Below are 243,793 nucleotides of genomic sequence, written 5' to 3'. Positions count from 1 at the left end.
AATGACGAGATAACTCGTCAATGACGGGGAAAGAGTTAAAAGCTAACCTTATAAGCTACAAACGAACTACAACAAGGCCTTTCACGGACATCATTATCATCCCCACCAAGCTTCCGACTGCTCTTTCAAACTTTATTAAACACATTTAATAACATGTTTCCTTATCAGGAAATACTCCTAATATTCGTTGGGAATTGTACCCATGTTGGATAATGTTTAAAGTCTCTGGCAAAGTCTGAAGTCCCATGTAGCAACTTGTTAGCAACTGCCCTTTTACAGACACTTTAATGAGTCATGAGTTGGAGTATTACTGGTGTTTTTATGTCATAGAATAAAATGTGATGAAATCTTGGGGCTTATGTTAACCCAAAATCTTTTTAAGGAGCTAAAAACCCATTGACTTTAGGACGCTGGAACCAGAAGTGCTAAACTCGCTATTGAGTTCTGTCTACAAAAATCGCTATCTCTGCGGCACTCGGAAATCATGCAAACGGAGTAGTATCTCCAAATTCATTTTAAAATCATAAAAATTACCTGGATGACCTACTACTTCCAGCTAGATTTTTTAATGCGCATTCTATGGCCACCCTAGCTGAGCAATTTACTTAATAAAGTCAATAAAATAAAAATACAAAAATGCAAAATGGCTCTTTAAGTGATTTAGGTATGAAGAAATGTATTCCTTGTGTTTTTATTGTACTTCTTCAACAACACATATGTAAATTATGGTTGCGGTTGTTCTGATTATGCCATAGGTTAAAAGAAATAGGGGTCACATTACAATGAAAACAATGTAGACGCAGTATGCCCGAAATGTATTAATACTGCACCCACAAATACTCTACCTAGTCTCACAAAGTTTTGTGATATAGTACTGTTTAAAACAATAAAGCATGAGGTACTCCATCTACATCTAATTCAGTAGTACATACTGTAACAGTACATGATTTCTGACGCAGCGTTTGGTTCCACACCCGCTTATAATTTTCAGTCTGTATCGTGATAAGGTAACACAGGTGTGTTTTATTAGAGTTGAATCTATACAGCAAAGTATAAGAGCTGCTATTACAAGGATACCAACTTAAAAATGGTGAGTTGCTATCAAGCAAAAGTCAACGTAAGTCAAGATAAGGGTTTCATTAAAATGTCTATTTGAAAACGAATGCAGAAACACAAAGCTTGTTTATAAGGTCATGTTTAAAACACCATAAGATTAAATGTCCTGGGAAAGGTTTATATCATTACTGGTACGATATAATTGGTGAAAGGTTTCCACAAGTAACTCTGGGAATCATATAAAACTACTGCGTTATTTTTGAGGAAAAGCAATAAACCTCTTTGGTGCATAACATCGTGATGCTTGCCCATTTAACATTGCTTTCACAGAGGGGAAACTGACAAATGTCCTGTCATAAAATTAAAAGTTTACAAGACTGCCCTTAAACAAAAGGATTACAATGTTCGAAGTAAAAATGTGCAGTTGTATAGCTAATGCCGTCAGTCTGAGTACCATTATTTTGCTGCCTTAAATGAAACCAGTTCTTTAAAAAGTGGCTGCAAAAAGCCACATTTTTTTAAAGCTTTTTTGTGTGTGAAAACCAAACACACGTATATGATGTAGGTGCATATAATGCATATTGATTTGACTTTATTTAAGTTGCACCACATGTAACAGTATGTTGCTTTTTAAGGAGCACACCACATGTATTAAAAATAAACATTTTACTCACCCTCATGTTCTTCTAAACCTGTATGAGATATTTTAATAAATGATGTTAACCACATAATTGTCGGCACCCAATGACCCAATTTTTTCCTTGCTGTATACATTTCTTTGTTGTGCTGAACATAAAGGAAGATATTTTAAGCAATGTTTATAAACAAACAGTTTTTAAGCACTCTTGACTTCCATAGTATTATTTTTCCTACTATGGAAGTCAATGGTGCTTTTGCGGAGTTGCGTATAAATAGCGCAAATTGTGAAAATCGTGCAATACATACGGCAAATTCCAATTTGGTGTGCATATGAAACGCCAGCCCTTCCCATTTGCTTAAACGGCACATCTTTTTGTCGTTTTATTTATTGGTTTCTCGATTTTTGTTCAATTTTTTACCCTTGACGCTTGGGTTAAGGGTTAGAACAACTTTTTGTTATATAAAAATGACATCCAAACCCCAATTATAGCCCCAACTCCAAGCGACGATGGCTTAAAAATAGACAAAAACATGGATAAACCTGTATATTAAATAACCTCCTTAAGCAAATCTAACTCTAAACACAAACGAAAATGGTTTTAAAAAACAGAAAGAAATTGAGAAACCAATAAATAAAACGACAAAAAAGATGCACCGTTTAAGTGAATGGGAAGGGCTACCGCTGGCGAATTGTCATGTTTGGGTATAAAATCGTAATTTTTCACTATAGCTCAAAATTTGTATGTGTGCATTCCGATTCATTCAGACAGCATGGGTTACATTTAGATCAAGATAAGTTTCAGTCCAATTGTTTAGTCTCAAAACATTCAGTCAAAGAAATATTCTCCCTGTGAGGTAACTACAATAGCGTAGAGATGGCGGTGGCTCAAACTTGCACAGCGGCATGATTTCAATTAGATCTCTATAAAAATAGATGCGTATGTGCCCAATGCTACTTTCATTAAAAAATATTTTAAATGGCAAAGCTGACTTTTGGAAAATAACACCTCATTCTCTCGCTGCCTTTTTTCCTCCAGATCGTAATAAAGGATCTTTGTTTAGGGGTAAAGGCGGCCAAGTTACTGTTGCCCCCTGTTTGTGTCTGTTACCATAGCGACTGCTGTCCTCTGACCCGCCAGCAGTTGTTCAATAATGGATGGTGGAAAGGAGCAAAAGAGGTGCGGGTACACACAAGTCAAACAGCCGACGGGCGGAAGTCTCTGATCTCTGTGATGTATATGACACTCCCTTTCTGAGTCACATGGAAATGTATGTGGGTTCGGTGTGAGCATACATGTGTTCACTCTGGTATGCAACCATACAAGGATATTGTAAATACAAGCCCATTGTGACACTTTGAATCAAAAGTTACCGATTAATCCCTTGGGCGAGCTGTTTCCCGGACATCAGCAGTGATTTGATAGTGGGCTGCCTCTGAATTTACACACATCTGTTCGACAGCTCTGGAAACTGTTACAATACTAGCTTTTAAAGACATCTGTTAGCTGCTCAAAGTGGAAATGGCTTGATGATGCTGTCAACCGGTAATGTGTTTACAAAAGCAAGATCATTTGAACAAAAAGGCAGTAGTTTAAAACAGACATTTATTGTATACAATGTTCACTTCAATTAAAAACAGAATGAAACATCACTCTATGCCGCTAAATCAGACAGCATTTTTATACAAATTAGTAGTTTCAAAATGATTTGGTCATGTTTATTTTTGGTTTAGCCATAGGTGGATAAAATAGTGGCATCCATGCCTCTAAAAACATCATTTAAAAGGTAGTAAACCTGTAAATGAAAAGAAGACCATGTTAAATATCTCTTATTTTAAATGTTACACAAAACAATTGATAAGTTTACAGTATAAAGTTAGCTTACCTGTATAACAGTTTATTTAAATGTGTGGCTTTCAGTGCCGCCACGTCCAAACCCTAAAGGGTAGAAAAACAAAAGCAAAACATATGAGAAAATTTGTCCGCATTGAGGGAGTTCGTACATCCAAAAAATAATATCAATCTATACTCATGTTCGGGAAACATGCACGTGTTACGGATGTAACAAAAACAGGACACAATGTTTTTGGGAGACATACTTTGTAGGAATTCTGTGAACTTCTGTGAAGCAATAATAGTATAATACCCAACAAATGAAGAAGGGACGGCTCTTCAAAGAACATTTAATATTTATTATAATTTAACATTTGTATGTGCATTTATGAGAAAGATACAATGTTATGGATGTGGCATTTCTCAGTAATGGATTTGACAATTCTGAAAATTGCACTTACTCAACTATGGAAAATAATGAAAAATCCTTTAAAAACTTTATCAGAGACTTTGCATGGACATTTAAGGCACCAAATACTGACATCTGAGATCAGTATGGTTAAAAATGTTTCTTTTCATGATAAAGTTGACATTTGCACGGAATTGCCCATTTGATGTTAGCTTAGCAGGCTAATTGATTAGCATGCTATCCATAAAAATGAAGCATGAAGCTTAGCTTAGTAGGCTAAACCCCTAGACCCCCCCCAACCCCGCACCTAATCTCAACGTCACAGGAGTCAAGGCAAATCGTACAAAAACCTACGATTAGCCTGCTAAGCTAAGTTTCATGCATGCATTTTTATGAAAACACAAAATAAGGGACATTTAAATAATTATGTAATATATCATTTATCATATATCACATTATCATTTATATTCATTTGCATATTTTCATGGTTAAGAACATAAATGATGAAGTGGTAATGTTCGTAAATAAAACATTTAGCCAAGATTTTTAAAGGTGTAATGTGGTTTTAAGCCAACGCTATCTCACGAGAATTCATACAAAATGTATGAGTTGGCTAACTCATATTAATTCATACGACCACATTCGTAGATTTTTGTACGATTTGCCTTGACCCCTGTGACGTTGGGATTAGGTGCCGGGTTAGGGGTTGCGTTTCGTTATTGTTTTTTCATGAGAATCGTACGTTTTTGCACGATTCACTTCATACTAATTAGCCAACTCGTAAAATGTGTGATCAGGCTGGTTTAAGCGTTATCTAGCGGTAAGATTGCGAATCGCACCAACCTCAAAATGAAACGCAATGAGAAGCTACGGTAGCTGCCACAGGACAAACATCATTGTCTAATGCTACGTACACACCAAACGTGGGGCATCGCGTTACTCGCTCTAGATTGCTCGCGGGATTTAACTTCGTGTCATGCGAATTTTTAGCTCAAGTTTAATATTTTCACTTTAGGCGAAGACACGGTTGAGGCGAATAGCGCGTGTTTTCGCTGCAAACGCGCCACCCATAGCGCGTCATTCGCATTGCCCCAAGCGAGGACGCATCTGATCACGTCTTTGCATTTACTTTGTATGTAATCTACTCGCACAAATCGTTGAACTCGCGTATGGTATGAACCCACAGTAAGACAACGTAGGGACGAAACTCGCTCTATAGAACAGTTTGCCCGATTAGGGCTACTGTAGAAACATGACGTCAACTTTCATGTTGTATTTGTATGTATATAAAAACGTCTCATTCTAAGGTAATAAAAACAATACACTTCGTTTTGTACGGTCTTTATACACCACTAATAAAATAGTAATGTATATTATATTGCATTTCTTTCAAAAGATCCTTCTAAAACTCCCACATTGCACCTTTAAGTCAATTGTGTTGTAAAAGTTAAAAGAGTGCCATTTTTGCATTGGGTGTCGCTGCAAAATGCAAGATGATTGTATCTTAAAATTTTGAATAACTTATGGGTGAAGGGAATTTGTGTGTTTTTACATGTTGACAAACATGTACGATTATAAGGAAAAAGCATAAATCAAACCCCACGCCCAACCCCGCATCTGAACCCAACGTCGCTGGATGTGAAAGCAAATCGTACAATACCAACATACAAATGAGATCATACGAATTCATACAAATCAACCACCTGGTAAATCTGTATGTATTGTCATAAAATTATGTTGGTTTAGTAATGATCATTCCCACAACCTTCCCCTAAAGGTTTATGAAGTAAATCAGTACGTACAATGCAATGCTCCAGTAAAACGATAACCTTACAGCACATAAACAGAGCAATTATCCATGCCTTTGACACATTGCAGATTGGTGACTCACCTTTGGGTCCAAAGAGTGCAGCATAGCATGGGTTGTTACAATAGGGTTTTCCTTCATGCTGTAAGGTAAAACACATTCATCAATGCAGAGAATATTAATGGAGTTTAATGGGGTCCATAACACTGAAAGTGTAACCCCTTAGTTTTGTCAGGTAAAAAGTGCCAAAAGATAACAAGAATCTCCATTAAACCTAACTAATAAATGAATCTGTGATCTGTTCCAAAAAGTGCTTGGCGGTATAATGTGCATTTTTTTAAAAAGGCTATTAACTTACCTCTGCATGTGAGCCCGCTGAGAGGGTCTTATTGCATTTCTCACACTTCAGACAGGGTCTGTGCCAGTCTTTGCCAAGTGACGAAACTCTCTCCGCTGAAACACACCGATAAACATCATTAATTCAAACAAATATTGAAAACATGTACAGTACATTCAGGCAAATGTTGAAGATGATCCTCCAGAATGCATATTTTTCAAATCAGGACAAATTGAAAATTTTCATAGCCAATATTCTGTTTTATCAAATCACAACATTTTCTTATGAAATCAGTGTAGAAATGCAATGAAAGACGGGAAGAATCTACCATCACTCATTATTCTCACAGATGTTTTCATAAAGGGTTCAGAACAAAGTCATCCAGACATGGACAAACTGGCTGATTTGGCACGCTCATGAAGTTCATGTAGGGACGGGATAAGCTTGTAAAGTCAACAAAGCTCATGCTCTGAACTGTTTGCAGATCAGACGGATAGTCTCTGTCTGCGTCCGGCGAGCTTGAAGGATTAAAACAAGTCTTTTCGAATCTGTATGATCTCTCCGCTCAGAGCCGATAAAGTCATGACAGTGAGAACACGGTGGGTGCGGACACAGGACACTCCCAAAGGAATTTATTCCTCCCTTCCCTTATAAAAGAGGGCGATAAAGAAGCCATTATCTACAGCAGACAGAAACAGCCGTTATGGTGAACATTGTAAAATATGTGGGAAGATGAGACAAACTTTTGCATGCTTGGACGTCTCCAGTGGAGGAGACGCTCAATTTGTTCCTTTTACGAGGGAGGTTTTAGGCGAAGTCTGCTTAAAAGCATACTCCTCATGTTCAAAAGATTTATCGCTCTTTGAGTTTAAAGCCACTTTCAGCTTTTTGGCAAGAGCAACCCAAGGATGCACAAAGGGGGGATTAACATTTGCCTTCATGCGTGTTAAAAATGAAATGAGCTGTTAGCACAGGCTCCAGACACAGTGTGTTGAAGGGTAGCACATGCTGTACATTATGACTATTGTTATGGAGTGCTGCAAGCTGCTGTAATTGCCGCTCGTCACAGACGACACAGTTAGTCATGTCACATTATACAGGAAGCTCTTTTGTTCAGTGCTGGACACATGATTCGGACAAATTTGGAGAGTTGGATGCAGACTCAATGGTCCATGTGAGAAATAACATTTGGAAAGGACAAACAGGGCAGAAAGGAATTCACTGGGTTTGGGAGCAGCAGTCTGTCCCAATACTGCCAAGAAGAATGAGTTGGGTCATCTAAACCACACCTAGGGCTGTTATTACCTAACTTCCTTCAGCAGGCCAACACACACTTATCTCTTTTTTCTTTGGTACATTGGACTGTTTCATTACAAAGTGTCCTAGACAGACTGTACAATCTACAAACCACCGATTTGGAGTGATAACATTTGCAGTTTTTACACATGCAGACAGCACACTAACACAACTACGGATAAAGAAACTGTGCACTTGTTTTACATGTATTTCCTATCCCAGCATGCAGTGACTTTAAAAGTAAGGGTTGATGTGAACTGTGATGCTACCAGGAAAAAGCATGTTTTGTGGTTTAGCATCCGGCCAAAAATAGCAACTTTTGCGCAACCAATGCTATGCATCTGTTTGTGTGACAAATATGGGGGGGAGAGTTTGGGGAAACATGTTTGAAAAGTTATTATTGCACTGTTTAACTTACAACAGATATCAGTTTAGCAAATTGCTTGGATAGCATATCTCTAAATGGATTTGCATTTTATAAACTTTTAGTAGATATCTAGTACATATACCTCTAGTAGGCATACCTCAGAATAACTGAAAAAAAATGTGTATTTTTTTAAATGAACCCCTCGTTTCATTTACAAAAAACCTGCACTCTACAAAATAATATCAAATCAACATATTAAAAAGTTGAAATTGTTTCACTTAATTTGTTAAGTTAAAGTAACAAAAAAATATAAGTTATGTCAACTTATCAAAAGTCAAAACTTAAAATAGGAGGTTGATTTGACTTGAATCAAGTTGTTTTAACTTCATGCTGCATCTTTTTACAGTGTTAAGTCATTTTTTTGGTTAATGCACAGGTTGAAAATATTTTTTTTAATTACAACCTTTGCTTTTTAATCTTTATGGTGTAATTTGTGCACCAAAGATCTCTGAAAGGCTGCAGTATATGCTGCATTCACACCAGCCGCTGTAGAGGCGTCAAGCACGAGTGATTTCAACGTTAAGTCAATGTGAAGACGTGTTGACGCGCGTCTGGAGGTCTCGCGGCGCGAATGAGGCGTTTAGCGCGGTGCGGTAGATGCTATTCCACCTCATTCGCGTGTCTAGTTTGCGCAAATGGCGTGAATTGAGCATTGCCGCGGGAAAAATTGAAACTTTGGTGGAAAAATTTGAACTTTGGCAGAAAAACGTGCCGTGTTAACCAATCAGGAGCTTGCTCTAGTAGTGACCTGATTACAGGAAGCGAGTGGAGTCGCAGAAGCCCCTCCCATGATGCGAATTTCCACGTGAATGTCTCGATGACTGGAATTTCAAGTGTGGCTTTCACACGTGAATCAAGCGGCAAACTAGACGCGGTATACGAGAATTTTACGCCTCAAACGCGGCTGGTATTATGCTACGTACACACCAAACGCAGGGCATCGTGTTACTCACTCGCGGGATTTAACTTTGTGTCATGCGATTTTTTTCACTCGAGTTGAATATTTTCAACTTGGGCGAAGACGCGTTTGAGGCAAATAGTGCGTGTTTTCGCGGGAAACCCGCCGCCCATATCGCAACATTTGCATCGACCCACGCAAGGACGCTTCTAATTGTGTCTTTGCATTGACTTTGTATGTAATCTACTCGCGCAAATCGTTGAACTCGCATCTGGTGTGAACCCACAGTTAGAACAGTGAATGAAAATTGCACAGTAAAAAAGTTGGTTTAACTTAAAATAGTAAGTTAGGGGTTTCCTTAAAGTTAATTCAACTTAGTTGACACAACAACTTTTTTGAGTTAACTTATATTTTTAAGTGAAATTAACTCAAAATTTTAAGGCAACCAAGTAATTTACTTTTTTATGTTGAACCAACAAATCCTTTTTTACACGGATGTTAAGAGATTTTTGTTTGAAAGAGAGTTTACATGTTTAGAACAGCTTTTGTAGAGAACTGTAAATAAAAAAGTATAGTTTTTTGCAAGAATAATCTAATGTGGGATAAGTGAAGAGACATCTGAGAGCATCTTTATTGCTATCGGAGGAAATCCAGCAAGCTTACATAACAGACAGAACTCGATGAATATCCCACACCCAAATATAAACTACACACCAACTGTTATATGAAATATTCAACGGTTCACATTCAAAGAAAGACTTTGTGTTTAAAAACACCTAAGGGAGCCTACTAGATGTAAATTAATGTAAATTAACATAAAGATAGAAGACCGAATGGACAATAAGTTTAACAGACAGACAAACCCCAAGCCCTGACTCTCTCAATAGAGAGAACTGTTTTTGTCTTAATATAATTATAATATATAATTATATATACCACTAAATTCCACAGGGACTTCTTTGAGGAAGCAAGTGTTTGCAAACATGTGACATGATATTCATCTGCCTCGCATGTTATTCTTGAATGCATATGAACAAAGGGTGTATTAAAAATTCAAATAGGTTGACTAAATAAACAATGCAAACAGGTTACTTTACAATGCAAAACAGTATATTAGTCAACATGTTTTGCATTTACCAACGAGTACACTGACAAACATGTAGCATTTAATGTTCTTATTTATTGTTCATTATTTTAAAAAAAAGTGACTACTAAGAATAATGTAAAGTCTTTGCATACTTATTTTTTATAAGTAATACTTAAAACCACATGCAGGTTTTAACTCTCTAAAGTGTAAATAATATACTGTATAATGTAATAAAAATTGTTATAATTCTATAAAATACTGTATAACTTTATTTTTACCGCTGCAAATGCTAAAGTCAAAGTCAAATGAGTCTGCACAAACTACTTTTGCAGTAGTTTCAAACAGGAAGTCTCTTCATCATGTTTCAGTTGACAGCAGGCTTCCTTGCTAATCTCCAGAGCTTTTGGTAAATCATTTATTCCGTCTATTTTACAATGTTTAAATTAAAATAAATAGCAAGCTATAACAACAAAGTGAAGCATTTGAACATGTGAATGTATTAAATTTTTAAAGTTGCCTGTGTATACACGAATATCTTACATAAGTTTCCTTACCAAAGTACACTTCCTTCTCGCACTTGGGGCATTTAGGCATGTTTGCAGTATTTTAGTCCCCTGACGGAGAAAAAAGTCCTGTTTGTAAAGAGTTGAGAGATGGAGAGCAGCAACGTCCACCTGCAAGCAGCCACGCCTTTGGATTGAGCTCATCCAACATACAGCCTTATTTATAACGTGTGCACACGCGACGGGGGGAGAAAGAGAGAGCGAGAGAGAGGCAGACCCAGAGCGGGGCTGTGCGCGTTCACGAAAAAAAGAATATGCACGCTGTTTCTAAATTTCCTGTAATAGCCTATTTGTATTTTTTTTCTTGCAGCTTTATATTAAGTTGAATCATTTGATATATATTTTTTCTTCAAATGCACAATTAGATCGTTCGGAGATCATAACATATTGAGGATACAAATTTTAAATTCAGTCAACTTTTGCTTTGGGGCTAAACACTTAGCTGCTATCAGTTTCATGAAAGAACAAGAATCTCGTCCAGCTGTTGAACTTGTTGACAAAATGATTTATTTTTGTCTTTGTATCACTATATTATTCTTAAACCATGTGTTAGGCTATTTGTTTGATGACTTTTATTATAAAATGTGGAAAATATTAATATAAAAAACTAGCAGGTGTGTCTTTTTCAAAGCACACGCACATGAGGAGAGAATTGTGTTCATTTGAATACGTTTGCAGAAAGTTGTGCAAATACTTGAGCCTCGTCATTGTTTGCGTGAATAGCTTTTATCAGTTTTGCACAGAAAACAAATGAGCTCACGTGCTTGCGTGTGCTTTAAATGGACAGAAACATGATACGGTCTTTACAAACCTATATTTTATTTCAGTGGGATTGGCCTTGACAAATGACTATGCAATAAATGTCTTATGCCTCACGTAATATACACAAAACAGTCATGTCACCTGGAATATTTGGCTATCTGATGTCATCAAACACCACCAAAGTTTCAGAAATACACAGTTTTGCTCTGTCTTTGCTGATAATTCTTACATTTTTGATAGGTGATGTGCAATAGCTATCGGCTGGGTTTCAGAAATGTGAGAAATTCAGTAATAAGATAACTAAATACAACAGAAGGGCAGCTATGCAATGAAACATTGTGTATATGAAACTATGTTTGTTTATGTCTGTGTGTTGGCATTTATGTGCATGTATATGTTTGGTGTATAGTGTCTGTATATGTTTGTTAAACAGCATCAGTTTGTGATGGATCAGATAGTATCTGAGAGGACAGTAACCCAACCCCTATATTGGTCATACGCTCCATGGTAACTGCCCAACATATTGGCAAAACAGCATAATGGCGAATGTAGAACCACCCACTCGGGCATATAGCTTAATGATGTCATATTATGTCTTATCAGATTTTTTCACTTGAATATTTGATGGTATGATATTATGCATAACATAACTATACAATATCATTATTTTCTCATACAGTAGGATAGCTATTATTGTGTGAAAGTTATCTTAGTAAAAGTTGCATATTTATACAGATTTTCAGTGTGGACCCCAATGAACAAAAATAAAGGTACAAAAGCTGTCACTGGAGCAGTACCCTTTAAAAAAAGGTCCTAATATGTATCTTTGAACTACCAATATGTACCTTTGAAGTACTAATATGCACTCTCTGGGTACAAGGGTGTACCTTTTGGAAAGGGTACTTACCCAGTGACAAAGTTTGTATCTTTATTTCTGAGAGAGAATACAACACTTGTCGTGTGTGCTAATGGAAAATAAATCTATCCTGAATATAAATGGTGTGCAGCAGTTCCTGCATTTGGCTGCCTCCCTGTCCCTATCCTGTTGTGTGTTTTGTGTTGGATTAATCTTGACAGCTCTACACACAGCTGATCCAACAGCAAACTACCAGCTATTTAATGCCACCCATGTTTACTCACTCATGCCTGACCTCTGTTCCATCTCAGCAAACTCACAAATAACCCACCCAGTGTTTCATCTCAAGCTGGCTAATGCTCCAGACCTATTGCTTCGTAATTACACTCCTGTACACATGCAGGGCTTTTCTTCGTGTTGTAGGCCCTGTGAAGTTCACCATTAGGGATTTTCTACTGATCCCAATTTCCTCCCTTGTTGACTGTTGATCCAGCAAACCATGTTTGCAGAGAATTTGTTTACCATTGCCTTCCAGCTGTATTATTATTGTCAGCTTACCGTCACCAGGAATGTTATCTGATCTCAACACTTAGTGTGATAACACAATGCGCTGGCTTTCGAACTATTCATTTTGAAACAATGCCAAAGGATTAAACTTTAAAGGTTTGTAAAGCAAATATTTCTGAAAGAGAGTACGTGATCATTCACTCTCAAAAACAAGGTACAGAAAGGTACAAAAGTTGTCACTGGGGCGGAACCTTTTTAAAAAGTACATTTTTGAAATTAAAAGATTCATATTGGTACCTCAGAAATACACATTGGTACCTTAGAGGTACATATCAGTAACTTAGCGGTACTTATTGGTACCTTAGAGGTACATATTGGTACCTTAGAGCAGTGTTTCCCAACTTTTTTTTCACAATAAGCATTAACAGATCTGTACAAACCTGCATTGCAATGCTTAAATGACTTGTTAAACTGGAATATTATACTGTATTAAACATAGTATTCACATTTAATGTGAAACTTGATCTTGTTTTGATGAACACAAATTATATCCTGCCTGGAATTGATGACAGTGACACGGGCAGCTGTGACCTGGTAACTAGCTTCAAGTGCTTTTTCAAACACTGTGGCAGTGTTATTTTTCCACGGCACACCAAACAACTGGTCACGCCGCAGCACAGTGGTTGGGAAACAATGCCTTAGAGGTACATATTCGGTAGTTTGATCGAGAGGGGGAGTAGTCAGGAGTGATGATGTTACTGCGTGCTGAGGTCGAAGTGCTGCAAACACAGTGCTCTTCCGCCATACAATATAGTTCTCATTGTTTATCCACTTAAGAAATCGCCACGTTATATTTTGTGCCACCATACTTACTTGTGTCACTACTCATGTAATAATCTTTAAATAGGGAAAACATGGAAGTGTTTGGTGGCTTCTATATTCATCCCTGTTTGGATCCTAAGGAATAAATGGGGCTAGGCTAAATGCTAACACATTCACGACACGCTGTAGAAAGATTAAGTGCACGCATTGAAAAAATATAATATGTATCGTCTAAGTTGAGGTAGGGACATAGTAAAATATTGAACTGTGGTGTTGTCCTTTAGTAAACTACAAAAACAGAAAGAAACAAATTAAAGGTGTAATATGGGACCTTTAGTGGCATCTAGTGGTGAGACTGTGAATTGCAGCCAACGGCTCACTCCACAGCTCACCCCTCCCTTTCAAAATGCATATTGAAGCTACGGTAGCCACAACAGAAGAAACACGTCATCATCTGAAACAAGGTAATAACAAAATGTGATCTATAGAACAGTTTGTCTGTTAAGGACTACTGTAGAAACATACCTGGTGACTTCCATGTAAGGGGACCCATGGTGTTTAGTATGTAGATGAAAACGACTCATTCTAACTGTGCATTCACACCAGCCGCGGAAGAGGCGGCAAGCGCGGATGATTTACATGTTAAGTCAATGCAAACACACGATTAGGCATCCTGCGGCACGGTACACGCGGTAGCCGCGACGCGTTCCGCGCGAATTGAGCGTTGCCGCGGGAAACGCGCGAGTTCAAAAATCTGAACTTTGGCGGAATTCCGCGCCGCGTTAACCAATCAGGAGCTTGCTGTAGTAGTGACGTGATTACAGGAAGCGAGCGGAGTGGTGTAGTCTCCGCGGAGTCACAGAAGCCCCTCCCATGACGCGGATTTCCGCGTGAATTTCTCGAATGACTAGAATTTCACCCGCGGCTTTCACGCGAGAATGAAGCGAGTGAACTCAAATGTTCAAGCGTCCAACTACGCGCGAATAGCGCGTTTTTGCCGCCTCTTCCGCGGCTGGTGTGAACCCACAGTAAGCTAATAAAAACTATACAGTTCATCTTGTAGTGGTCTATACACCACTAATAATATAGTTATGTACATTATATAATATTGCACTTCTGTCAAGAGATCCTTCTAAAAGTCCCACATTGCACCTTTAAATAACTCTGTCAGAAGCAGCAAAGAACAGCTACATTTTACAAAATACAGCGCTAAAAATAAGCCCAGAGAATTCAAGGTATCAAATTTATCGTTTTATGAATGGATTGATTGACATGAAATGTCCGAACATACCACCAATTTTTGTAAAATGTTAAAGTAGTATCAATATTTTTACTGTCGTAGTTACTCAGCCACACGGATCCATGTTCAAAACATTTATCCGTCTCCGAGGGAGCACAATTGTAATAGGTTTGGCAGTGTATATTTGGCAAAGTGGCATGGATCATATTATGGTGCCGTTATAAATATCGATTTTCCATTAATTTTGTACAAGGATTGAACATATTTTCTGTGTCATGAATAGGCTCTATATGCAAAATTGTGAAAGTTCATTGTCGGTTTGATGTGTTGGGGCGTGAGCAAACACAGACGTCTCTGATTAGGTAATCGAGGCCTGGGGAATAACAGTTAGCAGAACTGAAGTCATCGCCGCCAACTAAAGGGAAGGATGGGAACAGAAGCAGCTTGTTGTAGCGATCTCGCCTTTTTGTGGGCTGAAAAGAGACAAAATGTAAGAGCCTGTCAGTGAGTGAAAGCTTGAGAAGGCGCACACACGCACAGACTATAGACTTTGACAACATGATCCCATGACAACATGATTGCCCTTCTGTTACATCATATAAACACAACAATGTGATGATGTCAAGAGGACACAGAGCATAAGGTGGGACACAGTGTAGCCATAGTAACTCTGTTGTGGGATGGGTTTGACTGACAGGTGACTGAAAGAGCGTTGTGGTGTCACTCTACATCTCATTGAAGTCAAAAGGTTTTCACTTCCAACTCGTCACGTATTGACGTTTGGTCACCGCCCCATCAGCGTCACTTTTTAACGCTCAGGGTACTCCTTTGGTGCCATTTTTTGACGTCAAAATGTGCCCCAACCTTGGGTTGACACAACCCAGCATTGGTTAAATGAAACCCAACAGTAAATAAGAGCAAGTAAGGAAACATGAGTGGACCTTTTTCATGCAAAACACCTGCAATGTCATTTGGGTTGTTGGTTGTTGCTGCTTGCAAGGGCATTGGTATGCGCTTGCTTACAGTATTATATCTGCATCCCAATTTGCCTACTATGCCCCATGCCCTAAACGTATGTTCTGTTTTTTTATGGGAAAGTATGGACATTTGAGTACTTTAAAGTACTTTTAATCCATTCAGCTGATCTCCGGGTCTGGCGGTATCACTTTTAGCATAGTTTAGCATAATCCATTGAATCTGATTAGACCATTAGCATCGCACAAAAAAATAACCAAAGAGTTTCAATATTCTTCCAATTTAAAACTTGACTCTTCTGTAGTTACAGCGTGTACTAAGACCAACAGAAAATTAAATTAAAAGTTGCGATTTTCTAGACTTTCTAGGAGATTCTAGTTTTAAATAGGAAAAATATTGAAACTCTTTGGTTATTTTTGAGCGCAATGCTAATGGTCTAATCAGATTCAATGGATTATGCTAAGCTATGCTAAAAGTGGTACCGCCAGACCCGGAGATCAGCTGAATGGATTCCAAAACGGTAAAATTCAAATGTTTCACTCTAGGGGAGCTGGAAAATGAGCATATATATTTTTTTAAAAGTAGAGTGTTCCTTTAACAAAGATGGGACATACTAAATCAAAAGACTACTACTGTATTAGTAAATAATAGTATTGGAATTGGGACACAAGGTATGTCTTCAGAGAGGTTTTTAACACATTGCTAAAATGTTGTGGTAAAATTGGCGCTTCTAAATGGTTTAAAAATCATAAATCAGATTGCTTATTAAATTAAGCCGTGCAATTTGAGGTTGCATTCATTTCTTTAGTACAAAATATGTAAAATGATTGTGCTAAAGTAAAACACTTAGCATTAGCATCAGTAATGGTGATGACTGCCTTAGCAAGCGGCAGTAATTAAAGTCATCAGTCTATTCATCACAGGCATTGATGTCTTGAATTATACACCCTGTCGTGTAAGACTCTTTCAACGGTAACATATCAACACAGTTAAAAATGTTTGTCTTGGAAGAGTTTCAAGGTTTACAAAAAAAGCAGGATTGTTGAAACTCATGTTGGGAGTATCATGTCAGCTCACATGTACTTAAAGGTTTGTCTCCTTTGTATTGTACCATGTCTGGGTTTCGGACCTAAAAATTAGTTTATGTTTTTTTAATGTGGAAGGTAAACATTACTGTTGTAATTTAAAGGAGATTAAATATGCAGACATAATCTGTTAACATTGGACTGATTGAGATGTGACGGTCATTTCCCACCGTCTGTAAACATAAACATAATTAAGCGTAATTTTTTGGTCTGGCACATTACTGGAATAGTACAACTACTTCCACAAAAAACAAGAGAGAGAGCGAGAGCTTAAAAAATGCTGTTTCCTTAGCAACGGTTATTATTTATCATAGTTTACTTCCTGTACCATGGTAACAAGTAAAAATAACAGGATATGATGAGCTTGACTGTTAAACATATTGCAAGAAGTTGTCTTATTATATCAGCCCATATCAGCTTGACACAATATCACAAGCTAAACTTTTTTTATGAAGCATTTAAGTTAGACAAACATGATGATTTTGTATCTGCAATGTGTTTAGTTTGACAATTACAGCTTTCAACCTTATTAAACATTTGAACATAAGAAATTTTAACAGCTGTAGCTTCACACATTCCCATATTCTCTACCACTAAAAGTTTATAGCACTAAGCTGTTCATGATTTGTTTCTAGGCTTGCATTAAACACCCGTGTTTCACACTGTTAAGTAATTGCCTTTTATTTTTCTAGGAATTGTTACGTCACTGGAGTTTTTCCAATGTATTGGGCTTGTCTGTAAGTGTTTAGGGAACCTCATGTGAAGCTGGGAAGATATACTGTAAGCACTGGACTGACATCAGTTGGGCCTGGGCGGATGGTCCCTGCTGGTCTTCAGTTTGCAATGCAGCTCTGATTGTTTGCAGAACATCCTCTGGTTTAACTGAACGTTGAATTTGTTCACAAAAAATAATTTACTCACCTTCATGCTCTTTATATGACTTTCTGTTATGGAATACAACAAGACTGCTGGTCTGGGGCTTGAAAAACAGTATAGACACAAAGACTATTGTTCCATATGACTCATGTACACTATCAGAAATAAAGGTGCTGTCACTGATGGTACATTTAAAAAGGGTCTTATATGTGCCATTTTGATACAGATATGTACTTTTCGGGTACCAGTATGTACCTCTAAAGTACCAATGGGTAGGGGAAAACCCGGGGCGAAAGTAACGCGGGACGAAAGTACCAAAGCGATTTTCTCAGAACCCTGACTACATCGTTTGCATTCCAAACTATGACATCATCTTTAGCATGCAACCCTTGACATAGCTGACAAATATCACATTATTTTATCATCGTTTCACGTGTGTAGGTCCAGAAAGCTGTTTTCGACCATGATAAGTAAATTCCTAAAGCAGTAATTTTTTTCTTATAATGCTTTGTGTTACTCGTTTCATGTGTTACAGTACTGATCAATCTACAGGTTATTTAGTGCTCTAACACATCCTGAAGTTTGCCTTCACAGAGTTTTTCAAATTTAAAGTAGGGGAGAGCGGGGGCGAAAGTACAATTTTTTCAGAAAATCTCTTTTTTAAATGTTATAAAAAGAGATATATATTTGCTGTGGTCAGTAACTCACAAGTGTGGTTTATCAATACCAGGTGGAATTTTGAACACATGTAAAAACGACTTCACTGTAATTTCACTTTGAACATAAATAGCGCATTGTTACTTTTGACCCTGACAGCAGGGACGGAAGTAACACACAGGTGGGTTAAAAGTAACACAACAAACAAGATAGATTTTTGTGTTACACTTGTTTGTATTAAATGTACATGACTATGACCTCGTTAATATGTAACTGCAAACATATTTTGTCATTTATCTTTGTAAAAAATTGTGAAATAAATTTTTATCAAATTTTTCAAAAGCAACCGACAGTACAAACTTAAATTGTTGAGAATAAATTCAACAGTTTGAACACTATGAAAATGAAATGAAATCAAATTAGAATAATATCAGTTTTCAACATAATACAACAGTATTAGCAGCGGGACAAAAGTAACAAGTCTTACTTTCGTCCCGACAGGATCTTCTCACATTTACACCGATGTTTGTCGCGATGTTTGTCAGCTCTGTCAAGGGTTTGTGTGGGTTGGGATGCAAATGTTATAAGGGCTCGGAGAAAATCGCTTTGTTACTTTTGTTCAGCGTTACTTTCCCCCCCGCTCTCCCCTATATCACATTTAAACGTCAGGAGTTCCTGTCAGGACGAAAGAAACACTTGTTACTTTTGTCCCACTACTAATACTATTGCATTCTGATAAAAATTTATATTATTCTAAATTGATTTAAATTAATTTGAAAAACTACTGTTGAATTTTTTTTCATTCTCAACAATTCACATTTGTACTGTTGGATTGCTTTTGAAACATTTGATGAAACTGAAATTTAAAATTAATTCTTTTTTGCAAATACAAACAACAAAAAAATATGTTTGCAGTTACATATTAACAAGGTCATAGTCATGTTTATTCACTAAAAACAAGTGTAACACAAAAATCTATCTGTTGTGTTACTTTTGACCCACCTGTGTGTTACTTTCATCCCAGCTGACAGGGTCGAAAGTAACAATGCGCTATTTATGTTCAAAGTGAAATTATACTAAAGTCGTTTTACATTTGTTTAAAATTCCACCTGATAGACCAGTGATTTTCAAACTGAGGGCCGGGGCTCCCAGGGGGGCTGCGAGATGGTGCCAGGGGGGCCCCATTTTTATGACATTCATGAAATACATTAATTTATCATGAATTCTGTGTAATTAAACCTAAAAAATAAGGCTACTAACCAAAAGCACTACTTTTTGTATAATTTAATGTTTTTTTATTAAAATGTTGAGTTTTAGAACAGTTTTTTGTCACAAATTTTCTTTGGGGAGCCACGAAGGAATGCACCGTGCACAAGGGGGGCCACAAGCTGAAAAAATTTGGGAACCACTGTGATAGACCACACTTATTGATCACAGCAAAAATTATATCTTTGTCTAAAACATTATCTTTCAAAATTACGTTTTCTGGAAAATGATACTTTCGCCCCTGCTCTCCCCTACTTCAATATGCACCTTTACAGTGACAACTATATTTAACCCTTAAATGCATACCTCAGGACCATGATATGTAATAATGGGTGATTCATGAATATTCATGCAACCACCTTCAGTATTGCCAGATCCATGTTACAAAACCAGCCCATGGCCTGTCAGACGCAGCCCAAAATCATTCAATTGACCATGATTCACAGCCCAAAGACCAACAACCTGAGAGAACAGTTTCAAAGTAGCCCAATTCTGAACTCCGCTGGAAAGCCGTAGACTTGGCAGTGTAGTCTGTCCTAGTTCACATTCATAAGAACTTGTGAAAGAAATAGCAAAGTAAATCAAACGACAATTAGCAAAGGAGTTCATTTTAGTTTGTTCCCTTACTATCATACTCTTGCAGTATAAACTTACAAAAATGTCATAAAACAATTTTTTAATTCACATTTAAGATCCCTGCAACCTTTTTATTTATTAATTTGTTAATCTGGAATATTTCAGCTATTGCAAGCAAAGGGCTGAGAATGATCACGTCAGAAATGTAATAACATGTGAAAACACTGAGGTCCCTCAGTTCCTTAAAGCGCCAAGTTTCCATTCGCACGTTTCCAGCTTTTGTTTCACTCACTTTTGATAGGTAGTTTAAAAATACCTGTAAGTCGACTGCCTTTACTTTGGCGCTGGTTTACTCTACAGCAGAGAAAATTACTCTCACATGCCTCAGTGGACTTAAAAAAATCAAGCAACCGGCTCGGAAGCCTTTGTCAATGGAAAGAAAAGGCCGGAGACAGAAATGTTACATTTCGCAGGATTTTGACAATGCTTGAATGAGCATCAATGTGCATTTACGGCTGGATTTCCGCAGCTAAAGTCCTGCAATCATCTCTTACACTGTGACACCACGTACACATAAATCCATCGAAGACAAGATATTTGGCGGACCGCACATTCACGCGGTTTTCATTATCAGGGCCCCTAAGCCTCACCTGGCATGGATCACTATGAAAAATTACTAAGAATACAGGTTTATTGGTGTCTTGGTGAGGCTTTGAACTTAGGGATTTTCTTCGCTATTGTACTTGCAATATAACTGTAAAGCTTCTGCATTTCAGGGCAGTTTCCATATGTGTACTCTGGAGTTTTCATTAAATCAGTTTATCGGCACGGAAATGACTGTGGTTGCAATGGATAGAGTTTGGCGTGGGACTGGAGGATTATGTCATAATGGGGTAACAGGCTGAAGGGAAACAGAGCGGACAGAAAAAGGCTCTACAGACGGATGTAACCATGGTAACTTGCCACTGTTACGCTGTATCAATCCTCTACTCCGTAACTTAAAGGGTTTAACACCTACTTGTACAGTAGAAGCATTTCTAATAGTGTGAGAAAACTGCCATGACGCTAAAGAAAAACAGATGAAAAGTGAAGAAATTGAGGAACTTTAAGGCAAGAGTCGTACAACTGCCTTAACACAAGCAAAACTAATACGGTTTTTATATGGAAAATGTGCAATTGTAGAATCACAAGAAGCAAATGTCCTGCTGTTATCCCTTAGAGAAACCCGGAGAAACGATCATTGTCTTAAACTCCACTGTGGTCCATCATTGTGTCATTTCTGCAGTATAAAGTATTGTGAAAAAGTCACCGTCTATTTTTGAAAGGTGTAGTAGAAATCTTTATTGTGATGAGGATCATAAATAATTTTGGCTTATATGTAACAGATCTTTTTTTAAATAACAATGGTTATGTAATCATTGAATAATATGCTGAAGGGTCTCGAAAACGCTGTTCATATATAACCAGTTCATTAAATATGGCATTACAATGGAAATGGCTGGTAAATCTGTCATGAAATAATGGCTCTGTGGGATTGTGGAACAGGAATGAGAAACACATTAGATTTGCCTGAGTCTCTAACGCAAGCCAAAAACTAAGATTTATCTAAGATCACGTCCTTTAAAAGGCACCACAGGCAACATCTGTCCGTATCAAGTACCACAAAAACAAACATTGAATGTGTTTAGATCACTGCTTCCCAATCCTTGTCCTCGAGTACCCCCTCCCAGAAAGTTTTAGATGTCTCCTAATTTAAAGCACATGATTCAACTCATCAGCCTCCTTCCAGAAAGGTTAACGTCTCTCTAACAATCTGATGAGTTAAATCAGGTGTTTTAAATAAGGAGACATCTAAAACATTCTGGGAGGGGGTGCTCGGGGACCAGGATTTGGAAATACTGGCTTAAGCCTGGAATACATTGCACAATTTTTGGCTGTCCCAGACAAAAGATTGCCATCATGAAACAATTGGCACGATTTCTGTGATCGTGGCTCTTCATCGGTGGTCCTATGTCGAACAGTAAGAGAGGTTCAAAAACGGCCGTTTTCCCAGTCTTGCGTCCAAAGAGAGCCTACAATAGTTTTCTGACAGTGTCAGAAATTCAGCATGATCAACGCACAGTGTGTTTGCTGCTACTACCTGCATACTGGTATTTGTTTACTAGTTGCGCATGCTGGTGACGCAGCCATTGAAGCCTCTGTGTCATCATCGCTTCATGTCGCACAGTGTATCCTGCAGTGTATTCCAGGGTTTCGATGGATTTGCTAATTCATAACTTATCCAGTAAGTTACTTTTTGTTGTGCACCTCTGGGGCACCATAAAGGACGGACTTGAACCTTACAGAATGGTTATAGTAGGTTAAGCAATGTACAGTACACTTAAAAAAATGCTGGGTCAAACCAGCACTGGGTCAAAAAGAAACAAACCAATGCAGCCAGTGGGATATATTAACCCTGGCAATGTTTATATTTTACCCTTAAATGGTTAAAACAACCAAGCATTTTGGGTTGAAGCATCCTAGCTTAGTTTAATTTACAACCCAACCCAATATTTTTTAGAGTGTATGTTCTTGCACTTGTTGTGTGCTATTACTCACTTGTTTTGGTCTTGATGATGTCCTTCCAGGATTTTGAAGCTAGTCAACAAATCTATGAACGTGTTTTATATTTACTCATTTGGCACAATTTTATTCAAAGTGTATTACACTCGAACCCAACTCTTAGGTTATAGATACCATTATGTTGTTGAAACAACTCAGCATTTGGGTTGAAATTAACCCATTTTTGACCCAACTTTTGGGTTTGTCCATATTTGAACCAACTATGGGTTAAAACAACCCAACAACCTACATTTCATCAGTATGTGTGTTCCCTGGGATCGAACCCACAATCTTTTTGTGCTGATAACGCAAAGCTGCACCCATTTAGTTAAAGGTGCAGTAAAATAATAAATAAATAACACCTGACAATCCCAGAAATGTTTTCTTCATTCCTGAGCCTATATCACACATGCGGCTGCGGCATAGCAGCCATCATCAAATATACAGCAAAGCGAGCACATCTGCAAAGGTGGAGTGATGGCAGAGACAAAACAACTAAAATGCTGTTGACAGCAGGCTTAAAATACGACACGTGTGCGTGCAGCATGTCCAAAGATGATTCACGTTTGGCTTTGTTCAAAACCCACGGACGGTTATAAACAGCTGGTATAAGAATAAACAAAAACCTAACATAACCTCAGTCACCTCTGAATAGATAATGTTGTACAGCTGTCGCTTACTGTCTTTTCATTAAATATGTATCCAATGAAGCATGTTTCCTTCTCATTTTATTTATTCACTCATTATATATTACACGTTCACCTCACTTCACATCTGGCATGTAATCGCCATTGCGTGATGCCGTTTGAGGCAGGTTCACAAAATCAGCCTGATGGCCACACCCGTCTCACAAACTGCCATATCATGTCTCTATTTTAATCCAATATCAGGCCGTGAACATGATATACAAGCTTTAATTTTGTGTTAAACAATATGTGATATAAAAACAATATTTTTATGTGAAATAAAACCTGACCATACTCATATGGACTCCCTGAGTATTACTGTGAAAAATTATCCAAAATTATCCAAACTAAAACTACCTTTATGTGCTCAGTCACATTTGTATTGCGTTGTAGACCTGCACAAATAAATTATGGTGTTAAGGGCCACCATTAAAGGATTAGTCAATTTTCTTAAAAAAATCCAGATCATTTATTCACCACCATGTCATCCAAAATGTTGATGTCTTGCTTTGTTCAGTCGAGAAGAAGTTATGTTTTTTTGAGGAAAACATTCCAGGATTTTTCTCATTTTAATGGACTTTAATGGACCCCGACACTTAACACTTAACTCAACACTTAACATGTTTTTTCAACGGAGTTTCAAAGGACTCTAAACGATCCCAAACGAGGCATAAGGGTCTTATCTAGTGAAACGATTGTCATTTTTGACAAGAAAAATAAAAAATATACACTTTTAAACCAGAACTTCTCATCTACCTCTGGTCCTGTGACGTGCCAGCGCGACCTCACGTAATTGCGTAGTGACGTAGAAAGGTCACGTGTTACATATATGAAACGCACATTTGCGGACTATTTTAAACAATAAACTGACACAAAGACATTAATTAGTATCATTCCACATACAACAACATCGGAACGGTCCTCTTTCTCCACACTTGTAAACACTGGGGCGGAGTTTCGCGTTCGTCCTCTGTGACCTCTTGACGTGATGACGTATTGCGTAAGGTCGTGCTGGTGCATCACAGGATCGGAGATAGACGAGAAATTGTGGTTTAAAAATGCATATTTTTATTTTTCTTGTCAAAAATGACAATCGTTTGGGATCATTTAGAGTCCTTTGAAACTCTGTTGAAAAAAACTGTTAAGTGTTGAGTTAAGTGTTAAGTGTTGGGCTCTATTGAAGTCCATTAAAATGAGAAAAATCCTGGAATGTTTTCCTCAAAAAAATTATTTATTCTCGACTGAACAAAGAAGGACATCAACATTTTGGATGACGTGGTGGTGAGTAAATTATCTGGAAGAAAATTTACTAATCCTTTAAGGCCATAGTACTTTAATGGGCACCACAGCCCAACATGTTTGGGGTGCACTATGGCTGTGATACTGACTGATATTTTATTTGTAGTTTCTATACAACCCACATCCCTTAGGAAAATTGACAATGGTTTTAATACATTTATAGCAAAACAAAAAAACAGTTACTGTAGTAAAATTGGTTACTGCAAAAAACCTGATTCATTTCGTAAGGGATGACAAAAATACTGCAGTACAATTAAGTATTTACTATGTTAAACTGTAGCAAATTGTAGTATACTGTATATTATGGTATACTACATTAATAAGTGTTCTGATTTGATGCACTGTAATGAATACTATAGTATACTTGAATATTTAGTATGGTAAGATTAAAAAAGACAAGTGTTATACTCTTTCTCTGTTTGTACATAATGTTACATTATGTCTATTTATTGAGCAGTTACATCTGCAACACAGTGCTGTGGTGCCACTGAATAAAAAATCTAAAAATAAATTATATATGTTGTAAATTACGGTTGCATCAAGGTTTCCTGGGGAACTTTTTCTCTCTGCCCTACAGAGGAAATAACAGTAAACCTCACTTTGACTTTTCATGAGGGTACGTTAAGAATATTATGTGTGTGCAAATTCAATCCTTTGAACTTAAACTCCCCCACTTAAACCAAACTAAATTCAACCACTCCCTAATGTGCAACTAAATTAGTAAGCAGTGATGTTTTTTCTATAACCAGTATGTTGCTCACTGTAGGACGCACTGTTCTGCATGGCTTAAATCAATCAAGTGTGGTTTGATTGAGAGTCCACAGGTTTTGGCTTGTTCTGTTCGAAACGTCTCCTGTTTCAGTTGCTAATCAAGTGCGTATAACTGGTTAGCCTACTTAAAGATTAAAAAAGTCATTATTTTAAGGCCCAGCTTGTCTTTTAAAAATTTTAAGCAATTTTGTAAAGAGCTCTCACTTTCTTTATTGCCCACAGGTCAGGGTATCTGAATATAAACAGAAATCTGTCTCTAAGCAAGGGGATTTTATAAAACATGTCTGTTCAATCATAGAAAAAAATTGGAAGAAATATTCAAGAATGCTGGATGTCTGAGAACCTTCGGTCTCCATGGAAACCATTGCTCAACACAAACAAATGCTGATTCGCTCTCCAGACGCGAACAGGAAAGCTTGGAGAAAATGTTTTTTTTGCCGGCGGGAAAGAGTTGGACCAAAGGGCTCATGTGGGAACTCATTCAGACCACTGAAGAATTCAGCCAAAGTCAAAGAATAGCAGAGCAGCTGCTTTATCTATCGCAGGAAACTCCAGTCTGCCCATCAACCCTTTACTTAACCCTTAATGTATCTGCGGTGCATCTACTAGGATAGGTCCTTGCCTGTGTACAACCAAATATAACAGGTATGACAAGATTGGTCACTGTTAATACTATGAATAGAGGGGAACTACAATGCTCAATATGGCCGCTATGGCGTCAGAAGCCCCGCCTTTCAGTAAAAAAACGAATCATGAATCAAAAAACTGACGATTCTTTGGAAGAGGGGCTCTGTACAGAGTATCATGATGTGCTTGTCAACCGGTACGCAGTAGCGTCCTTAAAAATGTTGTTTTTGGTGCAATTTAAAGGCGCAGTATGTAGATTTTAGCGGTATATGGCATTGAGATTCTCAATTGCAACCAACGGCTCAGTTCATCATTCACTGAAATGCATAGAGAAGGTATAGTAGCTGCCACAGGACAAACATGTTGTTGTTAAAGACAAAATACAGTATTGACAAAACACGCTCTGTAGAGCAGTTTGTCAGTTTAGGGCTACTGTAGAAACATGGTGGCACAAAATGGCGACTTCCATTGAAGGGGACCCGCGGTGTATATAAAAAAAAACTCATTCTTGGGTAATATACACAAAACAGTACATTATGTAAGGTCTTTATACACCACTGATAATATAGTTATGTATTTAATATAGCATTTCTGTCAATAGATCCTTCTAAGGGGCTGTTTACACTTGGTATTAAGATGTGTTTTCATTGATCGGATCACAAGTGGACGAGAGAGACACATTAAGTTTACACCTGGTATTTAAATCCGTCTCTTTTGTCCACTTTCGACTGCTTTTGTCCTGAATACTGTGAGGGGGCGGTCTGTCGAGACGGTGGGCGAGTCTCTCTGCTGTCATTCAAACGCGAGCGGGAGTAATTATGAGTTTATATGGACGCAATTGATGAAATAGGATCGCGCAACTTTCACGCTTTCAAAACGAAACTACGGAGAACCCCGCAGTAGTTTTATCAATGAAAGGCTAAAAATAGCACTGTTCACCGTATGTTCACGCCAGAAGTCAAAAAAAGACGTAAAACGTAAAACTTGTGTTTAATACCTCAGATTAGATAAATGGGCGGAGAGAAGGCGGTCGCGTGTGGCTGTTCGAACAGATTCAACAACATTTGCGTTCTGCAACTCCAAAGCGATCCGATCGAAAGTGGTTTCGACTACCTCTGGATGTGGTTGAAAGTGGACGCGTTCAAAACGTTTTGAACACCGTTTACACCTGGCATTAACGTCGTCCACTTGGGATATGATCGACGAAAACGCATGTTAATGCCAAGTGTAAACAGCCTCTCAATGTTACACACTGCACCTTTATGCAACAGTTATGGTACAGTTTATGTCATGTTCAATTGTTAGTCAGAAATATGTTGTTTAATTTTGATTAAACTCATCACAACATTTATGCAGTCCGTCGTGTGTGTGGCTTGTCATTTTAAAATATGTGTTCTTTGCCTCATGTGAAGCTATGTACATCACGCGTGAAGGGGTTTATGATAAAAGAGACGCTCGTGTTTGCCAGATACTCGTTTAATCCGATGTGTAATCAAAGTTTAGTGTTAAGTTATTGTCTTGCGAGTATTTCGTGAACGCCACCGTCTCTTTTACCATAAATCCTTTTGACGCGTGATGCACATAGGTTCACATGACACATATTTTGAAATAACGAGCAACACACGTAACGCGACTTCCCTATAGGATTTGGTACAACTCACTACAACAATGCTAGAGCATTGAAAACAACGTCTTTTTAAAGAAGTCGCGTCACTGCGCTGCTATATTTGTAACGCCTCCAGGAGCCTTATTTATAAAGCGTGCATATGCACAGATTTGATCATAAAGTGTGCGTACGCAAAAATCAGCGACTAAGTCCATATTTATTAAAACTGTCTTGCCGTTGACGTACGCACTTTTGCTTGTCTGATTGCTGCAGGTTTTTGGAAATATAAGGCATTATTGCTGCTCGAAATTGGGTTTAAACATTGACAAGTGCTGTTTTATATGTCTTTGACATTAATAAGGCATCGTTTAAAGGCGGAGATCTGAAACCATTTGCGATTTATACATTTCACTTGTGAAAGAAAGAGGTAGGTGCGTTGTCTGCGCGTACGTTCGGTTTATGAACAACACATACGCATTTTTGATAAATGACCGTAAGATCAAATGTAGGATGGTTTCTACGAAGCATTTTATAAATGAGGGACCAGGTTTTGCCTATACTGCGCATCCCAGAGAATTTCATTTTTTAATGGTTGTTGTTTGGCTTTTTTAATGAAAGGCATCTTCCACATTCATATCAATACCAATGACGCATCTTGTTAATGTTACAGTTGAAATGATAAATCCAAGGCAGGGATCACAGGGAATGAGTCTTTAATGAAAAAAGGTAACAAAGGCAGTCTGGAGATATCACACAGCACTGGAATGTAACAAAAGGATGCTTGACTCCCAATCCGGGAAAACGAAAGAGATATTCCCTGGAGCTGGCCCGGGGCGCAGCAGTTGACAAATCAGGTACGGAGAAAAACTCCTCAGCCCTCACACACGGCTGAACATCAAACGAGATTGTGGAGATACTGGACAGGACAGACAAGACAAGGTGAGCTTAATCCAATACACGACACGACATGACAGAGTAAAGCTGTAGAGCATACAGAGAACATGTGTAATTTCAATAATCCGACAAAGATACTGCCAAAACAGCCACTAGATAAATGCTAAGGGCAGAGTGGGAACAGGTGTCGCAGCAATCAGCGCGAGCGCAGATTGTAACGACAGACAGGTGAGAGGGGAGAGAAAGAGGGAGAGAGAGAGAGAGAGAAAGCATGTGTATGTGACTAAATGAGTGTATGTGCATGTGTATGTGTGTGTGTGACAAAAAGGCAGACAGAGAAAACCAGATTCATGACAGTACCCCACCTCCAACGAGCGCCTCTAGGCGCTCGCGGAAGGGGGCTGACGGGACCGATAGAAGTCATCAATAAGCGATCGATCCAGGACGTCCCGGGCAGGAATCCACCGCCTCTCCTCTGGACCGTAGCCCTCCCAGTCAACCAAAAACTGGTGGCCACGGCCCCGAGGACGAACCTCGAGAAGTCTCCGAACTCTGTAAATAGAGTCCCCCTCATCAAGGGGAGGAGGGGGAAGGGGGGGACGAGTGGGCACATGAATGACCGGTTTAATACACGAAACGTGAAAGACTGGATGAACGCGGCGTAGCCGACCGAATAGTTTGAGTTTAACAGCGACAGGACTAATGACTTTGACAATGGAGAATGGACCGACAAAACGGGGCAATAGTTTGCGAGACGTCTCCTGAATAGGGAGATTTCGGGTGGACAACCAAACCTTCTGACCGCAGACATATCTAGGGGACCGAATTCTGCGGCGGTTGGCAGCTCGACGTGTGCGTTCTCTAGTCTGACACAACTTGGATCTCACCCTCCTCCAGGTATGCTTACATCGCTTAATAAACGCTTCGACAGACGGGACCGAGACTAGAGACTCCTGAGCAGAAAAAATAGGCGGTTGGTAACCGAGACAACCCTCAAACGGAGAGAAACCGGTAGCGGACGAAGGGAGAGAATTATGTGCATATTCAGCCCATGACAGCTGATCACACCATGACGCAGGACTAGAGGCGGTAAGACTACGCAACATGCGACCCAAAATCTGATTGGTCCGTTCGGCCTGACCATTGGTCTGAGGATGGAATCCTGACGACAGACTGGGGGAAGCCCCAATCTGGCGACAGAACTCCCTCCAAAACTGAGAGGCAAACTGCGGACCTCTATCAGACACAATGTCCAAGGGGAGACCGTGGATCTTAAAAACGTGATCCACCATAATCTGAGCTGTCTCCTTAGCAGATGGTAATTTAGGAAGCGGAATAAAATGGGCAGCCTTAGAAAAACGGTCCACGACGGTAAGAATGACCGTGTTCCCAGCTGAGATAGGGAGACCGGTAACAAAGTCCATGGCAATATGAGACCAAGGACGTGTGGGAATGGGAAGAGGTCTGAGAAGGCCCGCCGGAGGGTTATTACTGGACTTAGTCTGAGCACAAATAGAGCAAGCAGCGACAAACCGCCGAACGTCACGCTCACGAGTGGGCCACCAAAATCTCTGACGGATCGCGGCTAATGTACCTCTGACCCCCGGGTGAGCGACCAATTTAGACGTATGACCCCAACGAAGGACAGACGGACGGACTCGGGTACATATAAAGTTCCCTCAGGAGAGGGAAGGGGTCTCCTAATCTGAGAAAGCGCTCGCTTAACCGTCCGCTCCACCCCCCAGACAGCTGCCCCGACCACACAGTGTTGAGGTAAGATCCCCTCATGGGTCGGGACTCCCTCTGGGGGGTCGAACTGCCGGGAAAGCGCGTCGGGCTTCTGATTCTTCGAACCGGGTCTAAAAGAAATTGAAAAATCTAACCGGTCAAAAAACAAAGCCCAGCGAGCCTGACGAGCGCTCAAACGCTTAGCCGAACGAATATACTCCAAGTTGCGATGATCCGTCCAGACAATGAATGGAACACTGGCTCCTTCGAGCCAATGTCGCCATTCACCGAGCGCGAGACGGATCGCCAAAAGCTCTCGGTTACCAACGTCATAGTTGCATTGCGCAGGAGAAAGACGGTGTGAATAAAAAGCGCAAGGATGAATGCGATCATCCTGGGAGGAGCGCTGCGATAAGATCGCTCCGACTCCAATATTAGAGGCATCGACCTCCACAATAAATTGACGCGTAGGATCAGGCGTGATCAGAATAGGTGCGGAGGAAAAAAGTCTCTTTAGATGGTCGAACGCAAATTGAGCAGCCTCGGTCCAAGAAAATCGGGTCTTGGATGAGGTGAGGGCAGTGAGGGGGGCGGCAACCTGACTAAAACCCTGAATAAAGCGCCGGTAAAAATTAGCAAAACCCAGAAATCTCTGAAGCGCGACTCGAGACTCGGGAACCGGCCAATTTAGAACCGCCTGGACCTTATCAGGATCCATACGAATCCCCTCTGCAGAGACCACCGAACCGAGAAACGTGACTGATTGAGCGTGAAAGACACATTTCTCAGCCTTAACAAAAAGGCGATTCTCTAACAAGCGTTGTAAAACCCGGCGAACGTGTTGTACGTGTACCTGGGGAGACGGTGAGAAAATAAGAATGTCATCAATATACACGAAAACAAAGACGTTCAGCATGTCTCTCAGGACGTCGTTAACTAAAGCCTGAAAGACGGACGGAGCGTTTACGAGACCGAACGGTAGGACCCGGTATTCGAAGTGACCGATAGGGGTATTAAAAGCGGTCTTCCACTCGTCCCCCTCTCTAATGCGCACTAGATAGTAGGCGTTACGCAAATCCAACTTAGTGAAAATCTTTGCGCCCTGTAAGATCTCGAAGGCTGATGACATAAGAGGTAAAGGATAGCGATTCTTCACCGTTATCTCGTTCAGCCCTCGATAATCGATACACGGACGCAAAGACCCATCCTTCTTCTTGACAAAAAAGAAACCAGCGCCAGCGGGAGACGAAGACGGAACAATAATCCCTGCGTCAAGAGACTCTGTGATGTATCTCTCCAGAGCCTCTCGTTCGGGCGCTGAAAGAGAATAAAGTCTACCGCGAGGGGGCGTGGTGTTAGGATGGAGATCAATGGCACAATCGTAAGGACGGTGAGGCGGTAGAGAAACTGCCCGGGAACGGCTGAAGACAGATCGCAGATCATGGTACTCCTTCGGTACCCCAGACAAATCACCTGGTTCCTCCTGGAAAACAGAAACAGAGGTCACGGGAGACACAGCAGACACTAAACAATTAGCATGACAAGACAATTTCCATGAATGAACCCCTCCCTTAACCCAGTCAATCTGAGGATTATGAAGAACAAGCCAAGGGTGTCCTAACACAATAGGGGTAAAGGGAGATTGAAAAATAAAAAAAGAAATAGTCTCTAGATGATTACCGGAAACAGTCAGACTAACCGGACATGTAGAACGGTGAACAGTGGTGAGCTCTCTGCCATCCAGAGCAAAGACGGAGGTGGGTTGAGGCAAATCGACCAATGGAATCTTGTTCCGACGGGCCCACCCCTCATCGACGAAATTGCCCTCGGCTCCCGAGTCAATGAGAGCAAGACCAGCGGCAGAGTGCCCCAACCAGCGGAGATTAGCAGGAATCATAGTCCGGGACCGGGGAGAGGAGGAGATGACAGACGCGCTCACCAGTACTCCTCCGTCTACTGGCGAGCCCTGGCTTTTAAAGGACAGTTGGAGGCGAAATGACCAGCGGTGCCACAATAGAGACAAAGGCGGTTAATGATTCGACGTTGACGCTCCTCCGAAGAGATGCGAACGCTGCCCAACTGCATGGGCTCGGCTTCAGCCGAGTGACGGGAAGGGATAGCTGAAGAAAAAGAGTCAACGACAGCGCTGGGAGTGCGAGCTCGTCTTCTCTGCTCGAAGCACCGATCCAGACGGATAGCCAAGTCAATCAATGGGTCGAGCTCAGCAGGAGCGCCTCGAGCATAAATCTCCTCTCTGAGCTCCAAACACAGACCCTCCAAGAAACGAGCGACCAGGGCAGGATCGTTCCACCCACTGGTAGAGGCAAGAGTACGAAACTCAATAGCAAAGTCGGCCACAGATCTCCTTCCCTGACGTAGAGTTGCGAGCAGACGAGAAGCCTCACTGCCAAATACAGACCGATCAAAAACCTTGGTCATCTCCTCCTTGAAGAGACTGTACTTGCTACAGCATCTGGCGTTAGCCTCCCACACAGAAGTTCCCCACTCGCGTGCCCGACCCTTCAAGAGGGAGAGCACAAAGGCAACACGAGCTCGATCCTCCGCATATGTCTGTGGCTGAAGAGAAAAGACAACCTCGCACTGGATAAGAAAGGCTCTGCACTCAGCGGGCTCACCGGCATAACTGGATGGGTTGTTAACCCTGGGCTCTGCGGGCTGGTGCTGATTGGAAGGCACGGCCGCCTCCTGATGAAGATGGCGTAGGCGAGCAGACAGATCGGCCACCTGAGCAGATAAGCTCCCCACAGCCTGATGTGCGGCGGCTAGCTGTTCCTCATGCCTGCCAAGCATGGCCCCCTGCACCTCGACTGCTGAAAACACAGACTTCTCCTCTGCCGCATCCATAATTATGGTCGGATTATTCTGTTACAGTTGAAATGATAAATCCAAGGCAGGGATCACAGGGAATGAGTCTTTAATGAAAAAAAGGTAACAAAGGCAGTCTGGAGATATCACACAGCACTGGAATGTAACAAAAGGATGCTTGACTCCCAATCCGGGAAAACGAAAGAGATATTCCCTGGAGCTGGCCCGGGGCGCAGCAGTTGACAAATCAGGTACGGAGAAAAACTCCTCAGCCCTCACACACGGCTGAACATCAAACGAGATTGTGGAGATACTGGACAGGACAGACAAGACAAGGTGAGCTTAATCCAATACACGACACGACATGACAGAGTAAAGCTGTAGAGCATACAGAGAACATGTGTAATTTCAATAATCCGACAAAGATACTGCCAAAACAGCCACTAGATAAATGCTAAGGGCAGAGTGGGAACAGGTGTCGCAGCAATCAGCGCGAGCGCAGATTGTAACGACAGACAGGTGAGAGGGGAGAGAAAGAGGGAGAGAAAGAGAGAGAGAAAGCGTGTGTATGTGACTAAATGAGTGTATGTGCATGTGTATATGTGTGTGTGACAAAAAGGCAGACAGAGAAAACCAGATTCATGACAGTTAATATGAAGTATCTTTGTTGTAAACGTTTAAAAGCCTGTTGCTAATGTGTTTTTGGTAGTTTTTACATGTTGCTGAGTGGTTTCTTTTTACTGGCATGAGTCAACCTCCATCATATTCTAGTCTGCAAGAAGCAATACAGGAGACCTATATGGCCTGTATATGCACATATATGCACCTCAATTTTGCATATATGCAGCATATATATTATCATATATTGGCATATGCTATATATGTGCAGCATATATGTGAATACTAGCTGCATATAGGTTTCATATATGCGCATATATCTTATTATATATGTGCATATATGCTGTATATGTGCAGCATATATGTGCATATAAGCTGCATATAGGTTTCATACATGCACATATATCCACATATAGGTTTTTTCCATGTGGGTATGGCTTGGCCATTGCGTATTTTGCACGTGTATTATCATCCAGCAGGTGAAAATCGTAAATCTACAAGCGTAATAGCAAGCTTCTCAACAAACCACATGACTTGAGGTGATCATGTCCTTTATACTGCACAAGTGGTGACAAACTAGTTAGGTTACACTTTATTTTGATGGTTTCCTTTAGACATTCTGTCGACTATAAGTACATAGCACTATGTGTCAACAAATTGTCATTAGAGTATTAGTTGAGTATTAGTAGACTGTTAGGGGTAGGGGTAGTAAAAGAAGTCAGTAGAATGTCTGCTGGAAGATCATTAGCAGATTTTAAGCAGACAGTCTGCTAATACTGTACTGACAGCCTGTTGACATGTGCATGCATTATAGTCAATAGAACAAATGATCTGTCACATTGTACTGTCACAGGAATACACATGAAGTGAATATAGATATTACAACAATCTGATATGGAATATTACGTTGGAAATTAGAACCTATTTAAATGTTTATTCTGGCTTTGTATTGCGTTTCTATAGAGTGGTTATAAAAGGCTAGGCATTATAGTACCTCACTGGTAGGGTGTTGTCGTTTTGCTGGTTTTGGCCTCGATGATGACTTCCCAGGATTTTGAGGCTATGCTACATAAATACAGATGTGGTTAAAGAAAGAATAAGTCCATGAACTTTGGTTTGTCAATCTGTTAGTGTGTCGAAATCAGTCTATCGTTTCTGTGCACAACTGTGGTGAGTTTCTGAAGTCCTAGAGGAATGTAACAAAATAAGAACATCAACTTAAAGACTATACAGGAATGGAAAAGAGTCTGGGTTGTATTAATGATGGGAATGCAGCCCAGTTTGGATGCTGGGATCGGGAGGAAACACATCCCTTACAAAAATTAACCATGTTTTTTGCAATAAAAGTGTGGTAACCATGGTTTTTGGTGTATTGCAAAAATCATAGTTTTACTACAGTAACCATACTTTTTTGGTTTTAACTGTAGTAAAACCATGATTAATTTTCGTAAGGCATAACAGGAGGTTTGGTGACAAAGGACAAGAAAGATTGAGTGAGACCTGCGAACTTCATAAACGTCACATAAGCTGTGTCCCAAAACCAAGGTAGTTGACTTGTTGTCTCGCTCCCCCATGAGGCAATGACTTTGGCAGCATGAAGGCAGCTCCAGGAAACGGATTCAGACAGCGTTGATAGGCAGCGTAATGGAAATCTATTTGAAATATAAACAGAGAGTGCCTAATCCTATATTTGAAAACTGCATTACTAATGTATCTCTATAAATGCAATCAAATACTTTGTATTTACTGGAAGAGAAATCACACAAGCAAGCTCTGAAGAACAAGAGCGTCTGAATGCTGTATGGCGTCTCCTTTTATGGTATGCAAATACCATTTGTGCAATTTCTTTGAAATTTCAAAAGTCAGACCAGATTGGCTCTCAAGAGCACACCCGATACAATAATAGGAACCTTTTATACACTAAATTTGTGCTTGAGTCGCTTTCTTGGCCGCCACTCTTTTTTACTTGACCAGGCTCGACCAATCACATTTCACATGCACACACATGCATAGAATTGTGGGACAAGACAATAAAGGATCTCAGGAGTCAAGAAGTAAAGCAACCATTGGATTCGGACATGCATTGATGCCTTCCTGCCTTGGAATGCTGAATCTGAAAGTCTGTTTAAAGAGCATCTATTTCATTGCTAAAAACAACTTTATGTTGTGTATTTGTTATAATACAATGTGTTTGCGTGGTTTATGGTTAAAAAAATCCATTATTTTTCACGTTTCGTACATTTTTGTAGCTCCAGATTTCACTCTCTTCCTGAAACGCAGCAATTTGAAAAGCTCTGGGTCCCTGATTGGCCAGCCAATCTGTACGTTGTGATTGGCCTGATTACCGCTGAGGTCAGCCAGAAACATGACGGTCCTTACCATGTTTGAAAGATTTGGTTGCTAACAGGAGTTAACTTACAGGCTGTGAGTCCGAAGCGGGAGGAATTATGATAATGTCGGTCTTGTCTACATCACCAATCCCAGGAAGTGTTGCCTACAATCAGTTTGTTTGTTGTAGTCCAAGAAAAGAGATTTACGTTGGAGACGATAATTCGCATTATTGTTTACTTTAGGGTATGTACCTTTTGCATATCAATAACATGTACTAATATACACGTACACACCAAAAGACATTTAAAAACGTGAATTTAGCAATACAATCAGACTAAACAGATTGGTCTCACATGGAATCGGTCATTTTGTTTTTAAGTTAAAGTTCGATATTAAATGTGTTTGTGACACCACAGAAAAACATGATATTGACCACCCAGCCAGTTTAAAAAATTTAAAAAATAAGTTACTAAAATCTTGGAAAACAGGCAGAATTCTCTGCTCACGCCGCTGTCGTCCCTGAAACCACGCCCACTCATGGGAAACTGCCTGCCGTGGGTCTCTCTTAACTTTCAAATACTACTACAACCTGAATGGATGCTTGCGATTGTGTAGGTCGTAGCTTTATTCTCTCTAACAAGAACTGCTATTGTTCATCCTAATCTTATCCCCATACCTGACCCTAAACCCAATATCTCACAAGATTTTGCTGTAGCTGTATAACCTCTAGCCAGAACCATGGCTCCCGTGCATCATCGTGCCACTGTTTTAGCCTTGCCCAAATATGCCTGAACACAGAAATGTAGAAAAAATTTTAACAGAGTAATTCAGTACATAGTTCACAGTCTTTGTAACGTGTTTCAGCAATACATTTCTAACATTAATAATGTGTTTAGAAACAATTTTCTGAAATGACTTAACACCAGTGGCGGCCGGTGACTTCTTTTTTCAGGGGCGCTCGATGTGAAGTTCGTCACAACATGTATGTAGCCCATCATGTGTGTGCTTCGTAATTTCAAAATATGTGTTCTGGACGTAGATTGATCCTGTGTCCATCACGTGTCTTTTCAAAATAAATGCCTGCTGCAGACGTGTCTAAAGGGTTTATGATAAAAGAGATGCTCGCGTTTGCCAGTTACTCGCATAATCTCATGCGTAATCAGAGTTTACTGTTAAGGGAGTGTCTTGCATGTATTTTGTTAACGTGAGCGTCTCTTTTAACAAGAACGGTTTTGACGCGTGTGCAGCAGGCACTTATTTTGACAAAACACGTGATGCACATAGGATCTCTCGATGCGCAGAACACATATTTTGAAAACACAAGCAACACACATGACACTGCGAACACTTATTTTGAATTTGCACCCCTCGTATGAGCAGTCAAGAGCCGCCAGTGCTTAACACAGATTTTAAAGTTAAACAAACAGGATTTAATGAACAGGTGTGGGCCTTTTTGTATTAAAACCTTTATCCAAAACCTGCATCTTATTTATTTACCTTCAAGATTGGAAACTGTGCCGTGATGCCAGCATTCAAGAATGGCGTGTTTGTGCCGTTACCCCATTAAGTAAATCCTGGTACAGCTGTCGTCTATAAAACAATTGTCGTTAAAATTTGTTAAACAACGTCACAGTGAATGTTTGTTGAATACTCTTTTAAAATAATTAAAGGTAAAAAAAGCTTCAATAGAGATAGCAAGAAATTATCAAAACAAACCTTTGTCATGCTTTGAAAAAATGTTGTGCTTTCTAATGCAAGACAGATAACTGACTGTTAACCAATGGAATGCAGTTTTACAGCTGAAATTGCCACCCTGGCCCATTAAAAACACATGCAGAGACACATTAGACACATGGTATATTTTTTAAATAAAGTTTTCTTACTCTTTTTTTCTCAAGTTTCAAACCAGCACCCACTATAAAATACTTACTGTTAAAAGACAGACTTCTTACATCTGACAAAAGTCAAATGATTAAAACTTGAGAAAAAATACATCAACTCATAAGGTCTTGTGCCTTGTGCATTTGAGGTCAGCATTAATTTCTGGTAGCATTCCTATATTCCTGTTCCCGCTTGTTTATGTTGTTACTGCTGAAACCGTCTAGGTCACATACTTTCAGTGATGTTAAGAGGGGAGTAGTAATGCAAAGCAGCAGTGCACTGTATGCGCCACATATGACAAATTTGCCTCTGTTGTCCTGTATGGAGGTGAGCGAAGCCCACAGTATATGTTGGTTGTTTCACCATGTTCTGTATCATCTGATACATCCTATATCAAATAACATGAAAAACTGTGAAAGGGACATTTAGCCTCAGTCTATAGATTTTTGTATCTTCAGATCATATATTTCCAGGAAAAAGCATAGTGTTATTATACCCAGCATGTAAAGCTGTAGTGCTGGTTTGACTATGCTTGTACAACAGCTAAACCAGCAGTATACCATAATTCAACCTAGACCATACGAAATGTAAATTCATGCAGATCTACGCTAATCTTTTCTATCGCATTCATCAGTTTGAAATTTGGTTGCTTCACGCACCTCACATGTGCAGACCGATTACAGTCTCATGTGAGACAGCAGAATCATGAGATCTGAGCTCTTGATGTATTTTAGCTATTTTACTTGTGTTCTGGTCTTTTTCATCACAGTAACATTATGAAATAATGTCACTTCAGCTGATTACCTCTTTTATTTTTACATAGGAGTTGCATTCAAGATTTTGGCAAAACCCTACACTTCTAAAAAATCAACTTCTTTGAAAGACAATAAACAGATCACTTAAGACGCAACTAAACATGCAAATAATGAAAGATAGAATGTAAAAATGAAGAAACTAAACCACACATTGGGGGAGCGACGATCACGATGTGATCAATGTGACGTCCACATACGGGTTGTATTCTGGTCCAAGTACTCACAAGGGACCCAAGTGAATGTGATCCACGATCGTTTTGCGCATTATTGCTTATTCAAACCATTTTTTGTACACTACAAAGTAGGGTTTAACAGGTTAAGATTTGAAGCGAAAGTATTCGATGAATATATAATAATAGGCCGAGAGCAATTGGTTAATATAATGATCTTGTTTTTGACAAAAATGGCGTTTAGTGGCTTTTGCATCTGAGCTTATCATACACAAAGTAAATGGGCAGTTTTACAGTATAATGGAAATTCCATTAGCATCCACATATTTAGGAGTTTTTGAGTGGGAATGATGTTCCAGCGGTAACTAAATCAAGCAAATGTAGTGTAATGGATGTGTTGTTTTTGATTTCTTTTGTATGCCTAAACTAAGTGGTGTAGCCGACATACACCATCATCTCTCTATTTAGGTTAAAAGCCATCTGGTGGGTAAAACTGTTTTTTACTGTATAGGAAAAATCTCTATTTCTGGAAGAGAGACTATAAGCAAACACTCATTTAGAGCATGATGAAAATAATGTGAAGAATAGGTACAAAAATCCCAAACCCCCCTTTAGTGATGTCAGTGTTTCCAGGGCATTTATGCCCGGCATTGCCATGGGTCGGGTCTTTATTGCTGGGCAATGATGAACTACTGAAGCTAACAGTATCAGTACTTTAAACTATTTCATATGTTCAATGTACAAAAAACAGACTGATCTTAAGGAAAGTCATGTTATAGTCAATTTATTAATTTATTTGTGTCCATGGCACGAAATTCAGCTTTTTCATGCCTTGAGCACAAACGTCTCTTTCGTGTCACTCGCACAAATTTCTATAAATAGTTTTTCGTGTCTGTTGCACAACTATCTTTTTTGTGTCATTTTATGTATTGTTTTCTCTTTGTTATTTCTATTTTCTTACCATTGTCGCTTAGGGTTGGGGTTAGAATCACTTTCTGTTACATTTTTAGACATCCTAACCCCAAACTCAACTCTAACCCCAACTAGGCAAGAATAGTTTTAAAAGCGGAAGAAAAACATGTAAAAACCAATACATAAAAGTACATCCAAACCCCAAATCTAACCTCAACACCAAGCGACAATGATTTAAAAATAGGAAGAAAAAAAGTCTTGCCACAGACACAAAAAAAATTATTTATAGAAATTCTTGCGAGTGACACGAAAAAGACATTCTTGCTCAAGGCACCAAAAAGCTAAATATCATACCATGGGCACGAATAAATTAATAACATTTTTCATGACATAAATTGCCGTGAGATCATGTTAGAAAGATGAGCAGAAACTGTAAAGTGGATAAACATGGATCAATTCTTTTCATTGACCTGTACAGACGTTTCAGCAGCAGCAGCAACAACATAAACAAACGGCTTTTGTGGACTATAGTTATGGTAGACTTCCACTTAGAATCAATAACAACAGAGTCTGTTAACGGTAGTTTAATTTTGATAACAAGGAAATTAAATGACAAGTAAATTACCTTTATTCATACATCATGTCTAATGCGTATCAACTATTAGCTAACGTTATTGTGTAAAATGTATGTATATTATGCCTTTCCGCACAGTTGTGATCCATGTCTCCCTTCGTCTTTAACAAACCAAAACATTTTATTTTCCACAAGGTAGTTTTTTGTGTCAGAGATCAGTTTACCTACGATGAATACAGACCGGAAGTTCACTTCGGTTCAGGCTAGGGCTGGGCCGATCCACTTTTTCTATTACTGATACGATTTTGATACCTGTATTCTGAGTATCGACCGATACCGATCCAATACTAGTATTTTTCTTGAATTGTGTGTGTATAAACACATAAATATACGCACACATACACACACAAAACGTTGCACAAAATCATGAGAATATCATGTCAAGTGATTTTTTTTTTAAATGAGATACAAGTTAATACTTAATTGCGCAAACTGTCACAACATGAAAGACTTTTTAATCAGATGTTTAAAATACGGCTTTTGTGTGTGTGTGTGTGTGTGTGTCTGTGTATGAATGACATATTTAATTCACGCTACTCCAGTGTATTTACTCGGCGAGCACCAAACCATTCAGTTTTTGTGACCTTAAATATCTTCACATTTGCATTTGTTTTTCGCATAAGGCTGTTGAATATATTAGGAAGATTTTGAATATAGTGTATAATAACATTTATGGTGCTTTTATAATAGTTTGACTTTTCTGTAGCATGACAGTAACAACCTCAAGTATCGCACAGTATCGGATTTGGATCGGCCCCGTTTTTCCGATACCCGATCCAGCAAAAAGGTCTGGATCGACCCCATATCCGATCCAAAGTATTGGATCAACCCACCCCTAGTTCAGGCCCGTAACTGCGACCACACGCATGTGTCTGATGAAGCCTGTCCACGCATAAATATTGCACGATAACCACCCACAATAACACAAAAATTATTATTGTCAGTATTCAAATACACCTCTGAATACAAATTTTATTATATTCCATTCTATTCTATACACCCACATCAAAGAACACCAGCATTCACCTTTAAATATTACAGTTCATACAATACCTGGGAGGGTTGAAAGCTACAACCAGATCTGTCTTTTTCAGAATGTTTAGGTCCATTTCTGTCTCTCTTTCTCACATCTCTCTTTGACACTAATTTCACTAGACCTTTCAGAGCAAACACAGCTGGACTCATGTGAACCTAATCCTGCTAGATTGTATTGCCAGTTTTCCATCTTGTGTTTGTATGTGGTCAGAAATACTGCATGCATCTAAGCCAGAATACTGTAAATATTCAGTTTATTTAAGTAAAGGCTGTTTCCAGTGTGTTTAGTGATTTAACAGCATTCAGTAATGGACCGGAAGTGTATCCTGGTAACCAAATTCCCCCCTTGGGAAGGCACGAAGTTACCATAGAGTCCATTTGGAGATCGAATCTCAGTGGGATCTTACCAAATATGGAAAATGCGTTGCATATATTTTTTTATTGCAAAAACAGTGTTACATAATATGCTCTTATAGTGTCCAAATAAAGTTTTTGAGAGAAAACTCCCATATTTTTCCTTTATTTGATGTCAGAATGATAGAGGAAACTATGAGTGCAGCTGATTTTCCTATTTCCACTGTTAAAAATGAGGTCAAAGCAATCAACTTTTTTTTACCAGTTAAACATGATTTGTACAATTACACGATACCTAACGCCCCATTCAGACAGCCAACGACAAGCAGTAGCAGAGCGACGCGATCTCATTCATTTCAATGGAAACCTGGCGACTTCCGGTGACACAAGCGAAAGTGACCGTTGGCGACTGTATGGGCGTGTCCAGCGACAGGCGACACACAGCGATAACCCCTCGTTCAGACAGATCGCGTAACATCGCTGGCTGTCTGAATGTGGCGTTAAACTACATGGGCCGGTTTCCCAGGGATTTGTTTAAGATAGGACTAGGCCTTAGTTAAATTAGGATATTTACGTCATTTTTAAAAGCATATTTTATAAATAAACATTAATGGTGTGCATCTTGAGACACAACACTCGCACTGATATATTTTAAGATATGTCAGAGTAAGTTGTTTTCGATCAAGACAAAACTAACATTTAAGTTAGTCTGAGACTAAGCCCTGTCTGGGAAACTGCCCCTATTAAGTAATTAGAAAGCAAAATAGTGCCTTAAGGGCCGTTCACATTATAACGATAACTATAAAAAATAGTCTTGAAAATGTTTTATATTAAAGACAAAAGCGGAGTTCACACCATAACTATAACGATACAAAGGACGATATCGTTGGGTTCACTTTCGGAGCGACCCCCCAACTGATATACGATCAACCATTGACAGCCAATCAAATCTATTTGAACTGCAAGTGCACGTGCACTTCAAATGACGGAAAAGCCCAATATAACATAAAATTACCTCAGGTATTCAGCGCTGCAGTTGTGGTGAAATTCATTACCTAATGTTTTTTTTCCTACCGCCAATAGGTAAGATATTAACTTAGATTACACATACTAGATTCACCGTTGTTTAGACTTAGCGTGTGGAGGACATCTGCATGGTTACCCGCTGTGTAAATGCAAGAACAGCATATTTACATATTCAGTGACATGTAAACAATTGCAACAATTTTTATTACAAGAAATATCCAATAAAAGTTAATGTCATTAAAGGCATGTACTTGCGCGAATGCCCCGCGCGTGAGCGAATTAGCATAAAGTTGTCGTTATAATGTGAACGCCCTTAAGTAAGCAACAAGGTATCCTACGAGAGGCTGTGCTGTATCGTGAATAAGTAACGGCTGAAGGCGTTTCGCGTAGTGCCTGCAACCCCTTCATCCGTTACTTATTCATGATACAGCACTTGCCTCAAGTACCTTTGCTTTTATAAAACGGTTACCACACAATATTAAAGTAAAAAAAAACTATTAGTGCAACTTTCATGAAGTTAAATCAATAAAAAGCATTTCTTCCGCTAGAAAAAAATAGTCCCTGACCATGAACAAAAATGTGTTCCAATGTGTAATATGCATGATAGCTAAAAACAAACAAACCGATGCATGTGGTTGCTGTTGCTAAGGGCGCAGTGATAAACAGAACCGTTGGGTGAAGCGGTCATAGCCGTGTTTTATCGTGAATAAAGCACACCCATTGACCAATCAGAACTAAGGATTGGAACTAACCGTTATATAAGAACTAATTTATAGCCACCCAGTCATTTTTTAGTTGTAGAATTCAAAAAGTCCACTCATGTAAACACAGGTGTAGTTTAACTACTGAAAAAAGTAGACTAACTATAGACAATTGACAACCAGATGCTGTGGAAGCACCTTAACAACATTTTAAGTGTCTCCCGTCTGGAGACTGTCCAGTCCGGAGATTATTTTAAGATCTTGGCCTCGTCTCTTTTGTTGAAGTCTTGGTCTCGATTTAGGTGGTCGTGACTACAACAATGTTTCTCAGTAATAAATTGTGATAGATTATAACATAACACAACGCTTTCTAAACCATTTAAAACTTATTACTGGAAACAGTCAGTCAGTGACTGTAGCAGAAGTCCATCCATATCCCATGATGCTCTCTTCCTGTTATAACACACACCGTAAACAGAATGTGACTGATGTGATATGAAATCCAAGACGAATGAAGAGTTATGTAAGCTTTAATGCAAGATTAAACAGACAGAAGCAGCAGGACCAAATTTCAGGATCTATTTGCAAGAAAGTTATCAAAAGAACTAAAGCGAATACAAACTATAATAGCAAAAACAGTCCAAACGCACATTCTAGTTGAACTTAATACAAGCTGAAGAAATGTAATACTACAGTTTCATCACTGAGAAACTGGGGTTCTTCTAAAACAATACAAATGTGTATTCATATCTTTTCCTAATCTGATTCCACGCTTTAAGTAATGGTATTAGATTGGTGTCATAAATATTAGCTGCAGCCTTTTAAGTCATCAGGCATCAATCCCTGTGGACTTCAAATAGTGAGTGACCTCATAAAAAGTCTGTCCTCCCCTAAAAGAAAATAAGAGCCTGGCCATTTACTTGACTGTCTGCATACAGTACATCTTGCAGACCATCTCTTAAAATCCTTTAGTGTAGGAATGTTGCCATACTGCCAAAAGTAAATCTGGGTTGGAGAATGTTATTTATGGTGATGTGCTCCTGAGCTGCACCTGCACAGAGGTGACATCAATCTGCCTGTCTGCAAACGATTGAAATGGCATAAAAGCAAAGCACTCTTAAACACTTAAAACTGCTGTTTTATGTGCTACAGGGGACATACAGTGCGTTCTACTGTACATGCAGTATTGTCAGGGGTGGATCCAGGTTTCCCCTTGTAGAGGGGTTTCAACTTTGCTTAAACGTTGGGAAACACTGATTATACATAAATAAAAAAAACATACAATTATATAAATTACAAATAAATCACATGGATTAAGTCAGACATGATCACATTGTGTATATCATGTCAGTCAAAATGTCTGGAGGGAAAAGAAGAAATTAAGTGGAACGATAAGGGTACATTTGGAGCTTGGAGCAAGTTGTGGTAAGTGGCATCACTTTTCTGCAGGAAGATCCGAACTGGCACGTTATCCGTGATAAGGCGGGGAAATTCGTGAGAGTGCGTGAGGTTCAGGAAGTGGATGTGATTATAGTGATGATGTCGAGGAATCCGAAAGGACTTAAGTAAAAATCAAGGCTGTGCCTCAGCGTTGACCTCCTTGTCATAGATGTAGCTCCCGACACCACCAGTGTTCACACCTGTGTGAATTACAAACAAAAATCACATAAAATCACATTTAAGTAAATAAATAAATGAAGGTAGACGTGATTTGATATAGCATTAATGCTAACTAATAAGGCACACATGTGAACACGCAACAACAATTTTTCTTTTGAGATAAGACAAATTACAAATGTCCCAAACTTAAAGGGATGTCATTTTGTTCTAAACCTGTATAAATTAATTTTTTCTGATAAACACAAAAGAAGATATTTTGATAAATGATGTTAAGCACACAGCAGATAGTGACCATTGACTTCCATGGTAGGAAAAAATATGTTGGAAGTATTGTGATAAATGAAAAAAAAAAACATATTTTGATAAATGATGGTAAGCACACAGTTGACGGTACCTATTAAATTCCATCATATTTTTTATTCCTACTATGGAAGTCAATGGTCACTATCTGCTTTGCGTTAACCATCATTTCTCAAAATATCTTCTTTTGTGTTTATCAGAAAAAAGTTTAAAACAACATAAGGACGAGTAAATGATGACAGAATTTTCATTTTATGGTGAACTATCCCCTTAACAATTTTATAACAAATCAAAATGGTATCATGGCTCCCCCTAGAGTTAAAAAATAAATAAATCTCATACACAGTACCTTTTGGGCCATAGAGAACAGCATAACATGGTTTATGGCAGTAGGGCTGACCCTCATGCTAAAAAAAGATTAAATATGCATTTATAAGCTTTTAATATAAGAAAAACATTTATTTTATATTAATTAACATATATTAATTTTGTGATCTACTATAAGCAGCTTTTGTTTCACACTCACCTCTGCATGACTGCCAGCTGCCAAGGTCTTACTGCACCTCTCACAGCGCAGGCACGGCCGATGCCAGTCTTTCCCCAGTGATGTCACCTTCTCAGCTGCCATAAGCAAGTAATAAGGCGTGTCATTTTTTAAGCTCTACTGCATGTCTGTTATACAGCACATATCTTGCCATTATAAACCGAGGTCTACGGTTTGAGACGTACATACCGAAATAGACCTTCTTGTTGCATCTGGGACACATATTGGCTTCTCCAGAGAAAGTAGTGATGCTTCCAGCTGAAACAAGAGGTGTGCACAAAACACATTACGCAGTGTTTAGTTTTAATGACACATTGCATTTTATTTATAAAGAACAATGCAGTACTAAGTAAAACAAATATCCGGTTAAGAGAACTGGATGAGGAATACATGCTAAATTATATCTAAAAATGAGCTAATGTTTTGTCTTGCAGATAAGCTATGATAAGACCAACATAATCCCCCATAGTGTCATCAAGACCCAGACGCTGTGGTCATACAAGACGTTTTTAGATGAGATCATCCACTCGGCACTGTTACAGATTCACCTCAACCAGGAATGAAAGCAGCTGCTGTTTTTGTTTTACCTTTAGATGGTGGTCTGGAAGAAGCTGGAACCAACTTTTCCTGAGGTTTAGGTGCAGAGTCCACAGTGGATGCGGGTGTATTGTTGGCTGGAGCCTCATATACATAAGAGCCTGCACCTCCAATGTTTACACCTGGAAATAAACAAGAATACCATCAAGATGTCTCACCACCAATGAAAAACATACAAATGTGTTTTACAGATATCTTTATTTTTTACAATAACTGCTAAATCGGAAATAAAAAATAATACCCAGCAGAGGGCGCTCTTTAAATTGGTTCTGTAGCTTACTAAATGTCATTTTAAAGTGTATTTTAAATATACCCGAGATAAAAACATAATCATTTAAAAACCTTGTATTAACCAAATAATAATGTTCATTCCATGATTGACTACATGACTCTGTTCATGATTTCACTTTTGGTTACATTAGCACCTCTCACCTTTTGGCCCAAAGAGGGCAGCATAGCATGGCTTGTGGCAGTATGGTTTCCCACCGTGCTGTGAGGAAACAAAAGAAAAGGCATGGTCAATACTTTAACACTTAATCCAATGAAAATGAATAGATAATATAAAAATATATTGCCTTCTAAACACAATAATTTGTTCATATTGGAGACTCTATTCGTAAAGAAGTATGTATTTGTGCAAACAAGGAACAAACTGTATCCCTTGTCATAATCCAGTAAACTTCCCTTCCTTGATAACATTTGCAGTAGTTCCTAGGACACGGTCTATGTTGATATGTAAAACATTAAAAGTATGTTGTGTGTCTGCACTTGTACATGAGCTATTGAAGACAGGCCATACTTTAATGGCAGGTCCTCCCGGAGACCTTCGGTTCAGGGCCAGCGGCGGGAAAGGGTTGCCATGGGAACCGTCAAGAGGGCAGCCGTGGGACTGTTACTGCATATGGCAGGATAAAGGAACGGAAGAGTACAGCGGCCTCATGCCAGTTCAAAGGAATGCAAAGGGACAGATGTGTAATGAGTCCTATTCTCAGACAAGGTCAAAAAAGACTGTGATTGAAAAACATGATGTAAGATGTCAATGCTAAATAAGGTAAAAGGAAAAAGATATGCTTGTTAGCTAAAGAGGTCCAGCAATCTACTTAGGGCTCCAACATGACACTACAGAGGGAATTTCAGTACTTCACCAACATCTCGTCTCGCATAGCCAGATTTTAACCATTTATATGTTACAAAACCGTCCATAGACAAGAAAGAGTAAACTGATTGATTTCTCTTTTATATGAATGGCATAAATGGCAAATTCACATTTGAGAGTTTTTGTACGCAACTCTCTAAAGCACTTTGTTTTCCAGACAGCAGATAAAAACCTGTGCACCTTGAAAGCCAGATAATCAAATTGAAGCCTTCCATCTGGAGTAAGCTTGCTTTTTATGTGTGCAATATGCATTAGACATGAAAGGTTAGTGGGCATGATGTCTGAGGTTGTGACTACCCGCATTTATCAGCTCCCATTTAAGTTAAGAGTAGATTTCCCTACCCACACTTTTCCCAGACAATTCAACTCTTGGGACAAAGTACAAACCCTCGCCCAATATCCCCATTCCTGTTAAACCTTTACACCAAAAAAACAAAGATACTTTAGGATCATCATCTTTAGATACTAAAGTAAGTGTGTCTTATGTACTGTATTACAGGAATGCCGTTTGTCAGAATCCACAACAAGAAAAGGGAAGGATTGTGTTTTAAGTGAGGTTCTGCATGCATGGAAACGGTCTCACATTGTTGTTGAGCAGTGTTTGGTGCCACTTATGATCAAGAGTGCACAGCGATGATCTTGAAAAAACTACAACCTCTTTGGCTTTTGCAATACTAGTAGTAATATTTAGAGATCGTTTAAATACTAATAGACTAGTAGTATTTATAATGATATTATGAGTATTTTAATGATATTAATAACAATAAGAAATCATCACATTTGCAAAACATTTTCGCATTTTATTTGATGCAACATTTACTAAAAATTGTAAAAGTTAAACTTTTAAAAGTAAAAAAAGTTCGGCACACTTTGTAAGTAACACACGGGCACTTCTATAGAGTGCCTCAGGGATGACTTATTTTTGTAGGCAAAACCCGGAAGTGAGTTTTGCAAGCATTTTAGCGCTTCCCGTTTCATTGTCCTGAAGTCAGTGGTTCTTAATGGAATTTTGGTTAAACGCCTCAAATAAGATCTTGGGTTATATTTTCCGACATAAAAAAATGCAGTAATGCCCCCACTCGTGACTTTTAAAGCTTTTACGTGTCTTAAAAAGGGTTGCTAACAAATTGCTTCATGGGACTACAGACATTGTTCGGGACTATAAACGTCATCATCACTCATAAAGATCTCAAAAACAACGCATCATGGGCACAATTCCCGATTTAGATTTATCCATGGAATGTTCCCAAAAATCTGTGGGACAAATGAATGGGCTTTTTGTTAGAAAAAAACAGTGTCCTGCTAACTTCCAGGTTGGCCTACAGGAATATATATGAAGAGTTTCGTTGCAAAACGATATAACTCCGTATTTTTTATTTTTCAGAAATCTCGTTTTTTGGTTGTGCATTCCAATTAATATCAATTCAACTGCTGTTTTTTATTTAAACCTTAATAACTTAAAAAATACAGCTAAGTAGCACCATAAGTAAGAAATAAAGGTCGAGAGGCTGTGCTGTTTCGTGAATGAGTAACGGCTGAAGGGCGTTGTTAGGCACGAGTGCCTGCAACCCCTTCAGCCGTTACTTATTCACGATACAGCACTTGCTTCAAGAACCTTTTTGCTTTTATAAAACGGTTACCACACAATACTAAAGTAAAAAAAAATTGTGTGCAACTTTCATGAAGTTAAATCAATAAAAAGCATTCCTTCCGCTAGAAAAAATAGACCCTGACCATGAACAAAAATGTGTTCCAATGTGTAATATGCATGAAAGCTCAAATAAAAACAACAAACTGATACGTGTGGTTGCTAAGGGTGTTGCTAAGGGCGCAGTGATGTATGGAACTGTTGGGTGAAGCAGTCATAGCTGTGTTTTATCGTGAATAAAGCACACCTATTGACCAATAAGAATAAAGGATTGGAACTAACCGTTTTATAAAAGAAATAATAACATGACAACATAATAATAAATGTTTTGACAAAAAAAATGTTAGAAACGGAGTTATCTCGTTTTGCAACGACACTCTTTATATAATCCCCGCAGCACTGTATTAGACAGTAAATAGTAGTGATGCACCGATGTATCGGCCGCCGATATTTATCGGCCGATTTTTGATGAATTTGAAACCATCGGCATATCGGCAATAGCACGAGAAAGGCAGATACCGATTGTTTATTAATTAACTGCATAAAGAAATCCATTATATGTAAAAAATGAGTTAATGTTGTTAATAAAATAAATGCTGAATAGCAAAAACCACCTTTGAAGGTTGTCATGTTGTCTTATTATATTTGTTTTAGCTTAATTTGTGTCTCTCTTATTATGTTGGTCAGTTGAATGTTAATTAGATCCAATCCATGTTCAGTAAAAATAATTTGATGCAGAAATAAACCAACTAATAGACCAACTGTATACTATTGTACACGAGTGTTTAATATCGGTATCGGCATCGGTCCAAAAAAATCCTATCGGTGCATCCCTAGTAAATAGTCATTAAACGTCTAAAATTATCTTTAGTTGTACATTTTCTGAGAGGTGTACCGTCCTAAATGCTTAACTAATACAAAGGATGCGTGTCCATCCATTTGCGCGTCTGAGATTTTGGTTTTGTTTTTAAACATGCAGGAATTAGAAAATTGTTACATGAGTAGTTACACGAGTAAGTATGGCAGCACAAAATAAAATGTGGCGATTTTTAAGTGGATAAAAATGATAACTATATTGTATTGTGAAAGAGCACTTACTGTAGTTTGCAGCACTTTGACCTCGACGCGCAGTAACATCATCACTTCTGACTACTCCCCCTCTCGTTCAAACTTCCATCAATATTACTGCACCCGAGGTCAAATTGCTGCAAACTAAGTACCTTACAATATATATTTTATCCTTTAAAAAATTGCCACGTTTTATTTTGTGCCACCATGCTTACTCGTGTAACTACTCATGTAACAGTCTTTAAATAGGGAAAATATGGAAGTGTTTGGTGGCTTCTAAATTCATCCCTGTTTGGATCCTAAGGAATGAATGGGGCTAAGCTAAATGCTCACGACACGCTGTACAAAGATTAAGTGCACACACTGAAAAAGATAGGTATTTGTAAATTAATCTTAATTAATTAATGAAAAAAAAAATTTGGGGTAAGAACTTAGTAAAATATAGAAAAACTGTGATGTTTTCCTTTAAAACCGCCTGTGTCTCAATGTCAATAAAAACTAAAAGAAAAAAAGTAACATATATTGATATTGTTTTTTACTTTGTGTGTGCCAAATCTATTAAGTTTTATCAGTGATTTTAAGGTATGGATGCAGTGATTTTTTTAACCTTAAAAAATTAATTTAAAAAAATTAACTTTGGTCCCCACAACGTGATAACTACCAGGCGCACACACACACACACACACACACACACATTTTTCCAATGCAACAGTCAAGCTATAATCTTAAAGCTTATGTTAAAAGAGATCCTGAATAATTTGGCTCTAAACATTTGTGTTTTCTCTGCTGCAATTCAAATGTAGTTGGTCACAGTGTGATGTAACAGGATGTTATGCAGGTCGTAGACTGGTCAGGAGATTGGACATGCACAACATTAAGCACATCAATAAAGAGAATCAATCTAGGACTTTAAACATTTCATTATGTTGCATTTCACACAGATGTCTAAAAAACAGTGACCACGTTTACATGCACCCTCATAATGCAATTATAATCGGATTTTGGCAATATTGCAATTATACTTTACCTCATGTAAACACAATACTTTGATAAAAATAATGTGATTAAGCTCATAATCACATCAAGTATAATCGTATTAAAACAGGTGGCGTACGCCATGTAAACACTTTAAATCGCACTATCTGAAGTATGTGTGTGTGTTTTAGTTACGCACCTTAAGAAGCGCAAATTCGTTTTAAATGAGCAGTCTGGTTTAATACGCTGCTGTCACGTTATTTAAGCCGTCATAATATTTCTGTCTTTATCACGGCACCGAATAAAGAAATACATGCACGTTTGTCATGTAATGTTGTTAAAACAGTGGACAGTATATGTGAGTCCATCATTTGTGGTCTGCACTGGGCTATTTTCTAAATAATCTGAAAATAAAAACTGCATGTAAACAGGAGTGAAGAGGTTAGCTCCAGTCATGTACTGCGATTAAATCCTTACTCTGATTATAGCAAATAATCGCATCATGTAAACATAGTCAGTGAGAAAGGCTGTGTGTGGCATACTACAAGAACGTGCAAGCGAGACATAAACACATAACACCACATGACGTGTGCTTTAGTCCTAATGCTGGAGTAGTACTCTTTAAACAGAACTGCTGACCTTCTGATGGAAACGTTCAATGTCATAAAGTCAATACTCAGCTGTTAGGAGTTTGAGTTTCCCCTGTTACACAGCAAAGAGAGGTAGTGTTTGATCTGTAGCTTTCATTATCTCACCTCAGCATGGCTGCCTGCTGACAGGGTCTTACTGCAGCGCTCACACTTCAGACAGAACTTGTGCCAATCCTTCCCCAATGATGTCACTTTCTCAGCTAGAAGGCAAGCAGAAGGAGAGGAAAACAATTATGAACTAGATTTTGACACTTTCTGAAGGTGTTTGACACCAAAAGTGCTTTAAGTGGAATGGAGCGTGTTGCTATAAGGCTGCTAGTGTGTTCTGTGTGGTTACATCAAAAGAGCCCACCTCTATATGACATTATCTAGATAAAGTATGACTCGCGTTTTTCTCCTTTTTGTTTGCGCCTGTTTGCACCCACTAGGTGAATATTGCTTTAAGTCTGATCACTTTAACTCTTTCCCCGCCATTGACGAGTTATCTTGTCAATTAAGAGATAACATTTGCATGTTCCTGATGAATTTTTATGTTAATCTGCAATACCGCAATTATACACTAGATGGCACTTACCCATTTATGAAAAAATTGAAGCCAAAATGTTATTTACTAATTTTAAACTTTGTGTATGTTTTGATAATCATTCTGAATCTGATCTCTAACAAAATTCCTTCACAAAAATGCAATTATTTCAGCTTTTTGCTAAAAAAAATATATTTTCAAAGAAAAACGTAAGAGTTTATAAGGAGAGAAAAAATATATAAATAGGATGAAAAAATATTTCCCCCTGTTTTGTTTGTTTGTTTATTGTTTGTTTGAAAGCAGAGGGTCTGTTCTTTAATTTGATATATTTGTATGTTTATATATATTTTTTACTGGAAGGCATTTTGTGAAACTTTTGAGAAAAACACAAAAACTGCTGGCGGGGAATGAGTTAAAAATGTATCTCTTATGAACATGTCACCTTTTTTGAGACATAATTTCTGTCAATTGCAGAAAACTATGCACTTGGGTTAGGTTTGAGATGAGGTTTGTTTAAAGGTCCACTGAGTTTTAGCGGCCTCAAGTGGTGAGATTGTGTATTGCAACCAACAGCAGTCCACAGCTCACCCCTCCCTTTCGAAACACAGTGTTTGTATCCCAATTCAGGGGCTGCATCCTTTAAAGGCCGTAAAAACGCAACAAAGGCTGTCCCAATTTGAAGGCTCCTTCACATGACGCCTCCAAATGTGGCCTTTGTTACCCCTGAAACCAAGGATCCATAAATGGATCATTCACAGCCTTGGCTATCCCAAGTTTCAATGCGCATTTGACGTTTAAACATTCAGAACTGTAGTAAACTATCAGAGTAGATTTAGCAAAGGTCCTTGTCACTGTTTTGCTATTATAAATGATTTTTATTGTGCATGTTGCGTTTCACTTTTGGTTATTTCTAAGGTTGGTACATTTTATATACAGTTGGGTAGTTTAATCTGCATCAATGTTGTATTCGGTCTTTCACAAGACATAAAGCAAATCATGTCGTGTCTCATATTGTGATAATAAAAAAATAATGTTTGTGGACATGCAATGGACTGCCCTAACATTTTTGATCCTTAAACTGTGGGATAAGATACTGCACTGTGATGATGTGATGTGATGTAAATCTGATGCCGGTTTCATTGCTGTACTTTCCCCTCATTCCGTATCTTGGAAGCGGCAGCTCCTGATTAGCAACGAATGTGCCATGGAATAACATTATGACACTTCCTGTCTGAAAACCCAATTGCCTAAAAAAGGAAAGAATGCTGTGCATTTCTTTAAAGGTTAAAGCAAAGAACCTCTCTTGCCTCAACGTCAACAGTTGTCTTAACATATTATTATTAATGGTTGCTTTACTGTATAGTTTTCATAGCTTCATGATTTGTGTTTTTGTCTGGGAATTTGTATTCTGGCAGGCAATGAGATCATTTCACATTGTATATTTTGTGAGGTCATGGTGGATTCTTCCATAGCTGAGATGTGTTGATGTGCAACACAATGAAATGCTGTGGCAGAGGGATAAATTTAGCTGGAAAGTGATGACAACTAACAAAGACTTCTCTATTTCCCCTCCTGTACCATTTCTATAGGAGGGCCCCGCTAGACTTCTCCAGACCTAATAATACTCCTTCAAATTATATATCAGAGTCTCCATACAATGAGTTGCTGAGACAACTCTCCTGCTGAAGGAGGAAACACCTTCTCTTATCAGAACTGGGCATAATCGGTCAGGGAGAACAAACTGTTTCCTTCTGCTCCCTCCTCCTCCCTCGCTTTCCCGTCTGGAAAAGTATTGTTTTCATTCTTTCAGTCCTACTGCCCTCTTAGTTCATCTCTTGGGGGGTCTATGTCTGGGTAACAGAGATCACTTTCATCCCAAGAAGAGGAGATTTATATGGCCAAATGTATAGTTGAGCAAAATAATACTGTTCCAGAAACACACAAAGTGCTCCCACACAGAGATGAACCATTTGAAAAGTGCATGTGGGTGACAATATAAGGGGATTGTCTGAAATTTTAACCTGCCCAAAACTCACTAAGTTATGCTAAGGCATTGCCTTATTAAAAATAAAGGTTCCTTAAGGTTCTTTGTTGTGCTGCTTGGTTCCATAAAGCAGTGGTTGCCAACCTTTATCTTTCGATTTGAGCCCAACCCTATGCATCAAGGGTTTTCAGACCCTATTGTTTTTGTCAGCCAAATCCCCTTGACCTAAATATTTTTTTCTTGAATTACCCTCTAAGGGTAAGTAAATATTTCAATAATATCACATTTTTCTTCCGTTTTAAAGTTTTTATCAGTAGCATTTTACATAGTTATTGTTATTATTACTTGTTATTAGACCTTCATGTGGTAATTTAAATTTTTGTACATAAAACGTATACTATCTGTACATTTTGCATGAGTTCTCAGTTATATTGTTGTGTTGTGTAATGGTCACATGACATGCAGATTAAACAAATATAATGTATATTTTCGTAAATAAGTGTTTTATTTAGATTTTTGTTTTAAAAAGATTTATTTACATTAATTTAATTATAATGTATTATTTGTAATCTATTATAACCCCTTGGAATTCCCACACGAACCACCAGTTTGGGAAAAACCTATTCTACATCCACTTTTCCAATTCATTTTGTCATTAAATTGAAAAGAACGATGAGGTGAAGAGCGCAAAATTGAAATACAATTATATAACATAAGAGTATTTTAACTACCTTATCTTGCTATTCTAAGCATTAAAAAAAAAAACATTTTATACATCTTTATTTTGGCGCGAAGTATATCGGATCCAGCGGCGATTATGTTTAGAGACGTTCCGATACCCTTTTTCCTCTTCCCAATAGACTGTAAAACCTAAAAGTTAACTCAACTCAAACCATTTAAGGACACCTGTTTCAATAAACCATTTAACTTTTAAAACACATACATTTGAGTACTGTGAACTTAAAGAAATTGAGTCATATGCAGTTATGCACTTATATTTAAGTTCACACTACTTAAATATAAGTGCATATTTGCACATGACTCAAGTTCACAGTACTTAAACGTATGTGTTTTAAAACTTAAATGGTTTAAGCAGGCAACCGGTTTCCTTAAATGGTTTGAGTTAAGTTGACCGTTTTACAGGTTTTACAGTGTACAGATTCCTATACTGGCCTCATGGTATCTTCAGATACAGAGTACTGATCCGATACCTGGGTGTAGCAGCGTTAGCTTTAGCATTAGCTAATCGGGCATATCTAGGTCTTGTTATAGAAAATGGTATTAGATTAGTACTTGCCGATTCTGATGCCAGAATTTTTTTGTGGTATCTGCGGCATTTCCGATACTAGTATTGGAATCAGAACAACCCTAAATTTGTTTGTGGAAGGAAATACACATCAAAAACAATAATTGGTGGAGGTTTTGAAATAGACTTTTAAACAAAGTTGCCAATGGAGGTCTTTTGTTGTGTAAGGTTGCTGAGGAGTTCTGTTGATTGGCTGGAGGGAATCCCTAATTGTGCATTTAGCTGAAAAGACCAATCACACATTCCTAAAGTTCTGTTAAAAAGTAAAGGGTCTTGAGCTGTGTAAACAAATATCTACAGCTAGGTTTCTCCACCTAAATATTTCAGCAACCTTGCTGGAGTCAGGGTTATGTTCCAATAAAGTCTGCAGGACTACACGGTCCCTTAATCCGTTATAAACCATACACAATCAATCACCACAGAGATATCCCTAACAGCACTGTGATATTGTACGTCCCTTTGGGGGGGTATCCAACCAGAGAGGATAGATGCTCCACCAGTCAGGGTTTCATTAGAGAGTCATGTTACCCTGGATAAGAGTCATAGACGCACCGAGAGCCATAATGGATGTTTTGTAAGATTATATGCAAGGTTATGATGCCTCACATCGTCCGGCTCTAATGAGCAAGGACAGAGGGGTTATAGTGCGATATGTAAACCTGATCGCAGATAATCAGCTCTGCTTTTTGTTTTGAGCTGTGGAGGGTAATCTCTTTAGTTTCCTCCTTTATTGTTGCTAAATGTCTAGATTGTCCTGCTGGTGGAGGTAACATCTTCCATCAGCATTAAGAACTTACACATTTTCCTGTGGTCAACCCCACAGCTTCACCCCAACACTGAGTGAAATGATCCATGAACACCACGGAGGTTCAGTTTAATGGGCTGTGTCCAGGCACAAAAGGACTGTAAATGAAACCATGTGCGCTGATGTGAGATTAAAAGCACCTTCGCGTAAGTGCGCTTATGCCACCTCAGCGGAAGACGCAGGCTTGGATGTGGGCAAATAGTGTTGTAGCTCTCATTTTCAAGGTACTGTAGATGAAAACAAATCACTCTCTCTACCAAACAAGGTCATGGAAGATTAAACAAAATCAACTTTAATGTGCGAGATTTATCAAACTGATTTCATAACAGTAAGACTTAAGTGGCACTCATAGAATCTTACTACATGAGAAACCCATCTTTATCTAAAGAAGGGAATAGTACACTCAAATATACCCAGATGTAACCTCCTCTTTTTAGCTGAATATAAACAATTTTAGATTTAAATGCCATCATGTTATTTATATTGCGTATGGGGGTCAACTTTGCGAAGCTAAAAAAAGCACTAACATCCATCATTGAAGTAATACAAATGACTCCAGTGGGTTGATAAATGTCTGGTTGGCTTGTACAGTTAAAAGAAACAAACTTTAAGTCATGACTGACAATCTTCAACTGCACTGTAGCTCTTAAATCTCCTGAGTTTAGTTCCAGCCGGAGTTTAGTTCCAACTAAACACTTGTCTGTAATTTTTTTAAGTAATTCCCAAGGGCTCTGGTAGGTTTAGGTTTGTTTGTTTGTTTGATGGTTAAACTTTGCAGTACAGTGGCCATCCGTCTTAAGACTATGTTTACACTGTCAGTGCAAATCTAGTTTTGTGGATATCCGATTGAAATCTGATATATTTAGAAAGGGTAAAGTGAAAAGTATTAAACAAGATCACATGAAATCAAATTTTTCCAATGCAGTTTCAAGCTACATTCATGTTATACCTTTCTGCTCATCCATTTCAGTCTGAATGTGCTAATTGATTTTGTATGGCTTTTTTTAGTTACATTATATTGTCATTTTCTGTAAAACACAAAACAAGTTTCAAATAGTTCTCAGGGTACATTGACGCCACACGCCCTTTCGGTCTGCACAATACTGCATGAAGTCAAATATATTTATATGCATTGATGCATAATACAATACAATAGATATCCACACATTCATCTATTATAGGCAGATATATAAACAATATATATTTGAATATATTTATTTGTAGCAGAGATGTGTGTGTTGATTGTGTAAAAAAATATTAATCTAACTTATTAATAAATATTTTTAAATGATAGAACCAAAGTCAAAAGGGTTAGGTTGTGCCCCGCTCTCCCCTACATTAAAGAGCAACTAGGTCCGATTCAGGATTTTACATTTCCTTCTTTGGTGTGTAAAGCCGAAGGTATACTGGGGATGTCTGCGTATGTTCGGCATCCGCATGACGTCATTTTCGTCATCAGGAGGGTCCGCGCGGACCATCCACGTGCGGCCCAAAATTTGAGACCACTCAGACAGTGCGCGTTACAGTCCACATGCAATTGTGCATGCGCGTGAAAATATTGAGACAGGACACTCCACTACAAACAATTATACAAAGGAAATAGACAGCATTTGCACACACACCCATCGACTTTTCTTCTTTCTTTTTTACTTCTTCCAAGAACAGAAACTGTAGAGCATTTTCGTCACCATAATGGTTGATTCCTGTTCTGTGTTTTCTTGTTGTTTGTTCTAAACTGTGTTTGCAATGGTGGATTGGTTACTTTTCTTCACCTATCCTAAATGTTTTAATGTAATGTAAATGTGGCCAAATCAGTGCTACCCTGACAGCCTGGTAGAGTAATAATTTGAATAAGAAATTATTTGTATTACGTACATGTCGAACACGGCCATTTGCACGTAGCCACGATGAGTATACTTTAAAAGCTGCGCTCACTTAAGTGTGTGTTACTTCCTGGGCCGGTTGACTTGGACCCTGGTCATTATCATAATGCCTCCCGCTTTGACTCACAGCCTGTCAGTTAACTCCTGTCAGCATTGCATTGTGGGCGAATCTTTCAAACATAGTAAGGAGCGTCACATTTCCGGCTGACATCCGAGGTATTTAGGCCAATTACAACATACAGATTAGCTGGCCAATCAGGGACACAGCACTTTGCAGATGAGTTTTGTACAAAATCAAAGAAGGAAGGCTGGAGCTACAAAATGTACGGTATGTGGAAAATAATGTGTTTTTTACCACACACCACGCATACACATTGTATTATACCAAATACACAAAATCACGTTTTTAGCAAATAAGTGAAATAGGTGCACTTTAAAAAAAAGGCAAAAAGTAAAATGAAATGTATGTATACATGCACCAACATACAGGCAGGATTAATACCTGTAGCATTGTGTGCGAGAAGTACTTTCTTTATTTGGCGACACAGCACCTTGGACGCGCCTCGAGAGACTTCTGCATAAAGACCTGCTGCATGAGCACAAAGAGAGCAAAGGAGCTAGAAACCCCCTCCGCGGTGGATGCACTTGCGCTTATTATGAAATTTCAAAATTACTTGTTAGTTTGTTATGAGCGGATTCCACACTTAGTCTAAAAACATTTTTACATCACGCAGAATGCACGGAATAGAAAGTGCATTACGTCTGACATTTTATTTCATGGTAAAGGAATATACAGTCATACCGCCCAGCCCTAGGTCAATATATAAACATTTTCTAGTTCAATTAAAACATTTGAATTATTGTTATTGTTTTTTATTGTTGTTGTCATATGTATTTAGTACAATACAATGAAATGCATTTTGCTCCATCACATGCAGTACATCAGACATACGAGAATACTTAGAGACATAGACCGAAAAGTGCATAAAAAAGTGCATCAGTTATTCAACAGTCTGACCGCCTGTGGAAAAAATTATTACTAAGATGGATGGTACTGGCTTTAATGCTACGGTAGCATCTCCTGAATGATTGGGGTCACTAAACATTCAATCAGCTTTCCTCTTGCAACGGGAAATATAAATGTCGTGAAGATCAGGTAGGTCAGCATCAGTAATCCTGACTGCTGACTTAACAACTCTTTGCAATTGTTTACGATCGTTCGAGGTTGTGTTCCCATACCACATTGTGATACAAAAGAAAGAATGACATAATGCAGAATAAATGATAAAGAATGGAAATAATAGAGGCTGAAAAATTCTACATTTTTTAAAGGAAATTGCAGCCAATAATTAGGCTATAATCGCTGACAAATTAAACAGAGAAACAAATGTATGCTCTACTCGAAAAGAACTAGACAGAAATAAGGGGTTTTAACATGCTGACCCTGCCTTAAGCAAAGTCTGAGATGTGTAATCACAGATAAACAGCATTAGGCTTTAACAACATTTAACCAGCTGAACACCCTACGGGTTCCGAATTGCATCCTCAACAACATCCAAAATCCTTCTTTCTTAAATAATGAATTTTATTAGGAATGAAAGAGCAGAACATTGAAAGGTCAGTATAAATAATCATCTTCCTTAGTGAGTGACAACTGGCTACTCTAAACTATCCAAGCAAGTCCTAGTGAAATCATACTCAAATGCAATGTGCAATGACCGTACTTGAACACTTGAAAAACTATTTAAATACAAAGACAGATCTGTTTCCAATACTGCAATTATTATTATGGACCCATCTGTTCAAAGCACTAGTACAGTAGCCCTCTCTCTCCAACTGTATCCTCCTGCACCTCACAGCAAAAACAAAATGCACGCCATCTGGGTCCAGCATGGCATTTCGCTTAAAGTCACTGATTACAGTTCAACCCGCCAGCTTTGCACCTGAGGGTCCCGCAGGCCACAGCCAAACACGCATGCTTAAACAATGAGCTGAAATGGGGGTAAAGGCACCTCAAATGCAGACAAATACACTTCCCGGCTCCAGGAAGCGGGGAAATGATTGCTGCCGTTTGTTCCCATGATCCTCCGCTTTTTTCAAACTATAAATAGCACACATGCTCTGGGAGCGAATGATGTTATAGAACACACTTAATGACCCTTCTGCTTCATGATGGCAAACAGTGCCGTGCACCGCCAGATTATGCCCCTAACAGTCCACTCTTGTGCGGCAATTCCTTCTCCAAACAAGTCTCAAATTGTTGTCTGATTGCAAGCTTGGATTTCCAATTTGCACTGGCCTGTGAACTTCCATACAGTAGTGCGGAAAAGGATGGGTGTGGTTGCAGGGCTTTGCTGCACAGATGTGGGCCTGCTGTTCTCGGCTGATGCAAGGCCCGACAAGCTTGATGTCTGCATTTTCAGTCTAGGACGGGTTTCTCCCGCTACAAATTAAGCAACCTCATGATTTTCTAGCCTGATTGAGAGCTGCATGTGCATGTGTGCTACTGCAATGCCCACGGCTGTCAGTACAAATCAATGCTGCCTCATGCACCGCTCAGCTTCCCTGCAGATAATGATACACTCATCATCACAGCTAATCAGTGCTAGTAAATTTTAAGTAGCGGTTGACCAATATGTTTTTCCGATACAAAGCAGGGTAAGCTTTATATCCGGCCACTTTATAACAAAATGCTTAGTTAAAATTCGAAATAAAAAGTAACTATCCATTTAAACATTTTCAGGTGCTTTTATCCACAGCGATGATATTGAAGGAAAATGCGATATTGGAAAACAGTAATACTTTTAAGCGTAACTAAACCCCTGGTCAGAGCCTGACTCCACCCACTGGCAATATTTGAAAAATGCAAGAAAAGTGGGCAGATCCCAACGGAGATCGAACTAAGCTCGTACCAGTGTGTGGTGAGATCGTAACAAGGGCATGGTGATCTTGAACCTGCTTACGTCACAAGTCATTTTTTGAACCCACCATCCAATAGGAAAATTCAACTGCAGTAGCCACCGTTCAACCTGAAGAGGGCAGCACTCAGACGTTTTTACACCATATATTGTAGTATTGTAACACTTTATATCAAAATGTCAAAAAACTTCCTAAAATCAATGAACAGCACTAATAAAGCATCATTCTTACAGATCATTAACTAAAAAAAGTTGGTTTAGGGTTTAGTTATGCTTTAAGTTACTGCAAACCGCCGTGATATGCATATTGCAATGTGCATAACGATCCATTGCTAAGCTTACAGTAGATTGTAAAACAAATACCAAGAGCAATGACATCTTTCTGGTATGTTTAATATTTGGCTATTTTGAAATGATGAACATGTCATTCTCAAAGGTCAGGATGCTCAAACAAAAAGAGCAATGTTTTAAATGGCCACGTTGTTTACAAATTTTGATTTTAAACACACAAAACATATAAACAATCCAAACAAAGGTAAAAAAACATGCAGTACTAATTTTTTATGCATATCTCTAAGTAGAGCAAATATATGGAGATACATAAACAATCAGTAGAGTACATGTAAAAATCATGCATGTTTACAAGTCTTTGATAGAAATAATTAGATTAATATCAGTTTAAGGACTAGTCACACGAAGTGCTCTTACATAACGGCTCAGGTAACACAAAAGGCAAAAGACTCGTAACTATGGTGGAGGTTCATGCCTGCTAGGAATCCTGACCCCCATTCTGACTCCCAAGATTACACAATTCTGCTTAAAGCAGAATGCAAAGACTCAAGAAGCAGCATTATATAACAGATTCTGCAAATTTAAACAGCTTGTGGGGTAGCCATGCAGAAAACACGCAATGGGCGCAGGCAGTGAGTGTACGCGAGACAGAGAGAGAGATGGGCACAAACGACAAAGAGATGGCCTAAGAACAAAGAGTAACTCTCTGTATCTAGTACCCATACATACAATAATGTTTGTGTAAAGTACATGAGAGCAAAACAAGCATTGAGACAAGTAATGTTTCTATTGCTGAAACCAAAGGAAAACATGATGGAGATGCCCTCTCTCCTTTCGATGTGACTGGCATTGTAAGAAAGAAAGCATTCTTTACTTCTATTCAGAAATGAGTACAGGCCCTGAAGGGACAGCGGCAAATAAAATTCCAGTGCCATCATGGATTGGCATCATTCTCTCTTCTGTTAGCTTTGATACAATGCTGTTTGCAATTAATAAGACATGACATGTTTTCATTCAAATAAACTTTTAAAATTTGTTGCAGGGTTTATCAACAAAGCTGCCTTTTTTTAAATTAAACATGCAATTCCTCCAAGTGTATTTTTTTTACAATTCCATCTATTCTGAATGTTTGAGAAAAGGAAAACTTTTGATTTCATTCTGAAAAGTAGTTAAAGCTCTTTATACAGCATCTGCTACCAGCTGTTCAATAAATGCATCAACAGTAAAGCTAAAAGTTTGAAGATTTTCCACTCAATACGGTGGCTTACCACTTAAGTCTGAAACAGGATATAGTCAGAAAGGAATTAACGGAACACACGCACTGACTCCCACAAACTCAATTTGGAAAAAAACGTCACTCTGGAGCCACAGACTTTGTAACCAAAACGGAAATTGGTAATTTTTTTAACATTTTAATTCAATACAACTACGTTTTGTGATTACATTTTAATCCATTCAATTAAATTCAAGCATAAAACCATTATTCCTGGTTTCCATTTACGTCTCTTGACTGAAGGCTTGGATATATAACCTTCACTTTTCAAACATTCCACCTAGTGACATTTACATATTTAGAGGCACCGCTGAAGAGGACCAAAATAGGAGTTTTGAACCGCGCCCCTGCTCCTCCACAGCTGGATGGAATGTACTTTGGCTTCAACTTATGCCTAATAAAAGAACAGTCACTTACATCCTCATGACCAACTCCCTTATGACGTACACAGAGGTCTGAGGTGAGACCCTATATTGTTCTTTTTTAGTACTATGACATCATGGACCACTTTACGTGTTGACAATAAAGCACCGATCCAAATACTTATTTACACTCAATAAAATATGTTTAAATACAACCTGTGTTCATTAACACTTGTAGAGGTATTATCTGTAAGTATCCATGCATCTTATAGCATGTTTTGCGTACCATTTCTTTGCCCTTGTGAAATAAGATAGTTGGTTACAACTGATCTCTTAGGGTCATAGATAGGAGGGAAAGTACAATGCTAAATGCAGATAGCCAAAAGCAACTAAGCGTGTAATTGGTGCATTCTTAGGATAGCGAGATAAATAGACTTATCAACTTTTAAAAGTACTTCCCTTATCTTTTGTTCTTGACGTTAAAGGTTGTGCATCCCATCAGCTACAGTATTTTAGTGCACATTTATCTGTCCCTTAGTATAACTAGCCAAATTAGGCAGATGCCAACATGGAAAATGTTGCCCTCTGGGCTTATAATAAACTTGAACCTTGAACCTTGATGGACAGGTTGTGTGACACCCTCGTCCTATAAGCCAATAATTTATTGGCTGTGCATGTTAGAGACTTTAAAAACCTTTGAAATATATATAAAATTGTCTATTTTTCATTCTCTCTCTGTCGCATACTCTATTGGGGCGGTTCCCAGACAGGGATTAGACTAGTCCAGGGCTCCAGACTGCCACCAAATGGTGGCATTTTGCCAACAAAATTTGAGAGTGTGCCACTGAATTTTACATCCAGTCGCACATGTGCGACCAGTAAATTTGACCTTTTTTTGTGATGTGACACTGAATTTGAAACAGCACATTGTACTTTCTGCATCTATCATTAAAGTATTAATAAGTAATACAGTGGAAATTAGTAGAAATGTGAATATTTGGTTAGCATGATGATTTACAGTGTGTTCCCCTAAATTTTCTGGTTGCGCCCCTAAAATTGTCAGTTGGGGGCCACTGTGCTCCTAGTAAAGAAAGTTAGTCTGGAGCCCTGTAGTCCTAGACTAAAATAAATGTAAGAGCTGTCCAAACTAAAAATAAACTTGGACTGACATATCTTAAAATACAGTCAGTGCCATTTGTATTTCCTCAAAATGCACACATGCAAGTAATGTTTTTAGTAAGGCATGTTTGTAAAAACTAGTTATATTTTCTAATTAAACATAGGCCTAAAATAATCCCTGTCCGGGAAACCACCCCTATGTCCTTATCTATTAGGGATGCACTGATATATCAGCTTATAATCGTTATCGGCGGTAAAAAGCATTTTTCCTGACTATTGGACATCGGCCGATTGTTTAAAAACAGTGATGTTTAGGGCAGATTGTATCCTGGCAATGAAAAGGTGTAGAAAACGCATCAGATCTCATGCTGTGTGATTTTTCTGAATTGGGTCACAGTTTGTACGCTCTGTGCTTCTAGGACTTCGTGACACAAAACTGTCTGTATCTATTGGTAGATATGATTCTTAGTAATTGGATATTAGTATCTGCACACACATTTTTATCTGTGCATCACTAGAATCTACAGTAATGTTTGAATTCATGGACATCTTTGTTTACTTTTTTTTTTGCATGATGAACAGTTTTCGTACTTTGATGGACCACCTATGTAAAATCTGGGTCCAGTTGAGACATACTGAAATAACAGATGTCTCAATTCAACCACTGACACGAAGCCAATGCAAAGAGCTGCATAGTACGCTTTTAAATAACACCATCTCGTACTATTGATTTAAAACCTCCAGACAGCTTTAGTATTTGTGTCATGGCTTTTATGTTGACACAGATTAATACAACATAAATAATAGCTAAATAACCATCTCAGTTTTCACCACAGGCACTGATGCACTGATGAAAAAACTTATAAATATGAGAGCAGGGATGATAAGGTCAAGTGGGAAAGAGGTTATTCAAGCGCTTAAATGGTTTGAATTGTATATATTGAACAGAAGTTAATACAGGGCAGAAAATAGATATAAATGTATAAATGTACAAATCTTTTGGCTCACCAGACAGAGAAAAAGAGAGAGTCACAGAAAGAGCCATGTGCTCTATTATGAAAGAAAACATCCAAGTCTATAAAAGCAAATTGACTTCTACCTTAAAGTCTTCATTAAAGAGTTAAAAATAACAACTCGTCTAGTGAAAATAGTGGAACATAAAGCAATTCTAGCCTGATTACAGACAGCTGTATTATTACTGTACATAAGTGGGCAATGCAATTTTCGTTTTATAAACTGGCTGCAATTTCACAAAACAGTATTTAAGTGTTAAAGCTGACAAATGTTGTATCTGTGCATCACTGGAATCTACAGTAAGGTTTGAATTCATGGACATTTTCCTTTACTTACTTTAGTATGCAATCACGAAGTGAAGCAAATAGATAACGTTACCTATTTTGACAATGGATTCGTGTTGGTGATAACGTAATTTGCAAACAAACTTAATTTATAATATCTATCGTAAACACTGTTGTGTGTAAATCCTGTTTCGACTTCCTAAATCTGTGTTTTTTAACAAACAAACAAACAATCGTTTTTCCTGCTAATACAGCGTGGTTGTAATTTATTACGTCAAAACGTCACGCTTACGTTCATTTAAACGGAGTAATATAGAGGTAAACATAAAACAAACTTACCAAAATAGACGGTCTTTTCGCATTTAGGGCACTTTGAGGCCATCGTCTCTTATTTAACGTTTTTTGAAGGATAAAATGAATTTCAAACGTGATCCTCTTCAGTCAGCGGCAGGTTTCTCCTCCAAGCGCGCAAGTCGACCAATAGCTGAGAGAAATACGGGAGCATCTCACGCAAAGCACCGAACCGTATTTGAAAAGCCCCGCCTTCTTTCGCAGGTTTGTGTTGAAGCGCTTTTCTGTCAGCTAATCGTATTGGTCGCGCTACTGGTCAGTCAAAGTAGGCGGTGCCGTCTGCATCTGTCTAGCTACTTACTGCCACTGGCTCTTCCTTTTCACATCCTTCAACGGGAATGCGAAAGGCGTACAACAAAGGCGCCTTTCACTTCTTATGAATAGGGATTCTTCAGCACATGCCAGACCGTTACCAGTGGAAATAAGAGCGAGAATGATATTGGCAGATCGAAATTATGTGTAGCCTACAACACTTCTCTTTTTGTTTGGGGTTGAGGTCATTATGACAGCTTTACGTTTTTTGACAAATTTGTCTCTTACATCACATTTCCAACACCCTAAATCGTCACCATGTCATTATTTAGTGCCAACCCTTTGCCAGTTCTTACACGCTTTTGCCCCACCCATGTCTAGTTGGGATGTATTGGTCAGCAAAGTAAATGTGCAGATTTACAGACCTTTGCCCATTTACAAATACACACAATCAAATTCACTTCCAGGTTTCCAAAAATCTCTAAATATCATATTTAGGCTACTATTCAGGATGATGTTTGACTGAATGACAATTATCTGTTAATATTCTCCTACGTCTATTTTTTAAGTAACGTTACTATGGCTGTTGCAGACTCAATTTACCTTAAGACATATCATAAAATTTTTTCCATGATTCAGTGCTATAACTGGGTCCCCAGTGCTTCCAACAACCTAGAAAACGGTAAAAAAACAACCCAGTAACTTGGTTTTGGTAAACCATTCTCTGCAAGCATGTGAAAAAATAGGTCATTGAAATTTGGCTCCCCTTGTGATGTCAGAAGGGGATAATACCGCCCCTAATCTGCACTATACAACCAGGACACTGACATTTAGTGCAGAGATTACCTCATTTGCATTTTAAAAGACATACCAATGACCCATTTTTGCTCACACTATAAAGTGGCAATTTTAACATGTGATAAATTATCTGTGTCGTATTTTGAAATAAAACTTCACACCTACTCTGGGGACACAAAAGATTTTTAAAAAGTCTTGTAAAATGTCCCCATAAAGTTCATTTGTGTGTAAGTGTTACAATGTCAATTATGTTTGCTGTATTAGCAGATTTCTACAGCTGCATTGCAGGGGGTTGCTGTGAAGGCTCTGTGGGGCAAAACTAATGCATGTTATAAACAATGAGTTTTATTATTTGTTCCATTTTGTTTTGGTGGAGAAGGTATTTACAGGTTAGATCAAAAATGTATTTCTTCAATCACCAGTTACTTTTTATGTACTTCATGTCTAGGTTTTTTACATTTTATGCATTTAGAGGACACCTTTTGCCGAAGTGACAGTGTATTTAAGCCATTCATTTTATCAGTATGTGTGTTCACTGGGATCAAACCCTTGACCTTTTGCAATGCTAATACAATGTGGCTGAGAACACATTCTGCTAACTGATCAAAAATCTTAGAAATAAACCATAAAATCACAACATGGAAGAATATTTTTTTTTTTTGTATTTTTCATATGATTAAAAATGGCATGCACCTTGTTCCCTTATCTGTCCTATTTGATCCTCCTGACTGTTATCAAAAAATTCATTATTTAAAGTTAATGAACCTTCCAGAAGCAATTCAGCAGAACATTTAGTGCATAGTATTAGTCTCACAGTAAAATATGGACAAATCCAATTATTGGCTTTAAATAACTAATTTAAATATGCTGGGTATATTGCTTCAAGACATGATTGGGCTAAAATTTGATATTTTCACAGACAGCAGTTGTATAGTGTAAAATTTCTTGTTAGGGGGAATGTACACCAAGGCATTTAAATGCGGCTGAAAATGCCTGGCGGACGCCAACTGTGGGCGCTTCCCAGCGTTTTATCAGCTTAGCGCTTTAGTTGTTATGCTTCTGTTTTGTTTATCAGTCATTGTATGATGCACTGGTTAGTTGTTGTGGCATTTGTCCCGCCCCTCCTCCATTGTGATTGGACGGCTGAGTGAAAAATGACATTGACAAGCTGAGTGTTTCACCCAAAGTTCAACATCTCAACACAGACAAAACCCGCCAACTGCTGGTGTTTTTGAAAAGTGTGGCGCTTCCATTGGAAACAGTTGAACATTTTGCTGTACATGCCTACGCAGTAATATCATCACTCCTGACTACTGTACTTCCCCTCTCGCTCAAACTACTGTCAATATTACTGCGCCTGAGGTCAAAGTGCTGCAAACAAAGTGCTCTTCTGCCATACAATATAGTTCTTATTTTTTAATCGCTTTAAAAATCGCCACGTTTTATTTTGTGGCACCATACTTACTAGTGTAACTACTCATATAACAGTCTTTAAAAAGGGAAAACATTGAAGTGTTTGGTGGCTTCTAAATTCATCCCTGTTTGGATCCTAAGGAATGGATGGGGCTAGGCTAAATGCTAACACATTCACGGCGCGCTGTTCAAAGATGAAGTGCACGCATTGAAAAAAGATAGGTATGTATAAATTCGTCTAGTTGAGGTAAGAAATTAGTAAAATATTGAAAAACGGTGGTGTTTTCCTTTAAATCTTTTAATCTAAGTTTAAACTAAAGCTTTCTTGAGTAGTAATGAGTTGCTATAAATGATAAAAATTAAGTTAAAAAACCTCAAGTTAATTTAACTTAATTTTTATCATTTATAGCAATTCCTCACTACTCGAAAAGGTAAAATGAATGGTAAATTCAAGTTGATTAAACTTACAAATGTAAGTGCAACATAGCATTTTTTACAGTGTAGATGGCCTATATATGTCTTATCCACCAAATGGCTAAAATGGTGTCAACATTATCTACCACAACTAATTCTCAATCACATTTAGGTGTTAATTTTACACTGTTTACTTCTTATAATTTTTAATGTAGTGATAATATATAGTTGTTGTTTTTATTTAACTTCTTTTCACCTTGCTAATCCATTTGTTCAAGTGGGAAACAGGTGCCGTAACCCCTTAGTCTCCCATAAATAACTATTCCTTCATTTAGCACCCACTCTACATTCAGATCCAGAGCCACATGTCGTCCCGAAAGCAAGTGTGATGTTGTGCATGCTTCACCCAAAGAATCACCCCACCCACGAAACACACCCGAACCCAACTCATCTCCTTACACACGTTTCATATGATTCATGTGGGAGCATCTGCGTCCCTGTACATTTTGCAAATAGCAATGGATTTTCAAGGCATTATCTAGGTGTGTAGATGAATTTGTGCTCTAAATTAAAAGATTATGATGTTTGTCATTTAGGAGTATTGAATGAATAAGAAACATGATATTTAAACATACTCCCAATCCTCCTTATGAATTTAGTCAAGTTGTATAGAGTAACTGGTTGTGTTGTCATTATAGTACAGCAGTTTAAAGCAAATGTCAATAAAGCACTTACTTATATTAATTGTCTTTTATTATGTATTAAAAGTTGTTCTAAATATTGTTAACAAAAAAAACCCAGAGCAATAGCTTTATGTCTGGCTGCTTAACAGTGTCTGCACTTAAAGGCACGGTCTGGGAAAATAGCAGCAGGTGTCTGTAAAGGCCGATAAGGCGGAGAATTCACAGACTCCACATTATCTCCCTTTAGTCACTAAGCAACTCCACCAAACTCCACTATCAGACAGTCTCAGTTCAGAAACAGAAGTCCTCAGAGCATGTGAGAAACTCCTGACATGGGACAGTAACACAAATGGCACTTAAGTGATACTCCAAATTCAAACCGATACGGATGCCAAAGAATGTCAAAGTCATCCCCTGGTATTTGGTTTGACTCTTTGCCTAAGATAACAGTGCATTGACCCGTCCTCTATTCTTACCACACACTCTGAGATTGTATGTTGCTATGTTTGATGGAAAGATCTGCCACAGAGCAGTACTCCACAGCACATTCCCAGTGGTCCCCTGTGGGAGTTTCCTTTTCCCTCAAGTATCTCTATTTAATCTAATCAAACCAAGCATATTTTGAAAGCCTGCTTCCACATCATTCATGTCTTGCCCAAATCAATGTTTGTCTAGGTGCAAGTGGAAAAACGTAATGTGTTTTTAATGGTCAGTTGAATGGAGTTGGTTGCCACAACAAGTCTCGGATAAATGGAGTTCAGAAGTTCCATTAAACTGTTTGTCACGTATCACATAATATCACGTGGATCCAAGGGCTTTCTGAGATGGTCAAATGTATTGTCTAGCACCTGACAGGAAAACACAAGTCACAATCTGTTCATTATGTAATAAGGGAATTTCTTCAGGATGTGGACTGTTTTGGTCACAGTAGTTAATTTGTATGTGTGTGTGCGTGTGCGTGTGCGTGTGCGTGTGCGTGTGCGTGTGCGTGTGCGTGTGCGTGTGCGTGTGCGTGTGCGTGTGTGTGTGTGTGTGTGTGTGGTAGATATTATTACCATAACAACTTTCATTGGGAAGCTGATTCTAACCCCCAACTAAAAATATTAACTTACAGCATGTAAGCAAAATTTATGGGCATTAGTAATACAGTAAATTAAGGTATTCGTGTTACTTTTCTTTTATGATCAGATTTATTCCTATGTGGACAAGAAAATAAGTTTAAAATGCTGTAGTTACACTGTCAGAAATAAAGGTACAAAACTGTACCTTTTCTGTCACTGGGGCTGTACCCTAAGTTTTCGTTTGATACCTTTACAGGGATACAAAACAGAATTCAATTTCGGGTAGATTACCTTACCTTAAGGACCTACATTATTAGAAAAAAGTCAAAATATGTACCCTAGGTGTCAGTGGGGCAGCACCCTTTAAAAAGGTCTTTGTATGGAGCATTAGGTAGATATGTAAACATTTAGTACCAATATGTACCTTTGAGATACTAATATGTATTTTTGAGGTACTTATAAGCTCTCTTTGGTCCCAGAATGTATTTTTGAGGTACTAAAATGAAATCCTTAGGTGCAAATCTGTACTTTTTGAAAGGGTACAGCCCCAGTGACAGAAAAGGTACAGTTTTGTACCTTTATTTCTGAGAGTGTACAGGTGTTTGCCAGTAACTTACTGTAGATTTACTGACAACCGTTTGTTCAAAGTTAAATGAACATTAACAAGTCTTTGTCTTTAGAGAATAAAACTATAAAATAACAGCCTCATGCAAAGCATTCTGGGAACCAGAAATTCTCATCAACCTTTTTCTGTTTTGTTCCTTAAAATTTTGGTTCCCAGAATGCTTTGCATGAAGCTGTTATTTTAGTTTTAATCTGTAAAATAAATAACATAAATGTACATTTACAATAAGTTACTGGTAAGCAGCTACCAGTAATACTGTAATTTCTACAGAAGGGTTCCTCAAATCTTACCCTGGAAGGCCCGGAGCACTACTCATGAAGACCTTGGCTGCGTCCGAAAACTTAGGCAGCTGACTTGTTACCTCGCTGCCTCATGAGGCAATAACTTCGGAGGCATGAAGGCAGCTTAGAGAAACGCTTTCGGACACACTTCAAAGGCAGCGTGTTTGAAATATAAACAGATAGTGCCTTTGTGATAACTACCCTACTAAAAAATCCAGCTAAGGCCTAGTCCACACGGACACGGGTATTTTTATAACCGTGAGTTTTTTCACGCGGTTCGGCCGTTCGTCCACACGAAACCGCAGTATCAGGGCACTGAAACCGAGCATATTTGAAAACCCCGGCCAGGGTGAGCTTTTTAAGAAACCCCGGTTACAGTGGTGTCGTGTAGAGAGTAAAACCGGGAGTTTTGCCTTGCGACGTCAGAGTGTGCGCCGTTATCCACTGTGTTTGACGTCAAGATTGTGCGCCGCTGACTGCTTTGTTGATGATTCTGTGCAATGGCGGAATTATCTTGCTAATAATAACTGTGCTAACAGGGCTTCTAACATGTATACAGATAGATGCTAAGTTATCTCACTATATTGTGGAACACGATTTGGGTTATATCCCCGCCTGCTGGTGTGGCATGCTCTTGACAGCGCTTGATAGCGTGCTTTTGCTTTATCGTGTGGATGGATATTTAATTTAAACCGAGCATGTGTGGACAGGATTTTTTTTAGGGAAATCTCCGGTTATAAATATACCCGTGTCCGTGTGGAATAAGCCTAAGACCAGCATAAGCTGGTGAGCTGGTTTAAGCTGGTCTCCCAGGTTAGTTTTAGCTGGTTTTGCTGGTGTAGCAAGCTGGTCTAGCTATGTTTTGGTCACTTTTTAAGCTGGCTTATACTGGTCTTAGCTGGATTTTCAGCAAGCTTAAATCAGCTACTGCCTCCTTAAACCAGCTCAAACCAGCTACAAGCTTATGATGGTCTCAGCTGGATTTTTCAGTAGGGTAATCACATATTTGAAAACTACAATACTAATTTCTCCATAAAAATGCAAATAAAAGGTGTAAAACGGGAAAATACACATTTATTTACACTAAATTTGTGCTCCACCCTTACGAAAATTAACCATGGTTTTATTGTGGTAAAAGTGTAGTAACCATGGTTTTTTGGTTTTAACTGTAGTAAAACCATGGTTAATTTTCGTAAGGGCAGCTGCTTTCTTGACCGCCATTTTATTTTCTCGAACTCGACCATGCTCGACCAATCACATTCCCCATGCGTAGAATTGTGGGACAAGATCTCAGGAGTCAGGAAGTAAACCTTACATTGGATTCTGACATGCCTTGATGCCGTACCTTCCTGCCTTGGAAAGCTGCCGCAGAAGGCAGCAATTTAGAGTTTTCGGATGCAGCCCTTGATTTGCTTGCTCAGGTGTGTTTGATCAGGGTTGGAGCTAAACTCTGCAGTCCTCCAGCCCTCCAGGGTAAGATTTGAGGAACCCTGGTGTACACTTAAGGAGGGACTTGAGTTATATTAAAATTCCCATAAGGAAGTCACTCTATTAGGCAAATTTATGTTTGCAATTCGGAAAAGTTACTTCAGTCATGCAAGACTAAAGTCCTGTCTTGAATGGGGAAAGACAAATATCTCTAACATTGCATGCTAAGATCATAATTAAACTATATATTTCTGACCAACAATAAACCTGGCATCAACTGTAACAAAACTTTTGTTTCCTAAGTTTAAATTGCCTTAAACACACCCTTGCTTCAGCTACTGCGTGGTTAATGTCACAATGAAATTGAAGTAGCGATTGTCTTATTTTCCCCGTTGTGACATATATTTGAGTGAAACGGCTTCTGAAATGAGAATAAAGGTAGGGCGGGACTTCAAGTCGTCCGTAGAGAATTGATTGGATCGTTGGAAGTTGGGTCATGATGTTGCTATTTGCTAATCGCTATAATATTGTCCCAGGCCCCGCCTTTGTGCCATTCCTCGTGACCGGAAGTAAAGAGAGATTGTTTCGAGGAGGGAAGGAGATTTATGTTTATGATTAAAGATTGTGAGGGCACATGGATTTTAAAAATAATGAAGCTCACAGATAAGTCATTTGTAAATTGTGCGCATTCAGTATATTGACCCTGCTGAAAAAAACAGCATACCAGCAAGACCAGCATATGTTGTGTTTTGGTGCTGGTTTGCTAGTGAACACCAGCTAAACCAGCATCAAACCAGCATCAGCACCAGCATTAGCACCAGCTAAACCAGCACCAAACCAGCATTAGCACCAGCTAAACCAGCATTAGCACCAGCATCCCATGCTGGTCATACCAGCATATGTTGTGTTTTGGTGCTGGTATTCTGTGACCACCAGCTAAACCAGCATAGACCAGCATAATTCCCATGCTGGTTTGATGCTGGTTTTTTCAGCAGGGGAATGATGGCAAAAAAAAACTTGGCTTGCTGTCCTCGGAGGGAGCTCGAACCCAAGGTTCGTCTCGAGCCCCAAGTTCAAATCCCCCATGGTAAGGCTGTGCGAAGAGAGGAATGTGCAAAAAAAAAAAGAAGAAGATTTGGGGAGGACGAGGGATGCCGTATGAATCGTAACTGGGAAGGCGTGGAGACTGACTCGTTTAAATAGATTCTCAAAATGATTGACAGGACTGAATGTTTATGCTCCTCCTAAACCTACGTTTAAAACTTCATATATTCCAAAAAATACGTTTTTAGTTTCAATTTAATTAAGACTTTATAGTGCCCCTCCCCCAGTCGTTATTAATTGATAATTGGTTATTTTACCGGGAAGGTGGGACTTCTGTCACCAGAGCGGCCATATTGAGGGATGCATTTTTCCCTGTTAATAATAATTACAGTGCACAATTTTCCCCTTTTCAATATTTTTTTGTTATAGGTACCACAATATCGACTTGTTTACCTATTCCCAAATTTACTTAAAAACACATTGTTATAAGCTGTTTTTGTTATAGTAGGTGATGAGACCAAGTGACATTATCAAATTAATATAAGGTGTTTCTTTACCCGTTTTATCTTGTTAGGAATACAGATTTAATCTAATCAGACCAAGCATATTAAGAAAAAGTTTATTAGTAACTATTTTGAATACATCCGTGTACTACATCCTATGTTTATAATAGCCTATAGTTTGGAATAGAGTACTACTTATTCCATTATTCAAATAAGGAAATAATTTTAAATAATTCTAGATTATATAACTATGGGGTGGTTTCCCAGACAGGAATTATACTAGTCTTAGACTAAAATAAATGTAAGAGCTTAACTGAAAACAACTAGTACTGGCATATCTTAAAATACATCAGTGCCCTTTGTTTTTCCTCAAATTGCACATAAGTTATGTTTTAGTAAGGCATGTTTGTTAAAACTAGTTATATTTCATAATTAAACTAAGGCCTAGCCCTAGTCATGTCTTAAGCTAATCCCTATCCGGGATACCATCCCTTTATGTACTCCATTCTAAACTGTTTTTAAAAACTGCCATGCCTTTGTTGTTCTTTGCTTTTCTGTGTTTTCTTTGATATCTAAGTATATTGCTTTTCTAAGTGACGTGACATTCTGCTTCAGTCTCAAATGGTATATGAGATCACTCCCACAGTGTTTAAAAGTGAACTTGTCCAGAGATGGATTTGTCAAAACAGCTTGAAAGCGCCCACACAAGAACCCTGAAATGGGATATACTCAAACCATAGAGGAATAATTTCTTAAACACTCACCCACCAAAAGCATTCATCTATCTGACACAGGACAAACAGCAAGTATACAGAATGCAGGTTTGGGTCAAGAAAACACATCACAGGTCACATCTGTGATTTTGGCTTTGAGGACATACAGTATAAACCAGTACAAAGCTCCAAAATACCCTTGTTGTATAAACATGCCAATATAGTAAAGGGAAACAGAAGGTCCCTTTTTTCTCATCTGAGATTGAAAAAAATCTAAAACAGCTTCACTTTCTGTACAGCTGATATAAAATCTTCCTTTTAAACATTGAAAATAAAAAGATAGCAAGTTTCAATTCAGCATTTATATACAAATTTGGTTATAAAAAGGAAGGGTGGTTTAGTTATAGGCTGTGTGAACACATAGCTTGTGGAAAAGTAGAACAGTTATATCATTATATAACGGACCACAACCACAATGTTCAGAAATGACAATTCGCCGGTGCATGTAAGTTCATGAATGTACTGTATATACGTATAATGTGTGAAGTTGTCTAGTCCTGTTAGATTGAACGTGCAGTGCCTGGGGGAAACCTTTGCTTCATATCATTTTACTGCTTTGCCCATTGCTGTGTATTAGATAGACCATTAAAACTCACGCAAGCACATTTATTAAAGTAAGATCTATTGATATACATATTGCACTTGTGTGTGGGATGTGAAGGTTGGAGCCAGTAGCCTAGCCTGTAGTCTCTAAGGTCAGCTGTTTGTTTTTTCTCCAGATTTTTGGCATATGGATGACTCCACTGTTCGTTTGCCAACTGTCCATGGTGTGCCCTGTAGAACAGATACAAGGACAGCTGGCCTCTTGTAGGGCTTGCACTTTCGAGGCCTGGCTCTATGTGGTTTTGCTGAAAGAGGCTGGTGTAATTCTCCAGCAGGGCAGGGCAGATGGAGATGATGTTTATGCCAAATTAGAGCAGCTGAAAGTTGAAAAATCCTGTTGCTTCCGGCCAAAGCCATACATAAATCTTACTGTTGCCACTGGTGTCGGTGTACATATCATGGACATATCATGATTTAGGAGTTGGATGATTTGCTTTTATATTTAAAGTGGTGTATTTAATTGCTGTGATTGCATACTTTAAATAAGAAATAAGCAAGATTATTTCTTACAAGAGGTGTAAACACTGGGGTTGTTGTGCTGTTTAATTGCATTAGTTTAGCATCCTTACAAATGCTTATCAGGTTAGGGGTGGCACTTTATGTTTGGCCGACCAATTTAGGTATTTTTTTGTAATACCTTTTATGTAAATTTTTATTTCATTAAAATTAAATAATTTTATGTAATACCATTTAGTCAAGCTGGTGCGGTGATTTTACACTTACTGTATTTAATCTCTAGCAAGAAAACTAATGTTCACTTATTGTAAACTGAAACTCAGTGTTTATTCCGGTTTTCACCCACCTTTAGATACTTTCATTTGCATTTCTGGGCTCAGTGTGAGTTTTAATCCTAACTGTAGCCCTTGGTTAGTCTGACGCCTTGTGGTGAAGTGGAACATTTAACATGAAACATTTGCTACATATGGAAATTCCAAAATGTATTTTTCCAAAATGAAACAGGATATTAAATAGAAAATTATATTGTCCATTTTGTCTATTGGGAATTGATTGGAATGTGAATGTGGTCCCTACATGACAGGTGGTTGTAGGGGGAGGGCTTGACAAATAAGATCAAGAGGTCTTGGTGACATCAGCAGAGTAGAAAAGGGAGTAAAAGAAAAGAAAGAGTAAAGAAAGATCAGAAAGAGTAGAAGAAAGGTATTTTAGTGCAGTTAGGGGCTGCAAGGAGGTTCCAGTTTTATGACATTTGCAACCCTGGACAACAAATATATATGTCATTTATATGTGTAGCAAAAGCCACCAATACATGTATGGGTCACATTTACAGGGTTCCCACCGGTCCTTGAAATCTTTGAAAGGTTGTGAATCTGGGGAAAAAATCAAGGCTCTGGGAAGTTTTTTAAAAATCTACATACATAGATACAGGTCATTGAAAGTGCTTGAAACTATTTTATGCAAGAAGTTTTCTGAAAAAAAAATCCATATTATTCCCTGTGTGGTGTAGGATAATATCATAAAAATTCTAGACTTTTGAAGCACACTTTAAAAGTCTAGAATATCTTAAAAGATAGCGAAATACTTCATGGCTCCCGTGTCACCCTGTCTTTGTCATTAAAGGAACAGTATGTAGGATTGTGGCCAAAACTGGTATTGCAATAACAAAACTTGTGGCTAAAACTGGTACTGCAATCATCCAACTGGGGCCCGTTCTTCGTACGTCGCTTAATACATCCGAGATCAAATGAGACATCCGAGAAGTTTAGATCTGGCTAATTATAATCTCGTTTATTTGGTTCTTTGAACACCACTGCTGTTGATGATTATTATGGCAGGATTGAATTATCTGAGATCACTGCGCGTTCGTGCACTGCAAGAAAAGTCAATACATATCGATAGTAGAAACACTGATCAGCCACGCTGTGATTGGCCAGTTGTTACAAAGTTGCTATGCTTGTCAAAGATTGAAATTAATGATTGTAATTAAAATTTGATGCTCCTAAAGTACTTTAAGTCTCTTTTAAAAACAGTTAAATGCTATTTTGTCTGTTTGTAACAGCAACTTAAAAAGCAGAATAAAAAAACACAGGTGGTGGCCCTCCATCTTCATGTGATGTGCTGGCAGGAGTGATGTCTCTAAACTGGCTGATTGTACAGATAATCTCTGGAGCAGTTGCTCTTTCTTAAACCGACAGCCAATGCAACAATTTAATTCCTGATAAATAAAATTTTAATTGTAGTGTATTATAAGATAGTGTTTTCCTCTCTTTTGTGCAGTTGTAGATAATACACCAACACTTTTAGCAGTTTCCAATAATGTGGTAAATAAAGTATGATGTGCAGTAAGGGAATGGTAATGTTATTCTACATCAAAAGATTATAAAATACAACCGTTTCTGATAGCAATGCACATGACAGTAAAGAAATCCTCTCAGATGGTAGTCCTTTAGAGAAACTATATGCAAGTGGTTAAATAAGTTTACTTCAACTGCATTATTCTTAACTGATTTCTGACTATATTAGCAGTATTCCACGTTAACCGAAAGTCCTGCATCTGCTGAGTCTGCACAGAAAAGTGTAGTAAAGAAGATAAAGATATGTGAAAATATGTGCAAAAAACTTATTTGGTTATTTTGGTCATTTTTGTCACAGAACAGGGACAGGGTAACATATTTGTAGACAACGTTTTAAAGATAGAACAGATAGAAATTACTAAACGAAAACCCTTTTTATGCATGACATTGAAAGCTACTTGACAATCTAAAGACAAAACTAAAATAGGAGATTAGTTTATTCAAATGAAAATTATTTCACACTGAGTAATAGTCTTTATTGTACATAACATCTATTAGTGCTGGGTATGATTAATTGCTGTTTTTATTAAGGAAAATTCAAACAAATTTAAAATGAATGTGATCAGCATGTCATTCGTTTAAGAATAATAATCAAACACCTGTTACACAAAAACAAGTCGCACAAGTACAGGAAAATATATTTGTTATATTATATATTTTTTAAATAACATCGCTAAAAGATTTAATTAATATATTCTTTTTTTATTACGTGTTGAATTTGAAAAGCTCTTTATATTAATCATGCATCTTACGCAGATTGCGCTCGTATAATGAAGAATACGCGACTGCGTCAGACTTTCCGTATCACATCCGCTTAAAAAGGTACAAACTAATCTTGTTTACATGAAATAAGCCTGCTCCCGAGCAGGTTTGAGCTTAGGGACCTGTTGCTATGACACCAAGTTTAGAATGAGCTTCGAAGAACCAAATAATCCAAGATCATGCCAAATCATCAACAATCAAATCCAGCTAACTGAGTTAGCGACGTACGAAGAACGGGCCCCTGGTGGCCAATACACAAAATGACAACATAAACATCAGTTGAGGGCTGCAACTCCACTTTTTAAATGACAATATCCTAGCCAGACCACTGTTATCAGTGATATAAGTATTTGAAATGAAAATGATTTCTTAATGTCTAGTAACATATCAGGGTCATTTTATGATTAATTGATATAAATTTCTTACATACTGTTCCTTTAAGCCTCACCATTGGTTGAATTTGATATACACATTCAGATGCAATTAACCCTAGTTACCCAAAGTTACTTTTAAAAGTAATCCATTACAATATTAAGTTAGTCCCAAAAAAGTAACTAATTGTGTTACTTAGTTACTTTTCATGGAAAGTAATGCTTACATACTTTTTAGTTATTTTTGCGTTACTTTTTCTTGGCTGAAGCTTGATCTCTTTCAGGCCTTGCAGGTGTTTTTATGACTGCATTCAGAAATTGCATATTTCATCACAAAAATGTTGAGCTCTGGCCTGCCATCTCAGTTTCTGACTCAAATTGTTCCCACACAAGTGCATAAAGTGCATAATGTCACTACGTTTAGTTTAATTCAGTACATATTTTTTATCAAATTAATTAAACTAAAAAAGTCACTTGCATTACTTTGCATTACTTTAAAAAAAAAGTAACTCAAATATTAATGTGTACATTTTAAAAAGTATTGCGTTACTTTACTCGTTACTTCGTAATGCACCTTACTTGTATATAAAAAATATATAAAAAATGTATGCATCAGTACTAATATGTGTTGCTAAGGACTTCATATGGACAACTTTATCAGTGATTTTCTCAAATCACTCTCAAAATCATTGATTCCAAATTATTTACAAATCTGATTCCAGATTTTCAAATAGTCGGCCAAAATTGTCCTATCCAAACAAATCATCAATTGAAAGCTTATTTATTCAGCTTTCAAATATCTAAATTCTGTGTACTTAAACACAGAAAAACAAGATATATATTTTGCTTGTCAAACGCATGCCGAAATTTTGAGAGCCACTCTTATAGAGACGGAGCAAGTTTCCTTTTTTCCTTGTAATAATATGCACCATTAAAACATTCACAAGAACATGTAATTAAAAGTTAAAATTATAATTAAAACATATAATAAAAAATAAAACAAAAATGTAAAGCTGCTTGTGTTTTCATATTAAGAGGTCAGGATCTGGAACAGGATGAACAGGATCTGGTAATGCTGTGACCTTGATTCGAACTCATGTTGCCCAGTGTCTTAAGTACAATGCTGTACTTCTAGACCATTTAAGTTCACACAAACACACTTATCACATCTCTACAACATGATAGTTTATTTCCTAATCTAATATGCCACAACACAGGAAACGGAAAGAGGAAACGATAGCTGCTCTGGAAGGAAAAGCTTTTATCAGACAATATATAAGCTGGGTCGGAGTTAGGGTTGCTGTGACAAAATATATGTCATCAGTCCCAAATCTAATCTCCTGATGTGTGGTAAAAGAGCTGAGATGAGCTCATCAATTCAGTGCTATTTCCTAAGTCAACAGTGACAGCTCAGATTGTTCTCATTGTACACTTTGTTCTGTTTAGGGAACACGTGGTGAGGACAAAGACTTGTGGTAAAAGATGGTTTAATAGTGCCCCCTGCTGATAACCAGCAAAACACGCACCTAAATGTTGCTCAGCTCTCAATCTTTTAGGTCTCTCTTACTTAACACATCTTATTCAGATCAACAGCTCGTGTAATTTTGAGTCAACTATTTTTTAGTCAACTCGACTTAAAATTTTAACTTACTTATTAAAGTTGAACCAACGAATATTTTTACAGAATGTAATATTTAAAAATTGAATAAAAATTGATCAAGTTACTGATATACTGAGAGGTTACTGTTCCTCTTATTGTCAATGGTGGTTGCGCCTCTGATTTAATATTTAACAAGGAGTACTTTTTTGTACAACAAAAATAAAATGCAAACTTCTATAGAAAAAATAAAAACATTCTGATATCACTGATATTTTTATTTATTTCCTATATGGTGGAAAATCTAATGTAGCTTATTGCACTGCTATCACTTTACAAATGCTTGGTTGTTTTAAATCAATATCATTGGTTTGTATTAACTAATGTCCACAAAAATGTCCATATTTGACTCAATACTGTAGGTTGAATCAGCCCAGCTTTTTGGATTAAAACAACCCATAATTGGTTAATTTACCCATTCACCCAAAATGTCTGGTTTGCCAGTTTTCAACACAACCACATGTAACAAAATGTGTTGCTGTATTATTAGTGCTGGACAAAGATTAATCTAGATTAATCGCAAACAAAATAAAATTTAGTTTTTGCATAAAATATGTGTGTTTACTGCGTGTAATCATTATGTATACTTTAACACACACACACACACACACACACACACACACATGCATGATATACACCCATGTAAATGAAATACATTTCAGTTTTTTTAGTTATGTATATCAATTTTTTATATATATACACCCATGTAAATGTTTCTTAAATGCATACATGAATATGTGTGTATACATGAATGTGTGTGTGTGTGTAATTATATATACATAATAATTACATGCAGCACACACTCATATATTATGCAAAAACTCACTTTTATTTTGTATGCGATTAATCTTTTACTAATGATTAATCTTTGCACAGCACTTGGTTATGCAAGTCAATTCAACTTACTATTTTAAGTTTTGACTTAAAAATTTACATAACTTAAAAAACAGATTGAAATTGTTTAACTTAATTTGTTAAGTTAAAATAACTTAAATATGTTGATTTGACAAAAAAGCTGCTTTTTTAGTGTGTGTATTAAACATAACATGTGTACACAAAAAAATACTGAGCTATTTTCAACCCAGCATTGGATCAAAACAGGGGCAAATCCAATCTGTTGGGTTAAATTAACAAAAAATTTTTTTATATGTGACCCAACAATAGGAGCCAGCATTTTGGGTTAAAACAGCCTGGCATAGGTTAAATTGTCTCATTTTGAGCCAACACTAGGTTGTGAATAACCCATTACAGATGTTCTATTTATAGATTATGCTGAATTTATCTTCAGTAACAATTATTTTCATTTGCATTAATATTAAAGAGTAACAGTTAAAGTAAAAAAATAGAATAAACTCAAATTGTGACCACTATTGCAACAAACAGGTCACAGATGGACCATCGTGGAGAATGTTGCTTTTGCTTGGGGACAAACAGACCGTAATATGGGTGAGAGAGTCATCTCCTGTGTCATTTCCTGTTTAATGTGCTTCACGAGTCTTAAGATGATCAGATGGCATCTCACTACTTTGGTCTACGTAAGCATGTGTCTTTTTGATGTTCATTTGTATTCTGTTCTTCTATCTCAGGGTATTTGCTGAAAATTATTTCAGTGTTAGCACATACGAGCACTTTTGACAGAAGTCATTGTGAGGCACTGATAGTTCACTTTCACCAATAAGTGCAATTGCACAAATTTCAAGCTTACTCTCAGACAAAATTGGAGACAACAGTTATATATATATTGTGTACGATATGTAAATATTACGCACTGTAGTGTTCTGTGTAATTAGAACTTGTAATAAAAAACACAAGAGAAACAAAACGTGATCAGGCCACACGCCTTAATTGATTTCTTCTGTTTCGCAAGCAGTTGCCTGCTGTGCTAGTGCAAGGGCCCTGGGATAAGGCCAGCTGGGGTGCTGCCGAAGCAGCTAGTGAGACTCTGGAAGATCGAGGCACAGACTAATAAATTGTGAAGCCTACTGCTGCTTGTTAGAGGGTTTAGTAGGCTGTATCTAGTCCTGGGTATGGATAGACTGCAGGAAATTAACAATGCAATATTACATCATTACATTTAGAAGTCCTTCATGATTACCTTGTATATTCATTTAAACGATTAAGGCTTGAACAAGACTTGACTGGAAACACTCAAGAATTTATGCATAAACATGTATAGGGACACAAATGCACACGCAGACAGATCTGCAGTATGGACTTGGCTTTGTTGTGAGTCTCCATAGAGGGTAAGTCAAAGCCTGCCATTGGCTGGGACCAATCATGTGATTGCAGATTAAGCTTGAGGCAGAGCTCAGTTTGTAAGGTTTTCATATGGTGTGAATCAGCTGCTCACCACAGCATTCCTTTCTGTCTTCACCAACAACCACCACCAAACACGAGGTACTTCACCATTTCTTACCAAAACCAGCCCTTATAGAAAGCCACCCGCCTCCCTAAAATCTCCACCAAAATCATATTAATCAGACTTTTCCATGTTGGTCATGCCTTTCTTAAACAGACACAGTGGACTTTATAAGTATGTTCACTATAAAAAATGATGGGTTAAAAAGGGACAATTCCAGCCATTGGTTTAACTTAACCTATAGAAAATGTTTATAATTGACCAGCATTTTGGGTTAAAACAACCCAGCATTGGTTAAACTACAACCCAACGGGCTGGGCAAGCATCAAAATAACAAAAAAGTGTTAAATAAATAATTCCACTTCCACTTGACTTTTATATTTTGAAGACATACTGAAAACATTTACTCCTCTACTTTCTTGTTGTGGTTATCACCCTTATTTCAGTTATTTAAAGTTAACAAAACTTTTTTAAGATGTCAAATAAATCTTTGGTGTCCCAAGACCACATATGTGAAGTTTTAGCTCAAAATACCATATAGATAATTTTTTATAACATGTTAAAATTGCCATTTTAGGTGTGCACAAAAATGTGCCGTTTTGGGTGTGTCCTTTAAAATGCAAATGAGCAGATGATATTCAAACACTGATCACAATGACGGTGGTTTGTTGCAATTGAAACTCAATTGTGCTGTAAATTATTTTCACTCTCTCTCTTTTTCTCTGCACTTAATAGCAGTGCTGTGGTTGGATAGTGCAGATTAAGGGGTGGTATTATTATAATAAGAGCTCCTTATGACATCATAAGGAGAGCCAAATTTCAACAACCTATTTTTTCAGGTGCTTGTAGAGAATGGTTTACCAAAACTAAGTTTTCTACATTTTCTACACTGTAAAAAAAATCTGTAATTTTACGTAATTTTTACCGTTTTATTTTACAGATTTTCCACGTTTTTTTTGAAATACAGATAAAAATGGTAAAACTACAGAAATATACTAACCTATAGGTTGATAGAAGCACCCAATCATAGCACTTAAACATTGAAAAAGTCAGATTTTAATGAACGGCCCCTTTAAAAGTAAGCACCCTACTGTCAAAACAAGAGTTGAGGCACAGAGAATGAGGAGAGCCAACACTTTTTAAACATTTGCATTTGGGTTTTGAAAAACAAAGACAGACAAACGGGTTCAAACAACATGAGGGTGATTAAATGATGACAAACACTCTAAGAAATTGATAGGCTATTTAACACATTATGTGTCGTTTTGTTTTAAAATTAAACAGAAGTTGTGTTAAAAGTAACACAAAATGTGTTGTTCCAATACTAACACAGAGATGTGTGTATTCTGGGACAATTTAGTGTGTAGTGCCTAAACTAACACTGATTGTGTTATTTTTAACACATCTGTTTTAAGAGTGAATTTTCATTTTTGGGTATCCCTTAAAAGAAAAAGATCACCCAAAATTTTATTTTTCTTTCGTAAAACATGAAACTGACAGCTTCAGTCCCCGTTTCAAATATAGAAATACTTGACAATCATGTCACTTTCACTTTCATTCATTTTAATTATATGGACAGCAATGTGCAGCATCTACATTTTTTTTTCTTTATCTTCTCTTGTGGTTCATGAAAGAAAGTCATACAGGTTTGAAACAACAGGTGTGAGCAATGACAAAAGGATTTGAATTTTATGGTAAATCAATCATTTAGAATCAACAAATTATGGTTTTATTATGGTTTTTATTTCCTTTCTGTGGTCTGTGAAACATTTTTTGTCAGTGATTTAGGTTTTAGTGTAAGTTTAGTTGTTTACAAGGTAATGTTATCTCATTTGCACAGTATAAAAAATTCATGCCCATGCTTAAGTCCATTGTCTTTTGTTTGTGTTTAACTAATGTGGAGTGAATTATTAAAAAAAAATGATTCCAGATGTTGCCTCCCTTTTTTTTATAAATCTATACATTATTTAACAAAATAATCATTACAGTCAGAAAGAAATGAAATCAAAAGGTTTGGGTTGTTTGTTTGTTTGTTTGTTTAGGCCTGATTACAATGTGTGTCATATCACTCTCCTGATCACTTAGCAGAACTGATCCAGCCACAGAGGTTTCATAGTAGTAGATGGTTAAGTGTTTCCTATTGTAGTATAATGTCTATTGCTAATGTTTTTCAATTTCTGACTCATTCTATGCATGAAAATATTGGAACAAGTACCACCCACAACACCTTACTGTAAAGCATTTTTTCACATTTCCTTAGAAATGAAACCAGACTTGAAGGCTATGTAGTTGTGTGCACATGGAATATAGGCTAGTACAAATTTAAACCACATTTTGGGACTTCGTGATTATTTTAAGGCTATTGAACAAATAAATACAACAAGATTAAGACCTCAGTTTACAAAAATCTGTTTAGACTACTCTCTCTCTTTCTTTCTCTCTCTCTCTCTCTCTCTCTCTCTCTCTCTCTCTCTCTCAATGTAAACCGAGTTAGAAACCACCACATTTCATTATTATGTACTAGAACAGTGGTTCTCAAACTGGGGGCCATGGCCCCCTGGGGGACCCTGAGATGGTGCCAGGGAGGCCCCAGTTTTATGACATTCTTTAAAATGCAATACGTTATCATGATTTCTGTGTAATGAAACCTCAGAAAAATAAGGCTAGTACCTAACAGCACTACATTGTATATTTTCATAAGTTTTGGTTAATTCAAATCTAATGTTTTGCAATATTTTATGTCAGAAATTTTCTTTGGGGGGCCACGATGGGCACAAGTGGGGGTCACTGTACACAAGGGGGGCCGCACGCTGAAAAAGTTTGAGAACCGCTGTACTAGAAGACAGTTCAAGCTACATCAGTTGGATGCCACTAAATATGATGTCCAAGCTTGCGCTCGTTCTTAGTTTAGTGAATTAATGTAAATCTATTTTCTTGCCATTCTATTGGGTTTTGGGTTATTGCAAACTCATGTTTTACCATGGTTTACAGTGATTGGAATGTAACAGTAATTCACACTCAATAACTTTGGCATCGCTTCCTAACCTTAAAAGTTAAAAGTGCTGCTAAAACGATTTGAAAGTAATGTTTTTAGGTTTTCCATTGTCACTAGAAGATCCTTTCATGAATTTCCAAACCGGTGAAGGCTAGTTTATAGTGTTTAGTGTTGGTTTGGTGTTAACCCAGCTTAAAACGTTTGGATCCCAGAATGTTCTTGGAATGTCAGTTTTTGGTTACAAAAAATATTTAGTTTCCAGAACACATTCTTTTGGTTCCAGGAACCAAAATCTAACCTTAGGAACTTTAATGTTTGCTGGGAGTCTAGATTTCCCAATGGCGTATTGCAACTATGTTTATTAGCAAAACACATCCATCTTGTTGAAGTCTTGCTGGTTAGTCTTGTAAAGCAGCCTTGGAGAAACCAGCATCTAAAATATTGAACTATTGAATTCTACTGTTTGTATCCGTTTATATGTTTGTTTTTGAAACTCGCATGAAGAGCAACAGTTGTTTATTTGTGACATTTTGCCTCTAGTGGGTCCAAAGTAGTACAGCACTACTTTGGTCATTTGAAAGAGGCGGGGGAAAAAGGAAAGTGATGCTTGTCCATACAGTCCCTCTTCCCTCCCTCACCCTGTGTCCCATTCTCTCCTCCTCTTAGGAACCCGCTTTGTTGGGAAGGTGTTTGAGAACACGCGCGTGATACCGAATCTCCGGTAAATGCGCCTTTTGAAAATATGTGCACTGTCTCTTTAAGATCTCTTCGCTGCTACGCTTCGTATTGATCAATCCACCATTTTCCAGCGCACGGCACTCAGCGGCGGCAGCGGCCAGAGAGAGAAGCCCTACCTGGAGACGCCAGGCAGGCAGGACCGGGGGCAGTCATGGCAGCCAACATGTACCGGGTCGGAGGTAAGAGATCAACCCTCGTAAAAATATCGTGTTTTTGCGTTTCACCCTCGTACGTGCCGTTTTGCAGCAGGTCTTAGCAGTTTTAGGTTTGTCCTTCCTCTTTTATGTTTTAAAGTACTGTAGGACTACAGCGAGAGGATGAGGAAGATGATGGTGATCGCGAGTAGTGAGATGAAGAAGAGCGCTCCCGTTTCGGCACCCTGGGAGTGTTTTTAATAGTAACTGGCTCAACATTTATCGCGGTTAGCACGATGTGGCGCACGAGTGTGTCATTGAGTATTAGTAACAATCGTGTACCTCTTAAATTTTCAAAGAAGGGACGCGTTTGAGCTTTCAAAGTTTTGAGGAGCACGCTTTTACTTTCAAACCCTGTTTTTGGCTCAGAAACGCCGTTTTACTGACACAGTCCTACACCTTCGTGTTGTATTTGACTTTTTAAACGTACGTATACTATAGATAAAGTGGTAAAGTTTGTGAACGTAGACGTAAAGCAGTAGATGTGGTTTAGTTTGGTTTTGTGAACGTCAAGTAGTTGTAGTCTTATAAAAATATGTATTCAGGACAGACAATGTGGGCACACGCTGCATGAATGTGTTGTGTCAGAGGTTGAGCTTAATTGAGATGTAGGCTACATTGATGCTGAAATTGGTCTGTGATGCTCATAAAGCAATGCCGTTTGAATAAATGTGGGTCAAATTTAAAAGGTGTCCACAATTATGCCTAATTACGTTAATTATCCATTATGGCTGGAGCACAGGTACCTATTTATGAGATTGCATCTGGCTCTGTTCAAAAGGCAAGTCAAAACGAACAGGTCCCATGTTGGTATCAATTATCCATTAGGGTAGGCTGGTTTAGGGAGAGAAGCGTGTGCTTTAGTGTCTAATTGATGTAATGAATGCCTGTGGAAGTTTAGTCTTGAGGCAAAGGGGATGTTTAAGGTGGTCTAGCTGATCTCATGTCAGGGACTATGTGAAGTTCATGTGCAACCTACTTGAAATTGACCTTTTAAGTGTTTTTTGGTACCTAGGTAGTTGTAGTGTATGTCTATGTTCAAATATGCGTCCCATCTTTACAATTTCTGCAATGTATATTATAAATGATATGCAGATTGTCTCTATGCATACAATTCACACATTTGGCAAAATGTGCTGTGTATGACAGAACCTACTGTTCTGGGATCTTTAATGTGCTTGACTGTCCATGTTTCCCTCATATGACTGAACTGTTATGCTTCATAATGACTTCGATCCCGTAGCTCACTTGGTATAACATTGCATTAGCAACAAAAAAGGTCATGGTTTGCATTCTGGATCAGCCATAGTGATAAAACATTTAGCATTAATGCACTGTACAGGTAAGCTGATTTGAATTAAGTTGAAAATGTAACTTGGGAAATAAGTTTACTTAAAATTAAACATTCACATAAAAACAGTGCAGCGTGCTGTTGTTTGAAATGTGTATCGCTTATTCGCTTAATGATTCTGCAGTGCACAGTTTTATGCAATATAGTAGGCTGCATAAAGTGTACACTGTTCAGTAAAGCATTTTATTCACTGTGGATGCACTGTAAAGAGCTTTGTGAATTCGTTTAGGGAGGATTTCAAGATTATTGTGTAAATATCTGTTACTCTGTTATGTGCTCCTCCCAATGTTTGCAACATCTCTGCTGCTAAGACTGAACATAGCCCCAGGCTCTTCGTCCAGCAGAGAATCTCAGTGGGCCTTCATACCTCTGGCTACTGCATCACCTGATACACATCGACAGCTACTGCTCTCCATCTCTCTCACTGTCTATATATTCCCTCTGTTCTTCCATTGGTCCAGCATGGACCAAATAGAAGCACATTGAACTACCCCAGACTGGAGCGTAGCCAGTTTTGCGCAATTTTACACCTCCATGTTCAGACCTCTGCTGTGCACCCAACACTTAGCACAATCGTACTAATAGCTGATTGCTGAAATTAGTTTGTGATGTAGTTTTGCAGCCAAACTATCATTTGAATTTCGAAAAAGCATCCCAAATCCCTTTTCTTTTCGGAATTCTCATGGTAGTTCCAATCCAGTTGTGATTAAGTCATTTTACCCCTTTAGCAGATTTTATTCGGATGCAGAGGCATAATGGTTAAAACAATGCCCTGTGTGTGAGAAACAAAGCCTGCCTTTGCGTTCCCTTTCTTTTTGTCCTCCCTCACACTTGATGGAGAAGGTAGTCGGCCTGAATTCCCTCTCATTGAGCTAACGGCTTTTCTCTGGCTCTTTTTTCTTCTCCCAGAAGGGAGGCTTCTCCTAGACTCCAGCCTGGAATAAATGTGCCAAGAAAATCACAGGGAAAAAAATTCAAAACAGACCACCATGATCATGATCAGCCACAGAAATGATGGAAATGGGTTGAATCACATTGGGATTGGTGACATCGAACTAGGCTATGTTAACGATGGGCCAGGTTTGATTGTGACGCTGTAGATGAGAAACGCGAACAATGGCAAGATCTGCAGTATCTGTAAGGCTTTGCCAGTTGCTCAGCATGTGTAATATGTGTGTCTTTTCCACGAGGTCATCGTACTTTAACTGTGCAGAAGCACGAAACAGGTGGACTTTAGATGTTTCTTCCAAAGCTTGGTGTATTTAGGTGGAGCGTACGAGTTTGTGCGTCCCCATTGTGCAAATGAAGTTTGGTCTCATTAAATTGAGTAAAAAAAAATGTCTGATGGCACACGTCATTACATCCCCATGCCACATTGTCTGTCATTCCCCTTAAAATTAAATGCATCAACATACAGTTAATTTTTGTTATGTAAGGAATAATTGACAATGAGACGTTGAATTTAGGCCTGTCGCGATAACAAATTTTGCTAGGCGATAAATTGCCTCAGAATTTATCGCGATAGACGATAACATTGATGCTCCGGGGCCATTATAATAATGCAGATACACCTTTTCAAAGATCTATAAACTTTTATTTCTAAACAATAAGTAATACTGGAACTGGAAGACATTTTAAATATCCACAAGAAATGAACAAAATAACAGGATGATTGCGTTTTAGGTGCATATGCATGTTTGTCGTGTTGCCACTACAAACTGCTACGTTTTTACCACAAATGCGACATAACGGCTCGTTCAGGTTTAGTGGTTCACCTCGGTCATTAGGTTTAAATCCAAAGTACTCCCACACTGTAGCTGTAGCGTTTGGTTTTGAAACTTGGCTGTTTACACTTGGTATTAAGATGTGTTTTTGATCAGATCACAAGTGGACGAGAGAGACATATCATTTACACCTGGTATTAAAATCCGTCTCTTTTGTCCACTTTCGACCGCTTCTGTGCTGAATACTGTGAGGGGTGGTCTGTCGAGACGGTGGGCGAGTCTCTCCGCTGTCATTTGAACGCCAGCGGGAGTAATTATGAGTTTATATGGACGCGAACTAATATTATGTCCACTGCTTGTTAAGCAAGTAAACATGCTGCACAGTATTTTCTACATGTATATGTTAAAGCTTTCTCTGAATTTTCAGCGCAATTGATGAAATAAGATCGCGCAACTTTCACACGCTTGCAAAATGAAACTGCGGAGATCACCCGCTTTAGTTTTTCAATGAAAGGCTAAAAATAGCACTGTTCACCTTGTGTCAGAAAAGTCAGAAAAGACGTAAAACATTGTGATCCGATCGATAAAAACGCATGTTAATGACAAGTGTAAACAGACTCTAGTAAATCCATCTTTTTCTCCAACTCTCGTCTCAACTAGTGTTTTCTCCTGCTACACTTCTCACGCGGCGCTCATCCTCCTCAGTACTCCTACTGTGATAGGCTACACCAGGAGTCCCCCCTCCCCACACAGATCATGCGACTGACAAATGACTGACGAGGGTTCACTCCTTGTCACTCGTTGCACGGAGCGGTCATCCAGTCTCTTTGGTAGAGAGAGAGAGAGAGACAAGGAAAACAAACAAGCATGCAAATGTGAATTATTGCGGCCGAAAAAAATGATCGAGCTCATTTTATTTACCGTGCGATTAATCGATTTATCGTTTATCGCGACAGGCCTAGTTGAATTATTAGAAAATAATGCACACCCAAGGTGGTAGTGGTACACCTTTTGGTGTGCATTATTTTTAAATAATTCAAAGGACCGGAGTCATTTTTTCAGCTTATACCAAGGTTACCACAAACATTGCTTTGGTTTTTTTTAAGACATTTGACAGGTTAGGTGTGCAATTTACAGAAAAGTAATCGACACCCATGGAACATTTTTCAACCAATCAGAATAAAGCATTTAACAGACCTGTGGTATAAGGTCTTGTAATCCAACCAATCAGCGCAAAGTCGTCTCTAGTCTACACATAGCTTCCTACTCTTGCCTTCTCATATAAAATTGCATTTTAATCACAGAAAATCCTAAATACAATTCCCAACGAAAGAATTGTTTAGTGAAAAACATGTTGAAGATGAAGATTAAGATGCTGTCGATTTAATAAATGATAAGGTAATTCCTTACAAAAGCGGTTCATTCTGCGTACTGATTCCTTTCTTCAATTGACTTCCATTCAAAAAAGTTATGCGTTTTTATGCTAACCTTAAAGTGGCAATCAAACGGTTGACCACTGCAGTGTGTGTATGTCTTCTGTTGCAAAATGGGTATGTGATTCGACAGAAGCTTAGCTTAGCCACTAGCCAGAGCCGTTTGAGCTTAGCGGGCAAATTATGTAAAATTCCAATATTGACGTAATTCAACCGGGAAGTAGAGGGCTGTATTACAAACCGGCCGTTCGCTGAAAGGTTTGAAATGGAAATTCTATTAAAGAAAAGATATCGCTTGGCATTGAACTTTGAGCTTTATAACTTTGCAGGTATTATTTATGCTCTAACAGCAACATTACACACTAACTTCAGTTTGAAAAATGGGATCAGGAAAAAACGGGACCTTTAATATTAACTAAAATAAAAATATTACACGTCTTAATTCGATTTGTGTTTACTTCAATTATGACTTTAGTCGGGTTATGGTAATCAAAAACCTTGTTTACAGAGTAGTTTCTTAATCGGAGTATTGACTTAATCTAGTTAATATTGAATTATTGTTGTCTATATTTATTGTACTGAGTGTTAAAGTTATCAAGGTTATGTTTTCACAGAATTTTCATTACATTATGTATAGGGCTGGGTATTGGCAAGGGCCTCACGATACAATACATATCACGGTACATGAGTCATGATGCAATGTATCACAATACGGTACATTGCATTGCATGTTGCGCTTTTACATGTTTTTTATCAAAAATGTAAAAAAAAAATTAGCTGAATTAAAAAAAAAACGGTGTTTTTACATTTTCTGCAATTTTCTCACTCCTACTAACTTCTGAGACATTGACCGAATGGCCGTATATATCAAGACAACTGGACAGTGACAACTACAGCGGCGGAGGATGTCATTTGAAGCACACAGAGGGATTCAATGTTTTTTTTTATTTCGATGCACTATCGGGGGGAAAATGTATCACGATAGTTAGTTGTATCGATATTTTGCACAGCCCTTTATGTAGAAAGATTTTATGTAGAAAACTTTACCTTGCACATTTTTAAATCAAACATTCCTTAAAATCTGTCCATACTGTAGGTTTCATATGGTTCCGGTCATTGGGTATTCCCAAATATGCAAAGTATTCAAATTTGAGATTTGTATTTCGCAAGATTCGAATACAGGTAATGATGGGTTGCAGTAATTGCAAGCTGTCATTAGCCATTGCCAAGCAAAGCATCAGTTCAGGCTGCTTTGCCCCTTGCTGAGTCCTGAAGCTCCTCCCAGGAGCAGATATCTAGCTGGTGCAGTTGTGTGATTGACAGTTAAAACAGCAGCTATATCATTTATTCAGCAGTTCCTCCGTTGGCAGAGAGTTTTTAATGAGATGTGCGGAATACCGTTGTTTCTGAGGAATTGCTCCAAGGATTAACTAACTGGTTTCTACTCCTTAGTTTTGTTTATTGACGAAGTAAGTTTAAATCGTTGATCTTTTTTAAATTAATTTGACCCCTAACTACCGAAAATGCCATTGTTCTAATTTAATGCACACAAAAGCATTATAACATCCAAAGAAAAATGCTATCTAATAAATGGTTACAGTTTTGTTTGATGTCACCTAAACCCCATTCACACAGCATTTTGATCTCAGAAAATTTCCATCAAATTGGCAGAGAGCCTTCTGTGCGAACACAAACACGTCCCGTAAATGTTCAGGGATCACTCCCGTAAAGGGGACCTTTAACATTGACATAACATATACATGTGTGAACAAAGGCGGAAACAATGCCGTAAGGGGCATGCCGTAATGGGGATGCGCATGACATCGCAACAAGAAGTTACCGTTCAGCTCTTTGACAAGGAATTTAAATGCAGATTAACATTCATGATGAGAAATATCTGCAAACTGGACTGAAGCAGAGGTCAGGGAGCTCGTCACTACCATGTTGAAGTTATGATCATTCACCAGCATAACAGAACAGCATGTCACGTGTTCCTTTATGATCTTATCTTCTAAACAAAAATGCACGCACATGGTATCTCGAAAGAAGAAATAACAGATAAAAAGCAAACTTCAGATGTTGCAGAAAAAACTACCACGTGCAGGACTTTAAATACGTCACTTGTCTTTACAGGATCTTTACAGCATGTGTGTGAATGCATTAACAGATACAGAAAAAGCCATTGAGTCATTGAGATCACACACCATTGGGATAAGTTGAGATGCTCTTGAGCAGGGGTGCATTCCTGGTCCTGGAGGGCCACTGCCTGCCAAGTTTAGCTCCAACCCTAATCAAAAACACCTGAAAATCCTAATCAAAGGCTGCAGGATTACTTGGAAATGACATTCAGGTGTGTTTGATCAGGTTTGGAGCTAAACATTGCAAGACAGTGGCCCTCCAGGACCAGGAATGCCCACCCCTGCTCTTGAGGGTGAACTTGACCTTTAACCGTGGCATCTCAGAAACATCCTCAAAAGTGTTTTAAGAAGGTCTGACATTAATGGAAACTGACACATTTAACAATTTAGGCAAGACTGAAAGTCCTGCATAGATTTGTAGGAATTAAGCTTACATTTTTTGGCTTTGAACCTTTGCTCATTTGCTTGCCAATACATTACATTGTGGAAATAAAATGGAAATGCTCTGTTAACTTTAAACATCCCATATGCTTTGATTGCCTTTTTATTTTTGCTTTCATTTAATTTTGAAATAGAAACTACACACCCTTTCAACAAGGACAGGGCTCCAGACTAACTTTTTTCACTATGAGTACTGTTGCCCCCAACTGAAAATTTTAGGGGTGCAACCAGAAAATTTAGGGGCACACACTGTAAATCAATATGCTTACCAAATATTCACATTTCTACTAATTTCCACTGTATTACTAATTAATACTTTAATGACAGATGCAGAAAGTACAATGTGCTTTTCAAATTCAGTGTCACATCACAAAAAAAAGATCAAATTTACTGGTCGCACATGTGCGACTGGATGTAAAATTCAGTGGCACAATCTCAAATTTTGGTGGCAGTCTGGAGCCCTGAAGGAACAAAAGCTCTCACTGGGGCGGTACACTTTCAAAAAGTACAAATTAGTACCTTAAATGTACATATCTGTACCTAAATTGTACATATCAAGACCTTTTTAACCCTTTTACTGGCGCAGCCCTTTTTGAGGGGGGATGAAAATGTGATGTACACCTTCAAATTAATATAACTCTGGCATTGTTTTGGTCAAGAAGATTATGGTCTTGTTTTAAAGAAGACACTTTAACGTTTTTTACGGAAATGTCTTGAGATTTTTGAGAATTTCTTTTATAGCAGTTTACATTTATTTGTAATAAATAAAAAAAATGCAATATAGTATTATTTTTAATGCATAAAATTATCAAAAAACTGAGATTTGTGTTGGTTTGCTGTGAGGTTTGCTGCATACTCATACTCACAAATGAATAAATTACAGTTGCGGCATTATTATTACTGCTAAAAGGTTTTGAAATATGAAAACTACATTCTTAGACCTTTCCAACAATATATAGTTTGTCGTGATAGATTAAGATTTACATGAAAAATATTGAAGTAAACTTAGGTGTCCCGCTCACGGGACAGCACCAGTTAGCGGGTTAAAGGGTAAAAACTATCGGTCGATGTATCCGTTTTCGGCAAGCAGGAACCAATTGAGTTCTTGGTATTGGTAAAATTCACTATCTTCGACCTATAGAACTTAGTGTAAGGACCCTATGTGACCTCTTTATTCTTTATGCAAACTCTGCCACTTTATATGCATACTCAGCCACTTCATATGCATACTCTGCCACTTCAGCATTTTCAAAATGTACAGATTCTATAGTTTACACTAGTGCTGTGTTCAAAATATCGATACGACCATCATCACTCTTGATGATGCGTGCATTGATACAGTACCTTCTGTCTCAATTCGGATGCACTTTTGAAGGTAGCGTGACTGTAGATCTGTGATCCGTATGGAAAGGACGCATGCGATTTGCGGAGTAGCCTACGTAGAGTGAAAGGTAGCAGGGTGTACTTGACTTTCTGTTTATTTTCTGCGTGTGCACACCTTGTCTAAGCGTGCCACACTTTCTTTCTTTCTTTTGCTCTCTCAATGAGTTCTGTATTAAAGCACAGATATCTTTAACTTCATGACTCGCCCTTTGCAGCAGTTTAGGTAAAGTAGTGTTGCATAAAACAGACTGCACATCGTATGCAATCCGTAATAAACCTATTGCGCGCATTTAAAATCAACGAAGCACGCACTGCTTTATTAGCTGCTCTCTTATAATAAGAGACCTGCAGGTGAAAAGTGTGTGTCTATAGAAAAAATATAGAGCTGCTTCAAACAGTAGCTGTCACATTAATAATCTGATTTCTATGGTGAAATTGTATTTAGTTTACATGTTTATACATATATTCATAGATATAAAAGAATTATATGAGAGAAGAATATGCCTAGAGTAAGGTAAATCTTGGTAAAACTGCTTTGAAACAACGTTTTACGAGTCCCCCAAAAGCGAATAAATGAATGGCATAACTCAACTGTTACAACACTGCTTATTCTATGTACAATAAAGAGATAAAAAATAATAATGTTAATAAATTTTGAACATTTATTAAATTATCGGTAATTTATTGGCGATACACAGCCCTAGTCTACACACTAGTTAAAGATAAAGATTTACAGACCGGTCACAGTTGAACTCAACGATCTGAGCCAGAGGCAGACAGTGACTGCAACTTAAGAGCAACACCAATGCTGCGAGTATGTGTTTGGCACATAAGCCTGAATTAACAAGTATTGCCATAGTAACGGATGTCTCGTGGGTCCCGGTCTGATTGTCCAAAGACAAGGATTGAATGGCCTCACTGCACTTATTTGGACCTGTGCTGGCTAGGTCATGGAGACCTCATCCTCTGAGTAGACTACCTGGGCAGCTAAACTTACAGATGCCCTGCCAGACTGTGTGTGAGTGCCATTGTTCGTTCCCTTAAATTTCTTTCATGGATTTTTGCATCGTTCCACATGACTGAAATGGCAGTTTGAACGGACTCACTTTTGGCCGATTTGTATCATCCATTTCTCTTTTTTCTCATTTTGTCTTTCGCTCAACTTTCTGCATCCTGATTAGATTCTCCATATCTATCTCTCTCTTTTGTGTCGTGTGTCTTTCTTGCACCCTCGGTTTCATGCAGGCTCGGCAACATGCAGGGATTGGATCACATGAAATTTGACTGCACTGTGATGTCACGGGCTGTGTTGTGTGCTGATTGGTGGGGGGATGGGGCATAGTATTTGCTGTGGGCACAGGCAGAGATGGCAGGAGGGATGGAAAAAGCTATGACAGCGCTGATGCCTTCAGGTCCTCTACAAAGTCCTCACCATTGTCTACCTGGTTCTCCTTGAGGCGTTGGCAGACTCCATGTCAGGTTTTGCTGTGGCCCAAGAGGCCTCTGGTAGAGCTTGTACTAAAAAGAGGTGCGGCCACCACAAAGTCCTAGTCTTGTATATGCAGATTCAGTCAAATGCCACGTGGCTGATGGATGACAAAATGGATGATTTAGGCATCTTCAGTGTGTTCCCCTCATTGTCATTTGTAGTAGATACCTAAAGTACTCTGTCCCTTAGAAGAATGCACTTCTGAGATGATCTGTTTGTGGGAGAAATATAGTACGGATGCCATCCCATGTTGATATATTAGACGGTGTACAGTTCTTGGTAAAAGAAAAGCAAACAATAAACAGAAATGTACAGCTTTAGAGAGTTTCAAGCATAACCTGAGGTCTTGTGCTGGAGCTGATTGTTTTGACTAGGATATCTGTGAACCTCTCAGATCCAGACCACTTTTCTATTGCCTTTAGAGACGATTATATGGTATTTAAAATGTTGTTTTGGATAAACAGAGAGATTAATGTCTGTGGCTGAAGATGCTGTGGAGCATGCCAGTCCCAGCACTTTGACATAGTGGTTCCTGGTTCAAACCCAGTAGGTTTTAGGGGTCAGTAAAGAGTTTCCTAGGCACAGAACTGCTTCTTCTGTGGTGGAAATGTGGAAAATGAATCCAGATTGGGTATTAGCTCTGGTGCCAGCACCCTATGACAGAAATGGGAGATCAGTGTGTAGTACTCAGACTTTTTTTGATGGTTTCATTCTCGACTGCATATAAACTCAGTCATGTCTTGGTCTCTGACAGACAGGACTCACTGACAAGACCACAAGTGTGAAATCACTAATGGTGCTTTTCCATTGCATTGTACCTCACAGTTTGGTTTGTGTAAGGTGGGGTCAGCTCACCTCACTTTGGCTTGGTTAGCTTTTCCATCGAGTTTAGTAACACTTCCGGGTGGGAGGGATTATAGGTGTGTGGTTATATTTGCGCTGCCTACTGCTGTGACATCATACAAGTGAGAGCGTTGTTGTACATTCCCATACATTTATTTATTTCTTAGTCCGCCACAAAATAAAAATTGACCACCACAAATAGATGTTTGCACATCACATCACTACCTCTATCTCATGACAGTTTCTGTACAAACACCTGCGGTGTCAATCCATCCGCTCCGCTGAGCCTCATTTAAGTTGCATTTAAGCATATATGCGGACGTGCGCGACGCGAATGTGCCGCCACAAACTGCAAGTCTGGAAAAAAACTGGTATGGTGTTCCTGATTCACGACCTGTGGATGTTTTTTATTGCTAAAAGGGAGTTTGGGAACTTATAGCAAAGCACAGATGACAACATGTTAACTCAAGACAGCGCAAGCTAGCACAAAGGTAAAGCTAATATTTTACGTTATAGCGATGATGCTGGTAGTGACGATTCTCTCAGACCAATCAGTGATCTACAGTGTTTTCACGTCACGTTTTGGTATCAACTCGGGTCCCTTGGAACCCTGACTGTGATGGTATTAAAAAAGTATTGGGTACTACTGCACCCAGTGGAAAAGCCCCCAAAAGTAAGCTTACCCGACCCAAACCAAACTGTGGGGTACTATGCAATGAAAAAGCGCCATTAGTTCCTGTTGCATTGTCATGTTATACATCATTAATGTAACTTGCTTCAGTATCTTATTTCTAATTTGATTTCTTCTGCAACTGCCCTGGATTAAGAAATGAATGGGATTATGTAAAAAAAAAATACAAATGCCAGCAAAATTCAGGATGATTACAAAATTTACTTTTTATGAGAAATGGTCAATCTTATCTTGGGCGTAGTCTTGTTGTGGTCTTTACACTAGTAGTGGGTACCAAAATAATTTCTTGTATCTTGGTGCGCAGACTGAGCTAATTTGAATCAGGATTGTAGTTAATGCATCATACATCGATAATAAGACTCATAACCTGCTCTAAAACGTTACACCGCATTTTAGGTGATAGGGTAGATTACTTACGTTTAACTTCTAAAATATTTATTAATGTAAAATATTAAATCCGTAACCGTTTGCTTCTCTAATGCTGTTTGAAACATAATGTAAGAAGTTTCTTGCTCAGTTATCCTAATGTGGGTCTAAGTCAAAGTCAAAGTGACATTTCCTGTGAAATCGAACCTGACAGCTCAAATTTTAAATCATTGTAATATGCTTTACCATTGCGAAACGGGTTAAGATAAAGAAAACGGTTTAGAAAATTTTCCATGTATTTCTTCTAGACTGGTATTTGTTAATTAATAAAAAAGATAAGGATTGCAGCTTTAATTTCTTTATGTATTAAAATGACTAGGGGTGGGTATCGATTCAGATGTTCCAGATCGATTCGATTTCGATTCACAAGCTATCAAATTGATTCGATTTCGATTCTCAATTAAATTTTCGATGCCGGTTCTCGGGTCGGTTTTTATGCTCGATTCTCGATTCAACTCAATGAATATAGATTTAATACATATACTATATTAATAAAAAAGAACAGTGAACAGCAGTTTACAAGTGGGTTATTAATAAAAATAAATTAAAAGCCGCAACACGTCTTGCTTGCGAAATCTAAAATGCTTCCATACCTCCGTTCAATGTTTGCGGAAATAAATATGAAAATTCTGCTCTTGAGAATCGATTTTTAATCGACCACGTAAAAAAAAAACGATTAATCGAAAAATCTATTTGTTTGCCCAGCCCTAAAAATGACGTGAAAGTGCACTTAAACACAGTAAATGCCATATTGTAACAAAATTTTTCTTTGTGTCAGAAGAATGGAAACAAAGCGCAGGTCTGAAAATGTCAGAAAACATGCTCCTATCTGAGCTGTTGCACATTGGTTAACCCCCTGTAAAAAAAATAATAATTGAGCTTTGGTGCTCATGTAATGACATGAGTTTGAAATTCAGTTCGGCACATACGTTTTGTGTTATGCTTTAATCAAAAATGCATAAAAGCCCTGCATTTTAAAACAAGCTAGTACCTTATTGGGACTGTGCAGTCTTTCAAGCCAAGCCTTTGGATTATTTTGCCTTCATGCTGTATGTCTTATCCTGTCAGATTTTTGCCCATTAAAATCATATTTTGATGTATTAGTAAACTGGCATCTTTCGCTTTCAAACAAGAACTTCAGAATCAAAAGGCTTTGTTACCAAACACTGAATTCGCAAACATGTTTTTTTGCCAGACATGGGGTTCTGACTCCCAACCCCCCAAACCCGCAGATTACTATTGCAGTATGTGTGTGAGCGTGTATGTCGTATGTTGTGTGGGGTGTAATCTCCCAGAGGTCCCGGCAAACACAGGGTTAAGACCAGGCACCCCACCAAGTCTGAGGCCTGCGGGGACGTCCCACAGATCCGTAAGCCTGCACAGAGCCCACACACCCTGGAGCAAAGCCAAAAAAAAAGCACTCACTCAAACACAACACACGCAGAAATGCATTGAGAACAAGATAGAGAATCAGTTAGATATTGAGAAGTGAAAACCTGAGACATATTTGTAAGGTAACTAGTGCTGCAACGACGCGTCGACATCATCGATTACGTCGACTATGAAAATACGTCGACATGCGTAAAATGCGTCGACGCGTCGGTGTTTACATTCATTTCGCGTAATGGCGGCTTCTGCTCCTGGCAGTGTTATCCATACATTGATTTGTTTGTGTGCGCCACAAAATCAACAATGGCCGCAACATTTAACGTTACATTTATATTTTCATTTAAAACGGCTTCATTTATTGTTGTGCGCGCTCGGTGGTGCCTCTCTTGTGCACGCGCGCTCTCTTTCTCTGCGTGAAGCCCCTAGACAGGGCCTCTCATACATGACACTGAATGAAAGAATTAAAAGTTGGCTGTGTTTTGTACTTGCATTTTCACGTAAACGTCAGATGTTACTGGCAGAGAAGACGACTGATTCGAGTTTATCATGAAAGATTAGCAGTGTTTTCCCACACAAACAGGTTATGTGCTTGTGCGCGAGCTCTCTCTCCTATGCCCGCGCATGCCTTCTGTAGTAACTCTGTGTAATGGCAATTTTTTAATTTGCGCCGAATTGTGAGTTGTCATGCCACCGGGTTGAAGGTTGCTGCTGCCAGCACTTATTCAGCCCCACTCGCGTAATTTGCCGGCTTTAAAAATGTTAGCGCAAGACGCACGGGTTGCTTTTCAAAGCGCTCGCCTGTGAACACGAGTTTAGATTCAGATGCATCTGTATTTGAGGGCGTTTGCCGCGCGTCTAGATGCGCGACCTGATACGAACGGCCACTTAAATGAAAATGAGACAAATAATGAATGATCTATGAATAGTTATATTATGAATCGTCTTTTGATAAAAAAAACTTATTTGATGCAAAACTCATCAGTTTATTTAAAACGTTTCATATGAATATAATGTTTTCTTAAGTAAAACAAGTCCATTCAATATTTGTTCTTTTATGACACAAGGTATTTGGCAATGTACATGATCCAAGTACTAAAAATTAAGATAAGGATTTTTTATTTTTCCTCCTGTTCCTCTGCATACTTGATAAATCTTGCTTGTGTGTTGTATATCAGGAGTTTCTAAAGTTTTTCAACCCAACAGGTAATCTCAAGACCCACCATTTTTTTAAAATAGAAATATAGGGGAAAACACAAACACATTTGCTCCCTTTTAGTAGCTTTTGAATATGTTTAATTGAATAATATAAAAATACCTTATCTTAGGGCTGCAAGATTAGAGCAAAAATCATAATTGTTTACTGTATTTGCATTGATTTGGAAATTATCTATTTAAAAAAATACAATGAATTCCAAGGATGCAGAAAACAGTTCACTATTGCACACTTATGTATAGGCTACTGAGGATTTAACTGTATTATTTTAATATAGTCAGTCATGAACTAAAGTGGGCCGGTCTAAGTCATGAAACTCCAGGGCTGAAAATGAGTCCCACTCCGGCCCTGGGTGGTTTCCATTAGCTTAAGCCAGGACTAGACCTTAGTTTAATTAGGAAATATAATTAGTTTAAACAAACATGCCTTACTAAAAACATTACTTGTGTGCATTTTGAGGCCAAACTAAGGGCACTGGTGTATTTTAAGATATGTCAGTGCAAGATGTTTTCAGTTTGGACAGCTCTTATATTTATTTTAGTCTAGGACTAGTCTAATCCCTGTCTGGGAAACTGTCCCCCATATATATCTGACAACAGAACAGATAATATGTGAAAATAGCATTCAGTTGTGTTAAAATACAATAAAACAAACAATAACTGTCAGATCAGACAGAGAGTAGAAAACAGATTATCCAAAAGATTAAATAGCTAATCAAAAAAAGAACACTGTATTAATAATAAAAAATAGTCGTTAGACTAGTCGACTAATTGGAAAAATAATCGCTAGATTAGTCGACAGAAGAAATAGTCGTTAGTTGCAGCTCTAAAGGTAACCCAGCTATTCAGATGTCAAAGCTTTTCCTTCAAATATTTGTTTTGCCTCAAAACATGACTACTTGAAGGTTATATGGCTCTTGTTTGAATTTGAAGAGTTGGTTTATTCGAAAATGAAAATTTTAGTAGGCTACTCTGCCTTGTGTTGTTTTAAACACACGCCATTGGTTTTTGGGAACTCGAGAACCATGCCAACAAAATCTTTATGCTGTTCAATAATTTGTTCACAAATTGGACTGACTGACTCAATGGTCTGGTTGCAGAGGATTGCAACTCAATGAAGGGGAAGATTATCGGCCAATAACAACTACAGTTTTGTTCTGTTCCAGCTTTAAGCATGAAATAAAGACATCTGGATGTCAACTTTTGTTATGGTTAAAAAGAGTATGGAAAAATAACAGCATTTGGGTTTGACAAGAATGATGACAAGGAGTTTTAATTTTGTGTGAACTAGTCTTTTAAAATTTCCCCCGTGATGGTTCTGGTACTGGCGTGTCAGATCTGTGCCAATCGTACGAGGACACTGAAGGTTGTCTAGGCGGTTGAATTACAAATGCCATAGCTATTCACGCAGTCAACACATTTGTCGTCGGGTGTTCTCGTAGGGGAACTTGCCAAAACGTAGCGCCACTGGCATCATGCAATGATGGAGAATGTTGTGTTTAGTCTGTGAAACAGTTCGGTAAGCCTCAGCAGGTGCACGAGCGTGACAGGAGATGCTGTCTGTCGCTGACAGACTGTAGGTGCTGGAGCACTAACAATTGTTTTTCTCTCTCTTTCCTCGCAGATTATGTTTATTTCGAAAACTCCTCCAGTAACCCACTGCTGATCAGACGAATAGAGGAGCTCAACAAGGTGAGTAAGAGACAAACGTTTGTTACCGAACCCACTGCTCCGTAACTGACGTAGCTCAACGCTGTGGCTTTCTGTGTATCTTTTTACCCTGTTCACACTTTTAAACCTTCTCTTCTGATGTCACACTACATCCCATTCTTTATACCATCTCATATCTTTCAACAAACTTAGATGTGTTTAGGTCCTGCTTGTGATTTGATTCTCATTTGCATATTAGGCATCTGCAGCTGCTGATTGGTTCAAAAGCTGTTGCTGTGACAACTCTGTTTTTGTTTGCAGACTGCCAATGGGAACGTGGAGGCCAAAGTGGTGTGCTTCTACCGGCGCAGAGACATCTCAACGACACTCATCACCCTGGCGGACAAACATGCACGTGAGTAGCTGCCAGAGACTACGTTACCCACAATGGTGTTTGCGTTCATTAAAACTGAACTGCTGCTGGTTTGAAGTAAAATGAAAATTAATGCAACAAGCTACTAAGTACTAAGATGTTCTCTGAACTTTAGTCTGATCCCTGGCAGTTTCTGGACTTGACATTTATCATTAAAGGAAAACACCACTGTTTTTCAATATTTTACTATGTTCTTACCTCAACTTAGATAAATTAATACATACCTATCTTTTTCAATGCGTGCACTTAATCTTTGTACAGCGGGTCGTGAATGTGTTAGCATTTAGCCTAGCCCCATTCATTCCTTAGGATCCAAACAGGGATGAATTTAGAAGCCACCAAACACTTCCATGTTTTCCCTATTTAAAGATTGTTACATGAATAGTTACACGAGTAAGTATGGTGGCACAAAATAAAATTTGTTTTAAGCAAATAAAAATTGAGAACTATATTGTATATTGTGGCGAAAGGGCACTTAGTTTGCAGTACACAGTAACATAATTACTTCTGACTACTCCCCGTCTCGCTCCAACTTCTGTCAATATTACTGCAGCCGAGGTCGAAGTGCTGCAAACTAAGTGCTCTTCAGCCATACAATATAGTTCTCATTTTTATCCGCTTAAAAAAATGCCACGTTCTGTTTTGTGTCACCATACTTACTCGCGTAAATACTCATTAACTCACCCTCATGCCATCCAAGATGTTTATGACTTCCTTTATTCAGTTGAACAAAAAACATAAATGTATATTAAAATGCCATCATGTTATCGTATTTGGAAGCCAACGTGATGCAGCTCTAAGAAGCACATACAGTCATCATTAATGTAATATTAATTAGTGATCGACCGATATATCGGCCGGCCGATACATCGGGCCGATTTTAACAGGTTTTAGGTGTATCGGCATCGGCCGATTCGCGGCTTGCGTTCGCCGATAGTTTTTCCCCGGCATTAATTACAGACAGGCGCCCACAGGCAGCTCTGTGTGGCTGGAGGCTGCCTGCAGCCCGTGCATTGCCCCTCCCCCCACTAGCAGAGCGGAGCGCTCAAAGACTGCTCTGGTAAGTTTTAAACTTCAAAGCATCTTTTAACTGTTTGACTGAAATATTGCCATATACTTTGAACGTGTTAACACGTTGCTCTATATGTGCGTGCAACCATAGCTAAGAAAGTTTGGTTCCTAATGGAAAACGCGAATGCCTATAAAACTGCTTGTCATTGTATTTAGGGAGCTTCAAATAGCTTTTAGGCTAACTGTATGCATACGGCAGCTGTTACGAACACTGGTCATATGATTAAATAATGCTGACGTTGTTCCGTGATTTTGTGGTATTTATAGGAGTTTTATTCAGCGACCACCAGTCTGACGTTTAGACGCGACGCGTGCTCATAATGCCGCAAGCGAACGCAGGTCATGTGATCAGCCGAACAGCTGATCATAGCTGGACAGGGTGGGTTTTTAATTCTCATCTCCATAAATATATGTAGTAGTAAAAGGCTAAAAATCAATATCCATTGCTGATAGTTTCTCGTCATTGTGGAGAGCGCAGTTCATGGTTGCATACGTTTATGGTTGTTAACGCGGAGTTTCGCGGAATTTTCGTCAGCGAAAAAAATTAAGACATTCGACCCAAAGCACTTAGTTCCAAACAGTTCACACATGACTTTTATGTGACCGGAGAAGTGTTTTTTTTTGTAAGTTTTGTCAACATTTCCGTTCACTGAGAGCGCAAAGATACATGCACTCTCTCATCCATGTCTCTCTCACTGCACCTCTCCCACGTGCACGCGCTCTACTATCTGACCGAAGTCCGTACACAAATCCTCATGTATTTGTTCAGTTTTATGCATTTTAAGCGAGCTGAGGCAAACTAACTATCCCTCGCATTTATTATAGGGCACTAGGGTGTGTGAGGTACAGAAGTGGGGCAATTGGCATGTTATTCAGAATTCTTTTTAAGTTGTTTTTTGATCAGTATTGCTGTTTACATTTTCCTTGTCTTCTTATTAAAGACATTTGCTCTACAAGAGATTAAGTTAAGTGCACTAAACTTAGACCTAAGCATTAAATAGGTTGTAAATAGTTGGTTACTTTCATCGATAAAGTAAAGTGTTCCCCTTGTTATGCTGCTTGGTTGCTGCTATTGTGTGCAATGGTGTAATTATTATTTTATTTATGTATTTTAAGCAGCACTGAATTTTCTTACTTGTTCTACCTCACCTTTTTTTACTATTTGTTAAATATAGTTCAATAAATGTTCCTTTTTTAAATTAAGAGTTGTAACATTTGGTTTTATCATTGTGTTATTTTTATGATATAAACTGAATGAGAAAAAGCAGTATCGGCTCCAAATATCGGCTAAAGAAAATCGGCAGCTTGTATCGGTCATCGGCTAAGGCTGATGGGAAAAAAATCGGTATCGGCATCGGCACAAAAAAATCCATATCGGTCGATCCCTAATATTAATGACTCCAGTTGGTTAATTTGTCTTCTGAAACAAACCAGTATTCTTGTGAGAGAAAACAATTAATATTTTGAACTTGTTGTGATACGTTACATGTCCATCCGCTTGTTAAGTCATGACATAAGGAGTACTCCTTCCGGGTCTAAGCATCCACATTTATTAGAGGATATTATTTAAACAGACGTTTATGAGCCCTATTTATTCATATTATACATTTTCGTGAAAATTTTATAAACTCTGTGTCCCAAAAGTGCATCTGACATTTATTTCTTGGAAATTAGAATTTTTTTATCAGATTCTTAATGGATTCTGCCAGATTTCTGAAAGCCCTGAGACCAGGATTAAGTGGATTTGAACAGAAAGTATTTAAAGCAACACTAAAGACTTATTGCTCTTTGCTCCCCCTACAGGTTAAAAGCGTAATTGTTCATTAGCACTGTCGTAAATACTGCAGCATAGCTGGCTCTGATTGGATTGTAGGTCTGCCGTAAAGCAAGTTTTTGTAGTTTTCACTCGAACTACAGGACCACGACCCGACGGTTGGAAACTTCTTTAGTGCGGTTTTGGCCGATAGAGGGCTGCAAAGCGAATGTGAAAGTGCCATTCACCCTGTTTTGAGTGGATGAACCATTGAAACTTTTTTGGAAATGTTATTTTAAGGTAAAAAAAACTCTTTGGTGTTGCTTTAATTAACGTATAATACGTGCCAAGAGTATTTGGTTAATATCATTATCACATTTTTGACAGCGTTAGCGTTTAGAGGCTTTTGCATCTAATCTCCTCATATACTAACCCAAGTGACTTTTCTCACCATGTTGACCACCGTACAAGAAGATAACATGATGCCATTTTAATATAAAATTATTTGTTTGTGTTGGACCTAAAAAAAGTCAAATACATCTGAGATGCCACATTATGCAAATTATGTTTTTTGATTTTGGATTTTTTTTTCTTTAAGCATTTTTGATCTGTGTTGGACTGGTTATCCATGTAGGACAGGGGTGTCTCAACTTGGTGTCCTGCAGAGTTTAGCTAAAACTTCACTCAACACACCTGCCTGAAAGTTTCTAGTATGCCTAGTAAGACCTTGATTAGCTGCATCAGGTGTGTTTGATTAGGATTGGAGCAAAACTCTGCAGAGACACCGGCCCTCCAGGAGCAGGATTGGACACGCTGGATCTAGGGTGTACCCTGCCTGTGGCCCTATATGCTAACATAGGATGTTAAAGCAACAAAAAAGAGTTTTTTTACCTTAAAATAACGTTTCCAAAAAAGTTTCAGTCGTTTATCCACTCGAAACAGGTTGAACGGCACTTTCACATTCGCTTTGCAGCCCTCTATCGGTCAAAACCGCACTAAAGATGTTTCCAACCGTCGGGTCGCGGTCCTGTAGTTCGAGTGAAAACTACAAAAACTTGCTTTACGGCAAGTTACAATCCAATCAGAGCCAGCTTTGCTGCAGTAGGCTAAATTATTTACTACAGTGGTAATGGACAATTCAGCTTCCAACCTGTAGGGGGAGCAAAGAGCAAAAACTCTTTAGTGTTGCTTTAAAGCCTCTTTAATAGGCTGAGGTTGTTAAAGACTACATTGGGAATGTTTGTGTTGGTCTACTTGTCATTCAACAACCTAGTCAGTGAGGTTGACTGGTTAGTTTAATATTTGTGGCAGCAGTGATTGTAAACGAAGATGTAGCTTTCAACGTTTCTGAGAGAATGGCTTGGAGTGCTGGTCAGCTAGTAGGGATGTGACGAGATCTCGTGCGACGAGATCTCGCGAGATTAAATGTGTATCGCGAGATTAAGTGTGTCTCGCGAGATTTCTTGTGTAGGTGAAATTCTGGCCGTTTCTCAAAAAAAAAGGCTGCATCCTTCGGAGGTCGCATTTTTAAACTGCATTTACTTCATAAAGATTATAAATAACAATTATAAAGTTTACTAATAATTTAGTTAATCGCAAATTGTTGTAATATGCTCACGACTTGCGAATGTAATGCTCAGTTAATGATCTGAAATAAACCTTAATGACGTATGCAGCCTGCATATGCGACCTCCGGAGGAGGCAGTTGCAGGCGCCTTTTTTAAATGATATTCTATGGGCATGGAGCGTTTGCGCGCTGTTTATGCGCGCTGAGCGCCTTGCGGTTTTTGCCGGCGGCCGCAGCACGCGCCTTTGAAGGAACGCTGAGAGCGGAGAAGCGCCCGACGTCATTCGCGTCTTTCCATTGTCCACTCGAATGAGGGGAGATGCGGGCCTTACGTTGTGGTGAGGAAGTTTACAGTTGCTTTGAAGAACCGGACTCCACTCGCTCACTCTCTCCTGCGTGTTTGTGCACCTCTCACCCTCAAACAAGGTCAGATCAAGCATCCTCTTTTTAAAGTTTCTGCTAATATGACAGTCAACAGCAAAAGAGCGCACGCTTCAATATTTGATTGACAAGACAGCTGACTAGGTGGTTGCCTAGCAATATTAAAAGCCGCGTCGACACGCACTGCTCTTTTTTTTTTAAAAGGCAGTGCGTCGCGCCTTGCGTTTCCAAGCGTTTAAAGCGTGGTTGGTATAATTAGCCTCTTACAGTGCATGCATTATATTCTGTCTTTTACTGCATTTGCTTTTTTGTTTGGGTTTCCAATAATGTTCGTTTGGGAGCTCGTATGAAGTCTGAGACGTGTTGTGTTTTTCTGTAGATCAGTGTCAGATGTGAAGTCTCAGCAGATTAAACCATCACAGAGTTTACATGATTTAATGTCTGCATGTTCATTTCTGTTGTAAAGAAATGGACGTATATTAAATATTCAAATGGATTTAAACATTGTTTGGCTAAAAAATAAGCGTTTTTTTTCCGTCTAAAGTGAAAGTGAAAGTGAAGATAGCATCCGAGACGAGTCTACTATCGCCCCCTGCAGGCATTTGTTATAATATATACATAATGCTATTTATTTATAGACCACAAATGTAATGTGTTTGTTAATGTAATGTTGTTTAATGTAACTTGGTTTTAATACTTTATTTGAACCAATTATTATTGCATCTTCGTTATTATGTAATTTTAAAGGCTACTGCTCACTTGGGTCTATTTTTATTACCCAAAAATAACAAATTACTTCATTATCAGTTAGTAAAATAATTGTTAGGGGCAGTCCTTGATTAGTTAAAACATTTAAAAATAACATGATTTCAGTTTCTTATTCATTTATTTTATCATCGAGGGTTTCTTAAAAAGTGTAAAAATATCGTCTCGTCTCGTTCTCGTGAACCCAATCTCGTGTCTCGTCTCGTCTCGTGGATTAAGTGTCTCGACACACCCCTATCAGCTAGTGTCTCTTTCAAGTTTTGTCTCTGTATTTTTCAAGCACTGCCGCTATAACATCACATCACCACTTGTGTACATTTCTAGACAATCACTTTTGGACTGTGGTGTTCTTGAGAGAATAGAGATAGTCTTTGGTAGATTCTTTATGGTGTAGCGCTCTCATATGGGTGCATCAGAACATCATTGTTAGAGATCTCTAAGAAACTTATCTGAAAAGGATCTGGTAGGGTTGTGCCGATAGTGATAACCTTCATGACGATATTTGGCTTGTTTGCCCATTATGTTTTGAGTTGTTATTATTATTATGCTATTAATATTATCATTTATCGTTTCACATTAACATTCCCACATAACCTGCACTAGGGACACCAACACGCATTTTGTGCTTTTCCTCACATGAGAGAGCTTGTGGGCTTTTCCTTGCACAGCTAAGCTTGTAATGTGTCTGTGCCCAGTTTGGACTTCTACTTGTAATGTGCTCAAGCTCGGACATTTCCTTGCACCTGAAGTGGTCTGCGCTCTAGAGATGTTATGCGAGCAGGGGTTTAAAACCAATGATTTGTTCCCGTTCCCTGCCACACAGCTAATTTACACGGCACCCAGGTATCAATGACGCGCTCAGAATAATGGCATCTCTTAAAGCAGTAATTCTCAAAGTGTGGTCCGCGGACCACTAGTGGTCCGCCAAACCCCCCTAGTGGTCCGCCGAAAGATGACCTAAATTAGGCAAGTGTTTATACCAGGGCTATTCAATTGGCGGCCCGCGGGTCAGACCCGGCCCCCAAGGTAATTTGATCCGTCCCTTTATGTAGTCTGTAAAAAAAGACATCTCTAGAATAAATTTAGAAAGTTAGACAACGGGCCCTACAGTTACGAGTTGATGCGCGTGCGTCTGTTTCATACAGCATGAGCTGCAGAGCGCGAGTCACGTGACTGGTGCGAGCAGCTGTGTCACGTGTTTATATTCGCGCTTTGGTCCACAAGTTCAACGCGATCGCCTCCCCCGCTCGCGCCCGCGTCTCAAGACGCGATAGCTGACTGTGGTGAGTTAAGAGACCGGACTCTATGGCTGTTTTAACTTTATTTGTTGTATTTCCAGCTTTAAAACACTGCCTTTTCCGACAATTGTTGTCTGATAAGTCTGCTCAATTATGACTTGCTTATCAACAATGACATTTACGTTACATGTCTTAATAAATGAAACTACCGTTTTTCCAAAATTCAAAGCATCGTTCTCACACAATAATGCAATTTAAACGAGTAACAGTTCATTTGCACCACTGTATGCGTATCGTGCTGACAAACATACACCTGATTTCACTGCTCTTGCGAAATCTAAAAACATATTCTGTCTTATTAGAAGCTAGCCTAATGTTTGCCAATTATTAAGATGGCTGTTGTTGTTGAAATAGGGCTACTGTAATAATTAGCTTTGACAAAAAACTGCATAAAACAATGTTATGTTCCATGTTATAAACTTTTTTGATATGTGCACTGAAGTTCTCTTTGGAATGACATTAAGTGGGACCTAGGCTGTTATAGTATGTTTAATTGCAGTTTGTTTTCACATGTGCAGTTTGTTGTTCATATTAAGCTGCAACTCATTTTACATTTACTTTTTCAAATGAAATAAAATTCATATAATAATTTCTGAACATAGCATTGCATTTGTGTTTAAAAAATTTGTTTTTGACTTAAAACAGTTGCATATTAAACTTAAATTTAGCTTATCCTTCCTATTTTGTTGTTTTTTTGGGGGCGTGTTAGAGTCAGATTCTGTTAGGTGGTCCTCAGAAAAATATTGGAAGATGAAGTGGTCCTTGGGCTGAAAAAGTTTGAGAAACACTGTCTTAAAGTAAAGCAGCTTCTGTTTTTTTTTTTGTCCACCAATCTAGTAACTTGTCATAGATAAATAAGTAATAAAAACATGAAACTTCCGAAGTGTCATTTTATGTCAAGGTCAATGCATGATGGGATTACTGTGTTGTTAAAGGATACATGTGATGCTGCCTTAGATTTTAGATTCTGCTTTCTGTTTGGAGCCCTTACTACTGCGAGCCCACTTAATATGTTTCCTAGGTGGGCAGGACAACAAGCTTTAAAACAGGGCAGTGGAGGCCCAAGTTTGTTTGGTATCTACAGTGGCCACCCACACTCAGCTCGCCAAACCTGAAAGTTATATATGCTTGCTTTCTGTTGTCATTATAATTTTCTATGTTTAAATAAATTTGAGAATTTTATATTGTCAGCTTTATTTTGAAGATGGGGCAGTGACAAAAAAGGTTTGGCAAGATGAGAAATTCAAAATTCTTTTTAAAGCATGCATCAGGTACATTCCAATGCAGATGGTGTATTTATGTTGATTTTATGCAATAAAAAATTACATTTGCACCAGTTTTATTAAAGTTAAGACTGAATTGACCTGAAAAATGTCAAGTGGTGTATTCGCCAGTTGTGCCAAAGAATACCAAATATTAAATAATTTATCCACTTTGATGAAATGTAAGCGTAATCATAAAAAATCATTTTAAAATATCACATGAAGATACATTTTATTAGTTATTGCTAAATGTAAATTTTAATGCGTTTTTGTAAAATTTGTCCGGACATATTCCGAAAACCGCTCTTGGTTTCTAAATAATTTTTGAAAATTATGTAAAAATGTATGTAAAAAATCATATTGCACTAAGCTAGATGATTAAATTTTATTCCACATTTTTTATGAATATATTTATATAAAAATACTAGTTTACACCAATTGACACAGTCCGGTTACACCACATTGACATTTCTGCAATTATCTGCCAAATATTTTTTCAAAATGAAAAAAAAAGAGATTTAACTGACCCAAACGGACACAGAATAATTAACATCACGTCACTGACCCAGATATGTTTTCCTCTTTAAAGATTGTGAAGTTTATTTCATGTGGAAAAAGATGTTGGCCTGGGACTTGATTTTGCTCTCTTGGAATTGAATCATACATGTTTAGAAATTATAGAATTATTTAATATAATAATTTATATTATTGGCATTTCATTTTTTTTTGTCTTTTAATGTAGTCCATTAATTTAATTGTGTGTATTTATTTTCACAGTCACGTGACGTCAAGTAAAAACAAAATTATGAGTTTATAAAGCTTTCATTGGCAGATTACTTTAAGCAGAGTAAGGACATAGTACCGTTAATGTGTATGTGTGGGAGTTGGGTGGCTGTGTGGTTGGGTATTAGTAAATTATTTCTATAGACGGTTTCAGCAGTAACAACATAAACAAGCGGCTGTCGTGGTCCGCACGTAACTTCCGTTAAACTCCGCTAAGAATAAATAATCACAAAGTTCTTTAAACATAGTTTATTTATATAACAAGCAAAAAAAACAACAACACACAGATTACCTAGGAAACCAAAACATTTGTTATTTTTGACAACGCATTTGTTCAAGAGATCAGTTTAGCAACTAGGATGTCGTTTTTTTTATAACAATAAATGTATCATCATATCAGTTTATATGACTGCACTAAATGTTAAGTCTTTTGATTCTATGTGAATGGCTTAGTGGGAGGAACAGACAAAAAAGTGCTATTCACTCAAACGTTCACGTGCAGGACCACTCACATTTCGAATATAATATAGTGCCCAATGTTTGCCGTCAGTGACATCAACCATCCTAGGTTCTTGTGTCTCATAGATGATCATTAATAATGGCAGACCTGGCACAAAGAAAAGCGCGGTCAGATGAAGCTTCTGTAAAATTTACAAGAGGGTTTGTAATAAGTACAGAAGTGTCTTTTATATATTGACTAATCCCAAAATCGTATTAGAGGTTCATGCTTGTGTAGTCCATTATCTTAAAACTCTCTCTTGAATGAAGTATAGATGTGAATCAGTTTTAAATGAGAATCTGTGTTCCCGCTGTGAGCAGAATGTTACTTCAAAATGGCTGCTGTGGAGACGTATCTCAGGGGTTTTTAAGAACGGGGCTTAGACGTGCTTATGTGTTTTTAACACATCACACACAAGTCTAATTCTAAAGTTGTGAAGCCTGTGGACAACACAAAAGCTGTGAGGAACCATGTGTGTGTATTATAGAGTTCTTCTCAATGCCAACAGCCTCTCTGTGGACCTTCAGACATTTGCAATATGTAAAAAATGCATGGCAGGAATGGTCGTTCACCGCATGGGTGTGGGCTACATCCTGTCTCTGCCTGTGGATGAGGGGAGAGGCTTTAAAGAATAAGTGGAACAGCGTACGGAAAAGAAGTCACAGTGTGAAGTTAAAGCAGAGACAGATCCTCACCGAACGAGAAGATGATGTACCAGAGCAGGCTGGAGATGGTCTGATGTGCCTTTTATAATAAACCTAATTTCCCTAAGTGCTAAGTCATCCAGAAATGTGTGATATTTTAAATTGTGGGGTTGTATAAATGATTAAATCTATTACTTTTTACTGGTGGAGGAAGAAACGGGTAAAAAAAGTCCTATCGACATAGAAGGATAGACCTTGGACATATCTGGGAAACATTATATGGAGTTGTTTTTTTTAAACTGCGTAATCAACCACCCCAGCAGTAGGAACCACCACGAACAAGCACGACTCACATTTTCTTTAGAAAATATAGTTTCTAGTTCTCTCTGACCCTTGATAGGACCCAACAGTGTAGGGAAAGCGATCCGTGGAAACTTCACTTCTGCAGCGTCTGAAGAATCAGCGCTGCGCGGGCGCTGTGACTCACAGATGAAATATTTTGCTCTCTGTGATGCTGGCTCCACCTCGACGGGCCTGGAGAGCATGAGGCAGCAAGGCGCCATGTGTGCCGAGAGTGAGTGAGAGAGAAAGAGAGAGAGAGAGGCTTGGCTCTGCCGTGAACTACTCCCTGGAAGCACCTCGCATGCCGGCCGCTTCGCTTGTTTGGGATTTTTGCTCAAACCTCTGTGCTGAGTTAAGACGCTATGAGTCAGGGCTGTCAGAGCGGCATGTGTATGTGTGTTTTATAATGTTCTTGAGTTGGAAAGATAAAATATACAAGAGCGAATGGAAAAGGGAGCTGAATTCACCGCTGTATCCACTCCAGTGTCCTTATCAATGAGAAGGTTAAACATGGCATGTGTCTTTGAACGTTTGGGAAGTACAAAGTGGGTGTTTTTGTGCCTCAAGTCAATAGCTATGTTTGCACGGAAACAAATAATCGGAAAAGTTTGCAATCGGTATGATGGCTTAATTGGACAGGTTTCATGTGTTCTTAACATTACATAAAGCAATAAAATAGTGTTGCGCCATTCGCCAAATTGTGTTTCTATTTGACATATCTGAAAAGTTTTTAAGAATAACTTCCTCCAACCCAACTTTGTACAGTTATCCAGTGATGAAGCGTTAACTCGACCATACACCCTGTGCGCAGTGTTGGCAAGTCCGCGGCTATTTGGCTGAGTTCTGAATTGGGCTACTTTTAAACTTTTACAGGCGGGATGTTTTACTGTGGGTTAAAGATGGAAGGATTTTTTCCTTAGTTGTTGGGTTATTTGGACTATAAATGGTCATTAGGATGGTTTTGAGCTAGTTTTGAATGGCCGTTGGCCTGGTTTGTTATGGATCTGGCAACCCTGGCTGTGCGCTTCCCAACATTTTAATTGGATTGCGACATTTAGGGAACACTGTAACAAAATATGATCAGAAAACAGTCCCAAACTGTCACCGGGGCAGTACCCTTTAAACTCATTTCTCACCAGCGCTTTTAGAAAAAAGTTGCCAGTAAGCGCCAACATTTTTATGATTTTCACAAAAGTTTAATGCCTTCCAGAAAATGTTCTTCTTTTAAAATATAAGCATACAATATACCAAATCAAAAAGAACAGATGCTCTGCTTTCAAACAAAAAACATTTGTTCTCTGTGTATCACCCCTCTTATATGGTTTCTTCAAAAATACCTAATTTTAAGCAGAAAGCTGAGATAATTGTGTTTTTGTAAAGGACTTTTGATTAGAGATCAGATTCAGAGCAATAATCAAAACATACACAAAGTTCTTACTGTTTGACCTAAAAGGTTGCTTCCGGGTTTTATAAGTTGGATAAAACCACCACCTGGTGGATAATAACGGAAATATGGATTGCCGGAAAAACTTGGCAGGAAAGCGTTTTCTTTTAATTGACGAGTTAACTCTTCAATGGCAGGTAAAGAGTTAAAAGGTTCTTATACGTACCATTTAGGAAAATATATGTATACATTTGGTTTGGTACTATTATGTACCTTAGAGGGTCATGAAATACCAAACAACTTTTTCTGATATGTTAACAGGGATAGTAGTGTTGTATATCATATAAGTTAGTTAGTATCTGTTATTTTAACAGTAGGTGAAAAGTAGGTGCATTTGAGCTTTTTGCTCTATTTTTGTCTTCCAGGTTTAAAAATATACGTTGGGTCAACGTCACAAGTTGTGAGGTGGCAATGTACTGCAATACATATTATTTTATAAGTATTCACTACACTGTTTGTTCTTATCCAATGAGAAGATTTTTTCCTTAATTAATCATAATAGCACATGGTGTGTGTGCCCAGTGAAGGCCAGAGGGGGAGACCGGGGCTCGAGGCAATCGCATTCGGATACGGTTCTGTTTGATAAAGTAAAATGTGAGTGCGCTCGGACACAACACACTGTAAGAACACGCAGTAGTTGAGAAAGGCGTTCGTGGGTCGCAGTTGTTTCTTTCTGTGGGGAAAGTGTAAATGCGTTGTCCCTGCGATGCTGTCAGGACTACACTCGCCCTACAGGAAGTATCTCTTTCAATGCACTCAAATGTCTATACTTTTCCATAACAAAAACTGTACTTTTAGGGCATAGTTTAAGTAGGCAAATTGGCTCGGGTTGTCTGTGTGCGTTTGGTTTGCCATCAACTATGATTTTTCTCTGTAAAGCTTTGAGAGGCAGGGGACTTCATGAGGGGACTCATGAAGGCAATTTGCGTCTTATAACAGTATTTTTTTTTAACAATTTTATTTGATCTCTGTTTAAATTAAAAATTATATTCAGTTTAAATATTTCTGTAATACCGCTATTCTTAGTAAGTTTTAATATTTGTTACGCTAGATAGCCTTATATCATGTGCCCCGCCCATTCCTCACTGTTCTTCTCTCAGCTTCCACGCCCATTTAAGTTTTAAAATGACAGTAAAGTAGACTGGAGCTGAAACTGATGGGTTTCATGACCCTTTAATGTATAATATGAAGTCTTTGGTACCAATATGTACCTCTGAGGTACTAATATGAACGTTTTCGGTGCAAAGGTGTACTTTTTGAAAGGTGCCACTCCAGTGTCAGCTAGGGGCCATTTATTGACCATTTTTCTGTATAATAGTACTTTCATAATTGCAATCAGGTCCAATTAATTTGATTGATATACATTTATGCATGTAAATATAGCCATTGTGAGACATGGCAGTTTTGAAGCGTGGTTACTGAGGCTTTATGTGTTTTGTATGCATTTTATTTGTGTGATCTGAATCTTGCGCCTCCAGTTATTTGTCAGAGAAAGCCTTAAAATCTCTCTCCTCTCCATCTTTAAAGGAAGGAAATCATTATGAATGTTGTGGTACTGGTTCTGATTTAGATACCACAAAACCATTCAGCTTCATAGGTTACTTAATGCACATTATGGCTGTTACCATGCACAATTTATTAATCCACACACTATTACAATTTTTGGTGTTTTAAATATTTGCTAGCATAAATGCTAAATGTAAAATCTTGCTCCACTTCTAAAATGACTTTCGTTTTTCAGGGCTCCAGACTGCCACCAAATAGGGGCATTTTGCCACCAAAATTTGAGATTGTGCCACTAAATTTTATAGGGATGCACCGATACTGGTATCGGGTATCGGCCTCGATACCACATTTTCTAAAGTACTCGTACTCGTTAAAAGTCCCCCGATACCGGGGATCGATACCACGGTCTGAGAAATGTCTATGTTTGAGCGGCGTGTAAGGGGTTAATGCCTCTTGTGTTGTCCAAAGAGGCAGAGTTTACAACAAACTGGAAAACTAGTCCCTTGTTTTTTTTGTTAAATTATATGACTAAAGCTGTTACCTGTAAATTTAAATCATGTTTTTTTTAAGTACTCTGTATCGGTATCGGCAAGTACTGAAATGCAAGTACTCGTTCTCGTATTCCAAAAAAGTGGTATCGGTGCATCCCTAGAATTTTACATCCAGTCGCACATTTGCGACCAGTAAATTTGATTTTTTTTTGTGATGTGACACTGAATTTGAAACAGCACATTGTACTTTCTGCATCTATCATCAAAGTATTTATTAGTAATACAGTGGAAATTTGTAGAAATGTGATTATTTGGTTAGCATGTTGATTTACGGTGTGTGCCCCTAAATTTTTTGGTTGCGCCCCTTAAATTTTCAGTTGGGGGCCACTGTGCTCCTAGTGAAAAAAAGTTAGTCTGGAGCCCTGTTTTTGGATGACATCACAAATTTGTTTGATTTTCTAGCTTTTTCGCTCAAACATTTTTTTGAGGTTCTAAACAGTTTCTAAATGGATAAATGGAGAACAGGGCTTGATTTAATTTTTTCCCTTTGTTGAATATCATGTTTCTTTCTGAAATATGTTATAAGAACAACCAGGCAGTATTTTCACTTTGATTTGGCTCTCACAAGCCTCAAGTACAGCAAAACATGGTAATGCTTCTTGGATCATTTCTGGCCGGACATGCCAAAAGTAATGATATGTGATTCATTGAGTGAGTTTGAATAAGTTTGAGTCTAATTTATAAGTCTTTTTGCATTAATAAGAACCAGCTTTGTTTGTTTGCTTGTTCTGTGCAACCAACAAGAACAAGGAACTAAAAAGATGGCACAATTGTTTTATATCCAATCAATTCATAATCACAGCTTGGCAAATATTTTTTATCATTGTGCTGTAGGAAATGCTATCAGTGTTTTAGGACTCTGTTCTGAATGGAACTGAGCTAAATGTCATCATCATTGCATTACATAGTGGTTCTCAAACTAAAATAAACATGTATTTGTAAGTAAACCTCAGAAAAATAAGCACTACATTGTTTCACTTAATACGCTTTGGGGTGGCATAAAGGGATGCACCACTGGATTATAGTCGAAAAAATGAGGTAGTATTTCTGAATAGGAGGAGATTCTGGATTCCTAACCTCTCTTCAAACCTCTCTTACCTCTCTGCCCCTCCACCCCGTAAGGTGATTCATTCATCAATAATTGATAATTGGTTAAGACAGGTGAGAAGGAGAGGTAATTTGTAGAGGTATAAGCAGTGCTCAGAGTCTCTCTCTGTCTCTCTCTCTCTCTGTCTCTCTCTCTCTCTCTCTCTCTCTCATAACACTGAAGACTGAAGTTTACATAGTTTGGCTTCTCTTTTCTTATTGGTTCTCATGTACATGTCTGGCTGTTCCTCTTTGTGCATAAACACCCCCGGTTTTCACTCTCTGTGTATCTCAGCAAGGATTCTCTGTAATCCATACAAAGCTGTAATTGAACAGATATTGAAGTGTACCGCTTATAAAGTGACCGCCAGCTTTCACATCTCAGGTTTGGTGTTGATGAGTAAAAAAGCGGTGGGCTGCGTTTCCCGATAACGTTGTCTCTTAGCGCGCTACGAAGACTCTTAAGTTAAACCTTAACTACAGGTATACCTTTTCTAGTCGTGTTTCCCGAACTGTACCTTAGCGGGTTTCTTAAGGTATACTTTCTTACGTACAACGTTACCAGGTACATTTATTAGGAATATCTGGTAAAAATATTTCAAATTGCAAACAACTAAATATAAACCTTGTATATTTTATTTTATATCAAACCCATGCAAAACCTGCAACTTCATGTCCAAAAGTATCATGCATAAACTGCTCCAATGCATCCATTATTCCTTCACTTTAAAGGATAATTTATATTAGGGGTTCCCAATAAATGCGTTGCGCAGGGAAATAAGGTGGGTTGTGCAAGTCACCTGGCTTGGCTGTGCATTACACTTAAAATATATAAAAACAAATAGTTGTTCATTAGTTTACGAGTTTATTGTGCTTGGACACTGGATGCGCAAGCAGCGCGTTTACAATGCGGATAACCCTTAATGGATGCATTTCTGGAGCCGCGCCTGTCTGTTTACCTTAACTAAGTCTTGTAAATATGTTTGAAGTACCTTAAAAGGGTATATTTTAATAGTTTGGTTCCAAAATGCCTTTTTTAATTAGTTACCACCAAAATCAGTATTGTATCAGGTCAGTATTATAAAGTAAATTCATAATATTTCATAAAATCCGATATCCGCCGTGTTATTCTGTCATCTTTTCTCTCTTTTTTCCCAATCCCACGACAAACGACAGTTCTCCTTCTCTGCAAAATGCAACAAATCTGTTCAACAAATCACAGCGCACCATTCCATGCACTGTAAACAACAATGGCGGCGCTTTGAATACACACACCATCCTAGTTTTCCTCATCTACTTTGTACTTCGTGATCGACAAACAAACAAAAACAAAATAATACTTTTGATGACATTGATAAACTTGTGGCGGGGATGAAACGTAAGACATCAAATTCGAATAATTACGTGAGAGGCACTTTGGGGAAGAAAAATGCCGGCAGTTGCTTGTTCTCACACGACATCATCAAGCTTCTGTCATGCTACCACATTGATCCCAGGGAATCTTATGAAAAACTATCCATTATTTTACTTTAAGTCAACCATAATCGACAGGACCAAAACATTTTACAGCTGATCGCTGTCAAAAAATTTCAGCGACGACATCCCAAGATTGACAGCAGCAATGACAGTGTTCTTAATATGACAAAGTAAGCGTTTTGATTAATGACATTGTTTTTTTTTATCAGTGTATATAACTAGTCAACTAAATGAATATAACATGACAAAGATGAATGCACATTTATATATTGATTCAATAGATTTATATCTTTTTGAAAAAAAAAACTGGGTTTACTCCATTTTATGCAAAAATATATAATCAGTTTTAATAATAAATCTTTGAAAATCAATGATAATGTAATTATAACCTAAAGATGCTATGTGAAAGTTTGTAACAGAAAATAATGGTTTTCATCTTGTCACTTTCTAGGTACAGAATTTATTTTTTTTACCGAAATTAGTCAAAATGGATTTATTGCATTTTGGAACCAAACTGTTCATTTATAAATGTTATGCATAACAAATGTTTTTTTCGTTTTACCAATTTTATGTTTGTCTCTTATTCACGGTTATAACATTTATGTTATATTGGCCTCATATTGGCCATACAGTTTTCTTTAATATTGGTATCAGCCATAAGAAACCCATATCGGTCAACCACTAGTATATGTGCAGATTTCAAATGCGTGCTGGCCGAGCATCTGCTGTTGAGATAAACTGGTTGTTTTAAGAGATAGCTCTCTCCAGGTATCATAGACCTCCGTGTGTGGTCTAGTTTCAGATTTGTATAAACATATCAAAGAAAGACAAAACCAGATTGAGTGTACGACAGGCAGGAGCAGTGGGATATGTGTGTGCTGAATGCCAGAGTGGGTAAGGAAGAGATGGGAATACATATTGATTTCACACAAACATCTTTTTGCCTCTTAAAATCCCTTGATTCCTTTTGTTCGGCTCTCTCTTCTCTCTCTCTCTGCTCTTTCTCGCTCTCTCTCTCTCTCTCTCTTTCTCTCTCTCACACACACAAACACACTTTCTCTCTCTCTTCATCTCTCCTCAGGTTTCTTGCATATGTCTCTCGTTCTCGTTCCTTAATGAAACTCTAAATGAATTGGAGTACGCTCTGTGGTTTCCCCCCCTCCCTTATGACTCTCTCACTTATCATTCTACGCTCCACACTATATCCATACACCACATGTGTAGGTTTGGTAAAAGAGCTATTCCTTGCCTCCGTACCTCTGTGATGTTCTCTTGAAGAGAGAGGTGATGATGTGTTGGTTTAAACTGAATTAGGAAACTGCCCTTGCATCGACTGCTTTTTCACAGTTATTTTCACATTTGTGTGTTGTGTTTGATGAGCTTGGTTAAAAGCAAAGACTTGGCTTCGATGAAAGGCTGCCATAGTCTCATCCGGACTTCTGTTTGAAATGTTCAGGACTGTGGAAATTGAGTTATTTCTTGATTTGGGGTCTTTATTAGATTTGGTGGTGTAGACTAGTGGTTAAAGAGCTAGGCAGGTAACTTTAAGGTTAAGATGCAACTTTCAATGTTTTCTCCAGGGCACTGTACTTGTTTAATGGACTAAGGTTAATGTACGTTGCTTCAAATGGAAATGTCAGCTAAAAGATACATTTTTTTTTTCTATCACAGTTGTTTTAAATGCCAATATCTTGCGACTGGGGTCGCTGATTGAAGAAGTGATGATGTATAGGCAACAGGTTGTTATCGCAGAAATAAGCCCTGACTGTATGATCAGGACCCGATACGAAGTGGAGGATCTTGTATCACACTGAAGAGGCCAGGGCTCCAGACTAACTTTTTTCACTAGGAGCACAGTGGCCCCCAACTGAAAACTTTAGGGGCGCAACCAGAAAATTTAGGGGCACACACCTTAAATCAACATGCTAACCAAATATTCACATTTCTACTAATTTCCACTGTATTACTAATAAATACTTGATGATAGATGCAGAAATTACAGTGTGCCATTTCAAATTCAGTGTCACATTTAACTGTGCACTTTTTGAAAAAAAGGTCAAATTTACTGGTTGCACATGTGCGACTGGATGTAAAATTCAGTGGCACACTCTCAATTTTAGGGGCAAAATGCCACCATTTGGGGGCAGTCTGGAGCCCTGGAGGCTTATTTCACGATAACAATTGGCTGTCTATACATTATCCTGCTTATTACACTGCTATTTAATTAATAAGTAAGTGAAAGAATATTTTATTAGCTCATTTTTCACGAATGCAAACCTTACAAGAGGAAACCCCATTTATTTTTGGTGTTAAAATAAGACGTTTATGTCTCGAACATACTATTTGGTTAAGTCATAATGTATAATGTCTCAAACAGTTTGTTATTAAAATACATATTTAATTTTTATAATATTAAACTGTACCTGTCAAAATGATTTACAGCATCCAGGTTACCGTGTGTTAATAGTTTTAAGCAGTTGTTATCTTGAAAAACAAACCAGCAAATGTCACGACTGGCCAATAAGAATCAAGCATTCCAACGAGCCGTGTAATAAACATAATTATATGACAATGTTTTCAGCACAGCCCTGCTGTATCCACAGTGCCACAGCTAGAGAAATTATATTTTATCAAAGTTTACAGAGTTTACATTTAGATAAAACAAGTGCCAAACAATGAATAAAAAAAAAGGCAGAACAGGAAAAAAGGCATCTGTCTTCACTGGCTGTATGCCACAACATAACTATGATTCAAAAATGATTATTCCTGATGAGCTGTTTTTTATGAATTGGTCAGAAAAGTCTAGAGACTGATCATTGATTTGAATCAGTGCAACAATTAAGACCAATTACTGGATCTGGCTTTCAGATTGATGCGCGTTACTCATGGATTGTAATTGTAATAAATTATATTTAAATTAAATAAAAAATAAAAAATTAACAGTTTGGTTTAGTGTGTGCTATAGTCTGGACCTGTCAGTGTGGTTAGGATTAAAGAAAAATTAAAGCGACAGTTTACTCAAAAATGAAAATTCTGTCATCATTTACTCAAGCTGTTTCAAACCTGTATATATTTTTTGTTTTGTTGAAAACAGAGTAAGATATTAGTGTAGCAGTGTAATCAAACAGCTTTAGGGCACCATTGACTTCAATAGTATTTTTATTTCCTACTATAGAAGGCAATGGTGCCCCTGTTTCCTGGTCTAATATTAGTAATCAAGCAAAGAAATGTATACAGGTTTGTAAACACTCGAATGCGAGTAATCTCTTTAAAGCAAACAATATTCATAAATAGGGCTGTCACAATGATTAAATAATCGTCTCATCGCGATAGTTTGACCTCATCGCGATAATTTCAGATCACCACAATGATTGCACATCTCTCTAAAAACAAAAGGTGGAGCTGCAGCGCCTGTATAAATGAGATTGTATCAGATGGCGCTCCTTAACTGACTGTAAAGTGATAAATTGCAAAGCGAATGCTGTAAAACTTTTTGAAAAACTGCCAGAAAACATACATTTTCAAAACAGCAATTCCAAATTTAGGGAAATGGAGTAAGCTATTTTTAAGGATCTTTAAGGAATTGATTTTTTTGCAGCCACTACAGACATGTGGTCCAGTACTAATATGACCTTAGTAGGATTGGCTACTATTTAAGGCCTGTTCTGGTATAGTCAGTTTATTTTGATTGCATTTTTTTTCAGTTATTTTTCAGTCACTTTATTGTGTTTATTTCTTATGAAGAATTTTCAATTTTTGAAAGATGTTTTTATTAAATAATTACTTTGAAACATGTGTTGATATTTACTGCCAGGTGAACATTGCAAAAGAAATTATTTAAATAATCACAACAATGTGTGAAAATAATTTTTAATGAACAAAAAAAAGAAAATGAAATGTCAAAGGAATAAAACAGACAGGTTTTAATTGTCATAATCGTCACAATTTATTAGGCAATAGGCTTTATGCCTAGCTGCACTACTTCCTGAACTTCAGCCAGCTCCTTGTTTCCTGTCTGCCATTATTGGACAAACTGATTAATCCAGGTGTGTCTGATTACTGTTGTTGTGACTACTGAGGTCAGGCACACCTGGATTAATCAGTTTGTTTGTGACCTACTGAGGTCAGGAACACCTGGATTAATCAGTTTGTCCAATAATGGCAGACAGGAAACAAGAAACTGGCTGAAGTTCAGGAAGTAGTGCAGCTGGGCATAAAGCCTATTAACCGTCAGCCAGATTTCACAATCGTGAGTTTCTTGTTTCCATTAAACCGGGTACACACTGTACAATTCTAAATAGTTCTTTATAATGAATTGTAGACTGTATGAACTTGATCCATTTTCATTCATTTCAGACTGTAAAAAACTGGAAAAGGGATAGAAATGAAAATTCTGTTATGATTTACTCACCCTAAAGTTGTTTCAAACCTGTAGAAATGTCTTTGTTTAAAGGAAGATTTTTTTGACCAATCTTTGTTAACAAACAGTTTTGGGGCACTTAACATATTTTTTCCTACTATGGAAGTCAGTGGTGCTTCTGCTTCCTGCTTGCTTACAAATGTCTTCCTATGTGTTCGGCATAACAAAGAGATTTTTACAGATTTGGAACAACTTGAGTAAATTATGACAGAATTTTCATTTTTGGGTGAACTATTCCTTCAAAATTACTTGGGATAAATGTTTTGGAGATTTACTGTGGCATTGATCTTGCTGTTTTACTTTGACTTTCAGGAGAAATGGAAGAGGAGATGGAGAATCCCGAAATGGTGGATCTCCCAGAGAAACAGAAGCACCAGCTGCGACACAGAGAGCTCTTCCTCTCCAGACAGCTTGAGTCCTTACCCGCGACACACATCAGGTAACCCAGAAAAGACCGTCGACGTAAAGGATGTGCTTCATTCTGTTCTCCGGCAGCCAACCGAACTCCCTGTCTTTAGCGTCAGCACATGAGTCACCTGTCTAGCATCCACACCCGCCTGCCTCAGTCTTTATCCGTTTCTGTCCTAATGAAATCTCTTTTGCATTAACCTTACACATTACATTAACAACTTTTCTTTCAATGGTAGGAATTTAGCAGGGGGCAACTGAGTCAGTCTTGCTCTTGCTCAAAGGGGTTGCGTTCTTTACTGAGTCATTTGCGCATATAAATAAAATTGGTTTATAAGGGTCATGCCCGTTTTTATTTGGGTGTTGCTTTGAATCTTATGTTGTTAGGAAAATGGGTGGAGCTTTTCTGCATTTAACCCTTTCTCGTCAAACAGGTTGTTCACTGTTAGTTGGTGATGGAAGGTGGATGGCAAATAACGGCTTTCTCAGGGCTTGAACCTTCCCTCAAGTGACTCAGTTTTAGAATATGCTGCATAACGCTGCATGCACACTACTAGCGACTTTGAGGCGTTAGGAGGTGTTCCTTATTCTTGTTGTCTTAGTAAAGAACATATACAAATAAGTATCTGTCCACTGCAGTTGCTGATGAAAGATGGATGACGTTAACTTCACGCTTCAGTCCTATTGGTAGTCGCTCCCGAAAGTAATTTGCATTTGAAGGTTTTACAACTGTCATGTTGCAGGACACTAGGGTGGTCCTTATTTTTCAACTTTTAAAAGTTCATGCTCTCACCCCACCAATATGTTTGAATAAATAAATTGGGCAACATTTTTTTAATATTAAAGGAATAGTCCATTTTAAAAGAAAAATCCAGATAATTTACTCACCACCATGTCATCCAAAATGTTGATGTCTTTCTTTGTTCAGTCGAGAAGAAATTATGTTTTTTGAGGAAAACATTGCAGGATTTTTCTCATTTTAATGGACTTTAATAGAGCTCAACATTTAATACTTAACTCAACACTTAACAGTTTTTTTTCAATGGAGTTTCAAAGGACTATAAACAATGCCAAACGAGGCATAAGGGTCTTATCTAGCGAAACGATTGTCATTTTTGACAAGAAAAATAAAAAATATGCACTTTTAAACCACAACTTTTCGTCTAGATCCGGTTGTGGTGCGCCAGCGTGACCCCGCGCAATACGTCATGACGTCAAAAGGTCACAGAGAACGAACGCGAAACTCCGCCCCAGTGTTTACAAGTGTTTTAAAAGAGGACCGTTCCTACGTTGTTGTATGTCAACTGATAATAATTAATGTCTTTGTAGCAGTTTATTGTTTAAAATGGTCCGCAAATGTGGGTTTTATATATGTAACACGTGACCTCCCTACGTCACTACGCATTTACGTTAGGTCACGCTGGACCGGACCTAGACGAAAAGTTGTGGTTTAAAAGAGCATTTTTTTTTTGTCAAAAATGACAGTCAAAAAACTGTTAAGTGTTGAGTTAAGTATTAAATGTTGGGCTCTATTAAAGTCCATTAATATGAGCAAAATCCTGCAATGTTTTCCTCAAAAAACATAATTTCTTCTCGACTGAACAAAGAAATACATTAACATTTTGGATGACATGGTGGTGAGTAAATTATCTGAATTTTTCTTTTAAGAAAATAGAATATTCCTTTAAGAGATTGCTCAAGACCTTTGAAGTTTAACACATTTGCGTATAATGTGATACTTTGTGCTAGCATGTATAATTGTTTTATTATATACTTAGGGCAGCAATGGACTTATTTGACCATGCTCCTGTTTTAGTTGTGATGTGTCTTTCAAAGCAAGAAAGCTTTAATGTAAATGAAGCACAATAGGCAATATACACCGAGACAATGGCTGTAGCTACATGAAGCAAGTCCGCTATATGGTTACATGGATCAGAAGAGACTGAAATAACTGGAACAAAGTTACCCTCCAAGAAGCAAGTTTTATGTGTGTTGTGCGTTTTTAAATGGTACAGTTTTTGCAAAAATATGTGATTTCGGAAATATTCAAAGGCTTTGATCAGCCTGTAGTTATTGTAGGAACAATTTAGCACGGTGTGTTTTTATTGATATCCTAACACATTTAGGGGGTGAGGTAAATTTGACCCATTATAAGGACCACCCTACTGGACACGCCCTATCCGGTCGCCAATGCGTGCTCGTAGCAACCGCATCTCGCTCTATTTGAGCGTTCTTGCCTCACTTCTAAATTCAAAATAAACTAATGGTGTAACTCCAAAATTCAGTACTTCACAGTACACAGCCTTTGTAACGTCTTTCAGCAATACATTTCCAACATTTATAATGTGTTTAGAAACAATTCTCTGAAATTACACGGACTAAAATGCATTTTGGCTTGTATTTTGTCTGGTTAAATACATTTTACTTAAAGAAGTACTCAATTCAATCAAATTGGATTTTTGCAGGTTTGTTTTTGCTTTTAGGTCTCTCATGAGTGCCGATTCATGCATTTTTTATAAATTCAAATACAATTTGAAATGATTGACTTCAAATAAAAGTTCTGAGCATAAAAGTTCTGTTTTTATGTTTTTAATATCTTGAAGACTAGTTTTGTTCATTTATTTATTGAGTTTTAAAAGGGGGGGGGGGGGGGTTAATGATATTTCCTGCATTCTGACTTAATAACACAGTTTAAGAGTTGTAACCCTCAGGCTTAACATAAGCAAAGTGTCAAAAAAGCAGTTGAGCTTGTGACAGAGTATTTCTGGGCCAAACTGGGAAAGTTTCGGAAAGTTTTTTTCGAACGGGGGTATCCGTTACGACTGATTGACCTCATATGCACGCCTGCACGTCAAGTGAGAGTGTGAACGCGCATTAGCATTGCTACGTCAAGTAGAAGTCACCGGTATTACTGTACGGCATGCGACAACTTTGAGGCGGTTTACACTTGGTATTAAGATGTGTTTTCATCGATCGGATCACAAGTGGACGAGAGAGACACATTACATTTACACCTGGTATTTAAATCCGTCTCTTTTGTCCACTTTCGACCGCTTCTGTCCTGAATACTGTGAGGGGGTGGTCTGTGAGATAGTGGGCGAGTCTCTCTGCTGTCATTCAAACACGAGCGGGAGTAATTATGAGTTTATATGGACGCAAACTAATATTATGTCGGAGTCCACTGCTTGTTAAGCAATTAAACATGCTGCACAGAGTTTTGTACGTGTGTATGTAAGAGCTTTCTCTGAATTTTCAGCGCAATTGATGAAATAGGATCGCGCAAATTTCACACGCTTTCAAAACAAAACTACGGAGATCAGCCGCTTTAGTTTTATCAATGAAAGGCTAAAAATAGCGCTGGACACCGTAAGTTCACGCAAGAAATCAAAAAAGACGTAAAACTTGTGTTTAATACCTCAGATTAGATAAATGGGCGGAGAGAAGGCGGTCGCTTGTGGCTGTTCGAACACATTCAACCACATGTGCGTTCCGCAACTCCAAAGCGATCCGATCGAAAGTGGTTTCGACTACCTCTGGATGTGGTTGAAAGTGGACGAGCTCAAAACGTTTTGAACAACGTTTACACCTGGCATTAACGTCGTCCACTTGTGATCGGATCGACGAAAACGTATGTTAATGCCAAGTGTAAACAGCCTCTTTGTTTTATCAAGATTGTTCGACAAAAGGTTTTTTTGGATGTAAGGAGAAGAACACCTTATTTAGCTTTTCCTGTCTTAAGACAACAGTCGATGCAGTTCGTTTTTCCCGAACAGCAACGTAATTGCGAATGGGTTTATGTTTGTTCCCTGGCTGCATTTCGGTAAAGAATGCTTTACAAACAAGGCTCCGTTTGACGCCGGATTTGCCACTTGTTTACAACTGATGGAGCGGTCCCATCTTTAAAATACCCCCTTTAGGAGTTGCAACCACAGGCGTAAGTTAATAAAAATCTTGCGTGTTTTGTTTGCAGTCAGCGCATACGTGAATGTAATGTAAACAACATGAACAACAGCAAACATTTTCCGCCTCAGTCGGCATTTTACTGCACTTACGACATTTACATTTTAAACGGGCAAATGCCGAAAAAACACATCAAGATTTAAGTCGCTTTTTTATTAAAATAGCATAACAAACACTTTTAGACTCCAAAAATAAGATTAGAGTCACACATTTTTTTAAAGGTAAAATGATTTAGGTAAGGTTTTAAACAAATGGTGAAGGATTGTACGGTTACCTCACTGTAACATGGCAATTTCATAACCATGGCCAGACCGCAGAGCTAACGCAAAATGCCATTTCTGTCCAACAGCATTTGGAACAAACAGTGTGATCTGATTATGATTTAGCAGCATATGTGTCTGTGTGATTCAGTCTATAATAAACATCTGTATTAGTGTTGGGCGATATGCCCCATTTTGAGATCGTCCTATCGTCAGCCTGTGAGATCGGCGATACACGATAGTATCGGGGGGGCGGGGCAGTAGTTTACTCATTTATTTATTTGTTCATTTATGACAAGACTTGATTGGTGGAAAAAAGAACAAGAGCAACACCGTCATGAATGCATCTTTCTTAAAACTAATGCCATTTATCTGAGTGCGTCATTAAAGCCCAGACGCTCTTTGCGTGCCAGAGAGCGAGAACAGGACACGCGCTGGTTTTAACCCTCTGCGCGCTAACAACCTCTCTAGTGCAAGGAAATGTCAGAGATAGGGCTGCTCAATTATGGGAAAAATCATAATCCTGATTTTTAACACGATTACTTAATGACTGTAAAAACATGCACCTGCGCAGACACAAGCAGCGCACATAAAAATAATTAAATGCATTTGTTTAGTGCTGTTGCAGAAGGTTACACGTGTCAAGCAGTGGTGCTCTCAAAGGTGCCTTTTTAAACACACTGGTCCAGCGGAACACAATCATATTTTAAACACGAGGGATGTATTGCTAAAACTCCTTGAAAAGCATATCATAAACAGGATTACTATCTGACTTCAAGTTCAGACAGAGCGCAGCTCTCTGCACGTAAGCGAGAGTGGCGCCAATATGCAGCAGGTTATATTTTAAACAAAAGGAATAGTTTGCCTCAGCTCGCATGAAACGCATTAAACTGCACAAATACATAAGGATTAGTACTTCAGTTTATGTTTAGACTTCGGACAGATGCGAGAGCGCGTGCATGTGAAACAGAGGGAAGCGTAGCTGCTCATCCACGCGCTGGATTTAGGTGCTAGAACGAGTCCGAGACGCGCGCATTAAGTGCATCTGCGTGCAAGAAGGAACTCTCTCTCTACAAGCTCTCCGCGTAAAGTGAAGCACAAACCCTCATGCGAGGAAAAGCATGCAAAACTATGATGATGATGATAATAACAACCATTCGCCAACTATCGTCATGACTATCGCCATGAAAGCCTGCCATTGGCGATATGTCGGACGATCGTCGATACACGATACTATCGTCTATCGGCACAACACTAATCTGTATGTCATTGTTTTTTTTTTCAGGGGGAAATGCTGTGTTACACTCCTAAATGAAACAGAAGCCCTCAAGTCCTATCTAGACAGAGAGGTGAGTATCATCATGGCTTTCGAGCACACGTGCTGCCACTCTAGTTTGCATGAATTTGCCTTACACTCACTGCATCGCCGTTCACAGCACGCGTGTGAAAGGGAAATGTTTATCTGAAGCATGTGAGTGAGCGAGATGGTTTTGAGTCCCAATCTAAATGAATAATTCAGCATGTTGACCCAGTATGTTCCTTCTCATATTTAGTAATGAGCAGACTAGAGACTCACGGTATGTGTCCACTGGCGCAGAAGAAATCCGTTCAAAATGCCAAAGCTTTGCGCTGTGCCGGGTGTGTGTGAATATACAGCAGTGTGGTTGTCATCGGTATAGTCTATATTGCCATCAAAAGATGGTCAATAAAGTCATCATATGCATGATAACAGTTGGGGGAAAACTAGGGCTGTGACGATAAATTATGTGCCAATTAAAAAGACCTGTCTGAAATCGATTCTGAATTGCAAGGCTGCGATGTTTCATGTGCTGCTTGTGCGTGTACTACGGCATTTTGGTCAGTAAGAAATCCTTATCAATCTAAAATCATTATGAGTCGGAGTCGTTTGTAACGTGCATTTAAAAAAGCAACACTCGTTAAACAAAATTATTCAAAATATTGTTTATTATCATGAAAATACCTGAAACAATTTAAAGAATGGTGATATAAATATTCTTGTAGACGTTTCCTGAAATAGTGTTGTAATGGTATTTCTTCTGTGGCACAATTGGAGTTTCTGCACGAGAGCACCCTCTGGCATTTGGGTGTGCCGGGATTTCACTGTAATTCATTAAAATTCATTCATTGAGAAAACGCGCTTTTGCACAATTAACTCTTTCCCCGCCATTGACGAGTTATCTCGTCACTCCGCAATACACACTTCCACAAATCATAAAACCTGGAAGTATCACCCTAGGGCAAACAGCTGTATGTCCCGTCTAAGTTTTGAGGATTGCTCAGCATCTGACGTCTTTTACAAAAATGCTTTTATCTCAGCTTTTTGCTAAACATTTTGTGTTTTTGAAGAAACCTGTCCATATTTGAAAGGTGATAAAAAGAGAACTAATGAAGGTAGGATGAAACTTTTTTTTTTTTAAAGCAGATGGTCTCTTTCATTAAATATATTGTATGTTTAAATATTTAAAGAAGAGCATTTTCTGGGAGGCATTAAACTTTTGTGAAAATCTTGAAAAATGCTGGAGGGGAAAGAGTTAATCGTTACAGCCCTCGGGGGAAACTTTTATCAGGATGCCTGATTGATACATCTTGTGCTTAAGTTATATCCCTATTTTAGACAAACTTGCTTCTCTCTCTGCATGGATTGATGGATGGTTGGTTGAAAGGTTTTATTGGTTTAATGGATGGATGGTTAGTTGCTGTTGGCACCCTGTTGTATTTGTTCAATTTTTTAATTTTCCTACCCAGAAAATGCCTGAGTCTTAAAGATCATAAATTGCAAAGACCCAAGGCTTGGCAGGATGGTCCCAAATGTGCCATTATAATAAACCCATTTATATTTTTGCCTATACCTTAGGAACCCACAGGGGCTGACACTTTTCCTTAAGTTTTTGAGTCAATGCCAACAAGTCTGTATAGTTGTAATGCTTTAATATATAGGTTTCAACGGGGACACTTGGGGGTTCTGTGGTGGTATTACTAGGGGTCCTTCAATTACTATTTGAATGCAAAGTAGTTTTTTTGGGGGGTGGGGGGGAATTAAGCATTCAACTAAAAAGCATAAAGCATATAAAAACATCTTGTAGTATGACTACTTTTGTATCTTTGTAAGATAACCATAATTGCAAAGTATGTGTTATTAATAACAATAAATACAGTCCCTCCACAGGGCTCCTTCTCTCTATCTATTTAAGGGGACATTTTATGAGACTTTTTTTAAAGATGTAAAATACACTCACCTAAAGGATTATTAGGAACACCTGTTCAGTTTCTCATTAATGCAATTATCTAATCAACCAATCACATGGCAGTTGCTTCAATGCATTTAGGGGTGTGGTCCTGGTCAAGACAAACTCCTGAACTCCAAACTGAATGTCAAAATGGGGAAAAACGGTGATTTAAGCAATTTTGAGCGTGGCATGGTTGTTGGTGCCAAACGGGCCGGTCTGAGTATTTCACAATCTGCTCAGTTACTGGGATTTTCACGCACAACGGTTTTTAGGGTTTACAAAGAGTAGTGTAAAAAGAAAAAAAAACATCCAGTATGCGGCAGTCCTGTGGGCGAAAATGCCTTGTTGATGCTAGAGGTCAGACAAATATGGGCCAACTGCTTCAAGCTGATAGAAGAGCAACTTTGACTAAAATAACCACTCGTTACAACCAAGGTATGCAGCAAAGAATTTGTGAAGCCACAACATGCACAACCTTGAGGCGGATGGGCTACAACAGCAGAAGACCCCACTGGGTACCACTCATCATCACTACAAATAGGAAAAAGATGCTAGAATTTGCACAAGCTCACTAAAATTGGACAGTTGAAGACTGAAAAAATGTTGCCTGGTCTGATGAGTCTCGATTTCTATTGAGACATTCAGATGGTAGAGTCAGAATTTGGTGTAAACAGAATGAGAACATGGATCCATCATGCCTTGTTATCACTGTGCAGGCTGCTGGTGGTGGTGTAATGGTGTGGGGGATGTTTTCTTGACACACTTTAGGCCCCTTAGTGCCAATTGGGCATCATTTAAATGCCACGGCCTACCTGAGCATTGTTTCTGACCATGTCCATCCCTTTATGACCACCATGTACCCATCCTGTATGTAAAGTCTTAGCTCAAAATACCCCATAGATAATTTATTACGTTGTAGGTGTGAGCAAAAATGTGCCATTTTTGGGTGTGTTGCTGTAAATGCAAATGAGCTGATGAAATGCAAACACTGATCACCATAATGGTGGTTTGAAGAAATTTAAACTCAATTGTGCTGTCAACTGAGTTGACAGCACAATTTTCTCTCTCTCCCTTTCTGCACTAAATGACTGTGCTGTGGGGCAGTGTTATTAAAATAAGATCCCCTTTCTACATCACATAGGGAGCGAAATCTGAATGACCTGTTTTTTCACATGCTTGTAGATAATGGTTTACCAATGGTTTTTACCTCTTCGAGGTTGATCACAGCACTGGGGACCCAATTATAGCACTTAAACATGGAAGAAGTCAGATTTTCATGAAATGTCCCCTTTAAAAGGTTGAAAACCTCTGCTTTAATGTATTGATGCGAAACTGGGGATGTAAAATTATAAGCCTAACCTGAGGGTGCATGCACATTTTCAGAACAGTGCTACATACTGGTCACAAAACATGTAAAATAGCTTATAACTTATAATAATTTAGCATAAAATCGATTTAGATTCTCTTTCTCCCATACCTGTGCCTTGATCATCTACTTCAGTCAGAAAAGCCTCAAACATAGATGAGCAAAGTCATCTAGAACAATGGATCGTTAAAGTGATGTTAAACTTTGTTGCCACTCTGTTCGACCAATCAAGTTTAGTTTATATAAGTATGCTATGTTATTAAAATATCTGTAACGCTGCCATAGTCAAACTTTGTGCAAACAAACACCAATTGGGAACCAATGAATGTTGTATCCAAAGTTTGACATTATTTTCCCATCGTCAATCCCACAATTCCCTGTGTTAGCCTGTTGCTTAGCTCCCACAGAAAGGGAATTGAAAACACTGCACAAACATTGCCCTCCATCAGATTATTTGTTTACATTTAAGCTTTAATCATGGTGTCCTTTGTTTGCAGGATGCTTTTTTTTACTCGCTGGTGTATGACCCACAGCAGAAGACTCTGTTGGCGGATAAAGGAGAGATCAGAGTTGGAAATAAGTACCAAGCTGACATCACAGACCTCCTTAAAGAGGGTAAGACGTCAACCAAAGCTCTGATGTTTTACACCCAGTGCTCTTCAACTGAGACTGCTAACACTTCTGATTTTCAAAACATGTGCTGCGTCTGAAACCGCCTACTTCATACTATATAGTACGCGAAAAGCAGTAGGCGTGGCGAGTAGTATGTCCGAATACATAGTATTCAAAAAACAGTATGCGAAAAGTACCCGGATGACCTACTACTTCCGGTTAGATTTTGCAGTGTGCATACGATGGACACTTCACTATACCATGATCCCCGGGAGAGGAGTTATCCAACGAAGAAGAAGAGGCATGCGGCTGTTTTCGCGCTGGAATGACATGACGTGATGACAACGTATGTCACGTGATGTAGCAACATGAAGGACGTAGTACTTCCGAATCTCATTCATACTACTAGGATTCATACTATACAGTACCTTCTGTTTTAACGGCAAGTAAGTAGGAACTTCATCTTATTCAGTACCTACTGTACAGTATGCGGTTTCGGACGCAGCCATGATCTCATTTTCTTTTGTCATCATGATTGTCTTTATATTTTTTTAAAGAACCTCTGAAGTGCCCTGAAATGCATTTTTTAAGTTTTGATGTTATTTTCACTAGAGGTGATATTAAGTGAGTCCTCTATCTCAAATAGCCAGTAGCTTTTAGAGGCTGTTTACAATTGGCATTAACATGCGTTTTCATCGTTCGGATCACAAGTGGACGACGTTAATGCCAGGTGTAAACGGTGTTCAAAACGTTTTGAACGCGTCCACTTTCAACCACATTCAGAGGTAGTCGAAACCACTTTCCATCGGATTGCTTTTGTAGTGTAAAGCACATGTGGTTGAATGTGTTTGAACAGCCACACGGACCGCCATCTCCCCGCGTATTTATCTAATCTGAGATACTGAACACTATGTTTTACGTGTTTCTGACTTCTGGTGCGAACACACGGTGTACAGCACTATTTTTAGCCTTTCATTGATAAAACTAAAGCGGCTGATCTCCGCAGTTTCATTTTGCAAGCATGTGAAAGTTGCGCAATCTTATTTCATCAATTGCGCTGAAATATCAGAGAAAGCTCTTACATATACATGTACAAAACACTGTGCAGCATGTTTACTTACAGCACAAGCAGCGGACTCCAACATATTAGTTTGCGTCCATTAAAACCCGTCATTACTCGTGTTTAAATGACAGCAGAGAGACTCGCCCACAGTCTTGACAGACCACCCCCTCACAGTATTCAGGACAGTAGCGGTCAAAAGTGGACAAGGGAGACAGATTTAAATACCAGGTGTAAACGTTATGTGTGTCTCTTATCCACTTGTGATCCAATCGATGAAAACACATCTTAAAACTAATACTAAGTTAACCACACAACTTGGTATCTGCAGAAATAGATCCATATTGGCGTTAGTGAGAGAGTTAGTGTAAAATTTGAATGTTGAATGGGACGCTGATATGTTTGATATAACTATTAGAACGGACTTTAATAGCTAGAATTACTTAACTTTAAATAAAAGTGCTTTAGAAAGAAGACAGATAAAATATCTAAGCTGTATGCATATTGTAATTAAATGATGGGAAATGTGGGTGTTGGTTTGTCAGGAGAGAGTGACGATAGGGAGCTTGAAAAACTGGAGGAGAAGGTGTGGGATCCAACCAGCCCCCTCAGTGAGAAACAGATCGACCAGTTTCTAGTCGTGGCCCGGTAAGCTTGTTTCATACCCAGATTTTTTCCCACAGTCATGTGGCTTCCTTGACTTAAAGAACGTTGAAGATGTCACTTCAGAATATCTATAGTCTTTATTTTTTCACTTGGTTTACTTTCTTTTCTTAAACAGCATGTTCTATATTCATTCTATCTCTCTCATTTGTTCGCATATTTTTGTTCTTTGTCAAACTTCCCCCTCGCCCCTCCCATGCAGGTCTGTGGGTACGTTTGCGCGGGCTCTAGACTGCAGCAGTTCAGTTCGGCAACCCAGTCTGCACATGAGCGCTGCGGCAGCCTCCAGAGACATCACACTGGTACAGCACATCTCATGTACACACACACACACACACACACACACACACACACACACACACACACACACACGCATACACTGGAAGATTTACACTTTAGTTAGACTCAGCAGATTTACACTCATTACTGGCAGCTGTTTAAATAGTAAATCTAAAACCTTTTTAATTATTTGTCCCATTTTTTAATTGGTTGTTAATCTTCATAGTTTATTTTTATTTACTGTAAAAAAGTCATATGTTCTATGATAAAATGAAAATATCTTGTTATAAGTATCCATTTACAAAAGTATAAAAAATTTTAGTCTTTCAGTTATCACATACAAACTAATCGATACAATGCATAATCTTAAAAGTTTTATTAAAATCAGTAAATTCAGTTTTATTTAAAAGTCATCATTCTAGCACCTGCAAGCTTGTGTCATTGCAGTCATTTAATTTTGGCTATTTGTCATATAAATAATTGTGATTATTTGTGTTTGCTACATAAGTACCAATTCACATTTCTCCACATTCTCATTTTCCCCGTCTTGACGAGAGAATTGGTTTCTAGGAATTAGGGAGGCATTTAAATTTGCAATTTTAGAACTGATTCGATCGTTGTTAGTTCATGTTGCTAATTGCTAATCGCTGGGATCTTTTCCGGGCACCGCCCTGGTGCCATTTCTCGTGACTAGAAGTAAAGAGAGATCAATAATAAGGAAGCTCACAGATAAGTAATTAGTAAAAAATACCACAATATTCCAAAAAAGTTTTTATTAAAGCAATAAGCCCCAAGAAGCAGTGGGTTACCAGTACATTTTTAGGAGGCCACTTCGCGTCGTGCCTAAAACCCCCTTAGCTGTTATAAAATGCACTGTGACACCACTGCTTCGCGGGGCTTATTGCTTTTATAAAACTGTTACTTCACATGCATAGCAGGATTTAATAAAATAAAACACAAATAAGTTGTAATTATATTAGAACAAATATTACTCTTCCGCCAAACAAACTAGTTCCTAAGAATCAAGTGTGTGCAACAGAGTGCAGTTTCCAAGAAACCCAGACACAGCAAAATGAAAATGTTTATTTTCACAAATCAACATTCATCTAATTTATACATTAACATTTATATCGTGCAACTGTTAAAGTGATGATCAAATATGCTTGGAAGCATGCTTAACTCTTTCCTTGTCAGGTTTTTTTGCCACCCAGGTTTAGTTTAATGCCTTAAAGAAAAATAAAATAATTCTTCTCTTTATACAAATAAACTATATCGAACAGACCCTCTGCTTTTAAATAACAAAAAACCCTGTTTTATCCTACCTTCATTTGTTCTCTAATCACCTCTCAGCTAAAAGCGTAGATAATTCCATTTTTGTGAAGAACTTTTGTAAGAGATCAGATTCAGAGCCATGATCAAAAGTAACACGTTGCTTTTAGTGTTGAGTGAATGTGTCCGTGTTTAAGTTGGGTAAGATCGCCATCTAGTGGATTATAGCGGAAATATGGATTTGAGGTTAAAGAACAATAAAGAGAAGCTTTTTCTCTTTATTGAAGAGATGTCAACAATATTTATTGACATTTATCTGGATATCGCCATTAATTGTGCAATTATAGAAAAATTTAAAATATGATTAAAGACTGTGGTGTTTATTTTCATAAATCAGTATGTAGCAACAGTGACACAGTGATACTTATGTAATGCGGTCTGAACCGTGGGGTTACCGGGGTATTTTATCATGGCTTAGAATGCGTTTCAACTAATCAGAATGAAGAACTGTTTTATAATTTCTATTTTATAACGATTTTAAAGCTGCAGTCAGTAACTTTTGCCTTTCTATCTCCATCTCTGTTTGAAACATAAAATTGCAGATTTCTTCATACACTTGTCTTTAAGTCAGATGAAGTGATATTAAAGGATTAGTCCATTTTCTTAAAAGAAAAATCCAGATAATTTACTCACCACCATGTCATCCAAAATGTTGATGTCTTTCTTTGTCCAGTCGAGAAGAAATTATGTTTTTTGAGGAAAACATTGCAGGATTTTTCTCATTTTAATGGACTTTAATAGAGCCCAACATTTAATACTTAACTCAACACTTAACAGTTTTTTTTCAACGGAGTTTCAAAGGACTATAAACAATCCCAAATGAGGCATAATGGTCTTTATCCAGCAAAACGATTGTCATTTTTGATAAGAAAAATGTACTTTTAAACCACAACTTTTTGTCAAGGTCCAGTCCAGCGCGACCTAACGTAAATGCGTAGTGATGTAGGGAGGTCACGTGTTACATATATAAAACGCACATTTGCGGACCATTGTAAACAATTAACTGACACAAAGACATTAATTAGTATCAGTTGACATACAACAACGTAGGAACGGTCCTCTTTCAACCACTTGTAAACACTGGGGCGGAGTTTCGCGTTCGTCCTCTGTGACCTCTTGACGTCATGACCTATTGCGTGGGGTCAGCTGGCGCATCACGACCGGATCTACATGACGAGAAGTTGTGCTTTAAAAGTGTATATTTGTTATTTTTATTGTATTGTTTTATTTTTGTTTTGCTAGATAAGACCCTTATGCTTCGTTTGGGATTGTTTATAGTCCTTTGAAACTCCGTTGAAAAAAACTGTTAAGTGTTGAGTTAAGTATTAAATGTTGGGCTCTATTAAAGTTTATTAAAATTAGAAAAATCCTGCAATGTTTTACTCAAAAAACATTATTTCTTCTCGACTGAACAAAGAAAGACATCAACACTTTGAATGACATGGTGGTGAGTAAATTATCTGGATTTTTCTTTTAAGAAAATGGACTAATCCTTTAAGACAAACTGACATTATCCGCAAAATCATACCTGACAGTTACAATAATAAATCATTTTTATAAGCTTAAAGGAAAACACCACAGTTTTTCAATATTTTACTATGTTTTCACATCAACTTAGACAAATAAATACAAACCTTTTTTTTCACTGCGTGCACTTAATCTTTTTACAGCGTGTTTCGTCAATGTGTTAGTATTTAGCCTAGCCCCATTCATTGTTCCATTCATGCACTTAGTTTGCAGCAATTCAACCTCGGGCTCATTAATATTTATCAAACTAAGTGCTCTTCCGCTATACAATACAGTTCTTATTTTTATCCGCTTAAAAAATCGCCACGTTTTATTTTGTGTCACCACACTTACTCGTGTAACTACTCATATGACAGTCTTTAAATACGGAAAACTTGGAAGTGTTTAATGTCTTCTAAATTCATCCCTGTTTGGATCTTAAGGAATGAATGGGGCTAGGCTAAATGCTAACATATTCAGGACGTGCTGTACAAAGGTTAAGTGCACGCATTGAAAAAGGATAGGTATGTATTAATTTTGTTGAAGTAAGAACATAGTAAAATATTGAAAAACAGTGTCATTTTCCTTGTTGTGAATCATAGTAAGGTGGTTTTTATGTACTTGTAACTTTTTAAACAAAAAAAGTTATGGATTGCACCCTTAAAAGCTAATGTGTTTAAAATGCCTTCAGATGGAATCACAAAGTAATGACTGTAGCCATTGTTGGTTTATTGGGCTAATTCAGATGTTTTGCTAGTGGGAAATCAACCTACGAATTATTTATATTTATCTTTGCGGTGTTTTAACACTGAATATGAAACATTCTGTTTTGAATATTAATATGCAATTGGAAGTTAAAGGGGACAGAGAATGAAAAACCATTTTTACCTTGTCTTTGTTGAATAATGGTAGTCTACCCGCATTCACAAACATACTAAAAATTGTAGACATGCTAAACATCTCAGTCTCATAGAAATTCCTCTTTTAGAAATGTCAGCCAGAAAACGACCCAATCTGAAAAACTGATGCTTATGACATCATAGGCATCTCACTGCCCCTCCACTTTAAAATAATTGGCTACATTTTTTGAGTGGCAGCAAAGTCAGCCAGTCAGTAATGAGATTGCAAGTTAAGCCAGTAGGGGGAGCCAAAGAGGTGCAAAACCACTTGTTTAAAATCACCCACCCTAATAGAGCTATCTGAGAGAGGTTTTTAGGAAGCTTCTAAGGCATTACAGACCAAAACAAAACTTTTTTTGTCTACATGTCACATCACAGAACAAGGATAAATACCCTGTTCAATCATTCTATGTCACCTTTAAAGTTTGCCATAACCGTGTTTGGTTAAAGACAGCCAGTTCTGTAAGGGAACCCTGTATTTTGTATACAAAACATGAAAGAAAGATGTCAGAGAGCATCAATGCAAGACAGATACTCATACACCGCTGACCCTTAAAAAATACATACAATTTTATACAGTCTTGGTGAATTGTCTTATAGTTGGTTGGCACGCTTTGCTTAAAAACAACAAGCTTACCTACAGTGTTATTATATAAAAAAAATTCTCTGATACTTTCTTTTAGTTTCATGCCATGGACACGATGCATAAGAACGGTTATGACATGACAAGGGCCATCTCTGCGCTAGTACCCCAGGGCGGCCCTGTACTCTGTCGGGATGAAATGGAAGAATGGAGCGCATCCGAAGCCAACCTGTTTGAAGAGGCACTTGAAAAATACGGCAAAGACTTTACTGATATCCAGCAAGACTTTGTGAGTTCATACACAACAGCAACAATTAACAGAATTTCTTCAGTGTGTGCTATATATTGCTTAAAAATGATTTCCTGCGCTGTATATACTATGCAGTCATGACTGATAAACTGCCTTTGTTCGGGGAAGAGTACATGTGCCAAGTTCATATTTAACTCTGCCACCTGGTGGTTGCTGGGTGCAAGTGCAATAATGAGTGTTTTCTGGCAGTGGGCTTCTATCTGCTAGGAGAAGTAGGGAGGAGCCAGTCATGGAAAATGGGCACAGTTAAATGTAAACCAGCTGATTCAGGGACACAAAGGATGGGAATCAAGAACTGGTTCTTATTTTGAAGATTTTCAAGAAGTTTGGTTTTGTTAATGGTTAGATTTTGTTAATGGTTAGATCATTAGAGCATCAATCATTTCCTTCTGATTTCCATCCATTTTCTTAAAAAAATCCAGATAATTTACTTACCACCATGTCATCCAAAATTTTGATGTCTTTCTTTGTTCAGTCGAAAAAGCAATTATGTTTTTTGAGGAAAACATTCCAGTATTTTTCTCATTTTAATGGACCCCATCACTTAACAGTTTTAATGCCGTTTAAAATTGTAGTATCAAAGGATCCCAAACGTGGCATAGGGGTCTTATCTAGCGAAACAATTGTCATTTTTAGCAAGAAAAAAAATGCACTCAACTTCTCGTCTTCCTCCAGTCCTTTGACGCTCCAGCGCGACCTCACGTAATTGTGTAATGACACCGAAAAGTCACGTGTAACATATATGAAACGCACATTTGCCTACCATTTTTAACAATCAACTGACACAAAGTCATTAATTAGTATCATTCGACATACAACAACATCGGAACGGGCCTCTTTCTCCACACTTGTAAACACTGGGGCGTAGTTTCGCATTCGTCATCCGTGACCTCTTGACGTGATGATGTATTATGCGAGGTCGCGCTGGCACCTCACAGGACCGAGGAATACGAGAAGTTGTGGTTTAAAATTTTTGCCAAAAATGACAATCGTTTCGCTAGATAAGACCCTTATGCCTCGTTTTGGATCGTTTAGAGTCCTTTGAAACTGCAATTTTAAACTGCATTAAAACTGTTAAATGTTGGGGTCCATTTAAATGAGAAAAATCCTGGAATGTTTTCCTCAAAAAACATAATTTCTTTTCGACTGAACAAAGAAAGACATCAACATTTTGGATGACATGGTGGTAAGTAAATTATCTGGATTTTTTTTAAGAAAATAAACTAATCCTTTAACATAACTGATTTGATACAAGAAAACCAATAAATATGTAACTATCTAGTTCTTTATTTTGGTGGAAATGATTGGTAATATTTTTTTATTCCAGCTTCCTTGGAAATCTTTAACCAGCATAATTGAGTATTATTACATGTGGAAGACCACCGACAGATACGTTCAGCAGGTAATTCTTATACCACTCTCTTTCTTCACTTCTAAACAAGTACAATAGTTTTGACACAGATTCTCATTTCGTTTGATACAGAAAAGGTTAAAAGCAGCAGAGGCTGAGAGCAAGCTCAAACAGGTTTACATCCCCAACTAGTGAGTAGTTCAAGGGTCAAACCTCAACCTCAGTTTTTACATTTCACCATAAACTTTAAGTGATTGCACTTTGACCGGATGAATTCCAGCAGACCTCATAACCAACTTACTTTGTCTCCACAGTAACAAACCCAACCCTAACCAGCTGAGTATGAACAGCATTAAGCCTGGGCTGGTAAACGGAGCAGGGGTGGTTCCAGGGATACCGGGTCAGCCCATCATACTGGGTCGGGCGTGTGAGAGTTGTTACAGTGAGTTTGTGGCCTGTTTTCTTCATCCATAGCCTCTTTTAGGCTGATAATCTCACTGCATATAATAAAAAATGAAGGGGACATTTCGGCAGTTTTGTAGAATTAAACTTTTTTCACTCCCTCCCCGAGCCTCAGGGGGCGTGTACACAAGACTTTTTCGTCTGCAGCCTAAGATGTTTTCAGTTGTTTCTAATAGAAACGCCATGCTTTTCAATAACGCATGCAGCTGTCGGGTTTCATCAGGTGTTTTTATGCATTCAGCATAAAAAATTTCAACTTCGGGTGAAATGCTCCACTCATCAATGTCCAATTACATTGGAAAAGGGACAGGACAAATAGCGCAACAAACAACCGGCACTTCGTACAACGACTAAAACACCTAAACAGAAATATCACAGCAACCAAAGCGCTTAGTTAAAGAAACGCTGGCCAGCGCCCACAGTTGGCGTCTTCCTGCCTTTTCAGCCGCATTTAAACGCTTTGGTGTACACCCCCCTTAGAGACGCTGTTTTTATACTGTCCTTTTAAGGGCCATTTACATGACAATGTTTTCAACCAAAGTTTAATGCATATTTTATATGACGACAGCATTTTAGGGTCCTATAAACAAGCCTTATCTTCTCCTTGTAATCTACAAAAATGCAGATATGTGATAACAGTGATGTCATGCAGAAATTTTTGCTGCTTTATAGTTCAGGGTCACTTAAAATAATACAAAACTGCTTTTGTTTTTGCAGTCTTGATTTGTTTGTTTTTATCGCTCTGTAGAAAAATGCGTATGTGCGCACTGCGTAGTGCTTCTTTACAAAGAAACATCGTCATCTAATGGCCTGGCATGCATAATACATTGTTTTTAGCTGTTTTGTTTAAACGCAAATTTTTTCGACAGCATTGTCATGTGTACGTGAATTTTTTCAAAAACGCAAAGGACGTTTTTTACCTGCATTACAGTTGTCCTGTGAGCGTAACCTAAAGGGGGACGCACACCGGACCACAGTGCCGCACCGTTCGAAAAAAATCGAACACATTGTTTTCTATGAGTATATACACACCGGCGCCGACAGGTGGACTCAGGACGTTTCTCAAATCCCTGTCGTGCCACAGAGCGCCACTCACATAGTTTAACATTAAATAACATCATATTTGTCCCAAATCATTAACGACTAACATTGGCTGTTAACGTATATATTTTGCATTTTGAAGTAGACGCTATCTGACTAAGCTTGTGCTATTTAATGTGCACTTCCGGTGTACGATACCTTCGAGTTGTCCTAGACGCGACGCGGCGCTGAGCGTCTGGTGTGTGACCCCCTTAAGACTAAAAACGTTTTTTTTTTGTGATTGGCTTACATCTTTGCATGTGTAAAGTGTAACAGCACTAAACTGTTGACTTAAACATGTTGCGCTTTATTTTGAAGGACCTTTTTTCTGTATTTGTGTGTGTAGCCACTAACTCGTATCAGTGGTACTCATGGGGGCCGCCCAACATGCAATGCAGACTGTGTGCCTCCTGCTGGACCTACTGGAAAAAGTACGGAGGTCTGAAGATGCCAACCAGACTGGATGGAGAAAGGCCTGGACCTAACCGCAGCAACATGGTGGGTGTAAAGTGGATCACCTCCAAACCTTTTCCAGCAGGGCCTGGAGTAATTTCTTCTTCTGAACGGATCTGTCTCTTCCCTTGAGCCTCCTTTATTTAGTCTGTTTAATTTGTTCATTTACTGTAACAATTCTGTTTTATGGTGATTCTTTGTGACCGTTAAGCGAAGTGTATACTGCGTTTCATTTAACTTGAAAACATTCACAAAAATTCAATATTTAGACTTGCCTGTCACCTGCTTTAATCTCTGTCTGTGTTTGGTTTTCAGAGTCCTCACGGTCTCCCCATGAGACACAGCGGGAGCCCGAAGTTTGCTGTTAAGACCAGGCAGGCGTTCTACCTTCACACGTCTCAGATGACGAAAACGGCTCGACGCGTCTGTCAGGACCTGTTGAGATCCAGATACGTGGCCAGACATCCGTACATACCCGTCAACACTGCTGCCATCAAAGCAGAGTGTAAGTGTGTGTTAACTGCTGTGGGATTTGTCCCATCATTGATCTAAAACTACAAAATATTTGCGCATTGTATGATCATAAGACATAGCTGTCAAGTTCCGAAGGCCATGTTGGAGATATATTTTTTTATTGTCCCTCTGGTACAAAAATGTGACGATTAGTAGATTTTATGTAATTATGGCCATAACACAAACCACGTAGGACCGCTGATGCAGTAATGTTTCATACTTGGAAATTTGTTGCCTTAGCAAGTAAGCTACCACTAAAAACAACTGCAAACTACAATTAAGCAGCACAAAAAGTACATGTGACATGACAGATCATATGTGACCCTGGACCACAAACACTTGTCATAAGGGTAACATTTTTAAAAATTGAGATTTAAAAAAAAAAACAATCGTTCCATTATAAAAATTTTGATCGGTGTTAAAGTTATCCAAATGAAGTCTTTAGCAACACACATACTAATACAAATACAAAAATACTAAATATGTTCATGTAACATGATTTTTACATAATATCCTTTTTATTATTTAAATTGATAATTTTGACCTATACAATGTATTGTTGGCTATTGCTACAAATGAAGAGTTTGTTGCCAAAACGCGATAAACGCCAGTCCTCCTTCCCTGCAAAATGCAATAAATCCGCTCAACAAATCACAGCGCACCATTCTACGCATTGTAAACAACATGGCGGTGCGTTGAATACACAGGGAATCCTAGTTTTCCCCATCTACTTTGTACTTTTGATGGCATTGATAAACCTGTGATGACGGGGAAGAAACGTAAGCCATTAGGATCTAATAATTTATTCGAGAGACGGAAAAATGCCGGCTGTTGCTCATTCTCCCGACAGCATCAAGCTTTTGTCATGCTAACACATTGACCCCAGGGGATCTTATAAAAACTTTCCATTATTTTACTCAAAGTCAACAAAAATCGAACAGGACCAAAACATTTACCAGCTGATCGCTGTCAAAAAAAAATTCAGTGACGATGTCCAAAGTATAACAGCAGGAATGACAGTGTTATTAATATGACAAAGTAAGTGTTTTGATTAATGTCAATAATGTTTTTGTTTTAATTAGTGTATACCACTAGTCAACTAAATGGATATAACATGACAAGATGAATGCACATTTATATATTGATTCAATAGATTTATTAGCCTGGGTGCCAGCCGATCTTAGCCCCGCCCACCACATTTTGAAAAACGAGAAGATCGGTCCGGCGTTTTTCCGTTGAGGAGCTACTATGCGAGTCCCAAAACTGGCCGACGAATCAAAGAGGGCGGGCTTCATACGATGATGTGCAGATGATCAACAGTAACGTATCAACCACGTCACCAAAGAGCGCGTGTGTTGAATCTGTTTACAATGAAATGGCTGCCGCTGGAGAATTCATGTGGATTCTGACATTGACATTTAGAGCATTGATTTAAAAAGAGGAACAGAGAAACGCGGTCAAGGCATTTGTTTATGTTTTCGCCGTCATTCCTACGGGATTCGTCAAAAGTTGGTCGCACTTATGGAGGACAAAGTTAAAGAAGCAACTGAAATGGGTATCACGGCGATGCAACTCGGCGTGCACGACGAGATGGATATAATTAGCGATCGTTGCCAGCATCTTTTCGGAAGCCCGGAATCGTGACTGCTGAATAAGTGGAGGGACATGCTAGGCTCCGATATTTTTCAAGCCAACGTAATGGGTAGCTATCGTCGTGGATGAAGTTCACCTAACGTACAAATGGTAAGAGATAGTCTTACTGTATGACTTAGTAAATACTTAATGTTGTGATATAAATGAAATGTTGTAAACATAGTAGGTGTTGATGTACGTTCGCTATCTCAGACTTAGTATAATCACAATGATGTTAGTATCATTGTAGCGAAATTACTAGCAGTTCGGTCAGGCTGCAAAAGACGACATTTCAACATACGTCACACACTCTGTTGCTCTGATTGGTCATAGGTCTATCCAATTGAGTGGAGAGGGATTTTTCGTTTGAGACACGCCTCATAATTTTAGCTCAATGGAGCGGTATCAGACTCAAATTCTGACTAGAATTGAGTATGACAACGTCAGGCTATAGATTTATAGCATTTTGAGGAAAAAAAGTAATAAAAATAATCAGTTTTAATATTAAATCTTTTTTATGTTTTTATAACCTAAAAATCTTATCACTTTCTTGGTAGAGAAAACACATTTTTACTGAAATTAGTCAAAATGGATTTATTGCATTTTGGAACCAAACTCTTCAAATATACCCTAGCGACTTAAGACTTTGCGGTCCAGGATCACTTGTACCTTAAATGCAAATTCCTTTATCATTGACAGAGGCAGCTAGTGTGACACTAAAACATTTGGGTGTGTTATTGTTAAATGACTTGTTACTGCCTTGCAGCTTAGTGATTATCAATTACAAAGCGCTTTTTTAATCAATTTAATGATGTTTCACTGGGGTGCACTGCTCCATTTTAACTAAACAGTCTCTAGGGGTATTATAAGAGAGGGCCGTTCCTAAAAATACATAGTTTGAATACCTTTATTGTTCATTTTGATTATTAATTCAAGGATTAATGTGCCACCCAGTGACTGTCAAAGAGACGATAATTATTTCATTTTGACATCTTATTTGAGTCATGTTTAAAATGAGGTCTTATTATGAACTAGACTGCTTTATTAAAAAAATGGTGCAACGAAAAACAATCATTTTAAATCATCCTTATTTCATTAATTTTTTTTTTGCTTCCATGAAAGACGAGAGAAAATTTGCATGGTGTATCGGTCATGGTTTTCCATGCAATTACAGTAAATTGGGACAGTAGCTTTCAAGCTTTAAAATGGATGTAAAGCACAATTAAATTGGTCTAGGCTTGGGTGCTTATGTCTTCTGAAGTCATAACTAAATCAGAAAATGGGTAGATTTGTGAATCAAATCATTGCTGCTTATTAGGGGTGTAAGAAAATATCAGTGCATGTGAGTATCACTGTATTTTATTCGGCAATACAGAAATCCCCCCCAAAATGCAATAGTGAATTTTTTTTTTTTTAAATCATACAAGATTCATGCCAGTTGTTTCTTTTGGAATTTACTTGACCACTAGATAGCATTCTTCTTATATTTGAACTTAAACAGTGACAGGAAGTACTAACATAGGGGCAAGCCACATTTTTTTTTGCTAAGGTTTGCATATGGTGGTGTGTTCTCACTGAAAGCCTACCTAAAATTATATTCTTAAAAGAGAAAATCGCAACCCATGTATTGTGATACATAGCGTACCGTTAGAAGCTTGCTGATACACCACCCCTACTTCTAAACATTTCTTGCTTTAAGGTAAACCTGGGCAGATGTTAGTTTATAGTAAGTAACAATAACATTTTTGTCTGTTTGTCATTCAAAATGAAATGACTTTCTCAAAGCTGACCTGATGATTGCACCCCTTCATGTTTTATTACATACTGTTTCATTGTTTTCAGGTGCTGTGCGGTTGCCAGATCCACTCAAAAAGCTTGCCTCTCTAAAGCAGGTGGAAAGGAAGCCTTTAGAGTCAGTGGTTAGATACCTGGGTGAGTGAAAACACCTTGTCCTTACCTTTCAAAGCATGTTCGTCTCGATGCTTATTTTTTTAAAACCATACATTGTTGAAACTATCCTATTCCAGAGGCCCACCCCTGCCCACCCCGGTCAGACCCACCTCGAGGGGCCATCATTTCCACCGGCAGCCTGACGCCCATCAAATCCACGCCCATCCTCAACAACGGCTCTCCAACCATCCTGGGCAAACGCACCTATGAGCAGCACAATGGCTTGGATGGTAGGGAACCATTAGCAGAGTTTCAGTAGCAGTAGATTGTATTGTGGTTGTGTGTTTGTAAGATGCATCCCACACAATTCTGTCTTCCTTCACTTTTTGCAGCGTCTCATTCACTCGTCTTAAACTCTCCCACTCGAATCTGCACCAGCCCTCGTACAGTCAAATACACACGGACATTACTTTAAGCTCTGAATGGCTTTCAGGGTTGTCATGGTTACAGATCAGCAGTGACTCACATGGATCATTAGTCCTACGGGAGATCAGACCCCAAAAAAACGCATTCAATGGGGGGCTTCCCGACCATGTGTTAAATTTTCTGCTGAGCTGATACCAGGAACACTTATGCACATTTCCTCACTTCTCTTTGAGAGGTTTGGAGAGAATCCAATGCTTCTGTTATATAAATTTCTGATGAGCTTGGCACCATTCTGTCTAAAGCAGCAAATATTTTTTTTTGTTTCATCCTTATGCTGATTTTTAAGGTTGCTTTCACATTTAGCTTTTTTTTTGCATTGTTGCAGGTAGTGTTTGATTGTTTTGCACAATTTAGGTAAATAGCCCATGATGTTTTCAGTATCGTACCTGAGCTTTTGTACTGTGAGACACATGTATTATGTAAAGGGTAGTCTCGCGTAGCCAGACCTCCCTAGTTAAGGTCAGGGAACCATGGCAGCTTTAAATGGCCAAAGACCGCCCAAGAAAAAGCAACTCATCATGTTGTACTTTGTGCAGCATCATGGTTAGGGGCCTGGAGATGTCGCCACAATTACAGATGATGCAGTTTTCATCATCAGAAGAGTGTGCGCATACTGTACATATTTTTTGAAACCCCACATACATTGCACGTTTAGCTCATGCATGCACCTACAGGAGAATGTACTATGTGCCCAGGGGATACATTGCATTTTGTCGCGATGCACATGCGTTGAACAACTGTGAACACGTACAAGACAAATAAACTATTCTTTGCAAGGCTGTGCATTCGACCGTGCATGTACGTTTACCCACACGTAAAAACGGACTATAGTACACAGAAAAAATAGACTATACTCTGGGCTTTAGCAGAAGAGAGCTTGAAGTTCCTCTTAAAGCCAATAGGGGATAATTTAGGGACGGATGGTTCTGAATGAAACTCTATCCAGCTTATTTTTGACATAAATGCGGGCGCCGCCATCTTTGAGCTCATATGGGTAAAACTTCCGGTGAGCCACTACAGCTAATGGTAGTCCTATTGCGAGGGATATGAGTCTGCTGTTTTGACTGGTATTTTAATGCTTATTATGAAATTATCCAGGAAGACCGGCATAACTTGTTATTAACTGTATCCACACATCCATCCAGTAACACCTTTCATTGAAACTGACAGTAAACAATAAATACAATAATTATTCAAAAACAAGTAATATTATGCTGATAAAAATATGCTGATTTAGCGGTTTTATTTATTCTGCTACTATATATTATTACAAAAATGAGGTTACAGTACAGAATATATAGCCTACGACATAAACTTCTTATTAGTTAATGTTTATGATAGTTTGTGATGTGTTTGCGCGTAATGTTACTTTTTTATGTTTTAAATTATTATTTTTTAAAATAAGCTAATAATTTCATAAGCTCATTTCTTATCTACTGCATAATAATATTTTCATAAAACGAAAACAGTACTGAAAACATGTAATAGTAGTTTAATATATTTATTATGATTTGTTTAAATAACTTGCAATGTGTTGAATGAGAAGCATAAGTTACTGCTGCCGTCGGATCGCGTGACGTTTGAGGTGTCGCCATAAAAACTCAAACAAGTTGATTAAAAATTGCCGTAAAAAAAACAAAACACCAGAGGGACAGTTGTGACGTTTTAAACCATCACCTGAAAAGGTTAAAAACAAGAAGTCTCTGTATATTCCATTTATTAAACGCTCAACTGACTGTCCCACTGTAGAGATAGTGGTATGTCTCTGTGCTTTTATATTTGCGCACTGAAGACCCGTCACCCCCGAGGACCAACATGTAATGATTGAATATATCTTCATATGATGTATCAGGACACTTCTTAATTTCATACTCACACTGGCTCATACATGAAATTATGACAGTAATCATAATGGAAAACGCCGGGTTCGGTTCAGTGACAGTACGTGCCGGAAGTCGCGCCCATAATTCGCACAAAGTGCCATGTGGCGTAGGAATAGTGTGGATATGTGACTGATTTAAAACGCTTTACAAAAGAACGCTCTTTATTTGAAGTGCAGGGCAGGCTCGGATCGCCATTGATTCCAGTGCAATTTGATGTTTGTACTTTCAATGCTAAAAGTGTGCTAATCACATGGTGCATGAAAAATGTGTAGCATATATATGTAGCAATATTTTACCTGGGTATTTTATGTTTTATACATTTTCTTTTTGCTGATACTTTTCTGTAATTAATAAAATAACATTCCTCTTAAATAATTACTGAGTGTTTCACAGCGTGATACCTTAAAATGCTGCATGAGTTTTGAAATGTAGCCTGAAGGTGACATTTGGGAATATAGTTCATTTGAAATGTTTTCATTTTGAATGTGTCCATTAAAGACATCCTCTTTCTCGCTTTGTGTGTGTTAGGGTCCAAACCCAAAGTCCTGACTCCTCAGTGGGAAATTATGGCTAAGAGAGTGTCTGAACCAGTCCGAACTCCTTCTGGCTTCCAGGATGAGGTTCATGAACTGGACTGACTTCTGCTTTGAGAACCGACTGCTGTACATTGACAAGATGAGCAGGTACATGTTTCCTCCAAAAGTACTAAGCCTTATTCAAGATAATTATTTAAATATGTTCTTAAATGTTTAGGTCATAGCGATGCTTTAAAAACAGACCATCATATTTGCAAATGAGGCATAAATGAGACATGTGTCTAAAGGGTTCGTTCACCCAAGAATTAAATGTTTTATGTTTTCCACACCCATAAAACATTAGTTTATCTTTGGAACACAAATTAGGATATTTTTATGAAATCTGAGATATATTGATCAAAGATGCCCGAACCATAGACACATGGTTGCTGTCTGTGGTGTCTTATTTCATCAAAAATATCTGAACTTGTGTTTCGATGATGAACGAATGTTTTATGGGTGTGGAACGACATGAGGGTAATTTATGACAACATTTTAATTCTGGGGTGAACTAATGCTTTAATCAGGCGTGACAGAAAACGGCACCAAAAGCTCCCAGTGTCTGTAATTTTCTAGACTTGTTTTATTGGTTTTAAAGAAGTTTGAAACTACTTAAGTGTTGTCCTACAAACTCTGAGCCAATCTGACAGCATCTCTTCTTCTAGGTGACTCGAGAGATTTTTTTACCCAGCTCTCGCTAATGGATGGACCTAAGAAAGGATCTGCGGTCAGCATGCCCTGTCCAAGTGGCCCATTTTTTTTTTTTAATAGCTGAAGCCATTGAAAAGACTGCAAAGCCCTGCCGGCTCCATGGGAAACATCAGCCTGTGGCCAATTGCAGGACTGACCTGATTGTACAGGACTGATTATTATTGTTATTATTTACTATTGGCTGTTATTTCTGTCATTGTAATTATAATTATTATAATTATTACAATTATTATTACTGTTCTTTTTTACCAATTGTAACCATTTTCTTTTAAATAATTTGTGGATAAAATTAAGAATCTTGAAGGTTTCTTGAATCAACAGCTTGCTCCCAAACCAAAATGTAAAGGGTGGGACAAACTGTATTTTTTGTCTTTGAATAGTTTTTTGTCTTGTCGGATCAGCCATGAAACGAAGGATAATGTGACATGTATCTCTTCGTATGGATGTTTGTATTCTCCGGTTCTGTTAGCTTGCCCTGCCACAGCGGTTTAAATTATTCGGAACGACTACGGAACGTTCTTTTTCTACCTTTTTCACAAGTATTGCAATTACGCTTCTATATGTAATTTCTCTTTTGTGAATATGTAAATGAAAATGGGGGGAGGCGTTATTGTACAGTGGTGCATTTCGAAGCCTCCGGTGGTTATCAATGCTTGTTGTTATGGACTTGCCATGCACAACGTATTCTTTGAAATGTCTCTTTTTGTAAGGAAACATCCCTAGATTTCTCTGCCATATTCGGAGAGTCTAGAGATGATGGGAACTCTGAAAAGGTACTACCCCATTAATACAATGATGCACCTTCTTAAGGATGAGCCTGTACAGGAGTGTGGTGTTCAAGTTATTTCTCACATTTTGCACCAGTATTTTGCTGTCAGTGTTTCAACACTCCCACTAAAACAAACCGGTTTGTGCTGCAGTGGGCTTATCAAATATTGATATCTTAAGGGGAAAAGCACACGTCTTCCACTTAACCTTATATCCACTCTCTTATACACCATTATTTTGTTTTATACATGCAGAGTAGGCTTATTGTCTTAAGGATTATCACAAATAATGATGTGTAGTTTTAGACTGTTGAAACCAAAAATAATGTTTGTATTGTGATGTTGGTGCTCTATAAACACATGTTGGCATCACCATATATCTTAAAAGCGGGAGAGAGGTCTAAAAATGTAAGCGGTTAACATTACTATTTATCCAAGTCTCAATCCACAAGGTCAACTCCATATTGACTCCTTTTCTAGACTTAAAAATAATATTGCTAAATTAGACCTTTTATTAATGTTTAATATAGTTATTGTGTGTTCTTTTACCATAAAAGCAGATGCAATTTAAATGCAAAAAAACAAAACATGTTTATGATGAGCTCAACTACTGAGTATTCATGTAAACACAGCAGTGAAACGGTTAACAGTGCTTCAGCTGAGTCTGTGACTACGTCTTAATTGCCCAATGAGCTGCCTTCCTAGGCAGCATTTGCGGGCATCAAATGCTCGTGCAACACCTTTGGGCATCATAGCCGCCGCCGTCAGCTGAGCATGCGCGTTTGAACTAAGCTGACTCCAATGCCGTTTAGTTAGGGAGCTCACTAGTTTTTGAGACGCAGCCAGGGTCTGAGCATGTGCTATTACTACTGCAGTGGAGTAAAATATGTCACTTATCACCGGACAGCATCGACAGGAGACGGAGACGAGCACAAATGCAAACAAGCAACCGGTGCATCGACTACGCGTTTATTTTGTTTTAAAACAAAATGAGGACCGGCACATTTAGCTCTACAGCGGCGGAGGAATAATAACACGGTAAGTCTCATCGGCTGTTAGGATGTTTCATCAAACCCACTCGGGTTTCCTATAACGTAACGAGTTATCCTGAAAAGTACACGGGCCAGAGTTATTATGAACCTGTCGTCCGTATTCTGTTAAAACTGGATGTTTGCGCGTTTGTAAATGTTTCCTCATACATCAGTGTGCTGTTGTCGGACGGTAACAGATGAAGGAGGAAGTGGACGTTGGCATCTTCATCACGTATTCTACCTTAAACTAAAACATTTGCGGAAATATATATTAAACTTTAACTTTTAGTATTCGTGGTGTTGCATCTCACACTACCGTTTCTTTTTTCGTTTGACGCAAAACCGATTTAGCTAAAACTTCACTTAATGTTAAGTGTTTTTTTTTTATTTTTTTTTTAAGAATGCTTTATGTACCAATAATAAAAATAGCCAGACCGATATTGTGTCACACTGCGTGACAGCTATTGGTTTAGTTAATAAGTTGTCGCAGCTCTATGATCTGTGTCTGCGCAGCTCTGCGGTAGTCGGTTGTCATGGAGGCCCGCTCTGCGCATCCGACCGGGTGTTGCTGTCACGACTGCGGTATGTTAAGTCTCACGCGAAAAACCATCAAATTTACACATCCCAAACCAAACAAGTTATTTGCATTCCGTTTTGATATGTTAATCAACTCGGCTTTTTGCACCTGACACTTGCGACACCGAATATTTTTTTTTTTTTTTTTTACAAAATAGCGAGTTCAAATGCAGATATGGGACATTGGCTACAACCAGACTTATACCACTGATCTTTCTTTTACCTCACAACCTCATCACACATAAAACAATGTGAAGTAGAACAAATATAATTGCGTCTCCTTTAAGAGGTCGTTCCGGGATAGTTTGGACGGGTCAATATTTACTACGTTGGCTTCGTCCTCGTATTTCATACTGCTGAGCTGCAGCCTCACATCCATCAGCACAGTGAGATCAAAGACATTTAAAGCTCAGTTGATTAAAACTGGGGATTTAGTGGGGCAGATTAGCACCATTGCATTACACATACTTTACGCATCTCAAATTCTTCTCAAAATAGTATTTTAAAACGTGCAATTATGATAAACTTGGTTTTATTATGGAGAGTAGAGAATGGTTTATGATCAAATCAATAAGTCTTGTCATGTCATTGTGGCTTGGTGCAGTCACGTGACTAAACCTCTTAATTAAGACTCAAAGCTGTTAATCTTTTGGCAGTAACCCATTTGCTAGGCAGCCTGAACGCTTCAGGACATACAGTACTTGTGGTCCTTTTAGTAAGAAATTGGGACGCTCTGGTTTTGGACTGCTTTATAATCACTTGGTAAATAGTGTGCATGTGGGACTTTATCAACACAAATACCAAAATATGCAATAGATTTTTCAAACCATGGTTGGTATATTCCAAATATCAAAGTATGTGACGGTAAAGAAGTGTCCATCACTTGGTTGCCTTGAGCTTTTTCATTGTAACATTTTTTTTTAAATATCATTGATTTTACTTTGCTCAGACAAAGTATTAAATATTTCAAGGATATAATTGAACATAATGTTTTAACTGCGTATGATAATGTAGAAACAGTAAATCATAAAAAGTACTTTTCACAGGCAGGTTCACATATTTTGCCAAAAACTCTAAAACAGTGGTACCAAAACTTGGTCCTGGAGAGTCGGTGTTCTGCACAGTTTCTAGTATGCCTAATAATAGATGGTTTCAGCAGTAACAACATAAACAAGCAGCTTTCGTAGTCAACACGTAACTACCGGTAAACTCCGCTAAGAATAAATAACAACAAAGTACTTTAAATGTAGATTATTTATATACAAAGCAAAATAAACAACATGAAGGAAACCAAAACATTTATTATTTTCGACAAGTTTTTTTATTTCAAGAGTGCAGTTTAGCAACTAGTCAGACCTTTAAACAAACAGAAACCGGAAGTAAAGTTCGGACCAGACGTGGATCGCGTGCCCGCACATGCGTCCGATTAAACCATCTGTACATTAATTTCCTGCGTGTGTTTGATTATGGTTGGAGCTAAACTCTAGGACACCGGCCTAGTTTTGGAACCATGCTAGATTTTTTGAGTTTCTATACATGTTTTTCTGATATCCAGAGTTCCAGATATCCAAAAGCTTTATTCAATACTGTCATATTTTGCCTCAAGCATAATTCTGCATTTAATGCATTCAGATTGTTAAAAAGTGGTTTACTTATTTCTTTCCATTGCCTTCTTCTTACCATCTACATCTTTATATTACAGTCATACCTACTTTATTACTTTTGTGCCTTGTAAAGCAACTAAACAAGCTCTCGCTGTGAAACCCAGTTTCACCTCCATCTGAAATACGATAATCACCTAACAGCCCTTCCGAGTCTCATGAGGACTGAGAAGAGTGAGGGCTGGAGCCAAGATGTTGTTTAGGAGTAACTGAGAGGGTGCGCTATTGATCCATTGCCATTTAGATTTGTGCAGAGTGAACTCATGGCAGATGACCAGAGCTCCAATCAGTCACCTTTAGAAATAGCGGTAACTAGAATGCATAAGAGGAAGTTATAATATATCGTCCCTGTTGTTGACATACCTGCCAGGTGTACAGTTGCTGTTGACAAAAGAAGGACAGTGAAAAAAACCTGGATAGTTTAGCTTTTTATGTGTGATGATCTGTTTCATTGTGTGCTTATAAAAGGGCATTTACTATTCATGCAAATTTTTAATCAGCATGGTTTCTAAGAGATTAAAGGGTGAACCAGGTGAAGAAATGTCCAGGTCATATTTCATCCCAAAGTTAAAGTTTTGCATAAAGAAAATTAAAGCTACAGCACTATTCTATTTTTTTTTTGTCATTGTTACCCTATTGTGGCATCCCTTAGTTCTTATTACTGTATATGTGCTTTTCAAACATACTTTACAATTTAAATAACTTATTTTTAATAAGATTTTTTGGTAAAACTTTCAAAATCACTGTGTAAAAAAATTAGTGGTCCTAAATATGAAGAGCTCATATGCAAAACCCCCTATGTGCATCCAATGTATTTATTTTAGAGCTGGGCATAGATTAATCTAGATTAATCTCATACAAAATAAAAGTAATTTTTTGCATAACATATGAGTTTGTGCTGTGTGTAATTATTATGTATATATAAATACACACACACATTCATGTATGTATTTAAGAAACATTTACATGTGTATATATTTATTTATTTTTATTATTATTATTATTATTATTATTATTATTATTATATTATTATTATTATTATTATTATTATTATTATTATTATATTTATATTCTAAATTATATATAAATAAAAAACGATATTTAAATAAAACATTTCTTATATGTATATGTATGTATGTATGTATGTATATGTCTGTGTGGGTGTTTAAATATATTTACACACATCACAAACACTCATATTATGCAAAAAATTACTCTTATTTTGAATGAGATTAATCTAGATTAGTCTATGACCAGCCCTAATTTATTTATTTATTTATTTAGTATTTTTTGTAAATTAGCATTTATATCAGGCTCTTATGTTTTGGATGAGTAATTTCACTTAAATGATAACAAAAAGGTTATCAGTCACAAATCTCGGTTTAGTCATTTCTATCTTCACTGTTTTTCACCTCAAAACCCTTTAAGTGCAAGCTTTTTTGGCACTTCTAAAAAAATCCACTTCTTTGGACAAGACATAGTAAAGGGTTGCAAAATCACAATAGATTCCACTTACGATTGCAAATGATGAAAGTCAGAATTCAAAATGTAAAAATAAAGAAACTAAGCAACAGATTCAGCGGCGCTGTGATACATACGGATTGTATTCGGGTACAACTTACAAGGGACCCAAGTTTGAATGTGATTTTTAAAAAGCAAGTTTGCATAATTAATTTTGCTTTGATGCTGGTCTGTGTAGCTGGGCTTGTGTGTCTGTCCAGTACAGCGATACCCAGACTGACATTAGTGACTGGTCTGACCAGGTTCCTGAGAAGGTCAATAGAGGTTTGACCGGGCCGATCAATAGCAATGCTGACTGCAAGGCCAGCAAATGAGGGGGATGGGATACGAGCATAACATGTAATAACCATAGCGCGGAGCTCTGCATCTTCTTAATCCCTTTAGATTGTATGGATGACTGGGCACTTCTGCCTTTTATTGTGAGATAAGAGCTGTCTTATTTTAATGCATAGATTAATATTTCATAATGGCATTTCCATTAGGGTAGAGAATATCATCCTTTTAGCAGAGTGCGTCATACTCTCACGGAGTTGTATTGAGAACTTTTTAGGTATGAAAGTTTTATCAAGTGTTACTTGTAACACTTTTAAATTTAAGAAGAACCCATACAGAAATCTTATATAAATTATATATACATATACATAAACTAACATAAAATAAACATAATAAAACATAATATGTAAACATGTATCTTATCTTAAAACAGGACTAGGCCTTAGTTAACCTGATAAGGAACACTGTGCCGTACACGGCACACCCCCCCCCTTGCACGTGAGGCTGCATTACGTCATTGTAACTTTGAAGCATTAAATCTTCAAAATATACGGTCATGCGGCACATCGTTGTAAAGCTTAGACTTTCGGGATTCCAATAAGCGCACACAGAAAGCATAATATGATTTTTAGCAGTCATAAAACTGTAATCTAGTTGTTAGTTACCTGAACCGGGCGGCGCCGATTTAGGATATTTACTTACCTTCAAAATCTTTCCTTTATCCGCTTCGGTGAAATTGTCCAAAACAAATTGTTCATAAATCCCCAAAAGTCCAAGGAAATGGAATATCCAAGCCTTTTAATCCAAAACGATTTGTTCATCTCACAATCTTGAAGTTTCTGACCGAATTACGATATAAATAGTGTATACAATAAGTTCACTAACAGACATTCGTTCGAATCTCACTTTTCATTCATGATTTATAATGAATATATTCGGATGTCATGTTTATTGTGCAACGTCTGAGGAACAAATGCGCCCCCTTGTGGAATTTCAGCCGTTCCATAAGAGGCTACATTAGGATATTTAAGTAATTTTTAAAAGCATATTTTATAAATAAACATTACTTGTGTGTATCTTGAGACACAACACTTGCACTGAGATATTTTAAGATAAGTCAGAGCAAGTTGTTTTCGATCAAGATCACACTAACATTTACGGTAGTCTGGGACTAAGCTTAAAGGGATAGTTCACCCAAAAATGAAAATTCTGTCATCATTTACTCACTCTCATGTTGTTACAAACCTGTATAAATTAGAAAAAAAAGTAGGAAAAAGAATACTATGGAAGTAAATGCGTCCACAAATGGTCTTGAAAACTTCCCTCTACAGTATATGTGCCAAAATGGGTGCAAAAAAATGGTTTTTATTTTTTCACTTTTTAAATCTTTATGCAATGCATCCTTTCATTAGCCTAGAAATCTAGACGCACCCTAGCGGCCGCAAAATATATTTGCTGCCAGGGTTTAGTCTAGGCACTCACAATACACTTAACCGGTCCAAAAACCAAAATTTGGTCAGGCCAATCACATCGTGTGTAGCGTCTGTGGGGCGGGCTTAACATGATGACGACAGAGCTGCAACGGTTCCTACTTGAAAACAGAGAATGGCTGCTGCTGCTGGCGAACAGCTATCTTTTGAAGCGGCTTTGGCCGCGACTCTGGAGGACTTAGACTTATGTTTTTCTTTGAGAGAAGAGCAAATAAACCCTACTGAAGTCCTTTTTAAGCAAGAAAGATGTGTTTGGAGTTTTGCCGACTGGTTACGGTAACTACGTCACCTTCTTCGTTGCTCTGATTGGTCATAGCGCTATTCTATTGCATGCAGAGGCATTTTGAGGGACAACCTTATATCCCACCCCTTGCATTGAGCCGTTTGTGTGAAGAGTTGCCAGACCTTACATCTTGATGTAGGTCTGGCTAACCAGGCTATCCTTTCATATTATGCTCCATGAATTTCAAATTAGTTTTATAATGTTTCAAAATGTCTTGCATATTTACCATACCCATACCCATTAATACCTAAACTATTAATGTTTTAAATATATTTTCATCTATTAGATTATGACAATAATAGAAACAATGTGTATGAAATGTCATTTCAGCACATGATAGCACCTCAATCCAGCAGGAAACCTTGGAAGTCCGGCACTTCTGGACCATAACGGACGGAGCAGAGTGTGTGTTGACACTGCCAGACAGCAGGTTGGGTGAAATCAGTAAAATGTAATATTTTGTTAATTAGTTTTCTAAGAGAAATTTTCCTCCGTTCTTCCGTCTCGCTACACTACCTCTTTACAACATCACCTCACCAGTTTAATGGCAGTAAATGCAGTTAGTTCAGCAGATCTATTTTAAGTGTGATGGGATACTTGTGGGTAATGTTGTGCTTTGGATCCCAGAAGCATACTTGGGTGATTCTTGCAAAGCTGTTAAGAAAATGTAAAACCTAACAGTTAACGTAACTCAAACCATTTAAGTAAACCGGTTGCATTAGACCATTTAAGTTTTAAAACACATAAATTTAAGTACTGTGACCTTGAGTCGTGCAATTATGCACATATAATTACGTAGTGTGAACTTAAATATAAGTGCATAACTGCATATGACTCATTTTGTTTAAGTTCACAGTACTCAAATGTATGTGTTTTAAAATTAATGCAACCGGTTTACTTAAATGGTTTGAGTTGAGTTAACTTTTAGGTTTTGCAGTGTATGTGTTATTTCACTCCATAATGAACAGAAGGAAATTTTATAAAGCCAAATTTTTTAGGATTATTTTAAATTATTGTGGCATTTTCATGACAATCTAGCTAATTTCCTCCAAATTTTCTTGCCATGTAGTCAAAAATTTTAGCAGTTAAAACTTTTACATCATAATAGCATATATAAAACTTTTACCTGTCACAGTAATTTCTTCCAGTTTTAAAACAAATTGAAACTAACTCTACACCATTGCCTTATTAATTACATGAATATGCAAATTAGTCCTCACCTCTACTCAATAGCACAGCTTGGACCATATATATATATATATATATATATATATATATATATATATATATATATATATATATATATATATATATATATATATATATATATATGCAAATTAGTCCACACTTGCACTCTTTTGCACCTCCTCGGACCATATAAATAGATGCTACAGACAGTTCAGACCACTGATGTATATAAATGACTGGATTGTGACAATTGTGAAGCCACTGCGCCTCCACATTGGTATGCTAAAACATTGTATTAAATCAATGGACGTTATCAGATTTTAATGATAAAACATCACTTTACTATCTCTGTTTTTATATCTGAAGTTTCCCTGTACATTATTACAATACAAACGTCCTAAGCACGTACATAGTTATTTACTGAGTGTTGTACATTTTGTTTCACACAATGCATACATGAAGTTCGCAGCACTGGTCTTTTAGTGCTTATGTTGACAAGTTACCGCACTCACCCTGCATGTGTGAGCAGCACAGCAGTAGCACGTCTTCAACTTTGTGGATATGATCAGTTACATGTTTGTGATGATGTAAACCTAAGCGATTTTAAACCGTGGGAAAGAGACTGTCTCCAATTTTATGGAGAAAATATTTAGCAGTGTTGTTGAATGAATTTGCACATGGCTTGTCTTAAAATATATTAAAAACATCACATAGACATATAAACAACAATAAAAAACTGCGTTTCCCCACAGTGGGACTTTAATAATAGCTTCTCATAGTCTTGAATCACACAACCTAATCAGTATTGTTTTATTGTGAGGCAGTAATAAGTTACTGCACTTAAGTACTGAGATTTGAGTAAAATAGTAACTGAGAGTAAAAATAATCTAAATAGTTAATCTCCTAAGACCTCAGTTTTGCTTTGGCCTTTTCAGATTTCTACCAGATATTTTGGGGTTAGGAAGAACCAGTAAATACAATAACCAAATATTTTTCTTAGAACATGAAGCAGTGTATTTGTCCATGTTTGTGTACAACGGGTTCCAATTACAAAGAACGAATTATTATGGTGCAAACATAAAAAAAATGTCATGTTCACGTATGTGGACATCCAAGTCTTTGGAGGTTAAACATCAGGATTGTGGTTATGAGTATTCGGGAAACTGCATTTTAATGTCACTACATTTTTTAAGCAAAACAAAAAAGAATTTCTCATGATTTTGGCTTAAAATATGACCCAGACTTTTCCTGACAGCCAGGCCTTATGTGATTAACCCACTACAGTTCCCATGATGCTTTCAGAGCAAATCACTTAACCTCCACATGCTCCCAGCTGACTCTCCCTACAATTAGTGTCCTGTAAGCCGCTTTAGTTAAGAACAACATCTGCTAAATGGAAAGTCAACAAAGTGTAATTGATAGCCCATAATGGAAACATACTCAACGCTAATTCAATTTATCCTCTCTAGAAACGGATGAGTATCAAAATCATAATTGCTGTAGAATTGACCTTCTCTAAAGTCACCCTGATAATTATACATAAATAAACTGCTTTAACAATGTTAAGCTCTCTAGAAGCCTTCTGACATGATACAATTGTGTGCGTGTGTGTTCTGGTACATATGGTTTACAAGGACATAAATATGTATAATGATATGTATAACAACATAAACATTGCACATCAAATGACTTAAAGGACAAGTTCGATATTTTACACTTAAAGCCCTGTTTTCAGATTGTTTATGATGAAATAGAACGGTATTGACTGAAATTTGAACATATGATGCTGGCCCAAGAATTTTTGTTTCTGTTGTATCACCCATTACCTCTACAATGGCTGCATAGGTGCACTGGAACAATCCTTCCTAAAATGCATTAAACTTTCGTTTACAAAGACGTGAAACTCACCGAGTGGTCAGGGGTGTTCACTGATATGCTCACACAAAAATCGCTGCAAAAGATGCTTTCCAACAGGTGTTTTACCATTCGTTGTAAACTTGTGGACCTATTTTTCCAAACGCCTCACACCCGTACATTCTTCCGTTGAGAGCTTGAATAATAGACACTCCAGCCCAGGTGGTGGCGATAATCCACCTTTGCCAATTGCAAGAATAGAAACAAAGTTCCCCGCGGCGGAGTAATAGGCCCTGTCCCAAATGGCGCACTTCACGTCTCGTGGCCTTAAATTGCGCGTTCTCGCTTAGTCTACGAGTCCGTAGGGTGTGCCATCTGTCATTTTTATGCTTTGAAGTGTGCTCATCAGCGCCTCCTTTGCCCCCTTGATGCGGTCTTCGGCGAAGCCCGCACTGCAGCAGGCTTTGCGCACTTTACCAACCCAGAAGTCCTTGCGAAAGGGCAATCAGACCAATCAGACGACGGAAGGGAGGAGTTCAAACTGAAGGGCAACTTCTCTATCTATTTCCGGTGTGATGCTCGAGTCTGTCCCAAAATACGACTCCGGTGCACCCACGTGGACTCGCATCAAGGGTCCCTAAAGTCTACTACGTGATGTCATCAAAGTGTGGACTCTGAAGAGGACCACAAGTCCGGAGTGTGCCATTTGGGACAGGGCCATACTGTACCTCACAGCACATCCAATACAAGTCAATGGAGTTGGACAAAAACTACGATAAAACCTGTTGGAAAGCATCTTTTGCAGCGATTTTTGTGTGAGCATATCAGTGAACACCCCTGACCTCTCGGTGAGTTTCACGTCTTTGTAAACGAAAGTTTAATGCATTTTAGGAAGGATTGTTCCAGTGCACCTACAGTATGCAGCTATTGTAGAGGTGGTGGGTGATACAACAAACACCCGAAAATTCTCGGGCAAGCATCATATGTCCAAATTTCAGTCAAAACTGTTCTATTTCATCATAAACAATCTGAAAACAGGGCTTTAAGTGTAAAATACTGAACTTGTCCTTTAAAAAGATACTAAATAAATATGCTAACTTTTATAAATAAAAAAATGCCAAAAGTTTGCTCTGAGGATTAGGTTTTGGGGTTGGGTCAGGGGATATAATATACAGTTTGTACAGTATCATTTGTATAGAATATAATGACGTCTTCGGGGTGTCCCTATAGACCACTTTCGTGTTTGCAAACAGAGATGACGTTTTTTGTGGGCGGAGCCAAACTGGTTGCAGAAAGTGACTGCTCCACAGTAGCTGTGAGAAGTGTTTTAGCATTAAACCGTGATTTTTATGGATCCGGTGTTCTGTCGAAGTCTGATTCCCCTGTGTTTCCCTTTAGTGCAATGTTTCTTATAGCGTTTTAATCACGTTATGTTTATATTTAGATAGATAAAAAGTTTAAATGGCTTGGCTACTGATATGCATTTATGTAATGTATATGTATTGTTCTTTTTTTGCTAAATCAATTATTTTTACAGTCTGAATCGCTAAAGTACATATAAAAGCAATACTATCATGTATTATATATAATAAACTTTATTAAATATTTCATAATTTTCCTGTTTTCTATTATTTCTTGTGTTTGTTCTAAAACTATTATTAAAGTATTATGTTTAAACATACATTACAAATGCCTGTTTATATATTAATAACACTTTACATAATGTGTGTGTGTGCTATATTTATATATTTATTACTCTAAATTGGTCTATAAATCACCCCATTTACTATAAATTTTTTTCACTATCGGCCGAATAGTCGAACAGACGATGGTCATGGCCGATATATCTGTCAATCAAAATGAACTGGAAGTAATATCAGCCACAATGTTAAACGTTCACACAAACAAATAAATGATAGCATATGTAGATTTGTAACCTACTTTGTCTTTACTTCCTAAAGCTTAACAACATCACACTTCTAACTTAAAGAAGGAAGATGGCAACCATGGTAACCCCCGAGCCACTTACAGCCCTCTCCCGATGGTACCTGTATGCCATCCATGGCTACTTCTGTGAAGTCATGTTCACGGCTGCCTGGGAGTTCGTGGTCAACTGCAACTGGAAGTTCCCCGGCGTAACAAGTGTATGGGCGCTCTTCATCTACGGCACGTGCATCTTGATTGTAGAGCGCATGTACCTTTGCCTGCGGGATCGCTGCAATGTGCTGCTCCGCTGCATTATTTACACATTATGGACTTACCTGTGGGAGTTCGGCACAGGGTTCCTGCTACGCCAGTTTAATGCTTGTCCATGGGACTATTCTGAGTTTAAATATAATTTCATGGGCCTGATAACAGCAGAGTACGCTGTGCCGTGGTTCTGCGCTTCCCTTATCGTCGAGCGCCTGGTGATACGCAATACGCTGCGGTTGCGCTTTGACGAGGTCGTCGAACACAGCCAGGACGAAGAGCAGTCGGATAGAAGTGGAGGGGGACGAAGAGGAGCCACCAGCTCCAATGGGTACATGAAGGTGGACTGATGTCAGCCCCTTTCCACATCGGAAAGAAGAGTTGACTCTGACCTGTTCCCATCACCTACAACTTTATCCACATCTCTCTGACTCAACGAAAGAGTCCCTCGGACATGAAAGGCAAGAGACAATTGGACTAGGAAAATAACAGGACTGTGGGAAACCATCAGGTTTGATCTTTTGTCCATCTGGGTTTTATTGCTCACGTGGAGGAACATCTGTAAAGATATAGTTCACTTAAAAATGAAAAAAATCTGTCATGTATTAATGTCTTTGTTCTGCTGAACACAAATGAAGATGTTTTAAAGAATGTTTGTAACCAAGCAGATCTGGGGCACCATTGACTTCTATAGGGTGAAAAAAATAATACCATGGAAGTGAATGGTGCCCGCAGATTTATTTTGTTATTGACATTTTTCAAAGAAATATAAGTTTGGAGCAACTTGAGGGTGACAGAATTTTAATTTTTGGGTGAACTATCTCTTTAAGGTTTGTAACTGGCAGCTGCAACCGATGAAAACCAGAAAAATAACCCTTTACCTATCCCTGTCCACAATGTTCCCACCAAACCAGTTCATCAGAGACAAAAATAAAATGACTTGTGTTCCTTTGAGGACTTGTCATCTCAATAACATGCAACACAGGAACACTGACATCATTTGTAGAGAATTTAAAAACAAATATATAAAGTGCTTTTGACAGATGTATACATGAAGCATACAGTATGTGGTAGCAAAGGCAAATAATTGTTAGAGAATATAAGCTTACCTTTGAATGTTAGTTTGTGGTATTTATTATTATTATCTATATGTAGTTAAGAAATGTTATGATAATATATAAAATGTTGAATTGTACATATATAATGTATACCCTGAAGCAATGCCTTGTACTTGAATTTGGTGTTTTTATATGCATCAAAAAATTCAGTGATTGAACATGCATGAAAGTTGCCTTCCAAGAGCATTTTCATACTGACATTAATCTTAGATGTTCTGTAAAATTCCTTTTTTTATTTTCACAGTGGTAATTAGCACATACTAAAGGAATACTGTATTGTTTTACATGCGTACAGTATGTAGAGTGCTGATGCTCAGTGCTGTTCATAAAAACATTACCGTATCCTGTGATTACACTGGAATAGATGTGTAAATGAAGCGAACCGGTGCTAGATTCTCAGTAAGTCATTTTAAGAGTTAATGCTATTAATAAAGGCATATATGTAAGTGTATTGACCTCAGGAACGTCTATGTTAATGTTTCACCTTCATGACAGTCTCTCATACTGTACGTCATGCAGTTATAGATTAAGCATTAGATAAACAGTGTGGCCCATTTTCAAAATGGACTTGGTATTATCATATATTACTTTGTTTTACCTGCAATGTAACAAATGATTTACACATTGTTTGCAGAAAGCTTTCTTGCTCTGTATTAGTCATGTCACCGACCAAACAAACAAACGTTGCATTTAAACCATAAAAATCACATACGTCTGATCCTTTTACACTGCTTCTAAATAAAGAAATTAATGATTTTTTTTGTCAAGCCATTTTGTTTACTTCTAGATGCAACAAGGACATTTTTGAATGAAATGCCCCAGGATGTTCTACACTCATATCAGATTTGTTTTGTCTATGTATTATCCTTCAACAAAAGCTATAAAAATAACTGCATATTTTCTTTAAGCTGTGCATCTGTTGATCTTATTCTTCAGTTCATTGTAAGGTCACTGTGTTCTGCACATATCAAGATATGATTGACCGATCTATTCTGTGCCATTGAAACTTTGTGTTGAGTATTTGTTAGCACCATTTCTACATTACAGTATTATTACAATGTAATAACATAGATCAGTCATAGGGATGCATAACGATTAACTGTGATTAATCTATAGCATAACGATTAATCATGATTAATCTATAGCAGAATAAAAGTTTTTGTTTACATCTTATATTTGTGTAAACTGTGTATAATAATTATGTATATATAAATATGCACACACGCATGTATAATTTTAAGAAAAAAAATATATTTATATATTAAGTATTTATTAGGGCTGTCAAAAGATTAACTCTTTCCCCGCCATTGACGAGATATCTCGTCAATTAAGAGAAAACGCTTCCCCGCAAATGACGAGATTTTCCGTCTTTCCGCCAGGTGGCTTCCGCAACTTTTTAAAACCGGAAGTATTGCCCTATGGCAAGCTGCTGCATGTCCGTGTCTGTTTTAAAGATCGCTCTGAATATGATCTCTATGAAAAGTCCGTCATAAAAATGGAATTATCTCTGCTTTTTGCTCAAAATATGGTGTTTTTGCAAAAACCTACCCATATTCAAAAGCTGATTACAAAAGAACCACTAAAGGTAGGATGAAACGTTTTTTTTGTTTGAAAGCAGAGGGTCTGTTCTTTCATTTGTTATATTGTATGTTTATATATTTAAAGAAGAACATTTTCTAGAAGGCATTAAATTTTGGTGAAAATCATGAAAAACGCTGGCGCTGGCTGGCAACTTTTTTTAAAAATGCTGGCGGTGAAAGAGTTAATCACGATTAATTGCATACAAAAATAAAAGTTTGTTTTTGCTTACATGTATAATATTTATTTAGATTTTAATATATTTTATATTATATATCAATAAAACAATATATACATAAACAAAATTTTTCTTAAATGTATACATGTATGTATGTATTTATATATAGACAATAATTACACACAATACATACACAAATATATTAAGTGCAAACAAACTTTTATTTTGTAGGCGATTAATCGCGATTACTCTTTTGACAGCCCTAGTATTTATATTTATATATAAATTATACATAAATATACAAATGTATAAACACATGTAAAAATTTCTTAAATTATACATGCAGGTGTGTATATTTATCTATACATAGTTATACACCAATTCTACATTAGAGTATTATTCCAATGTAATAACATAGATCAGTCATAGGGATGCATAACGATTAATCGTGATTAAGCTATAGCATAACGATTAATCGTGATTACGTGATTAATCTATAGCAGAATAAAAGTTTTTTTTACATCTTATATTTGTGTAAACTGTGTATAATAATTATGTATATATAAATATGCACACACGCATGTATAATTTAAGAAAAAATTTATATTTATATATTAAGTATTTATTAGGGCAATCAAAAGATTAATCACGATTAATCGCATACAAAAATAAAAGTTTGTTTTTGCTTACATGTATAATATTTATTTAGATTTTAATATATTTATATTATATATCATTAAAACAATATATACATAAACAACATTTTTCCTAAATGTATACATGTATGTGTGTATTTATAGACAATAATTACACACAAAACACACACAAATATATTAAGTGCAAACAAACTTTTATTTTGTACGCGATTAATCGTGATTACTCTTTTGACAGCGCTAGTATTTATATTTATATATAATATAAATTATACATAAATATACAAATGTATATATACATGTAAACATTTCTTAAATTATACATGCATGTGTGTGCATTTATCTATGCAAAGTTATACACAGTTTACACACATGTATGATGTAAACAAAAACTTTTATTCTGCTATAAATGAATCGCGATTAATCGTTATGCATTCCTAATCAGTCACCTAATGGGTGGACCATATCATAATCTGTATGGAAAGATGTGTTCATTTCTGTTTACATTTCTATCTGTCTCTGCATTTAAGCAATGATAATTTCATGCGCAACAGGAACGCAGATAGTTATTTGCATTTCAAATGTGATAACACCCCACACCTCACACTTTGATACATTTGACAGTTCTTTTTTTAGTTCATTAAAACAGTGATGGTTTCACAGAGAATATTTTTCAAAATCTCATAGTCAAATCATGTAAAGCAGCAGGGATAAAGTGTAAGAATACTCAAACGTGACTCCAATGATTAATTGTAAATGTAGTAATACAAATCACATTTCTGATAATGCACCGTTGAAGGTGATTGTTGCCTACTGTTTGAATAGGTCCAGTTAGCCCATACTAAATCATATTATATATGAATAATTTCAAAATATTTCATAATTTTTATGTTAACATTTCATTGGACTATAAATGTCACTAACTTGTATTTTTCAGTTTATGATAAAATAGGAGATCAGTGTGATGCCTGTTTGTCACATATACTTACACCGTTACCTACATTTTCTGCTACCCTGCTACATGTAATGTAAATGTATTATATATGTGGAGATAAATAAACCGTTGCAAATCTTCATTATTTAATCCATTCCTGTGCTATGGCCAGATGTACAGATTTTAAACATCCTTAATCCACAATTCTTATCTAGTCTACTCAATAAAATCTATTTAATAAATATTTTCCACAGAAAGTGTCAATCACATGATCGCTTGATACGTTTAGTTTATTCATTATGTGATTGTTGTAAATTGTGTGTTGTCTTATTGTATTCTTTTTGTATGAAACTCAATGTGCCGTCATCTTGACCAGGTCTCACTGGAAGAAAAGATTGAAATATCTCAGAGGCTGTTTACACTTGGCATTAACATGCGTTTTCGTCGATCGAATCACAAGTGGACGACGTTAATGCCAGGTGTAAACGGTGTTCAAAACGTTTTGAGCTCGTCCACTTTCGACCACTTTCAACCACATTCAGAGGTAGTCGAAACCACTTTCGATCGGATCGCTTTGGAGTTGCGGAACGCATATGTGGTTGAATGCGTTCGAACAGCCACACGCGACCGCCTTCTCTCCGCCCATTTATCTAATCTGAGGTATTAAACACAAGTTTTACGTCTTTTTTTGACTTCTGGCGTAAACATACGGTGAACAGCGCTATTTTTAGCCTTTCACTGATACAACTAAAGCGGCTGATCTCCGTAGTTTCGTTTTGAAAGCGTGTGAAAGTTGCGCGATCCTATTTCATCAATTGCGCTGAAAATTCAGATAAAGCTCCAACATATAAACGTACAAAACACTATGCAGCATGTATACTTGCTAAACAAGCAGTGGACTCTGACATAATATTAGTTTGCGTCCATATAAACTCATAATTACTCCCGCTCGGGTTTGAATGACAGCAGAGAGACTCGCCCACCGTCTCACAGACCACCCCCTCACAGTATTCAGGACAGATGCGGTCGAAAGTGGACAAAAGAGACGGATTTAAATACCAGGTGTAAACGTAATGTGTCTCTCTCGTCCACTTGTGATCCGATCGATGTAAACGCATGTTAATGCCAAGTGTAAACAGCCTCTCAGTGTGATTTTCCTGGTTAAATAAAGGTAATAAATAAATAAATAAATACTGCACACGAGTATGTGTGAAACAGGCATGAGGGTTATGATCTATGGGGTCATCCGAGAAGCCACATAGTTTGAAAGTAGGAAGGCAAAACGCATTGATACAATACTGTAAGTTACATTCAAGGGATCAGTGCAGTTCCTTTAGTCAGAATGTGTACCAAAACTGAGTGGAGCTGGCCGAACCCAGATCCACCACTCCCACTTACTGGTTACAGCCTTGACTCATTTGTGTTCTCATTTGTCCCTAACAAACATGAACTCATACATTTGAGGTCACTGGCAGTAACTTTGAAAACAGCTCTTAAAGCAACACTATGTAGTTTCCATGTAAAAATGACTTACAGCTCCCCCATGTGGTTGAAAAGCGCAACAGTGCCTGGTATCAGACACTCTTCTGCAGGCAGGGGGAGGGGCGGGGCTGTGTTTCCTACCATCCACCGCCACTTTCAGAGTGTGCTTGTAGCAGCTAGGAGGCTGCTCAGGTTGCAGCAACAGTACAATTTGTCCAGTTAAAAGTTGTTCTATCACTGAAAAAAATTTTGAGACATTATTTAAAGGTAAAAAAACTACATAGTGTTGCTTTAAGTTCAAGAACGCCATCAAAAACCAGAGAACATTACTTAACTGGCACTCCATTGGGATTTTGAGAGGTTTACCATGAAGAGGAATGGAGTACTGATAAACACCTGGCTATAAGAATCAACAGAGGAACTCACCAAAGAAATTAGGAGAAGCTTTTAAAAGGAATCTGTGGCTGAGAGACGTAAACTACTGTTGTGGATTCTCAATTCATCCAGATCCGGGCCTCACTGATGGGATTGTTTGTGACACAAGAACACTAACTTTCACATTATAACTTTAAAAAAGTAAAATAGAAACCAGAACTCAAGACACATTTTTATAAAGCAATAAGCCCAAAAAGCTGTGGTTTACGATGAATTTAGATCAGTGGCATGAATTTACAGTAGATCATTTAGATAAGTGGCACAGTAAGGCCTAATGGTCCCTGAGTTGTTTTATGGTTGTTACTTTTATAAAGTGCTTATTTTTAATACCCATCTCATAAGTTTCATAAACACACAGCATCAAAAATGTTATAAATACATGAATATAAATACATAAATATATAAAAAAAATATTCTTCCGCCAAAACAATGTAGTTCTTCAGAAGCGGAATGGTTGCCCAAGCAACACACAGACGCATCAACAGTCAACTGAGACACATGCATACTGATGTACCGTAATAAACAGTACTGCATATTTTCTGGCATTGTCAGTATACAAAGAGGCTTTGGTGGGAGGTTTGTAAACGTATAAATGTCAAAGTGCTGTCCAACTTTCTCTTATTATATGAAAATGTAATATTTGGCTTTTTGAATTATGATAAGAAGTTGGAAAATTAAGCTTATAAAGCTGTTAATTATAGTTATGGTGTTAAGCACCATTTTCATTGTTGTAAATTCAGCAATCGGAAACCTCTTTTCTCTGTGGTACTTAAATGATTAGATTTTTTTTATAAACAAAAAAGCTGTCCTATAGCCAATAGTAATCTTTGTTTTGTTTTTTCTATATATCCTTGGCACTTTTGTAATGTTTGTATTGTTAAAGCAATAAAAAACCGATTTAGCCCTACCGTAATGACGTCACATGTGTATGTTTCTGGAGTAGTAATTTACAGTGGCTTCAAACGCAGCTCAGTTTATATAAGATTATATAAGTATGCACATTTCTAACGTTGAATCTGACAAAAAGTTGCACCAGAAAGCTAGCTGCACGTTTATTACGGTATTTGTGGTAATCTGCAGGAAGAAGCCTACGGTATGTTTAAAGCTATTTGTTCTTTAAAAAAAATAACTGACACTCGTATCATCTGTGACAAGTAGCTGTGGAAAAACGTCTGTTATCTTAGCCTACCGTTTAATCTGCATGCACCACACACCCCAGAAATCCTTTACTGATCCGGAGGAAAACGCGAGAAAGTAAGATAAAACTGTATTGAGAAACAATTGTTTGCTTTTATATATTTTGTTCACCTGAAGTGTGCGTGAGGATTTACTGGACACAAATCTGACACTGTGTAGGCATAATACCCATTTACATTTCTGCATTTTTTTTTATGTTTGGCTGCATCTAATTTAACACCTACATTTCCTAAAACATGTTACTGGTCATTAAATCCGGTGAAATACTGCGAACCACTTTTTAATTTGACTTGTCAACATAGCGCTGTTTTATTGATGAATGCGGGTTAAATAATAAATGTAATATTTTTTCCTGACCACTAGATGGAGACGTGTCACCAAACCAGAAACTGAAGTTTTTTTTTAATCACTTTAAGAACAAGAACATTGCATAAATACAAGAGGATTCAAATGTGCTTATTTAACTTTCAACATACCAATGGATCAAATAAAATAAAAAAATAAATTAACAACAACATGGGGACATTCAACAATAATTCAATAAAAGAAAAGGTTTCACAAATTTTATATATTCGCTTTGCTTTTTTATTTTTTTTGGCTTTTAATAGTTTCAAAATAATTTCTTAATTTCGTTCTAAATAAAATGCTATTGGGTTTATTATTTGCCCATTTTTGTTTATGGATATGAAATTTTCCATATATAATCAATAAGTTGATTAACAAGTCTTTCTCCACACAGTTACTTTTATAAAGAAACTGAAGTAAAGCTTTTCGCCAAAATACTGTAGTTCCTACAGAGACTGGTATAGACCTTAACTATAAAAAATTATATTGGATCTAATTCAAACAGTGTAGAAATATATTGGTATGACAGTAGCATGACTAACACTAAGTTAACATCTCCAAAGTAGTTTTATTCTGTCCACCATAAACTGTAGATTGAAGCAGTAAAATTTTGCAATGGTTTAATTTACTTTTGCAGTTATGACAGTTATCGGTTTTGTTTATTATTGTACAATGTTTCTTTTATTGGGGGTGAGGTGTTGTTTCACCTGTTTGATAGCATTGAACATCTATTGGTGCTTGTATATTGCCCTGTATTGCTCTTAGGTTGATTCTGTGTAATATTACAGCGTTACTTAAATGTTTCTTTTTATGTCAGACTGATCCTCATATCCCATCCAGCTAATATCCTATTGTGCACTGAAATCTGCAGGTTATTCTGTGAAGTCCATGATGTTTTGTTTTTAAAATTGATGTGCCTTTAGGGCAGATTACACAACCATTGACAGGTAAAATATTTTAATCCTCATATAATACCTTGGATCAAAATATTAACCATCTTTTTTGTTTTAAATATTACAATTAATTGCTTTCCGTCACCATCCTCAAAATAATAATTAATCCTGGTGTCACCATACATCATTAAAAGCCTATTCAACTTGTTTCCCGAGTTTCCCGCCTTTTATAGACATCCTGTCAAAACTCCTTTCAGCGATCTAGGGCAATTATGTGTCACCTCAAATCCTTTGTATGTGATTTGCTAACTATTCTCTCATCGCTTATTTATTGAAGTGACAGCACACCTATGAGCTCACCTGACTGTATGGGAGTGTCTGATAATAAGTCACCAACCATACCTACTGTATAAATACAATCAGACTCCCCCTCCTGCAACAGAGTAACCAATCGTAAGTCAGCATTCCAACACTCTTAAAAATAAATGCGTTTAAAGGGTTCTTCACAGTGATGCCATAGAAATAAAATTATTGTGAATCATTCAGTCAAAAACATTTCTTTCCTATGTTTTTATAGTCTAAATAACGTTAAAGAACCCTTTTTGAAACATATGGAACCATATGTTTATGGAACCATAATGGAGCAAAAAATGGTTCTTCTATGACAAGGTGCAGCAACTTTATTTTTAAGAGTGAAATACAAAATCCCTAACCCTTTTAGGAGTGGGAAAAACATAAAAACTTTTTTACTTCCTCGTAGATATCAGATACGTTTATGTGTGTGTGTGGATTTTCATAGTCAGATTTCTCTGCTTCTCTGAATTCATTCCAGCTTAATGAAGCAGCAAAGCGACTCATTATTGGAGACTCCAGCTCAAACAGTGCTAGAACCAACAACCTGCTTTGCCTAGACAAGTGGTGGTGGGGGGCTTGAATTAAAAGACTTGCACAGGCACTGAAGTCTGCGGGGAGGGGTTGAGACGCTATACATGGTCTCAAGCCTGTCAGTCATCGGCACTGTCAGAGAGCACTGGAGCGAAAGAAAGCTTCATGCTGCCTTTGAGGGGTGAGTCAGGAGCAGGCCGAGTTGAATAGCGCAGTGTCATGGCATAAACCCGTTCACAAAGCAAGTTAGAAATGGAAGAGAGTTCAAATGAAAATACACAAAAGAAGGAAACATGCGCTTAACAGTGAGACTGTGTGGGGTTTTGCAGAAACAGAAGATCAGAGTGGCAGTGAGGAGACTGTGAAAAAACTGGGTTTGATTCAGACACTCCTTCTATGAATTAAAAGCTTTAAGCCTCTGAATGTAAACCCTGATATTCACTCATAAAAATAAAGGTGCTTTTTCACATGCAATACCATTTTTATAATGTAAAGAGCCTAAAGAATGCAACTGAAAGGTTTTTAGGATGTTAAAGGTTCTTTATGGAACTGTTTAGACAAACATTTTTATTTTATGGCATTGTGAAGCACCTTTATTTTTAGGAGTGTTGCCAGCTAGTGGCAAGGCCAGAAATTTGGACTTTTATAATATAGTAGTGATTAAACGGATTGCATTACTTTATTTTGAGTCATGAATTGAATAATTTTTAGATCAGCATAAAAGGGGTTTGGTGAAATAAAATAAGAACAGATCATTTAATTATAATCATATGAAAATAGAAAAGAACAAAGTTACAAATAAGTCTATCAGTAGTATTTAGGTACAGAAATAGAATCAAATGAATTAAGTCTTCATTCTATAAATTAAATATAAATAATCGTTTTAAAGCTACAGAAGTGATTTCCTTTTGACTTCAGTTGCTTTATTAGCATAATGACACAAAGCAGATTTTTTTGAGGGTACTGTCACTTTAAGACCAAAAAGGCATATATTGAAACACACCTGATTTCTTTCCGAATTGTTTGCATTTACTTTAAGACATAACTGACAGTTTTTATGAAAGTACTTCCCAAAAATGTGATAATTTTGTGTTTATCCTGTCAAACGCTGAGAGATTCTGTGTTGGCGTGCTTTTTAAAACATGCGTCTCTGTGCGTTCGCTTATGAGTGTGTGTCCATTTGAGTATGTGTGTGTGTGTCTGGCACTGTGCACAGATAATCATTCTATATAAATAGTTATTTCTGAACGATTCGTATTTGAGCGCTTTATTATTAAAGTGTTTATTATCATTTATGAGTGATTTCTTCAGCTTTCCCACAAAAATATTTAGTGTCTCTTCTGACTGGGTGGACCAGCGTATTTGAGTAGAACAGTGCAACCCTGGCCCTTAGGTAGCCACACCACTGTTGCCAGCCCAACACCAGAGAAAGCAATTCTTAACTTTTCCTCAGTTTTTAAAATGCACCTGCTTTCTAAATCAGTGTTTTTGACTGATTTGTGCTGTTATTAAAAAAGGATAGGCCTTATATGTCAGATTAAGTACACACTCATAAGTATGAACGTTTTGAAAAATATCCCAAAACTGTGGAAACTTGAATATGTATTGACTTTTAAAGTATGGGATTTATGCATGAACCTCGAAAGAATTTTCTTGTAACAGTTTTATTTTATTTTTATTAGATTTATATGAGAAAAGTAGAAGTTCTTTCTCTTAAAGGTCCTGTTTTTCCTGATCCCATTTTTCAAACTTTACTTAGTGTGTAATGTTGCTATAATAGCATAAATAATACCCGTAAAATGATAAAGCTCAAAGTTCACTGCCAGGCGATATATTTTCTTTAACAGAATTCCCCTTTTAAAGCCTACAGCGAACCGCCAGTTTGGACTACAACCCTCTACTTCCCGGTTGAATGACGTCAGCGCAAGAGTGTTTGACGTAACTCCGCCCACAGGAATACGTCAGTCACCAGCTAAGCTCAAACGGCTCAAGCTAAGCTGCTATCAAATCACCACACTAAACAAACTACACAATCAAAACTCGTTACGTATTTCTGCAGGAGGGACTTCATAGAACAAGAAGACATCAGCACGTTTTAGGATAGTGAAAAGAGAGGTATAGAGATAAGTAAATTACGTGAAAAATACATGCTATATTGCGCACTGTAAACACAATCAAAGCTTCAAAAACACTAAAAGAATGGGACCTTTAAAAATGAATTTGTTTAAAGGTGCTGTAGATTTTAGCAGCTTAGTCCAACAGCTCAGTCCACAGCTCACCCCTCAATTTCGAAACGCATACGGTAACTGCCACAGGACAAACATGTCATTATCTGAGACAACGTAGGTATAAACTGCGCTCTGTAGAACAGTTTTTCTGTTTAGCGCTACTGTAGAAACATGACGGCGACTTCCATGTAAGAAGACCATGTAGATAAAAAGACTCATTCTAAGATAATAAAAACAATAAAGTTTAATATGTAAGGTAAAATAGTAATGTATATTATATATTGCATTTCTGTCAAGAGATCCTCCTAAAAGTCCCACATTGCACCATTAAAAGGTTTATAAAATTTATAAAAAAAAATTATAATCTAACATGTTAAAGGTTCTTTATGAAACCATTCAGCAAAAATTGTTCTTCTATGGCATTCTGGAGCACCTTAATTTTTAAGAGTGTATGCAGGATTACTGTATATTAGGGGTGTAACGATTAACCGTGCAAATGCGCGTTTTCTCAATGAATGAATTTGAATGAATTACGGTGAAATCCCGGCACATCCGAACCCCAGGGGGCGCTCTCATACAGAAACTCCCTTTGTGCCACACAAGAAGTATCATTGCAAACGCTATTCCAGGAAATGTCTACACAGGAATATTTATACGCTGTTCTTCAAATTGTTTCAGGTATTTTCATGATAATAAAGAATATTTTGAATGATTTTGCTTAACGAGTATTGCTTTTTTAAATGCACGTTATAAACGACTCCGACTCATAATGATTTTAGATTGATAAGGACTTCCTACTGACCAAATGGCGTAGTACACGCACAAGCTGTGCATAAAACAAAGAATGGCAGCCTTGCGATTCAGAATCGATTTCAGACAGGCATTTTTAATGGGGACCGCGACTGAATCGCGATTGAATCGTTACATCCCTACTGTATATGGCTTCATTTAGATAGCTGGCTAAAGGTGTGTTTATATTTCCATTGTTTTTATTCTTTATGCAAATGTTTTATGTATTTGGATTACTAGATTAAATTCAAGATTGATTATAGTAAAATCTAGATCGATTAAATACTAGGTTATCTTGTTTCACACTGTTCAATTCTCATTTCACCACTACTGGTCTAAAGCAGGGTTTCTGAACCCAGAGTTAAAATAGTACCAATCCCCTTGTAATGGTAAATCTGCTAATCCAGGGTAAACGTATATTATCTCATTACTTTACTTTGACACTACGGATCCTGATTTCCATTTACCATCTTTTGGTCGAACAGAGATTTTTTGTGTGCAGCCCGAAAGTCTCTTTATCGAAAACCAAAACAAACAGGCACCAACAAGAGAGTAATTTGTTGCCGCATATGACAGTTTTTAAACGGCAAGCAGCTGTACTGTCGCACTTGTTGCCGTTATGTAAACGGCCATCGCTTATCTCCCACTCAGCTTTGCATAACGTTACACAGAGGTTTCCCACACTGCTTTGCATTTTTACCGGGGTATTTATTTGAGCAGCAGGCTATCCTGTTTTCTTTCCCCTTATTGAGATAAGAGCAATAACTTTCCCCTCATTTTTGTTTATCTTCTGTTAAATTTAGTGTCCTGCTGCTTGAAGTTTAGACTTTATTGTAAACAGTAAAGCAGATGTAAAGTGGTTCTTAAGTCTTATCACATATCCTAGCAATGAAGTTATGAAGACCATAACTTGATTAGAGGTGATGGGGAAGAGGCATTTGCACTGGCGTGGAATAAAAACCTTTTTATCTCTCTCCACGGTGTGATTTGAAGGCCTCAGTGTGTTATCTTGCAGGCATCATCAACGTTTCTGCCTTATCCCTATGACAAATGTAAAACCAGTCTCAGTCTCCAGTTCATGGCCGATGTAAAGAATAAAACCTGGGCGTAACTCTTCGCCGTTCGCTCTCTCTTTTCCAAATTCCAAGACGCTTGAATGCAGGACTTTTCCAGACTTTTAAATCCAAAACTCATGTAAACCACACAAAAGCTCTCCAGGTACTCTACAGAGAGCGTGAATTATGGTAACGGCTCCTGGCTGGGGAGAAAATAAGTGCAGTTATTAAAATGAATGGCTGCTGCTCGTCCTGTGGTCCAGACCCCAGGCAGGGGTGGAGAGCCAACCCTCTCAAATTTCTTCCATCTATTACCAACACCCCCATCGCTGGTGTCTTCCCATACATGTCAAAGCCCTCTCTCTTTGGACTTTTCCGTAGTTGGTTTGGCCTGGCGCGATGGCATGGTGCATATGCGTGCCAGGCACTTGATGTGAATATCTGGCCCTGTTTCGCCATCTAACGTCTTTAACAAGGCTGTTGACGGACATGGTTTGGTCCTACAGAACAAATCCACCTCAAAGTTCGGCCTTTGAAGTGGTAATAGTTGTGTTTGGCATGAAATGATGTCATGGTGGGTTCTGACTAGACCCAAAAGTCAATCTTGCCTCTTAATCTTTGTTTTTGGCTGCTTTTAATGATTTTTTTCCCATTACGCTGTTTATTCTCCTAATGACAGATTCAGGCCGTGGGATATTAATCCTAACCGTTTACATTGAGCAACTGTGCATGTGAGAGCAGGTTACAGATTTGCTTGTTCAGCTTCAGGCTATCCAAACGGTTGGTACCAAACAGTTGTACCGGTATGTTTTCTTTGATAGTTTAAAGGTCATGCAGAAAGATTTCTTTTTTTCTCTATGCATGAATCATTTAACAAGTAAATATAGGAAGTAGTCGTTCTTCAGTTAAGCAGAATTAGTGTAAGTATATTACTATAATAAAGATAAAGGTATCGGTTATGTCCTTTAATAAAGGATGGATGGGCGTCTCTTTCAAAGCAGCTGCACAAACTTTATGATTAGTATCCAAGTTTTAAGTGTAATGGGTGTGTGTTTCAAAAAAGAAAAACTATTAAGACGAGCAGCTGGCGGTGGCGAGATCCGTACGCATCCAAAACTTATACTGATGAATTGCCTATTTACTGAAAGGTGTGACTGTTCAGTTTTAGGCCCGATTCTGATTTAATCCAGATTTTAGATGCGTTCAGGGATGCAAACCAAGGCCAGAGGGCAAGCGGTCTTGGCTGGGGTGTTTGCTGTAAAAGCACACAACCGGAGTGTACGATACAGTGTAACCCGTGTTATTGCAGGTGTGTGTGCATATTACGTCTGATTATGAAATATGTGAGACATTTCACTACCTCTGTTTTTTCAACTGCTCAGTTGGTGTTAAAGTGCTCATTTGAGGCTTTAAAAAAAGCAGCAAAGTTTCCGCCGCTCACCGCAGAGAAGCAGGGAAAGAGAGAGCGAATGTGTGAGAGGTCGTCTTTGCTAAGAAAGAGATGCTGTGGTTTATTTTAAGAAATGTTTGCTGGATGACGACTGGCGGGATGATGTGTGTTATGGACTGTAAAGGTGGAGTCAACAATGATCTCATCACCCATGTGTGTTTATGTATAGATGGTGTCTTTGTCTTTAATAGGGGTTAATAAAATGCATACTGTACTGTATAAACATCTTGAATCAAACCGTAGAGGATAACATTTGAAGGGAAAAGATATTATTTAGCTACACACCCTAAATCCTCTGTACTCATGGTGAGGAATTAGTCTTTGTTTTTAAGCATACACTACTATAAAATTGTTGCATATCTAGGTGGCTTTTCTTAAATGTAGTGGTCCCTATGGGCTCGTTCACTCTCTGTAAAAATGTCCCGGAGCCACAGGGGCTTAAGAGAGGGGCCCATGTGGGTTTCTATAAAAAATTGCAGATTGTAAAAAGCATGATTTAGTGTGGCAAATCATGCTTACATTTGGCATTTGCACCACAAGTTTGGCTCAACATTAGCTCATTTTTGTAAGGGAGCCCTCTTGGTCTCACATCATGTCTTAACTTTTTACATTTTTATCACCTGCTGTAAAGCTTAAAGAAAAACACCACCGTTTTTCAATATTTTACTATGTTCTTACCTCAACTTAGGCCCTAGATGAATTAATACATACCTTTTTCAATGCATGCACTTTAAATCTTTGTACAGCACTTATTGAATATGTTAGTATTTAGCCTAGCCCCATTCATTCCTATGGCTCCAAACAAAAGTTTTATTTTGTGCCACCATACTTACTCGTGTAACTACTCATGTAACAGTCTTTAAATAGGTAAACATGGAAGTGTTTGGTGGCTTCTAAATTCATCCCTGTTTGGAGCCATAGGAATGATAGGCTAAACGCTTATACATTCACGACGCGCTATACAAAGATTAAAAGTGCATGCATTGAAAAAAGATAGGTATGTATTAATTTGTCTAAGTTGAGGTAAGAACATAGTTAAATATAAAAAAACTGTGATTTTTTCCTTTAATGCTTGCTTAAGATTTTGCATTCACAGTACATTTTCTACTTTGAACATGTTTTGGATGCTAAAAATTGTAAAAATTTTATAAAAAATTTAACCATTCTGTATACATTATCACAGTTTGTTTCAAATTACTGTATATAGCAATCAATTTCATGTTTAAATGAAGACATAAGTATTTGGACACTGGGTGTCAAACTTAGCTTGACATGTCTGCTACTCCACAACTTGAACTGTGGTTCCTCTGCGCTCGACCTGATTTTGCCAAATGAGCGATGTGAATAAAACCTAAACCCAACACAAACCCTAAGCATAATTGAACCCTAAAATCTGAGGGAAATGATAAGTGGAAAAACTTGTAAGCTTAAATTTGAAACAAACTGTGTAAACCTATTTCTGAAATCTGATTGGTCGATTGAAATGTTGTCTCAGGGTCAATTTAATGTTGCCCTGAGGACATCGATCACTTGGAAAAATCTGGAGAGCCATTGTGCACCTGTGTGAATTTCAGGTGAGATGAACATACATCCGCTAAAACGGGTTTTGTTTGGGAACCCCTGCGCTAAAAGGCACCTTTGGAATCAACGCATTTTATATAATGCAACTTTCGTACATTTCAAATGTATGTGTAAGTGAGTCAACACCTGTGAAATGTTTGGATGAGTAATTTGGAGCAGGTAACTGAACCACGCCTGTCAGTTCTGGGAAACAATCAGGCTCTTGGGGTTTTGCCTCAAGCAGATTTAATTCTATTAAAATTAGCCAATTAATTTGTAAGTACCTCATCTGTTTACCGTTAAGATGGATTGACGAGTTGCATAAGCCCATTCATCTCACTGCACATCATTGTGACTTCATCTATAACAGAAATCCTTGCTTTGTTCCTTTTGAATCAGGCCTCCACGCCTGCCTGCAAATAGTCAAGAGATTTATCGGCCAATGAGGTGCCTCCCAAAAGGATTTCATTGGCTGACATATCATCACCAGACCAGACAGAGGAAAAGCAAAGTCAAAATATATTTTGATGTAACAGTGGGAAGAGTCTATTCAGTGCTCTAGCCTTGGGCTCTCAGTCTCTGTGAGCGTTTTTTTTTTGTTGTCATTGATTTACTTGTATACACTTGCACATACACACACCGACTGACATTATACCTGCCTTATTATTAAAGTTCTGCCATTCCCTTCTCGTTCATGTTTGGGCTTGCTGTTCTGAGATGTCAATCATATTCTTTAACACATGGCAGGAGTTGAAAAGCAGAACAAAAAGGCAGAATTCAGTCAACCAACGAAACTTCCTCTATTTGAACTTGCCGGTCTTAATGCTCCTCCCAGACCTGGGGTCTCATTTATACCCACAAAACAGGTCTGGAAACGTGCGTACGCCAGTTCCCACGCAAAGGTTGTGATCTATAAAAACTTAATAGGAGAATGGGCTTGCAGAGTGGGATCTGAGAATGGTTCATGTACGCACACTTGCAGGTGATCTGTGATTTATTAAAGGAAACATTGCTTTGTTTTATAAGTCTTAATATTTTTTGCCGTATGCAATTTTTGGCTTTTCTGCGTACGTAGACTTTTAGTAAGGATCCTACGCACAGTATTATAATAAACAAGTCTCTGGTTTTTAGAATGACTATATTAGAGTGTAACTAAAAAGAATTAGACACAAAGTTATGCCATTGACAAAGCAGTGTAAGGTTAAAGTGCGTGTTGCAGGTTTTTTTTTTTTACGAATTTGTGCAACTTGCTTGTGTGTAATAACCATTTAAAGTGTTATCCATTGTATTTTATGTTGTTGGGTATCACAAAACCCGAAAAAGTATGAAAAAGTACAGCGGTTTGCAATGATTCTCCTTTCCCCCACAACGCACTGTATGACGTCACGCTGGGGAGAGAATTTACCAAAGCCGCATTGAGAGCATTGAGAATGACTATAGAAAGATGAGTAAAGTAAAGTTCTGATAGCGCAGATTTTAGACAGACAGACAGACAGACAGACAGACACACAGACAGACAGATGGATAGGCTAGTATAGAGAGATAGGCAGACAGCCAGATAGCATAACGTTAGCATATCTTCGTGTAGAAAGTAAACAAACAATTAACATACTCGTGCATGCTGGATTGAGGGGGTCCATGATCCTGCCTGAAATGGGTGTAACTTTATGCGATCTTTAGCACAAACGGTTTTGGCAGCATGTCTCTAATCCTGGAAGGTGAGTGAGGCACGTCACATCTGTTCGCGGGGACCAGCGACCCAAACGCACTCACTTTCTTACAGCCAGTAGCGGAATGGCAATCGAGAGAGTCTGGACTTTCCCGGTGGGTGGATCTGATAATAGTTATACGTTTCGAGTTAACAACACCGTCTGGCGGCGTGATGTGCGCCGGTTCCCGCAGCCCGCTGGTCAAAGTGCAGCCTCTCTGCTCAACAAAGTATATGAAAGTGCTCAACCTGTTCGGCAGGTCCAAACATGTACAGGATTTATAAAAATACGGTGATCAATGAGCGGTTCCTCCTCAAATGGCATAGTCTGGCGTGATGTAAAAAGCCGCCGAACGCCTGTTTATTACAGTATGTATGCGGTCGGATCCGAGTGTGCTGCAGCTGCTGACTGCTGCGTATAAAATGATCGTGTGATTCGTTATAATCGCATAAACAATATAACAAAGCATCCTTTTATTTCACAAAACAATATATTTGAGATATTATTTGATAGACTAGTAAGTGTGGATTAAGGATGTTTAAAAATCTCTAGCCTGGTGGTCAGGACATGAATGGATCAAATCAGCAGATTTGCGAAGTTTTATTTATCTCCACAGATATCATAAATAATAATTAGCATGGTAACTTTGCAGTATAACACATTATATATTTCCTACGATGTATATATGATTTCCAAATTGTATACATAAGTATTAAACAGCAATAAATGTCTCATCTATCTCTATGGCTCTGGCTGAGGCTTTCTCCACTTCTACCCAACGTGACGTCATCGCAGAATTGCGTAAAAAAAAACGTTAATACCAAAAACGTAAAAAAAGTGTTCTTTAAGACCATTTTTGAGACATTTTAAAAATTATACACATATCTTGAGTGATTTACGTACCCATTAATCGACAGTGGTGGTTAACCTGCAACACGCCCTTTAAATAGAAACTGTAAGGAGATAAACAATAAGAATTAGACTGGAAGGGCATTTAAAGGGGATATTTCACAAGACTTTTTTAAGATGTAAAATAAATCTTTGGTGTCCCCAGAGTACGTATGTGAAGTTCTAGCTCAAAATACCATATAGATAATTTATTATAGCATGTTAAAATTGCCACTTTGTAGGTGTGTGCAAAAATGTTTTTTTTTTTTGGGTGCATCCTTTTAAATGCAAATGAGCTGATTAAGGGGTGGTATTATCCCCTTCTGACATCACAAGAGGAGCCAAATTTCAATGACCTACAGTATTTTTTCACATGCTTGCAAAGAATGGTTTACCAAAACTAAGTAACTGAGTTGATCTTTTTCACATTTTCTAGGTTGATAGAAGCACTGGGGACCCAATTATAGCACTTAACTCTGTCACCGCCAGCGTTTTTTAAAAAAGTTGCCAGCCAGCGCCAGCGTTTTTCATGATTTTCACCAAAGTTTAATGCTTTCCAGAAAATGTTCTTCTTTAAATATATAAACATACAATATACCAAATGAAAGAACAGACCCTTTCAAACAAAAAAACGTTTCATCCTACCTTCAGTGGTTCTTTTGTAAGCAGCTTTTGAATATGGGTAGGTTTCTGCAAAAACACCACATTTTGAGCAGAGATAATTCCATTTTTGTGACGGACTTTTCATAGAGATCCCATTCAGAGCGATCTTTAAAACAGACACGGACATGCAGCCACTTGCCATAGGGCAATACTTCCGGGTTTAAAAAGTTGCGGAAGGGCGCCACCTGGTGGATAATAGCGGTATTGCCGAAAGACGGAAAATCTCATCATTGGCAGGGAAGCGTTTTCTCTTGATTGACGAGATATCTCGTCAATGGCGGCGAAAGAGTTAAACATGGAAAAAGTCAGATTTTCATGATATGTCCCCTTTAATGGAAATGCCTCTAGTGTCTCTAAAGTGAGTACAATTCTCAGCATTGCCACAAGGGGTATATATATATATATATACATATATATATATATATATATATATATATATATATATATACATATATATATATATATATATATATATATATATATATATATATATATATATATATACACATATATATATATACATATATATATATATATATATATATATATATATATATATATATATATATATATATATATATATATATGTATTTACATAGCACACGTATTACAACAGATGTTGCCCAAGGTGCTTCAACAAAAGCTGTATAAAACACTAATGTAAAAGTAGATACATCACAAACAGGACAACGAAGGAAAACAAAAAGAAACTAACCTACCACTAACAACAAGTCCATTCCCCTCAGACAACCCCCCATGATGCATTTAGTAAATGGGCTTTTAGCAGGGCCTTGAAAACAACCGAAGACTTTCCATAGTTTAGGACCGACTCGGGAGAACGCCCTGTCACCTTTTCGTTTGTAATTTGTAGTTACAATTACAAAAAGGTCTCAAGGACAGAGACGGAGTATAGACTGACAGCATATCGGAAAGGTATAGGGGTGCTAAGTTGTGTAATGCTTTAAAAACAAGAACCAAAATCCCGTAATTGACTCTATACTGGACTTGTAGCCAATTTAAGGATCTCAATAAAAGTGTAACATGGTCAAATTCCTTGGATATACTGGAATCTTTTCCATGGATAGTTTTCACTTTCAGGTCATTTATTAACCATAGCTAAGTAAATCTTTATCTGTGTTTATAAGTAGGTTGGCCTACCTTAACAATAAAGCATTTGGTTTAATAGCACAGTTTTGCACCTCTTGTTAAGAAATGCTGTTTCAATCCATGTTTGGGTAATTCAAACGTTTGTTTAAATTAACATAGAAAAAGTTCATATTCAACCCAGCCAACCCAATGGTTGGGTTTGTCCATATTTTCCCCAACCAAGCATTTTTAAAGCTCCCATTCTTTCAGTGTTTTTAAGCTTTGATTGTGTTTACAGTGCGCAATATAACGCGTTCATGTTTCACGTGTAAACAAACGCGGTATTTTTCACACAATTTACTTATCTGTATAATGCTGTTTTCACTGTCCTATAAACAGGCTGATGTCTTCCTTGTTCTTTGAAGTCCCTCCTTCAGAAATACTAAACGAGGTCTGATTCTGTAGTTTGTTTAGTGTGTTGTGATTCGACAGCAGCTTAGCTTAGCAGAGCCTTTTGAGCTTAGCTGGCGACTGACGTATTCATGTGGGCAGAGTTCAGTCAAAAACTATTATATTGATGTCATTCAACCGGGAAGAAGAGGGCTGTAGTCCAAACCAGACGTTCAGTGTAGGCTTTGAAAGGTGACTTCTGCTAAAGAAAATATATCACCTGGCAGTGAACTTTGAGCTTTACCGCTTTGCAGGTATTATTTATGCTCTAACAGCAACATTACACACTGACTAAAGATTGAAAAATGGGATCAGGAACAACGTGACCTTTAAGATTGCCAGAAGCCACATTACAACGGGACTGTGTGATTACAAATGCCATCGAGGCACATGTGCATTTACATACTGTAATTGTTAAGGTTGTTTCTTGAGCTGTGATAAAGGTCATGAAGAGAAAATGTTCAGCATTTTAAAACTTTCAGTTGGTTCATAGCATTAATTCAAGAGAGATAAATAGTAAATAGTAGTTTGTAAAAGAAAAAATGCATCTATTATGCTCTACGATATTTAATTTATTTAGTGAACATACATATTTATAGTAAGCCAAATTATGTTAAGATACAAGGGGTCATTTGGTTGTACTTTATGTCCAGATATAATGAGTTAATGTTGCCCTTGACAGTGACACTATCAGTGGGTGGCTCTTTCTTCTCGTGGGACCCTGTAACAGATCTGTGAACGGCCACTGTGATCCAACGAACAGCAGCTTGAGCCGCGTGTGACCGACATATTCGCCGTGATACACACAGACACACACATATGTATCGGGTCACTTCTACATTGAGCCCGCCTGGTCATCACGTTTGATGTGGGCTCCTCAGTTTTCCAGAGCGTCTGTTCTTGCTGCATTTCTAAAATTCTTCAGCCACGTATCAGACCACCCGGTTTTGGCACACATTTGCCCAGCAGCCCAGGTTTACATCCCTCTACCGTGTCTTTCCCTCGACCCCTCGCCCTCAAGCCCATCTGGATCCTCTGTAACCTGCCTGCTTTCTCAACCTGTGTTATGTTCAGGGTATATGTGAAAGACATTGAATCTGTCCTATCTAGTATCTCCTGTCTGTACAACGTGGGTAGATACACAATCTTCAGTCGCCGCTCATTAAAACGGATCAAGACCTCTTCAGCCCTGTTTTGAGTTTGTAGATGTTTGTGTCTGCGGTCAGGGTAGTAAAGGTTGAAAACCCAGATTTGTTGATAAGAATGATAGATAAAGTTTCTCTATATTTACTGTAATTGTGTCAACTCCGACACACACACACACACACACACACACACACACACACACACACACACACACACACACACACACACACACACACACACACACACACACACACACACACACACACACACACACACACGTAAAGCTTGAGCCAAAGCGTTGTGATAAGGATCTCTGTAACATCATATCTACAGTTATGGTTTGTGCTCAATATATTTATATAGACTCACCTTTGACATGAGCCAGCATTTATTTCCTCATATTGTGGACCGGTGATCTCTGGTCACATTCTGATGAATAACATTGTGTACACTACCAAAATGATAAACATACATGCACTAACTTATAACTTAGATCAAAGTTATCTATTTAGGTGCTTTTTTGTGCAAAATGAATTTCTGTACATTCAGGATGTTAAGAGCATGGATATTGGTACTCTTGGTAATGCATGCATTGTGTACATTCATGTAAAATGAAGTAGCTGAGCTGTATATGGGAGAGTTTATGGATGTCTGTAACAGGTGAGAGATCAGAGACGATGTAATAAGGGAAATATATCCATTCACATGTTGGTTAGATAAGACTGTGGCCATTATCTCACTGTAATATATCTTTAACATGACCGAAGTGTAACCTGTTTGCTCATAGGTCTTGCAATTACAAATTAAGTTAGTTTGTTTGAAAGAGGTAGAAGGTTGTAGCTCTTCGGTAGATGTTGCGGTAAATGACTCATCAGGCGTTTCAGACTGTACGTCAACAAAGTGTGAACATCATGCTGGTTCATTTGTTTGGACATTGACCATTCGCAGTGTTTGTCCCTGCTGGCTGGCTTTCTTTCGCTGGGATTCTGTGTTTATTGTTGTGGCTGTTTGCCTGAGACTGACAGCAAACTTTGTGTCACTTCTGAGTACTCGATGAGTCATCATACCTGAATGGGACGCACTTCGAGCATGCTGGGAAAAACAAATCTCAGCAGTGCTTTTCACTTCCTTATCGGGTAGCGTTCTCTACTTACCCATTGTTTTCTTGACAATCATGCCATCAAACCAGTAAGCACAAGCCAACTTGAAACCACCAGGGAATCTCCGCCAATTCATTGCTGTCTGTCCATTATTTTGATGGAGCGACTTGTTGATTGACAAGTGAACAAGCCAGAATGTTTGCTTGTAACACAGACTCATAATTGTTTTTTTTTCCACAAGGCCTGCCAGTGGTAATACAATTGAGAACAGGTTTTGGAAAGGACTGAGAATCTTTATATGTTTCGAGTTCTTCAAAACATGGTGTGAGATCTCTCTGTTTTCTTTTTACACCTAATTGCTATTAATTTAGGGTTTTAAAATATTTTACTATAAGATTACCTTCTTCAGAACTGGCAGCAGAGGTCTTTATGACATTTATGAGCTGAAACAAGAGCCTTGATTCTCAATTATGTGGATACTGCCAAAAACACCATTTATAAAACTACATACTAGGGCTGTGAATCTTTGGGTAGACAGCGAATCAATTCGATTCACGATTCAGATGTTTCCGATTCAATTCAAAAACGATTTTTGCTAATCAGAACGATTCAATTCAATTCGATTAACAATGAAATTTGATTCGATTCGATTATTAACGATTCTGCTCTGTAAATTTTAGTATACATCTGCATCTGAGCAAATAAAATAAATATTTGGGAAATTCATGACCATTTAATAGATTTTCAATACCTTGATTCAGAACTTCAGTTTGATAGCTTAACTTCTTATGACTAAAAAATACATTAAGGCAAGTAAACCAAGAAAAATAATACTACTTCTACATATTCAATGCACCATAGCTTTTATTTTAAACTTTGCATACATTTCCTGAACATTTAGGAAATACAGCAAAGTGTGAAAAATACAGCAAAGTGTGTAAATACAGCAAGTGCAAAAGTACAACAGGCCAAGTCCAACGTGCAGTAATACCAAAGACACTGCGATTAAAACATGGTGGTGAGTGCAGTAAGACAAATTTGAACAAACACCAAAGTGTGCAAATACAGCAAGTGCAAAAGTACAACAGGCCAAGTCCAACGTGCAGTAATACCAAACAGACTGCAATTAAAACATCAGTAAGACAAATTTGAACAAACAAATGTCTATATGACTTGCCTTTTTCTAACACAATCTACTTGAGATTTTTTTTCAAAAAAATTAATTGATCAACACAATCTGGCCGTAAACTGCTTCTCTGAGAAGACACTATGTCTCCTGCCAGGCCACACTAGTAGCAGGAATGCAAAGAGAACTTCTTGCCAGATTTGCAAGGATTGGCAGTTCTGTCTCATGGGACTTCCACCAGTCCAGTGCATTTTCAGTCAGTGGCAGAGGAACCATGGATCTGTATTTTAGTACCTCGTCTCTGCTGACCACGCTAGCTGACCTTGATAGTGGACAGGTCTCTGGCACCTGCTCAAAGATGTTGCCGAAGAGCAAATCCATAGCTTTCAGTTTTTTTGCAGGACGCATCTCATCTGAAAAAGAAAAATAATTAGATTGATGACAAAGTTGTTTGTTTGCATCTCATTTTGAATTACAAATGCATCCCAAACTTTTATGCTACAGTATGCCTACCCTTTACATTTAAACAGATTACTTATTATTAACAAGTTATTAAAATAAATACCTTCTTCAGCCGTTTCTGGTGGTTTCTCTTCAACTGCTGCATCCTGCTGTTCCACTTGAATCTGTAACAAAATTAAATATAAATATGAACACCAGCCAAGTCAATAACTTTACTAAAACAAGCTAAGTACTATTTAGGAGCATCATATTACAATCTTATAATCCTTAATACAGTCTAGTTAATTAGCCAGCATTTGGTTAATGAAAATAAGGGAAGTTGCAAACATACACTGTTTGTGGCATCAACAGTAAGTTTAGTGAAGACAAGTTCTCTTTCTTCATTTTCTAGAAAGGGTAGCCCTTTGAAGCGGGGGTCCAATGCAGATGCTAGCAACAAATAATAATAATAATAAAAAATTAGTTGTTACCAAGTCAAAATAAAAACTATGAACAATGTTGTGCTATTAATTTTTTTAATACAAGCAACAATTTGGTATTAATACTAAATCATTCAAAGATTGTAGTCCATTTGCAATACTTTTGCTTTTGACAATTAGAGAGACATCTTACCTTTAAGCAGAATGTCGCGTGAGTTAGTATACCGGGATGAAAAGTCCGTTCTCATCGCTGATTTCATTTCTCGAGTCATGTCTGTGTCGTCCTCGCAGGGCTCGAGATGTTTGAGTAGTTTAGCCTGGAGAGGCGCAATCACAGACACGGTTGGTTGTTCTTCTTCACACATCATAGTAGTAGCGATCTTAATGGGTGCCATTACTTTCACTATATCCTCAGCATTACTGATGTCCGTTTCTGTGAGAGAGTGTACTTCCGTTCCCCTCCGCAAATCCTTTGACATAAGCGTTGCCAAGATTGCACTTTGTTGTTCTAAGAAACGCTCAAGCATTTCCACCGAACTATTCCACCTAGTGCAGACGTCCTGTTTAAGTTTGTGTACCGGCAAGCCGAGAATTTGCTGTTTCTCTTTTAACGTGCACGTAGCAGTTGAACTTCGGTGGAAAAAAGAGACAACACGTCTTACTTTGCCCAACAATTGCTCTGCACTGGTGACTTTCATGGCCTTTTGAGACATCAAGTTTAGAGTGTGTGCAAAGCAAGTGATGTGGGGGGTAAATTCTGCAACTTTACCTGCAACAATCATATTCCGGGCGTTATCAGTAACAAGAGCCGGACTCTTGTCTGCAATTGTCCACTCGGAACAGGCATCGCGCAGCAATTCTCCAATGTTTTTGCCTGTGTGGGCTTCGTTTAGAGTCCTTGTTTGAAGAACAAAGCTCTGCATTTGCCAGTTCATGGAAATCAGATGTGCGGTAATTGTCACATAAGACTCTGTCGAACACGACGTCCAAGAATCAGTCGTGAGGGCAACACGGACAGATTGGGAAAGCTTGACCTGTAGTTCCTCTTTTGTAGACCGATACAATTCCGGGATGCATTTTTCACTGAAAAACTGACGGCTGGGTATTTTGTATCTTGGTTCTAAAGTTTTTATCATTTCTCGGAGGCCAGTGTTTTCCACAACACTATAAGGGCGCATATCCTTGCAAATAAATCTCGCAATGGATGCAGTTATTGATTTAGCACGATGGGTGTTTTCGGGAAGACTCTGAAGTTGACCAAATAGGTTAGGAGTAGCACTTCTCACGTCTGACCCTGAAATACTAGCTGCTTTAGGTGCAGGCATGTCAACCTTAATGGCATGGCGTCTGCGGAGATGGTTGCTAAGGTTCGTTGTATTTCCGAAGTATTTTAAGTCAGATTTACAATGTCTGCAAACTGCAACGGACTTGTCAATCTTTCCATTTACTTTGTGAAAACCGAAGTAATCCCAAACCTTTGATCGCATGTTGGCTGGTGCCTTGCAAATTTCTCCTTCGTTGCCCTCCATTTGTGCACTGTATGCTCTCTGCTGTGTGTTTATTCAAATGGCGGCAACGTACGCGCGCCGCGAATTGAAAACTAGTGACGTAATCCACTGCGCCACTGCAGTGAGGGCGCACTTTACGTCGCAGATGCAACTAATTTAAGATTTATATATATATATATATATTTTTTTTTTAAATTATCCATCGTATTCGTTTTATAATCACGATTCATTCGATTTTTAAATATAAAATGAATTATTGATCGAAAGAAACGATTTTCGATTCAAAAATCCAGGTTTCAAGATCGATGCATATGCATCGGCAGGATTTATAATCGATGCATCGAGAAAACGAATGAATCGTTACACCCCTACTACATACTATTCAGTTTACTATAAATAGTAAGATATGATTGACCGAATAAAAAATAATATTCCAGAGAGTTTTATAATGAGTACCAATAAATGTATATGTAAAAAGTTGTGTATCTGATTCTGTCACATGACAGATATGCAATCAGGATTTCGATGTATTGCATTTTTGCCATACAGAAGACAAAAGTACTAAAATTAGGGATGCACCGGTGTATCGGCCTATAATCGGTATTGATAAAAAAGCTATTTTCCACACAAAAACAGACGATAAGTAAATATAAAAGTCCTGACAATCAAAAGACGCAGAAAAATGTATAAGAACTCATGCTTATTTTGAATTAGATGACAATGAGAACAGAATTGTAGTTTGTATGCTCTGCGCTTCTGGAATTTCATTACGTAATTTAAAACAAACAAAACTATCGCTATCTATGGGTATCGATAGATGTCCTTCTAAGTAAGCGAATATTGCTATCGGCCATAGACAATGATGGACAACGTGACAACGCTTCCTTCCATTGTAATGAACTAGGCATGCACCGATATATCAGCCGATGATGATTGTTATGCTTCTCAATGAAATACAGTGAAATGCAGCTACATCCAAAAGCCAGAGGGCGCTCTCGTGCAGAATGCGCTGCAGACAAAGAACCATTACACATACAGCTATGACACGCAGCTCCAGGAAATGGCTTAAGGGTATGTTTATATTACTGTTCTTTAAACTTTTTCAGGTATTTTCATGATAATAAAGAATATATATGAATGTACAATGATTATGTTTGACGAGTGTTGCTTTTTCAAATGCATGTTATAAATGACTCAAATCGATAAGGACTTACTGATCAAAAGTCGTAGTACATGAAATAGCTGGGAATAATAAAGGCTGTGCGATTCAGAAAAGTTATCAGCCACGTATTATTAGTGTATATCGGCATTTATCGGTGCACCCCTATAATGAACTGAATGTAAAATGTCCAACGATGGGCGCTGACATGTTATGCCAAAACGTCAGTTTGGAGCCAGGGCATGCGCAGAAGGAATGATCCGTGGAGCCAGGAGGCGCAGTCGTGGTATCAAATTTCCGCCCAAACGCTCGCACGCCCAATTCAACCACACCCTGTGAACATTTCACTAGACTGGCCCACTAAAATAAGGTTAGGTAAATACCACTCATTTTGTCGGTGTGAAATAACAGAAATCGACAATAAATAGTTAGTTATATCTTCCCTCATAGCTCCGAGAGTCTGCTCAGAGAAGCTGTCAATCACAAATGTCAATCATACTGACACGCCCCGTTTCCAAAGCATTAAATTACTAGCTAAAATAAAACTTATCACAAAAATGAACAGCTAAACATATATTAGCATGATAACAACTACCTTAAAGGACCAAAACCATCTTTCGGAAATTTTTTACTTATTTTTTAATTTGACCCGTGTCCCGTTCGTTTGCATGGAGAGGGTGGGGTTTATGACTTGTACTGCAGCCAGCCACCAGGGGGAGATAAAAGAGCCAGCAGCTTTACTTTTTAATCCTCGGTATGGGCACAGACATTCTGTATCGGTGCATCTTTAATTAAAATTCATACATAAACATCATAATCTCTTGTCAGTAGGGTGCTGCACTCTAAAATGTGAAAGTTGGATCTACCTAAAAATTACTTGAATAGTATCACTTAAAAAATTTTTTATCAACTTAAATTTTCACTTATAATGAGAATGTTTAATTTTTTTGGTGTTACCAATTGAAGTAATTATTTAAGTTAATCTAACTTTTACAGTGTAAAAAATGAACAATAGACAACTGATAAAGTTCACATGCTTGATAAACAAATATGTTGGATTTTCCGGATTACATATTTAAATTGGAGAATATGTAGTTTGGATTAAGAGTTATAGGTAGTAAGCACTAATTATATACTGCAAATGTTGTGCACATCCATACCAAATTTCTTTCAAATGTTGTTCAATGTATAGGAGTTGCATTTTAGCCAAAAAGAAATTCATAAATATATTTTTTATATAATTAATTAAATTAGCGCTTTTGCAGCTTGTGGCGAGCATATGTTTTAAATGCGGCCATCCGCACTAACATCTGCCGTTGCTTTGAAAGTCGCCAGATGCAGATACCGTGGCCTTAAGTTTGAATCAGGGTGAAATACAGCAGTTTATTATGTTTGCCTTTATCTTTACCATGTAAGCCATCCCACACTAAATCTGATATAGTGAGGATTATTGGCCCCTTTAGGCTTAGGAATACAAAATGAGGATGTAAGCATTAAACAAGGTGTGGTGGACATTTGTGGTGTCAGGTTGTCTTTGATTCCCTATTTACCTTCAGGGAAAAGAGGAAAGGAAAGAGAGCTGACCATACTGGGAAAAGGAGTCCAGATGACACAACCTTGCAGCAGATGCAATTCATCTGTTGTATAATGTTTAGGATTGTCTAAGTGTCCCTTTCCTGTCTTACTGAGATATTTGATGGCCTGTGAGATGAGGACTATCAACTCCACAATGTTTTTCAAAGTTTAGTTTCGTAAGCAACAATGATGACAGAGGCACTGAATCACATGAAGAAATGTGGTTGTGTGCTCAGCGAGAGAGAGAGACAGAGAGAGAGAGAGAGAGAGAGAGAGAGAGAGAGAGAGAGAGAGAGAGAGAGAGAGAGATCCAGCAGGGGGCGATTATTTCTTATTAGGAAGGTTATTTCTTTTTGTAGACAATCAAATGGACAATACTCAATGTAAATGGCATGTCTGATATATACAAATAAATCATGTCATAGTTCATAGATTTCTAATGTCTTAGATATATGTTAAGTGCACTTGTGCTTCACTCACCGACACGTGTGCTTCGTGACTTTTTTAAATAAACCACGCACTTCTCACATATACGGCATTGTAATTTCCTTTTTCAGTCTTGTCCACAGTTCCTCATATTAATAAAAAACAGGACTCCTGGTTTCTTTGTTCACTTTATTTGCCTCTTTACGTTCCATAGTGTGTACAATCTCAGATGAGAACCCAAAGGAAAATCACAAAAGTGGTCTCTTTATTATCCTATAACACAACAACATTAGAACCAATTGAAAAAAAGAAGAAAATTAAGACTTTTACACGCTTTTCTAACTTTTTTCTGGTAAAAACTGAGCCCGGTCACAACATGTGTCTCTTCTAGAGTTTCAGAGAAGATCTCAAAAAAAAAAAGGCTTAAAGGGGACATTTCACAAGACATTTTTAAGATGTCAAATAAATCTACATATGTGTAGTTCTAGCTTAAAATATCATATAGATCATTTATTATAGCATGTTAATATTGCCACTTTGTAGATGTGAGCAAAAATGTGCCGCTTTGGGTGTGTCCTTTAAAATGCAAATGAGTTGATCTCTGCACTAAATGGCAGTGTCGTGGTTGGATAGTGCAGATTAAGGGGCGGTATTATCCCCCTCTGACATCACAAGGGGAGCCAAATTTCAATGACCTATTTTTTCACATGCTTGCAGAGAATGGTTTACCAAAATTAAGTTACTGGGAACCCAATTATAGCACTTAAACATGGAAAAGTCAGATTTTCATGATATGTCCCCTTTAAACTGTTTTACGATTTACCTGGATGCTAAGGACTGATATCAAAAGCAAGAGATTTCAAAAGGAACTAAAACATCCCAGACAGGGTTTAGATTAATCTAGGACTAGGCCTTAGTTATACAGGACATTTAAGTAGTTTTTACAAACAAACCTTAGAAAAAATCCTGGTTGAGACAAAACAATGGCACTGAAATATGTTAAGATATGTCAGTACAAGATGTTTTTAAATTAAGATGCATTTTAGTCTGGAACTAGGATATGCCCTTTGCCGGAAACCGCCTCTTAATTCTTCCAAGAACAAATAATCTGCGGAATGCTATCCATATATCTATTTTACATCTCTGTACTCTTACTCTTTTGTATGTCAAGTTTTAAATCTTTTAAGAAATATTAGAAGAAACTTCCAAGACAAATTTGATACTTAACTGAGACATAACTGAGCTATGCATTACTTTCCCTGGGTTATCAGATAAATTAAAAATGTTCTGCTGTGTGTGTTTTTAATCTTATGGTTCATCTTACGGTGGTATCTGAACCAAACTGACAGTTTGATACTTGCGTTTCAGTGTGTTACTTAAGTGTTAAGTTGTAAACAGAGGAATAAAATGATGCTGATTTCTTGAAACGTTAGAAGCGTTTGAGGAAGTGAAACCCAGACTCCCCAAAACTGTTATTGTGAATCATACGATTCTAGCACACATGCGATCTGCTGAGCTTGTCCAGTATCACAGGGAGTCTTTGTGTATGTGTGCCTGTGGGCGAGTGGGTGGTTTGGTCGTCTGGAAGCTGATCGCTCTGGAGGGGACCTTCAATCGTTCCCCTGATATGGTGAAAAGTGCAGTGCTGCAGAAATGCATTCCAGCCCAGGGAGAGAGCAGCACGGGTTCCACGACTATCGGGTTTTTCTGCACGCCTGTGGCTTAGGCCCAGCGCTAGAGAGTTTGGTAAAGAGTATACATCATTTGTTCTGAAGTGGCCAGAGAAGACACAAATGTGGGCTCTCAATGAAAATGAACAATTCTGCCAACACCAAGATGAAAATGGATGATTAGAGAGCAGTCCACCACTAGGACTTTACTATGATGGCGGGCTATGTGTGTGTGTATGTGTGCATGTTTGTGTGTGGGTGTTTTGGACCTGTGTGTTCTCTTGATACAGCCCAAACAGATGGATCAGCTTAAGTTAACCTCTGCTGAGTTTTATGTGTGTGTGTAGGAGAGAGAAAAGCTCTGTTCCAAATCCTAGTGAGGTGCCTATTTAGACAGCTTTGAAAGCAATCTTAGGCATGCTCCCTACCCTGAAGGTATCTCCAAAACTATGCTAATTGTGATGCGTGATCCTGTCTGTGAAATCTTGGCTAAAGTCTCATGATCTTATTATGAGATTAAGAGTAATTTCAAAGTGATTGTAATCTTTGACAAGGTCTTACTCTGATAATATCATGGTGATATTTTAACAACATATATATATTTACATTATAAAGGATGATTTTATGTAGAAAACAGTCAATGACTTTAGCTAGGTTTTCATAGACAGTCAGATATGATTAATTTCTTCCAAATTATTCTTCCAATCCATGCCTTGCATACAGCAAGACAAGTTCTCTAGTTTTTTGAATAGAGCTAAAGGGAGTAAAGCAGTGAAAGAGGACGAAAGCATCTTTTGACTACTAATAAGGAGACCAACGTGCTATAAAGGCTCTTTCAGCATTACATTCGCAGTCGATTAAGAAACCCACCGACTACCATGCAACTCGCCAAACATAAACCACTCATTTGTGTTTATGCACATATGCAACCTTACATTTTTTGCTGCCTGTTAACTATAACAGATCTCATTCGCAGCATAAGCTGAATCTATCAGGTTCATGTTTCCAGGGGCAACCGTCCATCTGACTGAGGGGGGCGGAGCTTCACCAGCTCTTTACCTTTGGCTGAACGCTGAAATTCTTTGTGAGGGACTTTAGGTTGCCAAGTAAAAGGGAGGGCGAGCGAGGCAGGGGAGATGTATGTGCATTCTCTCCCTTGCTTTCATTCTTAACGTGGTCTCGATCCACGTCTCGTCTTCTCTCCTGCAAATGAAAAGATAACATTGACACTCCCCTTTGTAATTCTCTGTGCTAATTCCGTGCCAGATCAGATATGGAGCGTCGCCTGTTTACTTATTAACTTGACTTTCTATGCGTCCGCATGTCCGCGAGGGGCTTTGTGTCGGTGTTTGTGTTTTTTGGCCGTTTGTAACCCCGCAGACAAACAGAATGGCTCACTGAGAGATGGGCCGCAGGAGGAGCAGATGTTGCTCTGAAACACTTTCGCTTCCTTTTATTAAGTGACTTGCTTCACCGTCCACTTCCTCTTTCCCTTCTTCTTTACAAGCCTTTAAAGTGATGAATATGTGATTTGAATATTGCGAGAAACAGTTTGTACACTAGTTATAAGTTAAATTTAACATATTAATCAAATGGTGGTTGAAACAGTTGCTTAATACCCAGAGGAAGCATTTTGTTTGCTCAAAAGTTGCTCTAGGGAGACTTTACGGTGTTGTCAGTTCTGCTTTATTTATGTCTTTTTTCAAATTCCTTATAGGAGAAACAAAAATATACACAAATGTGACATTTGTTGACATGCATACACATTTTAAAATGTGTTTTTACAATAATAACACAGAGATGTGTCTAGTTAATGTGTTGTCCTTAACTAGACACAAAATATGTTGTTTTAACACAACCCTTTTTAGAGTGTAATATGTAGAGCTTTAAAATTGATGCGAAAAGCGTGGTTACTTTTTGTACGTAAATACAGAAATGACAAAAGTGATGTCAGGTGGTGGGCCGGAGGTGGGTGGGGGATTTGTACAATATGCAAAATAATTTGGTAAACGCCAAACCACAGCTTATTAGAGAATCAGATGTTATTGAACTTTTTTTTTTTTAAAGGGCAGAGGTAATATGAGATGAGTACAATTTATCTGTTAGTAATATTTGTTGATCATCTTTTATGGTAATATTTTGCATTCGATGTCCTGGCCTATATAAACTTTGCATGTGTTGTGTGTAATATTTTGCCAAACTAACCAATTCAACACCCATACTAAATTTTTATGCATCTTTAATAAAATATTTGAATAAGGAGCGAATATGTCCATTTTGGACATCACTTTTGAGCACTGATGTATATAAGGAAAATCATGTTATGTTGAGATCTCTGCCTTATGATTGCAGCAAATCTAAGCGAAGTTTAAGACATAGGCGAGATCTCTTTTAGGGGGTGTGCACACCAAGGTGTTTAAAGGAAGCGCAGCGCTTTTTAAAAATGCCCACAGCTGGCGGGTTTTGTCGGTGCTGAGTGCCGGCACTCTGCAGTTTTTTTCAAGCTCAGCGCTGAACGCCAAGAGTTGAAAAATGTTTAACTTTGGGTGAAACACTCAGCTCTAATGTCACTTCTCACTCGGCTGTCCAATCACAGTGGAGGAGGGACGGGACAAATATCACAACAACCAACTTTACTGACACAACGAACAACGACTGATAAACAAAGCAGAAGTATAAAAGCAACCAAAGCGTTCAGGTGAAAAAAGCTGGCAAGCGCCGATAGTCGGTGTCCACCTGGCATTTTCAGACACGTTTACATGCTTTCACTGCAAAAAATGACTTTCTTACTTATGTCTAGCTTTCAGTAAAAATGTCTAAAAATTCTTAAATTAAGATGTATTTTCTTGATGAGCAAAATGACCTAGGAAATTAACCTAGGAAAATAACTCTAGTCTAGACAAAAAATATAAAATTTAAGCAAATTTGTGCTTAAAACAGGCAAAAAATAATAATTCTGCCAATGGAGTAAAAAAAATTCTTGAATTAAGTGTTTATGAACAAAGTAAACTTATTTCAAGAAAGGTTTTCTTATTCCATTGGCACACTCTCATTGGCAAAGCTCCACACTCTCAGAAAAAAGGTACAAAAGTTGTCACTGGGAAGTCCTAATATGTACCATTTAGGTGGTGATGGCGCAATGGATAAGACACACGCCATTGGTGTGAGAGACCCGTGTTCGAATCCACGGTGATACACAGTGTTGGGGTAACGCATTACAAGTAACATGCATTACGTAATAATATTACTTTTCTGAAGTAATGAGTAAAGTAATGCATTACTTTATAAATTTACACATTAATATTCGAGTTTCATTTTTAAAAAAGTAATGCAAGTTACTTTTCAGTTTAAAGGAACAGTATGTACGAAATTTATATCAATTAATCATAAAATGGCCCTGATCATTTTCATTTCAAATACTTCTATCACTGACAACAGTTGTCTGGCCATATTGTCATTTAAAAAGTGGAGTTGCAGCCCTCAACTGATGTTTATGTTGTCATTTTGTGTATTGGCCACCAGTTGTGTGATTGCAGTACTAGTTTTAGCCACAAGTTTTGTGATTGCAATATCAGTTTTGGCTACAATCCTACAAACTGTTTCCTTAATTAATTAAAATTAAAAATAAAATAATGTACTGAATGAAACTAAACATATTAACATAGAATAACACACTCTGTGCACCTGAGCGGGAACAGTTTGAGTCAAAAACTGAGATGGCAGGCCAGAGCTTGAAATATTAGCGATCATAAAAAACACCTGCAAGGCCTGAAAGAGATCAAGCCTCAGCTAAGTAAGAAAAAGTAACGCAAAAGTAACTTAAAAGTAACGTAAGCATTACTTTTCATGAAAAGTAACTAAGTAACACAATGAATTACTTTTTTGGGGGAGTAACTTTATATTGTAATGCATTACTTTTAAAAGTAACTTTCCCCAACACTGGTGATACACCATTGTGCCTCGGAGCAAGACACTTAACCCTATAGTTGCTCCAGAGGCATGCGACCTCTGACATATATAGCAATTGTAAGTCACTTTGGATAAAAGCGTCAGCTAAATGAATAAATGTAAATTTAGGTAAAGATATGTACCTTTTTAGGAACAAAAGTGTACTTTTTCAAAAGGTAGGCTATTACCGTAGTGACAACTTTTGTACCTTCTTATTTTCTTGAGAGTGAACTGGAGATAAATCTAAAATGTAGATGTAATCAAAAGTCAATTGCTCTCTTGAGTAAACATTTCATTTGTGATTTTTTCCCCCACTGGGCATTATCTGCCACTGCACTTTAATTGACGTATTAAAAAATGTCAGTGACACTACTATAATTTTTTTTAATACATAACACTGATTCACATAAAGAAGCCAACTTGAGTCATGTGACCATCAGGGGATTTTGATATGTGTCCTATATTAAGTGATGTAGCATCCTACACCCCGGACAGCCGCATGCCACTGATCTCATATGTGTGGGTGTTTGAGTGTAACAGAACAGGAGGAAGTGATTATTTTTATGCCTGAATACAGATATGAGAAGTTTCACGTGCACAAGTGTGAATTTAAGAGTTTGTTTTGCGTTTTCAGCCAAACTGAAACTATAATATAACATTTCTTGTTTTATGACGAAAACAAAAATTGTGCTATTCACTAAAACGTGCAGATCAGAGTATCTCTCTGTAGAATGTGCGTATAGACACATAATTAAATCTCAACACAATATGATCTAACACCTGCTGGTGTGTGTTTTGTGTGAAATCCAAAACTTTGGAACTGTCATGTAAGAACTGTTTTTCCCATCTGTCTGTGGATATTGGGCAAAGGGGTGTGGGCAGCAACCTCCTAATGCTCTGTATCCGATCCAGCTTTCTCAACTTACTGTAATGCAATGATTTTATTAATATTTGGCTTATTAAACACATTTTCTCTTTACTTTTCTTGACAGGTCTATGGAAACTTCTATGAAGTTCTGCTGAATATTGTGCTATCCATCCTTGCCGTTATGGCGTGCGCTACCTTAGACCACGCAGGGGAATTGTGTGATATTGGAAGATGACCGCAAGGTGATGGACAAGCATAAAACATCTTTTAATATTCTGCATCATGATCCTACTTTCCGTAACCCCAATAACTTGTTAAATTTACTGTGTGCGAGATCAAACAAAGGGAAAATGAAGTGTCTGGTAACTTCAGCAGTAGGAAGACACATGTGCTGAGATAAACTGGGATAAAAATGATTTTACTGATCTGTAGCACCTTTTCATTCCACTCCTTCTGAACATGTGCGAGACACATGCGTCAGCGAGATTGACTGTGTACGCTGAAATCGCTTGACTGATATTTTCAAGTTCTGGACAAGTTTGGTCTATCCATGTCCACATACTGTAGGCCAGAACCAGTAAATGACTCACTCAAAAAAGTAACCAAACTTAACATTATTTAAGTTGTAGCTTTAACACAAGGGTTAACGTAAATCGACTATAATTACAATAAATCTGCCAAACACCACATACTGCCACTTAATTGGCACATCTGTTCCTGTCAAAAAGCACGACAATGGCAACATATGGGTGGCAAACGTGTTTTTTTAGACTCTCGCCGTTATTTCAGAGATGTCTCAGATGATGTACAGTGATTTCAGATGGGTAAGAATTGTTTAAAGTGCTTTTTAAACAATTGTTTAAATTGTTTTAAATGGAATAAGAAAATTTTCTTGAATTAAGTGTTCATGAAAAAAGGTGAACTTATTTCAAGAATTTTTTATTCCATTGGCAGATTTTTTGGTTGTTTTAAGCACTAATTTACTTAAAGTGGATTTTTTTCCTATAGGTCATTTTGCTCATCAAGAATCTTAATTTAAGAATTTTTAGATATTGAAACAAGACAAAAATTCTAAGTAAGAAAGTCATTTTTTTCAGTGTGCTGATGTACGATGCTGCTGACGTGTTATCCTCAGACATGTTTGCGAAGATTTTTTTTTTTAAACTTACAGCATGCGTCTCCCTCAGACTGTAAATGAAGCTTGGATGCAAAAAAAGCTGGGGCGCACCAGATAACACGTCAGCAGCGTCACTGCAGTCTCGTGCAAATGGTTCACAACAGACCCAGAAGAGAAGACAATGCTTAATAAATTTGTAATTTTTGTTATTTTTGGACCAAAATGTATTTTCGATGCTTTAACAGGTGAACTCTCCCTTTAAGGTCTTGTTGGTTAAGCTAATGCAAAAGTTAGAAACACATTTTCTCCAACATTCAAATCACAACATATGCTAGTGACTACTGTATGCTATGTTTCTGAACAGGTTTGTCTCAAGCAAAGACTGACAAATTAAACAAAACATGCATTGTACAGACTGAACTTTGCATTTTATTATTTATTTTAGTTTTATTGAACTTGTATTATAATTTTGATTTTAGCTTCTTGTTTTTTTTAGTTTAATTTATGTAACTTAGCTATGAGCTTTATTCATTTTATTAAACATTTTCCATTAATATTGCTAGCCACGGCAAAGCAATACCACCTCGTTCATTTCAACGGAAGCTTGGCGACATCCGGCAACACGAACGGTAGTGACCGTTGGCAACAGGAAGTGGGCGTGTCCCTCTACGCGACAAAGTTGAGAACAGTACAAGACGAGTGACCTTCAGGAACGACTACCAAAAAGACAGTAGCAGTAGAGTTCACGTCATTCATCTTTCGCCATTAACTGACAGGACGGTTACTCAATTATTTATAGTCATTACTAAGACAACCAGAATTAGGAACGTCTCCTAACGTCCTCATTAAAAGAGACGGGTGACGCACACCAATAAAGTCCCTAGTGGTGTGTGCACGCAGAGCTCATTTCTAATGATCGTTTCAAGTTTTTCAACTAATATTTAGGCTTAATTTTATTTGATTTCCAAATATAAAAATGTGAAAATGCTTGTGCTGTCTCAAAACTTGGTCAAGCCCAAGGGCACCCATCTATGGATAATCTGGCCCTGACATAGCATGTAACTTCCTCCCCTTGTGTATCCTTTCATACTGCTGGACAGGAAGTGGCTGGTATCTTCTTCCTATTCTCATTTATCTCCTCATTTATTTTTCTTTCCTCATGCATAAGATCCAGAGGGAGCTCTGCGGTGACCTACTTTCATGAAAACTCAATAGCAGGGCTTGTGCCAAGAGGTCTGGCTTGCCAGCGTTTTCACCCAGAAAGACGGGTCTAAAGCTTAACCAGGCAAAGGTGTATGAGGTGTAAACCCGTATGCCAGGGAACATTTTTAGTCGCGTTTATTTTGCGTCAACAGGGACACCTTGTAGAGTTAGCCGTGTCAGTAGAGTACTCTCTGCCCAGATTTGTGATCATTAAACAGATTTATGGCACCCAGTGAAGTTAATATGTATGAACGAGTGGGAAAATAAGGCGTGTAAATTACAGGATGTCTTATATTGGGCTCTTAACACAGTTTTTAATGTGCCCGGCTCCCCCCATGCTCTCTCTCTTTCTCTCCTCCTCTCTCGTTCTCGTTATCATTCTTTCTGTAGTCTGTCCTGCCAACTTCTGCATAGACCTGCATAATGGAAAACCTACATCATTACTACAAACTCGCTTTTAATCCAGAACATTACTCCTACTTTAGATCAACAGGACAAACACAGCCATCTTTAAGTTTTTTTTTTTTTTTTTGAGGGGGGCTATGGGACACTTACTGTTTCCATCATGCAGCTGCACTTCCTTTTGCTGTGACGTTGGTGGGGTTGGGGGGAGATTTTGGGAGAAGTTAAGACAGGTTGCTATGTTTTTTGGTGGGTCACCCTAATGAGCAGCTCTTCCACTGAACCAGGTTTATGGGGCGGCTGCCAGCATCATTAAGAGCGCCTCATAATTGCCCTTTCCAGCCAAAACCCAAAGCTGAAACATCTGCTGGAACTCCATCCACCTCTGCCGGTTTCCTCTCTTCTTTTCTAGTCCCTGTTCTGCTTCATGTACAATAACATCCAATGCCAGCCTGTGCTCCCAGCAGCCCAACCATTATCGGACAGTTACGTTCCTAGTCCACTTCCACAGCAGAATGAAGTACAGTTTTTTATTGAACTGTATTATATTTATTAAGTAGGCGTTTAATCACTGTGCACTTGAAAAAACAGCAGCTAGTGTCTGCCAAAAGGGTGAACAACCATTAATAAAAATTTCATTGTTGGGTCAGCTGTGCCTTTAAATACGTTCTTTCAAACTTAAGCATCAGAAACAGGTTTCTCTGCTTCTTTGATTTATTTTTGTTTTTTCCTTTTCCACTCCATCCAGCATTTCAATAGAGACATGAATAATTATAAACCTGTTAAGTACCATACAAACCATCATTGTTCTATTCAAGGTCCCTAATTCTCTATGTGTGACAGAGGAAAGGACACTGTAGCCGTCCAGTCAACTGCCTGATAATGCAGCTACTGTCTGCCTCTCTCTGCCTCGAGTTCTTTGTGAGGAAAATAAGTAAGTGCTTTAGAGAGCACAAAAGCACTCATGTTTGTGACAAAGAGAGGGAGTAACATTTCTGTGCAGTGTTCTTGATGTAATTTCCTGTCGTTCAGTCCAACACAATGGCAAAAGGATTGAAAGGCACAGTGTTAAAGAGCAGCATACTTAGAAGAACATTTACAAACATGATTTATATCAGTTGTATGGTGACCATATTGGTAGTAATTACGCAATAGGATGTAAACACAAAACTGCACGAGGAAACGGATCCAGTAGCACAGATGTGCATGGGGAACATGTCATGATGACCCGTGCAGATGATAAACAGACTCAATTTGTATAAAAAATGTTTAACTAACTGCTTTTAAGATTTAAAGCTATACCTAATTATCTTTTATATCCATTTGGACTTACTTTTTTATACTCCCTATTGAAAAATCCAGCTAAGACCAGCATAAGCTGTTGAGCTGGTTTTAGCTCCCAGCTTGGCTTTAGCTGGTTTTGCTGGTGTAGCAAGCTGGTCTTGCTGTGTTTTTGTCACTTTTTAAGCTGGTCAGGCTGGAAGAACAGCTGACACACCAGCTTTGCTGGGAGGACCACCTTAAACCAGCTTAAACAAGCTACCATCTTATGCTGGTCTTAGCTAGATTTTTCAGTAGGGTAGCAGATCAAAAATCCCCAAATCTCATAGATGTCTGTTCTGACTGTAACCACTGCTAGAGATTTCACATTACACCCACAAAATGTGGCACCTATGTTGGGCAAATGTACAGTTTTCCGATACCAGACTATAAAACCCCCAATAAATTACCACACTTTTTTTGAAAGGCGCAATGATATTACGCAGCACCCGAAAATAGTCCCCTTGGTTACTTTCTATTTTCAGACACTGTGTAATATTGTTGGGCCTGCTACAGCCATGGTACGGCAGCAAAGTCCTTGATTATTAAGCTGATTATTAGCCGTATCGACCTATAAAATTGCAACCTTTTAATTTTCAGTTGGTCTTAGTACACGATATAACTACAGAAGAGTCTTTAAGTTTTAAAACAGGCAAAATATCGAAACTCTTTGGTTATTTTTGAGCGCGATGCTAATGGTCTAATCAAATTCAATGGATTATGCTAAGCTATGCTAAAAGTGGTACTGCTAGACCCGGAGATCGGTTGAATGAATTCCAAAACTGTAAAAATCAAGTGTTTAACTCTAGAAGCAACCCTTTATCACGAAATTACATACCTATAGTCTTTCCGTGCCACTGACACGTTTTTCCACCTTTTTGTGTGAACGTGTCACGTATTTCTGTTTACGTGTCACTGTCCCGTATTTGTTACTCAACTGTTTTGTCCTATTTTAAAACCATTGACGTTTCGGTTTAGGGTTACATATGGTGCGTTATTAAGTCACTAAGTATACCATTTTTTCATGATTAATATTATTATATTTTATGTTTTTTAAACAATTGTCGCCTGGCATTAGGGTTACAGTTGGGTTTGGGTAAGGATATAATTTTATGTAAAACCGAAGCAACAATGATAAGAAAATAGGACAAAACAGTTGAGTAACAAATACATGACAGTGACACGTAAACAGAAATACGTGACCTGTTCACGCAAAAAGGATGGATGGTCATTAAAACTTAGCTAAAACAACAAAGCCGGTGGTGGCCTTAGACTCAATACTGTAGATTTAGGCTCAAATAAGTACGGTATGCGTTCTTATTTTCTTGGCCTCACTTACTACAGTGCTTCCTTAATGACAGCCTTAAAACTAAAAGCTCCTTGACACACCCTTGTAAAGCCAATATTTCAAATAAGTCTTAATGAACTTTCCTTTATGGTTTAATTTTCTCTTCCTTCCTCCAGCTTTTAGAGTACGTGCAGTTTCCCAAAAGCATCATTGTCACACCAGCCACATGATAAACTTCTCTTACATAACATAATGTTCTGTTTGCGCTTTAGCACAAATGTGATTGATGACTTTAGACATGAGTCAGTCAGGGAAAGCGAAAAGACTCAGCGTTCCTCTCAAACACTCAACAAATCTTGTGTGACTGACAAATCCGGAGGCAGGTTTGAGTCGACCTCTGTCCTTTTTTTTTGTTGATGTAAGTGCCTTGGTGCCATCGTGGATCACATGTCACAGGTCATTGTGAACATTTAAGTCATAAGTTCTTAGCAAAGAATTAACTCGCTTTTGAAGAGATGTAGAAAGAAAAATAGCAATCGTGTCCAAAGGTTGTTTTTAATCATTTCAGCCTCATTATCTGTCTTTGATACTGATACTAAATTAGTAGTGGTGCTCGCTTGAAAGAATTACTGTGACCATGGCTCATATTTAGGGACAGGGATCTGAACAAACTCCTAAGCGTTTAATGTCAATACTTAAAGGGATAGTTCACCCAAAAATGAAAAACCTGTCATCATTTACTTACCCTCATGTTGTTACAAACCTGTATTAATTAAGTTATTCTGCTGAACACAAAGGAAGAAATTTGTAATGAAGCAGGAAACATAAGCACCAAAAAAACTACTATGGCAGTCAATGGTGCTCAAAAACGGTTTGGTTGCAAACATTGCTCAAAATATCTTCCTTTGTGTTCAGCAGAACAAAGAATTTAATACAGGTTTGTAACAACATTGGGGTAAGTAAATGATGTCAGAACTCATCCTGCACTACTTTGTTTTAAATATAAATTATATTTCATTAATGTGTCTAATGTTTCTGTTCTAAGCAATCTGACTTTTGTTTCTGGCCTTGCAGGCTTTAAATTGAAGGAAGAAACTTGCTATATCCATAAATCAGATTAACACATAGATTTTGGGTCAGAATTTTGACTTGTTGGGTCACTAAGCAACAATCAAGCAATGCCATCCAGCATAAACCACCCAGAAATGCCCAATGCTCTGAAAACATTTAAATGTATGCAATTGGCAGACACCTTTATCCAAAGTGACTTACAGTGGTTCAAGCTATATACATACTGTGTTTATCAGAATCTGTTTACTGGGCAACATGATCTCAAAAAGTTCTGTGGGATAGTCACGGATTTTTGTGCTAATTTTTCTGTGATTCTCACGGATATCCACATTTTTCGGACTTCTTTTCCATGACATTCTCACGGATTGGTTACTCAACTGCTTTTTCCTATTTTCAAACCATTGTCGCTTCGGTTTAGGGTTAGATTTGGTGTTTGCGTTAGTATGTCACTTTAAGTATTGGTTTATACAATTTTTTCTTAAGTATTCTTTTATATTTTCTAAACTTTAAACAATTGTCGCCTGGAGTTGGGGTTAGAGTTGGGTTTGGGTAGGGATGTCATTTTATGCAAATCTAACCCTAAACCAAAGTGACAATGGTAAGAAAATAGGACAAAACTGTTTAGTAACCAATCCGTGATAATGCCACAAAAAAGAATGTAAAAATGCGGAGCTCCGTGAGAATGCCACGGAAAAATGAGCAAAAATCCAGTGACTATGCCACGGAAATTCACGAGATCATGTTGTCCTGGGAATCGAACCCACAACTTTTTACATGGCTAATGCAATGCATTACACTGGGTTGGCAGTGGCTTAGTGGTTCATGTAGGTTGTTTACAAATCAGAAAGCTGTTGGTTCAATCCCTGGCTCTACCTGACCAAGTGTCGGGGTGTCCATGAGCTAGACACCTAACCCCAGCTGTTCCCGACGAGCTGTATGGCGCCTTGCATGGCTGACACCGCCGTCGATGAGTGAGTGAGTAAATGGGTGAATGTGAGGCACCTTGTAAAGCACTTTGGATGGCCATAGGTCTGGTAAAATGCGCTATATAAATGCAGTCCATTTACACTTTTAGAACCAAAATGGTCCAAACCTGTCCCTGTGACAGTGCCCTTCAAAAACGTCCTAATATGTATAATTTAGTTACAAATATTTGGTGCCAACATGCACCCCTGAGGTACAATTATGAACTCTTTATGTGCAAAGGTGTCCTTTAGAAAGGATACCACCCCAGAGACAGCTAGGGACAATGTCTTGACCAATTTTGCTGATAGGGTACCAGCTTGAGAGAAATACTCACATTTTCCTCTGTAATAAGTTAGTTTATAGTTTGTTTAGCTAGTTAATAGTATAGTTCTAATGCATAAGTATTTAGTCAGAATGCTGGTTAAAGAAACAGGCGTGGCTGTTTGGCATAAAAACAGATTGATTGTTGGCAGTAGTGTGTTTCAATCAGGCTTTTATAAAGAGTTGATAGAAACAGAGCTCTGGCAACTGCTCAACACTTGGGACCATGTTTTGTTTAGGTCTGTCCTTCCAATCGATCACCTGCCTCTGTGGGACAGAGGGGATGAATGGAAGAATAGAGGGGAGGGAGCTGTGTGTGGCGGTAGGCACTCTGGGACGGCAGCCTGCGGACAGCTGGACCGTCGGTTCGAGTTTCCCCGCCAAGCGGGGCTGAAATTTCAGCCCGTCGCTAATCGAGGGCAATAAATGATTTGGCTCTCAAAACAACCGCATAGTGTGGGTTTCCCGCCCTTTTCTTGTTCTTTTCATCAATCCATTGCACAAGAAAAACTGCAGCTGCCTTGATGTAAAACAGCATTAGATTATTAGTTGAATGGGCTGGTTTATAAACCAGGCTGCATTTGGTCACTCTTGTGAATTGTCAAACTTAAGTTGTTTAACTTCATCTGGGGTCAGCTGTTCCAATGTGCTTGTGAAGGAAATGTTTTTGGGAAGTACAGACTGCTGACATGACATTTACTTAAGGCCACTCTCGTTTTAAGGACGGAACACAACAGGATGGAGAGAGGTTGCAAACCGGCCTTGGTCATGAAAGGTTCACAGCTTTTGGGGGACATATATGTTGCCAACACTAACTGGATACATTGACTCATACACTGCTGTGTGCTATGGAACTAAATTGCATATTTAGCACTAAAGAAAACATATGTATCTGTCAGCATGACGGGGAATAGCGTGCAAAACTTAAATTCTTTCATCCGTCATAGAGGCCACCCAAACTAACATCTCTTTCTTAAAGCGGCCCACAGGTTCTCATATAAGTAATCAATGCAGTATAAATATGAAAAAATAGCTGAATATTTAAAGCTGACCCTGCAAGAAAACCACAAGTTTTGAAGGTATCATGGTTTAAAGGAGTAGCTCATTCCAAAAATGCTCCCCATTCACTTTACCATAGTAATTTTTTCCTACTATGAAAAATAGGTGTATTGGGTTTTTTTTGGGCAATTTTTGTCTTCATTTGACTATAAATGAGGAGAGGACAGGAAAGTACAGGGAGGAGAAAGGGGTATGGAATGGGCAAATGACCACGAGCTGGGAATTGAACTCAGGTCGCCGAAAGTGCGAAAGCACCACATGTCGGAGCGCTGCCCACTACACCATCAGCTCCAACGTATTCATTTGTTTTACTTACAAAAACCCTGTTTTGTAATCTTTATTTAACTTTCCCAAAAAAAGCACATCAAGAACACTCCTTGAATAGAAAATCCTGATCAGACTTTATTTGTAGTAGTGTATTGCCTGTATCTAGATCAGTAGCAGTACAGTATGTTCTCCTCAACATGTATAAACCATTAAGCTGTTTGAAACTATGACTGTTCGCTAAAACCCAGTGGATGTAGTAATTCAATTTTCATAGTGTTTAAATTTTCATGCAGTGCTGTAAATGAGTTAGATGACCTGGCTTGATCGTAGTTTGTTGAAGCCAGCACCAATATATTAAAATGGCTTTGGGTTGGGGATTGAAATGTGAGTACATTGTCCTCAATGGTGTATATATCCTACAAGTGCCAGAATCTGCTCCATAGGAGAAAGTTATTGTTTTAACCAAAATGCATATCATTGGCATGTGGGGTTGGTCTGTGATTTTAAGACGACACGTAATCGACGGGCTCCTCTGCACTCTTCCTTCCTCTCCATCGTTCTCATTCATCGCTCTCATTCTTCCTCTCTCCTTCCACCATCTCTTCTTTCATTTGATGAGTTGGGGTTGTGAATTCTCTACGGCCTCCCAGGGTTTCTGCGGCCGGCCTGAAACAGCTGAACAAACAGAGGATGTTCTGGAGCACTGCTCAACCATAGCAGTGCACATAACTAATAGCTGAACTGAGCGAAAAGGGGGATATGGGCTGGGGGGTTGAGGTACCATGGTTCTCTTTACAGATGAGACAAAACTTTTAGGTAACTCTCTGGATGTTATTTTATGGGTAGGGTGGAACAATTACCATGTCGCTAATTGTTGCTTAAGAGGAATGTAGATCTCTTGAGTGGTTGTAGATTTGTGACTCACACACTTTCACAGTATAGTATCATCTCTGGCTATTTTAAGCACACCCATGAAAACACCGAAACATACTTCACCCTTTCAATGTTTTTTGCATGAGTAGCCAGGTGTCAGATGCGTAAATAAATCGGTTCTGTTTTAAACTCAGCCATTGTTACATGTAACTCCGTCTCCTCTCATCTTTGTTATTGTTGAGTTGAGATGATCAGCTAAGTGTAATAAAATGCACAGTAGACTGCTGAAGGCTCAGCAGCTCTGTAATGATCTGCAGAAGGCGATTCGACTACTCCAAACCCCCTTCCCCCGTCGATAAATCCAGCCAGAACATTCCTCACACATCTGGCCCTCCAACGCTCTCGTCTGTGCCATAATTACCCACAAGCCCTGGTGTTCTCCTTTTCTCTTTTCTTTTTATTAGCTACAGAAACCTTTTCCTCATCAAAGAGCGCTGCTCCAGAATGGGCGGGGCCCCAGGAGGAAGACTGTATAGAACAATAGTACACTTATAGATGATCCTGTGTGGAACTTTCTTATTGTTGTGACGCCTCACTCTTGAGTTTACAGCATTGTTCGATTTTTTTTTTAATGTACAAAACTCTACCTTTTCTGTCACTGGCAAGGCCGCGTTATCCTAATGGGCAACATGGGCTGCAGCCCAGGGCCCCGAACACTAGGGGGCCTCCGAGACAATTTTTATTTTGAGTTTTTAAAAACATTTTGATTGACGTAATTCTGCGTAAGTGCTACCTAGAGCAGATGCCCCCAACCACTGGGTCGCAAGAATGTTCTGAAAAAAAAAAAAAATGTATAATAGCTACGTAATAGCTTATGGGATATTTTGTCCTTAAGAGCCTCCGCGCCCGGCCGCAATTCTTCTGGCATCTCTCCTCATCATCTCCTCCTTCACTTAAACTTGGGGCTCGAACCCGACCTAAGGTCGAGGCTCGAGCTGCCTTCAAAAACAGCAAGCCAAGTTAGTTTACTGTTAATTATTATGACTAAATTTACAATGCAGCTGTGCTTATTTAACAGCAGGACCTTCAGCGCACCAGGAAAAATTATAAATGGAGTACTAGATTAAAACCTTGGATACTGTACATAATCTATGCAGACAGCATCCAAGACATAATCTATTAAAGACTTCTCCCTGTATTAATTTCGTGTAAGAAGGCTGTGTCTTTATTTCTTGTTTGTGTATGGATCGACTTTTTTCTTAGTTTAATTGTTGGATGGATACATGAATAGACATCTTCTGTGGTAAGTCCTTACATTAAAAAATGTATAAGCAAAAGCGAAGTTGTAAGATAAGGCAACATGCATGTTTATTCTGTTTCATGTTTATTTCGTTTCGTTTTGTATAGCCCTTTTTTATTTTTTTATTTCTGCACCCGTTGCAACTGCGAGCAGCAGAGCAACCTGCCTTCGCTTTTTAAAAATAGTGTGTGTTGATAATAAACGTTTTAACATTGAAACTAACTAGTTAGTTAAACTAACATTGTGATATGCTGAAAATATTTATTTTAAATAGTTGTTATTATAGGCAAGTGAAGTGTTGATTTGAGAGGCTCAATTCATCATACATGTCGTCAACTTGCTGTCGGCCGCTAACCACTTGTTTATCATAAAAACTTTAACAAACAAAAACTGCTCTAAAATGTAAATAAAAAGAAATATAACTATTTTGCCATTTAAAACAAAACTTAACTGCTTTAATTGCTGCAAGAGTACAGCTGTACAAGCTGTGTAAGCAGTTATTTTTTGCTATTTCTGCGGATTTCTTTTGCAAAATCTATGCGGAATTTTGCAGAATGATTTAAAACGTTTTAAAACGATCCAAGAGAATGTGCGCTGTGAATATTACAAAAATAAAATATTTAATAACTATATTATACATTTTATTAAAGGATTACCCTGAATTAAACTAGACCAACATGAACCAACAGATAATGGATAATGTGCTTTCACGACCATAGAGTTTTATATAATACACATATATTACTGTCTACAGTGTAACAGTAAAAAGAAAAGGCTTCTCATAATGAATGTAGCGTATATAGCAAGATAATTTCATCAGTTTAACAACACAATGTATATATATATTTATCTTGTAAACGGATTTGAAATAATAAATAATTGTCGCGTCACGTAGCAAGAGAGACGATAGAGATCTCATTAACTTCTCCGCAGTAAGTTTTATTTCAAATTCAAGTTTTACATATTAAATAGACTATTAAAAAGTTTGTGCTTCTCTCATAAAAACCTCACAGCAGACAGCACAGACTTCTACTCACAATACATACGCGATGCAGTAACTATATCTGCGGACACAGATTCCTAATGGGGAGAATTCAAAAGTTCGGACTCGGGCTGAGAATTCTGGGCTCTACTACTTTTGCATCAACTTGATTTTAATAATTTAATTGAGGAATTATATTTAAAGAAGAACAGACAGAAGCACTTTTAGTTGTGAGTTGCATTTAATAAATGTTATTTTCTGGGCTGTTTCTGATTGTAAAATTATTACTTGATAATATTGTTTAATTTGTTTAAATAATTTCAGCCTACTTTTGCGTCAACTTGATTTTAATAATTTAAATGAGGAATTATATTTAAAGAAGAACAGACAGAAGCACTTTTAGTTGTGAGTTGCATTAAATAAATTTTATTTTATGGGCTGTTTCTGATTGTAAAATTATTACTTGATAATATTGTTTAATTTATTTAAATAATTTCAGCCTACCATTGCCTGATTTAATTGAAGAATTCCTTTTAAAGAAGAGCAGAAAGAAGCACTTTTTGTTGTATGTTTTATTAAATAAATGTTATTTTCTGGGCTATTTCTGATTGTAAAATTATTTGATAATATTGTTTAATTTATTTAAATAATTTTAGCCATTTTATGTTGTACATACGTTGTAAAAAACACTGGACACTGCATCGTTTTTGCATCCCTTTTTTTAGTAAGTTTTACTAAAAAAATGTACGCAATGGGGCACTTAGTAAATCCAGCCTTTATTTTTTTCAGTGTATATTGGGGGGGGCCCAAACCAGCGTTAGCCCAGGGCCTCACAAAGGCTTAACCCGGCACTGGTCACTGGGATGGTACCATCAAAGGTTTATGGGTATACAACACATTAAAATGTTGTACCTATTGGGGTTCAATATTATGCCCTAAGGTCCTATAGTGTACCTTAAAGGAAAACACCATAGTTTTTCAATATGTTACTATGTTCTTACCTCAACTTAGACAAATTAATAAATACCTATCTTTTTTCAATGCGTACACTTAATCTTTGTACTGCGCGTTGTGAATGTGTTAGCATTTAGCTTAGCCTCGGATCCAAACAGGGATGGATTTAGAAGCCACCAAACACTTCCATGTTTTCCCTGTTACATGAGTAGTTGCACAAGTAAGTATGGTGGCACAAAATAAAACGTGGCGATATTTTTAAGCGGATAAAAAGTGCTGTCCTAGAGGTCGACGCGCTGCAAACTAAGTGCACTTCCGCCATACAATATACTGTAGTTCTAATTATTTATCTGCTTAAAAAAAATTTTAATTTTATTTTATGCCACCATACCTACTCATGTAACAGTCTTTAAATAGGAAAAACATGGAAGTGTTTGGTGGATCCCTGTTTGGATCCTAATGAATAAATGGGGCTAGGCTAAATCCTAATACATTCACCAAGTCCTGTACAAAGATTAAGTGCACACATGGAAAATAGGTCTGTATTAATTACTCGAAGTTGAGGTAAGAACATAACATATTGAAAAACAGTGGTGTTTTCCTTTAAGGAGCAATTTTGTACCAGTTAAATTTTAGGGGTACAAAACGGTTAGGTACACAATAGATCATTAAGGTACAGTGATGCACCCAAAAAGGGTCAACATTGTATAATCTATTAGTATATGTGTAAAGGTACAAAACAGGGCCTTAGGGTACCACAGCAACGACAGAAAAGTTTTTTTAAAACGTTAGCCTCTTGAACTACAAGCTACTTATAATTTAGTTAATTATATATATGGTTGACTCAATTAGCTCTACACCACAGTCTAGTAACAAAAAGGTAGGAAGCTATTAAAGAGAGTGATATACAACAATGGGAACTCACTTTAGGTTACAACATTAAATAAAGCATAAAAAAGGAACATGACATGCTTTCGAGGCGTGTTTATAAAACTTATCAACTGTCAAACTGTAAAATATAAGTTATAAGTGAGAAAGCCCTCTGCTATGAACAATAAAATGCTGATCAAAACCAATCTAGATGCTAGCAGTGTGCAAAGCTACATAAGATAAAAATATCTTTCATGTGCCCTCTCCTTTGGGTCAGTATTAAATATTGGAATGACGTACCATTAGCCCTGGCCCAATTTAAACCCTACTCATTAGTATTTGCACATATGCAGTAGCTGGATCAACCCAGAAAAAAATATTTTTTATAAGCATTAAACAAAATTAATGTCAGGTTTGGTGGTGGAAAATATGTTGCTTTATTCTGACCTTAGCCATTGATAAAGTAGATATCTGTCTTCGCTGTTTAAATATATAAACGTTAGTCTTGTATGACTAAAATAGCTGCCCAGAAGTGTTGCAAACATGGGCGCCAAGTTAGGTGACTTCCAAAATGGGAACAACGCTGCATGTTAAACCGCCTACTTCCAAACTATATACAGTAGTGGGTGGAAATTAGGTAGGCGAGTAGTAAGTCTGAATTCATAGTTTTCAAAAAACAGTAGGCGAAATTTACCCAGATGACCTGTTACTTTCAGCAAGATCCTGAGGTGTTCATTCGAGAGACATTTTAATGTCCCCTGAGCCCCCGGCAAAGGAGTTTCCAACAAAGAAGAAGAAGGAGAGCCATTGTTTTATTAAAAAATGTCCTAAAGTGGTAACGCAGCTCTATTAAAATCCAAATACAGCTGTCCCTTGTTGTTAAATTGCGCTTGTTTAACGTCATTCCAGTTAACGACTAACTTGTTGTCATGACGATATATGTCACCTGATGTATCAACATGGCAGATGTTGTCCAAAAAATAAAGCAATATTACATTTATCCTTACATGTGATGCATTCCTAGAATGCTTTGCTACATGTTTTGTAAAAAAAAATCATCAAAGTTAAAGTTAATACTAAACTATTTTACCTGTTATTACATTTTTATATTACTGTATTAGGCTGATAGCTTACCAACATGCTAACATAAAACTTACGCAAGGTTGTATTTGGATGGTTTTAGGCTAAATGAAGGTCTTGTGGACTGTGTATGTAAGTTGATGTATTTTAAGTAGTCTACTAGGTAATATCTGTCTAGAATGAGTCATAGGGTTAAATGTGTATATGTAGTAAGAGGTTGTTGCGTAAATGCATGGGCGTCAGGCGCATGTCTGAGCGCCGCCACTGCACCGAAACAGGAAGTGAGGGCGCATGCAAGGGGCATGCAGAAAGGAAGAGGCTTTGTTGGTGTGCTTTGGCGGGAAATGACATTGTTGAAAGTACTGCATTGTTTTCTTCCTTAAGCAGTCATACTTTCGCTCAATGTGTAATCAGCATTAGCTGACCTCCAGGTATTACTCCTAAAGCTGCTGTTTTATCTGATACCAGAACAATGGAGTAACACTTGAGTGATGTCAGAAGCTGCTGGCCTTGCAGACCACCAGCAAACAGACTAAGACACAGTCAGCACATGTCCCAGTAAACACCATGTGACTGAATCTGTTTACCACTGCTTTTTCTATGGTACACAAAGGTGTGCTCCTGGCTGTATACAGCAGCTCAGTGGTAGAGCATTGCATAAAGTCATCATCAGTTGACGTCACTCGCATCTCAAACTTGTCTTCCGCCATTTTGAATACCTGAAGTGGTAGCAAAAGAACTAGAAGCTATGCCTTCAATATGTTGTGAGGATCATAATCGCTATTTTTACAACACTAAGACGGCTCGACAAAACATGATACTTTGCCCGAAGTATCAACTGTGTCTCTACACCTGAACACGAGCATTGAAACATTGTTTGTGTACACAGAGTTTACTAAAAAGAAGGTTTTGAACAACTGACTTTGGTTGTTTTGGGGTCCGCTTGCCGCCATCTTGCCAGTCAAGATGCATCGATCTCCTAATGTGACGTAAGGAGGGAGAAGAGTAAAGATGTATAGGTCCTAAAGCCATATAAATGCACAGAAAATTCGTTGTTTTCTCGCAAGTGAAAAACAATATTGACCTTTTAGTTGAAAAAGGAGCCTCATGTGAGATTCATTAATTTGCAATTGGAAATAGATTCTTTATGTCTGGCAAAGATGGCGATCGGACACCATAACAGTCAAAGTCAGTTGTTCAAAACCTTTCTTTTTAGTAAACTCTACACAAACAATGTTTTCAATCCTCGTGTTCATGTGCAGAGACACAAGCAAAGTTTCATGTTGTGTCGTGCCTTCTTAGTGTTCTAAAAATAGTGGTGGTTCGGTAACAGCGGACAGCGGCTGGTAGAACGCATCAGGGATCGAGTAGGCATCACACCCTAACCAAGATATTTTTTTAAAGTAGCGTTTCTTTTCATGACAGTCGAGATGCGAAATTTTGTCTTTCGTAGCCATTTATCGTATCCGCAAGAATCATGACAGTAAAAGATAAGTAATCCGTTAATCATAGCAAGCTAGCCAATGCTTGTCAATAGCCTACTCGTACTCGGTAGGTACTCAAGATGGCGACATGCAACTGGAATGACGTAAAAGTTCACATGACTGATATTCATCAATAGAACCTGGACCTTATTTTGATAGATCCGCCCCACTACGATGTCGGTTAGTAGACACGCCCCTTACTGTTGATTGGCTACAAGTGTGTTTTGGTAGTTGGCCCGACTCCCTTTTCCAAAGTATTTTTAAAAAATCATACACCCCGCCTATATTAAACAAGTATTAAAACATATACAATTATAAACAGTACACATTATTAAAGATTTTACATTTCACATTTTTATGCTAACAAGTATAACATTTTGCAGTTAACAAGCTAGAAATTTCTAGGTTTCATTATTAAATTAAGTGCTCACATGGCTTGAGAACATAATGCGGCTTTTCATATTCTCGCCACAGTCACATTGCTGTCTTTCATTATGTAATGAGTTCAGTCTTTACAGTAACTCTTTAAAAAAAATGCATGATGCAGCTTTCTAATGTCATGTGGACTGACCCAGATAATGTAGTGTACATAATCAGATTGAAGCGAAAATTTAATTAAAGGAATATTCCATCATAAAAACAAATACTTCTATCGTCATTGTGCCTGACATATTTTAAATATATGTGTAATTTATCCTAATCACATTTAAACGTATTTTAGTGTAATTCTAATGAATGACATCATCGTAAACCCCGTTTTATTCCCTCCAGTAGTGATAATCTTAAACTAGAATTAACTAGTCATCCTATGTGGTCTCCTTTGCAGGGTGAAAGAGGGGGAAGATATTAAAGTAAAATGCCCTCCAAAGTGACAACTTTAAGAGGAGGAAAGGCCATTCAGGATGTGTGCGTGTGTGTGTATGCGTGACCCCCTCCCTTGCGTCACTGAACCTATTTGCTGATTCCCTTCACAAAGCCTGTCTTTGATGTGCTACTGCTTCCTGCTTCCTAACAGGGCCGCTGTATTAAATTAGGTTTGCCTGTCGTTGAATGAATTAGGCTTTAATAGCATTATTGATCAAGCAAGTACAATCCTATGCAAGCTCTTACACTACAGGCTTCCCCTAGACCGGTGGTTCTCAAACTAGAGGCCCGCGAGATGTTGCCGGGAGGGGGACAGTTTTATGAAATTTTATGAAAAACATACAGTAGGCTACATTCAAGCCATTCATTTGTTTTTTCAGCCGGGATTCACCATGCAGTCAAACCCGTGAACTTTGCTTTGTTAATGCATTGCTTCACCATATGAGCTACATAGAAACCATGAATAAGTTGTCTTTCAAATAATATTTAAAATTGTTTGCACGTTTTATAATAGACAACATTTTAAAACGTCAACAATGGATTGTTGGATTATTAAAAAGATCACTTGACTTTTTACTTCAAAGGATAAAGATCAAAATGTGTTTCTGGGTCAGTGACATCATCGTCTGCATGCAGGTCACATAAAAAATCAGGTCACATTTATGTGAATGTTTTTTGCGTGTGTCATCTTTCGAATATTTCTTTCGAATCTTTTGTAGAGAATTGTTGCATGACAGCACTTTAAATGTCTGTCACACTCAAAAGTGCCATTTATTCATAACCACATACTAAACATACTTTGCATTCAACGAGGAGTTTGTGTGTCTTTGTTTGCTTTTATTGCTGCATGCATACTTGGAACAGTTTGTTGTCTCTTTAATCACCATATGCATTTGTTTGTTTTATTTGTATGCTTTGTAATTTAGTCAAACATATTTTTTAAAGCTCTCATAAGTCAAGAATTTTAGATATGTGCACAAAAAGGTGAAAAATTACCTAGATTAAGAAGTATGGTTATTTATGGTATACATGGTGTATATATACATATAAACAACTTCATTGATAGAAAGTTAATTTATGTATTATATAAATATCAGCAATATGGTATTGAAGGTATTTCAAATAAATTGTTACAGCAGTGAGGTAAGCAGCAGTTTATAATTCAGTGGTGATGTGAATGGCAAAAAGAATAGTCTTTCCCACTTTTTCTTTGGGATTCCATATATGTTTTTTTCTGCATGTAAACAGGCTTTGAAAACACTCAGTGAGCAGACATAGTAATGAAAGTCAGTGGCTCACACCACACATTAGCTCAGCAGGAGGGCAGATGGAAAAATTTTGGCATGCTGGGAAATGCTCTCCTACTTCCATGCCAAGTTAGCCGTTAAAGCGCCTGCTCCGTGCTGGTGACCCATGAGTTATGTGTAGCTGGGATCATGGGGTCAAATCAGGAGACGCTGATTCCGTCTGGGGCCTGGAATTCTCTTCTCCTGTAATCCCTCTAATTTACTCTATTAAACTCAATCGCCCGCTCCCTAGTTATTCAAGCCAGGCTCAATCTCAAATTACTGCCAGGTGAGATAAATACACAAACAACATGTGTTCACATGACCATATGAAAGTATATAAAACTACGAGATTTGTAGAAAAACACTTAATATTATTTAATTACTTAAATGTATATAGACGGTTTCATCGGACGCACGTGATACACGTCTGGATCCGAACCTTACTTCCGGTTTCGTTTTTTTAATTGTCTGACTAGTTGCTAAACTGATCTCTTGAACAAATGCCTCGTCGAAAATAAGAAATGTTTTGGTTTCCTATCTAATCTATGTGTTGTTTTTTTGCTTGTTATATAAATAAACTACGTTTAAAGTACTTTGTTGATATTTATTCTTAGCGGAGTTTACCGGAAGTTACGTGCGGACCGCGACAGCCGCTTGTTTATGTTGTTACTGCTGAAACCGTCTATACGTTTAAGATTGCCATCATGATGCTAGAGTATTGTGATTGTGGCTAGAAGGGATACAGCTATGGCCAAAATCTCATGAAATCTCGCACTGTTTTCATTCTGATCCTTGCTCCAAACTCAACCATAAACCCAACATTTCATGGGATTTAGGCCGTACCTGTATCCCATCTAGCCAGAACCTCTGTTTTCATCCTAATTTTACCCCCAATCCTAACCCTAAACCCAAAATATCACGTGATTTGGCTGTAGCTGTATCCCATCTAATCACAACCGGATACTGTGGGTAGTTTCAAAAGAGTGTTGCTATGCAGTTGCCAAGGTGTTCTAAATGGTTGCTATGGCATTGTTAGGTGATTAATGGGGTGGTTTGGTTAGTTTTTACATAAAAAAATCGCATTCCCAAGTCTTATATAATTTAAACAGCCTGATCTCACGAATTTCCATGTTATAGTCACAGAATATTTTGCTTATTTACCCGTGTCTTTGTCACCAATCGCCGCATTTTTCCATGTCTGTACCATGGACTCTTTTCCGTGTCAGTTTCACGTATTGGTTACTCAACCTATTTTCTTACCATTGACGCTTGGGTTTGGGGTTAGAGCGACTTTCTAGTACATAAAATGACATCCTAATCCAAACCCAACTCTAACCCTAACGTCAGACAACAATTGTTTAAAAATCTGGAAAAAATAGTATAAACAAATAGTTAAAGTGACATCCTAACCCAAAGACCAAATCTAACCCCAAACCCAAGCGACGATGGTTTAAAAATAGGAAAAACAATTGAGTAACCAATACGTGAAACTGACACAGAAAAGAAAGTCAGTGGTACGGACACGGAAAAATGTGGAGATCTTTGACAATGACAAGGATAAATAAGCGAAATAGTCCATGCCTATACCATGGACATTTGTGAGATCAGGTTGATTTACAGTATGTTTACAGTAAGTATTAGTAAAAGAAAGCACTAGTAATTCAATCAGTCCTATGCTAACTCAATCATTTATAAGTAGTCTCTCAAACAGAAAAACACTCATGGTCGGGCAAATATGGACAAACCCAAACTTTGGGTCAAATATCGGAGATATTTTTTACTTTTTCTATTAGTCTACTGTATATGAAGTTGTTCAAAGTCACCACTGTGTGTCCTCCACCTTATGATGCTATGAAGGAATGTTTATTTATCAGACTTACTGCCTTAGATCCGCATCATATAAATTATACATTGGAATCTAGCAGCATTGTTAGTTAATTATTCCACCAAGACCTGCATTTCTAGAAATGGATAAAAGGTGCCACTTTTGCTTGTTTTTATGTGAATTTATGCAGAGTTGATTGACTAACATCCTTTGTTAGAGCAGAGACGGAGCTATTGAGCAGATCACAGGATTCCAGACGCCTTTAACATGTGTGCTACCTCGTATTTGTTGCCTTTTGTTTATTTTCTCCCTGTTGTCGACTCGTAAATTAGAGGTAAACAAACACCCCCATCTCTATTCAGCAAGGTCACTCAAGCTTATTAGAAGACGTTCGCTGTATCTCATACCCAAGTGATACTTGCGGACACAAGTCCGGTTCTCACAGCCTCAAATGGCCTAGAATTTCTTGATGTTCACCTGCTTTCCACACCCACTCACTCACCCACTCCGAGTTAGGTTGGCGAGTTAGTTGATCTGCTGGGACTGATTGATACGGTAACTGTCAGAGTTGATGAGATGTTGATGGATGTCTGTGGAATAACCAGACCATTCGCATTCCACAAGATCTCGTACGATATAAAGGACCGGTAAAGCACAACCAATGAGGATGTTTATTTTGAGAGATAGCCCGTCCCATCATGCATTCAGTTCCAAATTAGGACAGGTTTATAGGTGTTCTCAGAAAATGTATTTCAGGAAGGATGACTTCACCAGATAATCTCAGCATCGGACAATCTGTTCTTTAAACATTAGCATGCATGACTGATGTAACAGTATGATACAGTAACAATGACAGATTATATGACAGACAAATTCAAAAATAAACATAATACGCTCTGCATAAAAATGTAAATTTAAGATGATTTTTAAACAGGCACAATAAAAAGTAAATTTATGGCGCAAAAAGTGATGACGCTAAGGGGGATATCCAAAGTTAACATCCCAGTTTAAATTTATACCCACAATGCAAGATTTTAAGGCCCGTTCACACCGAGAACGATAACTAAGATAACTAGATATGGGCGATAACATTTCGTTTATTCTAGGTTTACACACTGCAGTTTCACATTTTAAAAGCGTGAGGCCTTTAAATTTGAATGGATTTAAGGATTTAATCGTTCATAAGCTAAAACATTTTTCTTCCGGAAAGCAATCTCAACCATACTGCTCCTATGTTGACCAGCAAGCAGTACCCATCATTTCACAATCTAGATTAACCCGATATAGTCCGGTTTTGAGAAACCCACTTCTAGCCAAAACAAACCTGAATTTGTTTACATGTTGTTATTGCCAAAATAACTTGCCAGATTCCATTATGTAAGCAAAGTCAACAGTGATTAAAAGGTGTTTAGTTTCATTTTTTTTTTCATTGTTTTGGAGGGTCAGATATATTCAATTTCAATGAGAGCCCAAATTGCCTTGTTTTAGCCTAGATGCCTGGGCTGTGTTTGGATGGCTATTTGACGTCTTTTAAATGCAAAATGGTTTGCAATTGGTACTTGACTCTGCTACCCTTACAGTTTGAATTATTTTTAATCATTTTGTGTAGTTTAGTTTTTTATTTAAATCTTTTTAGGCCTTTGGTGTGAAAGAGCTTCTTTTTTCAAAAAATGAAATTAAGATTTTGTGTACAAAAGTAGAAATTTTGGTTGATAAAACTTGAAACTCATTAACTTGCCAGTTCAAAGCTCTGATCTGGCACTAACAACCACTGGCAAGACCGACTAATAAAAACACCTGTGCACTCATACCTGGAAATTGCATACACCCAGCCAATCAGAATAAAGCTTGCCAGGTCATGAAAATACCTTTCAGTTTTGTGTACAAAAACCGCTAGAGAAAGAGAGAAACCAAACTGATTGAATGACACAGGATGAGAGGTCATGCTGAAAGACAGCAGTGAAAACAGAGGGGTCAGAAAAGTGAGGCTCTCTTTGAGTAAGGGTGCGTAAAATCCGAGCTAGTGCATGCTGATCCCCGAAATCCCCCCTATTGTCACAACAAACAGAAAAGCAGAGGAAATGTGTGTATGAGTGGGAGCACCCCAGTGTGTGTGCAATCACAACCCTAAGCCAGACTTATAAGGGATTGTATTCAATTTGGGAGGGGGGGGGGGGCTTTTGTTCAAGAGCCCGTTTGAACTTGCTAGGTTCAATATTTTGAGGACAACAGTTCTTCACTCTGCCCTGAGCCACATTATTTGTAATTTATTACTTGAAGTACTGAAGTTTATATTTTCGTTTTATATTCTTTGCTCATTTATGTCCCATTGGCAAAGCCCTTACCCTACATTTCATTAACTTTCCTGAGCAACTGGGAAACCTGCTGGACAGTCATTAAATGTCATTTAGGAATCCACACTTATTCTGCTCTTTAGGTCTGACATTTAAAACACTCGGTCTGACTTTGTCCTTGTCTGAACTTGTGTACTACTGTATTGAACCTGTATAGTGGAATTGGTTTGGGATACCAGAAGAGAAAGAGGGATAAGTGGATTGTGTACCACTTATACTGTACATCAGTACACTGTTGTATACGTAGCAACAGAAGATTAAGACTTTTGAGTTGACATTACAGCTTGATGCCATAAAATAACCATTTCCATGATGTCATAGGACCTCAGCCTGAAATAGACTGTCCAAGAGTATCCCAGAGTGGATATTCCATCAGATAGCTTAGAAAATATCTATCATCACTGGTTTTGGTGCTTTATAAAGGCTTCACGTTAATACAAATGGTATACAAGGCCTATGAAAATACTCCAGATCTGTCTCTCCAATAGTCTCATCTAATTTTTCTTCTTTTCTTCTATGATTTGGTTAAGACAGTCACACTTTTGGCGCTTTTCCATTGCATTGGATTGGGTCAGCTCACCTCACTTTGGCTTGGTTAGCTTTTCCATCGAGATTAGTAAGACTTCGGAGTGGGAGGGATTATAGGCATATCGTTATATTTGCGCTGCCTACTGCTGTGACATCATACAAGTAAGAGCGTCGTTGTACATTCCCATACATTCTTTTATTTCTCATTCAGGGTTAGGGTTAGTCCGTCACAAAATTAAAATTGACCACCACAAATAGATGTGTGCACATCACGTTTATCACTACCTCTGTCTCACATGACAGTTTCTGTACAAACAACTATGGCGTCAGTCGACACGCCCCGCTGAGCCACATTTCAGTTGCAATTAAGCATATATGCGAGCGTGTATTGTAAATGCATTGTAAATGTGCTGCCACAAACTGCAAGTCTGGAAAAAAATGGTATGGTGTTCCTGATTCTCAACCTGTGGATGTTTTTCATTGCTAAAAGGGAGTTTGGGAACTTATAGCAGAGCACAGATGACAACAGGTTTGCTTGAGACAGCGCAAGCTAGCATGAAGGTAAAGCTAATCTTTTACATTATAGCGATGACGCTGGTAGTGACGATTCTCTCAAACCAATCAGTGATCTACAGTGTTTTCGCATCACGTTTTGGTATCAGTTCGGGTCCCTTGGAACACCGACCGAGGTGGTACTAAAACAAGTATTGGGTACTACGTACTGCACCCAGTGGAAAAGCCCCCAAAAGTAAGCTGACCCAAACCAAACTGTGAGGTACTATGCAATGGAAAAGCGCCATTGTTTTGTGCACCATCCATCACCTGACACTTCTTGTCTATGCATGTCCCACCCCCTGAGTTCTTTGTTATTCTCCACAAACCTGTCCCATCTCCCGAAGACGTATCTGTCTCTCTGCAAGACTGGCACAAACCTAAATTTCTGAAGACCTGTCTCACATAAGAGACTGTCCCTTTCACAATCGCATGACTCTTTCATTTCGATCCACTCAGTATGTAACGGTCACTTCCCAAAGCAAGCCTCTGTCCTCTCGTGGGGGAAGGGAGGATGTCTGCTGGCCTGGACGTGGAGTTCAGCGAGGTGGGGGGGACGTCTGAATGGTCACCCGCTGGGCAGGGGGGGACAATGGTGGTCCTGTTTTAAGACGGCATAGTCAGGGGGAGCCGAGAGCGGGGCTGGGGGTGTTTGTAAGGGCAGGAAACAGGGGGAAGCTTATGAGAATGCAGATTGGCTCTCTGAATTGGACTGACAGGCTTGGCTTTGATGTGTGTGGGGGGCTGGGATTTCATACCGCCCAACTTTCATCAAGTTTATAACCACTCCCCTTCCAAAACTTAATTAAGTATTTTTTCTTTCTTTGCTTCTCCACCTCATCTTGTTTGTCTGCCTTTGATTGATCGTCAACATGAATGTCATTTACTATACCAATGTTTCATTGAGAGCAGTTACTAAACCAGCAGTAACTAACCAGCCTGGGCCAGCATGAAGCAATGATCGGCTAAGGTAGTTTTTTAAAAGGGATTACCAAATTTGCATAGACATGGTACCACAGTAATACGAGGCATGTCCAAATTCCAACAAAATGTCAGTTAAATGGCACTTTTCCATTGCATAGTACCCCACGGTTTGATATGGGTCGGGTCAGCTTACTATTGGGGACTTTTCCACTAGTACCCTATACTTTTTTTAGTACCACCTCCGTTGGGGTTCCAAGGGACCTGAGCTGATACCAAAATGTGATGCGAAAACACTGTAGGTCACTGATTGGTCTGAGAGAATCGTCAATACCAGCGTCATCATTAAAATGTAAAAGATTAGCTTTATCTTCATGCTAGCTTGAGCTGTCTCAAACAAACATATTGTGATCTGTGCTCTGCTATAAGTTCCCAAACTCCCTTTTAGTGATGAAAAACATCCACAGGTTGAGAATCAGGAACACGCCTATAATCCCTCCCACACCGAAGTGCTACTATAGTCTGTAAAAAACAGACTTTATTCCAACCTTAATGGTACTGTACATGAGAATGATGTACTATTAAATGGATTTTTTTTTTCAGATACAGACGACAACATTGTTCACACGAATCCCAGAAAACAACTAAAAACTATTATGCATGCAAGGCCATGCAGTAGTTGATGATGTCACACAATGTCTGAATATGTGCTGTGCATGATCCTATATATAATTTGCGCTTTTGTAGTTTGCAAAGAGATGATAACGGTGTCATTTTCAAAGCCTGTTTTCAAAACGCCCTCAAAACACTGTTGTTGTGTAAATGAATAACCAAAATAAAAAGTTTTCCAATTAAACAATGTAGTCTAAAAGTGTTAACATAAAAATCACCTGTTAATTAATAAATAATAAATATAGTTTGTAGGTTGATAATTCTGAATTAAACAGAATAGCTGGCTAGATTCAGACAGGTGGGACGTTATAAAGCAAGAAATCTTTAAAACTTTTTAAAGTCTTAGTTTAAGCCGCCCTGCAGCACTTCCATTAATTGGACTCTGAGAATGTTCATCTGTGTGCGTTAGTGAAAAACAGTGATTACGTTCAAATCCAACTGGCTCGACTCTCATACAAATGCAAAACCCCTGAAGGAGACACTGCTTTATATTCACAGTGCACACACAGTTCAAACTCCGTACTTACTCTTTTTGCTTCTGTCCTCCATGAAGAATCTTGAGAAGAAGCAGGTTTGTATGGGGAACAATGATGTTTAGAAATTGCTGAGTGGTGAATTATAAAGAGGGATAAAAAGAAGTGAGAGTGGAAAGTGTGTGCATGTGTTTGTGTGTGTGTGTGTGTGTGTGTGCTAATTACATTTCTTCCTCTTTTTTAGGAAACACGTCCTCTCCGTCCAGCAGCGGTGGGGGTTTAGATAGGGGGTCTGTTGCCATCATTCCTTCATCCTACTTGAATCTCGGCATCTCAAAACTTTTCTTTGTGTCTTTTATTTGCTTCTTCTTCCCAACCGGCTTCATTCAACAGATTTATTATTTATTCCCCCTTTTATTCCAGACTCTCCTGAGAATCTTGAAAGGGGCGAACAGGAGGGGGCTTGGTTTAGCCTGTGGAACTGATTGTGGGCTCAAACCTGGATTTAGGAAGTTGGCCATGGCGAGGGAGAGGAATGGTTTTACTTCAAAAATCAGTTGAATAATAGCTGGAGAAATGTGAGATCTTGTAACAGCGTTTGTACATCATAAAGACCATAATTGCACCACTTTTCATGGATCACTACAAGCAGGCAATAGAAAAACAGAGGGCAAAATGAGCAGGCCGGTACACTCTTATATAAGTCATATGCCACACTGCTCTATTAGATCAGGCTATATACGGTGGAAGATGTAAGCAGTGCCAGGTCAGATGTTTCCTTTAGTTAAGTACATAAACATCCTCATGTTAATTGTAATGTGTTCGTGAGTCTTTCTGTGTTTTTTTTCTAACTGTCTCTCATTGTTCTTTCAAAAAAATCAGGCCCAGTCAGGTGGCTCACATCTAAATTTTATTTGGCAAATTAGATAAATGCAGTGAATGCTATTCCTTGTTATTGAAGCATGCTGCCTGTCGGACAATCCATCTGTGTATAAGCTCTGGAGGAAAGAAGCTGAGCTATGGCGAGAAAAGAGTTACTGTGCGTTCACACCATAAGCGGAAGAGGCGGCAAACTCGCTATTCGCACGTAGTTGGATACATGAACATTTTGAGTTTACTCGCTTCATTTGCGTGTGAAATTCTAGTCATTCGAGACATTCACGCATTAATTCGCATCATGGGAGTGGCTTATAGCTCAAATTGAGTAAACTTACCAGATTGTTCGACCTCCTCACTCACTTTCTTCCAAACAAGATCCTTTTATTTCCTGTAAAAGTTTGTTTTTCTGGCTCCGCTCACTTCCTGTAATCACGCCATTGCTAAAGCAAGCCTCTGATTGGTTAATGCGGCGCTAAAAGTCTGCCAAAGTTCAGATTTTTCAACTTGCGCGGATCACACGGCAATGCTCAATTCGCGTGGGACGCGCCATCCACGCCATTCCCGCTTACCGCACCGCCTATTTGGGTAATTTTCACAAAATCCAGACTTAGAAGGTGTCCAGCATCAGATTTTTTTTTTAAAAGCCCTTGAAACCAATTTTTTTTGCACATGTAAGATTAAGGTCTGAACTTACTATAACCATTATTTTTAGAGGAGGATTTTTAGATTATCATTACAAAAATGATCATTACCGCAACATATTACATTAAATATATGCATTTACAAACTCATGTTTCGTAATGAGAACTAAAAAGTTGTCTAGGTACTATGACAAACAAAGTTTCAAATTTTATCTGAAGACAAAAAATAAGACCTGCTTACCTGGCAGCCATCTTGAGTGTCACAGTCAAACATGTCCCTCCCAACTAATTTTTTTTTTTTTTTTGAAAATGTTAGTTACTTGAGGGCTTAAACAATGATTGAAAATTGTTGCGTAGGATGACAAAAGTCACATTTATTGGACACATTTATATTTATATTCCTTATTATTGTCTCTACATTTACCAATGATCACCAAATACCACATGTTTCTTTACTGAATATGTTTATAGTGTAACATGCACTGAAGCTTTTATTTTTTAGATTTGCTCTGCAATGAAAAAATGTTGTTATAATGGAAGTCAATGGGGAAAAATGGCCACAAACAATAAATGAGGGAGAAAAAAATTAAATCTGATGCTGCACAAAAACTAAAAATGCATCAAAGCCAATGTTTTTACCAATTTTTGGCATGCCTGTGAAAAGGGTGAAAAAAAATTCAGTCCACAATCACTTTTTATATTGAAAATCAGTGATTTTGTGTGTTTTTTTTCTCAAATCAGTGGCATCACTTATGAGCTTGGCAATTAAAGAGTTAAAATCATGAAATTTTTGGAAACATTTGGTAGTTTTGATCAGTTCTGAGGTTGATTAACAGATTTATGCAAAAAAATTTGATAAAAATATTAATCTGATACATTTTTACAGCCGTTTAATTTAGTGGCCTTTTTTGGCCGCTAACAACACGAAAGGGTATTAAATTGGAACAAGGCACAAGGGTTAAAAATCAGCTTAGTATTCTAAGACCAACCTTTTAACTGAATGCAAGATGCAAAACCAGCTGAAAATCAACCCACCAGCATCCCATGCCGGAGACCAGTGACCAAAACACAACATATGCCGGCGACAACCAAGTTGGTCTATTAAACAGAGACTCCATGAGGAATAAAGGCAGGATGGTCTTTCATGTCACAAAGCATAAACCTCTCTGCGGCATTACCGCCACAAAATTACCACATGAAAATAAAGTTGAGACCCCCTTTAGTCATCTCTGAGTCACTCGAATGTTTTCATAAGCCACACTTATCATATTTACAAACCACAGAAGACTTCCTGGGAAAATGAAGCTTTCTGTTTGAAAGTCTATTGTCTGCTATATATTATGCATAAGCACACAAGGATTCTAGGATTACAGATAATGCTGAATTAGGCTTTAGATCCTGGCTCGAACAATCAAAGAAGTGTCTATTTTAAGATATGTCAAGCCATCAGAAGAGAGAAAATGTAAAGGGGAGGGTCTTGTTTTTGTTATTGAGAAAGAAAAGATAGCAAGAGGAGAGAGAGGGAGAGTTAATCATGTTTCCTGGATCAGTCTAAATGAGAGCAGTCCAGCAGTGTTGGAATGCAGTCAGTGCACTGCTCAACCCTCCCTAAGTCTTGGCTCCACTCCACTCTCTCAGCAATCCACACAAAGCTTCCTTTGTTCAGCCTGCTCTTGAAAAGCAAAGCTCGGTCACTCCCTCTCTCTCTCTCTCTGTTGTCCTATCTCTCTTCCTGTGGATCCCCTCTAACGCTACACCAGCTCACTCCTTATCTGAATGTGCATCTTCCATGACAATTTAATGTCTCAAACTTTGCTCATTCATAACTCAGATGTAATAAAGCTACTGGATGTTTACAGTTTTTCTGAATTGCCAAAACACTAAACCCCAATCTCTGAAGCAAATTCATAGTGGCCTTAACCTGTGTGTCAAATCTTGCACTCTTTTTTGCATAACTCTAAACACAAACTTTTCAGTAAAACACACATTTAACACTGCAATGCACTTGTTTTATAAATGCTAAAAACAGGCAGGAAAAATATGAACACAACTATAGCACAGTTGTCATTAAGCAAACACAACAACTCAAAATTTTACCCACTTTTTTCTAATGGTATTTTTTTTACCAATTGTATGGATTGGCAACAGAGAGGCAGATGAAGAGTATGAGGAAGAACAGGACACCAGAGACGATGCTGACGATCGCTGACTTTTTACCAAGTACAAGTGCTGCTTACAGTAATATTGAAAACTTACCATTACTTGCAGTACTTACAGTAAAGTGTTCACTATATTCACTGTACTAAACTTGTGATTACAGCACTAGAGATTTTTTACAGTATTTGTCAAATGTTTTGTTATATACAATAAACATGCATTTTTTCTGTAGGCAGATGTCCTGGATGTTGTGTTGTTCATTTTTAAGGTAGTGGTCTAATGGATGCTCTGTATGGTTTTATATTATAGACTCATGTGTGTATAATTTTAAAGCTTTGTTTGATTTTGAGCACAGGTGAAATGGTTTTGAAGGAATTGTTCGATTCTGGAGGTTCTGTGAATTTAGTCTAACAGTTTGGATTTGTGTTTAAAGTCGCCATGAAACGGAAGTATCAATTGCCTAATTTTCCCCGTGGTGACGTGTATTCGAGTAAAACCGATTCCCTCTAAAACCGGGAGAGATCTGATTGGATCATTTGAAGTTGGGTCGTGATGCTAATTGCTAATCACAGCGATATTCTCCCGGACCCCGCCCACCTGCCATACATTTTGACCGGAAGTAAAGAGAGATCGTTTTTAGGAGGGGATGAGATTTGCATTTTTTATTAAAGATTATGAAGGCACATGAATTTTTAAAAATTAATGAAGCTCACAGATAAGTCATTTGTAAAAAATACCACAATATTACAAAACAAATGACAGTTTTTTATTTTACTTTTCATTGCGACTTTAAGGTTTTGAGAAAATAAGTGATGGTTTCAAAAAAATGTGTTTTAGCAATTCCGAAAAACTGTAATTGAAGTATCTGTTTCAACTACCCCATAGGCCAAAAAATATATTTTCAAATATAATTTTATACATATACCAGAAATGTATACACTAAAATATATATTGAAATATGTTTACAAAAGGGTATTTTTACCATTTATTTGGGCCATTTTGAAATATATTAAATATATATATATATATATATATATATATTTTAAGCATTTATATTCGTGTTGCATTGGAACCTGTAAAAATAGTTTTGAAAAGATTAAAATATATTTTCAACTGTGAAAATTATATATTATATACAATTTTTTATTGCCAAATGGGTTGTAAAATTAGAAATGTGTTTGCTGCCTCTAAACATTTTGATGTTAATATATAAAGGTTAGAGGGATGGATCGGCCAAAAATGATGGTAAACCCATGATTTATTCACCCCCAAGCTGTCCGAGATGCTTATGTTCATCATTTTTCAGACTAACACATTTTCAGTTATTTTAGAAAATGTTTTAGATCTTTCAGTTACTCAAATGTAAAGTTACAGGGTCCACGTCCTTCAAGTCCAAAAAATGTGCATCCATCCTTCACAAAATAAATCCAAATGGTTTCACGATGATAAATAAAGGCCTTCTAAGGGTAATCCATGCGGTGTTGTTGTAGAAATATCTAGCTTCCGGTAACGCCATCTTTGTCACGTTCGCATTCAAAATAAGAGCGCATGCAGTTTATGGAGGTTTCTGTGCTACTGCTCTGGGCCCCGCCCTCCGAATTTGGCTGTTTCTCAATTCCAAGAATGCAAAGAATAGAATTGCGTTCTCGTGAAGACTGGTCTTGCCAGGCGACCTTGGAAGAACGAACTCAGAAGGTCGCGAGAACACAAAACGCACATGTGAGAATTGAGATGTGTACGATCTTCCTGTTGGTCACCTGACCTCCACAGATTTCAGCGCGCATGTCTGCACTTGATGCATCCTCGATATCAAGAACAAATCCGGGTATTTTCATGCGTCCTCTGTACTTGTGTTCTTGAGAATTGGAATTGAACTTCGACAGTTAATGATGCTGTAGAGCGAGAACACAAGGATGCAAGATCGCTGAAGAACGCATATTGAGAAAAAGCCTTTGTCATACGTCACTAAGAAAAGTGCGTACACAACGCTGATACTCTCTCCTGAATACAGAGGAGTCTAAGATGGCGGCGTTACCGGAAGCTACACTGTAAAAAATTTGCTGTAATTTTGCAGCTGGTTGCCAGTAACTTACTGTAGAAGATAAAGTCTGAAAATGTTTAATGTTCATTTAACTTTGAACGAAATGTTGCCAGTACATAACATAAATGTAAAATCTACAGTAAGTTACTGGCAGCTAGTTGCCAGTAATACCCATTAATAGTGTAATTTCTACAGACATTTTTTACAGTGTAGTTATTTTCATTTATAAAGTTTTAAATTGGATATTACAATAAAACTGCACAGATTACCCTCAGAAGGCCTTTGTTTATCATCATGGAGCCGTTTGGATTTATTTTGTGAAGGATGGATGCACATTTTTTGGACTTCAAGGACGTGGACCCTGTAACTTTACATTTGATTAACTAAAAGATCTAAAACTTTTTCTTAAATAACTGAAAATGTGTTTGTCTAAAAAACGATGGACATATGCATCTCGGACAGCTTGGGGTGAATAAATCATGGGTTTAATATAATTTTTTGGCCAAACTATCCCTTTAACACTAAATATATTTTTAAATTCAAGAATATATTTAATTAAGCTTTCCTTTCACCAAAATGTATTTAGCATATATTTAAAACATATTTTTGGCCAAAGAAATGTATTTCTGTCTGGGACAGTATGTTTAAGATGTTTTTGCTTAAAAAAGTATTAAAGACTAAAAGAAATGAGGTAATTGTTAACATTTTGATGAGAAATCAAGCTTCGGGATCTTGGCAAATCTGAGCATATTTTGAAACACATTGTTAATGTCTTTTTGAAAGTCGTGAAGATGTCCATTTAATCTTGTTGTCTAGGAGGTCCAGTTGAGAAATTTAGGAGATTTTCTTATCTGTGTAATTCTCTCACACTCGTATCTCAGAACGTTGTGATTCTTTCTGTGCTTTGCTTTCATACTTTCACCTTTTGTTGTGTCCAACTTTTCTCTCCATTATTCACAGACTTCACCGTTGTTATTCGCCAAGAGGTCAGACACAGCCAAGAAATCGGTATTATCTTCTGTATTCACAACCTGAACCAGGGGAAGAAGAATTTTTCAACCACCTCTTTTTCTCCCCAACAGCTATTTTAGGTTAACCGCACATTTAATAAGCTGGAATGGAAAGGAGGGAATTGCACTCTTGTTTTGCTCTTGTACTTTTTCAAGGCTTAGTGAGATTTAGCCCTGCCAGTCTCCCATGAAAGAATCACACACACACACATGCACGTACACGACAAAGCCTTTAGGTGATCTGCCTGTGATTAACAGATAAGCGACCTCAAATTGCAATCGATGAATCATACAAATGTCACATGATTAAATAACTACATTTATTTCCCAGGATTCATCAAACGGTATATTACATTGGAAGCGCATTGTTCGATAAAGGCATGTTTCAACACTAACATGTTTATTCTGCAGCTAACATTCAGGTCATGCAGTCAAACCTTTTGTTCCTCCAACAATAATCACTTCATGTGAGAACCTGTTGCTCCAGCAACCTTTTACAAGCCTTATCCTCTGGATTTTAAAGTGAGCGCCATTGGATGGCCCCAAGCGTGAAATTATGTCCATCATCGCTTTGTGACGAAGCCAGACTTTGCACAAGCACTTGTTGACATTGATGCGGGACTCTGGCGTACCTGCACATGCTCTTGGTGTAAAATAATTATTTCACGCCTAGATTTCATCGTGTTGTATAGTCATACAGTACAACCAGAGGCGTGCAGTGACTTGTTGTTAGCTGTAAACTTTGTGAACTCAACGAGACTAGTTTAAGTTTAAGGGCCATTTCAGGGCAATGCATAGATTTAAGGGCCATGAGCGATTTACAGTAACATTATATCTTATAAAACATTTTTTAAAACAAATGTGAGTTATGCTGAAGGGTGGATAAAGTAATGCAAAACTGGACATTCTTGGTTTTCATATAAATACATATGTTTCAAACCACAAACCCAGCAACCACAAAAGTTCGATTACAAGTTAAAGTGCATGTTTTCTCTTGACGCTGAAAAACCAAAAGTTGTTCATATAAGAGGGTAACCATAGTAACAGTACACCAATAGCGCATTAACCAGACGCGGCTCTCAATATGTTTCACTTTATTATAAATGTATCTCTAAATAAAAAAAAAGTCTTTCTGATAATATTTTGCCTAAGGGTGGAAAGAAACCAATATGGATAGCGTACGACAAACATATGCCTCTCTATCGCCATCTCTGTTTAAAATATAAATATGCATGTTACTTGCTGTCTGTGTTTGTAATGTGTACGCAAAAGCTGTGGCCTTTGTGAATTGCATGGGACACTGTAGCCTATTTGAAAATGTAATGACACAAACACACACAAAGCTTGTTTTTCTTGGTTCTAAGGCTATGCACAGAATCCAGCTGCTGTTTCATTCCCATGGTGCTTTGGGTGTCTCCTGCAGCTGCGACCAATCAGATCACAGAGCGTTGAAACTAAAGCAGCCACGGCCTGGAAATACAGAAAACTGTATTCATCCCTTATCTTGATATCCCATTCATGGAAATGAGACTTACACCTCCCTGTCTCTCTTTGACTATCTCTCATTTTCCCCCTTTACTCAGGAGTTTTATAAAATATTTAACTACACCTCTTTACCACGTGTTGCATATTGGTGATTAAAGCGGCTTTGCATCTGTTGTTTTCTTGGGTGAAATTTTATCTGATTACTGTTCACTAAGGTTCAGAGTGCCGCGACCCACTGTTATTTGAGTTCGGACAAATTTTGTGGTCCTTGTATGTTAGCATTAACTTTGAAATCAACCAGTGGTTATCATTATTGCATGGATTCACCGTTATTATGAAAAAGGCTATAAAACGTATAACTATTTTACAAACATTCAGTGGCAGCTGGTGACTTTCTTTTATGAGGGGAGCAAATTCAAAATATGTGTCGTGTGTGTTGCTTGTTTTTTCAAAATATGTGTGCGTTGCGTCATGTTAACCATGTGCATCATGCATCTTGTCAAAATATGTGCCTGCTGTCTATGCATCGAAAGGGTTTAGAGACGCTCACATTCACAAAATACTCGCAAGACACTCACTACACAGTAAACTCAGATTACACATGACATCAAGCGAGTATCTGAGCGTCACTTTGATCATAAACCCTTTAGATGCGTGTGCAGCAGGTGTTAATTTTGACAAGACGTATGGTGCACATGATTCACATGACGTGCCAAACACATATTTTGACATGATGAGCCACACACATGGCGGGCTCAATACATGCTGTGGCGAGCTTTACATCGTGCGCCCTCAAAAAAAGTCATTGACTGCCTCTGGTAACATCGCTAACTACAGTGGCGGCCGGTGACTTCTTTTTTCGAGGGCGTTCGATGCGAAGTTCATCACAACAGGATCTCTCGACGTGTGGTTCCCTTTTTTCAAAATATGTGTTCTGAGCGTCGAGAGATCCTGTGTGCATGTCTTGTCAAAATAAGTGCCTGCTGTAGATGCGTCTAAAGGGTTTATGATAAAATAGACGCTCGCGTTTGCCAGATACTCGCATAATCTCATACGCAATCAGAGTTTACTGTTAAGGGAGTGTCTTGCGTGTATTTTGTGAACGTGAGCGTCTCTTTTATCATAAACGGTTTTGACGCAAGTGCAGCAGGCACTTATTTTGACAAAACACGTGATGCACATGGTTCACATGACACAACAAACACATATTTTGAAAACGCAAGCAACAAACATGACACTCCGATCACTTATTTGAATTAGCACCCCTCAGATGAGCAGTCACGAGCCACCACTAAGTTTTAAAACAAAGTTTCGATATATCATTGAAAACTTGTAAGCAATATTTTCCGTAATCTGGTATCGCTAGAATGTGCTTTATGCACTTTATCCCTTATACAAACTGTTATATTGCAGCTAAAACGTCTACGGAACAAGTTATGAAATAATTAGACCACATTACATATTTATGCAACTCAATTATCAGCTGTTCATAAAAATCGGTAAAACGATGACAATCTTGCTGACTCAAGGCTAAGTGTCAGTATGGAGAAGGGAGGGGCACTGACAATGTAGACCTGTCTCTTAAAACTAGGACAGTGCAGACTGACTGACTTTTTGTCTCCACGTACGGTGTCAAAGCGTATAGCCGTTCGAACCAAATAGCGGTAAAATGTAGGGTAATAGCACAGAGGGCTTATATTTAAGTGGTCTGAGGTAACTTGCTTTCTCTTTACTTCTCTGAGTGTTATTTAAAGCCGATCATAGTGATTCAGGATTATATGGGGCCCGTGCGTCAAATAGGCTGACTCACCTAGACGTGTTTCCGTTTAGCTTTAACGATCCAGCCCTTGGACAGCTCATAGCCGCCTCACCTGCCAAAAGCAGTATTGCAGGACAGACGCGTTTTTTCAAAGCATCTCTTGGTCTGGATTTGTGGTCGCTTATGAAAGTGCAGTCATATCTATAAAGAGTGTTTGTGTGAGTGACCGAGAAAGAGGCATTAGGAGGGGGGATTCGGGGAAGGGGGGGTGATGAGATACTGGTGAAGCAGGGAGCCCACAATGGGCCGCATTGTTCCAGGCTCATAATCAGAGCGGACATGGAACTTGGCTGGAAGATCGTCCCTGTAGCCCTCGACACAGCTGCTGTGACTTCAGTTTATATTCCCTTCATTCTGCCTTCATCAGCATCTCTCTCTTACTCACCATCTCTGCCTTTCCCATTCAGTCCTTGTTTCTCCTTCCTCTCTTTGAGACGAAGGCACGGGAGATATTGAGTTCTGATTATTCGCTTATTACGAGAACAAACAAAAACTTGATAATTTAAAAACAGCTTTGACATCACTCTATGGAACTTTGTATTTGAATAATCAAGAGGGGCATCTTCATTCTCAGATGGGTCAACCAGTAGTCCAACTAGAAGATTACAAGAGATCTGTTTCAAAGGCGAGAAAAATACAAAGCTTAACAGCTGGCCCAGTGGCAGTAGCTGTGTTTACAATAAAATCTCAAAGTCAGCTGCAAAGCGACTGCGTCATTGGCATGTGAAAATAAAACAAGAGACCAAAGCAAGACCCCTTCGCTATGACTCAGAGTTTCCACATAATCATGACCAGTTGATGGTGCTACTCTTTCTCATGATCTGATAAATCTCAGGTGGGCAGAATGGGAAATAAGGCCACAATGTTTCTTTGCCCGTGTTTATTTCTTCTTCCCCTAAAAAGTCCAAGAACGAATTCCATCACGTGGCCTGTCAACAGCAAGCTAACCAATAATTTTCACCTCGTAGCTTTCCGAATTGATTCAAGCATTTGTGGCGTGTGTGTCTGTTGGCTCCACGTACGGTTGGCTGCGGTTCTTGGCCGTTGTTTCCATGAGGTTGCGTGTCGCAGAGCTGGAGTGGTTTTACATATAAACATTACACGGCCTCAACCAGCGACCAGACTCCAAGAACTGTTAGGGTTGCAGGGAGTGAGCTGTATTTTTGACCCCCTTTAGGTCAGGTGTCCACCCTTGTGTTACCTCCCATATGTTCTGCATTTTCCTACGCTTTACTCCCCACCCCCAGCCCCTATGCCCCTGTAATTGGCAGGTAATGTTTCGGCTCCGACCCCTCCTTCGCTGCCATTATTCCTGTTCTGTATTAATGTGACTGCCAGTAGTGGCCACAGGCTTGGCAGCATTTCAAAAAAGGGGCCCACCGTCGATACATTATACACCAGCAGCTTTCACCAAGGTGTGCATTTCAAGACAGTCTTCCTCTGTTTTAATACTGTGTTTTTTCTTCTGTTAAATCAAAGCTAGAGGGACACCAGAGACTCTTTTTCCCCAATCTGATCTCTGTAACCCCTCCCAGTCCATATCAGATATTCCCCAGCCGCCTGGCGCCCGAGGGAGGCCTACCTTTACCACCCAAAACAGGTTAAATCATGCAGATCTGCTGACTGTCATGGTCGTACCCAATCCTGCCCATTCCTCAACAGCTTCTTTTCTGTTGAATGACTAAACCTACATTCATAATAATGGATTTTAAATAACAAAACAACATAAATATAAGGGTCCTATTGACAAACTAACAGACTAATATAATATTTTCACAGCTAGAAACGGTATTGTATATCTTTTGTGGAAATAATACCATGCATTCTATACATTTTCAAATTATTTTGTTTCTCCTCATGTCTTTACTAAAATGTAGCTATTGTAAAGCTGCTTAGCAAGAATGCAAAATTATGATAAGCGTTATAGAAATAAACTTTGTGGTTTTATTTTCCTATTCTGGCCTTGACTATTTAAACTGTGGACTTTTGTGGCAATTTTTCTTTCTTCCTCATTTCAGCCAATAGAAAACCGCTTGAGGTAAACAGTTTGAAAGTGGCCACTATTAAAAGGTCATCATGTGACTTTTCCGTTTCTGTTTGGCTTTGTTTTTGTGTTGATTTTGATAAATAACAAACAGAATTCAACACAATGGACGCTTTGGAAAATGTACCTTGACCACAGCGTTGGGCATGAGGTTTCCAGGGGTTCTTCCAGCAAACATTCTTGTTCCTCATGGTGCATGCTCGATGACCATATATACTGGAGATGTGCAAATTGTCACTAAAGCTAAATACAGGGCTGATGTGAAGTAATTAAACAATGACACACACAGTCCGGGAAGCATATGTTCCACTGAGCTCACTTGCTTGTGCGTAAGGCAGACAAGGATTGCGCGGCAAAAGTTATGATCCTTTGTCTAAGGATGTGTTTAAGTTTATCCAGACACATCTCGTTATTCGGTATGCAAACAAAGCTTGTTCTGTAAGTCTACAAATATGAGTACAGCCTCTTCAGAACTACATTATGTAAGGAATAAATGATGACGGGCCATTGAATTATAAACCCACGGGTGTGCATTATTTTCAAATACTTCAAAGGACTGGAGTCAATTATTCCGTTTATACCACGGTTCCCACAAACATTGCTCTGGTACCTATTTTTAAGATACTTGACAACTTAGGTGTGCGGTTATCGAAAAAGTAATGCATACCAGTGGAACATTTCTCAACCAATCAGAATACAGCATTCAACAGACCCGTGGTATAAAGAAGTAAAATTCATATGTTCTTTGATGTTTTTGTTGCTCCTTCCAAAGCATGTTTGTACTGTAGCTCAACTGGTATTTAAAAGATTTATTAATAAAATCTATCTCAAAACGACCATCTACCCATGTGTCCAATAGGAGTTGAAAATTACAGAAATGATTATTTTAGAGATACAAGAAAACTCAGTTGTCCCAAAATCACATATAGAAGTTTTGCCCATGTAAACAAACAACCCACCCCAGCTCTTTTTCCCACCACACCTATTCTTCTCCCTGCTCTCCACCCACCCAAACAGGGCCTTTAAACTCGCCTATTCCTGTCAATCTACATTAAAAAAGCGAGCTGTTAACCATTTATTTTTGTTATGTTAATGAAAACAAACCCCCAACACCTGGATTCCATTTGCATTTTTCTGTGAAATAAATGGCCTTGTGCATCCACTGTCTAAAAATAAAGGTTGTTCAGTGTTTCCTTCATTTAATGCAGTTGAAGGTGAAGTGACAAAGATCACAAACTCCTTATGAAAACACATAAAGACAGCAAATATGCATAGGCATGTAAATATAAACAAATATACAGGTTAAATTGTCAGAAAATTGGTCAAAATTTGTCCCGAGCTGTCAAAGGTCCTAATATATACCATTAGTTACAGATTTGTATACATTTGGTACCAATACATACTTGGGATACAAATATGTACTTTGAGGTATTAACATGAACTCTTTAGGTGTAAATAGTACCATCCCATTACACCTGACCATTGACAATGTATAAACATAATACTAAGTTAAAGTAACCTATATGTCCTGCATATGTTCATTGAACTGGCTTTCCAAAGTTTTAGGCCACCATGCCAGAATTAGATTTGTTGTTTTTCGGTCTCTTTAATAAAATACATCCAGAAAATACAGGAAATGTGTATATAGTATCGAAAAATGTTTAGAAATGTAAACTGATGTATCAGGGTAGGGTAAACTCCTCTTGAGCAATGGCAGGAAACAGCAGGATCTCTTAAACCTAACTAAAAATCAATCCTGATCCTTAAAGAAATTAGTCTTTTTACTTCATTCTGCTAAAAAATGCTAAAGATGTGTTTTGCGCCAAAAGAGGTCACACTAAACACTGACGATGTCCCAAAATATAATTTTTTTGTACATATTTTCTGTATTTCCTGTTTGTATCTTAATAAAATAGATTGAAAAGTAAAAATGCACGGACATTAAAACTTCTAAAACAACAAGTCTGGTGGTGGTGGCCTAACCCCGGATTTCCACCGACTGCGCAGCGGCTGCAGATCAGCTCCGCTGCGTTACGTCTCCGCACTCTGCCGTCCGCCAATACCCACCAGTTCCGTTTTGTTGCAGAGCGGCTGCGTGCTGAAGTGACGAGGACCCATGAGGTCTCGCAAATTCACATGATGATCGCGCGATACCGTTCTGTCTCTGCCCATTATGCCGTTGAATTATGACATTTTTACAAACCAGCTCAGATCACAACACGAGATCTCGCGTAGACAGAGCAGTACATCATCAAATCCAAAAATAAGAAGGCTGCGAAAACATTTATATATGCTCTATCTTTAATGTATTTATTTGAAACTCCCCCTGGCTCTGTTCCTGTCTATTATTTGTTGTTTCTGTATTAATGACTTTATTTGTGTGTGTTTGTAATGTTTGTATTGTAAAGATTTAATAAAAAAACACGAGTTCTCGTGAATTCAGGTATGATCACGCGATAAAGTCATCCGTCAAAAATAGAAGCTCTGCGTATTTGTGCCGGAGGGCTGGGGATGGCCGGAGCTGTGACGGATTCGGAGCGCAGTCAGTGGAAATACACACATTGACTTGAATGGAAACCGATTGACTCCACCGCCGTTCCGCAGCGAATCTGCAGCCGCTCCGCAGTCGGTGGAAATCCGGGGTAAGACTTTTGCACATATATATATCACTGCTATGAAGGGAGGTTTTGCAGCCAGGCAAGAATTCAAGGATATGCCCTGCTGAAAAAAACAGCATACCAGCAAGACCAGCATATGTTATGTTTTGGTGCTGGTTTGCTATTGAACACCAGCTAAACCAGCAGCAGCAGCACCAGCATTACCACCAGCTAAACCAGCATTAGCACCAGCATCCCATGCTGGTCATACCATCAAGACCAGCATGTGTTTTGGTGCTGGTATGCTGGTGCTGTTTTTTTCAGCAGGGTGTAGCTTACATTGTATACATAAATTGAACTATTATTTGATTCACGCAAGATATGATATCTTAAAGAAGGTTATTTACTTCTCATTTATATACTACTCTAAAAGGAAGTTAAGCTTGCTCCACAAAAGCTCTTTGTTTATGTTGTTGGTCTATATTAAAAGCTTCAAAATATCCTTTGTGTCTACAGTGCATCTCACATGCCTAAAAATGCTGCCTAGTTGGCTTCTTACACTGTATGGGGTTAAACAGGTTCAACTGTAGACAATTTGAATGCTAAGTGAAAATGATTTCGGAGTGATTTGTGAGAGGACAGTGGACACACTCATACACACAGACACAAACACAAACAGGTGGTGGATCATTTAAGCTGTGATTTATGAAGCTCTCCGAGTTTCATTGTGCTGCTCTTCCTCTGACCTCCTCGGGTCTCTCCAGGACTCCTAAAAACAACCTGATCTCCTCTCCTGAACAATAGAGCATGCAACCCTCACCCTCTGTTTGCCTCTACAGGAGCATGACAGCACGTCTGTACAGCTGTGAGCAA

At 38.0% G+C, this 243,793-nt stretch overlaps 5 protein-coding genes and 1 long non-coding RNA gene across 7 annotated transcripts; 2 read left to right on the top strand and 4 right to left on the bottom strand.

Moving 5' to 3' along the window:
* Positions 1–3,281: 3,281 nt before the first annotated feature.
* Positions 3,282–10,533, bottom strand: crip1 (cysteine-rich protein 1). The gene is made up of 5 exons (XM_065288524.2): positions 10,343–10,533; positions 6,102–6,196; positions 5,828–5,885; positions 3,580–3,632; positions 3,282–3,489 (listed from the first exon to the last, which is right to left on the bottom strand). Exons 1-4 carry the CDS (start codon positions 10,380–10,382, stop codon positions 3,592–3,594), a joined length of 234 nt encoding a protein of 77 aa, XP_065144596.1. The 5' UTR covers positions 10,383–10,533; the 3' UTR covers positions 3,282–3,489; positions 3,580–3,591.
* A 4,292-nt stretch (positions 10,534–14,825) lies between these two features.
* On the bottom strand, positions 14,826–41,643 carry LOC135778352 (uncharacterized). Its single transcript, XR_010544541.2, has 3 exons — positions 41,426–41,643; positions 37,458–37,550; positions 14,826–15,011 (listed from the first exon to the last, which is right to left on the bottom strand). It is a non-coding gene; the product is annotated as an uncharacterized lncRNA (long non-coding RNA).
* A 2,357-nt stretch (positions 41,644–44,000) lies between these two features.
* On the bottom strand, positions 44,001–66,345 carry crip2 (cysteine-rich protein 2). Its single transcript, XM_065288525.2, has 8 exons — positions 66,148–66,345; positions 52,152–52,246; positions 46,982–47,039; positions 46,540–46,671; positions 46,142–46,210; positions 45,935–46,029; positions 45,758–45,815; positions 44,001–45,128 (listed from the first exon to the last, which is right to left on the bottom strand). Exons 1-8 carry the CDS (start codon positions 66,188–66,190, stop codon positions 45,061–45,063), a joined length of 618 nt encoding a protein of 205 aa, XP_065144597.1. The 5' UTR covers positions 66,191–66,345; the 3' UTR covers positions 44,001–45,060.
* A 20,737-nt stretch (positions 66,346–87,082) lies between these two features.
* On the top strand, positions 87,083–153,217 carry mta1 (metastasis associated 1). Its single transcript, XM_065288526.1, has 19 exons — positions 87,083–87,214; positions 87,303–87,410; positions 103,570–103,637; positions 103,917–104,010; positions 125,189–125,315; positions 130,790–130,853; positions 134,616–134,733; positions 136,336–136,438; positions 136,656–136,755; positions 141,150–141,338; positions 142,687–142,761; positions 142,843–142,901; positions 143,025–143,152; positions 144,599–144,750; positions 145,021–145,210; positions 148,693–148,782; positions 148,878–149,030; positions 151,638–151,792; positions 152,350–153,217. Exons 2-18 carry the CDS (start codon positions 87,383–87,385, stop codon positions 151,745–151,747), a joined length of 1,848 nt encoding a protein of 615 aa, XP_065144598.1. The 5' UTR covers positions 87,083–87,214; positions 87,303–87,382; the 3' UTR covers positions 151,748–151,792; positions 152,350–153,217.
* A 701-nt stretch (positions 153,218–153,918) lies between these two features.
* On the top strand, positions 153,919–167,254 carry tmem229b (transmembrane protein 229B). 2 transcript variants are annotated; one of them, XM_065288527.1, is made up of 3 exons: positions 153,923–154,200; positions 160,328–160,427; positions 165,001–167,254. In XM_065288527.1, the coding sequence occupies exon 3, from the start codon at positions 165,037–165,039 to the stop codon at positions 165,577–165,579; it is 543 nt and encodes a 180-aa protein (XP_065144599.1). In that variant the 5' UTR covers positions 153,923–154,200; positions 160,328–160,427; positions 165,001–165,036; the 3' UTR covers positions 165,580–167,254. The 2 variants fall into 2 exon arrangements, with proteins under 2 accessions (XP_065144600.1, XP_065144599.1); XM_065288528.2 differs by lacking the exon at positions 160,328–160,427 and having other exon boundaries at positions 153,919–154,200.
* A 22,442-nt stretch (positions 167,255–189,696) lies between these two features.
* LOC135778353 (E3 SUMO-protein ligase ZBED1-like) lies at positions 189,697–192,698 on the bottom strand. Its single transcript, XM_065288814.2, has 4 exons — positions 191,252–192,698; positions 190,971–191,068; positions 190,743–190,803; positions 189,697–190,590 (listed from the first exon to the last, which is right to left on the bottom strand). Exons 1-4 carry the CDS (start codon positions 192,585–192,587, stop codon positions 190,319–190,321), a joined length of 1,767 nt encoding a protein of 588 aa, XP_065144886.1. The 5' UTR covers positions 192,588–192,698; the 3' UTR covers positions 189,697–190,318.
* Positions 192,699–243,793: the final 51,095 nt, after the last annotated feature.

This window comes from Paramisgurnus dabryanus, chromosome 17, assembly GCF_030506205.2.
Source record: "Paramisgurnus dabryanus chromosome 17, PD_genome_1.1, whole genome shotgun sequence".
NCBI classification, from domain to species: domain Eukaryota; kingdom Metazoa; phylum Chordata; class Actinopteri; order Cypriniformes; family Cobitidae; genus Paramisgurnus; species Paramisgurnus dabryanus.
The sequence above is the reverse complement of the archived record's forward strand: the minus strand, read 5'-3'. Positions and strand labels throughout refer to the sequence as shown.

Coding starts and splice junctions, on each gene's coding strand:
- LOC135778353 (XM_065288814.2), bottom strand. CDS start 192,587: ATGGAGGGCAACGAAGGAGAAATTTGCAAGGCACCAGCCAACATGCGA. Junction 190,804..190,970: donor CTGTTGATGCCACAAACAGT/GTATGTTTGCAA, acceptor ATTTTGTTACAG/ATTCAAGTGGAACAGCAGGA. Junction 190,591..190,742: donor ACCAGAAACGGCTGAAGAAG/GTATTTATTTTA, acceptor TTTCTTTTTCAG/ATGAGATGCGTCCTGCAAAA.
- crip1 (XM_065288524.2), bottom strand. CDS start 10,382: ATGCCTAAATGCCCCAAGTGCGAGAAGGAAGTGTACTTTG. Junction 6,197..10,342: donor CGAGAAGGAAGTGTACTTTG/GTAAGGAAACTT, acceptor GGTGTGTTTCAG/CGGAGAGAGTTTCGTCACTT. Junction 5,886..6,101: donor CAGCGGGCTCACATGCAGAG/GTAAGTTAATAG, acceptor TTTACCTTACAG/CATGAAGGAAAACCCTATTG.
- tmem229b (XM_065288528.2), top strand. CDS start 165,037: ATGGCAACCATGGTAACCCCCGAGCCACTTACAGCCCTCTCCCGATGG.
- mta1 (XM_065288526.1), top strand. CDS start 87,383: ATGGCAGCCAACATGTACCGGGTCGGAG. Junction 87,411..103,569: donor CAACATGTACCGGGTCGGAG/GTAAGAGATCAA, acceptor CTTTCCTCGCAG/ATTATGTTTATTTCGAAAAC. Junction 144,751..145,020: donor GACCTAACCGCAGCAACATG/GTGGGTGTAAAG, acceptor TTTGGTTTTCAG/AGTCCTCACGGTCTCCCCAT.
- crip2 (XM_065288525.2), bottom strand. CDS start 66,190: ATGGCCTCAAAGTGCCCTAAATGCGAAAAGACCGTCTATTTTG. Junction 47,040..52,151: donor CAGCAGGCAGCCATGCTGAG/GTGAGATAATGA, acceptor GTTTCCTCACAG/CACGGTGGGAAACCATACTG. Junction 45,816..45,934: donor CAGCTGGCAGTCATGCAGAG/GTGAGTGTGAAA, acceptor ATCTTTTTTTAG/CATGAGGGTCAGCCCTACTG.